This window comes from Alnus glutinosa, chromosome 1 (assembly GCF_958979055.1).
Source record: "Alnus glutinosa chromosome 1, dhAlnGlut1.1, whole genome shotgun sequence".
Classification (NCBI taxonomy): Eukaryota; Viridiplantae; Streptophyta; class Magnoliopsida; order Fagales; family Betulaceae; genus Alnus; species Alnus glutinosa.
The window spans coordinates 44,396,080-44,652,653 of NC_084886.1; the positions used below are offsets into that span (position 1 = coordinate 44,396,080).

A 256,574-nucleotide genomic window follows, 5' to 3' on the forward strand; every position below is an offset into this window, starting at 1 on the left:
TTAAGAAAAATGGCTGAGTTTTAACTTTTCATATTATCACAGACTAGAAACATGCAGTTTAGTTTGGTATCTTTACTTGCCAATGTATTAAATTTCTGGTTCTACCATGATGCCCTCCGACCACCCATCAAATCACAGAATATTAGTGATGGAACTGGTGCAACTTTCAGTTTCCATCTGTGATTAGTGATTTCCCTTTGTTGATCGTTGAATACTATGTTGATGGGCTTCATTTTTAGGCACATTATACGTCGTCTTGAAAATGTGTTTGATCTAGTTGTGTGATTTTGTCCATTTTCTCATAAATGTAGTAAGTATAGAACCGGCCTCTGCTATATTTGCTATGAAGTGCTATGACCATATAGTGACATAGAAAGTGATTCTGCAGGCATTTCAGCAGTTTACTGGTATCAACACAGTCATGTACTACAGCCCAACAATTGTCCAGATGGCCGGCTTCCAATCCAACCAGTTAGCTATTCTCCTGTCCCTTATTATCGCGGCGTTGAATGCCGCCGGGACAATTCTTGGGATTTACCTTATTGACCATTTTGGGAGAACAAAGTTGGCCCTCACAAGCTTATTTGGTGTATTTGTCTCCCTTCTCATCCTTTCTGTAGCATTTTTCTTTGAATCATCCGATTCTACAAATGGACTCTATGGATGGATTGCAATTATAGGGTTAGCCCTGTATATTAGTTCCTTCTCACCTGGAATGGGGCCTGTGCCGTGGACTGTCAACTCAGAGATATATCCTGAAGCATATCGAGGCATATGTGGGGGCATGTCAGCTACTGTGAATTGGGTTGCCAATCTAATTGTGGCACAGAGTTTTCTTTCGCTTGTCGAAGCTGCGGGGACGGGTCCGACTTTCTTGATTTTTGCTGGTGTGGCTGTAGTTGCAATTGTATTTGTGATTATGTTTGTGCCAGAAACACAGGGATTGACGTTTGAGGAAGTGGAGAGAATCTGGAAGGAGAGGGCTTGGGGCCGAGATCCAGGCACAGAAAGCCTTCTTGAGCAGGGTAATGAGTCCTAGGTACCGCGGCCGTTTGCTTATTTTGATAGTGTAGTGGTAATTTGCTAGATCTTGGGAAAGACAGCTTGTATGGTTTACCTTTATGTCCACATAATTGGTCATGCATTGAGCTTATGGCTTTGAATCAGTTCGATGTAGCCTCTTTTATATTCTAGGTTGCCTATGGCTGGGGCAGGACTTGCATTTCTGGGCACAATTTGAGGTCTAGCCAGAGTGGAACTGCTCTGGGTTTTTCAGGTGGCTTTCAGTCCAAGTTCTCTAATAGGAAAAGAAAATCATGGTCCCTGTATTTTTGGCATTTCTTTTGTATTGTGGGTTTGTAGTTGGCTCGGGTTTTGGGTGCCTCTTGGGTTTTTCGGGTTTGTTGGTGTGTTCTTTTTGGGAGGGTTGTTCGGGTTTCTGGTGGGTTTTGGGGGGTTTCTACTGTATTTTGGGGGGGGGTGTTTCTACCGTATTTGGGTGGGTTTCTACTATATTTTGGGTGTTTGATGGGTTCTCTACTGGATTTTGGGTTTCATGTGGGTTTTGGAAGTTATAGGTACTTAGGTTCTTATGGGTTTTCTTGGGTTTTCTTTTGTGGGCTAGTTGAGTTATCCCTATGTATACATTATGCGTATTTAAGGGCGCCTTACGCTTTTTTAATAAAATTTTCGTACTTATAAAAAAAAAATAATAATAATAATAATAATAATTTACAAGTTTGTTCAGCATGTAAACTTCTTGTAATATTGGCTTACATTCCAGAAAATGACTCATCTTATTGGCACTCTGTTACAAGGCAAAATGGGGATCTAAACAACTATGAGTAGGCTACTAAAAGTGAATATGCCAAGGCAGGGAGACTGAAATATCGTATGGTTTCCATTCGGATTTATTTACTTCTCAATAAGAAATTTTTGATGACTTGATTGAGATGACATTTTTTTTTTTTTTTTAAAACACAAAATCTGATTTCATTGAACTCATAAAGATAGAGCATTGTATATGAAATTTCTTCTATCTATATTTATCTATGAATTGTTTAATAGTTGTTTTGGCTAATCTATGGGCGGTAGAATTTACCGATGTATAGGTCGATTGAAACATAAAATGATAAAAGTTGATATATTTATCACCTTCATAAGTTTTTATTATTATTATTATTTGACATGTCGGCACAAGAAGGGAAGGGGAAATTCGAACTAATAACCTCCATTTCAAAAGGCGTGGTTCTCAGCCGATTAAGCTATCTCTTGGGAACACCATCATAAGTATTGACTTTAGTATTAGTGTACCCTATTAATTATAAAAAATTATTTATGGCAAATTATTTTTTCCATTTAGAAATTATTTGTTAAAGTCTACATAGTAGAAATATGCGATATCTAATAAAAAAAATACCTTCATTTGATCTGTTAAAATATAAAATGATTTAAAAAGACAGATCTTAAAAAAAGTTCAAATATATCTGTGCACTTAAGTGCATTTGTGTGTAGGGTCAGTTCTTCTGCTAAGTGAGTAAGGCGGTCGCTTAAGTCTTACAGCAATATAAAACTCCCAAATAGTAGTAGTATTAATAATAATACATAATACACAATTAATCTAAAAGTAATGTCAAGTTTATGGGTAGAAACGGAGTAAGAAGCTCTTATAGGCAAGGGCAAGGGTCAAAAAAATTTGTTGTAGGGGCTAGTAGACTAAATTTTTATTTTTTATTTTTTTTATCTTATAATCTTTTTCTTTTCTTTTTTTTCTTTTCTTTTTTTTTTTTTTTCCAGTCCCTGTTTATGATAAGAAATATGATACATTTACAACTTTTGTACAACTCTAACAACTTTTTTTAAAATTAACCATTGAATATGTAAGACCCACGTATAGGAAAAGAGATCAAATTGTTAGTTTGAAAACGATTAAGGCAACTTTTTTCATATGTGCCGCTAAACTGTCAAGTGTAACATTTGGATACATCAAACTATCATTGTTGGAAAAGTGGTCACGTTCATTCACTTTGACAAAATGAGGGTGGTTTGGCCACCCTTTTTTTTTTTTTAGAAAAAAAAAATGAATATTTTAAGAAGAAATTCATAAAAGTTTTACTTTTCCACCAATTTTAACATTCGACGTTGATAGAAGGAATTTTTTTTTCTTTTTTTACAAAAGTTATTTTTTCCTTAAATGTAATAAAAGTTTTACTCAAATTTGTTCTTAGACCTCAAAATTTATCTAGCCAGCACAACTCATAAGTTTTTTCTTTCTTTTTTTCAATACTTACATTCTTTAGACAAAGTCTACATGCAATAACTCTACATTTTCATGGCTAATTTATTTTGTTTCCTTTCATTTTCTTTCCCCTAAAAAAAGAGCTATTCTATTGCCCTAAAAATGAGGAAAATATATCTCATACAGCTGTAAGGTATTTTCAAGAACATAACTTTAAAGCAACATAAACAATCAATGACTGAATAGAGTGATGTGTGAGTTGTGAATGATGTGGGTACAAATATGAAAATATCAACAAAATGAGATTTGATCATGTGAACAGCATCAAAGAGAGAGCATAGGTCAAATGTGAAAAGATATATGAAAGCAAATGGGACACAATCAGCAAGCAAAACTTGCAGCACAAACCTTTTTAATGTCAGAGAACAGGTCAACAAAATCAGATTATAGAGTTAATCAATCAAAAGCTCACCTATAAGCTTGTCTTTTTAATAGGCCCTAGCATAAAGATTTCCAAAGATTCCCTACTCTTTAGGGTGTAAATAAAAAAGCCCTTTTTCACTTTTTTAAATGTTGAAAGCTCTTGATTAATCTTTAGACTAATCATTGCATGAACATAAAAAAAAAAAAAGAATTATTCTTTCTTTCTTTTACTTTATGACTATTATAGTAAAATATTAAAAAAAAAAAAAATTGTAGTTTGGCCCCATACATAAAACAAGAACTATATATATTATTTAATGTAAAATCATTGCATAATTGGTGAGAGATATTATAAAAGAACTCTCTAAATATATATATCTTAATTATTGATGCAGTAATCATAGCCTAGAATCGGATCGAATGATCCATATTTCCGTCTAAATTTTGTTTTATTGTATTTAAATAATATGACAATATATTTATAATATGTCAACCTATATATTATTAGATCTGTAAAATTTAATTTAATTTAATTTTTTCTTTTAATTTTGGTTCCTATTTTATTTTTTCAATTTGATCTATTAAATTGTAAAAACTGGCTCCGCACGTGACTGTCTTTATTGGGCCCTACAAACCCAACTCTCTTATTCTGCAACATCATAAAAGTTAAGCTTAAATTTATTTTGCTTAGGTGGCAAAAAACAATTGGACCAAAAATTCATAGCATTATTTGAATGCTGTTGTGGCAATAATATAATGGAAGTGCTTACGGGGTCCACTCTCACCTGCCCTTATTAATTTTGCTCCCCAAAAATGCTGACTCGTGTCCCCCCGCTGAATTATTGACCGATAGCCTACAAGCCACGTGGGTTGTTGGCCTGTTGTTGTCTTATTGCGGTGCGGCCCACTGATGAAGCACCACGTGGCACATTGCGAATCACGTTATGCATGGGTATGTCGTGGCACGTCATAAGTTTCACATGCATGATGGTGCATACATGCACAATGATATAGGGATATATATACCCCAGAGATAATTAATGGATAAAAGAGGTGGAAAATTCCAAAAAAAAAACTAAATGGATAAAAGAGGAGAAAAATACAATAAATAAATGGATAAAAAGATGAGAGGAGTAGAGGGCCGGGGGACCACCAAGCCAAGAGCTTAATATATGGCTGATAAGTTAGGTTTTTTTTTTTTTTTTTTTTCCCTAATCTAAAATCTAGAATAGTAGTAGCTTGTCACTATCTTATAATTTAGTGTATTTTACGTATAAAACTCTTTGATGTGAAATACACGTTAGAGTCTTTTTCTATGTAGGCATATGATGAAGCATTTTTCCAGACAGTTGGGCTACTGGCCGGTAGAGCTCCTGTAAAATAAGAGAGGCCAAGTTGTCAGAAAACTACTAATTTAGGAGGACCGAAGGTATTCCGACGTTTAAATTAATAAAGGTTCTTTAGGGAGGAAAACTGAATATATAGAATGATAAATAGAGAAAATTTTGTGTATACCTAGTAAGGAGACATTCTCTCAGTTGATTGATATGTCACTTCTGCCATTACTTTTTAGGGTTTTAAGAACTATCGTCAATAGTTTGTTATTGACATGGAGATCCCCTCCCAAAAATATCGGGAATGATTGCATGATGTGAGCAGACAGTTGAGTGAGCCGACTAGGGTACACTTAGGTCCGAGGCAACCAAACGGCTTCCTTGATTGGTTTGGGCATCTCTTAGAGGCTCCTTAGTTTGGATATACGTTGGAGACTTTTTGGATTTCTTAATAATTGGGTTTTGGAGGCCAGTTGGTAATAAGACTGTACAAGCGAGCGGTTGTTAACCACAACTAACCATTATCTATATAATCATATGCGGATACAATTAACAAAAAATTACTAACCGTATATACAGATATCGTTAACTAAAGATATATGCAGTTATGCATATCCTTTTATCATGTACAAGAAGTGAGGATAGGAAGGTGTGTGGGTTTGGTTGGGGGACAAGTTTATTGCAAGGAAAAAAAAAAAAAAATTGTTTAAGTTTATCTTCTGCAAATTACCAAAAAACCATTATCATCTTCGTCAAGCTAGGTTGGAAGTAAGTGCAGTCAAATCACCCAAAAATTTTTTTTGCTTTTTTCTGCTCTTATCCGTCAAAAGATAAAGATGGCCAACTCTATCCTTTTATAGATGTTACGCCTACAGGCTACAGTATTCTGCTGTAATTGTTTTGATGAACTTCACAATCGATCAAATACGTACCTCCGAATAAGATGTTTTATTCCGGAAGTTTTGGACTTATATATCAACCTTTTTGCAATGTCTTATGTCCCCCTTCCAGACCCTAATATGATAATTTAACACACTCTCAATACGATAAATAATAAATAAATAAAAACTTGCATTTTTTTTAAAAAAAAATTATTTTATAGAGGGTATTTTTATATATATGAGCTGACATATATTTTTTTAGAAAAGAAAAAAAAAAAGAGAGACAAATTGATGGTGTGTTTGAACATGGAACTATGGAAGCTAGGGATATATATATAGAGAGAGAGAGAGAGAGGCATCGTTCACAAAGATACGGAATCAAATCTTTCAGGCAAGCTAGGTACGTGGAAAGCATACACATGACCGTTGAAATGAAGGTCTATATAACCATATATATATATCTATCTATGATTGATGACATTGAATTATTAAAATACATGGTGACTCAGCCTGTATATATACTTTTTAATATATTATTACCCTTTTACACGCTAAAGCTAAAGCTAAAGTGAGTTGGACCCATGCATTTATCAATTCTCAGTCAACTCGATCGATCTGCCGGCGCCGGAGTTTCCTTAATTATATATAATTATTAGTGCTAATATTGAGTAAAGTCTGAGCTATATATTTCTCACATATTTGTCTTATTTATGTTACACCATAAAACACGTAGTTACGTACGTACGTACGTACGTATTAATTAATTGCTGCTGCCAACTGGCAATGCAGGAGATTGTGACTTTTCTCTTTTTTCAAAACCAAAAACACACATTTATTATTATTTTAATTATGATAGTCGAATGAAAAAGACTGCTATGAAATTTTCAACTACGAGAACTGTGTGATCCAATATTGGCCTTGTTTGAAATCCCCATTCCCCTCCCCTCCCCTTCTCTTCATTTTTCCCAAAAAATATCAATTTCAAAATATTCTTACTTTTTTCACTTTTTATATCACATCAACACTTTTTTTATTACTTTTTAAATAAAAAACTCACTATAATACAAATTTTTCTCACTTTTTCATATAAATTATTTCAACTTTATATCACATCAATCATATTTTTTAATCATTAAAAAAAAATTCCAAAGGAAAGGGAAAGGGAAAGGGGATTTCAAACGGGGCCATTATTTAGGCTTTTTTTTCTTTTTTCTTTTTTCTTTTTTCCATTGAAGGATATTGGCCGGATCTATAGACTACAAGATTATCGTGTGAATATATATATCTTTTGATATTAGGAAAAAAAAAAAAAATTAGTAAAAGTATGGGTTTGGTGAGTAACTAGCTATTTCAATGCATGCATGATCCCAACCACAAGAGCCTAGCCAGCTAGGTTGCAGCTTTACTGGGCAGGTTGTTTGCATGCATGATAAGAAATTTGATGAGAAACTTCACTTTCACCCATTTAAATTGTCCCGTGACTTTCAATCTTTTCTATAAATTTTAAAAATTTGTGATATAAGTTTTAATTATCCGTCTCCATTAAATTTTTTTTGTTAAATTCTATCGAAGTAAGCAAAAATGATTAAACTGGCTCCTTTATAAAAGGAAAAAAGTTCAGGAAAATTGATTGAAATTTGTATAACAAGTTAACACAAAATATAACTAGGTCGGAATTCTTGTGGTCAGATTGTTGGATCACTTAAATTTAGCTATAGAACCCTAAAACTCAATCTTTCATCTTGAAAACAGACAATGTCCCAACTCTTGCATTTTCCTCTGTTTTTTAGGAAGCCAAAGGAGACCCACATGTATGCTTCACTGGATACCAGGACAAAAGGTGAAAACATATGATGTCCATTAACAATCACATTGCAAATAAATAATTTTTTTTAAAAAAAAAAAAAAAAAACAAAAAACAAAAAAACCTTACAACTTGGAAGTATATAGGAGCACTTTCCTATCCTTTTTGCAAACCACACGATCATGAATCATGATTCCCGTGTGGTCCACAAAAGGCATTCCCTTTTTCATCAGAAATCATGTATTTGGCTAAAATTAAAGATTCCTTCCAACAAAAGCAATGGAAGATATGATAGTGAAAACTGAAAACACTTGTTATGTTATTTTGTAGAGAAATATGCATCTTTTTCTCTCACATTTGTTGTGTGGATATATGGACCACCTTTTTCTTTACTTGGCTTTGTTTTTTAATGATCTTCTCCTCAAATATACATTATTCTTTAAGAGCACCAATTTACTAAACAGCGCCGAAAACAAAAAATACCGCTCAAAACACATGAACAAATTAATGGAGTCAAAAGAAACATTTGACTTTAATGAGAAAGATTAATTGGATCTTTGACTTTATATAGGCTAAAAGCAAAAAGCATCATGCATGTCTCTTGTGATTAAATCACTTTGTTATAAACTATATTTAGGCTTTAAGCCTAGTTTTGTTCAATCAACCAATAACACTGTACGTCATATATATAGTAGAAATTCAGGGTTGTAACTCGAATTGTCAAGCGGGCGGTCGAGCAAAGCTAGGCAAAACTAAGCTAAGCCAATTATATCATGTTTCAATGAATAAGCAATAAGAAATTAAGCTAAGCCAATTAAATTGACGAATTGAACTCCCTTAGAAAGATATAATGTACTTAACTTAGTTAATCATGCTTCTTATGTATTGTAAGATGGTCGGAGAAGCACCCACAGTGAGCGTACGTGCCCCTTTAGCCAGGCCATCAAGACAACTTCACACCTTGGAGAGTAACATGTCTCGCGCGCTACTCCAAAACAAGATAGTGGGCAATAATAATCTTACAATAAATATATTTTTTTTAAAAAAAAAAACAAAAACAAAAACAAATTAAGGCTCTAATATGGTAAAAAGTTAATAAATAATCTCTAATTAAGACTCTCAATTAACAATTGTACAATAAAGATTCTTTCCATAAAAAAGTTTTGAAACTCTAATATGCTAAAAAGTTAATAAATAATATCTAATTAAGGCATAAATTATGGTAAAAATAATAATTTTACAATATTAGGGCCTTAAAAAATCTTAGACACGAAAATGAGAATTTATTGACTCTAAACATATCATTCCACTTCTTCTAAGGTGTACAATTCACATTCATAAAGAATGGAATTTCCATGAAAGTTACTAATTAAGCCCCCAACGTCATAAATTTTTCAACGTGTATAAATTCTTGGATGTCCACTTGTTTACTTTCTCATTTTCACATTCATGAAAGTCCAACATTAAGAACTTTCTCCGATGTGGCAATGTCAATTTCAATTAAATTGCCGGTAGAACATGGAAAGTCTTTGTCACTAATGTATTCCAACATTAATTTGAATTTAATTAGTAATTTTGTATCCTGAAAAAGAAGAAGAATAATTCTTCAGTCAAAAAAATATTTTAAAAAATATTATTTAATTAATATTTAAATATTAAAAAAATATTTCACTTAAATTTATCGTTTTAGGCCTTAAAATGTATCAAGCCAGCCCTGGTAGTGAGCCACAAGCGACATAGCTTAATTAATAAAGCTTTTAACAGTCCCCAAGGGGTAGTTCAATCGGCTGGAGACCACGCCTCATGAAGTGGAGATCACTAAACTGGAAAAATAAAAAAGAAAAATAGCAATTTGAAAGCTCTTTCTCTCTCTCTCTCTCTCTCTCTCTCTCTCTCTCTTTTTGGTGGTCCATACAGAGGCATTTAGACTGTAAATTTTGTGGGTATCCCTCTAATAGCATACTTCATTGCCGGGGATGAAAATGTTGGAGAACCAACGATTATATTGAAGCATGTGGGACAACTTCACTCATATCTAATTTCGATTGAAGAACTGTACCGAAATTTCTCTTTACATTGTCTAATTATTCTAACATATACGTATGAGAATAACCATAATTAGGTTTATAATTATATATGAATTGGGAAATATTTGAAGATGACACGGGGTTTGGTTCCTTGCTCAACCTGAGCCCAAACAGACCTCAAAACTTTCATAGCAAGCCTTCCTACTGCCAAAGTTTTGATAGTAGATTGGGGACCAAGAAAAAGAAAGAGAAAATGATTTGGTATTTAGATGGTTTCGGCTTTTCTTTAGCCTTTTGAGGGGGAAAACAACGTGCAACTAAATTCTGTTCCTACCGTATTAAATATAACCAAATTCAAGTCAGTGACAAATTAATTAGTAGAGGTTGTTTGGAAATATCATGTATGGTTCACTAGTTGTGTATCACCATTTTCCAACTACAAGTCTACAAGGGGTCGTTGGAACTCGTTATTGCTCTCTCTTTCTTTCTTTCTTTTCCAAACATATCTCATCCAATGGACATAACGAAAATCTAAGAAGAAAAAAAAAAAAAAAAGTAAAGTAAAAGGAAAGGTACCAGACAACTTTCCATGACATAAAATGTTGGTATGATATTTGAGAATTTGTCAATTACATGTTGGTTGTTTGGGAGAATTGGGTGATTTTTATTTTTGCAGTTGTTTTACTAAATAAAAAGATACATGGTAGGATATATATTATGGAACATGTAAATGTTAATTTATTTGGTGCAAGGCTTTTGAAAAAAATACTTAAATCCAACATAAAATACAGAAATTAGAAGAAGAAAAAAAAAATAGAAATATGAATGGGTATATATATCACGAATTTGATTGAAAAATTAGAGACTAAAAAAGTCTATATATGTATTAGGTTATTTCTTTTGCTATATTGCAATTAGTATCATACTTATATTATCTTTGTACAATTCTATGGGATAATTGCACAACTAGTTTTTGTGGTTGATCTAAATTATAAATTACTTCTTGTAGTACAAAAAGTTCATGAAAGGTCCTTGTGGTAAACTATAATTATGAATCACTCATTCAACCCCTTTTCCGTCTACTAAATTAACAAAATCTGTTAGTTTGCCACGTGATACCTAATAAAAAATCGACATATGTCCATTACAATAAAAAAAAATATAAATATATTAAAAATATATTTTTTTCCCGATGTATATTTGGAATTAAATTAGTCATTCAAATAATAGAAAAATATTAATAGATCAAAGGAAAAAAGATTATATAATAAAAATACTAACACATAATAAAAACAGTAAAAACATGAAATTGAAAATATTATTTTTTACAATGTTATAGTAATAATATCGTTTTATGTTAGAGTGTATTTGGATTACCGTGAAATTAGGGATTTGATGAGAATTGAATTGCTTTCAATAAATATGAAATTACCTTAAATTTAGGGATTTGATGATATTGAATCACCAGAAATTAAGGGATTTGATTAGGATTATATTTTATCTGTAGACTCTATAGATAGAGCTTTTCGTATTTACACTTATCGAGGAATAAAAGCATAATATAACCATTTAGATTTTATCCTGTGAACGTAAATCATAAACCGAACCATTTAAAATTATTATTCTTATTTTATTTATTCCGCTTTTCATTTTATATTTCTATATCATTATATATCATTATGAGTTTCTTCATTTGACACAATTATACATATAGTATTTGAGTTTTGTATGGAACGCACTACTTTATTTTTGAAAAATTCGTATGCACATATATTATATATGACATGGTAAACATGTTTTACTAACATAATTGATTGAGTTGTTATCTTCTTCTTTTTCTTTTTGTTGTTGAGCAAACATTGACGATGACAAAATTTTATCCGAACTGGATCAGAAGAAATTAAACTAAAATATGTCATTGGAGTATGTGATTTTCACATATATATTTTTATAGGATTAATAGAGTATATGATTTTACTTGCATTTTTAAAAACAATATGAACATTAAATATTCTGAAAATAAATGTCAATTTAATAGACTGTAGTTGAGTAATTTCATTTGGTGTTACATTTTGTTCTATTGACCATGCACACTTTTGATAAAACCTTGTTTAGCTTAACAATGGTTCTCCCATAAGGTCATCCAGGGGGCTAGCTTGTTTAGCTCCCCCTCCCAACATAAACAAATCTGGACCTCTAGCAGAACAGTGATTTTTCTGTTTTTTCTGCTTACAATTTCCATTCACTCCCCTACCCCTTCAAACCCATTTTCTTAGAACAAATTGAGAAATTTTTGCAAGCTTAAAATCCCTCAAAGACTCAAGTTGTTTATGTGGAAGATCATTTGGAGATGTATCCATATTGTTAGAATATATGTAATATTCTCAAAGTTTATTATATATTATATTTTTCATATATTATAGCACATATCACATTCAAATGCAGTAGTTTCTTTTTTCAATCCTGGGGATGAACAAAGCAACCTCTGTCCTCTTTGATCATCTTTCCCTAAAACATATGAACATATTTTCTTCACTTGTGACTTAGCCCTTGATCATGTCTAGCATTCTAGAAATAAGGTCATCGACAATGATATCTCCCAAATGCCTAGCCTCTTTTTAAACATAACATATATGTAACAATCGAGAAAAATAAAAATCTAAGAAAACATAATAAAATAAGATATGGTGTTTAAAGCATGCCATCATGTAGTAGCAAGTTACGTACGGTAAGGTCTGTAAATGTCATGATAGAAAGATACGAGAAACAAGGTCGAAAACATGAAAAAATAAGGTTTGACGGAAAGTCGTGATCAACGAGTTAGGGTTGCTACGTGTCACTAAGGAATTTTTTAATAAACCAACGGCCAAGATGGTCTAGATGAAGGTTAGGTGATCTCTATAACGCCCAAACTTATTATTAAGTTGCAAGCAAAAAATACTTAAATTTTTCGCATATCATGATTCATGCATCTTATCTTATCAAAAATCTCTCAACGAAATAAATTTTTTATTTTATTTTGACAACTTGATCTCATCTCAATAAACATACCTGAGCTTCATTATAAACCTCAAGATATATATATATATATATATATATATATATATATAAAGAAAAGAAAAGAAAAAAAAAAGAAAAAAGCCAGAGTGAGCTTACTATCTCATCTATAAAAAAACAAAACCATACCCATTCCCCATAATATCCGAGTTAGGGGCAGAGTTCCCCTTGTGTCCAAACGCTTGGAAAGGTCCCTTTGCTTTATGTAAATTTCCAAACGCTCACCTTCCGAGTACAAACAAAAATCCAAGAGCAACATCAACAACGTGGTGGACCCGACCACCTTAACGGGCCCTACATTAGCTGTTGTCCTACTTCATGTCTAATCTCAAACCACCACCACCACGTGTCCACTTGTTAGTTGTGTCAATCATCACCTCCACCAGTACAGCTGTCGCTGTTCACATTATCATGCACGCACATGCATGATGCATATCACATAACACATACATCCCATTCATCATCATGAACCCATACATAAATTCATAAATGAAAATAATAATTTTTGAAGGAATTTTTAATGCCTCTCAAATTTTGTTTAAAAATTTATACATTTTTATAGGACTTCTATAACTTTTATTACAATTTTTTTTTTATATAATATATATATGATTAAAAATACACAAAATTATGGAAGACACTTTATCTATATAAAACATTCAATAATTGATTTGAAACGTCACTTTGACATTTTTCAACAATTATAAAATAATTAATAAAAAGAATAATAATTATAAATATAGTATCTACCGTTATTCTAATTCAATAATTAATTTAAAATGTCACTTTAATATTGTTTTTTTTTTTAATATTGTTGATCAATTGTAAAGTAAATTTAACATTATTTATACAAATGTTACGTCTACATCGTTAAACAATTATAAAATAAAAATTTAAAATTTAAAATTATATATATATATAATTATGGATAATTTTTTTAATTTTATTTTTATCAATATGTATAAAAGAGTTTTTGATGTCCCATTTATTCTTTTATTTAAAAAAGTATCAATTTTATGCTTTAGAATAAAATCTTTTATCCATATCCAAGTTCTAAGGAGATAAGTCCGAAATTTTTGCTCAGGAAAAAAAAAAAAAAAAAAAAGAGATAGAGAGATAAGCCATAAATTTCGTAAAAAAATATTTTTTGAAAAACCGACCAATATAAATTATCGCTGAAATTAGAAAACCAAAAAGGAGAAAACTAGTCCTTCTGGTGACAGCTTTAAAAGCAGCCTTCCCCCCTCTCACAAACACCTTACAGAAAAAGTTCTGAGAGAGAGAGAGAGAGAGAGATGGGGAGCTGTCCATGTGAATCTGAATCTTGGGTTTCCTCCACAACCTCAGTCCACCTAAGCCCAGAAATTGAAAGCTTTGAAAACCACCACCAAAGCTATTCTACTGGGTTTCTCAACCAAGACGAAGAGTGGGCAAAACTGAATATTAATAACACGAAGAAGAAGAAGAAGAATCAGGTTTTGCTTGAAGGCTACGTTGAGGCTGCCGATGAGGACGATCTGGCGAGGACCAAAAGCTTGACGGGTGAGGATCTGGATGAGCTCAAAGGGTGCTTGGATCTTGGATTTGGGTTCAGCTACGATGAAATTCCTGAGCTCTGTAACACCTTGCCTGCGCTTGAGCTCTGCTATTCCATGAGCCAGAAGTTCATGGATGAGCACCAGAAGTCGCCAGAGAGTGCTCAGGCGGCAGCCACGGACTCGTGCTCGTCCGTATCGAGTCCGATTGCCAACTGGAGGATCTCTAGTCCTGGTGAGTGATTTGGGTTCGTGGTCTTTTTTATGTTCTTGGGAAAATTTGAATTTTTCTTGTTAAGGGGAGGTCTTGCTTTAGGTTGATGGTTGATCTGCTTGGGATGGCTTTTGATTAGAATCATGATCGGGGTTTCTTTGATTTTTTAAGGGAAATTTTGGTTATCATTGTGCTTTGGTTTGCTTAGGGTGTTTTGTCAATGAAATGTTGAGTTGGGTGCTTCGATTTTCGAAGTAATTTGGGTTTAATGTGCTTTTAGGAAGAAAAAAAATACGTGAAATTTTGTTTATTTTGTTGATGAATTGATGCACTGGGTTTATTGATCTTCCAATGATAACTTACAGTGAGCAGATTTATGTGTGTGAGTCTTGTACATTGTGTAGATCACTATATCTTAGATGTCTTTTTGATACAGATAAATGTTGGGTAGGTAGATTACAAATGAATTTTAGGGTTAATTACTTAAATGTTTTGCGCGGAAGGGAGACATTGCAACCCCTGTGGTAGTTTGGGGGCACGTTTCAAAAATTGAAAGTTTGGGGACATTGCAAACTGCTTGGTAGTTAGAGGGGGTAAATTTTATTTTTCCTTTTGTTTATCATACATGTCTTCTTGATCATAGACCTTTTTTTGTCTGAATTCATTTCCAGTTTACTTTGTTAGCGTCTTTGCGACTTCAATTTATATCAGCATCAAACATCTGATTCAAACTTTCTGGTGCTTTTGCTGTCCAGGTGATCATCCAGAAGATGTTAAGGCAAGGCTCAAATTTTGGGCGCAGGCTGTAGCATGTACTGTTAGATTATGCAGCTAAAAGAATGAATGGATTCATAAGCAGATGAAAATGTATGGACATTTTCTTTTCAATTGGAAGCCGTTAGCCTGGAGCTTCATGTGGAGCTTGCGCTTCACTTATCCTCCAGGACTTTTTTTTTCAGGAATGAATGTTCCTGCTAATTTTTTAGCTGGAGATAGACCTGGTAAAACCTGTTGTTGATGGGTCGGCTTTAATGAAGAAGAAGGAGAGGAAAAGTATCAGGTTTGAATTTAACCAAAATCCAAAATGGGTCTGACTTAATTCTTCCGAAGCTAAGATTTATTTGATGATTGTTGTAATCCTGCACTTGAAAATAATCAAAGAGATGAATAAATTTATCCATCTTCAGCTTGTTCAATTTACTTTTAGTCACTCTTATAGGTGGCTGTGAATTCCAAACTTAGCTGTTGGCTTTATGCAGCAGTGAGAGCCTTCATTAGAGCTTCACCAGCCACTTGCAGACCTCTGCATTTGCTGAGGTAACTAACCAAAACTGAGTTAACAGTCTCTGATTCTCACGGTGCTCTCCATCCTGACCCTATAATGAAAGTTGCTGTGGCTTCTATGATCCTAACAATGCTTAACTGTGCTAACTTATGTTTATCCATCCTATGGATAGATGAATGCCCATGATTCAGCTGGTTCTGCGGGAGCAAGGGCAAGGGGGAAGAGGGAGAAAAGGAGTGCTAACTTTGTACATCTTCATTGATCACTTGATTTCCCCAACTTCTCTCAATTTTTTTGTGTCACTTTTGTATCCAGAACATGTTTACTGACACACCTACTCTTTGGTGTTGATAATTTAAGCTTGTTTCATCGTTTTTTAACGTTCTACTTGATAGTGAGTGGTCTGCCTAAGGTTCCAAACCCTGTACGATAGCAAAGAAATCGAAACAAACGTGCCGGAATTTGGCATGTTATTTTTGATAGATTCTCTGCTTCTTTCGTTCCTGTTAGTCCCAAATTATACTGAGGGATGCAGTAGGCTTGAACCACTGGCAAAATTTGTGAGTAGATTCTTGAGGTTTGCAAAAGAGGTGATATATTTGAAGGCTTTCTCTCATTTGTGAATTGAATGTGGAGTCTTTCTACTGACATGTAGAAGCTTCTGTATGGTTTGTCAACCTTTTGAATGAGCTGCATCAAATGGGTCAGAGTCGTCAGACTCCCCTGGGTTCTGTAAATTGTGGAATATTGCATTTCTCGCAGCTCTCTGGAATCTTCTCAGCAATAATTTCGCACGTTCTTCGGCAATCAGTGTTTCATTACGCGGTCAATAAAGTTCTTTGGACGCACGTAACCTAATTCAAACGTTGAATAACGGATATTCTTGGGGCGATACTCACATTGACATTTGATTCCTTTCCTACTTTTAATAATAAAATAATATTTATATAAACAAAAAGTGAAAAAATCAGAAAGAATAAATGAAAATATATATATAATATATTATTTTATTATTAAAAGTAGGACAGGGATGGACAAGGAAAAATAATAGGCAGGGGACAGATTACCGTACCTTGTCCTACTTTTAATAATAAAATAATATTTATATAAACAAAGAGTAAAAAAATTCAAAAGAATAAATAAAAAAAATATATAATATATTATTTTATTATTAAAAGTAGGACGGTTCGAACAACCGTCCTGCCTGTCATTTCCCTTATAAAATTCAATAAGTTGAAAGTGGTCGGTTCACGAGAGGGAACATCATGACTTGGTGAATATTGGATTAAAGCTCCTATTTATAAAGAATTATGGGGGGCATTAATTCCCTTTATTTCAGCCATTCATTTATAAAATCACAATGAACCGTTAGGAATGAATAAAAGAATGGGTTGATATAATGTTTTTGGGTGGTTGACTACAGCCGGAGGGTTTATCAGCCATTCCCAAAAGGGTGGTTGGCCACTCCTTCACCTATGAGAAGGGTGGTTGGCCTACCTTTTAAGGTGAGGGTGCAATAGGATCTCCCTTAAAGCTTATTTTGGTATGTCGAACTACCCTAAGGTTATATTGCAATGATCGATCATCTCCTTGAGGTAATTGACCGATTCTCAAACCTATTTTTGGGTGATCGAGTGCCCCTATAATTAACGGTGGTTCGGCTATTCTCAAACCACTATCTTCTTTTAGTTTGTTTGGCTCTTTCTCAATGACAGAATCAGAATTTTCCATTTGAAGGGACCAACGTATGAATGATGGATCAAGTTTACTTTTAATAGGGGTCAAGCCTAATTTTTAAACTTAAAAATACATATATATTTAACTTAATAAAAAAAATTAAAAGAAAATTTAAAAACCAAAGGGACCATGCTTGTTTTTTTTTTTTTTTTTTTTTTTTTTTTTTTTTGTGACATGTCCATATAAGAGGGGGGATTCGAACTACTGACCTCTACTTCATGAGGCGTAATCTCCAACCGATTAAGCTACCCCTTTGAGACAGGGACCATAATTGTTGCCTTGTTGGCGTGGCTCCTTTTTAGCACTTCATTACAAGAGGTGGGACTCGAGAATTTCAAGGACCTCGATATGTGAATATTGGACCTTTCTTTTTCTTTGTATTTTACACATGTTTTTATTTTGATTCCATTTTAAGTCCGTACTGACCACAAAATACATTAAATAGTGCTCAACCAATTGATTTTTTTTGTTTGTTTCAACAATTAATCCTATATACAAGAGATGAGCAAGAGAATTAAATCAAATATTTCGCTATTTTATATGATTCTCCCTGTATGTGTCATATAAATATCCAATTAAATCTTTAATCCTTAAAAGTTCGACGATATAATTTAAACTAAAATGATGCATAAAATAGGTTTGAGATTTTAAATGTACTCAAAAAACCACCAAAACAAATTGGAAGTTAGCCGTGAGTATTCGCCTACATCTTTTATCTGTAGCTATCTGCTAACCGCACATGTGGATGCGGGTAGTAGTTTTAGGGCATGTGGGTGCGGTTATTAATCGCATCCACATACCCTTTATATATATATATATATATATATATATATATATATATATATATATATATATATATATATATATTATATTTAATAAATTCACCAAAACGATTAGCAGCTAATCGTTTTGGTGTTTAATACCAAAATAACGTCGTTTTGGATTAGGTATATATATTAATGTTACATTGGTTTGGTTGAATGTGTTACTTTATAATGTAACACTTGGGCAAAAAGACAAAAGTAATGTGAAATCAATATATTTTCAAAATATTATGGCTTAAAAAAATGTAAACAAGTAAAAAACGGCTTAAATTATTTTTTAAAATCGTTTAAAATAGGCTCTAATAGAGACCAAAATAATGCCCAAAAGATAAAATATGCTCATTACCTAATATTCAGATAGCGAACAATAATTACATTTAATAACCACAAAAACCGCACAGATGCGATTAAAAAAAACATGATGTCGATGCAGATATTGCAAACAACTCAATCCGTATGCACACCCCTAACAATTGAGTTTATTAACTCCATATTCTAGATCAGCGCTTCTACTCGATGGATTGAGATTATTTCTATTTCAAGTAAAATTGAAAATAACTATTTCATGGCTTAAATTAAATTTCACAGATCTAATATAGTAAGTATGTTGTCATATGATGAATATTTTGTCTCGCCATTTAAATTTTTTAAATGATGTGGAACTCTGCACACTATTATATGCAACAAAATAAAATTTGTACGTGAAATAATTCATTTCTATTTCACTTTGAAAGATGAAACCTATTGAGTGAGAGAGAGAGAGAGAGAGAGAGAGAGTTTGAAATAACCCATCTTTGGGGCTTATTTAAATATTAAAAGGAAAACAGGAAACAAATTCACCAAGAACATGCTTACTGCTAAGGCATTAAAAAGGGGAAATAATTAAAGAAAAAAAGTACGCATACTCTTTTCAAACTAATATTTATGTGCCCCCAAATTATCAATTGTGTCAATGTTCCCTTCCTAAACTACAAAAAAAATGTCAATGTCCTCCTAAAGCCAATAAAAAGATAAAACAAAAATATATATATATATATATATATATATATATATATATATATATATATATATATATATATATATATATATATATATATATATATATATATATATATATATATATATATAAATTACAATAAGACAAATATATATTTATAAATTCGCAAAAAAATAAAAAAATAAAAAAATTGAAAAAAGAAAAAAAAACGATTTGTTTTAAAAGATTGAAAAGATAGAGAGAGAGTGAGAGAGAGAGAGAGAGAAAGAGAGAAATGAAAATCCAAGAGGTGGCCCAAACTGAAAATTATATAAAAAAAAATAAAAATAAAAAAATGAAAAACCTTTGTTTTTATTTTTCACCTTTTTTTTTTCTTTAAAAAAAAAATTTTAGTTTTATTTTTATATAATTTTAAGAATTTTTATAATTTTATGAAGAGTATTTTTGTTATTTGGGGATATTGACATTAATTAGTAATTTAATGAGAACATTGACACAATTGATAGTTTGAGGGACACACTGACGATTAGGTGGTAGTTTAAGGAGGTACGTGTACTTTTTTTCTAAATTAAATTATAAGACCCATACTTGAAAGGGATAATTGCACCGTTGGTCCCTGTGGTATGCCATAATTATTTTTCACTCCCTATGGTTTAAAAAGTGCATGGGAGGTCTCTGTGATATGCAATAATTACGTTTTACTCCCTGGGTCGATTTTCCGTCCACCATTTTGACGGAAATCTGTTAGCCCTACACGTTAGCGCCACGTGTTGCCAATAAGATGGCTACACGTATCCATCTTCATAAAAAATATAAATTTATTAATAAATAAATAAATTTATTTTTTATTTTTTTTTAAAAAAAGAAAAAAAGAAAAAGAAAAAGAAAACTGGCAGCAAGGGGTGGCGCGCGGCCACCCCCCTGGGCCACCCCCTTGCCACCTTTTGCCTTTTTTTGTTTTTGTTTTTTTGTTTTTTTTTTTTAATTTTAATTTTAATTTTTTTAAAAAATAAGTATTTTTATTTTTTTTTAATAAATTTATATTATTTTATTAAGATGGACATGTCAACGCCACGTGTTGCCAATAAGATGGCGACACGTGGCGCTGACGTGGCATTTTACGGAATCTGTTAAAATTTTTAACAGAATTTGACTGTAGGGATTGATTTGTAATTATTGCATATCATAGGAACCTCCCATCCACTTTTTAAACCATAGGGAGTGAAAAATAATTATGACATACCACAGCGACCAACGGTACAATTATCCCTCCTTGAAAATTATATCACATTATTGTGTGCCAGCATATATGGGCTTTCAGCTCATTACTTGTTCAAGCTTGATTAAAAAAAAAAAAAAGTCATAAGAAATTTAAAGAAATAGTTCCATAATTTCTTCAATAAAAAATAAAAAATAGCTCCATAATTGGACTTGAGCTCAGGAATGAGCCAAGTTCTGTTCGTCCAAAAAGGAAAAGGAAAAAAAATAATAATAATAACGATGGCTCTACTTTAATAACGCCTGGTTTGCCTTTTAATTTATTTTTTATTTTTTATTTTTTTAAAAAAATGATAATCCCTAGTCTATTTATGGTAGATGAGAGTGTTACAAAAGAGGACTGCTAGACATCCAAACATTTTTTTTTTAAAATTTAGTTTTAACTTGATGTATCACAATTTCATGAGATTTATTATTTTGGAAAGTGTGCCATGATCTCATAGAATTGTGATACATCAGGTTTAAACCAAATTCTGAAAAAAAAGAAAAAAAAAAGAAAAAAAAAAAAAGAAGAGGTTGAAATGTCTAGCATTTTTCGTTACAAAAAACATTAATTACACACTCATTATATACTCATCTTCTCACATAGGGTAGAGCCCATATAATGTGAATCCCACTTCATATGAAAGAGTGGGTGTATAAAGAACGTTTAGAAGTCTTGTTGTCCTACTCATCAATATCTAAATATTTTATAATAATTAATAGAAGTAAAAAAATAACGAACAAGTTTATAGTATATTATTAGTCATCTTGGACCACGTTTGGAAGGATTAGATAGAAATTGAACTTGATAAATTTAGGGGAAAATTATTGAGAACATGTGGTTTGCCAAATTGATCGTTGGGATACCGATTCATGGGTAAGATATTTAATGAAATGGTTTGTACTCCCTACTGTCACTTAGTTGACAGAAACCATTAAATTGTGTGTGTGGATTCACGTTACAACCGATTATTAATTGGCTAGTGGCATGGCTGAAGAGCCAACGATGTAAAATTATAGTTTTATCCATTAATTTTTCTTTTTAAAAATAAAAAATAGAGGTCACCCCCTCACCAGATGAAGGGTCGTATGATGGGCAACTTTCCCTCACAATGAGTGGTTACCCCTCACCAAGTGTGTGCATGTTGAGTGAGAGTTATTGCAGAGAAGACCGTCCCTCATAAGGTGAGAGGGGGGAGGTCGGCCACCTCCCTCGAAATGGAGGCTACATGAGGTGCAGTTAGGTAGGGGGTGACCTCCCTTCACTTGGTGACAAGCGATTTTTTATTTGTTTTTTATTTTTCTAAAAATAAATATTAAAAACTTTAAGGTAAAACTGTAATTATATAATAGGATGAGTGATGAGCTATGTCACGTGTCAATCAACAATTAGTTGTAACGTGAATTCTTGTGTGCATATAACGACTTGAACCTTTACTATAAAATTGCTTTCTTTTTTTTCCGTCTTTGTTTTTCTAGTAAGATTTCAATATCATCCTTCGATAATCTTTAATCTCCATGTTCATCATGTTATATATGAATAAAAAGTAGACAAATTACGCCACTTTGTCAAACAATGACATTAATTAACTGAGAGCCTCTTCTATACAATCATGACAAAAAAACTCTTATTTTTTGCCCACTAATAAAAACTTAACACGTCAGTTTAGCACACCAAAGCACTATATGTGAAAATACCAAATTCATACACCTAACCCATTGAAACTTATCTCCATTCTCCATCACCACCTACCCAACCTGCCACCGCTGCCACCACAACTGGAGTCGCCACCAATGGGCTGACCGGCAGAGTTGAAGTTGGAGTCGACCTGGGCCGATGGTGAGTGATAGCCCGACCGCGGCCGCCCCATGGACCGGGGGTAGCTGCACGGCCAACTTTGGGTCCAAGAAGAGCCAATCCTTCCCGTCCAAGGACTACCCACCTCGTTCGGCTCCGTTGCGTCGTCGTCTTCTCCTTCAAGTTCCGACGCCTCCATGTCACATGAAAAGCCCCAGTCCGGTCGTGGAGTTGCTGATCTCGAGACAACAAGGAGCGTTTTGCCCAGAATATTGAGGGTCTTCAAGGCCATAGGTGTTCGGCATGGCCGTGTGGAGTAGTGGCTGAGATGATTTTTTTATTTTTTTTTTATTTTTTTTTATTTATTTTTTTTTTTTCTAAAGACTAAAAGAGTGAAAGGAGGAGGGATGATCCGGTGTTTTGCCAACACTTATTTTTTTTTTTTGTGCTTTTCTTTTTTCTATGCCGATTTGTCAACCTCTTATTGGTAGGCAGAAAGGTTTTGATTTTTGCCACCATCGAATAGAAGTTATACTCTTAACTATTTTAGACAAATAACTTATCCTTAAGAAGTTTTAAAATACTTTTTAATATCCTATAGATCAGTTTGGTATATACTACAAATTATAAAAACTACATAAATAATTTTTCCTAAATTTAACTATATTTTAATGTTTGGAATTGACGCAATTATTGGATTGATCTTTGGCAAGATATAATAACATAATCTCTCTAGATTTTTAATTCTCCATATGATAAATATAATAAAGAATAATGGTAGAAATTACATTTCTTTCATCTAATTATTTTACAATATTAACGCGATAGTCCTAATCAATCGTTGAATAAACTATTATTAAAAAAAATTTTCAAAAGTTAATTAAAACTGTCAAATTAACATTGTAAGATAAAAATATAATATATAGCCTTGCTAATAATAAAAAGGAAATTTGTTTTCGGGATTTTTTTTTGGTTAAATATTTCTTTTCATTGGTCATGTTTTCCCACCATTAAACTAATTTTTTCAATTTAATAAGTAAATCATGCCCCAGTTGAATAGTTATTGAGCCTCAGACTCTCGGTACTCTTTTGTACGGTGCTCTCACACCCAAATTCCTCCAATGATCCACAGGGCTAAACATGGAGCTCTCTTTCTTTCTTCGAGCCTCTTCAAAATCCTCAATTCATCTTCATTTTCTTTATATCCAAAGCCTTATTTCACCACCCCGAAACCCACTCCAAGAAGACCCACTTCACTCGCTGCACCATTACCCTCACAAATTTCAGACACTGTAAGTTATTCTGATGTCAACTTTATCTGTTCTTTACTTTCTACCCAAACTCATGAATCCGCAATAAATCTTGATAATTTGTTAGAGGGTTTCAAAGGAAAGTTGAACTCTAATCTTGTGCTTCAAATTCTGATGAACTATAAGCAGTTGGGTAGGATTAAGACCTTGGAATTCTTTTCTTGGGCTGGATTGCAAATGGGGTTTCAGTTTGATGACTGCGTGGTTGAGTACATAGCTGATTTCTTGGGTAGGAGGAAGCTTTTTGATGATATGAAGTGTCTTTTGGTGACGGTTTTCTCGTATAAGGGGCGAGTTTCTTGCAGGACATTTTCAATTTGTATAAGGTTCTTGGGTAGGCAAGGGAGGGTTAGAGAAGCCCTTTGCTTGTTTGAGGAAATGGAATCAAAATTTAGGTGTAAACCTGATAATCTTGTTTACAATAATATGCTTTATGTGCTTTGCAAGAAGGAAAGGTCTGAGGAATTGATTGATTTTGCGCTTATGATTTTTAGGAAAATCAAAGCGCCTGATACATATTCCTATAGTAATATTCTTGTTGGTTTATGTAAATTTGGTAGGTTTGAGACTGCATTTGAAGTTTTTGGTGAAATGCTTAGGGCTGGCCTGGTTCCTACGCGGTCTGCTGTGAACACTCTTGTTGGGCAGTTGTGTTTATTGAGTGCAAAAGAGGGAGCTGTCGAGAAAGTTAGAGTGAAAGATGCCTATAGACCCTTTACCATTTTAGTTCCAAATGTGGGTGCTAACAGTGGTGCTATACAGCCCGCAGTTGTAGTATTTTTGGCAGTTCATGAGATGGGTTTGTTACCAAGTGCATTTGTTATAAACCAACTTATTTCAGAACTCTGTAGATTGGGTAAAACGCAAGAAGCTGTTAATGTGTTGAAGGTTGTTGAGGATAGGAAGCTGAGTTGTGTGGAAGAGGGTTTTTCTGCTGTCATACAGGCTTTATGCGAACACCGAATGGTAGAGGAAGCTAGTTATTTGTTTGGGAGAATGCTCTCCCGTGGCATGAAGCCAAAGTTGGTAGTTTACAATTCGGTTATTTCAATGCTATGCAAATTAGGGAGTTTAGATGATGCTAAACGGGTTTTTGAGATTATGAATAAGAAGAGATGCCTTCCAGATAATTTGACCTATTCTGCATTGATTCATGCTTATGGTGACACTATGAATTGGGAAACTGCTTATGGCTTGTTGATTGAAATGTTAGGATTGGGCTTGTCTCCACATTTTCACACATATAGTTTAGTGGAAAAACTTTTGAGGGAACACGGGCAGTTGGATTTGTGTTTCAAATTGGAGCAGAAGTTGGACTCTCAGATATTGCAGAAGCTCTGTAAAGCAGGTGAACTAGAGGCTGCATGTGAGAAGCTAAAATCAATGGTTGAAAAGGGTTTTTATCCATCAGGCTATGTAAGGGATGCTTTTGAACATGCACTTCAAAAGTGTGGAAAATTGAAAATGGCTCATGAATTGCTAGAGAAGATAGATGGACGACTGCAAACCTGATGAAATAAAAATAAGAAGCTCTTAATAAGCCATCAACAAGAAGTGATTATCGGAAGAATAGTGAGTATTAGAGTTCTATTCTCATTGTTAATAGTATTTCTATACACGCATGTGACAACTGAAATATTTTAGTATACTTGTACAGTTGTACTTGAGCTATGCTAGATTGTTCATTGCTAGGGGCGAGCAAGAAAATGGAAACCCGAACCTCTCGACGTCACCAAACATAAACCAACTGACTTTGTTGGTTTTTGACAGTCGATTCGGCCTTAACTCTTTAAGTTTTGGGGTTTGGTGATCCAATGACACTTGAGTTGGCCAGCGTCAAATCAGAAAATCCTCGTGTATGTTTGGTAAGTGTTTTGAAAAGGGTTTTTTGTGTTTTGATGTGAAAGAGTTATAGATGTGATAGAAAGTTGAGAAATATTTTCGGTGGGATCTACATTTGAAAAATGATATTTGTGGGGTCTACAGAAGAAAATTGTTTGGTAAACTTTTACAAAAGTCTCTTGGCCACTACTCACTAGGCGTAGCCACATGCAGCCACCCCTTTTGTCCTATTGGGGGTGGCTGTGCAACTACCCCCTTTTGGTTGTTGGGGGTGGCCTCTGTCTTGATAGGGTGGCTGCAAGACCACCTCTGTATTTTTATTATTTTTATTGTTTAAATAGCAAGTCAACAAAAAATAAGCATGTACTTTCTCAAGATATTTCTAGAAAAGTTTCCTAAAAATCATTGTGTTTTGTTAATTGAAAAGTGGTATGTATTTTATTGTTTCAAAATTGTTTCGTTTAATAAATTGTTTTTTAAAAGTGTCTTTTTTTTGTGTATAAAAAGAGAAAAGACTTTCCAAACACATTATCAAATAACCTCCTTATAGCATCTATAATGGCTTATGCATTTTAAATTCACTGTCTTGGGCTGATTAAGACAGTGAATTTGAAGAAAGTGTTTCATTGATTGCTATGAATGAGCATACATTAATGTTTGCTATTTGAAATTATGCCTCGGCCTAACAGGAAATGAGGTAGTTTGTGTTTGGACAGGTCCATATTTGATAGTCAATAATGTGTATATATCACAATATTCATATACAAAAGAACCTTAGCACTTCCATGAATCCTTAAACCTTTTTTGGGCCATGTATGTCAATGTGCTGTGTTTGTGTAACTCAAAGTCAATCAGATAAACAGAGGTCAGTGTAAACATAAGAAAATGGCTGTTATCCATGTTCTATAACAGACATTGGTGAGCTCAACCTGCCTCATTCACTTTGACATGTCTGATGAAATGATCTGTCATAGAACCTTTTTAAGCAAGTTAAGCTGCATATGCTTTTTAATATGGTTGTTTGATTTTTCTTTATGTGGCACTTGTTTTCTGTTTTGTTGCTTATGCATCGCATGCTTTGCATGACACTCTAGAAGAAACACTTGCTTCAATCAAGTTGTCTTTTTTTCTTTTTTCTTTTAACCAGTTAAGCAATACCAAATGCTAATAAGCTCTACCCTCTTTTATTCAATCAAGCAACAGGAAAAAAAAAAAAAAGGATCAAAATGGAATTTCTCGTGCTTCTAATCATTTGAAGGTATGCATTTCTCTAATGCTTAAGAAATAGGCAATCTTAAGAAATAGAGATCATCTCTTCTTCTCTTGTGGTTTCAGTAGGCGTATCTGGTATACTATCATGAGGGACTGTTCAATACCTTACCCCCCTGTTGAGTGGGACGATATTGAAGATTGGTGTGGTTCGGTAATGAAGGGGGATAATTTCTATGCTAGTCTCAGGAAACTATATTTTGGGGCTGCTGTTTACCACCTATGGAGACAGAGGAACCTTCTTCTTCACGGCGAGACTCCTTTGACGGAAGAGAGGATTATCTCCAAGATTAGATGGGAGGTGAAGACTAGAATGGTTTATAAATTCCCTTCGAAATCCCCTTGTAACCATAGATGATGGCCTGTTGATGGTGTTTTCTGCAGATTGCTTTTCTGTTTGTTGGTGTTTGTTGCTATGCAGATCTGGTTTTCTGTGGGAGGGGGTTGTGTGTGTATTTGGTTATTGTTTGTTGCATGTGGTAGTGGTTTAGCAGGTTCTTTTTCTGTTCAAGTAGTTTTCCTTGCTTGGGGATTGTCCTATGCAGGTTTTGTATCCAGTTTTAACTGGAGTGTAAGGATGTTGAGTTTTGAGCTTATGAAGGGTTTTTTATTCATAAAAAAAAAAAACTATATATCAATAGTGCATCTGGGTGGGCATGCAATGTGTGCATTTGAGTGACTTTCTTCTTTTTTTGATAAATTAAAAAGGTTGAATATGCTTTTGGTCCCTCTAGTTTGTTAGGGGTTTCAATTTGGTCCTGTTACTGATTTTTTTCAGTCAAATCTTTTTATTTTTTTAAGTCGTTTTGATGTAGCCCAGTTCCTGATGAGAATGCAATCAAGGTTATGGAATTTTCTAAGGTGACATGCTTTTCATGGCATGGCTCACTCAATAGTCAATATGCATTAATGGGAAACTAACATAGCAATGCATGTGACATGTAAGGCCTCGATTTCAATTGGCCCGTGTCAATCACCCTCAATGCCAATTAGGTTGCATATTCCAATATGGTGTGAGGAAAGGCTTACCTATTGTTGAAGCAGATTTTCGGACTGTCAGACTGACTACGGGTTCTTGCAAAGCAGAGAAAATGATCATCGAAAAACTGCCGGTCCTCGAGGGATTGGGGATGTTTCAATGCTAAGTCAGTAAATTTGTTAAGAGGAAAAATTGAATAAAAATATTTTTAAGGAGAGACTTCTGAATATGGTTTATAGATGCTTACCACGCGGCGGGTTTAAAGCTGTTTGATTATTTTTATGTAGTGTGGTGCTTGAGTGGGACACAAAGTAAATTTATTGTTCCAACACCTATCTCGTGCATTGTTACATGAGCCTCCTGTTAATATGAGGCCAATTGGGCACCAATCTTCCTCAAATTGAAAAATAATGTACATCAATCATCCTCAGCATATTTAAAGCCAATAAATAAGGTAGAGCAGTTGAACTGATTGGTACCAAGTTTCTTTGAAAATTTTAATAAGCCTAAACGGTCAGTACAATGATTTGTTGTCATAAAAGACAAAAGAGAACAATCTTGAAAATAACCTACTTCTAATTAATGCTTTTATTTCAGGCTTCAATAAGGTTCCAAACGCATTTATATTTTTAATTACTAACTTTTTGAGAGCATTCACATTCCGCTTAACGAATGTCAATTAAAATTTAGCTAAATAACACTACTTTTTTATTTTATTATTTTAACTATCAATCTTTTCTAAGCATTTACATCTGGCTGAACATTTTACTATTTTATTATTCTTTCTTTATCTATTTTTACTACCCCCAAAGAGGAGAGAATTAGCTGGATATGGAGGTTTTTATTTTTTTTTTGGCTATTTTTGCTAGCCTAAGAGCATTTTTAGTAGTCTCATCATATTTTACTAGTTAAAAATTACTTTTCTCTATTTTAACCATCCACTTTTTAATAGCACCACACTAGCAGCCTCACCATTTTAGTTATTTCTTATTACTATTTCATTTAAATGATATATTTTTAATAAAAGAGGTTGTGTGTGATGGGCATGAAAGAGAAATTAAAAAAAAAAAAAGAAAAAAAAAGTTTTAATAGTTTTTTATTGTTTTGGTGAGTGAACAGTACTCACTAGAATTGATGAGTACTGTTCACTCACCAAAATCTTTTCACCAAATTGGAAAGGCTGCTAGGGACTCATTTTGGACTATTTCAGCAAATTAGCTCACCAAAATAGCTACATTTAGTGAGTTTACTAAGAATGCTCTAGTGTGAGTGCTTCTCTACTATTTTCTTCCAAATTGGATTATTCAGTCTATTAAATTAATATTTGTCTTAAAATATGTGATTCTTACATGTATCTTAAACATATATTAGTTTAATAAATTGAATTTAAATAATTTTTTCAAACTCAATTTGAAAAAGAATTTTATCCTTCGTATAATAGGAGACTGGAAACCTATAACACGCAGCTTACCTGAAATTATACTGTCAATCTCAAAACTTAACAAATAAATAATTAAAAAAAGTCTCTAAACTTAATAAATAAATAATTAAAAAATAAAGATTGACTGGAATTGTAGATAGCCTTGGGCCCTTGGTTGATAAGGTTACGATAGTACAACATTTTATTTATTTTCAGAACAAAAACATCAACAAACAATTGAAAACACAAAATGCTTATTTTTTTATTTTATTTTTATAACACATTAAAATATATATATATATAATTTTAAATAAAAAAAAAAAAAAAAAAAAAAAAAAAAACCTAATAAAAATCAAGCGAGAACAATTAATTCCCGCCTGATACTGCACCAAACAATATTTGTTGCTCCTTCGCCAATTACATCGTCACGTGAAATTTACTCCTCCACCCATCAACTTCAACTGGCAACGCAACCTCTTAAATATTCATTAAAACGCCGGCGGCAAATGCAAAATTGTCAACTTTTGCATAAACAAACATCATGATTTCAATGTCATTGAAGATGTGTATGGGTTGTCCGGACTGTTGACTGGCATGCATTTGTTGAAATTCCCCAACTGGGTCGCTCTTATCTTTCTTGGTATTGCTTTCTTGTGCTTCTACAGAAACCCATATTCTCGTCCTTCTTTGAGTATGGCTGAAGATTCTTCCAAATCCATATACGATTTTACGGTCAAGGTAATGGGTTTTTTTTTTCTTTGTTTCTTTCATATTTGTTAAGCTCATTTTGGTAGCTGTGAAAACTGAAGCAATGAGAGAAGTTAATTGATGCTTCTTGATGTTTTGGGTACCTGAAAATGAAATGAAAAATCCATTTCATTGGATCACGTGTTAGGCTCTTGGCTGGTAAAGACTATTTGGTTTCTTTGGTCCTATGAGAAATTGATTGGATTTGTGCTTTGCTTTTGAAGTCTGAGAGGAGTGAGGAAAAGAAAATAGAACTTGATTTGGTCAACCTAACTGATGTGGGAGGCCCTTTGTGGAGTTTTTTTTTATTTTTTAATGGTCTCTCTTTGTTTAATGTTTTGTGGGATATATATGCATCTATTTATGTTTTTCATCATGTTTCTTAAATATATTTTGTGGGATATATTTATGTTTTTCATCATGCTGAGCGATTCTGCCCATAATATTTCGAAAACTTTTGCTGGTCTACTTCTAGATGCCTCCAATTTGCTTCTTGCTGTTGCCACAGAGCTGCCATGGTAGATTTTGTGGATTGTGGAAGCTAGGAAATGAGGAATCGTAGGAGAAAAAAAAATTGTGGGTATTGGAAGCTAGGATATGAAGAATCGTAGGCTTTGATACCTATTGTAATGGGTTTTTCTTGGTTTAAGTATATTTTTGGTGGTTTGTGTATGGAAATACGATTGAAATGTATCATTTGATGAAATATGGATTGAGGATGAGGGATTGAGAAAATAAGAACGAATTGGTATTGAAATGATAAATTGGTTATTCGAGATGCCCGGGTCTCCAAGCTGATCTGAGAACAGCAATTCTCCTCAGGAATCCTTTTATGTATATTTCTTTTCGTCCCTTTCTTACAGTCTTGGTTCCCCTTTTATAGACTCTAAACAACTAACAGAAAGATATTCCAGAAAGCATATTCTTCCCTTACAACTAATTCTCCCTAATTAATATTCTTCAGTTATACCAATAAACCTATTGCTATTAACCCACTATATTATATCCCTTATAAATGGAAGAATATAGAGTGAAAGTTGTTTGGTGTTTTCAATCAAGATTTCTATTTTCATTTGGTCTTTTATTTTTTACAGTTTTTAATTTTTAATTTTTTTGCTATATGAATTTAATGGCAGGATATCCGTGGAAATGATGTTAGTCTGAGTGAATACAGTGGGAAGGTTCTCCTGATTGTCAACGTTGCTTCAAAATGGTATTCTAATCTAATATGTTTTTCCTTGTGAATTTCTCGATACGATCCGTTCCTAGTTCGTGTTATTTTTGTGTTTGTGTGTATGTTAAATGATCCATTTTTACTGCTCTCTCTCTCTCTCTCTCTCTCTCTCTCTCTCTCTCTCTCTATATATATATATATATATATATTTTAATTCCACCTTTGTTGTGGAGCATTAAATCATTCTTCTTCTAATCTTCTCCGTGGATCTCGTAAATATTCAATCACCTCTTGGAGGTAAACTACGAAGCATTCGCCATTGCTTTCTAGATTCTGTGATTCTTATATCTACATTAGCTGGTAGTATTTATGATGGTCTGTATTGAATCCTTTCTGTGTGATTGTTTATTCCTCTTATTTGATTGGGGCGCACATGAAACAACTAGCATTGTCCACGGGTTAGGTAAGCAACTAAACAAGACCTTCTTAAGATTTGGCTATCATACTGACTTAGATGCAATGTTTCAAATTCAGATAGTTCGTAAGATCTGATTAGAGTTGGATGGAGCACTTGGTAAGGTTGATCTAATAAAGATAAAAATCCAATTAAAAATTCAGGACAAAGATAACTTTCTCATCTCTGTTTGTGGAGATTTTTACCCTTTGATGCTTGAAATTTTCAAGGTAATATAGATTTTTCAGAGATTGTCATAGGTGATATTCTCTTTAGGCTTTTGTTAACGGGTGCCCATATGACACAAATTTTTTTTTTATACCTTTTTTTGAAGAAAAACACAACCCCAAAGTTGTGCAGTGCACTAGCATGGTCCTACCGACAAATGTAATTTTTCATTTTAAAAATAGTGCATTGCAAATTTTAATGGAGTACTAAATAGTTCTTAACCTGTGTCTTTATGGCATCTGTTAATAGGACTGTTCTCTTTAAACTTAACTGGATTCTCTGCACTTAAGCATTGTACTATTTCCACAAAGAAATGGCTGTTCTGATCAACCTCTTTCCCATGGTGGGACTAATGGTTGAATCCACCGGGTGGAAGAGGGTGATATGGAAAGAAAAAAAATAGAGGTTATTTTTGCTGTGAAAGCAGTAATTCCCTTGTCTTAAAAGTCTATGATGCCTGGAAAAGATATAGATAGAAAGGATAAAAGATGTTTAAGAAAATTGGTAATGCTAACATCCTCCATCTGTAACAGGAGGCTAATAGTGCCAATATATGTTTATATCAAAATATATACCTTTAGTTGGATTTGGAGTTGGATCGTATCTTATCCTTATCTAATCCAAACTATTGAGCACTGTATATGACAAGTATGAGGAGCCGAGGCTGGCTCAAAAAGGTTCCACAATACAAAACCCTCTTGAGTTCACATGTGATACTTGATTGCATATCTCACATCAAATGTTGCTTTATTTTCAGACCACGTACTTATAGGAATTGATGACTTCTCGTTATTGTCAACTTCAAATTTAACGTCTTCTTCAGTGAGATGGAAACCTTTTTTTCTCTCTTCTTCTCCTGACTTAAACATCTTCACTAATTAGTTGATATCGAATTGGACTCTTTTCTCATCCTCCAACCTAATATTAACTTAAGAAAATGAGTAACAAATAAGACGTTCAGCTAGTCAAAAAAGAAAATAAAACTGTTCAACTCGATTTAATGAGTACTTAATGTTGTTAAGAACATCACGAAAAAGTATAAACAAAAACCTTTTCATCTCATTGAATGAGGTTAAACTTAAAGAACAACTGGGAGTGATGACTTCCTATAATTGGGGTAGTTTGAGTGTTCAAGTGTTGTTCTGTTCCTTCTCTATGCTGCATGTGAAGTAATATTGTGTGTTGGTTAGGAGATCTTGTGAGGTGACTCTAATCTATCTTTTACTTGAACCCACTTATATCAAATGGTTGTTCCTTGGGGCTAATGAGAAAAAGTTAACTAATTTTGATTTGGATCTTGAATTTATTTCGAGGTTGTAAACTTTCATCATAACTTTTTGATATGTGTGTTGGTTTAGGAGATTTTGTATGTGTGGAACCTTTGTGAGGTGACTCTAATCTATCTTTTACTCGAACCCATTTAGATGAAATGGTTGCTCCTTGGGGCTGACGAGAAAAAGTTGGCTAATTTTGACTTGGATCTTGAATTTATTTCGAGGTTGTCAACTTTCATCATATCTATCACCTTTGCGTTGTATATTTTGTTTTTGCCATTCATGGTCATTATGGTTATTGTTGCAGTGGTTTAACTCAAACAAACTACAAGGAATTGAATGTTTTGCATGAAAAGTACAAAAGTCAAGGTGCGTCTTTCATTCATTCAAAGTAATTTAATATATTTATTAATTTGTGTTTTATTTTTATCTCTGAGCAATTGATTATTTTGTTATAGTATTGATTAAATGATTAAATTTACTTCTTCCTATAAACTTAAGCTTTTGAGACAAGTGGTGATTTAACATGATATCCGAGCAGAGATCCTGAGTTCGAACCATGTCTCATTTATTTGCCTTTCATTTCAATTAAATATTCCACGTGTTGGGCTTCATCTATTAAAAAAGAGTTTGAGCTCAAACGTGAGGGGAAGTGTTAAAGTATTGATTAAATGATTAAATTTACTTTTTCCTATCACCTTAAGTTTTTCGGATGAGTGGTGATTTAACACATTTATGTAAATTTCTTTTTTGGCAGAGTTTGAGATCTTGGCATTTCCTTGCAATCAGTTTGCAGGACAAGAACCAGGAAACAGTGAAAAAATTCAGGAAGTTGTGTGCACAATGTTTAAAGCTGAATTCCCAATTTTCGAGAAGGTAATTGAACATGTTTTCTTCAGCAAAAGAGTAAAAAATTAACCATGTTTTCTTCAGCAGTCCATATATGAAGTTACACTCTGCAAATTGATTATTCCTTGTGTGGCAAACACAAAAATTGTGACATTTCTCTCCAAACATTCCCAACTTACTTTTGCCTATTAAGCGGAAAATCTTATCTTTCTGCTTATGTTATACATCTAGTAAACATTCTTTTCTTGGGATGGGTTCTAACTTTGACATCCCATCAGCCAAAAAGCGATTTGATATTGATAACAATTCTGTTATTGTCTCTTTGTAGCAACTTTTGTGATACGTTCAGAATTTTAGGGCTTAGGTGGCAGTACACGTGGCATTACCGAATTCCCAAGACAACAGTGAATAAGGAGTATAATCTCCATATATTATTTCCTTAAATGTTTTAACTAATAAGGAATGTATTTTCCATTAGTTTAGTTCATTCTTAGTTTATTTTTCTGCATTATGTTATGACGGCTAGACCTAATGATTATGGCTTATGACCTAGCCGTCTTATATATAAGTGTAACCCTAATCAATAAAATATCATGCTGAATATTATAAAAACCTATAACCTTTGTTGGTATCTTTGGAGGTCACGGCTCCCTTGAAGTAGTCATTAGAGATCACAGCTCTCTCGAAATAGCCCATTTTCCTTTTCTTTTATTCTTTTTTTATTATTATTATTATTTGATTGCATCATTTTGCCTCAAAGAAGGTTTTTTCTTTTTCTTTTTTTCTTTGGAATTAAGAAATGCATGCTAATTTTTGTTAAATGTATCATCTTTGTAATTATAGATTGAGGTGAATGGGAAGAATGCAGCACCCATTTACAAGTTCCTCAAATCACAGAAAGGGGGAATATTTGGAGATGGCATAAAATGGAACTTCACAAAGTTTCTAGTGAACAAAGAAGGAAAGGTTGTGGAGAGATATGCACCAACCACATCACCTCTTAAAATTGAGGTTAGAACAAATATATTCCCTTCTTTTTTTTTTGTTCATATTTGATTATGCCCAAAACTGTAGAGTGCAGCTGATTGTTATTTCATTCCCTCTTGCAGAAAGACATCCAGAATCTATTGGAATCATCTTAATTACCAAGGTTTGACGCCGTAATTTATGTTTTACATTGGTGTTAAAAAAAATGTGTTCTGTAATAATCTATTGGATACCTGGTGAGTTCGTATACGGAATAGATGTTGTTGCAGAGTAGTTTTGCTGGGATGTTATAGGGTTTTGGCTTTTAGACCATAGTGGCCTATTCTTTATCTTCATGTTCCCACTGAACCAAAAGTTAGTTTCTTTTCATTTATCAATTCTTTCTTTCACTTCACAAGCGAAAGAAGTAGGTTTCAATTAATTTGCTGCCTTGTTGGAAAACCTTGTGTACATGCCAGAACTCTCTCTCAACACTCATTCATTCACTCACACAAACACATACGTACCAACTCATCTGGCTCTTTTCTAGAGAGTTTTGATCCTCCTCCCCCAAAACATATCTTCTTTACCAAGAAAAAGAAATCATCATTAATGGAGTTTCACTCTCTAAATATGAATGTGAGGATATTTTTTAATTTATTGAATATGTCTTGCCATTCAACCCGAATTCAATTATGATCAGCATCCAAAATGCATATCAGTGCTTCCAATATTGGTAGCTACTGGATTATTTTTCTTAGAGCAGCCTAGAAAGTTGTTGGAGAAAGTATTGCATACCTACATAGGGATGCCTCTCATAGAACTTCACTTATTCCCCCAGTCAGAAAATTATAATAAAATCCCATCACTTGATTGTACCTCTTTTGTTTTTCTTTTGCAGGACATGCATATCGACTCTCAGATGTCCTTGGAGTACGTGGGTCAGAGGACTGCAACATACTTGTGTGAAGTTAAATAATATTGAAAGTCTTTCTTAATGTAATCTTCTTCATGGTGTTTTTCTGCTTGTGGTTTAATTGTTTAGAATAATAAACACACAAAGAATAGATAATTTTATTTGTTCAGAATGGATGAGACCTTCATATTCTTCTAAAAAATCTCCAAACTTAAATCTAGGAAGATTTTGTTTTTTCATAATGTGAAATAATTCATGCTTACTTCCATATTTTTCAGGAAACATGATTTTATTTTTATTTTTATTTTTTATATATAAATTGTTCTATTAGATGATTTTACCTTAACATGGATGGATATGTTTACCTAAATGGGTCTCCGACTATCATGGAGGAAAATAGTCAGTAACAATGTTTTACATGAATCTCTCCCTTGATATTATGGATGTGCATTGCGTGGACATTGGACAAGGAGAGGCTCCTTGTCCTCCATTGATAAACAGAGCCGGTATCATTTTCACTGTATGACTGTTAAAAAAAAATTACAGTTGGTTATAATGATCAAGACAGGTGGCAGGTGCAATCACCTATTGAAATTTGAATAACACTTATTATGATAATTAAAGATGTCATGTTATTAAAGAAACTGAAGATACAGTTTTATTTTAAAAAATAAAAAATAATAATAATTGTATTCAGATATAAATCTCCGGTCGGGTTTCTAAAACCCGCTTCTAAGTTTTGTCCCAAAAGATTCAATTGACTGTTGAGCTGACACGTATGGGAAGTCGACAAGTTGGGCCGGCTATGATCGGAAACTGTGGGTTGGGTTGGATCCAATGCATATTTGCAGTTTTGCACACCCGAAACATAAGAAATTTAACACATCAATTTTATTTATTTTTTAATTAAAAAAAATTGCGAATAATATTAACTAGACTACAATATATCTTAAGATTAAGCTTTCATATAATTCTTAAGGCATTTTATAGAGTATATTTCTTCAAATTTCATCTATTTCTTTTTAAATTAAATAATAAAAATTCTATCATATCAACATTTATCATTTTATTGTTTATTATATTTATCATGTTGAGCACTAGGATTTGATGCCCGACTTATAAATCGGAATGTTATCGTGCTTGTTAAAAGCATGCCATTAGTGGACGACATCAATTTCAAAAGTTTGTAGGAGTGCTAATTTTGTAGGGACATAAATTTTTTACAAACCAATTTATAAGAAATTTTATACAAATTATAATTAAAATTTATACGTATCCATTGACACGTGAGAAATATATTTTGTTTTAATAGCATGTGTTTCTCACATGTTGTTTTAATAGTATTAATAAAAAATAAATGTGCTTTTCACGTGTTAAAGAATACATGTCACTCTTATATGTAGGTTATTTACCACACCGTATTACCAAATGGATTGCTTTCTTATCAGTCTTATAAAATTCCTACTTCCTTCAATTTTCATCCTCTATTAGGATTAAAAGTGGAAAACACTCTCCTTGATCTCCCTTATCCTTTCTCTTATTGTTGCTAAAAAAGAAGTATGAGGTGAAGAGACCAAAAACTTGGTGTGTTTTGCCAATATAATAGAATACAAATGATTTGAGGTAATAAATGTAATAAAGAATAAAAGAATAAATAAAGTTATATAATAAAAGGGTTAAAGACATATTTACTACGCGTAGTTTAAAAATTTTATTTTATTTTTACCTTAATTTCATTTCGCTTTACAAATTTTATATGGGTTTTGAAATAAGATTGACTTGGTACTTTTCTTTATTTTTTTGCCCAAATTTTAACGGGCTGCCACGTGTTAACCAACTAGGGTTGACACGTGGCATAATAAAAAAAAAACCTTTAAAAATTAATTTAAAAATTAAAAATAAAAAACTTTAAAAAATAAAATTATTAAAACTTTAAAAAATTAATAAAAAGAGGGGGACTCAGCCACCCTTTTGGCTAGCCATGGGGTGGTTAGGCCACCCTTATGGCCTTTATATATATATATATATATAGGAAAATGCCCTTGGAGGTGGCCAAGGCCACGGGGGCGGTTTGGCCACCCCCAAGTGCCAAAACCCATTTCACTTTCTCTATATCTCCCTCTCTCTTTTTAATTTTTGAAGTTTTATTAATTTTTATTTTATTAATTAATTTTTAAAGTTTTTTTATTATTTTATTTTTTATATTGTGCCACGTGTCAACCCTCATTGGTTGACAAGTAGCAATCAGTTAAAATTTAGATGAAAAAATAACGGAGGTATCAAGTCAGTATTTTTTCAAAATTCAGGTACCATCTGTGAAGTAAAATGAAATTGAAATACCAAATAATAAAGTTTTTAAACCACATGTACTAAATATATATTTAATCCTAAAATAAAATTTGAGAAAAAACTTAAAAAAGCCCTATGAACTAATAATCATTTTTAAAATAGCCCAATTTAAGTGACAAGTGTGTTAAAGCGATACATCAAATTATTAAAGTGTGTCAAAAATATAAATTTTTTATTATATTCCTATAATTTCCTTGTTATTCTAAAAACTAAAATATACTACTTTTTTCAAACAAGAAATAAAAGGAAAAAAAAAAAAAAAAACACAATCGGGTGGATTAATACCTCAAAAGAAATTATCTTTTAGGATAAATACAAAATCAGTCAATATAATTAGCATAAAATACAAATCGTTCTTTGTAATATAAAAAATAATTTAGAGGTCCTCATAATAGACCAAATTAATGATTTAATATCTGCAGTAAAATTCTATCAAAACACTTGACGAATTTTGTTAGTGTGTTCCATCAGCATGACAATACATGTCTCTATTAATAAAATAAATATTAATAATATATTTAAAATATAAAACTTAAAAATTGAAAAATTAATTTTTTTTGGTAAAATAATTACTTATAGATTGATGGGAAGTAGTACGTGGCATTATCACGTCAAATACGATCACATTTAATTATTTAATAAATCAATTCGTAAGAGATTAGCTGCACTCTTTGATATTTAAAAGAATGTAGAAAATGCTACTCAAATATTTTTCAACTTTTTTATCAAAATATATATAATATTTATATATATTTCAACTCCCGTTAAATATAGTACAACTCTACAAGACTCCTCGACCCGTAGCATATTGCACGCGCGAATCAAAATTCAGACCATCGCTCTGTCTCCTCGACCCGACCCTCTTTCCCATCCATATATATACACAAAACCACGTCCGCAGTCGCTTGCGTAGAATCTCCAAACCCTGACTCCCTCTCTCTCCCTCTCTCTCTCTCTCCCACTCTACTTCCGCCATGGACGAAGTGTGCGAAGGGAAGGACTTCTCCTTCCCCAAATACGAGGAGAAGATCCTCGAGCTGTGGACGGAGATAAAGGCCTTCGAGACCCAGCTGGAGCGCACCAAGGACCAGCCTGAGTACATCTTCTATGACGGGCCTCCCTTCGCCACGGGGCTCCCGCATTACGGCCACATCCTCGCCGGCACCATAAAGGACATTGTTACCCGCTACCAGTCTATGAACGGCTATCACGTCACTCGCCGCTTCGGCTGGGACTGCCACGGTCTGCCCGTCGAGAACGAGATCGACCGCCGCCTCAACATCAAGAAGCGCGAGGACGTCTTGAACTTGGGTATTGATAAGTACAACGAGGAGTGCAGGAGCATTGTCACGAGGTGAGGAAGGTTTTTGATGTTCATTTCTTAGTTTTTTGATTCGGGAATTTGAATCGTTGTCGCACATTTCGTTATTCATTCTTGCTTTTTGGTTGATAGGTATGTGGAGGAGTGGGAGAAGATTGTGTGGCGGACAGGGCGGTGGATTGATTTCAAGAATGATTACAAGACGATGGACTTGAAATTCATGGAGAGTGTGTGGTGGGTCTTTGCGCAGCTTTACAACAAGGGTCTTGTGTATAAGGGTTTCAAGGTCAGTTTGGAGTATCTTTTGCTGTATTGATTTTTGGGAACTGGTTATGAAGTGTTTATCTGTTTGTTGTTTATTTACTTCTAATGAAGGAGTATGGTTAATAAATTAGGTAGTGATTCTAGTGAAGGTGTTAATGTATATGCTTCTTTATGTTCTAGTGGTTGCTGAGAAGAAGTCGAAGTTTTGAGTTTCATTCTTTTAGTTATTTCCTTTGAGTCAGCTAGGTGTTTAACTCAAATGCATCTAAATAAGAGAGCATTATATTTCTCATATTTTCTTACATTTTCTGAGGCTAAAAGAGATATTTTTGAGATGAAATTGCTTATTTTATTTTTTCTGGTGTTTGGCCACAAGTGGATTATAATTTTCTGGATGGGTTTTAAAGTTTTAAAGTAGGTTAAATTTATGCCTATGTATTTTCGTTTTGTTTTGTTTTGTTTTTTACAGGTCATGCCATACAGCACTGGTTGCAAGACACCTCTATCTAATTTTGAAGCCGGTCAGGAATATCGGGTTTGTGATCTGAAACCTCTGTTTACCGTTCATATTTAGATGTGGGTTGTTCAACTGTTATTATGTACATTTCATCTGTACATTTTGTTCCGTGATTGATGGCCATGGCCAACCAGTCAATTTGGTGAATTGTAGGATCTGGCAACTGTTGCCCTTGAACTACCATTTGGGTTTTAAAGACCAACTGTTATGGCCATTTTTTCTATTATTCGTACAATCTTGATTTCTGAGAATTTCAGCTATATCTAACTTTCCTGGAGTGACACAGGATGTGCCTGACCCTGAAATAATGCTGGCTTTTCCAATAATTGGCGATCCACATAAGGCAGCCTTTGTGGCTTGGACAACGACTCCATGGACCCTTCCTAGTAATCTTGCCCTTTGTGTCAATGCAAATTTTGTCTATGTGAAGGTCAGTTTAGTATGTTTTGTCAACCTGTATATTGGATTCTGTGATAAACTGTTCACACAACTAGATTGAACATTATAATATAATTTTTGCAAATACAACCTTAAGAATGAAGTCATTATACTGGTTGTTATTGTTTTGGGTTAAAAAAAAAAGCTCTTAATAGTTGAATGACACTCAGTTTTTCGCTTCATTTCTTATTGGCTTGGGCTGGGATCGAAAGACAGCTTTTTGAAGCTTTTCTGAATGAACTTGGATCGTTGGAGGCCCATGCCTTAAGGCCTCAAGCTTATTTATCTGTGCTTTATTTTTTTTTTAAATATTTTTTTGATAAGTAAGTAAAATATATATATATATGGTGTTTATCAAGTTAATTGATGGTTTCAATATCATTTAAACTATTATGAACAAATCTTAGAGTAGTGTGCTTACTGATTATATTTAACGCAATTAAAGATTTCAATAGCTTTTTTTTTTTTTTTTTTTTTTTTTATTTTAAAAAAAAAAATGTCATATCATTGAAAAAGCCTAGAGGGGCGCAACCCTAGTATACTGGAAGTATACAAGAGTTCCCCTAAAGTGAGGAATCAAAAGAGCATGAATTTTTAAAAACTCTACAAAAGTAACACGACTTGGGCTATGATGAGCCGGTACCCATACAAATAAAGTATTAAGCACATTTCGACGCAACTCCAACACCGGTGTTTCTACATCTTCAAATTGCCGAGCATTCCTCTCACGTTAAAGACCCCACATTACACATAAAGGAACCTACTTCTAAATTGTCTTACGTTGACCACATCCCAGCTAATTGCTGTAGCTACTCAACAAATTCAGCATCTGTCACGGCATAACCCACTCCACCCCAAACAAATTAAGAAAGTAGCTCCATATATCTCGTGCAACATCGCAATGAAGTAAGAGGTGGTCAATGGATTTCCCATTCTTCTTGCACATACAACACCACTTAACTACCACGATATTTCGCCTACGCAAATTGTCATGCGTCAAAATTTTTCTTAAGGCTGCTGTCCACACAAAAAACGACACCTTCGATGGAGCCTTAACATGCCAAATACTCTTCCAAGGAAATGAAGAACCTTCTTGGCTAGCTAAGACTTTACAGAATGACATCACTTCAAAGTGCCCCCTCTTGGCAAGGCTCTAAACTAACTTGTCCTCCGCTCCGTGTCGAATCGGATGAAAATACAACCTCACATAAAGAGAAAGGACCTCTCCACTTCCCAATCTTGGACTAGGCGCGCAAAGATAACATTTCCATTGTGTAACTCCATCTTGAACAGACAAGTTATCTACCACCCATGCATCTTTATATCGAGCAATACTGAACAAACCTGGATAACAAAGCTTCAACGGACTATCCCCGCACCATATGTCAAGCCAAAACCGGATATTATACCCATTCCCCACCTCTCAGTAGCCCTTTTATAGGCACAGTTTTGCATATATTCTTTTTAGTTGTAATTAAGATTGTTGCTGTGTAATGGTTGCCTGTTTTCTCTGTTTCATGTCATTAATTTTTTATTTAGCTTATATTCATTGGGAGTTCTTTTGTTATATATTACTATGGTCTCTAATCTGAGGTGAGAAAGAATACCAGGTTCGCAACAAGTACTCTGGAAAAGTGTACGTGGTTGCTGAATCTCGTTTGTCAGCTCTTCCTAATGAGAAACCGAAACCAAATATGACAAATGGATCTGTTGATGACTCAAAACAATCAAAGCCAAAGACCAAGGGATCCTCAAGTGGTAAAACTGGAGATGTGGTGGATTCTTATGAACTATTGGAGAAAGTCTCAGGGGCTTCTCTGGTGGGAATGAAGTGAGCACTACTGTTACTTTCTATTATTCATAGTTACTATTAGTTTCCAGATGATTACTGCTGTTTTTGGGAATTATTTTTCAGTAAAATATGATTTCATCGAGGGCTTTTGAAGGGGTACTGAATCTTTAAGAATGTGTACTGCAGATATGAACCATTGTTTGATTATTTTATGGAGTTCTCTGACTCTGCATTTAGAGTTATTGCCGACAACTACGTTACCGATGACAGTGGTACTGGAATAGTGCATTGTGCACCCGCATTTGGTGAAGATGATTATCGTGTTTGCAGTGAAAATCAAGTGATAAACAAGGTTTTTCTTTTTGATGCACTTAATGCAGCAAACTTTGTGTTTTTAATCTTGTGATTTAGTACAGTCGGATGAGCTTGTTTCTGTTCCATGTAGTCCTGACTTTGACATTGTAGAAAATAAGGCCTTAAAGTTTGGTGTTATCGCATTTCTGGTTCAATCTCTCTGTTGAAAATATATTGTTCTTTTGCTGTATTTGCTGTACTTTTGGTGGTTGTGATTATGTATATCTAATTTGTGCTTGCATATTATTTTGTTAAACATCTTCCTTTTGCATTCTATTCTTCTGTATTTCCTATTCATGCACTTGTTCTCTAGATGTGTTCTTAAAACTTATTGGCTATTTTTGTTAATGCGTTTTAGAGGACATTTTTTGTTTTTAGTTTGAAAAAATTTTCTGATGTGACATAAAGGAGAAAACTATTTTTGTGTTTTTAGGAGTGTTTTTATTTCTCCAATTAATGTTTTTGTTTTGAGAAGAGAAAAACAAAGGACAAAAGATAGAAGTTTTAACAAACAGATCCATCGGATTTGTTCCCTATCCTTTACCTTCTTGCCTCCTTCACTTCAGATTTGGTTAGCTATGGGTGGACTTAAATAGATCGTGGTTGTGTTTTTTATCTTTTTTTTTTTGCTTAAATCATCACATTGAGGAAGCAATATATTATGAGGGAGGAGAAATGGTAGTTGGAGAGATCTCTCCTGTGTAGGTGTGTATTGTGCAAGAGATTGTGTGAGAGAGAGAGAGAGAGGGAGAGAGAGAGAGAGAGAGTTTAACCTTGACCTTTGATAACTAAAGCCTTTTAAAAAAATTCTATGATGGTGATTTATAACAATACTCAACAGTGAGGGGATTCTGTCTAACCTTGGCCTTTGTATAATCAAAGCCTTTTGAAAAAAATAAACATGGAAACTACGCTGATGGTATTAACCAATGCTCAGTTGCTACTTAGTTAATCAGTTGTCTGGCCATATTTTTGGTTTGTTTTTCTCTGCTGGCCACTTTTTTGGCTGATTTCTTTTTATATAGGTCATTAACTAGAATGGATCGCAAGTCAAGAGCATCTGTGTTATTTGCATCAGCATAGATTTGCTGCAAATCCTAAGCTTTACATGATGGAGTCTTCTGTTGACCAGGCCTTATGTTTATTAATGTTCAGTTTGTGAAATGTGGCCACTTCCCCCATTTTGTTATAACTGAGATTCTGGTGCTCTATGATTTGCATTGTTTCATACAATTGTTTTTGGAAGTTTTTATTGACATTTATGTCCATGGAGAATTTGGCGCACACATGTACATGTATATATTTTCCTACCTAGCCTCCAGTTGCTTAAGGTTTTCCTTTGTTTGTTGTCTTGTAGGGAGAAAACTTGATTGTAGCAGTTGATGATGATGGCTGCTTTACCTCAAAAATTACCGACTTCAGTGGGCAGTATGTCAAGGATGCAGATAAGAACATTATTGAAGCGATTAAGGTATGGTTTATATAAACTTTATTATGAGATTGCTTATACACTGACAATGATCATATGAGTGTGGGTAATCGATCTGAAACTTAGTTAGTGGTTGTTTCGTTATAATATTTAATAAATGTCTTGCAGCTGTACCAATTGGTTTATTTGTATCATATCCTGAATCCTATATTTGTCATCAAAGAATCAAGTATCATCATCTATTCCTGTATCATTGTTAATAATGTTTAAAAGAGAAGTTTGAAATAAAAAGTTGTGTGGGATGTAAAATTTTATGCTCACTGTTTCATTTTTACATGCTTCCCCCCCCCCCCCCCCCCACACACACACACAGAGATATATATATATAGATATATTTGTTCTTTTTCTCTTTTTGTTCTGTTGTGATTCCTTTTGTTTGCTCAGGCAAAAGGCCGCCTTGTTAAGACTGGAACCTTTACGCATTCTTATCCCTTTTGCCCGAGATCCAAAACTCCTCTGATTTATCGAGCTGTTCCAAGCTGGTAAGTGCATATTTACCAAGCCTTCTCTTTTACCTTATCTCCAGTTATATTAAAGCTATGGCCCAATTTTCATTAAACTGAAATGTTTGATTCATCAAAATAGTTTTGTTTTAGTCTTATATGTTGTCAATTTTATTTCTTGTCCCCATTTGCAGTGGGATCAGGGTACTCAAATCTAAAAGAAACTTTGGATGTTAGGATGTTATTACCTGTACTCATTGGCCACTATAGACTGCAGTATAGGTTTTTGGATGCTTCGGCTATAAATTCAGTCTTTCTGCTGACAATTTATGAGGCCAAACTTTGGGGATATGTCGGTTTTTTGTTTTTAAACGATATCCAAATTTATTGAGCCAAAAAGCTGCTACATCTCATAGGCCTGCAATGTTCTTTCTCACCTGCATGCTGGTGCTCATTCCTTCTACATGTGTCTGCGGACACCACCAAACTGTCCCATGCTTTGTTGGTGCTACTTTCTCTTTTTGGCTCATAGAACTTGTACCAAGTGAAAACGATATAACAAAATGTATGAAACACAAAAATGTTGGATGGGACATTTATATGCATTTTCTTATAAGTGTTCAAACTGATTGTAAACCAAGCATAATTCAAGTCAATGAAAACAAAATGTTTGACTAAATAAATAAACAAGTCACAACATTCTCTAATTTATCTTAAACTTTTACTTGTAATTGGTTATTAAACTTGGTTTCACGGTAGGCGGTGTTTAATCCCCTCATTAAATACATAATAATCCATGTGGATGCTTGCACTAGGAGTGGGCATTGATCTGTGTGGTGCTTGCACTACAAGGGTTGAAAGCTGAAAAAATGATCTTTGACACTGCTTTCGCCATCCGGCATTTCTGAGCCAAGCTAAGCTGAACAAGTTGGCTTGGAAGCTCAGAAGTGGTTTGGGATTTTATGTTTTTAACATAGATCAAGAAACCAGTTATGTTCGTCTTTCTTTGTCTTTGACAAAGAATTTTGGGAAAATCTTGGTTGAGGAACAAACCCTAGAGATGAAAGATGTCGGAGTTGGGGGAGAGAAGAGTCGAAAGAGTGGCAAAGATCGGATGAGGGAGTCGAAACAGTGCAAAGATGGAGGGTTTCAGGGAAAATGAATATGTTGTTGACACAAAATGACATCCGACATCCGGCCTGACTTTTTTTGGAAGTTAGAAAAACATGCCGAAATCCAACCCGCCCCTATTCGAAAGTTGGCTCGAGCAAGTCAGAACTAGGTTGGGGTGGGTTGGATGTTGGGTTTTCAGGCTTTTGAACAACCCTAGCCTGCACATGCTCATATCCATGGCACTTTCACGAGGATGCCGTATAAAAGGGATTGTTGGAGTGATCAAATAAGTTATATCGTCTATCTCAAATTAAGATCTTAGAGAATTAAATGAGCACCTTTCTCCATTATTTTTGTCAATTTCTCAATTGAAGTGATTGTTTTAAGAACTTAGGGTAGACAAAGGTAAATAACATGGTTAGGTCGAGTGGTAAAGTCTAATTGCTGAATATGTTTCAAAAGTTAGTGTAGATAGATGGAGCATGGCTAGTCTTAGTGACTTGGAGAACCTGGTCTGGCCATGATCTTGATGTTATACCTTGGTAGGACCCAACTTACTTAAGATAAATGAGGTGTTATGGAATATGTTTGCAAGTTGGGATGGGTAAATGGTTATGGAGATATGCTATGGAGAGAAATGCTTTTTGGAGAAAGGTGGTGGATGTCAAATATGGTAGTTTGAGGGGTGGTTGGTGTTCTAAGGAGGTGGGGGGTTCTTATGGGTTTGGCGTGTGGAAAAGTATTAGGAGGGGATGGGATACTTTTGCTGCGCATGTGAGATATGAGATCGGGAATGGTTCGAAAGTTCTGTTTTGGCATGATGTTTGGTGTGGGGAAACTCCCTTGAAGATCCTCTTTCCAGATTTGTTCCTGATTGCCCGAAATAAGGATGCTTGGGTGGAGGATATCATGCAGAGACAAAATGACACCATCTTATGGAATATGGTCTTTTCTCGTTCAGTTCATGATTGGGAGGTCGAAGTGGTTAGTAGGTTCTTTGGGATGTTGTATTCCCTCAAAGTTAGCAGCGAGGGCGAGGATAAGTTGTGTTGGGTGCCAGCGAGAAAGAAATCTTTTGAGGTTAAGTCATTCTATAAGTTGTTGTCTAGTCCTACTCAGTCTTCTTTTCCGTGGAAAAGTATTTGGAAAGTTAATGTTCCCTCGAGAGTGGCTTTCTTTGTTTGGACGGCTACTTTAGGGAAATCTTTAACTTTGGATAACCTTCGTAAGAGAAACATTATTGTCATGGATTGGTGTTCTATGTGTAAGACAACTGGAGAATCTATTGATCATTTGTTTCTGCATTGTATGGTGGCTACAGATTTGTGGAGGGCTCTGCTGCAATTGTTTGGGGTGGAGTGGGTTATGCCGGGGTCGGTGATAGACATGTTGGGGAGTTGGAGGGGCCAGAAGGGTAATCGGACTGCGATTCAAATTTGGCGCATGGCTCCGTTGTGTTTGATGTGGTGCGTTTGGAGGGAACGGAATGCTCGCTGTTTTGAAAATTGTGAGACTTCTTTGGTGAATCTGAAGAGAAAGATGCTTCAAATGCTGTTTTTGTGGAAAGATAGATTTAAGTTATTGTATGATTGTTCCTATTTAGATTTCTTAGATAGATGTTCTCTATGTTCTTTTCATTAGGGGTTCCGTGTATACTTCCTGTGTACTTTGGGTGGCGCCCCTTTGCGCCTTTTTTATATATTTTACTTATCAAAAAAAAAAAATGTTTGCAAATGTTGCGTGGCATGAAAGTTTGCACCTTAAAAAATGAGATTTTTTTTTTTTTTTGAAGTTATCCAATGTCATAAAGAAGCGTAAAGGGTCACAACCCAAGTACATGAGAGCTATATACGAGAAACACCCGATTAAGAAAAATAAGAGCACATAACAAGAAATTCCAAGAACTTAGGGAAGTGATAACAATTGTAAGCAACCATCCAAACATAAAGAGATTTGAACATAATGGCTTTCAAGTCTATCATCGTCCTCACAATCTTTGAAGTTTCGAGCATTGCGTTCTCTCTGAATATGCCACATTAAGCACAAAGGAATCATCTTCCAAAACTTGTATATTGCAGCGGCTTCAAAAACTGACCTCTCCAAAAAGACAGAAGATCGATTCCCACAAATCTCTGGCTACTTCGTACTGGAGCGAAAGATGATTAGTGGTCTCCTTGCTCTTTTTACACATATAATACTAATCCACCACTGTGATGTGCCTCTTTCTCAAGTTAATCATAGTTAGAATCTTCCCTAAAGTTGTCGACCATACAAAGAATACCACTCTCGAGGGAGCCTTATTTCTCCAAATACTCTTCCAAGGAAAGGGAGAGTCCATGAGGGGAATTAGCGCATTATAATAAGATTTGACCTCAAAAACTTGTCTTTTATACTCTCCACCTCGTCGTCTTAACCTAAGAGAATACAAAAGATTAAAAAACGAGGTAATTGATTCCACCTCCCAATTATGCACTACTCTGATAAAGGTGATGTTCCATTGAACGGTGTCGTCATAAGAACTACAAAAGATCTGGCACCAAAGCCTCCTTAAAGCGAGATATACTAAACATCTCTAAGAAGGCAACCTTTAAGTTTGATTCCCACACCAAAGATCAGGCCAAAATTTGATATTTCATCCATGACCCGCCTCAAATCTAATAAATCTAGAGAAATCCCCCCACTCCCTCCTAATAGTTTTCCACACTTGACCCCGAAAGACCCATTAATTGCATTAGAACACCACCCTCCTCACATGCTATAATATTTACCTTCCAATCGATCACCACAGAGCCTCTCTCTCGTGGTGTAATGCCATAACCACCTCCCCAACAAAGCTTGGTTAAAAAGAAGCAACTTTTTAGCCCCCAAACCACCTGAGTGTATCTGAGTGCAAATCTCTAACCAACTTATTGGATGGGATTTGAATTCATTACCGACTCCGCCCCTCAAGAAATTCTGCTAAAGTTTCTCAATACGATTAGCAACACCAATATGAATGGGGAAAAGGGACAAGTACTAAGTAGGCAAATTAGAAGAGTGTTTTTTGCATGGACAATTGCCCTAGGGAAGATTGTTGCCATGGATAACCTTAAAAACCTACATGTCATTGTGGTTGACTGATGTTCTAAGTGTAAGAGGGGTGGAGAGTTTGTGAATCATCTTCTATTCCATTGTGAGATTGCTAGTACCTTATGGAATGCTATTTTCAGCTGTGTTGGGTTAGGTTTGGTTATGCCTAAAAGAGTAGCAGATCTTCTCGCTAGTCGGAGAGCAGTGTGCGACAGTCCTTAGGGTGCAATGATGTGGAAGATGGTTCTATGGTGTCTATTGTGGTGTCTTTGGAAGGAAATAAATGGTAGAAGTTTTGAGAACTGCGAGAGAATGGTGGTGCAATTAAAGTCTTTCTTTTTTCAAAACTATTTTCTACTGGACAATTGCTCTAAATCTTAATGTGCTTAGTTTTCATGTTTTTCTTAACCTTCTTTTTCTTTCTAGTTAGGCGTTTCTTGTATACATGATGCGTACTTGGGTTGCACCTATTGTGCTTTTCAATGATATCTTGTTTATTTATTAGGGAAAAAAAAATCAAAGTGATGCTACCACCCTAAGACAAATAAAGCTGCTTTCAACCAGCCAAACGACGTTCCATCTTTTCAAAGACACCATCCCATATTGATTCAGGCTTGAAAGAAGCCTCAAGGAAAGACTTGGGTACTTCATAGGTAAGGAGGAAACCCTACAACCAAGGATATGAGCCATGCCTTCAACATCTTCCATAGCTCTAGTAAGTACTAGCTTTTCAAACACAAGATAACTTCAAAGCATAAGAAAAAACGATGCAGATGATGAAGGTGATCAAGGTTTACCTCACAAAAGATCAAGTGTCATATGCAAATAGGAGATGAGACAAAAAGCGCTCATCATTATTCTTAGACTCCACCGAAAAACTTGATAAGAGCTCCTTATGCACAGTAACATGCATCATTCTACTCAGCCTCCATAACAAAAAAAAGAAAAGAAAAAAAAGAAGGGATAAATGATCCCCTTTCTTAGGCATGAGAGCTATTGAAGAAGCCAATGGGAGTTCCATTAATCAAAATAGAGAAGCGTACTGTGGAAATATAATGTGCTAACCACTCGCACCATTTTCCCTCAAAATCACATTTTCTCAACATATACAGTAGGGACCCCCAATTAATAGGATCATAAGCCTTCTCTATGTCCAATTTACAGAGTGCACCTAGTTTCTCTAATCTGATTCTACTGTTAAGGCATTCATTGGCAATAAGGACAGTCTAAAATCTATCTCCCCATGATGAAAGTGTTCAGAGTCTTGGAAATAACCTTCTCCAAAACACTTTTCAGCCTGTTAGCTAGGACTTTGGAAATAATTATATAGACGCAACCCACCATGTAACACCCTAGTCTCATATTGGGAAGATGAGTAGCCCAATAAGAGACATTCATGAGTGTCAAGTCCCACTTTGCTTACTTACTAGATGGAATTGGGATTTTTAGGTCATTCTAAGGAAGTTCCAAAATTGATTAGTCTTTTTGGGGTGATAACGCAGATGTGGCTAGCGTTTTTTCATGTTCCGTTACAAATGGTATCAAAGCAGAGGTCCTGAGTTCGAACAATGTTTCCTTCATTTACCTCACATTTTAATTAAATATTTCACGTGTTGGGGGGAGTGTTAAAGTATTAATTAAATGATTAAATTTACCCCTTCCCACCAGCTTAAGCTTTTGGGATAAGTGGTGATATAACATGATATTAGAGCCACCTAGTAATGCCATGCGGTACTGTCAGCACCGCATGACGTGGCCCTAACGAGGGCGTTAGTGATTTAAAGAGAGGGGGGGGGGGGGGGGGTTGTAACACTTAGGTCCCATATTAGGAAGATGAGTAGCCCACATAGAGAGTGAGTGATTTATATGAAACATTCATGGGTGCTAAGTTCTGAAATTGTGATTTGTAACTGATTCTAGGGAAGCTTCAAAATTGACTAGTCCTTAAATTGTTGGTTTTTGCTATGTGCCTCTGTCTCTGATCTAGCGTCAAAGTGGTTGGAGAATTTTTGCTATGGGAAGCCCATGCTTAAATTTATTTGTTTGATTTTTTTTCCCTATTACTTGGTTTGCTGCATGGCATCCTGTAAACGTGAACTTTTATCCTAGACTTCATGCTTGCATGGAAACATCCAAGTTGCAAAGTGTGGAGAGAAATTGCAGCAGCTAAGCCTTACCGTGAGAAGCTTCATTCAGGGGGGATGTCAATACTTGCACTTTAAATCATGAAAGCATTTTAAAAGGAAGTAACCTATTGTGACTAAAACAATCATAAATAATAAATTTGGGGTGGATGTATGCTACATGTTCACTAAAGTTATATGGACAATTATCCGTTGTGAATGGAAGACAAAAAGCTGACGAGGGGTTAGCAATTTTGCTTTGTAATTCACTGTATATATGGGGAGAGTGGGGCTGCAGTTTATGTTGCTATTTACCGTCTTCTTGGGATGCATTGTGATGCTATTTCTCCTGTTTGTTCTCCTTTTGATAAGTGGAAGCAGTGTTTTCATGATACTCTTAGGGGTACAGGCTCACTACCTGTCACTTTTAAGTTAATAATACTTAATATGATGTCTCTAATTTTCCTTTTATTTCTTGTAATTGTGTGTGTGTGTGTTGTGTGTTTTGAATGCTTGCCTTCTTCCTAATTGAGCTAGACCATGTTTGTCTAGGTTCGTTAAAGTAGAAGAGTTGAAAGAGCAATTGTTAGAAAACAACAGGCAGACTTACTGGGTTCCTGATTTTGTGAAGGTAATATATCTCTCCCTGCTAACAACGCTGTTGGCTTCTTAATAATGGTTTTTTTTGTTGCTTTGGGGTTTTTTTTTTTTGGGGGGGGGGGGGGGGGGGGTGTGGTTGGGGTAAGGCTATATGTGAGGGTATATTTCTTTAATGTTTGCTTCTTACGTGTTTGTTGGGGGCTTACCTTTGTTTTTTTGGGTTTTTGGGGCTTTTCTTTGTCTGTTGGCTTTCCTTTTTTTTTTTGTGGGCTAACTGAGTTGTTCCTCTGTATACTTCCTGTGTACTTAGGGCACTTTACGCTTTTTTTAATAAAATCTTCTTATTTATCAAAAAAAGGAGGTAGAGCATCGCTGTCTGCCTTCTCCACTATTTATACGAAAAGTTTTATGCAATATGGAATTGGTATTTGGACAGAATAAGGATAGCTGTTGTATATCGCAAAAATTCTGAAGGTTCATCTTAGATACCTATTTAGCACATCTCACTTTTATGCCTAGTCAAGTGGTATACCTTTTCGCTTGCTGGAAATGGCTTTTTGGTAGGCTTTAGAATGCTTCTATTTAGAAGATAGTTCCGTCTTGCCTTATGTGGTGTCTTTCAGGGGAAAGAAATGATCGGAGTTTTGCCCCTACTACCTTGTTCTTTTTGTCCCTACTACTTAGGCGGCTTCTCTTGTATACTTCTTGTGTACATGAGACGCCTTACGCTTTTAATGATACTTCGATTACTTATAAAAAAGAAGAAATGATTGGAGTTTTGAAAATGGTGGCAGAATTAAATGATTTTTTTTTCTTCAAGACTCTTTACCACTAAAGAGCTGCATTTGGCTTAATTATTTCTAACTTCCATGTTTTTCTTGATATTTTTTCTTTTATTTTAGCTAGGTGTTTCTCTTGTATACTTTCTATATACTTGGGCTGTGCCTTTTGTGCTTTTTAATAAATTGCGTTTAGTTATAAAAAAAAAAAAAAAAAAAAAATTATTACCCCCCCCCCCCCTCCCTTCCCCACAAAAAAAAGAAAAGAAAGAAGCTGATCTACTAGCTTTGCCTTGAAGGCTCAAGGTGTGAAGGGTCATGAATCATGGAGAGATTCGTAATATTATCCTGAATCATAGTATGTAATGGAGTCCTATAGTCTTTGCAATATGCTGTGTTTGGAGAGAAACTGATGTTGAGGAGGTATGTTAAACATTTTGTTGGTTATTCCTTGATATGTGTGTATTACTTAAATGCATTGAATGCCTTCTCAATACTCTTGGGCACCTAGTAGACATGTCTTCACATTATGATGTGGCCTGTAATACAATGGGAAGGACATATATCCTTTTTTTTTTTTCACCTTTTACTGATATCTTGACCCTTTCAGTGTTAGTGATTCCTTCTTTCTTGATGAATAAATTAAAGGCGTTTATGTATCCAAATTTGTACAAGTTAGAATTGGAGAACATTAAATTTTTTGAGGAAAAGCTCATGCTTCTTGTGGCTGAATTTCTATTTTCTTGAACTTTGAATATTCCTTTTATTTATTTATTTATTTATTTTTATGTTTTGTTTTGTTTTGGGAATTCTATATTATTAACGCCTAATATGTGTTTTAGTTTCACTTTCATTAATGTTGTGGATAATAGGCTTAAGTGTCCTTAGTTAGGAAATCCATTTGCTATACAATTTAATCTCTTTTATCTACTCTTTTGTCATGTTATAGGAAAAACGCTTCCACAATTGGCTGGAAAATGCAAGAGACTGGGCTATTAGTCGAAGTAGATTTTGGGGTACTCCTCTTCCAATATGGATTAGTGAGGATGGTGAGGAAGTACTAGTCATGGATTCCATTGAGAAACTCGAAAAGCTTTCTGGCATTAAGGTTTGATCTCTCTCTCTCTCTCAAAATTTATGTATTCCTATCTTTTCATTCTCATGGTAGATTAATTTGGTTAACTACATAAATTAATGCATCCAATCTTAATCAATATGAATTGACTATTTCACTACACAACTTTGTCATATAAGTTCATCTTAATTACTACCCGAAAAAAGTTGGTAATTCTGTGCAACATGATGTGAGTTGGAGGGTTGTCGTTGGAAGTTAATTAGGGAAAACAACAGATTCAATAGGAATTTTATTTCATTTTTTTTGGAGGGTTTGGGGGGGGGGGGGGGGGGGGGGGGGGGTGTCAACTTCTTGTACAAAGTGATACTTGCGTCAATGAGCTACTCTTCTTCGAAAGAGATCAAGGTACTTTTCTTTAAAAGTGATGCTTGTATCATGGTTTACCTTTAAGTTTGATCCCCCCCACCCCCAAACTGTTTCTTTTTCTCATGTTGTGATTGGGAATGTTTTTGGTGGGATGGAGCCAATTTGGGGTTTTTAATTTAATCGTCCCACCATTCCCCCATAGTGTGGAGGAATATAAATGGGTCTGGACACTCTTGAAAGTCACTGTTGCTCCCCCCCCCCCCCCCCCCCCCCCCCCCCCCCCCTCTTCACCGAGAAAAAAGAAAGAGGCCGAGATAAGCCATGATCAATTGAGCTGGAGGCTTACCAAGGTTGGGATTATGAGGTTAATCTATTTAGCAGATGCTAGGGGGAGATGCAAGGATAAAGTTGGTTTGGAAGAGAGTTGGGTGTTTCAATGGTCTTCCTAAGTTGGGCCCCTGAAGAGCCTTGCCTAGGTGTTTGCGAATCTTTACAGTTTGAAGAGCCTTGCGTGTTTCCCTGGAAAAGTGACTGGAAGGTTAAGACCCTGCCTCGCATGGCTTTCTATACATGCATGATAGTTTTGGGTAGAATCCTCACAATGGATAATCTTATTAGGAGGGATTTCATTCTTGTAAATTGGTGTTGCCTAGAGTCTGTTAATCATCTTCTCCTTCAATTTGAGTACACCTATGATCTTTGGCACATGGTTCTCAACATGTTCAGAATTTTATGAGCTATGTCGAGTAACATCCTAGAGCTGCTTCATTGTTGGAAGACTCAAGGGAGGGGTCATTCCAAAGAGTCTATTTGGAACTTTATTCCTTGGTTTTTTATGTGGAGTATTTGGAGAGAAAGGAATTAGCGCCTCTTTGAAGATTGTGAATCCAACGTGTTTTGTTTAAAATCCTCATCTTTGAGATCTCTCTTGGATTGAGCTATAGTCTTTGTTCCTAATTTTGTGTCTCTGAGATTTTGTTTTCTTTTTAGATTTTAGATGCTTGTAGAGTGTTTGCCTTTCTTGTATACTTTTTGTGTAGGAGGGCTTTGTCTTTTTCTATCAGTAAATTATTATTCATAAAAAAGGTCTTTCTTAGGTGGGTTTTTTCTTGCTCCTTTCTCTCTATATTTTTTTTAGGGGGTTGGGGGTGGGTTGTACTTTTTTGGTAAATCCAGTAATAAAGAAGTGTTGGTCGTTGTATAAGGACCTTTTTGGATTTTATTGGTTATATACCAAGAAGCAGCACTAATTGTGTCATAATTGAGGGTAATGGCAGCTCCTTTTGCATTGGATCATGATCTGTTTTGTTTTTGTTTTGCTGTCCAATTTGAATTGCATGTCTTTATTCTATCTAGTACTTCCTGTTGCAAATTCTTTGTCTTCTTGTCTCTTCTCCTCCTCCTTCTCTCTTATCGAGTAATCTATTGTGTACTTCCTGTGAAAAAATGAAAAAGAAGAAAATTAAAATTAAAATTAAAATTAAAAAATGAAATGAAGAAAGAAAACCAAAAGAAACCGTTTCTGTCTTGTGAAATGCTATGATGCTTCAATTCCAATGAGTTTTTAAATTTGATTTCTCTGCTTTTCTGGAGAATATTTTGAAAACATGGATTTTCGCTTATCTCAGTATTACTGCTTTCTATAGGTGGATGATCTGCACCGTCACAAGATTGATCATTTCACCATTCCATCTAGTCGTGGTCCTGAATTTGGTGTGCTTCGGCGTGTAGATGATGTAAGATTTCTGAATCAGGGCTATTCAGCAGATTGCCTAGACTTACATTATTGGGTTCTGCTGTTTTTTCCTTTGGAATTCCATTTTAGATTATCACATAACATTGTTTGGGTTCCTAGCTCATATAAGAGCTCAGTCAAAACCAATAATAATCAAATGTAATTGGTTTTGAATTGAAATACATATGTTTATAACATGTCCCTTGTCTATACATTTGGGGGTTTGTGGCTATGTTGAAATCTGACATAATTCTTTTAATTTTGTAAGATAATGGTCTTATTTGTGTTGCCTTGAGGACCATCTTTTTTTCCTTCCAGCAGCCTATTAGTTACTCCTCTTTGGGCAGTTGTGGCCCTCATTTAGGAGGAATGGAAAGACTTAGGCTTCTCAACTATCAGGGAACAACTATATGCTTTTAGCTCTATAGTTTGTGTCTCATTTGTATATTTCCCCCATGGTATTGGGGTTGCGTTGAAATTTTATGAAATGCTTTTTTCATGTGCCTGACAGGAAAAAAAAAAAAAAAAGAAAGAAGAAAAAAAAAGCATTTTTGCTTTCTTGTGTATCTGTGTAGATGATGGTTAACCGCACCTCTAGTTTGCTACATGGTTTTAATGATAGTTTGTCCTTTTGTCTTTTCAGGTGTTTGATTGTTGGTTTGAGAGTGGGTCCATGCCTTATGCTTATATCCATTATCCTTTTGAGAATGTTGAACTCTTTGAGAAAAACTTTCCTGGGCATTTTGTGGCTGAAGGGCTGGATCAAACTCGTGGATGGTTGGTTTCTTGCTTTTTAGATGCGTCTATTTCATGATACTTCCCAGATTCAAGAATGATGTGAATCCTTGATCTCATAGTAGTTGATTAGTTTCAAATACCATGTCTTAATTGCAGGGATGGTAAACATTGTACCATTTCAAGTGCGAGCCATCCCACTTATTTAAACAAAATGATAATATAATCCTTCAATATCTAATGGGTTTGTTTGTCTTCTTATGATATTGATTACTTAGGGCGTGTTTGGTAAACCTTTTGGTATTTTTTTTTTTGAATAGAAATAAGAAGTGATTGATGTGATATAAAATAGAAAGAAGTTTTGAATTTTTTGTAAGTTGTTAAAAAGTAATTGATGTGATATAAAAAGTTGTTAAGATGTAATTTACGTGATATTAAAAGTGGAATGTTTTGAAGTTGACTTTTTTAGAAAAATGGGAGGGGGGGTTTGCCAAACAAAGCCAATATCTCTACTGCTCTTGTTGGAACATGATGTATTTGTCTAAGGGTGGTAGGGTTACCCTTATTAAGAGCACACTTTCTAATTTGCCTATGTATTTCATGTCCCTCTTCCCTTTCCCTGTGAGTGTTGCAAACTATCTTGAGAAAGCTTCAATGAGATTTCTTATGGGGTGGGCTAGGCGAAGAATTTAAATATCACCTGGTAAGTTGGTCTAAGGTATGTTCTCCGATCTTTGAGGGAGGGTTAGGACTTCGAAACTTGCTGATGTTTAATCGTTCTCTCTTAGATAAATGGCTATGGCGCCATGTACATGAGAGAGGCTTGGTGGAGAGATTTGGCTGTTCGTGGGTGGGTGGTGTTCTAATGAGCCTTCTTGGGGCGTATGGGGTGGTGTTATGGAAGAATCTTATGAGGGGTTGGAGGAATTTTTCAACTCATACCAGACTTGAGGTGGGAGATGGCTCCAAGGTTAGATTTTGGCATGATCTATAGTGTGGGAATATGGCCCTAAAGGAAGCCTTTCAAGATTTATATGCTATTGCTTGCACAAATGATGCTTCCATAGTAGCTCACTTGGAGCTTTCTGGTGGGTCCGTTAGGGGAATGTAAGCTTTGCTAGAGTGGCCTATGATTGGGAGGTGAATGTTTTCACCTCGTTCTTCAGGGTGTTTTATTCAATTAGAGTGAGACGGGAGAGTGAAGACAATTTGGTGGCCCTCCTTCAAAAGAGGGTTGTTCAATGTTAGATCCTTCTACAATGTCCTGGTTTGTAATTATGGCTTTCTTTTCCCTTGGAAAAGTGTTTGGCGGACTAAAGTTCATTTGAGGGCGGCCTTTTTTGGCTGGTCGGCGGCCCTAGGAAAGATTCTTACCAAGTACAATCTTAGGAAGCGAATTGTCATTGTGGTAGATAGGTACTATATGTGTAAAAAGAGTGAAGAGTCTGTGGATTTTGCCTAGATGAGTAGTTGACTTATATTCTTGTTGGTGGACTGTTGGCAACACTCCACTGTGTGGTAGATGGTGCCCTCGTGGGAAAGGAATTTCAGAGATTTTGAGGACCATGAGAGGACATTGGAGAGCTTTAAGTCTTTTTTTCTTCAATACACTATATCTTTGGTCAGCTGCACATAATCATTTGGTGCTTAGTTATCATGATTTCATTGTTCTTTTATTCTTCTTCTAGGTGTTTTCTCTTGTATGCTTGCTGTATACCTAGGGCTGCTTTAAGCTTTATTGATACCTCGATTACTTAATGAAATAAAAGAAAAATCTCTACTGCCTAGGCAGAACTTGTTTCCAAGCAGTTCACTGTGCCTAATCCTTCACTTTTTCAATCTGCAGGTTCTATACTCTCATGGTGTTGTCTACTGCATTATTTGGGAAACCTGCATTTAGGAATCTCATTTGCAATGGACTTGTCCTGGCAGAGGATGGAAAGAAGATGAGTAAAAGTTTGAAAAACTATCCTTCACCATTGGAAGTCATTGATAATTATGGGGCTGTAAGTTATTTTTACTGAATCCTTTTATCAGTTGTCCTTTTCTCGTGTTATTGTGTTAAATCAATTTGCTTGTCCTAATTTGTTCTTCAAATATTTCAACTGCTTACTCATAGTTTGGTGTATGTACTATTGCCTACATGCAGGATGCATTACGACTGTACCTCATAAACTCTCCAGTGGTGCGTGCTGAGCCCTTACGTTTCAAAAAGGAAGGAGTTCATGGTGTTGTGAGTTTTGTGTCTTTATTGTTTAATTTTAGCTTTTCCATTATAAGTTCATTTGACTTCATTCGTAGTCAGCTTTACTGGTATGTAAACCTTTAATTTTATCTTGTTATACTCTAATTTATCCACATCTCTCTTGCTCCTGTTTTAATTTCTTCCCAGGTCAGGGATGTTTTTCTTCCCTGGTACAATGCATATAGGTTCCTTGTTCAGAATGCAAAGAGGCTTGAGGTTGAGGGGCTTGCACCATTCATCCCCATTGATCAAGCTACTCGTCAAAATTCATCTAATGTGCTTGACCAGTGGATCAACTCAGCCACACAGAGTCTTGTTTATTTTGTCCGCCAAGAGATGGATGCTTATCGCCTTTACACGGTTAGCTGTCAACCATTGTCTTTCAGTGGATGCTTAGCTCTTGGAAAAAAAAATTCAAAATTTAGAACACGAGAAACCATTGAATGTAGTCGCTTTTTAGTACTATTAAAATTGAGGGGATTATTGTACATAGGACATAATAAACTACTGGAGAAATGCTGCTTAAGATCAAAATATGATAAGAGAATAAGCTGAGACTATCATCAATAGAACTACTTTCTTTTGGTGTTTTTAGGTTCTGAAAGAACATTTTATTGTATAGGAATGGACGTGATAAAGCATAATACAAAAATAGTAATTTTATTATGTATATCAAATGCATGAACAAAACAATTTCAGGAATCAGCAACGAGAGTAACATTATCTATAGTTTAAATGGTTTTTCAAATTTATCTAGTAATTCAAGAAAGTATGTTAGGGATTATCCTTTAAACTTTCTGTACTCCACTCTAAAAAAATGGTTTGATTTATTAGAATAATCTTATAAAGTGAAGCTGCTATGGCCAAAATCATAGTTGTTACCCTCGAATTAATTTTACCCTTATTGAATATTTTATTGAATATAAAGTAGCTAAAAGTCACCGGATGTTATAATTCTTTTTTAGCGGGATAATTCATATCATACTGGTTTTGGTTCTAAAGTTGGTTTGTGGTGCACTGAAGGTTCCCATATTTTCACAATATATGATGCTGAATCAATATAAATACATACCTACTTTTATATGTCGTGTAGGTATATAAGTATACATACAAAAACATATCTTTGTTTGTGCTTGTTTTTCTTTGGTTTTAAAGCATTGTTTATTGTTTTATGCAACATATTCATGCCATCTTTTGCCTGCTAAGCTTAACTTACAATTACCCTTTCTAGTACGTTAGATATAGCTTGGGGTTTATTTGAGCTTGAGTTGTGCTTAGATTACTGTTAGTATACATTATAAACTGTCAGGCCAGCTTAACGAACTGAAATAGTTTTGCACTGATGTTTAAAGCTTCCACAAATGTAAATATATGTATTGGTTTTGATATTGTTCAATGCTCCACCCCCCCCTCCCCCTCCCCGGCCTGCAATTTTATGTATCTTGTTTCCAAATTCACTATTAACGGCTCAATTTACTTTATAGGTGGTTCCATATCTCTTGAAGTTTCTTGACAACCTTACAAATATATTTGTACGGTTCAACCGTAAAAGACTTAAAGGTCGTACTGGGGAAGAGGACTGTAGGATGGCACTCTCAACTCTTTATAATGTATGATTGAAGTAACATCTATCTTCTTTTTTGGCATTTTCTGATTGTTTATGCTATGATAGTATTAGGCCAATTGTCTGTGGATTTATTATCCTACCAGTGCTTGTTGGTTCCCAATTTTGGTTGGTGGAGTCCTTGTTACTAGGAAATTCCATTACTTTTAGCTCCCTATGCATGTCTAATTTCATTTGTCTTGCACAACTACTCTTATCAGATTAGTAATCCAATTGATTGCTTGGACATCCTGGGGATGGTGTAGTACAAACATGATTTTTCCCTTTGTTTAGTAAGAATTAGGTTGTGCATCAGATGTTTTACATGAATTCATTCTGTTCAAAATATGAGTAACGATATCTAGTCATATTTTGCTAATTTCTTTGTGATTGCAAAGTCATACAAAAAAAAAAGCTCATCTGAATCCTGTTCTTTTTTGGATTGAAAAGCTGTTCAAGGCTTTTCGTACAGCAATAATATCTGAGCTCACCTAGGGTTAAAGGAGAAGATTTTAGCTCTCGGTTGGTGTCTCTACCATAAGTACTAGACTTGAATTCAAATTTTGCCAATAACTTACCTTTTGTTTTATTTTTATTTTAACCTTCAATGTCACTTAACAATTTATTCTCATTTACAGGGGTAATTTTTATGAGCTTTTCTTCCCCCTTCACAAGGGGAAGAGAAACGATGCTTCACCTAGATAATGCCATGCTTCTTCTATGAGTTTTCTACTATATTGGGGCATATTTTAATAGTCCAATAAATACTTCAGGCTAATGGCCCTAAGTCAGGTGCTAGCCTAGCTCTTCCAGTACGTTGGATCTTGTCCCGATTATGATTTAATTATTGGAGAACATGATTTGGAATGGACTTGTATCTAGACTATAGTCTTGCTCCTTATTTGCCTATGTTAACTGATACTTAACTTGTGATGTGGGAGCAAACACCTAGTATTTTCTACCACTGTGTTAGTTGTTTGGAAGCATTCTCTTTTTGGGTTTTCTTACATTACATTGTTGAATCTTTTGTTTTTGCATAGCCTGGTTATTATTCATTTTTTGCTCTAACATGCTGATTCTCAGCTATTGACATGCCCATCATAACATTCACTTATATTATGTTTCGGCTCTTTTATTTTGTTTTTTTTCAGGTCCTTCTAGTGTCATGTAAAGTGATGGCGCCATTCACACCATTTTTCACTGAAGTTCTATATCAAAATCTTAGAAAAGTCTCCAATGGATTAGAGGAAAGCATTCATTATTGCAAGTTTCCTCAAGAAGAAGGAAAGGTATGGATGATTTTCACTAGGACGATTTCCTTCTCGTGTCACCTTCTTCTTTGTATTACTTTTGTTCTTTTCTCTCTCTTTTTTTTTTTAATTTGTTTTTTTTTTATTGCCACTATTCTTGAGGGGATGATTGTGGTTAAGCTGCATATGCAGATCTTATCCAACTGGTTTTGTTTTCTCAAATTGTTTTTGGTTATTAAAACCATGACACTAAGGTCAATTTGGATGTCCACTGTGCAAGTATGATTGTATCACTGAAAATTACAGAGTTAGGGCGGCAGTCCAGTTATTAGTATGAATTTCTTATTATATGGATAAAGTTCAATACAGGTCATATTAATTTATTGGAATTACTAGCACAACTATTATCAACCTGTGCAGTTAAAATGCACTTTAATAAACGAACCATCTAGTTGAAGCATTTTTCACATCTGCCAATCCATCCTAATATTTTTCTGCTACCCATGTCTATAATACTGTGTTTTAAATACAAAACATGCGTGTATATTGAGAATTCTATTCTACCTTAGATTTAGCCAAGTTCTTAATCCTACGCTTTGACATATTCCTTCTTGCCTTTATGACTTTGGAAGAAACAGTTTTTAATTTGATGTTCTCTCTGGTGGGCATGCTGTGGACCCAAAAGAAACCCCCCAAGGGGAGGGGGGGGGGTTTCCAACTTTGTGTTGTGCTATACCAAATGACATCTCCTGCCTCCATAAATAAGAGGAGACAAGGTTCGGGGTTCAATTCTATGAGTGCCTGAATTTGTATTTTTCAGAAAAGAAATGTTGTGATGATCCCACCACTTCAAATTGGTATATGAATTTTATTCCACCAGACTTGGAGACTCCATGAAGGGGTCTTGGGGCAAAACTAAAACAGTGAAAACAACAAATAGTTTTTTCCCAAAAAAGTTTTATTGCTATGGGAAGTCTGTGGATCATCTTCTTCTCCATTGCGAGGTTGCACGCACTCTATGGAACGCCATCTTCAGTCACTTCAGTCTGTCTTGGGTTATGCCTCTTCGGGTGGTAGATTTATTCGCTTGCTGGTGGATGGGTGGTCGCTCTCGGAGTGCGGTCGTGTGGAAGATAGTCCCTTGTTGCCTTTTGTGGTGCTTGTGGAGGGAACGCAATGATAGACTGTTTGAAGACAAAGAAAGAACCATTGAGGAACTCATTTCAGTTTTCTTTCATTCTTTGTACTCTTGGTCGGCTGCGTTCCTCGCACCTTTAGTGTTTAGTTTTAATGGTTTCCTTGTTTTGTTTTCTTCTTCCTCTTAGATGCATTTCTTGTATACTTCTTGTGTACTTGATTGGCGCTTTTTAATGATATTTTTCTTACTTATCAAAAAAAAAAAAAACTTACGTATCGATTAGGTGAGTCTCACAAGTTTTAGCACCATTTAAAATGTGGATTGAACTTTTGTCTTGACAATCTTTAAGGAGGCGTGAGATTGGCACATGGCTCAGCTTTTATTGAGATAATTGTATAGATTTAGTTAGCGATTCAAACAAATCCGATGTTGAACTTTTGTAAACTTTTTGCAACTTCTAGAACCACCCAATTGCTATTCCTTTTTTTAAAAAAAGAACAAAATTCTTTTCTCAGAGGGGTGATCGAATTGAACAAAGCGTTGCAAGGATGATGACCATCATTGATCTTGCCCGCAACATTCGGGAACGACACAACAAGCCTCTGAAAACACCACTAAGGTTAAGCTTGTCACTTGTTGCTTCTGCTCTTCTTTGAGTTTATGTTCTCATGTTTTCCTTCTTCCGTATTTTGTTTTTTGTTTTATTCATTTCTGAGCAACTGCAGGGAGATGGTTGTAGTTCATCCTGATGCAGATTTTCTCGATGACATCGCTGGAAAGTTAAGAGAGGTATGTGGATAACATCAACCTATATCATACTTGTATTTTTTCATACTCTTAGAAACAATCAGGTGTCTTTATAGCCAGTTGATCTACCTTGCAGCTAATGAATGCTAGTTTTTCTGCAAGTAATTTTTTTTAAAAAAAACATAAGTAAACACAATTTATTAAAAAGCAAGAGGACGAGGTATACACAAAAACACAAGAAAAACATGCAAAACTATAAATATTTACATTAAAGATAGATGTCCAGTGGTAAATAGTCTTAATGAAAAAATCCTTCAGTTCCCCCAACATTCATTCACGGTCTTCAAAACATCAATCATTTTTTTCCCTCCAAAGACACTACATAAGACACGGCGGAACCATCTTCCACATAGCAGTATTTTGAACCCTCCCACATTGCCCTTTCAAGCAAGCGAAATGGTCTACTACCCGACTAGGCATAATCCAAGCCAACCCTACAAGGCTGAAAATGGTATTCCAAAGGGCACAAGCCATCTCACAATGGAGTAAGAGGTGGTTCACTGACTCCCCACTATCCTTACACATACAACATACTGCTATAGCCATCTCCCCACTCCTCTTTTATATTCTCGGTGTACTTACACTTATCAAAAAAATAAAATTGGTTTATTACTACCAAAAAAAAAAAAAAACTCGATAGAAAGCACCAAATGGGTCTTTATAGCCAGCCCCTCCTGATATTCTTCCATAGCCCAACCCCATACAACCCGTGAACCTCATTAGAACACCATCCATCCCATGCACTACCATATTTAGAATCCACTGCCACCCTTCACAAGACTTTTCTCTCATGAACATAACGCTAGAGCCATTTCCTCAAAAAGAGGTTGGTTGAACAAAGGTAAATTACTGAACCCCAACCCTCCTAAATCGGAGAACAAACCTTAGACAAACTAGCCAAAAGTCCCGCTGCAACTTTTCTATGTAGTTGGCAACACCAACCGGAAGGGGATAAAGAGACATGAAGTAAGTAGACAAATTAGATAAATTACTTTTAATCAAGGTTACCCTCCTAACCTTAGTCAAATACATCCTCTTCCATCCAGCCAAGCGATGTTCTATCTTCCCAATAATTACATCCCATATAGATTTAGCTTTAAACAAAGCTCCCAGCGGAAGGCCTGGATAATTGGATATGTCATAGGAAGAGAAAAAAATCCTGCAACCCAAGATGCTAGTAAGAACTTCCACATTAATGACATTGCTGACGGGGACCAATTCTGATTTAACTAGATTAATCCTCAAACTTGATGAAATTTTCTTACTTATCAAAAAAAAAAAATTCCTTAAACTTGAAACCTTTTCAAAGCATAAGAACAAAATATTCAAGTTGCGAAGATGAACTTCCACACAAGTATCTCTTTCTAATCATATTCAGTAGCCTGTTACTCGTATTGGCATTGCCGTATGCCTAACTAAACCTTTTGCTCTTTATTACAAAGTAAAAGAGTTCTTTTTACTGCATTTTCTTTTTTTCTTTTTCTTTTTTTGAAACAGAATTGGGTAGTTTTCTGTATTGAAAAAAAAGGTGCTCCTGTATTTTTTTATTTTTTAACTTTCTGAACTCCTGAGGTTTTTGCTGAACTTTATTTTGCTTCTTTGGTGTAATATAGCATGACTGATGCAGATTGTTTCTAAAGGTTTGGGAAAATTTAGCAAAACACTTCTCAGGTCTGATTGATTAATTAAAAAAGCAATCTAGGAGATTAATTGCCTTAACTTTTGCCCTCTTCACTTACTAGTGGCTAATTTTCTGTTACACAGCGGTGTAACTTGAAATGCTCAAGTATAATAGCTTGATGCAAACTCAGAACTAGCCTTGAGAGATGCTCTTGTAAAGTTTATTTCTTTATATACATTTGCCTTTTGTTGGTGGACATGTTACTTGTGGTTTTTTCATGTTCAATAGATACAATAGCTTTTTATCGTGTTAGCACTATATGGCCTGTTACTAATAGGCACACTGCAGTTCTTATATATAGTTTCACTTGCTGGTGTGTTTGCTCATGCCTGTCATTCTCCCCTGTTTCCGCCATCTTTCTCCTAATTTCCATAACCATTGCTGCCTTTGGTTTATTTAATTCCATTTGCATTGCAGTATGTGCTAGAGGAACTCAATGTACGTTCTCTTGTACCATGCAATGATACCTTGAAGTATTCATCTCTACGTGCTGAACCTGATTTTAGGTATGTTAATTTTTTAACCCTTTAGAAAACTGTACAGTACTTTTCTGTGCTTCTCTGTGATGTCAATCGATTGTTTTCTTCTAGTGTGTTAGGTAAGCGGCTTGGAAAATCTATGGGAGTTGTTGCTAAGGAAGTCAAAGCAATGTCGCAGGAAAAAATTTTGGCTTTTGAGAAAGCTGGGGAAGTTACTATTGCTGCTCATTGTTTGAAGCTGACTGATATCAAGGTGCTTGTCCTTTTTACTATAATAATCTCCGGTTGAATATATCCGTAAAAATCAGTTTGAGATTTATGTTAATACATGGACGTGGTCGTGTAGATAGATTCATTTTTCCTGGGAACAGCATTGATATTTGATGCTGTTAACAGCTGTCAAAATAACAAAACTACCTTTATGTTTAACACCTTGGAAATGATAATATGATCCTTGGAAAATGACTAATGGCATGAAAAGTGACGACTGTGGTCTTCCTGTAGCTTTGATTTACACCAGAATAAAAGGTAGAAACAATTTCATTGCGGATGTGAAAGAATCCCCCCAATCTGACAAACTTTCAAGGAGTTTGTGATTTTTCTATTTTTTTAGTAGTCTTAGTGGAGAGTAAAGGAGAAAATTTTGGTAGAATTTTAATTTGAAGGTTCATTTATCTCCATATATTTTTGGGCATGAAGCTTAATGAAGTATTGACGTTGTCTCTTCATTTTAGCTGTAGAAATGTTATCTTTTACACCTGATTTTACTTTTTTAATACTTTATTCTTGCATATTGTTTAAGAAATATACAAGTTCTAGTTGGGTTTACCTAGCCACTCTAGTAACTTCTAGGTGGATGATAATTTGATTTGTGATAGAAATAACAATGCTATTCTTGTCCCTCTTGTTGGGGATGGACCACCTTGGATTAGGCCTGACAATTTTTTACATGACCTGCGAACTTGACACAAATCCAAGACAAAATTAAAGCGTTAGAGCTGAGAAGTCCGACCCATTTAATTAAATTGGCGGGGTTAGGGTTGATCTATATAGTCTTATATCCATGCTTTGACAAAACCCGAACCCGACACGCGACATAATGGCAAGCAATTTTTGACATGACTTACGAATCCGACACGAACCCAATACAAAATTAGATGGTTAAGGTTGAGGGGTTTGACCCGTTTAATTAAATTGGTCGGGTTAGGGTTGACGTATATAGTCTTATACTCATGCTTCGACATGACCCAAACCCGACATGCGAACACGAATTGACACCCCTACCTTGGATTGGTGATGGCTCATTCATAAGGTTTCTTTTTTTTCCCTGAATGATGGGCTGAAATTGTGCTACCCAATATTGTCAAATTTTTTTCTTTCAGGTGGTTCGGGATTTCAAACGCCCCGATGGCATGACAGAAAAGGAGATTGATGCGGCAGGAGATGGTAGGGATTATAAATGACATCCAAATATAATTTATCATGTGACAAATATGTGTTTTACGTGTTCTATGTGCTGTGTTGCAGGTGATGTTTTGGTGATTTTGGATTTGCATGCAGATAACTCATTGTTTGAGGCTGGTGCTGCGCGAGAGGTATATACTTCATATCCATTCCAATCATGTGAAGTCCATCTACTTGTAGTGTAGGATACCAGTTATGCGTACACAACTTGTATTTCCATTCATCTTTTATTTTTTGGCACTTGTTTGTTAACTTATAATGCCATGCTTTGATTAGCTATGCGTTGAAGTTTCATTTCTGATGAATGGATTCTTTAAAATTCATCCATTGTAGATTGTGAATAGAATTCAGAAGTTGCGTAAGAAAGCTGCCCTAGAACCTACTGACATAGTGGAGGTTTACTTCAAATCGTTGGATGAAGATAAATCACTCTCAGAACGAGTGTTGAATTCACAGGTAATATTGTCTTTGTTCATACAAGAAAGTTTTTCTGCTTGATTCTTTAGTGATATAGGATCTTTTCTGTTTTTTTTTTTTTCTTTGGGGGAGGAGAGAGAAGAGGCGGGGGAAAAACAGTATTAAAAGCTTTGAATTTAGAGAGACTAATCAAATGGTGATCATTCTTATAATTTTTGCTTAAGAATTTATGTTCTTTACCTGGCTCTAAAATCCTAGTGGCAGTTGCGTAGTAGTTTAAATTTGATACACGATCCTTTATCGAGTTTTAGAATTTGTGAAGAAAGGGTTGAGTTGCACTTTGACGGGGTATGCAATGTCAGATCCCTGTGTGCAAATGTGCATTCATGCGTCTTTAGAAGCCATGAACTTTGAAATTTTTATACTATCTTTTTCTTTAATTTCTTTGATAGTTTGAATCAATAACATAGGAGTAGGTTTTTGCCTACGTAGCTCCCCCACCTGTTTTCCTTTTTTCTTTTTCTTTTTCACATTTCTCTCCTTTTTTTGTTCTTCTTTCAGGATTTTCTTCCTTTCTTCCAGGCTTTGCCACCTTCAGTGTTTTCTTCCGAGTATAAATGTTAGAGAGAGAGAGAGAATCTACATGTTTCTTTTCTCTAATTGCATTGTATATTTTCAGAGTGCAAGCAATTGTTACATTTTAGTGGTGTTGTGGTTTAGGTTAAGTCAGTGATTTGTGTGACATTCCAACAAGTGTCTGACAAGCTGACCACTCTTTATGTGATATGTCCTACATTCATAGCTCCACTGTTTATTTTATGTGCAGGATTCCTACATTGCGGATGCGATTGGTTCGCAATTGCTTCGTTCTGCCATGATGCCATCACAGGCAGTAAGTTTGAAGAGTCTTGATAATCTTTCTTTCTTAGTATTTTATGCTTGCAATGTTCGTCAAAAGTTTCACTTATATGAAATATATAAATCTTGAAGCAAATCTGCTATAACAATATGCCTTGCCTTCTGTTTCTTCTTCCCCATTCCTGGGATAAATAGTTCCAGGATATTTATGAAAAAGAAACGTGGGTGAAAGAACAATGTCGGTTTTAAATGCAATTTTGCCTTCTGACAATGGTTTAGCATATGGTGTAATTCATATATTTGTGTTTCTCACATGTGGAAATTGCAGGTCATTGTTTGCGAGGAGAGTTTCCATGGGATTTCTGGCATGTCTTTTGTCATCACCTTGACAAGACCCACACTGATGTTAAATTTAGATGCCATTCTTACACTATATGCAGGTTGGAATCCGTATACATTTTTGTTCCTCCAATGATTTTTTATTTATTTAGTTATTTTTTCATCCTCTCCCTCTAACTCTATGACAAAATATTTTTCAATGGTCGCAGGAAACATGAAATTTGCTCAAGGTCTGCAGACTTACTTGCTATCAAGGGATCATTCAGTTTTGAAGTCTGAGTTTCAACTTGGGAATGGAAAGGTCTGTTTGTGCTTCCTACTTCCGATGCTTATGTGCATGAGTGACTATAAAAAGAAGTTTGACTGAAAATTATAGTATTTGTCTTATATTCGTTCTTTTCTCCCTTTTTTTTTTTTCTTCTGCAGATAACTGTCAGTTGCATAGAAAATCTGCCTCCTGTTAATTTGGTACTGGGGGAACACATTTTCTTGACAGTCGGAGATTATTTATCTTGGACAAAGAAATCTGGGTGATATGATTGGTATTATATGTATCGCATCATTTTGCTCCTGCTACAATGCTTCTTTGCCCTAAAATTACTGGGTGTCACATGAAGGCAGTTATAATTCTCATCCATTTTTGTTGTATAGACGTGCTTGTTTCAGTGGCTTTGCTGCTCAAGCAATAATATCATTTGTTTGTTACACTAGATTAGATGTTCTAGCCGTGCACACAAATCCCCATTTTTAATGTATTTTTTTTTTTGCTTTCTGTTGTAATCTCATTGTCTTTGTATAATTATTAGCTTTTGCCAAAAAAGTATGCATCACACAAGTGTCTTGTAGTTCGTTAGTATTGAATTAAAATTTAGTGTGATCTGATCTGAAATAGGCTTGGATGTGCTGACTGATTGATTACCTTTACCATTTACCAAACTAATCAATCAAATATGAATGAATTTGTTCCTCTAAATTCCTCTAAGTTAACCAAATGTTCGTCATATATAATTCCACAACAATTAATAATAATTAAAAAGAAGCCATTTACTCCAACAGAAGAATTGACAATTCACTTCCGTCGAATTGAGCCAGTTATTTATCCAAATTATCCCGAACTGGAAACGGCTTGCTCAGAAACCTCAGCCTCATGGGCCTCTTCCGCATTTTCGCCAAAACTGGGAGCTTTTGGAACAAGTCCAAGCGCCTTGAACATAAGTTGATCAGCATCAAAATCATTATTAGGAGTCGTCAAGAGCTTCTCGCCAGTGAAGATTGAATTTGCACCGGCAAGAAAGCATAATGCCTGCTCAGGCATGGAGAACCGAACTCTGCCAGCTGACAACCTGACCATTGCTTTTGGCATGACTATTCGTGCCGTGGCAATCATCCGAATCATCTCCCATATTTCAACTGGCTGAACCCAGAAAAATAAGCAAGTCAGTTGAGATGCTAAAACTTAAAACAATCTGGAAAGAGATGAACATAAACACCATAAGAAGAGACGGTTAAACAATTACAAAATGTTTAAAGAAAGTTCCCTTCTTTTTTTCAGTGGTGGGTACTTTGAGGACAATGACCATTTGCAAGATTACTACTACTGCTACTCTCATCTAGAAATATTTGGTCACTAAATTATACAGGAGTAATATAAAGTTCAGTTCACAAAAGTTGATCCCACTTTTAACATGTTCCCTCTAACTAAACTTAGATGGAATCTATTTTGTAATAGAGTGAATTTTGATATTAAAAAGAACTTTTAATAAACTTCAAAGACTTGGTCATTTCAACATGGTTTTCTTCTGTAAGTACGAAGGAATTTATTAGGAAGGGGAACGATCATAAGCACATTGGGTATCTCCAAAAGGCTCACAGAAAAATTACTGGTGAATTTCATCTAATCTATAAAATCTAAATAGGATGGCAATGGATGCAGCCAAGAGCAAGCATCCACTCATACAATGATCAGGCTCTCCAAACTAGTTTTGCCTCATCTTATTTCCTATGTTTTCATATTGTAGCCTTTCCAACTACAGTATTTTAACTTTTCACCTTCACTAATTCCTAGCCTGATGATAAAGCCTTAATCGCAACTAGTTTCGATATTACAAATAGATAAGTATCAAATTCTATAACTTATTAAAAATGTATAGAGTCACTATGTAATACTTGCAAATTATAGCATGTAGAAGAATTGTTAAAGGTGACCCAAAGTTATAGATTTCAAGATGAACAGATCTAGAGTTAGTTACCTTCTGATCTTGAAGAGGCGTGCCTTTCACTGGAACCAGGGCATTGATAGGGACACTCTCTGGGTGGGTAGGGAGCGTTGCCAATGTATGTAAAAGACCTACTCGGTCGTCTTCTGCTTCTCCAAGACCTATTATTCCTCCTATTAAAAGAAATTAAGGAGTAAATCACATTTTCCTGCATAATTAAGCAACTCATAGCGATATTCATCTTTTTTATTTGAAGTATATTTTTTTTTATAAGTAATAAACTGGTCTTATTAAAAGCATAAGGCGCCCTTAAGTACACCGGAAGTATACAAAAGAAAGCACCTAACTAGAAAGTGAAAAACGAACAAGAAATGTCAAAACTAAGCGACAAAGGAGATACAAAAGCCACCGTCCAAAGATACAAAGTACTAAAAAACGAAGCTAAAATATCCTCCAATGACCTCTTCAAGTCCTCGAAACACCTACTATTTCTTTCCTTCCAAACACACCAAAAAAGGCATGTCGGCACCATCTTCCAAATCGCAAGACTCATCGGCCTTCCAGATGTCCACCAACAGGCAAACAAGTCAATGACTCTCCTAGGCATAACTTAAGACATACCAAAGCGAGTAAATAGAGCACTCCATAGAGCGTAAGCCACATCGTAATGAAGAAGAAGGTGGTCCACTGATTCCCCATTTCGCTTGCACATGCGACATCTATCCACCAAAATAACACGCCTCTTCCTGAGATTATCCAAAGTAAGGATCTTGCCTAGGGCCGCCAACCACGCAAAAAAAGCCGCCCTCTTCCTAAGATTATCCAAAGAGCTAAAGAAAGACCCTACCTTGAACAAACATTTTTTGGAAGAGACCCACCACAGCCCATCTTCACTACCTCTTCTTACGCTGACTGAGTGCAAAACCTGAAAAATGAAGCAAAGACATCCACTTCCTAATCATGCGCTTCTCTAGAAAAGCTCATGATCCACTGATGGAAACCACCCAAGAGCTCCAAATTATCCGCGACAGAGCCATCCTTCGCACGAGCATACCAAATAAAACAGGAAAAGCTTTCTTAAGAACTGTATCCCCACACCACAGATCATGCCAAAATTTGGCCCTAACCCCATCCCCCACCTCAAATCTAGAAAAGCCTAAAAATGTCTCCCACCCTTTCCTGATGCTCTTCCACAACCACCCCACCCCAAAAGCACATAGGCTCAAACGAGCACCAACCTCTCCATAAACTGCCAAACTTGGAGTCCACAGCAATTCTCCACTAAGCTTCTCTCTCAATCCCATAACGCCACAACCATTTACCTAACAGAGCCCGATTGAACATCACCAACTTCCTGATACCAAACCCTCCCTCTGAAATTGGAGTACAAACCTTGGACCAACTCACCAAGTGATATTTGAATTCTTCACCAATCCGTCCCCATAAAAAAATCTCGTTGCAGCTTCTCAATGCGAGCACCTACACTTGCCGAGAGAGGAAATAGAGACAAAAACACATGGGTAAGTTAGCGAGAGTACGCTTGATAAGGGTGACTCTACCTCCCTTGGAAAGGTATAACCTTTTCCAGCTGACTAACCGTCGTTCAATCTTCTCGATAACACTGTCACATACATGAATAGACTTATAGGAAGCCCCTAGCGGAAGACCTAGATACTTCACCGGCAGAGTGGCAACCCCACACCTTAAGATTCCGGCTAAACTTTCCACTTGATCTACATCCCCCACAAGAATTAAATATGACTTAGCCAAGATGTTCTCCAAACTGGGTTATAACATACAAAAATAAAAAAAAAAAAAAAATTAAAAAAATAATAATAATAATAATTCAAACTCAAGATTTCAGAATCTTCCACCTTGAGTTTGCAGGGGGATGTTAGAGAATATATTGATACCGTATATTACGGTACTTTCCATATATTGTAGGATTTGATTTAATCCTCATTAATTGTAATTGATTATAATCAAATCAGATTTGAATACATTCAATTCTAATTTGATTATATTCTCTTTACATACCATTTTGTATTCTCTCTATATCCCTATAAATAGGGATGATTTGTATTGTAAATCATTCAAGCAATATGAACATAATGTAGCCTTAGGGCTTTACCCTGTGGATGTAGGTCATAGACCGAACCACGTAAAATTCCTTTGTCTATTTTATTATTCCGCAATCTTTATTTGTCATTTGTTTATGTTTTCTATCAAAATTAACCTTCAAGCCCGAAGCAGCTTCAAACAGAAGAAAGAGACTTCAAAGATAGCGCAACTGAGAAGGACAAGCATTGCAAAAGATTAAAGTATCATCGGCAAACAGCAAATGAGAAAAATTAGCATTGCCAACTTTGAAGCCTTCTAGTAGACCCCCACTGACCACAGCAGAAATCAATCGACTCAAAGCCTTCATCACAAAAACAAACAACACGGGTGAGAGAGTCTCCCTTTGTCTCAACCCACGAGAGTTACTGAAAAAAACCATTAGGAGAGCCATTTACCAACACTGAGAATCGCACAGAGGAGATACAACGAGCTATCCACGAGCACTATTTTCCCCTAAAGCCACACCTCCTTAGCATATACAAAAGAAACTCCCAATTGACATGATCATAAGCTTTTTCTAGATCCATTTTACAAATGACGTCAGGCTCCCCAAATCTTAATCTACTATCAAGGCATTCATTGGCAATAAGGATTGGATCAAGAATTTGTCTCCCCTTGACAAAGGCGCTTTGAGATTTGGAAATTACCTTCTCCATAACCGTCTTCAATCTATTTGCTAAGATTGTAGCAATGATTTTGTAAATTCCTCCCACAAGACTAATAGGCCAAAAATCTTTCAGAGCAGCACCTGGAATTTTAAAATAAGCGAAATGAAAGAAGCATTTAGGCTCTTTTCAAAAATGCCTCCCTCATGAATGTCCCTAAGCACCTCCATAATGTCCACCCTTAAAACACCCCAACACGCTCGGAAGAAGCCACAGAAAAGCCATCAGGACCGGGCGCCTTATCTCCATCCATAGCTGACACTACCTTCCTAACTTCCTCCTCCTCAAAAGCTCTCTCTAACCAACTGGCCTTAGACTCCAAAATAGAATCAAAGGAGATTCCATCCACCAAAGGCCTCCACCTACACTACTCAGTAAAAAGCTTTTTGATAGAACTGGACGATGTGTACGCTGATTTAAAATTTGACTAGATAGTACAGAATGAGGAAAAGGAAGAAACAAAAGAAATTAACCACATAAAATTTGGCTAGATAACAATCCATTTCTCGAATATACGTGTATGATAATAATACATTCAAGACTTCAACTAAAATACCTGAACAGACATTAATCCCTGCATCGCGGACAAACTGAAGGGTTTCTAGGCGCTCATCATAACTCCTTGTGGTGATGATATTTGGATAATATTCCCTTGAGGTATCAAGATTATGATTATAAGCTGTCAGGCCCGCCCTCTTCAGTTCAACAGCTTGCTGCTTCTCTAGCATGCCCAAGGTGCAGCACACCTCCATCCCCATATCCCTGGCACATGAGAGATACGTCCAGCATCCATTAAATGAAAGTAAAGTACATAAAACAAGTTAAATGAAATTTCTAAATATTACAACAAAGGATAAGCTGAATGACCCATTAAGCACACTCCAGCATTTTGGATGTTCTTGGAATGAGAAGGAAATAGAACAAAAAATGAGAAAAAAACCAACAAAAAAAAAACAACAACAACAACAAAAAAAAGGTGAGGATTGCAACATCCCCAAATGCCATGCACTTGAATATGTACCAAGTTGCCATAGACGTGTATTTGGAAAATACAAAAGGACTGATGGTTGTTAAATTCATGTATATGTGTTTGTTCAGAAACCATTAACAACAATCTCTGAAGATCTTTCTTCTCTTCTTTCTTTTTAATGAGATATATATCCAACAACTCAGGCATTTGCAATTCATATCATAATAAACAACCACGAAAAAAAAAAAAAAAAAAAAAATTCCAAGCATTATTGTGAGGTGGTCATTTATTATTGTGAGGTAAAGATAAGAGATAAAAATAAAAAATAAAAAATTGTTTAAAGACAGCCACATATTTATGGTTCTACGCTATCTTGCGTATTTTACAAAAATAGCATATTAAGAACCAGCTCTAAATTTTACCCAATTTGCCAAACTAAACAATTTGAAACCTATCATACTTTATACACAGATAACCCAGTTTTGTGGTTTGCCAAACACTCCTTTGGCTGTTTTTTCTTTCTTTCTTTCTTTCGTTCTTTAACCTCCTCCAAAAAATAATAACAAAGATTCTTTTCTTTACATTTTATGTCATTTAAATTAAAGGTGTGTGTGATTATTGTGATGTATGGCCATAAGAGGCAACTGTTAAGCTAGATTTACTGACTGCATGTCTTTGCATTTAAAGGAAAATAAGAAAAGTTCAGAAGTTTATATATCATTGAGATTTTTTGTCAAAATATATTAACAAACAAGATGACATGTATTACTTTGAGAATGATTAAAACCCCAACCAACAGTGTTAACTGTGAATAATATATTTCACACTTGATTTGTCATGCCAATATCTATTACTTTTTATGCCTTTCAAATCCCAAGAAGTACATTCTTCTCATATAATTTCCTGAGTCTTAGCTTATCAAAAATAATAATTTCCTGGGTCTTTGAACTTGATTTTATAATTCAGGTGCAGCTTACATGACAGGGCACCACTTGTTACATGATATGAAAAAAAAAAAAAAAAAACCAATATTTTTCTCTTAATAAAAAGAGTCAGAAAAATTGTGGTAATCGATCATCAGGCATGACTTAAAATATTGATTTGTTAACGGTTCAGTGACCATAATTGAGACCAAAAGTTAAACCTATTTAGCAATTTTCTAAATATCAATCCAACAATCTTTCTTAAAGCTACTATCTTCTAATCCCTTCTACCAAGTATATGCACTAAGGATGTTAATTATTTTCACATCCCATCTCCAATCTCCCCCACTATATTGGAACATTATGTGTCCTAAACCACATGCCATACCATATTATGCCAAGGCAAAGTAACTATCAATGCATTCTGCTTTTCTTTTCCCCCTATTTACTAAAGGCACGATACTACATGTCATACTAATCTCTTTTTTTTATATATATTTTTTATAAGTAATGTCAATTCATATGTCATACTGATCTCTTTCGGCTCCATTTCTTTCCATCTGGAGTCCACAAATTGATATTTGCGATAGAAATCAACTTTTCCAGATCAATTTCTTTATTTGAGCCACAAATTGTCATTCAGCCCCTAAAGGCATTGCAGAAATTTCAATGTTACCTGGTGTGGTGCCAATAAGGTTGCATTTTGGGAGCACCCCAAGTTCCTAAACAACATTCACTATCAAAGAGCATAGTATCTGATCTTCTACTCACAAGTCGAAAATACTCCTACAGAAGGAGCAATCAGTTGAATCATCTCGCAGTGTCTTCTACTAATATCATAACAAGTTCTCTTGCACCTGTTCTAAATGCTGCTTTTATTTTATTTTATTTTTCCTCAATAGGTGAATATGATCCTGAAACCATTATAGAGTCCGTATCATAACACCCCTGAGATGGCAAGACTTCTGACAATGCAGCTCTTTCATATTAAAGACAACAAAATAACGAAATGCAGTAGATTTGAAATGCTAATTTGGTTAGAAGAGTAAAACAAATCAAACTCATGGATCATTTCTTACTATTTTACTTTCTTTTTTTAATTAAAGTTTAATTTATTAATGTACCAAATTGTGAGTTAATGAGCTGGATATCCAAAATAGAGGGAATAAGAGACCAAGTTCTTTGGCATTATAGGGAATTCATTTTCTACTTTGAAGTACAAAACGCCTCTATTTCTCAAGTGTTTAGTATTTGCTATAAATGATGCTTTTATTACCTTATGTCTTTTACGTATTCTAAGATCTGGTTGAAGTTGGTCTTTCTTCCAACTGTGTCCCTCCATGCAGCACCCATGCAAAAACGCGTGCTACCAACCTCTTTTGCCTGCCAAAGAATGAGAATATGTCTAATTGATGCTCCAAGAAAAGTACAATGGATAATGTGCAACAAAAGGATTTTAGCAATATTTGAAACAAATTCTATCAAGTTCAAAGGGAGAATTTAATCAGCATTAGGAATAAGATCACAAAGTGGTGGCATCTAGTTATACTGCCCAGGAGAAAAGTAGATAACAAGTCAAAGCATGGCTGTTTTAATAGCCAAAGCCAATTATTTTTTTTAATAAGTAAATGAATTTCATTAAAAAGCGCAAGGGTGCAACCCAAGTATATAGGAAGTATATAAGAGAAACACCTAACCAAAAAATAAAAAAAAATTACGAAATCTATAAAAATGAAAGCAATCCAGGGCAACTGCTCATTGGTAAAGGGTATTGAAGAATAAAGCAATTTCATCTCACGGTCTTCAAAATGTCAATCATTTTTTTCTCTCCAGATACACCACATCATGAAAGACAGTACCAACTTCCACATTGTTGCACCATGAGAACTACAAGACTACCCTCTCCAACAGACAAAGAGTTCTACCACCATATAGGCCCCATCATAACCCAATAATACTGAAAATAGAATTCCATAAAGCACTAGCAATCTCACAGTAGAGTAAGAAGATATGTATGTGGGTAATTGACATGTTGCAAATATTTACCAGGTAAAACAATGTCTTCTATTAAACAATATGAATTCCATTCTAGCACACAGGAAGAAGTAGTCAACTGTAATTTCTTAGTCTATTGGAGAAACTACACTTAAGTCAATGCAGAGCATCCAGTGATTTTTTTAAAAAAAAGAAAAGAAAAGAAAAGAAGTTGACCTTTCTTGCTGCCTGCATAACAGCCTCCTTGGTCATAAGCTTTTGTGCCTTTAGTCCTGTGTCATATCTAGAGGATTGAGGACAATATGAACAATCCTCACTACATCCACCCGTCTTGATAGAGAGAAGAGTACACTGTTGAACTTCTCTAAAGTTATGAGCATGTCTGTGAACTTGAGCCTGACAAATCAAAAATAATAACTATAACCTTATACTTATAAATTAAACAACAGTAATAGCAATACAATATTTTGTTCAGCTATGACAGAAGCTTCTAGGACCAACTCGGAACTCTAAATGCAAATAAGGCTGCAGTATACACCAAAATTTACTAAATTACGAAACGTATCTTAGCATCCATTTCCACTTGCACACTCGGGAAATTGCACATTATGTACAGACTATACAGCTAGAAAGTTTCTTTGGTCTCGCTCTTCCAAAAGAGTTAACACGGTTACATCTCGGATATTTCATTTATCTCTCTTTTCACATTTTCTCAGCAACCAAACAGAAAAATATCACTCTCAGAGTTTTAATCTTATTATTTATACGCAACAAAATAAAACATTGCTCGGGTAAAGCATACAGTGCAGCCTGGGAAAGCGCACAGAGTCTTTTTCTACTTGCATACTGGGGAAATTGCACATAATGTACATGTTCACTGGTATCCTACATTTTCTCAGCAACCAAACAGAAGAAGAAAAACGTACAAGATGGAAAAGTCAAATTCTTTTGCTTACTCATTCCAAAAAAAAAAAGCAACAACAAACACACACACACACACAGAGTTACACTTGTAATTTTCATTTTCATTCTCTTCCCGGCATTTTCCAGCAACCAAAGAGAGAGACGGCTCTCAACAGAACACTCGCACGCAGGGAAAAATGTGCAAGATAGAAAGATCATACTCCTTATGTTTTTCCTCGATTTTCTAGGGAATCAAACATAGCCTTTCAAAATAAAAACCACAACAAACAGGAAAACAAAATACAAATACTGACTCCATGGAAAAGGAGATCTAGAACGGGAGAGTCGTAGATGGATTTGATCTCGTCTCGCGCCCAGTCATTCCTGGGACCATCTCTTATCGTTCGCTCAGCTTCAATTGCAGCAGCAGAAGAAGCAGAATGCAGCTGGCGGATTGAGCGTCGCAGCTGGGGACCAACGATTAACCGAACCGAAAGCATGTTTGGTTCCCGAGAAAATAGGGAAGGCGTGCGGCGTGCCCTCACTTGCTTTCTCGAGAAAACTGAGCAAAAGAAGGAAACGCGTTTTCCTGGAAAATGAATAAGAGCGGAGGCGGACAGAGCAGGCTGAAAAACCGAGGCATGTGTTAAGTTGGTAACTACTCGCCACCTAACCGCTAACCCCACCCAAGTGACGGAAAGTTGAAGAGTGAGACACGGCTCGACTCACTTAAAATGCTGTTACTTGTTAGTTCTACGTGGACTGTTGTCTTTATCTCAGCTTCGATGGTTACTTGCAGGCCTCTCCGAAATTCAACGTTCAAAATCTTCACTTGAGAATTCAATAGAATAGTGATTTCGTAGGTCATCGATTTCAGGGATGAAATTTGGGTATTTCTACGTTGTTAAAAGAAAAAAATGGAAAAAATTTGTCTACTCCCACCGACAAATCCAAATCTGAAAAACAATGCTGAAAATACAAACAAAAATTTTAAAAAAAAAAAAAAAAAAATCTTAATCTAAAATCAAGATAAATGCCGCAAAAAGCAATAATAAAAGGGGCACGGGAGCTCAATATGCTTTATGCTGTACTGAACAATGGGTATGGATGGGGGTTTGCCCCCCACCAATCCTGTCTGTTATTGTTGAAGAGCAAGTTTAGCTCTTGTTTGTCAGGAAATTCAATATTATTATTATTCTTTAAGAAAAAAAAAAACCTACTCAATCTCCTTTTAGGAAACTGTAGCATCCACGTAAAGGAGACTTATGGAGGAGAAACATTAAATTCCCCTTTGGATCCGAAGAAGAGGAGTAAAGAGCTTTTGATAGCACAATTCTCCGCAGCAAGATCAAATCACATAAATGAATAATTTAAAAAAAGTTTATTGTATTTCTCTAAAAATGATAAATCATTACTCGATTAAATTCAATAATAATTAATTATAAATTAAATGATAATTTTAACATTATTTTTAAAGAAAAAAAAACTTTTAGCTTTACTATAAGACAACAGCAGCGACAAAGGAGCACAACTTCTAGGTGGCGCGTGTTAGTGTAATACCTTGCATAATTAACAAGTTAATTTTTATTTTATTTTTTATTTTTTTGTGGTGATACCCTTTCAAAATTGAAGTAAATAGTCAATTTTTCTCATATTATTATTTTATTTTATTTTATTTTAATGTAAGTTCTCTGTTTATACATTATCGTTTTCATCTATTTTATAAAAAATGTTCTTCAAAATAACTTCGTCGAAGAAATAAGAGAACGAAGCCGGGTTGATGGAAAGAGAGCGAGGAAACATGAGTGGGAGCAAAGTAAACGCAGTGTTCTACGCCGAGTCCTACCATCCGATCCAAGCCGGAAGCATAGACGGCACCGACATTCTCCCCCACGACAACGCCGTTTACCGAGCCCAACTCTGCTCCTCCGCTGGCCTCTGTATCTCTTCTCTCTCTCTCTCTTAACTTCTCCCATAATTTTCACTTCCCTCCCCTCTAACTCTCATATTCCTATTTCCACCCCTCACTCGAAATCTCCTTTTTGCAGATGAGCCCTTTGGAGATCCCAAGGTCATCGGAGACCCTTATTGCACCGTCTTTGTTGGCCGCCTCTCTCATTCCACCACAGAAGACACTCTCCGCAAGGTAATGGTCTAAAAGTTTTAGCTTTCCTTTTTCTCTTTGCCTGCTTGGTTGCTGATTCAACTCTTTGTGTCTTTGGAGTACTTTTAGTCTCGCAAAATTGTAATACCTTTGATTTCACGTTTGTTTGGTTCCTGAGAAATGTAGTAAAAGAAATGAAAGTATGACAGTGATTTGTATTTCATCTTATCTTACTTTATGCTGTTTTGGTATCTGAGAAGTTTCAGGTTATGTAGTTGTTTTTCATACTCATGAAGGTTTTAATTGAATTTACCCTATTTGGTTAATCAGAAAGTGTAAGGAAGTGCTAACACTGGATTTACTTTTTTGAAGAGAACATATAGTAGAGAAAATAAAAGAGGAGGGAATGGGTATTATTTCCCATTATTGCATTATGTAGAGATAGCAGAGGAAACAAATAGAAATCATAGTAACCTTTATTCCTACTACCCGAATTTCTCTTCAAATCTCACCTATTTTGGTGCGCCTAAATAATTTTCTTCCGTTCTTTCTTTTATTTGTCTTCCTCATTTTACGAACCAAGCAGTGGAAAAGAAGAGAAATGTTCCTCTAGTGATGAACAAAAGTAATGTTGATGAAGATGAGAAAAAAAAATGGTTGTTTATAGGGGTGGGATGTTATAGATAATTAGGCGCAGGTGGAGTCTACCTGCTTCCTACCAATTTTCAACACACTTAGCGCTCTTAACCAATCTTCTCCTCTTATAAAACCGTGCACCTTATTCCCCCACTCCCCCCCCCCCCCCCCACCCCCCCCCACCCCACCCCACCCCACCCCACCCGCCCACACACACACACCCACGCACTCAGCCACTATCTTAGATTCAAAATTTCAGTAGTTAACTTTCCGTCTGTTCAATATCTGTGGTCAATCCAGATTCAGTTTATTCTTTTGTTGCTCTGTTTAAGCAGTCACTTCTCGCATTGGTTTTTATTTACATAACTGGCATGCATCATTTTTCATTTGGTAGATATAAAATCTTTCCTTCTTTTTTTTAATTACAAACAAAGTTCCTTTTTTCTTTTAACGAATTATCAACAGAAAATATGGGTCTTGGTCTTTTAGGCCATGAGCAAGTATGGGCGGGTGAGGAACTTGCGGTTGGTCAGGCACATTGGTAAGGATCTTCATTTTATGTCAATCACTTCCTTAGATGTTGATTTCTGTTATGTATTTATATTTGTCTAAACTTTCTTTGAGCTGTTTACCAACTTGTGAAATCTTACTTCTGAAGAGTAGGACTCCCTTTTTTGCTATGCAAGAGTGTGTTTCCCTACTACAGCTATGTTTGATCTCTCTAAATTCTAATGGATGAAATTTTGGTTATTTGGTTTCATGTCTAATTATATAAAGCTCTAAATTTGATTTGTTTTTTGATTCTTTTTCGCATGTCTTTGTCTATGGTATATGCCATATTATTGATTTTGTTTAATACTTTGTGAAATGTGATCTATTAATTACTTTATGAATGCGATTCACTTATCAAAAACTTTATGAATGTGATCCATTGATTACATAAACATATTAATGTGATGGATTTAGGTTCAAATTTGTGTTTTCTTATACCATTATCCATCCAAAACTGTATAAGAATTACAGTGCTCATGCTAATTTATTTTTCCACATCAGTTTTTTTTTTAAAAAAATAGTAAGTTCATTTTAATCATGCTTTATTTACAAAATATTTTTATCTTTTTAGTAAATTATGTGGTCCATGCTTGTTGACTAAAAAGTAATAAACCTTATTATGTTTCTTTTTATTGTTAAGTTTCAAGTTAATTTTAAGGGTTAAATACCTTATTGGTACCTAAGTTTTCAGCTTTTTTAAATTTAGTACCTGAGTTTTCATTTGTTTCATAGGTGGTACCTGAGTTTATGGATAAAAACCACTTTGGTACTTCTGTTACATTTTCCGTCCAAATATTAACGGTCTGTCACATGTCAATCGCTGAGGTTGACACGTGGCACTATATAAAAAAAAATTAAAATCTTTAAAAATTATATAAAAATAATAAAATAATACAATTTAAAATAAATAAAATTGGCTGAACCACGCCGTGGCCCTTGGGGGTGGTCGAAACCCATCAAACAATTTTTATAAAGTGCCACGTGTCAACCTCAGCAATTGACACGTGGCAGACCGTTAATATTCGGATGGAAAATGTAATAGAAGTACTAAAGTGGTTTTTACCCCTAAACTCAGCTACTACCTATGTAACAAATGAAAACTCAAGTACTAAATTTAAAAAAGCTGAAAACTCAGGTACCAATAAGGTATTTAACCCTAATTTTAATACCATAAACATCTTTCAACATCAATATAACAGGTTAGATTTTCAAGATGGGAAGGGATAATGAGCATTTTGTTTTCTAATGGGCTTCCTTCAATTTCATGTGAATTGTTTTTAATTGTTTTCTTCCTTTTTCTTTTCAAATAATTTAGTAATGTATGAATTGTTTTTCTATAGAAAATTGTTTACACATGAGGATCCATCTTTCTAACTCATGGTACTTTTCTTTCAGTAACTGGTGCCTCACGTGGTTATGCTTTTGTTGAATATGAAACTGAGAGAGAGATGCGGCGTGCATACAAGGTGCTGCAACACATAGTAACTTAAAATATGATATCTTGTTACCTATTACTTGTCTCTCCCACAATAGATGTATGTTTTCCTTTTTGGCTTGTGCCAAAATAGATGAAAGTTTTAATAAATAAAGTCATTTATCTATTTATCTTCCCATATTACCCTTAAATTAAGCCTACCTTTCTTAAAATTTGACCTCACCTTTCCTGACCCATCTAAAGGTATTTTAAGATGAGTCTTCGTCACTAAAATGCATGACATTTCTAAACTTTCATCTATTGGGAAATAGAGAGTGTTTTGTATAACATCACAAGTGGGCCTTTATTGGTTTCAGTGACTAGTACTATGACACCATAGATTAAATGTTAATTCTTGCTTATGCTCTACGAATTTTTGTTGTAGCATACTTCCCATTTTTGTCCTGCTTCCCCCATGTCTAATTAAATTAAGTTGGGTTTGATTGCCTGTGACAGAAAATATCGTTGCATATCTTTTGATGTTGTGGGATGATTGAGTGGATACCTTTTATTATGGTGGACTTTATTGTATTGAAAGATAAGTGCTCGTTTTAGCCTTCCATGAGCTTGAGTGATTTGAAGAGTTCCAATCATATATTGTGATGTAGAAGCCCTATAATAAGTTTATTTATGTTTGTGTCCTTGGAGATGAAGAATGTATAACTAATGTTTTGGTCACGTTGGAGTTGAAACAAGTCTTATAGTGTGACCAGAATCATTTGCCATGTTGGGTTCACAGTAGTTATAAGGTCATGAAGAAATTTGGAATATGTTTGCTCCATTTTGTCACATTGTTATGTTGATAACTAATACTTGCTACAAGGTAGAAATCTAGCTAAATACCTTGATTGAAGCAGCCTGTCACAACTACTTAAAAGAAAATAAAATCATATATAGACATGCTGAGAGACACATGAATTAAACAACCACAAAACTCTTTTCACTTTTCAAATGCTGAAAACACTTCTCAAACATAGTTATCCAAATAGGTTTTCAGATCTGGTCCCCTCCACTAGCACACTTTTCAGAACGAACCACAAAATTCTTTTCGAAAAACAAATCACTTTTCACGAAAAAATAAAACACAAAACACGTAACACATGCTGATTTTTTCGGGTGTGGAGTATGCATTGTTAGTTGTTACATATAAAAATATAAAATATATTTAAAAAAAAAAAAAACGAGGCTGGGGTGGTGGCCTCCATAACCGTCTAGCCCCACGGTGGCTACCAATCTGTCTGGCAGCCACAACCCATTGAGATTTGAGGCTAGCTCTAGCATGCTTTTTTTCACTTTTTTTGTTTCTTTTATTTTTTGAAAACACTTCTAAGTATTTAAATACTATTCAAAAGCTTTATGGAATGAATTTTCTTTTATAGACTCCACATACAACACTTTTCTTAATGTGTTCACCACCAAAACATTTCTCAATTTTCACCTTTTTCAAAACCCTTTTCAAAACCCAAAACCTAAAACACTTCTCAAAACTTTATCAAACCAACCCAAATATTGTGGTGTCTGGACTCTGGAGTACAACTAGAAAAATATTTAGAGCTTTCTAAAACTTAATACAATTTTGTATCTATTAATGCTAAATTGGGCTTCATGTCCCTGAACATTAGGTGGGTTCTTGGGCTTAGCTTGGTTTATGTTTGTTAAGAAGTTTAATTAAGCTCATTTTAAGCAAGCAAACAAGCACAAACTTAATGATCTATTGGTACAACTCATCCCAGGGTATACTTTCTTGAGTGACTGTCCTGACTTGATGATCTGTTGGTAAACTCTTCCTAGGGTATACTTTCTTGAGTGACTGTCCTCAGAACTAAGTGGAGCATTAAGACATTTAACAATAGAACTCATTCATAATAAATTAAAAATAGATGCACCAAAAGGCCAACTCTTGAGAACAAGCAGCATGCTTATTGAAGTGATAGTTTGTTGATAGTCAACCCAATGTAAGCACAATTGTACAGCAAGGAATTCATGGGCCATTTCGTGTTCATTGCATATTTTGTTTTCTTAAGTCTTAGACACATAAATCATGTTCTCTCCCTCCCTCCCTCCCTCCATCCCTCCCACTCCCTCATGGCTTTTAATTGGTTATACACCAATGAATGTGCCAAGTATTATACGATGACATCATGGCTGCACTCTGCTTGTGATGGTTATGTTAGTGGGAACCAGGGTTGATCTTTGTTTTGTGACTCTGCATTGCAGGATGCTCATCATTCTATGATTGATGATTGTGAAATTATGGTTGATTACAATAGACAACAGTTGATGGCAGGATGGATTCCACGAAGGTTAGGTCAGTTAAAGATTCTCAGTTCTGAAACTCAAGTCACTTTCATAGATCAATTCTGTATTATTATCATTTTCTTTCAAACAGGAGGGGGTCTTGGTGGTAAGAAGGAATCAGGACAACTTCGTTTTGGAGGACGGGAAAAACCATTTCGAGCTCCTTTGTATGCACCATTTCCATATTTTTATGTAGTTTAATTATTTTTATTGATCTTTTGGATATCATTTTGGCCTGTACTTTCCTAGATACAACTTTTGCCGCCCTAAATTAGTTAGTTTGTTTTAAAATCTTTTTAGGAACTCTATTAGTCGTATAAAAGTTTGATGGGAAAGAAATTGCATATCAATGGTACATTAGGGAGGAAGAATAAGTATATACATCAAAGATTTTATTTTTTTATTTTCAAGTTACGCACCGGTGGGTCTTGAGCTGACAACCTTGCCCTGTACCGTGCTCTTATAAGAGGAGGTATTTGGCAAGTATATAGATTAAAGTTTTAAGTAAAAAGATCAATTTGGCCAGAAATCTAGGAAAAATGACAGTTGAAGAAGTGAACTTTGAAGGATTCTGTCGAGGATGGAGTCATTGTCTTTTCACTACTGTAAAAGAGTGATTGGCCAGAAATCTAGGAATAGTGACAGTTGAAGAAGTGAACTAAGAAGCATGCTGTGGAGGATGGAGTCATTGTCCTTTCACTATCTCCTTTTCCTGTATTTATTTGTTTTGCCTCAGTTGGTACATTGGACTTGATTATGTAGACTGGAAACCAGTGCCATACACGTTCTCATTTTTTGAGATTCAGAACAGCATACACAGTACACAAGCATTTATAATAGAATGCTACCTGGTAAACAATAAATACATGGCCACAATGCTTTACCATACAAGTAATTGTCAATTAATAATTTTTGGAAAAGCAATCTGCTTGCACCTTTTCTGTCCAATGCAAAGATGAAGTTCATCCACTGATTGGCTGCTTACCTAGCTTTTTTTTGGAAAAGGAACTGCTTACACCTTTTTTGTCCGTTGTAAAGATGAAGTTGATCCACTGCATAGCTGTTTACTTAGCTTTCTCCTGTATTATTAGTCTAATGTGGAAAGTTACTTTCAGAGGTGGCAAATTTTGAGCGAATTCCACAAGCCTGTGTTGGCTAAGGATCTTTAGTTTAGCTCTTGGACCTGATTGTTTTGTTTTGTCCTTTCGTTATTTTACCAAGCTGTTTGAGGTTTGGAGCATTATGTACCAACATTTCTTTTGTTTACCTACTGGCATTTGCAAAAGTTCGACATTTTTTTTTCTCTCTATTGGAAAACCTGAATGAAACCGAAGATCTCACTTTGAAAATGTTAACTTTGTGTGGCTATATAAGGGCAAATTGCACTGTTCTTCTCATATATGGTAAATTACATAACCAGGCGACCAATCCCGTTTGATGATTTGAAGAGGCTTGGAATTCCGCCTCCACCAGAAGGAAGATACATGTCACGCTTTCAGGTAGTGTTTCTCTTACCTTATTAGCTTTCTTCTGCTCCTTCACAAAGAACCGTACCGACCTGTAGATGCTGCAAGCAAGCCTACTATAGTTTAGGGGAAAAATAGAGGAGAAAGGAAAATGATGGTATATGGTTTAGGATGGTTTAGGAGAGCGATGGAGGAACTGAAGCAGGTTGGGGAGATTCGGGATTTCTGCAGGACATATCGGGTGGGTTCGACGGTGTTGATCCTGCAGCGGAGGGGGAACGAGCACGGTAGTTTCTTGGAACTGTCAGAGTATGCTTTTGGAGGTAGAAGATCGTCTGTGATGATACCAGAGGGAAGAGTTGGTTGTGGGTGGGCAAATTGTCTAGCGCAACTGAGAAGATTAGAGAAATCCCTTGAGAGAAAAGCCGCTGGGGGGAAAACAGGCGGAAATATACCAAGTGCTGCAAGAAAGGAGTTGAAACCGGCGTTTCGTGATGGCCGATCGTTTGCGGAGGCGTTTATAGGGAGCAGCAGTAAGCTGGAAAATGGAGAATCAAGTAAGGATAATCTGGGTGGTTCAGGAGAGCAATCCTTGTCTTTTCTGGCAAGATCGGAGAAGCAGCCGGCGACGAAGGAGGGAGGAGGCTGTACAGCTATTGGTGGAGCGCATTCTGCGCTGAACGACCTGGTTGCTTCTGCGGAAGGGCAAATACAGCTGGCAGATTTCAAAAAATTGCCCGTCTCCATCCGTGATGAAGTTACAAGATGGCTGGATCGGCTGGAGTTGGGCCGGGTCATCGTAAGCCCAAACAAAGGTCAAACAGACATCGAAGTGGTTCAGGTTGCTTTGGGCTCTCCTGCGCAGGACCAAAAAGGGAATAAGGAGAAAGGAAAAGAAGCAGCTGCCCAAGAGTTATGTGGAAGCCCACAGCTTACCTACAAGCGTCGGGTTCTACTTAGGCAGAAGATCCAAGCTGGGTCGACAACGGAGTCGGTGGAGGAAAAGGCCGAGCAAAGGCAGATATCACCGATGAGGTCGCTGGAGGTAAGTTCCGAGCTCGCCCTTCCCGGTTCTGGGTCTGAAAGGTTGGGGAGTCGGGATGCTGCACATGCGGGGAGCTTTTTGGAGGATATTGGAGCTGGTTCAGAGGGGGACGAAGGGGTCATCGGAGGGTTGAAATCGGCCACAGAGGAGGCTACTTCAATTGAGAACCAGGTTTCGATACTCTATAGTCCGGGACCGGCAGAAAATCAGGAGGAGGAGGAGCGCTTTAACAAGGGCAGTGAAAGCGGGAGGTTGGGTAAGCTCGGACTGGTTTCTGGTTTGAGTGGAGAGGCAGGAGACGGCAGGGAGGTGGGGGAGCAAGGGTTAGAAAGTCCGAAACAAGCAGATTTTGAGATTGGACTGGGAGAGATGGCAGTACAGTGCAGGGGCCTAGAAATGATTGAAGTGAGTGGTAAGGTGGATGAGGTTATGAGTGATCTTGATTGTCGGGAGAAGGGTGATGGGGTTAACAGTTTAGCCTTGATGACTAGCACAGAGGAGAATCTGGGGGATATTGAGTTGCTGGATGTTATGCCTTTGGCAGTCTTGGAGAAGGATTTAGGAGTGGAGTCATCGGATTGGGTGCTTGAGAGAATTAGTGGTTTTTGCAAAGTTGTTGGAATTTCTTGTCCAGGCCTTGAGGAGAAGATGATGGAATTGTTTAATGGTATTGAGGCACAACGGTTTTCTAATAGAGTGAGGCAAAACAATAATAGTAGTACTATGGGGAACCGAGGACTCCGTGAAGTGAAGAGGTTAGAGTGTTCGGTGAATTATGATGGGAAAGGAGGTCAATCGTCCAGGTTGACTAGGAAGGGGAGGGTAGGCAATTGCTTATGTTGAAGCCAAAAATAATTTCTTGGAATGTGCGGGGCATGAATGAGTTTGAGAAAAGAACGAAGATTAGGGGGTTGTTGAGGGAATGGAAAGCAGACATTGTATGTTTACAAGAAACAAAATTGGAGTTTATTACCAGGGAGTTGGTTTATAGTGTTTGGGGATGTGCTTATGTGGATTGGGTGTATTTGGGCTCTAGAGGGGCTTCGGGAGGTATTTTGTTGATGTGGGATAGAAGAGTTGTTGAGAAGTTTGAAGAGTATGTTGGGAGATACGTGGTAGCCTGTGCCTTTCGGAATGTGTCAGACATTTTTGAGTGGGGTTTTGCGGGTGTTTATGGGCCTAATGATGATTGTGATAGAAGAGGCCTTTGGGATGAATTGGCGGGTGTGAGGAATATTTGGGAGATGCCGTGGTGTATGGGGGGGGATTTTAACGCTGTCCGGTATCCGAGCGAAAGAGGGGGGGAAGGGAGATCTACCCATGCTATGGTTGAGTTTTCTGAGTTCATTTTTGATCAGGCTCTCATTGATCTTCCCTTGGTTGGGGGGAGATCCACCTGGTCTAATTGCCGTTCGTGGTCCAGAATAGATCGTTTTTTGTTGTCTCCAGATTGGGAGGAGTATTTTCCTGAGGTTTCTCAAAGGCGTTTGCCTCGGGTTCTATCGGATCATTATCCTTTGCTCTTGGATTGCGGCATCGGTAGACGAGGCAGGGGGTCTTTTAAGTTTGAGAATATGTGGTTGCAAGTTGATGGTTTTGAGGAGTTGGTAAAGGGTTGGTGGAGATCTTATGGGTTCGAAGGGTCGCCTAGCTATGTGTTCGCTCGGAAATTAAAAGCTTTGAAATTTGACCTTAGAAAATGGAACAAGGAGGTGTTTGGAAATGTAGGGGCTAATAAGAAGAAACTTGAGACTGAACTGTGCGAGCTGGATTTGATTGCAGAGGAGAGGCCGTTATCTGATGAAGAAAAAGAAAAGAGGGTAGAATTTTCCAGAAAGTTAGAGCAGCATGTCTTTCTTGAAGAGGTCAGTTGGAGACAGAAGTCCAGGGCTCTGTGGTTAAAAGAGGGGGACAGCAACACAAAAAATTTTCACCGTGTGGCTAACTCTCATAGAAGGCATAACATGATTGAGCCACTGGTGGTGGATGGTCAATTGACTGAGGATCGTGCAGTTATCAAAGATCATATTGTAGACTTCTACGCGAAGCTTTATAGTGAGCAGTATCAGTGGAGACCAAAGGTAGATGACTTATCGTTCTCTTCCATTGATGATATAGATAGAATTTGGTTGGAACGTGAGTTTGAGGAAGATGAGATTTGGGCGGTTATACAGAACTTCAAAGGGGATAAGGCTCCTGGGCCTGATGGTTTCTTTATGGCTTTCTTTCAGAAGTGTTGGGAGATATCGAAGAATGATATTTTTGCGGTGCTGAAGGAGTTTTATTCTACCGGTAAATTTGAAAAGAGCCTTAATGCTACTTTTGTGTCGTTGATTCCAAAGAAGGCCGGAGCGGTGGATATCAAGGATTTTCGTCCTATCAGCTTAATAGGTGGTATGTATAAAATCATCTCTAAGATTCTGGCTAATAGGTTGAAGGTGGTTTTGGGGAAGGTTGTTTCTCAGTCTCAGAATGCTTTTGTAGAGGGGAGGCAAATTCTGGATTTAGTGTTGGTGGCTAACGAATGTGTGGATAGTAGGATTCGTTCTGGAACTCCGGGCATAATTTGCAAATTGGATCTGGAGAAGGCCTATGATCATGTCAATTGGGAATTTCTGCTTTACGTTCTAAAAAGATGTGGTTTTGGGGAGAAATGGGTTGGCTGGATTGCTCATGCTATTTCTACTGTTTCTTTTTCCATCAATATTAATGGGTCGCCTTCAGGGTTTTTTCGTAGTTCTCGGGGTCTTCGACAAGGGGATCCTTTGTCTCCGCTCTTGTTCGTGATGGTGATGGAGGTTTTCAGTCGGATGACATATGCAGCAGTGGATAGTGGGCGGCTATCGGGTTTCTCAGTGGGATCGAGTTCCCAGGTTGCCATGAAGGTTTCCCATTTATTATTTGCGGATGATACGTTGATTTTCTGTGACCCGGTTGTTGATCAGGTCCGAGATCTGAGGTGTTTGTTGCTTTGTTTTGAAGCAGTTTCCGGCTTGAGAATCAATTTATCCAAATCTGAGATGGTCCCGGTGGGAGAGGTAGAGGATGTAGAGGAGTTGGCTAGTATCCTTGGGTGTGGTGTGGCTTCGCTTCCGATTAAGTATTTGGGCCTTCCGTTGGGTGCTAAATATAAAGATTCTAATATATGGAACAATGTTATTGAGAAGATGGAAGCTAGACTAGCAGGGTGGAAGAAGGTGTGTTTATCTAGAGGGGGGAGGCTTACTTTGATTAATAGCACTCTCTCTAGCCTTCCTACGTATGTTCTTTCTCTTTTCCCTATTCCTGTGGGTATGGCTAATCGGATGGAGAAACTTCAGAGAGATTTCCTATGGGGTGGTGTTGGTGATGAATTCAAAATTCATTTGGTTAATTGGCGTACGATTTGCTCTTCAAAAGCTTCGGGAGGGTTGGGAGTGAGAAGTTTGGTTAGATTCAACAAAGCATTGATGGGTAAATGGTTTTGGAGATTCACTATGGAGAGAGATGCTTTTTGGAGAAAGGTGGTGGAGGTCAAATATGGTAGTTCGAGGGGTGGTTGGTGTTCTAAGGAGGTTGGGGGTTCTTATGGGTTTGGTGTGTGGAAAAGCATTAGGAGGGGATGGGATGACTTCGCTGCGCATGTGAAATATGAGATCGGGGATGGCTCGAAAGTCTTGTTTTGGCATGATGTTTGGTGTGGGGATATTCCTTTGAAGATCCTCTTTCCTGAGTTGTTTCTTATTGCTACTAGAAAGGATGCTTGGGTGGAGGATATTATGCAGAGACAAAATGGCACCATCTCATGGAATATTTTGTTTGCTCGTCCGGTTCATGATTGGGAGGTCGATGCGGTTAGTAGGTTCTTTGGGATTTTGTACAACTTCAAAGTTAGTAGCGAGGGAGAGGATAAGTTGTGTTGGGTGCCAGCCCGTAAGAAATCCTTTGAGGTAAAGTCCTATTATCATTTGTTGTCGAGTCATTCTCAGTTCTCCTTCCCATGGAAAAGTATTTGGAAAGTTAATGTTCCCCCGAGAGTGGCTTTCTTTGTTTGGACGGCAACTCTAGGGAAATCTTTAACTCTGGATAATCTTCGTAAGAGAAACTTTATCGTAATGGATTGGTGCTATATGTGTAAATCCGCTGGAGAATCCATCGATCATTTATTTCTGCATTGTATGATGGCTTCTGAATTATGGAGGGTTCTCTTGCAACTGTTTGGGGTGGAATGGGTAATGCCGAAGTCGGTGAAAGATATGTTGGGGAGTTGGAGGGGCCAGAAGGGTAATCGGACCTCGTTACAGATTTGGCGCATGGCTCCGCTGTGTTTGATGTGGTGCATCTGGAGGGAACGGAATGCTCGCTGCTTTGAAGATTGTGAGACGGGTTTGTCAAATCTGAAGAGAAAGATGTTGCAATTGTTGTATATGTGGAGGGATAGAATTAAGACTATGCATGATTGTTCATATTTTGATTTCTTAGACAGTTGTTCTCTTTCCCCCGTTCCTTAGGGGTTCCTTGTATACATCCTGTATACTTTGGGTTGCGCCCCTTTGCGCCTTTTCAATAAATTTTACTTATCAAAAAAATAAAAAAAATTCTAGCATTTATGGTTTCGGTGGTTGTACCTCTTATTTTTCTTTCCTAGAATCAATGTTACTGATGTTACGAATGATAATACTTGTGAGATTCTCAAACTGTTTCTGCTGTCAATTGGCTTTTGGATCCTGCATATTTTTCTATCTAGAAAGTCTCTTCAAACCATGTGGCTTTGGATGATTATCAAACCTGAACTCATGAAACCTACATAAGAAGTAATTCGTTTTTGATATCGTATCTGTGGTTGTAGGACCCATCTCCCCCAAGAAGAGAAAGGAGTTCAGTGGACAGGGAAGAGAGCTCTCACAAGAGCTCTAGGGACGGGCGAGAACGCACTCACAAACGAAGTTCTGTGGACGGCAAAGAGCGGTATCACAGCAGGAGCTCCATGGACCCAGAGGAGCTCTCTCACAGATGGAGCTCTGTGGAGAGGGAAGAATATCATGGCAAGAGGACCTCCATGGAACGAGATGATCGTTCTGCCAATATGAGCTCTACTGGGAGGGAAGAACGTCATCACAAGAGGAGCTCTTCAGACAGGACTCGCAAAAGGAGCTCTAAGGATGAAGACGGACACTCTCACAAGCGTCATAAACATTCTAGCCATTCCCGTCGACATGAGAGGGGGTCCTCTAGTCATTAACTTTCGTCTGATCACTGAGAGAGAGAGAGAGTGAGAGAGAGTCCATATGCAAAGGGGCCTCCTTTCTTGTGCACGCTTCCTTTTGTCCTTTAAATGTAAATCTTAAGCATTCTATTCTAGAGGATGTAAATTCCTTTTCATATAAATAAGAGATATGTTATATGGTATTCTTTTGTCCTTTTCCGTACCATACAACCTTGCGTTATTTTTCTTGATGAATGATGATACCACTCTGTTCACTAATCAACTAAATACAGAATTAGGCATTAATACAGCCGGATTTGCCTTGCTTTCTGAAGTAAAAAGAGTCAAAAGGCTACACAGCATTTCACATGAAGGTTCAACATAACAACGTTGGATGAGATGAAGGTCAATATTAAGTTAAAGCTAATTCTGTACGGGCAAGATGGAGGAGGGGTTGAAGCACAGGTCAAAAGGCTTTGACCAGATAAGCAGGGCATATTTAGTGAAGCTGGAGAGTCCTAAAAACTTCCATACAAGTGCAGCTTTCAAGGTTAATTTGAAAACACAACACATGCCCACTCCAGCTTCCTTCCTGTTGCCAGCCAGCAGTTTGACACCTGAATCAAGCAGACATAATTGAATGAAGTAGCAGATGATTACAATATGAAATGAAGATAAGAAAGGAGAATATATTGAAATTCAGAAACTATGTTGCATGAAATATTTTCCAATTTACAAATGAATAAAAGAAAAGCATGAACTGAATAGTGTTCATTATTCTCTCAACGTGGCAATACTTAAAGCAAGGCATAACTAGAATCAAACAACCCTGATATATATATAGAGATGAATCGTGAAAGAGAGACATAACTAATCATTTGTCCTAGGGAAAAAATGTGAACTTGAAGGAAAAAGGGCAGCAGAGGATCTAATTACAGTCTCTCTGTCTCTCTCTCTCTCTCTCTCTCAAAGCACATGGTGATGATCTTGGTTTTTTGGCTTTAACTAAGTGATAATCTTGATAGTGAAAATTATCATAAATTATTCAGTAAAATCTGACGATGATAAAAAGAACGCATTGATGAAACAAAGAGAAATATGCTGATATGCAAGAAAAATGCAAAAATATAACTATGGGAAATTAGGGTAATATTAACTTAATTATAAAAATTACTCATCAATCCTAAGGATCTAACACAGAGAGCCCTGAGTTTATCAAATTTCAGAAATAATAGGACCTACAGCAGTTATGTGACCAGTAACCAATCAAAATTATCCCCGCTACCCTTATATGGGCATACACTTTGTCTCCATAGATTATTTTGTGTTGGTCTTCAACCTTGCATAAGTTGCAGCAGCATACTGCAAACCGTTCACAATTTTTTATTTCATTTTATTACAGACCGTTCACAAGTACCAATATGCTAGTGACACTAAACAATTTATTTATCTCAAGGGAATTGGCCGGCCCTTTTTTCCATAGCATTTTGCACATACATTTACATACGGAAGTATACTAAAATGATAAGAAGGAAATATGACCCAGATGAATGATCACAATTGAGCATAAAAGTGTAAGTCCACATTGAAAATGTGTCACAGGAGATGGTGCGCATGCATGGATAGCGAGTCCCTTTCATGGTTGGAGCAAGGACGAAGATGCATGGCATGCATGCCACATAGCCCACACAAATGATCCTAGAAATGGGCCATAAAATTGATAAAGCTTCCATTCGAGAGAAAGTATAATTGATGTAATGATAGACTCGCACACGAAGGTAAAATTGTTGAGTATACATTTGAGTATAGAAGGGTTAAGTTCTGCATTGGAAATGTGTCACAAGAGTGATTGGTTAATATAAGATAGTTGGGTCCAAACTCATAAACTAAAGCTTTTGGGTTGAGTAATGTCCAATATATTATTATGGCCTCACTAGAGGACTCCCCAAGGTGTTAATTTCCCTAACAATTATCATAACATGTTTACTCACATATTGTTGCTTTTGTTAAAGACATTCAAGTGAAAAGTATTGTTAAAAGCAGTTAGCACGCTCTTAAAATAATAATGATAATATTATTCATTAAATCTTGCATGGTTATACAGCACAATTATAATTGGAATGTTTGGTTGAGTGTCAATTCTGTGACACACTCTACTCAGACAACTAGTAAATTTGCCTTTATGTCCTAATGCCATCCTTGCCATTAAAACTAACTTATCTTGGATATTTAAGCTTTTGGATTTCTAATTGATGTATGAGAGAAGGGTGAGAGGGAGATTTGATTTATGATATAGACATGATATTGACAAAAACTGCTTAAAGTCTTGATACCAAATGAACAAGATTGAAAAGAGATGTATGGAAAAAAAAAATAATGATAATAATAATAATAACAACATAACAGAAAATAAAAAATAAAGGAAAGAAATAAAGTAGATAACACAAATTTAGACTAGAAATTTTAAATAAGGCAAACAAGCTTGAGAAAAAAGAATAACCAAACAAGGAATTCAAAAAACTTATATGCAGTATTGGTGAAATCTTACACTTTCAAGTTCTAAGTCACTCAATTTGACAAGATAAACATCTCACCTCTGGTTTTTGCATCTTTTAAACAATCAATTGTGCACTGTCGATCAACAGACATGGGGCTCAGCTAGCACTTTCTTCATTAACCACAACTTTACTTCTATTTTCCCTTTTTGCAGCTCTCCTTTTGGTTTGTATGTGGCATACATATTCTGTGACTATGACATGGAACTTGGGAGCAAGCTTACTTGATGAGGAAACATTCAGACCTGCCTTCTTCAAGGCCCTTGTGACATGCTTCTGAGCCTTTTGAAAGTGGACACTGCAGAGAGAAGGAACAGTTGATCTCAGTATGGGCTTCCCACATGTTATAGGTCCTGCCTGAGCACTAGATATTGAAAAAAAAACAAATAACGAGTCAGTTAAGAATTCAATCTCTGCTACTCATAATCAAAAACGACTAAGTTCTGAAGTACCCATAGTAGACTTAGTAATAAAATTTAAAAGTGTTGATTAGAGCCTTTTCAACAACTAATAAGGTCATTTTCTTCAATTCCTAATTTTTCTTCAAAAAAAAAATAACAATCCCAGGGCTCACTAGGATCTCTTTAAATATATGTTTGGTAAAACTCATAAAGTAAACGGCCAATTTAAAGTATAATTAAGAAATAGAACAATCTTGGAAATCATTTTTCAGATATACTGATCCTGGAGAGAATTCACCAATTAGGTGGTGCATACAAACATCATTAGGTGGCATATACGCCCAGATAACATTTACTTTTCCTAAATGTTTTAAGTGCTTTAAAATACACTTGGTGGGTTTACAGAGAAGGGAAGTGAAGGGAAAAGAAGTTTTCGGAGAAAAGGATGAAAAATTATCCCTCAAAGGGGATAATTCATTTAGAAACTTGGAGAATTGGTGGTCTTTGCCCGGTGCCGCTAGAGAATTTGGAGACTGCACTAATGCAAAACCCGGGTTTTGCACGGGCTGGGCCCCGGCTTCCAGGAATTGGGATGAAACTATTCAATGGATGATTCGTAGATCAAAAGGTAAAGCTTTATTGAGCCTTATTATCAAGACATTAATGCATTGATTTAAATGAAACAGGAAGAGAGAAGGTTCATTCACTGTTATATATACTATTAGTTTTCATATTTGTTTCAGTGTACAAAGTTGATATATCCCTACAACCATAAAAAAAAACTAGGCAACTCTTCGTGTGTATATATATATATATCATCTTATAGTTAATGACTTCAATGCCAAACGCGATCTGATACATTACGTGGTTGTACGAAATGTGAGAGAAGTTTTTGCCTACTGCTACATATTTTTTCTTTTGACAATTTGCAGTCTGCAGTTTTTGCTCTTATGCTTGTATCCAATTTGAAGACAAGAATTAGGCATGTATACCAAATAATGATGTGAATGCAATAAAACATAAATACCTAGACTTAAACTATCAATGTAAAGTACTACTTTTAACATATACTATCTAGAGGACGAACCCTATAGAACAATTCACTCTCTTGACAACTAGTTCCACCAATCAAGAGTACAAATATAGTTATCCCTCATAAAAGTTTGAAATTGAAATCAAGTTAGCAAGTTAGAGCAGGAGATTGGGCCGCTCTAAGCCAACTTCTTATGCCAATCTTTGGGTGGGCTAAGAGCATGAGCTTATACAGCCATGACGAGCTTGGGCTTCAATTTTGAGCCCAAAGTAAAGAAGGGTGTAGCCCTAGCTTAGTGTGAGCCTGAAGATGACCAGACACTCAAAACATATAGTCATGTACATTTTGTTTAAGATAAAGGGTTAATTAGTACCCTCTTCTTTGAAACCAACAGCTCTCGTTTACAAATGGATTTTCAAGTCCCTTGAAGGCCAGTGAAGTCCTCTCATAAAAGCTTTGACCATTCAATCGAGATTTTCCCAAGAAAAAAAAAAAACTCACTTTTAGAAGCAATTAGAGCTATAGCCTATATGGTCATTTTGGGAATTAACAAACAACAAAATCAACCACTTTTTGGTAATTCGAAATCAATTTACCTAGGAAAACAAAAACTACGATTCCAAATCAATTTCCATATGCGTCCATATACTCTTTCAAAAATCAAAAGTTTCTAAAACAAAGAAATAAACTAAAACCTCAACCACAGATTTTCCATCCAATATGAACACCCAAAGGCACTCAGACATACATAAAAACGCGTGTGTAACCTGTCTATCACAACCCACTGAAACCAATCCAATGAATTATCAAATACCCGTTAGAGAACTAAGCAAAACAAATCAAAATTTCAGAGAAACATGCATAAGTGCGTCACCAATCTACCGTTGTCGTGAATTATCAAACACCCACCAAAGCATTAAGTAAAGTAAGTCAAAATTTAACACAAAAGAGAGCTGAGAAGAACCTCTTGATAACATAACCGCAAGCCTTGTAGAGCTTCTGCTTGGAATCCGAGAGGATATGAAGGTGACAGAAGCTCGTCAAAGGCATGGCCTTTAGCTTACACCCCACAAACACGCACCGCTGGTTGCATGTCACATCCATATTCAAATTGTTGCTGCTGTTGTTCTCACCGGTGCCTTCAAGATCACCAGCTTCAATATCTCTCTGGGAAGCGTGGTGTTGGAGCTCTTGCTTGAAGGGGCTGACACCGTACTTCCAGTAGTACTCCCTGTACTGGATCTTGAGCTCCTCCATGAAGGCCCAGTAGTGGTCCCTGTAGCATTTCGCGAGCTGCTTGAGGTAGTGGGACCGGCGGCGGAGGAGCTCCTGGCGCGTGAGGTGGGAGGCGCGTGAGAGGGCGAGGTCTTGTTGGGAGGGTCTGATAGGTGAGCAGGTGGTGGTTCTACTGGTAGTGGGTTTTGGGTCTTGAGGGTCAGTGTGAATAGTGGGGTTGAAGCTGAATGGGGCTTTCGGAGGTTTGGAAAAGGTGGGATTTTGGTGCTTGGAAGCTGAAGCCATGGCGTGTAGAGACAGAGCGCGGGGGAGGGGGAGAGTTGGTATATACTAGGAATTAACGATATTCCTTTCTTTCCCATTAATAGAGTAACAAACTAAAAAAAAAAAAAAAAAATTATATATATATATATATATTTTCGGCTAGTGTCGCTGATGCATAACAAAACGACATTATTTAGCGTCGTTTACCATTTAAACGGCGTTAAATACTGCTGTTTTATTTTTTATTTTTTTGTAAAAACATACGAAAACTATCAAAATAATAATAATTGATTAATTTTTTTTTATATAAAAAAAAAAAAAGAAGAAGAAGAAAAAGGAGGGGGTTTCCTACTACATAAAGGGAAAGAGGGAAAAGAGGGTGGAGCCTCGAGAGATGGGAATGCCTCGTAAGCGGATCTAGCAGGACACCAAATAAGTCGCATGGTGGGCACATAAGTTTGATACTTTTATCGATTTTATGAGCTTCCAAAAAAAAAAAAAAAGATAAATAAGAGAGATGGTGTCTTAGATAATTTGAGAGATCCGCCAGTCCAAAGTAATCGATGGCTGCTGAAGAGTCAAGATTACCACAAGAGAATCACCTTCCCGAATAAAAGGAACTGAGCTTCAGAGATTGGGCTAGTTAAACAGCTAAGAAAGCTGCCAAAGGTTCATCATAATTTTTTGATCACATTTTGGACCAATCTGGGAGATGGCATTGACAATTGTACAATTTGTACTGCTAGAGTTGCAACACATAGCAACTTGAGCTTATAGGAGATCGTGAATGGTCGTATCAAAATTAATCTTGAAAAACTCCGCTAGAAGGGGGAGCCATTTTTCCACAGTCTTGCCAAGTTTTGAATTACAGGCAAAAAAACTGTGCCAATAAGTTCCACCGGCTGTATGCATAGAACCTTATACTGTTATTTTTAAAAAATAATATAAAATATATAATAGAAGCTTATACCGTAGTAACATATAAGTAAATCGTGATGGATTTGGCATAGGTGCTGTTAAAAACTATAATATATGTGTTGTAATTGTTTCAATGATCCAAATTTAATTTCACACTATTTCTTTCTCATAAAAAAAACTTCATAAAAATAAATCTGTATCATAAATAATTTTTTTAAACTAAACCAAATCCAATCATGAGTCATTAAGTTGAATTCAAATCACAAACTCACCTTTTACATAAATAGGATGCCATAGCTCTAACAAAAATATATCCTCATTTATATAGAATAATCATTGTCATGTACAATACAATACCAATACGTCATACATACAAACAAAAAGGGCGATAGTAACTGGTTTACTTCATGATTTATAGATTCTTAGAACACCTTCTACATGTCCAGTTACAATTCAATGTAAGGTGAAACAATTCCTTTTGGTTGGTTTTCAGTTTTTTTCCACCTTTACAGAAGAGTTTACTGATTGTTTATACATGTGCAATATTTTCTTTTCTTTTTAAATGAGTGCTTGCAAGTAAAGCAAGAAGACAGCTAATATGTGCTTAATATAGATAGAGACAGACTTTTCAATGAGATCTGAGAGAAAGGAGTAAGAAAGTAATCTCAAGGTTTATTATCTCAGAAAGTAATATAGCGCGGGTATAGAAAGCTCTACAAACCATATAGAATTAGAAATAGTTCATCAAATCAAACGAATCACAATTTCACTCATGCAATTATTATTAAGCTAATTTTGTTCACAAAAAAATTATGAAAAATTTATAATCAAATCAGAGAAGAAAAATAGGAGGGGGGCAAATACCGCAAAGCTTTCTCCAACTGTATACCAGAAAAGCCATATGATACATAAACAAAAATGAACACCCAGTACAGACAACTCCTACGGCAGAATCTATATGTACAAATATTTCCCTGAACTATATAATTTAGGCCTTAACCACTTTTTGAGGAGGAAAAAACTAGAATCCAAAGAAGAGGAGAATCACATTCTTACTCTATTGATTATTGAACCTTTACTTTCTTCAATCCATACATTAGGGATTCTATAGATTTCTGTATTCTGGTGCCATCTGTCTGGGTCACTAATTGAGATGCCCGGTGTAAACTTTGAATACCACGTCCCAAACTGGCAATTGAAGGAGCTTCAGGTAGAGATTCAGCAGCACATTCAATCCCATCTCCACATACAAGCAAGCCTGTGCAAGCTCCAACACTACACCCAAATGTTGCCCATGGTAGGAAACCGATTGGCCGTACCCGTCGTTTCCTCATTATTTCATAGAATGCTGATCTCATGGCTGAAAAGCTGGTCTTCTGAGCAGAGGCTATAACACTGTGGGCTACTGCCCGGATCTTCTCAGCAGAAGCAGTTGCCTTCAAGACAGTTGTTGTTTTGGCTCCATGACTTGCAATACCTGGAGCTACAACTTTTGATGAGGCAAGAGTCTTGCCAAGGGTTAGTTCCACTACCTTCTGAGTTTGGGTCAGAACGAGTTTAAGCGAAGCAGGAATTTTGAATGTTACAACTTTCATGACAGTTGATGCAGGAACAACTTTAGAGAGATACGAAGCTCCAAAAACTGCTGTTGCCCCCGCCCCAACTGCCACCACAGGTTTACCAGTCAATAATCTTTTCCTGTCGGTATGATTTGAAAGTTCCGCATCGCCTTCACAATTCATAACAAGCTGTTCAACCAAACCTTTGATCTCTGGAGGAACAAGAGTGTTCCAGTGTTTCCTAAGACCTGCTAAGCCACTAGCATCCACTACTGCTACTATAGTCTTGAACTTCTTAGTCTGGCTTCGAAGGGCCTGTGCAAGGAGCACGTGTGACTTGTCCTCATCCGGAAGCTCCGAAAACTCGATCTTAGCTGACTTGGGATTCCCTATTTTGTCAACAGGTAGCCGACCAGCATTGTTTAAAGCAATTCTCAGCCCCTCGACTGCAATTCGAAAGGTGTATACCTCAGATATGATGCGGGTTTCCACAATTTCACCTCTGTTAACATCAAGAAGCATCTTCTGTGCATGAGCTAGAGCACTCCTGATTGATGGGAGGTCGAAAAATATATTATGTAGATCCTCAAGTAATGGATAAATGGACTGAGCAAACGGTGGTGCCTCGTAACTGCATCTAGCTTGAATTTCCTTTGAACCCACCTCCAATACAGAACTCGAACTCGAGTGACTAAACCTTGATATTGATAGATCCATATATGTTGATAACGACTTCACCATCTGTGTCTGAACATCACTGGTAAGGCAAAATCTCTTCGAAGCCAAAAGAACAACAGAACCCGCTTTCTGAGGAACCAAACTACTAACTAGACCTTGAAACTTGTTCCCTGCATCAAGTTTACCCGAGCTGTCATCCCCACCAGAACATTTCAAAAAGGGTGATTCGAGCAACAAGAATGCTGATCCAGACTCCTCAGCCGCCTTCTTGGCAACCAGAAAATGTCCATGAAAACCAATCCCAAAAATCTCTTGCAAAACCAAGTTGCCAGCAACATTCTCATACTTCTCCTTATTAAACTTATCAATAAAACACCGCTTAAGCACTCCAAACGAAGAAGTGGGAACTGGGTGATGAACACCAATTCTCAATTCACTCTCTTCCGATTGAATTTCAGTCAGTGGCAAATGACCCACCTGGGCCACAACGGCATCAGGTCTAACCTCCCTAATAAGATACTCAGCGTCTAAAGCTGATCGCTCGGATAAATTCTGAGCAGCGAGGATGTAAATCACGGACTGAGTTTCGGGCTCACGAACCGCGTAAACAAATTGTTTTGTGTGTTTGGGTAGTGAAAGTTTGCGGACCAATTCATCTGACACTCTCAGGTCATCATATTTTAGCATCGAAAAAGGCCATAGGTTCTGGAGGTTCCAGAAAAACGCAAGGGCCATTACAAGAACATTAACGCCCCGTTTGGTTACTCAGAAAACCAAGGAAAATCTCAATAATAGCCTCTCTGAATTCAATACTTTATCTCGCTCAAAAACAATAAAATTGAAGAAAATGAAAGCCTCCCCTACAAAGATTTTTGACTAGACAAACTCGAGTGGAGATTTCTGCCCTTTTCAGAACCCAGATAAACGAAAAAAATAACCATAAAACTCTAAGCCCAAAGCTGTTTTTTCTATTCCCACCTTTTCTCAGCAACCAAAAAGGGCATAACTACAAACCCTAGAACCCAGAACAAGGAATCAACAACAGGGCACATCTTAATGCAACCAATGCAATCAAGAAGGCCCTAATAGACCTCTGCAGAGAGGTCTAACCGAAGAACCTTCTCTTCAGGGAAAAGAAAAAAATCTAAGCAGTAGAATTCCCGAGAAAGTGAAAGAAAATTAAGAGGGAAAATTCCAGCTTAAGCTGGAAAATAATCTTAAAATGAATATAAGATTAGATTTGGGTGTGCAGTCGATGTACCTGGTTTCCTGTCTAGAAAAGGATCCACTGCTCTTTGGACGTCAAAAGTGTCCGAGAGAGACCCGGGAGATTTGGAACCATGGCAAGTCTGTTTCGCGGCTTTTGCCGAACAAAAACATTATCGGGACCACGTGGATGAGTCCGCGTAGGAACCCGAGAGGCGAGAGTTCTCTCGGATGCTCTCATACAGTTACTCGATAAAAAATAAAATAAAATATTGAGAGAAATGTTATTCTTTCAATTCATGTTTAACTTCTATTTAATTCTGAATCAACATTAAAAAAAAAAAAAAACCCTTCTATTTCATTCTCAAAACTTTATTTTCAAAATCAATTATTAAGTATGTAAGGATAGGAAAATAAATTTAATAATTTGTTTGAAAAAATATTGGATAAGAGTTTGGCAAAAATTACAGATGACATGTCTAAAAAATTTAACAACAAACAAACAAAAAAGGGAAAAAAAATGTTGGGGAAATTAAAGCCTAAGTGAGCCCATGAGTGAGCTCTAGGCCCAGTCGGTTCAATCGATCTGAATAAATACTCGATCGGTCATGACGGACTCGGATATTCCTTATAAAATCTTATGAATATTCTCGATTACCAAAATCGGGGATAAGCATTGGACCGAAACATCTTTGTCCCAGGAATACGAGACAAATGCATATGAATCCCCATATCCAGTTGGTCTTGGGAACGGATTTCTCAAGACTACCATGAGGCAATATGAATGAAATATGCTAGACTACTTATCCCTAAAACATCACAGAATGACTATATCCCAGATTTCTCGAGATAATCTCTTATCCCACAAAATATAGGATAAGATACATATTTGAATTCAACTGCATGATAGTCCTATCCCATTTGGATTATCCACTGACAAGGTCTAATCCTATAGGATCTGGGAATTAGAATCCTAATTGAACTATAAGCATAGTACTCCAAATATATCAAAACTACATGCCTATAAATAGATCACTACCCCAGAGTACCAAAACTCTTTGTTCTCTCTGATATTCAAGTGTGCCTCTCATACTCCCATATATTTGTCTATTAAATCTGACTTTGCCATTGGAGTGAAACTACATCGGCACACCCAATTTTGGCTTCTCCACTACGCATCTGTCCATCTACCTCTGTGTTGTGCCGTTTATCTCCTCTCTAGCCCCTGATGTTGTTTAATGGTTATGTTATTACTTTGAATAAGAGTTTTATTATCTTTAGACCTGCATTTATGGGTGATTTATGGGATGGAGGTTAGTCAGGTGTGAGGGGCTATATCTCACGACCTTAAAGCTATTAAATAACAAACTCTCTAAAGCCTCGTTTGGTTCGCAGAATAAACCTTCGGAATAGAATAATTATTCCAAATGAATAGTCCATTTATTTTGTAAGGGTCTATTATGTATAATAGTTATTTCCATTAAAATAAATAAACTATATTTTATAGAAAAAACCACCCATATTATGTTTATTTTTATTTTAAAGAAACTAAAAAAAAAAAATGTGCATGATATACTATGGCTCTACCAATTTCCACATTGGTTTTTTTTTTTTTTTTCACTTCTAATTCGAGTTTTTTTAAAAAAATAAATAAAAAAAAAATAATGTAGTGATTTTTTAGTAATTTTGATTTGATTCAAATTAAAGTATATGTGTTGTCATCAAACTAAGTAGTAGGAATAACTATTCAATTCCACTCTCTTTCATTTAAAGAAATAACTATTCTCTTTCCCGATGGAATACTAGTTTCGCAAACTAAACAATACCTAAATATTTATCTACTTTAAATAAATACTATTTTTTATTGAAAAATTTAAATACTAAAAGCATTAAATGCATTAAATTCAACTCAGGGCAAACCTTTTGAAGCATTTCATGCAAAAAATAATATTAAAAAAATTGACATTCATTTTTTGGCTCTTTAAATTTAAAGAGATATTTTGACGGATGTTAAATTTAACTTTTGATAAAGAGTTTGTTAAAATGTAATTTTTGTGTGTTTTGTTACAAATTTAGAAAAAAGTCAAATTTAAATAACTCATTGTGAGTGCTCCCATAGTGATTTTATTTCCACCGTTATATAATTTGCAATAAGTAACAAGCTATATAAAACCATCTACTATTGTTGTCTTTTTTTTTTCTTTTTTTTTAAACCTATGTTTTAATTTGTATGATAGATGATAATTTGTCTATATTTAAAAATGAAAATGGTACTTCCGTTCATAAATTAACGGAAGTCCACGTTAATACCCTTCAAAAAGAGACACATGTCCCTATGCCTCGGTAATTTTTTTTTTTGAAAAAAAAAAATAGAAAACTAAAAACATTAAAACATTTTTTTTAAAAAGAAAAAGAAAAAGAAGGAGTGGGCAATTTGGAGTTGGTCAAACCACCTCCATTTTACTATTTAGGGTTGGGCGGCGATGGGGTGGTTCAGCCACCTTAAATATATTTTGGGTGATTTCACCTCAAGGCCCTTTTGAGTCGCTCGACCACCCCAAATTAGTGAATTTGATATTTTTTGGATGGGGATTTGATATTTGTTGCCTCATCCCTGCCACTAGCCTAGGTGTATAGGGCAAAAGATGTGCATTGTCCTGTGGTCCATTGAGTTTATTTTATTAAGTTTTTATTTTTTTTACATGTACACGCAAAAGGGGATGGATGATTCAAACTAGTGACATTGGCTTCATGAGACATGATTTTCAACCAATTGAGCTATTCATTGGGACCCATTGAGTTTATTTGAAGTTACGTGGATAAGCAAGTAGGCCCAAACGTCGACTACACAAAATAGCGCAATTGGATAGTACTCTAACATGGAAAGCTGCCAAGAGCGTTCATGTTTTGACTTGGGTTGACGAATTGCATGAGGCATTGGCAAGAAAATGGCCGCCGATTTGATCTAATCAGTGCAGGCTAAAAGCAAGGGACCATTATCTTCTTATGGTACCTACATTTGAACAACCACCCTTTGTAAATTGTATGTTTATATATATATTTTGATAAATCCATCGTGAGGTATTTATATTTTATTTGTTATTTTTAAGTTGAAATATGGTATCAATATATGAATTTCATCTGAAACACCAAAGCTTAAAAAAAAAAAACACCCAAAACATTTATCAAAATTGTTCAAAATATGCCTTAATAAATATCAAAGAATGCCCAAAAGACCCATTATCTGATATGTAGATAGCAGAATAATAGTATTAAATAACCGCACAGATAACGGTTAGTAACTACATGATGTGGATGTGGATGCATTTACCTAAAATTGGTAACCGCATAACTTCAAATAAGTTCATTGCTCCGACCCATAATACAATTAATCCAACATGAGCTCCAAATAAATTACCAAATAAATTGATAAGTCAAGTATTCTCGGCCCACCAAGCGAAACTGATGGTTTATTGGCACAATCGGCTAAGGCTTAAGTTTCATTAAAGAGCATTTCCACGGGGTAGAATCTCCTCACAGAATATCAGGTTTTCATGAGGCTATCTTGAGCCCCCATCCAAACACGAATACATTCATTTAATGTGGATGTGGTTCTTGACAATAATTGCATCCATATGTATACCCTAAGTATGCTTAAGCTTGCTAAGCCATGAGCTTACATACCCACTTGTAAAATTATAGTAATTTTGCAGGTGTTGTTGAGGATGTGGAGGATGAAGACTTATACGTGTGTCTTAACTTTTGTTATTGAGGCCGATGGAAAGCCTTAGACTTTTGAGAATGACTGACTTACGATAGTTGGTTTGCAGCATTCTAATGTGCTACTTGTGGCACTTTTGATAGACATTGTTTAAATGCATGAGAGATGTTACGTATTCATCTCTTGCTCTTCTTGTATAAATCTTTGTGTAAATCCATGATTGCATATGTGGGACCACATGTTGGTTTCACGTGGTTCCATATATTCAATAGTGAATTTGATAATTTCTTTATATGGAGATGGACAAGAGATAGATAAAAGGTGGAAATCAAACATTTTTCTTATATGTGTATATTAAGTCTGTAATAACAATGTTAAGTTACTACATACTTAATATATACATATACGAGCTAGATAGGTGTGAAATGAATTTGTATAATTTTTCATTTATAAAGTTGATGTTTAATTTTAATTATATGCTCTTGTATACTTCTTTTTAGGAGAGTGAGGTATCAGAAGATTTTTGTTTTAATGCTTGATTATTTATGTTTTGAGAGCTATGGTGTTATTCTATGTAGGAAAATGATAGACAGGGGACGGTTGTCCGTCCCCGTCCCCTGTCCATCTTTTAATAATATAATAATATATTATTTTTTTTTTTCATTTATTCTTTCTGATTTTTTCATTTTTTGTTTATATAATATATTATTATATTATTAAAAGATGGACAAGCCCTGTCTATCATTTCGCTTCTATGTATTGGCGTCACGTTAAAAATCTATATATTTTTTGCTTGCCTTTAAAGCTGGGGTGTTACAGTGGCACCCCACGTTCCAACACCACAAACTTTGATTCATTATTATTTGAAAAAAGGAATAAAAACTTAGGGTACCAAACGACTTTGATACCAAGTGATAAGAACGTGACAGATTGCATAGTTGAAAATCAAACAAAAATAAAGAAAATAATGCTCCGATGTTTCGGCGTAAAATGATTTCGGCATTTTACGGTGTTTGGTAGGGGCAAAAATAATGGTCAACGAAAATCATTTTCGGTTTGACCGTAAAAGCTTATTTAATTTTCGGAAAACGATTTACGATTTTTAAAACCGTAAATCATTTTCTGAAATTAAACTCTTCGTTCTTACACGCACGTTTGATATCCGATCGTCATAATTTAGCAATTGTTGATCGTCGGAATCCGGTCGGCGCCGGAGTCCGACAACATCCGGTTGCCGGAATCCCACCACCGGCAGACCAAATTCCGGCCGGAATATTGCCGGATTCCGGCCAAGCCGGCTGGATCTGGCCAAAATGGTCGGAATCCGGCCGGGCCTGGCAGGATCTGGCCAGAATCCGGCCATTTTGGCTGAATCTGGTTAAACTTTCTTTCCGGAATCCGGCAACGGCGACCGGACGTTGTCGGATTCTGGCTACATTTGCCAAACTCTAATTTTTGCATTTCGTAATTTTTTCGTGCGAACCAAACACCGAAAAATATTTTCACGAAAATTATTTTTTCTAAAAATGATTTCGTATAAATTATTTTACGACAGAAATCATTTTACGTCAAAACAAACGGAGCATAAAAGGGATAAATCAATTGAGTCGAGGGGATTGAACCTACAATTGATCATTCGGAGAGAATCAATCTCCAAATATTGCAAAAAACAATTGATTGTTTTCATTGATAAATTGTCACACGACATGTACGTCATTTTATATAGAGGATTGCAACTTATTCTAAGAAAATAACTATTATAGAATTACTTACTAATGAGAATATTATAATCATGCAATTATTACAGAGTAATTCATAAAAACCGATATTGCAATAATATGTAATTATTATAGAATAACATATAAAAATAAAGCTATTGTAATAAGATGCAATTATTATAAATATGAAAGAATATTAATAAAAGATTATGAGAATCCCACCATAGCGCTAGATACTTTGCATATCTACTTTCCTTGACTGGATTTGAGCAATTTTTAACCAAAATAGTTGGAAGGTGTAATTTGAGTGGAAAACAAACTTTAGTTAGTAACATATTTGATTTCTAACATATCATAAATTAGTTAGTAATGAAGTACATGCACTTTGATCCTTCCAAATTAGATATTGTATAAATTTGGTTATTTAGTTTTATAATATTTATGTCTAGCTCCATTAGCTATCGCATGTTACTCATGTGATCATCAATTTGTAAAAAAAAAAAAAAAAAAGATAAACTGTATAAAGTAATGCAGGGACGGACCTAGAAAGTTGATTTGGGCCAAAGCAAAAAAAAAAAAAGACCTAAAATATGTTTTCTTAACAAAATTAAAAACTAAAACATGCATTTTTGACAATTTTATTTTTGCTAGAGGAGGCCTGGAGGGGGGCTATGGCCCCCTTTAGCCTCCTCTAGTTCCGTTACTTAAGTAATGTATGTGGTTAGGTTTGTTTTTAGTCATTAGTTCGAATTCTCCTTCCCCTCTTAGATGGACATGTAAAAAAAAGAAAAAGAAAGAGATAACGCTCAGATTTCAAATATGCTATTGATATCTCATGTACTACCTATAATATTTGGAGCATTTATATTGGGCTGTTCAAAATGGTGAAAAGGATATTTTTGTTAGTCATGTAGTAAAAAATATAAATACAAAAAAAGCTTCACATCCGACTAACAATTTTAACTAAGGATTCGACTAGATGGTACAATGCTCAACAAATTACTCTAGCTTAATAAATAATAATGCATACATTAAATTAATAATAATAATAAAAAACATTATGATTCTCTCTTTTTTTTGGGAAATAGTACAAATAGATAAATAAATAATATTTTAAATGAAATAGTGAAAGTATATATTTAAAATGCAAAGCTCAATGTAGGTACTTGAAAAAAGTGGATAGTTAAAATATAAACAAAAAATGTTCTTTAGTTAAACAATAGTTACTGAGTTGGATGTAAATGCTTTTAATGATCCACAATAGATGTTTTGTCTATGGATTTTCCATGTTACTCATGTGATCATAATTTGTAATAGAAAAACAAAAATGAAAAATTACCAAAAAAAAAAAGAAAAAAAGTAGAAGAAATATATGATCTGTTTGTTAATATGTTTTTGAGTGTATTTTTTGTTTTTTTTTTTCTTTCTATTTTTTTTTTTCTGAGAGGGTGTATTTTTTCGTTTTAGGTTTGAAAAAATGTTCAGATGTAACGTAAATGTAAAAATATTTTTTTATGTTTTGTATTTTAAGTTGTTTGTTAATATTTTTATTTTTAAAAGATAAAAAAAAGAAGGAAAAAGTTTAACAAATAAACCTAAATTGTATCGACTAGTGTATGTGGTGGTTAGGTTTGTTTTTATTGATAGCACTCCTATTTCAAATATGCTGTTGATGTCTCATGTACTACCTATAATTCTTAATGAAAATTCTTAATGAATAATGATCCACGGTAGACTTTTTGTCTATTTGAGTAATAGAAAAGACATTTTGTGAGTTCTAACCTCACGTTAGATACCGTTTCTTATAAACAAAATTGGAATATATTTTTTTTTCCTAAAAAAAAATTAAAGGTTTGCAATTGAATCATATTGATTTATGGAATTAAAAGTACCAAATTGATTCTTGGGGCAAGTTATTTATTTAAAACGGTCATGTTGTATGCGGTTTGAAAAAAAAAAAAAAAAACCATTAAATGCACATATAGATCCATGTCTTGACAAATTACCAATTGACAAGTGACATGGTTAATGAATAAGCATATTATAAAACTATAATTCTATCTTAAAAAAGAACAAAATAAATAAATCACTTACTAGTTGAGGGGCAACCTCCCCTCACATGGGGGACCGACCACCCCTCACTAGTGAGAGGCGGTTCCTCACCATACGAGAGGCAATTAGGTGTCCCCCACTTGAGAGGGTAGTCTCCTCTTAAAGGGAGTGATTGATTGTCCTCACCATTCCTCTAAGAGGGGTAGCCGACTACCCTCCAACTAGTGAGGGGAGCCTCCTATCACAAGAGGGTGGCCTCCCCTCAAAGTGGGAAGGTCAGTCGGCTCTCATATGATGAATAGATACCCCTTCCATTAACAAATAAGGGGTGATCAACCACCCGTTACTAGAGAGGGCCAATCGATTGCCCCCCTCCGAGGGGTTGCCACCACTCACTAGTAATGACCGATCAATTGCCCCTTCCCTTGAAGGGAAAGGAGATGGCGGTAAGTTGCTAAGCCTCCCCTCTCCAGGCGAGGGGTGGTTTTTTCTTTTTTATTGTAAGGATAAAACCATCATTTTCATGTAGACAGAATTATCAACTATGACATGTGTCAAAGGTATAACTAGTTGTGATGTTGATCCACATGTGCATCATAAAAGGTTTATGGAAAATGTAAAATTAATTCATGTGGTTTATTTGATTTACAATTAGTTTTTTGTGGTATGCCAAAAAAATAATTTACTCTTTACAGTCAAATTCTGTTAACTGACTTAACAGATTATGTTAATATGACACTGACTTAAATATGACACATATTACAATCTCATTGACACAAATATCTCAGACATGTCACACTAATGAAATCTGTTATGTTTGTGGATGAAATTTAATTGTATGGAGTAAATAGTGTTTTTGGCATACCCTAGATACATCTGAGTTTATTTTAATACCACATATAACTAATTGAAAATCAAGTAAACTACATAGACTGATTTTGCATTTTGTTTCTTCCAAATATTTATGTCAAACAACTAATGACAGAGCACTTTTATTTTGAATAAATAACTTACTCTAGGGATATAATAGGCGGAGTTATTAATGATGCCACGTGTTAAATGTGCTATTGGCTTTGATGTTGATTTGCGTGTGTACCTAACGGTTTTTGTCGAACACATGATGGCAAACACCATTTTAGACAAATAAAAAATACTAAACCCTAGGGATCAATTTGGTAAAACCGTAAACCCTAATAAGTAAATAAGTAATTTTTCCTAAATTTGATTATGAAGAGCTAGTAGGTCAGTTACATGATGAGCTTCGTTCTTTACATGTATCATTATAATAGTCAACTCCAAAAATAAGACACGGTACATTCGGTAAAAAGTTACTGCTATTTGCATGGCATAATTTAACATAAAGCTAACTTGGGAGTCATCTAGTTCAAGCGAAAGAGAGAGCCGAACCGAAACAAATATAAATTAATAAAAGGAAGGATCGCATCACCCACCTCCTACCTCACCCGACTCAGCCACGAATCTTAATGGTTAAAAAACCTGACGGTACGCCTTTGACTCCACTTCCTCCAATCCAAGCTTGACACCTGGCTTGTCCGTCACCCACTCGCTCCCGCTTTGTGTCGGTGAGTCGTTTTCCCGCACACGGAGACCGTGTTTTTGTGTACATTCAAAGCAATACAGGGATTTTAGACAGACAAACGCTGTTTAATAAACTTTCCAACTCTCTCTCTCTCTCTCTCTCTCTCCCCCCCCCCCCCTCTCTCTGCATATTCCTCGCATCTGTAGGAATTCAAATTCCACAGAAAGTGAGAGGATTCTAATTCCCAATTTCTCAGACGTAAATCTCAACCGAGATGCAATTCTCATAGAGAAAGAGAGAGAGAGAGAGGGAGGGAATTGAATTCCGGTGCCGGTGTTGTGGATCTGGCGGGAAAGTTCACCGCCCGCGGGACAAAGGGAATTATTCGATAAATTTTTGATAAGTAAGCAATTTAGGTTGGGTAAGTGATTTGGTTGACTGAATTTTTATTTTTGATGATGGAAAAGCGTTGGCTTTGTTACTTGGAGTTCTATTATGCTGCCGAATAAGAAGATCTCAGCTGTGTATGTTTATATTTGGTTGATTTTTGTTTAATTTTAGGGTTTCAATAAGGATCTTCATTGTTTGAAGATCGTGTCATTTTGCTCTGAAAATGTTGAATATTTGTTGTCTTAGGAGTGAGATCTGGTTGAATAGTGTTTATTAGCCATTTTTTTTTTTAATGAATTTTGATCGAGTAAAGTTATCCAGTGTAAATTTTGTATCTGGGCTTTGTTGGCAATGGATAATCGAATTCTCATTTTCTCTCTGTTTGCTTGCCGAGGAAGTGGACGAAAAGAAAAACGAATATGAACATCAGAATTTGAATTTCGTACCATGAAAAAGATTACCTTTATTTTGATGTAGTCGTGTTGGGTCTAGTCAATTGGAAATTTTTTCCTTTTATCCTCTAATAACGAATATTTAAGATTGAAAATATTGATATATTTTTATATTCCACATTTCTAAGCAACCAAATGAAGCATTATCGTTTCCTACATTGTTTTGGTCTGAGTCTACCTCATAAATAATATATCAAGTTATCAACACAGGGGTTGTGGACAAAGAAAGAACCATTGAGGATCTCATTTCCTTTTTCTTTCATTCTTTGTACTCTTGGTCGGCTGCATTCATCGCACTTTTAACGTTTAGTTTTAATGATTTTTTTGTATTGTTTTCTACTTCCTCTTAGATGCCTTTCTTGTATACTTCCTGTGTACTTGATTGCGCTTTGCTCTTTTTAACGATATTTCTCTTACTTATCAAAAAAAAAAACACACCTGGGTTGTGGTTTGTAGGTTTATTTAATCTATGGGTAATTATAGTTTTGAGCAACTTTTTTCATGATTATGTCTTTTCAATTTCTGGTTGCAGATTCAATTTTCTGTAGAGTGTGAGAGTTTAGGGGAGCCAATGAAGAACGGGGTGGTAGAATGCAGCGTCTGCCATTCAAAGTTGGTTTCCCCAACCAGCAAAACTGTGTCAAGGGCTTATGACCGATACAAGACCAGGGTGTCATCCAAGCAACGTGCCCTTAAAGTTATCTTGGTTGTTGGTGATTGTATCCTAGTTGGTTTACAGGTGATTTTCATATATGAACCAGTTATATTGTTACTATCATATATCTTAAGTAATGATAATCTACAAATTCTTTGATAGTACACACAAACACACACCAAAGAAAAGAATATGTCATTTCGTATCCTATGTTTTGTGTGCCCTTGTATCTGTGAAATACTTGTCTTGGACTTGTCATCTTATGGTTATGGCTGTGGGATATGGGTCAAACATGTGAAATGTAGCCAACAATTATGTTTCATAAAGTAAGAAAATAACAGATTCCTTTTTAGGTATGAATTTTGTAAGATGATTCTATTTCTTTGTCACGACTAGGTTTCAATATGTGTCAAGTGCTAGTTTGACTTGTTCCAGGTAGATACTTCATTTTGTCTTTATGGTTAGTGGTTTGGGGTTGACGGAATTGGCAATGTAGACTGTCATCTGCTCTTGATATGTGTAACATCACTTGAAATTATGTTTTTTATGCTTAGATGATGGACTTGTTTGTCTTGGGAAACAAGTCAATTGTATATTGGTGGTCAGCTAAGCTGCCTTGGGTGATTGAAAGCTCGTTTTCCTTTTTATAAAATGCCGAAATTTCAAAATTATTTTTACAACTGAACATTATAGGACCTGTTAATTATTGTTTCCGTTTCTTTCCCCCCCCCCCCCCCCCCCCCCCCCCCCCCCCCCCCAGGCAACCTGGAACAAGTGTTAACATAGTGAGCGTGGTATCCTAATTTTTTTTTTTTCCGTCTCTTTTGGAGAGCAAGTATATTATGTAGAAAATTTAGGAAATACATTTGATCTTTTCAAAAGTTTTCAAAAATCTTCTACATGATATAACATAGTTGAGTAAATTGCCTTAACTACCTATGTTACTTTTAAAATATTAATTAAATGATTAACTTCACATATTCTAATTAGCTTAAAGTGGAATAATTGGTGATTTAACATGGTATTAGAGCAGAGATTTTGAGTTCGAACAGTCTTCATAATTCACGTATTGGGCCTTACTTATTGATGTGGAGTTTGAGCCCACATGTGAGAGAATGTTAGAATATTAATTAAATGGTTAAACTTTTGGAATAACTGGTGATTTAGCAGTTATTACCATCACCAACTCCACCACTATTGTCACCCATAATTATCATTGCCTTTCCCACCCTACCACCACCACCACCACCACCACCCTTTTGATGTTTGTAACTGTGAGTGTTGCCATCTAGCTACTACTACTGCCATGCATGGCCACAACCACCACTATGACAATGCTCACATCCACCCGATCACAACTCCTACCACACTGCTGCCACTGCCATTACTGCCAATAATATTATCACCATCACTGATTCCCACCAAGACGTCATCCACTGTGTTGATTTGAACTCATTTAGGTATTCAAACATATTTCTATCATCTTTTGTGGTTACCAAACGTAAGAAATTTTACAAAATTTGAGATAAGTTGCATATAAGCAGAGAATACTGGCATCAAATCCTGGTGGGAATTTATTACTAAAACTGTGAGATCTTGGTCCCAATTATTAAATTGAACTCCACTTGCTAGGATTCCTTTGCGAAGTTCTTTCTGTCCTTATTTCTAGATTATCTGAAATATTTTTTTTTTCTATTTCTGCAGCCTATTCTGGTTTATATGTCCAAGGTGGATGGGAGTTTCAAGTTTAGCCCAATTAGTGTCAATTTTTTGACAGAGGTTGCAAAGCTTATCTTTGCTATTGTTATGCTCTTGTTGCAGGTACATTTGGCCATTTCTTCATCTTGTTTTGATTCATTTTTCTTCTAAGAACATATATGAATTGCGCTTCATAAGTAAAAGCAAGACACTTTATTGACGGGAAAATTTTGGGCGGATTGAGTTGTTTTTGGTTCTAGCATGTCATGGAGATGGTAGTATTTTAATTTTTGTGTGTGTGAGAGGGAGGGAGGGAGGTGAGAGGGAGGGAGGGAGGGAGAGGTATTGTTGGAATACTGTCTCGTAGTCTATTTTATCTTGGGGGCAGTTTTAAAAAATGCAGGGTGTTACATAAAGGCGGGGAGGGAGGGAGGGAGGGAGGGAGAGGTATTGTTGGAATACTGTCTCATAGTCTATTTTATCTTGGGGGTAGTTTTAAAAAATGCAGGGTGTTACATATCTTAAAGGCCTAAAGGGCAAGAGCACCTGTTTATCTTGGTAAGGTTATTGTTGATTTTGCAGGCTCGGCATCAAAAGGTTGGGGAGAAGCCTCTTCTCTCAATTTCCACATTTGTGCAGGTAGTAGTCTATGACTGGTATTACACTATTTATGCTTTTAAATCTTTAAAATAAGATGAAGTTGTTGCAGAAGGCCATTTGTATGTTGCATAAGAACTCTTTGCATAATAATCAAATTTAACTATGCTTTTGCAAGTTTCAGATTTATGAATGGAGAAGATAACTGTTTAGAATTAAGGTTTAGCTTTTGGGGTGTTTTACAGTATACTATGCAATTCACACATACATATTGATAGAGGGAACTCTCTAGCATTTAACTAGTTTTGGGTTTTATACAAACTGGATGTTTGCAATATTCTTCTAGTCTCACATCAAGGAAATAGAGGTAGGTATTTTAGTCTAGCTTGGTTACAAGAAAGATTAACTGGACGTTGAAATGATATTTAATAATGGATATAATTTATGGACACAAATAAATTTCCCAATATGGCTAAAATGGAAGGCTAGAATAGGTTTCCACTTTTTTTTTTTTGATAAATAAGTAGGTTTCCTCTTTTATGCAGCCTTTGATTGCATCAGGCTTAGATTCACATGAAATATATCTATGTGCAAATTTTCAGAAGTAATTAGGTATCATTTCGATGATAATGAAGTTAATTTTGTATTTACGAGTTAAAAGAAGTTGCTGCCGTCCTTTATATTCTCCTAATTGTGGATTGTCAATGTTTGTACCAACTTCCTATCCCTTATATACATGAAGGTCAAAGACATAGATCTTTGACATGGATATAAGATGACAGGCTTGGTAAACTCTGCATGAGTGGCCTGCATTGTCTGGTTGGCCTTTCGCTAGGCTCGTAAGCAATGAAACTGTGGTTAAATTGTATTTGGCCTGTAAACTTCTGGTTGTGTAGGTAAGAGTCTTTGATCGATCAATAGAAAAAGCATTGCTTGTTGGTGAAGTCTGCAACCTTTGCAAATTCTTTAACCTGGATTAGTTCTTTCAGTAAGTCTATTTCTTCTTCTTGCAGGCAGCTCGAAACAATGTGCTTCTTGCTGTTCCAGCACTTCTTTATGCTATTAATAACTACCTAAAGTTCACAATGCAGGTAAATTCTTATATAGCTCCTCTTAGCATATGTTTGGGCTTTCAGATAGCATGTCAAATAATTTATTTTTTAATATTTTATTTGAATATTGACTTGATTCTTCTACAAGCTTTGTTGTCAATATCATGCATAGAAAAGTGCCTCGCAATGTTGACCACCTAGGTTGTCTTTTTAGGGAGATTCATACCTTGGGGAGTCTTTTTAGTGAGCCCATAATATAGCATGTTGAGATATTACTCAACCTAAAAGCTTAAGCCTATGAGTTTGGGCCCAACTATGCTATATTAACAACTCACACTTCTTACATCTTTCCAACGTGGGACTCGATCCTTTTACACTTACGCATGTATATTCAACAATTCTTTCCAATGTGGGACTCAATTCTTGTTGTGCTCCATGAATCTTTGCTCCTTACTCCAGAGGCCCTCGTTCATGCTCACAGCTTGCACCTTTGTTCCTACTTTAGAAACCGTTGTCAAGCTAGTGCCATGAACCTTTGCTCTTCATTTTAAGGACGCTCATTCATGCTCGCACCTTGCACCTTTTTGTTCGTACTCCAGGGACCTTTGTCCGTGCATACGTCAGTCCACCATATCACACTCCACCGTCGGCTTGCGCCAGCTATTAATCTTGGCGTGTGGGTTTTGACAAACCCTTTAGACAATAAGAATTGTCTAAATACATTTCCAACATGACATTGAATATGAAAAATTCCTTGATTAGGAGTCGTTCTCATGTCGAGTAAATCTATAGTTCAAACCAGTATCCTGGTTAACCCGAACAAGTTGTTCTCTAGCTTGCAAAACTTTTTCAATATCATCCTCTCTGTGAGATGCATCTTCAATATTGAAGGGCAAGTCTATCGCCCTGCTTACACAATATAATTTTCTAACTTGAACTTCAACCTGCCAAGTGGCGCCTTTGAGCAAGAATGTAGTCAAGAAAGCGGCTGCCAAGCAGTTGAAGATGTAGGAGGCCGCCGTGCCGTCCTCAAAGACGCAGTCGCTCTCCTCGAGGACGACCCACTCTATGCTAACTACTGTGACCTCCCGCTTCGGGAGGTCTAGTTGACTATCGTCTCCGACGTCAGCTCCTGGACAGAGGTCGGCGCGCTCACCAAGGCCCTGAGAGACCAAAATGTGCGCTTGTGCGGTTGCGCGCATGCATGCCGCTGTTTGGGGAAGAACATGGCCTTCCTGGTCATTAGAGAGAAGCGTCGCACTGTCCAGTTCGTGGTCTTGGCTGAACCGAACGTCGTGAGCCCGTAGATGATTAAATACGTCGCGGATCTGAGCCGTGAGTCGATTGTGGGCCTCAAAGGGGTTGTCTCTGTTCCTACTATGCCCATCAAAGGCACCACTCAGCTGGTTGAAGTTCAAGTTAGAAAAGTATACTGTGTAAGCAGGATGATAGACTCGCCCTTCAACATTGAAGATGCATCTCGGAGAGAAGATGATATTGAAAAAGCTTCGCAGGCTGGAGAACAGCTTGTTCAGGTTAACCTGAATACTCGTTTGAACTATAGATTTCTCGACATGCGAACGACTCCTAATCGAGGAATTTTTCATATTCTGAGTCATGTTGGAAATGTATTTAGACAATTCTTATTGTGTAAAGGGTTTGTTGAAATCCACACGCCGAGATTAATAGCTGGCGTGAGCCGATGGTGAAGTGTGATATGGTGGAGTGGCGCATGCACGGACAAAGGTCCCTGGAGTACGGACAAAAAGGTGCAAGGTGTGAGCATGGATGAATGTCCTTGGAGTGAAGAGCAAAGGTTCATGGCACAGGCTTGACAAGGGTTCCTGGAGTAGGAACAAAAGGTGCAAGCTGTGAGCATAAACGTGGGCCCCTGGAGTAAGGAGCAAAGATTCATGGCACGGGGCACAGACGATGGAGGAGGAGGGACAAAGGTGTGGGCAAAACCCACATAACCCACAAGTGATCTTGGAGAGGGCCCATAAGATTGATATAAAAAGGCTTCCGTTTGAGGGGGAATATAATAAGGGGGAGATTGTTGAGTATACATGTGTAAGTGTAAAATGATTGAGTCCCACATTGGAAAGATGTAAGAAGTGTGAGTGGTTAATATAACATAGTTAGGCTCAAACTTATAAGCTTAAGCTTTTGGGATAAGTGGTAATTTAACACTTTCTTTCTGAATAAAATTTCATCACTCATCAAAAGTTTTTTAAGAATGTGAAAGATCATACATTGAGGAGAAACTCCTTCCTTGGCCATTAGGGCAAAAGAAAGGGTGTTATTTGCAAATGGGAAGTTAGACATTTATTTGCTGTGATGCTGTATCTTATAATTCAGCGCATAATGAACGGGAACCGAAGGATTTTAGGACTGGATGTAACTAACAGATCTGTAGTAGATGCGATTTTTAGGTTGTATTTGGGGCTGAGATATTAGTATTTAGGGCTGGAATAATCCGAGTGAAGGGGCTGGAACACAGTAATCAGCAAATACAGGAAAACGAAAAATAGAAGATCCACATAGCATCATACTAGGGTTCTCAAGCATTACACCAAAGTAAAAGATGTATCACATATCAATGAGCGGCTAGGTTTGTTTCCATCTTTGTTCTCTAATTGTTGAAAATATCAATACATAGCTTTATATAGGCCTCTAGTAACTGACCTTGGGGATCAAGTTTCTCTAAGTCAACTGAATATGCAACTAAAATACATCCAAAAGGGCCCACATACTGACCAAACTAAGAAATAAAGTCATGAAAATTCGCCCATAGTCAGCCACTGGGAACTCTACAAAAAGATCAAAACGCCTCTGACTTGGGAACAAATTAAAATTAAATCTTATACCAATAAGTTCCAGTTGGGAATCTTGCCAAATTACTATGTTTGGCATTGCATCAGCCTTCGCTTGCAGTATTTTCCCAACCTCCATAGCATATTGTTTGTATGATCCTAATCCTACCTAGATAGAATCCTCTGATTAAGACCAGAACACCGCAGTCTATCTCCTGCAATTGAGCTCTGGTAAGACCAGAAAGAGTGTTGGTAGTAGGATGATATGTGTTGGTCATGCAGTACTCATTACATATGCCATGTTATGTACATATGGCAACTGGTTAGCTGCCTAGGTTGGTGTCTGCACTACAAATGGCCATTGTGTCGGCTTGCTAGGTGTCTTGACATCTATTGCTGCTGTTTTGTCTAGAATAGAATTGTCTTCACCATAAGTTATTCTCTCACTGGTATTTTGATAACTTATATGTTTGATTAAAATCATAAAATAATTAATATGAAGTCATTTATTGTGCAGCTATATTTCAATCCTGCGACGGTGAAGATGCTGAGCAATATGAAGGTATTTTGCAATTCATTATGCTTGTTAATGGTATCTTAGTTATATTACTTGCCATTTGCTTAGCTATTGCTATTATTATTTCTCTCATGGTAATGCTTCCTGCTCTAGGTAACTTGTTTGTATTACATTTTACATTGTCCACTGAAGATGATAGTTTTGCTGGATTCAACAGATGCTGCTTGTACACTATTTTTGGCATAATTTTTTGTGTCATTTTCAATATCCGTTAGAATCCTATTTGTTATGGCTGCAAGCATGCTTTTTTAATCTTTGTATCTCTAACTTTCAGATCAGTATCAGAGGATACCCTGTATCAGCAATTTCTTACATAGTAATGTTATTCTGTTTCTATGACTTTCTTTATTTTATCATAACAGATAACAGAAAAAAGAGTTGGTAATAACTACTCCTTTTTCATAATCTGATTTAATGTGGGGGATGGAAGCTCTTATACCATAAATGAAGTAGCTCAGTATTAGGAGTGTTGGTACTGATTACTGAAACCGATGTGTTATAGATGGTAAAAATATGTTACTTTTTTTTTTTGGTGTGCAATCTTTATGGGGATGTCGTGCGAGAAGGGAATGGAGAGGTGATTCTTTGTGGACGCAAAAGCTTTTGTCTTTTCGGTGAAGGAAGGTGAGGCAGTTGTCCGGTTGGAGGAAAGGAGGAGGGGCTTCGCCGGTTTTGTGGTTTTTGGGGTCCAATGTACTGGTTGGCTGGTCGCGATGGTGGAAATGGTGTTGCGGTACCTGGATGTGAAGGATTTCATCAAATGTTTTCGGGAGGGATCGAAGGTCTTCATTGTTTGGAGAGGGGGTAATAGGGCCAAACGGTTTTTGGAATTGGGAGTCTTTGCAAAGGATGGCCGGAAAGGGCTGATTATGATTCCTGAGGGGCACGAAGGGGGGGAATGGAGCTGTATTGCTGGTAAATTAGAGTAAGGCGCTAGGTTTCTTGAAACCAAGGTTGTTGCGTCTTCTGATGTACCATATTCGATGGGAAAGAATTCTGGGATGAAGCTTGGGCCTGGGGTGGATATGGGTGTGCTGTCGTATGCAGCAGTATTGCGAGCGGAGACCAGATTTTCAGAGACGGTGGAGACAATGGCAGTGCCTTCTGGTGAACTACTGGGTAAAGACCGACATTCTGTTGGTGATCCGTTGGGCAACATTTGTGATGCCCATCCCTTTGCACGAGGCAATGTTGAGTGTGCATCTGATGTTGCAGAAGGAGGGGTGGAATTTCAGCAAGGAAAGGAGGCCACTGCTCAAGGCAAGAAGACTTGCCTCTTCGATGCTAATGATGAAGGGGAAGGCAGGAGTGTTGGAAAGGGGCAATTGAAAACTCTTCCTTGGGCATGGAAGGGTCAACTCTTGAAGGTGAAAGACGAGGTGGAGAGGGCTTTGCGGTTTATTCTGGAAGGGTTGGAGGGTATGGGCTAGTCTTTAGGGTTTGGGCCATGCTTCCCAGGTCCGACCGGGCCCTCTCTTGGGGATAGGCTTTAGTGACTCCTAGGTCCTACAATTTCTGTGTGTTGGTTATGGTTTTAATATATGTTGATAATAATTTCAATACAACCCCGTGAGTCACGGTCATTCGTCTTTATTATCACTATTTACATTTATTTATTTGTGGCTTTTATGTCCTTTTCTAATGTGGCATTTTTTTGTAATTATTTTGTTAGAGGTGGAATTATAATTTTGTTAGGCCTTCATTAGAAGAATAAACAGAAATCTTACAGATCAGTTGGACGGAAGTACTGACACAAGAAGCTTTCGGATAATTTTTGTACTCAAAAGGATTGATTTGATACAAGTCTAAAGCTCTTAAACTAATTTAGTAATTTTTGCTATATATATATATATAGAAAAAATATATATGTAAATTAATTGTAATACACGTAGGATTTAATCGCTGTCCGTTTCACGTGTTATAATCATACAGCTAGGATCCTCTTCCCATATAATGGAGCTGCAAGTTGCATATATTACCCCCAAGTTTCCATCCTTGAGATTCCTTAATTGCTTTAAGAGGAAGAAACCAAAACATGCATGGGCGTCGTAACATACGAAGCTGCTACAAAATTGATATCAAAGTCAGACCCACCACCAATATTGCCCTATTAATCCCTTAAAAAATAAAATAAAAAATAAAAAATAATTGCCCTATTAATTAGCAGCAGCTTCCAACAAAATTGTTTTTTGATTTTCAATGGATAAAGATTCTTTATAATTATTTGAGAGAATTTAGACAAGTGATTGTAAGAAATTACTTATGAGGCTCACTTGACCGGATAAGTGGTTGGACAGTCCAATTTTTTCAATTTTTAATAAGTGGTTCTCTATTTTTCTTTTTAATTCTATTTGTTTTCAGGTAAATAGAATCTTGGGTGCATTCTTCTTGGTGTAATTATAACTATTTTGGAATGCTAAATGTGCTTTTATGCCTTGATGACCAAAAGGAAAAAGGAAAAAAAGATGGATACAAGAAGCTTTTATTTATATATGTTTTCTATATATGCCTTATTGAAGTAAGATTGGTTGTTTTAGACGGCAATCTTTAAATTGGAAGAAAACAAATTTACTTGCATGTTGGGCCTGCCTGCTTAATTGTCAAGTAAGATATTTTTACCATTGCTTGAGGGTTGGATTTTTTACATGAAACATCCTCTAGCTGACAATATGTTGCATTCAACATTTATGGTCTTACTATGATTGTCTTAGAAGCCAGTTTGTTGAAGTATTGATCTTGACTCTTATTCAAATTAGTTTTGAAGGTAGGTATGTTCAAGTGATGTTAAGGAAGAAAAAATACCTAGGGTTGTATGCTCCATGCTGAGCTTCCGTTGTTTGTTCCTTGTCATTACAACTAGGGAAAGGGAAAATGATTTTTTTTTTTTTAATTTTTTTTATGAGTGAATCAATCTTATTAGATGGTGCAACCCAAGTACACAAGGAGTATACAAGAGAGACACCGGCTTAGGGGGAAGAAAGAGAACAAAAATCTAAAAAATCAAGAAAATTTGAAAAACGAGAACTATTGGTAGCAACCATCCACCCATGAAGGGTTTTGAAAAATATATCTTTTAACTTTATCACTTTTCTCTTACAATCTTCAAAATTTCGAGAGTTGCGTTCTCTCCAGATACACCACATCACACAAAGGAGAGCTATCCTCCAGGCTTCTAAATTGCGGTGACTACCAAACTGGCCAAAAGGAAAATGATAAATAAAGCTTTCTTATTTAACCTGTATTTTAGCTTTGCGATTTGTTGAAAACATTAGGGGTGGGTATCGGGGACGTTAGGGGGTTTTCCGCCTACCGTCCCGACTTTATCGGTGAAGTTGGTAATTTCACCGACTTCTTTCCGACTTGGTATATTTCGACCGTTACCCAGTGACGGTAACGGTCGGTAATCGGTTAGAGGGAGAGGCTTTGCTGTTAGTTTGATTTTAGACCGATGAGAAAACTGGCTTCCATGTCACTGGTTCATGAGGCGGCAAGGTTGTGGTTATGGTGGTGGCGGCGGCGGTGATGGGCTGGCAGATCGCAGAACCATAAAACCATAAAACCAAGATGGCTGGTTATTCTTGGAAAGAGCAAATGAGACGAAAATGAGGGAGGCGCAAATGAGAGAGACGCAGCAGCAGATGGCTAGTTCAAACTTGGACAGACTACTGAGAGAGAGATAGGTAGATGTTAGCTTTGTTTCTTGTGGAGGAAGCTGAGAACGAAAATCAATATTGTTTTTCAGATAATAGTCACCTTGTGGCTTAGCACTAAGTGGAGTAAGAATTTTTATGAATTTTTTTTTTTTTTGGGTAATAAATCATGATATAAGTTGGCTGTCAGCAAGTCTTCCTAGGCTGTCATTGTAGCAGAAGATGAAAGATGCATGGAAAGTGGCAAGCTGGCTACATGCATTATTAAAAGAAGGGTGACATCGTGATAATTGACAAACTTCCCCTTAGAGAAAACAGAGTGGGGTGCAGCCTTTTGGTTCCGCAAGAAAGAGGGAAAGGAAATGTAACTAGATTGACATTTAGTTTCCCTTTTTTTACTTTTAGGGGATTATAAAACACATTTCTTTCACTTTGAGTTAACAACAGGATCAATATATAATTTTTTTGCCAATGACTTATCACAAGCTATACTGCTTTAACACAAGGCCATGGCTTAGTTCACAGCAAGTAGAAGTTGGTTGTTGTATATTTTAAACAAAGATTATTGGCCCGGTTGAAATTCACTTTCCCCTCCCCTTTTCTTATTTTCACTTCTCCCAAAAAACATCAACTTCAAAACATTCTTAACTTTTTTTACTTTTTATATCACATCAACACTTTTTTATTACTTTTTAAATAAAAAACTCACTACAATACAAATTTTTTTTCACTTTTCCATATAAATTATTTTAACTTTATATCACATCAATCCTATTTTTCAATCATTCAAAAATAATTCCTAAGGAGAGGGGAGGGGTGAGGGATTTTCATACGGGGCCTATATATATCATACTCATTCGACAAAAAAGAAAAAAGAAAAGAAAAGAAATTAGGATATATATATATATATATAGCCACGCTGATACAAAAGAAATTAATGGAGGCAAAGGATATTATAATATATATTGTTTTCCATTGTATCACCGTTCAACCAATAGAATACGTATTGTATTCCGGATATATATTGTATTATATTATATATATAATACTATAATAGAGACTCCATTCTCTTAAAGAAAAGAGTAGAAAACTGATCTGCACAGTGCACAGTGAGGCTCTCACTTAGCAATGTCCGTGATTGACACACACGCATAGTGATTGACACATGTTGTGCGGCACAGTGCTCCAAACATTGTGTGTCAGTTTGGTGCTTTATTAGTGTGTCAGTCTAAGACGTGTACTCAAGCAAAGCTAATACATGTTCTGATGTTCTCAAGCCTATAAGACGTGTTTAGGAGAAAGTCCAATTCACCCAAACCAATGTCTCAAAAAGTGTACATAGTTAATAAACTTCAGTAAGCAAATAACAAATGCATAAGGAATAAGGCATAAAAGAAAAAGCTGTTTAGCCCTTAAAACTAAGTCATGGCTCGGCAAGAATGACTGAGAGAGAATGAATTTCAGAGTTTGACGATGTTGGCAACAGTAAGAGAGACGGAGAGAATCTGACTTCTTCTATTCTCAGAACGGCAAAGGCAAAGAGCGATTTGAGCTTTTTATTTGCTGAATGGTTAACAATGTTTCAGCCTTTCAGGTTAGGTTAGGTTTTTGACTTCTTTCAGGAGTGATGAATATATAGGATGGAAGAAGACGTCTGTTTTCATAACACAAAACGGCATCGTTTTGATTAATAAATCTTTTTTTAAAGAAAAAAATCCACTATCGGTTTGGGTCGGTGCGAAAACTGACTCTAAGGAAAACATTTCGCCTACCAACCGAACCGACGTCAGTAGGCAAAATCTGGGCCGCCAGATGTCGGTGGCGGCTCGGCCTTGGCACGGTGACGGCTGATAGGCGGCAGGTGGACGGCAGGCGGCTGATCTGCACAGTCCTAGAAAACATTGTCTCAATATTCACTTCTAGTCTTGTTAAATTTTTGTGTAGAAAAGGTTAAACTCTAGTAAAGATTTGACAGTTGGCTTTGGACATGCAGGTTTTGGTAATTGCTGTTTTGTTAAAGATAATAATGAGACGCCGGTTTTCCACTATTCAGGTTAGTAGCATATGTTAATTGCTCCTCATCTTGCCTAGCAAAAAAAGTTGCTTCTGACCATATTTGCCGCTCTTATTGTTGTATGAGTTTGGCTTTGCTTTTGAAAATACACATCTTGATGCCATGTGTACTGTATTGTTTGTGTGAAACTGATTCAATTTTTTTTTTTTTTGTTATAGTGGGAAGCTCTTGCTCTGTTGCTTATTGGGATTAGCGTAAATCAGTTGCGTTCTTTACCTGAAGGTACCACTGCTTTGGGTCTTCCAGTTGCAACAGGAGCATACATCTGCACAGTGATCTTTGTAAGTGACTTCTCATTTTTTTTGTCCTCTTAACGTGCACTATTGGAATGCTCAATTGAAGACAATTTGGAAAAAAAGAAATATTCTGTTTACATTGCATCTCTTTTTTAAAGACTTTTTGTGTCAGAGGCTAATGTAAAGAATATATTTTACAGGTAACTGTTCCATCTATGGCCTCTGTCTACAATGAGTATGCTTTAAAAAGCCAATATGATACAAGCATTTACCTCCAGGTGATATACTAGGATTTAGTTTAATTGTTTTATATGTTGCACCATGGCAACAATTTAGAACTTAATATTGTATTATTTCGACCTTCTATTTAAGGAAAATCGCAAGTACATCTGCCAATGTACTTGAAGTATCGTAGTTATTCTCCTCTATCAAACTTCGAGTTATTAACGATATGCCTGCTTTTCCTCCTTATATGGTATGCAAATGGTTTGTTAATGCTTCTTTGATTTATCTGGGGGGAGGTATCCATTATGTTCATCAAAGAATGCTGAGTGACAGTTGGGTGTGGTTGTGTGCCCTGGGCTGGAATGTAAAATTGTTGAACATGAGTTAAGGTTTTTATTTATGGTATGGGTTAGCCCAAGAAAGTTGAAGCTTTTTTCAGTTCCACTGTTGAGAGTCAAGAAAGAACACACATTATGCGGACCGTGCCTACCAGTGATATTGAGTTCGTTGGAGCTCCGTGTCCTGTCCTTTTGGTTTAGTTAATTGACCTCAAGGGGATAATTATGAATCATCCACCATATCTGGGTCAATCTGCCTTATATTGAAATCACGTCCTAAATATGTTTTATAGTGTCATATCTTACATTCAGAATCATGCCATATTCAAGTTCCAATATTTAGTAATTAATGAAAGTATAGTTTGGCAAAGTTGTTGTCTAATTTTGAATCTCTGAATTTGGGCATGCAGAACTTATTTCTGTACGGATATGGTGCTATATTCAACTTTCTAGGAATATTGGGAACTGTCATTGTCAAAGGTATGAACATGAATCTTTATTATTTAATTTGCAGTGAATTTCAGATTATATTGCGTAAAAAACAAATATACCTAAATGAGTAGTATTTGTATCATTATTGTATCAAAAACTGGTTCTTCATTGATACTTCCTAATACTTGTGGATACTTGAGCATTTCCTGAATTTAAATTTAGATTTTTACATAAAAAAAGAAGAAGTAGATATGTTGGTATTCTTGGACACGAATTGGGCACAACTGATATGATAGAATACAAGTACTGTTTATTAAAGAAACAGGAGTACAATTGTCATGAGGAAGGTAAGATGGCTTTATGAAAGTTTGTTGTTTCACTTTTGGTTCCTTATTCATAATGTGTGTAATAGATGTGTCTGTGCCATATCCTGTATGCCTGCTTTATACATATTAAGCAGAATGCTATGACTTTGATTGAAATGAAGTTTTTGACAGCTGTCCATTTTCCTTGTGGGTTTTCTCTAAGTTTAATGCTTATATTGCTAACATTCAACTCTGTTAAAACTGTAACCATGTGAAGCAGTTTTCTGTTTCTGCTTCACTCAAGTTTGATTACTTGTCACAATTGATCTGGCAGGTTATAGTGTGTTTTTGATATGACAAACTATGTGAAAAAAATATATCTATGAACGGAGAATTGTAATTAGTGACAGATTTATCTTTCATCTTGTTTCCTTTCAATTACATAAACCGCTTCTGCTTCCATGGGAAAGAGCGTGAATCCTGTAAGAAATGGAGAAATTTAAAAGTTTTGTTGTCTTTCCCTATTTCTGTAAGTTTTGGATTAGTTTCAATGTTGTCTTGGTATAAATACTTTAGTGCGTCTCGGCGTAGGGACTTTTTTGTTTAACATTTTAAGTAAATAGTATTATTATTTTCTAATTGTAGGAAAGCAGACTTAATTCCAAGTCTTTTTGGCTGTTGTTTTTGAAATTTACAGCATGATCATGTTGGATTTTATAAAAGAATGCTGTAAATTTATATATTTCCAAATCCACATATCTTTATTAAGGTATACTACCGTGAGAGGACGGTGGTGGAACTAAAGTTTTTTTTTTTTTCAAAACTCTTTTTTACTGGACAGCTGCTTTGGATCTTAATTTGCTTTGTTTTCATGATTTTCTTGACTCGTTTTCTATTTCTAGCTAGTTGTATATACTTCCTGTGTACCTGGGTTGCGTCTTTAATGATATTTCGATTACATAAAAAAAAATGGTTTACAACTGGTGTACTATGTTATTCGTTTCTAATGGATCTCAACCTAAATCTGACTCAACAAGATCAATCCAACCTTGAATCTGCCTTTTGAATGTTGAATTCCTACTTAAACCCTGTGAAATTTTAAGGAAGTGGTTGCCTTATTAAACAGGAATCCTTCCAAGTATAGATTTATGTAATTTACATGATGAATAGAATGTGCAAGTCAAGACAAGAGAGATGTGGCAAAAACCTGACCCAGTACAAATTCTTTATGTAGAACTATTTTCTTCATTCAAGTTTATTCATGATAAGAATGTATTTTCACACACAAGAATTTCTGCCATGGAGGGAACCAAACAAATGACAATTTGATTATATTTCAATTGAAGTTTGATGGATCAAGCAAATAAGTGTGTCCATATTGCTGTGTGAAGAGCTCCAAAGAACATACAAAGTGAATCTTAAAAGGTGGTGTTTTGGCCATCACTGATTTATAATAAAGAACGTTGGGTGGGCAATATGCAACATATTCAGATAAAGAGAACAGCTGATGAATAATTGGCATTACAAAAAGATAGAATGAGACATGGATAGCCTTTGCAAAAAGTTAAAAGTGCATCAAAGACTTTGTTTGAGATGATTAGACTACATGCAAAGAATATTAATGAACACACTAATCAGAGAAGTGAATGTTGAGAAAAGGTGTCATTTCGCCGATCCCAACTAGTTGGAATCAAGGCTTTAGTGCTTTACAGTTTAATTTTTGCAACTGTACTGTAACAGGGTTGGCAGTTTCACTCCCTACCATTTCGTTGATTATGTTTCCTAAGTTGCGGTTGAATATTTTCAAGCTTCCTCTCTTCTTTAATTAATTATTCATATTCAGTTATTGTAAAAAATTATTCTTATTTAGCCATCTTCACAATTTCCTCAATCTTGGAAGATAAAGTACATACAATTTTCTTTGGGAAAAAGAATGATCTGTTGGAGGTCCTGTGGAGTGTAAGTTATAATGATGTATTTTTTGTCGTATCACTGTGCAAATCCCTTGTCATAAATGAGACAATTGATGAAAATGAAAATGAAAATGGTAGTCCATTATGGCAAATGATAGTAAAATTGAAATGGCTGCCTCTGATACCATAATAGGGTAGTCGCTCCCATTTCTTTGAGATCCCATCTGATTGATCTTTGTCTTCAAGAACAATGTGAAATGCATTCCTGAGACTCTTAAATGTGAATAATAGGGTGGTCGCTCCCATTGCTTTTGTTTTTGAGATGTTTAAATAAAATTAGGCTGTAGGCCTCACAATGTTGTTTTAAATGTTTCAGGTCCTAGTAGCTTTGATATCTTGCAAGGTCATTCAAAAGCTACTATGCTTCTGATAGCTAACAATGCAGCACAAGGAATTCTATCTTCTTTTTTCTTCAAATACGCAGGTTAATAATATATTTAGCTCTTTGATTCCTCTCTCTCTGATTTTGTTTTTTTGTTTTTTTTTCCCTGAGCATTAAGAATCAGATTTTTGCTAAAAGCATGTTATATATATATTTATAAGTAATGCATTTCATTAAAAACATGTTAATGCTATAGATTAGTTATACATGCATCTTGTGCTTTATGCAATCATATTTATTGGTATTGTTGGTTGATATGTTCAGATACAATTTTGAAGAAGTACTCATCAACAGTCGCTACGATCTTTACGGGCATAGCATCTGCTGCGTTGTTTGGTCATACTTTGACTATAAACTTTTTGTTAGGAATTTCGATTGTATTCATCTCAATGCACCAGGTAATTGAAGACAACTTTTTTGATGGATGAAAAACAAGATATAATATAAGAGTTTATAGCTAGTTGGTCTTCTTGTTGATGTGTTTCTGTTTTTTTTTTTTTTTGGCCCCTTTCCCTTTAGTTCTTTTCATCCCTTTCTAAAGTCAGAGATGAACAACAAAATGGGAAGATAGAACCAATAGATGTTCACGATAACCACAAGTATGTGCTCATTTCCTTGCTGATCTCTTGATGTGCCTTGATTTTGTAATTGGTTTTTGGGTAATTGCTTCAGTTGGGGGTTTGGGCAACTTCGTGACTTGTACATATTATCTCAATTACAAATAAATTATTGCCTCCACAGGTCAAAAGATTCTTTCATAAATATGGCTGCTGGAGTAAATGAAGAGGTGTGAATCTGCAGTCCTTGATTTGCAGAGAGTTTTTCTTATGTTCTACTCATACTCACTAAGTGCTTCCTTAATAATTTTCCCCTTTATAGGCAACTCATCGTGTAGTATCTAATGAGAGACAGCCACTTCTTCCCACCTAAAGTTACTCTTGGGTATGTTACTGCTTCTCTATTATGCTGTTGGCTTAATCTCTATTGCATTCTGTTGCTAGATACTGATTGGAAATCAAACTGTACTAATCTTTTGAACTATGTCAAATTCATTGACCGAGTATGGTGCTTGAGCTGAAGGCAATGGTCTAAAATTACTCTTATGAGGAGCCAACTCATTATTGAGCTTGAAAGATAGGAACCCTTACATATCATAGCAATCTGAAACTGAACACTTAAATTTATACAGCATATCTATGTTGGGTGCTGGCCCAGCTGGGTGTTTTCCAGGGGTCCGATCAATCTATTCTGCAAATTTTGGAACAAGGGAAAAAGTTAATTCATTGAATCATCTGAATTGATGTAGGTCTTTTTTATTTGTTTTTCTATAATGGATCCGTAGAAAAGCGAGTTGGTCCTAGGAGGGGAGGGTGGAAATGTTGATATTTTAGCCAGCAAGTTTAGTTTGCCAGGTCCGCTCTCTTCCCAAAGCCATGCTGTGTGGTGTGCGATAGAAGAAACATTATCTCTCTGAGAAAGGCTCTCTCTCGAAAAAGCTTGTCTCTGAGTCTATGTAGTATACCCATGTTGGATTGCAGAGAGATCAGAGAAGAGTTTTGTTGGGGAGGCGTGGAGATGCCTTTGAAGTCTTTGTACCCAGAAATTTTCTCGGGTTGCTGTGGATAAGAAAGCAAGTGTGACCATTTATTGGAGAGAGAAGGAGGGTAACTTCTTGTGCTAGGTTTGTGTGAGCAATGTGAGGCTGAAGTTGGACAGTCCTTGACACTTTCTTTATTATGCTGTATTTAGTACAGGATTGTAGCAAAATGGAGGCTATGGTATGTTGAAGGCTGAGCAGAGGCAAGAAGTATAGGGTGAAGGCAGATTATAGAATTTTCTGTGGCATTAGGGCTTTGTCCATTGAATTAAGAGAGGTTTGTCTTTTACTTACAAAAGAAAAAGAAAAAGAGGGCATTTCATTACCATTTGTTGCTAGATGTGAAAAAGGGATAGTCGATTAGTGGATCTCTTTTGCTGTATTGTCCATGTGTTCGTTGCTGAGGCTGGGTATTTGATTTTCTCTTCCTGTGTGTTTTTTGGGTAATGCTAGCTGGAGATGGAGGTTTGGGAATAATGTCCCTCATTATTCCAGATGCCAATTCTACTCGACTCAAAAACTTTACTGTGATATGAAGTATTTGTTGTTTTCTTTTGTAGTATATCTGTTTTTTCATTTATGAGCAAGATGTTCTTCGTTTTATGACACTATAATGGATTACTCTGTTTCTTTGTTCAATTGTGACCATTATATAATCAAGCTGTGTTCTTCTAAATGTTTTTGCAGGAACTTTCTTTGAAGAAATTCTTTTGGCAGGATTTATTGGATGGTACACATGATAGTCAGGTTTCCAATTGTTCAATAAAATAATAAAAAAAGACGTCTACTTTTATTCCCTTACCTACTTCATGGGATTTTCTAGCTGGCTGTAGCTTCTCAATGATGAATTTGGAGTAATAGAAGCTGGTTGGTGATCTGGGTTTTTGCTGCTGGAGATTTCGATAAGAGACATTACTGGCTTCCTGCCCAGATCTCCAGATTCTTCAAATTCCTGCCTGTTTTCAGTATACCAATGTGGTTTTACTAGGGGTAAATGTATTTTTTTGTCTTAGACTTTCAAATATACTTTTAACCCCTTTTTCTTCCCAATATATCATTTTTTTTATTTTATTTTATTATATATATATAGATGATAAGAGTTTTGATGTTGACACGAAGACTGCTGTCAGAAAAATTGAGAAATGCCACCCTTTTTCATTCTCAATATCAAAAAGTGATATTTTAGTGTACTTTGAGTAATTAGTTTGGAATATTCAATGGTACAATTACAAAGTTACGTATGCTTCTTCTCTTCCTTTCCTTTCCTATCTTGACTAGTGCTATAAGGTATACTTTTATCACACTATTGACACTTTTTGTACCTACGTGGCACACGGTGTGGTGAGATGAACTATAAAAGCTTCTCAAACACTTTTATCTCATTATACCATGTGTCAAATAGGCACAAAAAGTCTACCAATAATGTGATGAAAGTGCGTCTTATAGCATTACTCTTTTCTCCCAAACACTGAATTTTCTACTTTCAAAGACACCCTACGTCCATTACCCAACCACACATGGACACGTGACTCTGGGAACCATGTTTCTCTAGGCCAATCACGTGCTATTTTGTACTAAATAGCATTTCTTCAAGAAAAATACTACACTTTTTAAAAAAATTATCCCCAAATAATATATCATAATCTTATGAGGTTGTGGCACAGTAAATTTGAAAAAATAAAAAAAAAAAAAAAAAAGAAGGAAAAAAAAAAGGGTATCGTAGCATTTCTCGAATGGAATTTGAGGAAAGAAACATAACCCTTCTTATCTGATAATCCTAAGCAAGGGCAGTCCAACATTAATTAAGCTTTAATAAAAAATTCTAAATAAGATCTTTCAATTTTTTAATATAATAAATATACAATATATTAAAAAATCACTGTTATCGTTTTTTGCAATGGAAAATTTGAATCTAGAATCATTAGCGCCGGTGATCCGGAATCTCCATATCCATCTACCCATCTCTACCTACTAGTCAATAAAATAAAGTGAAAATAAAAAATTAGTTATTGGGTTTTGACATATTCAAAAATTATTCCCACCACTTCCAAATAAAAGAATTATTATTCCTAGGGTTTTCATAACTTTAAAAATTAGTCCCTCTATTAACTTTTGAGACATACTTTAGTCCCCCACTCCCACTCCCACACCAATGGCATAGCACTAAATTTTAAATGAATCACTATTAAATTTTGAATCAAATAACATTTGTAGTACCACGTCAAGAATCACTTGGTCACCATGTAATCACTTGATGTGAAATTATAATTATGTCCTAAAAATTATAAAATACAAAATACAAAAAATAAGTAAAGCATTTTGTGTAAGGGAGTGGAGGCAGACCCAACCACCATCAAGTGTTTTTGGGGTGACTCAAACAACCCTTCAAATAGGAGTGGTCCAACCGCATCATTTGGATTTTAGATGGACCCCTCATATGCGACTTAAAGAGGTGGTCGAATCACCCTACCTCTTCTATAGTTTTTTGTTTGTTTCTTTCTTCTTCTTCTTTTTTATTTTTTATTTTTTATTTTTTTATTTTTTTTATGCATGACATGACAATTTGACTGGTCTTGCATTGGGTTGACGGATGCGATGTGGCAAACTATTCTCATTTGTAACGAGTCATTATGATAACAAAATAATCGGTTTCAAGCGCAGATAAAAATCTAAAAACTTAATTGTCGAAATTGAAAATACGAGAACTAATAAAAACATAAGGACTAATTTTTGATTTTTCCCTAAACTTAATCAATAATGCTTAACCTTTTTCATTTTTATTTTATTTTTAAAATTTATGCCAAAAACATGAATAATAAAATAATAATAACCATGATGTGGGTCCGTCCAGCATAAGTATAAATGAAGAAAATAGAAGAAGACGACGGCGATGTTTCAGTTTCAAGTTTTCTTGTGTCCATAACGAAATTGCGGTCAGCCATAGAAACTACCCTCAACAATCATCTCAGCGAGAGCGAGGAAACAAGGCGTAGCAAAAACTCTTCCCTCCGCTCGCAACTCTCTCTGTCTTATATATGAACTCTGCAAACGCACTAACCCATATCCACTCTTTTTCACGCTTCCTACTCCCACACCACCACCGCACCCAATGCCTCGCCGCCCTCTCCTCCATGCGCCCACGACGACGTCGTACTCACCGGCGAAGGAATCATAAGCTCACCTCCACCACCACCACCACCTCCCCCTCCCCTGACGACGCCAACCTTCAAACCGTCATCGACCTCAACGACCTCTCCGCCCAAACGTCGTCGTTCCTCCATACCCTTCACCACTCCTCGCAATCACAAATCCACAAAATTGTTTACTCTGCCAGAGACGCTTACGAAGACCTCCGAACCCTGATCGCCCTCGACGATAACCGTCGAGTTATCGTCTCGTGTCGCCGCTCCACGGTATACTTCGTGGGCGGTCTGGTCGTTTGGAGCTTCGTTTTGGTCTTCGCTTTTAGGGTTTTGGCTAGATTGGGGCTAGCGTTTCGTCGGGGCCTGTCCGGGTCTCGAAACGGGCCGGTAGTGGTGCGGAGGGACCGGAGTCTTGGGGGAAGAGAGGTTGTTGTGGGGATGAGTGCCAATGTGGAGAGGAAAATTAGGGCTTCGGGCAATCCGCTATCGCCGGCTTTGGGCACAAATGCGGGAGTGTCGGGGAGGGTTTGGAAGAATCGTGTTCGAAGCCACGAGAAGAAGTTGCCGAAATGGTGGCCAGTTTCGATGTCGCGGCCGGGTTTGGTGTTGAATAAGGAGGAGTATCAGAGGGAAGCCGACAGGTTGATTCGAGGTCGGTGTTTGTTTGTTAAATGATTCTGTTGGTATTTCTGTTCTGCTCCTTGTTTTTGAATTCGTTAAGTATTGTTGGCTTGAATTTGGTTTTACTGCTAATTGCTGTTATTTGAATTTTACATATTTTATAATTATTGAAATTTCGTTGAATGTTCTGCTCAGTGAAATTTCTACTTTTCTTGTGCTCACTAATGGATAGGCTACTTACAACACTATCAGGAATGCTTGTAAAGTTTAGCTGAGTGATTGTTAATATTTATGATTGGTTTTTCAAATGTATCACTCAGGTTTGGGCTGATTTAAAATCATTTTGGATTGCAACTAAATTTCCCCTTGTTTGATGAGGTTAATAAGCACATGATTTCAGATCAAATTATATGTTTTTTTTTTTGGGTAAATACAACCCCCAACATTCTTATTGATTGAACCTAACTTATCAAAAAAAAACATTCTTATTGATTGAACCTGTGATCTGACCCTCCACCCTTGATTTGAGAATGGAGGAGATGCCACTTGAAATTCTTATAATTTTGGTGTTTTTTTTTTTTTTTTTTTCAATCAAAATTGTTTTGATTTTGATGGAAATGAAACTGTTTAAGACAAGACAGAAACTCTTCTCCTATACTGTCAGCTTTACAAATGTAGCAAAATGTTATTACCAGAACCCCTCTCTCTCTCTCTCTCTCTCTCTCTCTCTCTCTCTGTGACATCCCACATTGCCTGGTTATGAGAATGAATATGTGCTTATATGTATATTCGCACTCTTTTTGACACAACGCGTTTTAAAGTCGTGATGACCATGAACCTATTAGAATTCCATAGATAAGCGTGCTTCTGTGAGAATAGTATCAAGATGGGTGACCTCTTGAAAAGTCTGGTTCGGGGGATAAAAAAAGGACAATATTGTGTCGTTTCGGGAGGGTCGTTACAAATGGTATCAAAGCCATTGTCCAGCCTGAATTGGGGGGTGTGCACAAGCCCATAAGGTTTGTCAGTGGTTTCTCACTGCAATGTCAAGAATGAGGTGATCTCATAAGGGTCGTTAGTGGGGGCACTGGGTTCCCAAGAAGGGGTGATTGCGACGTCCCACATCGCATGCGTATGGAAATTTTATTTATTTATTTATTTTTATAAGTAATTGCAATTTATAAAAATAGCGCAGGGGGGTGCAATCCTTATACATGGGAAGTATACAAGAGAACCTCTAAAAGGGACGAACAGAGAATAATTTTAAAAAGTCTACATAAGTAAATACACTTAAGCTATAATGGGACACTATCCAAATATATAATGTATTGAGCAACCGCTTTTGTAGCTCCACCATAGATGTCTCTACGTCTTCAAAGAGCCGCGCATTCCGCTCCCTCCAAATACACCACAATAAGCACAAAAGAGTTAACTGCCAAGCTTATTTAGCATGACTACACCCAATCGCTGCCCCCCAACTATTCAACAACTCCAACACCATTCGTGGCATAACCCACTTTATCCCAAATAAAATAAGAATATAGCTCCAAAGATCCCAGTGATTTTGCAGTGAAGCAACAAATGATCAATAAACTCCCCATGCTTCTTACACAAAAAACACCACTCAATCACTATAATATTCTTTTTACGCAAGTTATCATGCGTCAATATTTTGCCCAAAGCAGTTGACCAAACGAAAAAAGCTACCCTTGTTGAAGCCTTAACACGCCATATATTCTTCCAGGGAAAAGAAGGAAAAAGTGGGCCATCTTTCCTAATAAGCTCTTCATAGAAGGATCTCACCTCATTCGCACCCTTTTTGACACAACGCGTTTTAAAACTGTGATAACCATAAACCTATCAAAACTCTATAGTTAAGCATACTTTTATGAGAGTAGTGCAAGGATGAGTGACCTCTTGAAAAGTCTGGTTCGCGAGAGTCAAAAGCAGACAATATTGTATCGTTTGGGGTGGGTTATTACTCTCTCTCTCTCTCTCTCTCTCTCTCTCTCTCTCTCTCTCTCTCACACACACACACACACACACACACACACACAACCCTTGATGATAAGAAATTCTTAACTTTAATAATCCATGTACCAAATGCAACTCCTCGAGAAACAAGTGGAGATCAATCCCATGAGTTTTCTGTTAGCTATAATTTTACGAGAAGTCTTAAGTTTTGATTTAAAAAAAAAAGGTTAAGTCAATTAAATAGTTAGGGTGTTATTCATCCGGAAGAAGAAAAAAAGAAAAAAAGAAAAGAAAGAGCATGATGGGTAGGTACTTCAATGAACAGAGTTAAAGTGGTGATTTTAGCCCTTAGTCATTTTTTACTGATGGACCTAGAGTTACTTTTATGCAACATGTCCTTTACTTAGTTTTTTATTTTTATTTTTTGTATTTTTTCCTCGTAAATATATTAAGCTATTTGATGGTGAAAGAAATATTTGGTGTTTTTTTTTGTTTTTTGTTTTTTTTCCATTTCTTGTTGCATCCAAACAAAGAAATTGTGTTCACTCTGTCAAATTTCTTTTTGTTCCAAAGATGAAATGAATCATTTTCTTTCTAGTTTAGTAAAAAATTTCACTCACTTTTTGCAAGCTTTGGTTCAAAATCTTGGCAAGAGAAGGAAAATCTTTGTGGATTTGTGTTATATGTTTAAATCTACTAGTTAGACAGTAGATCACGTCTTGCTACATTGTCTAGCTGTTAGAGACTTGTGGTCCCTTGTATTTTCTCCTTTTTCTAACTTTCTTTGGTGATGGTTAAATTGTCTTGAAGATGTTTACATGTTGGAGTGTGGAAACATATAAGGAGGGGGTGGGGAGTCTTTTTCAAGATTTGTTAGATATGAAGTGGAAGATGGAACCAAGATAAGGTTTTGGCATGATTTATGGTGTGGGGAATCAACCACTGAAGGAAAAAATTTCGGAGTTGTTTAGTATTGCTTGCTGTAAGGAGGCATTGGTGGTAGATCATTTCTAGTTTTCTAATGGAAATCTTCAGTGGAATTTATCTTTTATTAGACGTGTGGGAGGTAGACTTTGTGATTGCATTTTTTAATATGTTTCACTCTCTCTGAGTGAGACAAGGTGGCAGGGATAGTAGTTGAGGGATGCCATCTAAGAGGCAGAAGTTTGAAGTGAGGTTGTTTGATCAAGCATTATCCATTCCAACTAGTTCATCATTTCCTTATAAGGGTATTTGGAGAGTCAAGGTTCCATCGAGATTGAGTTTCTTTGTGTGGATGATGGCACTTAGGAAGATTCTGACTTTGGACAACCTAAGGAAGAGGAAAGCCATAGTGGTTGACTAGTGTTGTATGTGTAAAAAGAGCGAAGAATCCATAGATCATCTTCTTCGTCATTTTAAAGTGGCAAGAGAATTATGGACTTCAATTTTTCGCATTTTCGGAGTAGAATGGTTCATGCTTAGAAGAGTGATAGAGGAGTTGGCTTATTGGAGAGGTCAGTTGGGAAGTCGTTTCATTTTAGACGCTTGGAGGATGTCCCATTTGTGCTTAATGTGGTGCATCTGGAGAGAGCGGAATGCGAAGTTTTTTGAAGATCAAGAGATTTCAGTAGAAGAGCTAAAGAAGATCTTGGTCAAATCACGTTATATATGGATATGAGCTACTAATATCTCACAATTTTTTATTTATTTATTTTTTTAAGAAGAACAAAAAACCACAAATTCAAAAAAGTTATTTATTTTTTTTTTTTGCAATTACTTATCAAAAAAAAAAAAAAATTAACTTTTTTGAATTTGTGGTTATTTGTTCTTCTTTTTCTCATTAAAGGGTTTTTTCTCTTCTATACTTCATGTCTACTAGGGTTGCGCCCCTTTGTACTTTTAATGAAATGCATTACTTAAAAAAAAATTGATAAGTGATCGAGATTTCATTAAAAGCGTAAGGTACTCTTAGATATACAAGAAGTATACACAAGAAGCCACCTAGCTAGTAGAACTAATAAAAAAAAAAATGCAAGCTGTTTCTTGTCTTGTGCAGATTATTTGGTGTGATAGAAACAGTCAGACCTTCAATGCTGTTGGGCTCACTTAGAAATTAGAAACCTTAAGTCTATGTTCTGAAAATGTTGTGTGATTGGATTATTTCCTTTGGCAGTCTCAATGATCATTCCTTCTTGGATTTTCTTAAGTTTTTCAATCTTTCAATTGTAATTCAGGAGGCATCTTTATACAGAACTGTTGTACTTGATTCTTTCTTTAGTTATTAATAAAATATCCTTTACTTATCCAGATTTTTTTATTTTTTAAAAAAAAACATTTGCTTCCTAACAGTGTAAGGTACAACGTTTTTAGTCTTGCACACTCGTGACATATTTAATGTTACGCAAGTTGCATGAGTCATCAACTATTTTTCTAATGGAATCTTAGTTTTGCTACATGAAGTGTTGATTGGCTGGCAGATTTGATCTGCTGCTGCATAAGATGTGATGTGGTGCTTAAACTTAATTAAAGAAAGCATGTAAAGTGAAGGCCAGTCCCTACTCTTTTTTTTTTTTTTTGATAAGTAATTGCAATTATTGTATAAAAAGCGCAGTCCCTACTCTTTCTATGTATGTATTAAGCTGTTATCTCAGCATGCCCTTCCAGATTTTGAGTAGTAGCCCAAGCTGAGTTCTGTAGCTCTCATCTAAATGGGCATTGCTACTATTGAGTGTATAATCTAAAATTTCAAGAACATTTTGTGAAGTTAATCTATTAGCAGCATAAGAACAGACACATCATAATTGTTATATATCTCCGTGGATTGTGTGTGCATAAATTTTTTTGATAAGTAAGATAATTTCATTAAAAAAAGCGTAAGGCGCCCCTAAGTACACAGGAAGTATACATAGAAGCAAACTCAGCTAACCCACATAAAAACCCAAGAAAACCCACAAGAAACCCACAGGAAACCCACAAGAAAACCCCTAACAAGCATAAAAGGAACACCGAACCCAACCCCAATACCCCAACAGGACCCCCAAAAACCAAAGGAAAAACCCCAGAACCCGAGAAAAACCCAAGAGAAACACTCCTCAAAATAAACCAAGCAAAAACTGAACCCGATGGATGACCCACAGACCCACCCAAGCAATAAAGGCACACAACTCTACAACATAAAGTCCTTTCCTATCCTGCGCCTAGCGGAAGATTTATCGTCGTCATAGTTGATAGAGCTATGCAGATTTAGAAGCTCCCTCTTTCCTTTAGACTTTTGGCGCGATATCATCTTGTCACGCTGAAATTCTTCTTCCATGGCATCCCAAATAGCCAACGCCTCGTCCCCAAAAGCATCCTCTAGCGCCCAATCCAAAGGCGACACATCCCAAAGATCAACGTCCTCCTCCCAAACCACAATCTCCCCGTTATGATCAAAACCGATCGGCCAATTCCGAGATTGGGAGAAGCTATTACCCTCAACGGATGAAGAAGTGGAGCAACCTCTAGGAGGGGAGGAAGGCCTGACCATCCCTACATCGATAACCTTCCGAGGCGAATCCATAATGGCTGGCTTATTTGGGCGGGGGTTAAGAAACCCTTTTTTGAGAATGCCCGTCTTCATTGGAAGCTCTGCAACTTTCTTCGTTGGAGTCTCTACAGCCGAAACCTTCTTAACAGCTAAGTCGGCAACCATCTTCGATGCTTTCAAGGAGTCTGAAAGAAGCACCTCGTTCCACTTCAACGAAACCCCTTCCCTGAGAACCCTCGCCTTCTTGATATAACTATGAAATGGCTTCGAGACTACGGGGAACGAAGAGCTCAATTTCTCCCCCAACTCAGTCGCTCCAATGGAAGGAGGGGACGTGAGTTGAGAGGCCGCCACAGAAGCATCGACCGGATTGCAAAGCAGAGGAGGGGACACCAGAGCCGACAGAGAATCAACCTGGACCACCGGAGGAAGAGACACCTGAACCGGCGAGGGGGGAAACCTGAAAGGCTTAGAGGCAGTAGCCCGGCTAGGTACTACCTTCAAGCAGCTAGACTCTTCCCCTGAAAATGAAAATCGAGCTGGAACAACCCTTGGAACAGCCGGTGACGGCGCCGGCGCCGGAAGAACAGGAAGCACCCCTGGGGCTTCAAAACCTTCCCCCGGCAAAGGAACCTCCATACCCCCATGAGGAGAACGAACCAGAGAGAGCCCAGAAGACGACGTCCGAACCGGAGAAGCCTCTGGAACTGCCGGCGAAGAAGGCTCCGGCCGAAGAAGAGCAAGAGACGGCGCCGGAAAAGGAGACGCCCCTAGAGCTGCTATACCCTCCTCTAACGAAGGAGCCACCAAACCTCTAGGAGAAGGCCGACTGAGAGACAACCCAGAAACAGACTCTGGCTTCAACTCCGGCGAGATTGTAGACGATCGAGAATTAGGTATCGGCAAGAGTCGGGCCAAGCGAAAACCAGAACGTTTTCGACCTAGGCCAAACCCGACAAACCGGCCCAAAAAATTCTTAATAGCCCGACCCAAGACCGCTTTCAACCCGTTGACCAGCTTGCTCCACGTGCGCAACATCGAAAATTCGAAATTCGAATTTGAATTTGGAGAAGGCCTTTTACCCAGCGAATCAAGCGACCGGTCTTTAACCAACGGGTCAGCCGGACGAGACTCCACAGCGAAGCAACCCACCGCCGAGCTCAGTACTTGCTCAGTATGACTCGTCGCCGGGGGGGACACAAGAGCTACCGGCTCCTCCGACGATACCCTCAACCCAGAACGATGATCCCCCTCGGCGGGCAGTTTTTTCACAGCGTTGGACGGAACCGAGCACAACACCTCCGCAAAAGATGGTCCCGTCCACTTTGAAGCCAAACCCAAACTCGGCCCTAAAGCCTTCGCATCCTTCTTGGTCGACGAAGACGAGGGACAAAGCCCTGTACCCACCGTAGTAGAGAGGAAATCGACAGCCTTACTCAACTCTCCGTAGAATTTCTGCCATCCCCTCCCTCCACGACCCTCAGGGATGAAAATTAACCCTTTTCGACCGCCCAGCCCAAAAGTTGTCGCCTCTAAGAAGCGCCCAGCTTTGTTCCCACCCGTCCGAGCAATCAGAACTTTTGAGCCTTCTCGGAATGACTTGATAACATCTTGTTCTTCCGGTATACCCAACAGCATCTCCAGTGTCGCCGCTAACCATTCTGAGCACTGAACACTCAGGACAACCTCGCCCAAAAACCTTTTTCTCTTCTCCGCCACCCTCAACACCGACGCCCCATCCAAAACCACGAAAGCAAAAGCCTTCGCCTCCACAGTAAATCTCTTCTCCATCTCGCTACATCTCCATAGGAGATGCAGTTCGTAGATCTGCAGCCCAGTAAAAGGCTGGCTCTGGCGTTCGTAGATCTGTAGCTCACTTCCCTCTTTGATGTCAGGTTACTTGTGACTTGACTCTTCCACCTTGTTCATTCTTAAAACATGCCATTCCTCAAAGATTTCTCAAATCCATGAACCAAATTTAATTTATGCACACAATTTATATATATATATTTAATTTATTTTATTGTGTGCATAAATTAAATTTGGACTTTTGGATTACATATCTATTCTGTTTCGTTGTCCATTAATATCATAAATATTTTCACAAGCTTGGTCTTATTGCTGGACTTTGTGTTTTCTGTAGTTAAAATTTATGGATTTTTTTAGTTTTCTTGATGTTTATGGTCATGCTTGCTTCTTCAAATCATAACTCATCCACTTGTTTTCCAGTGATCATGGACAATAGAACGAGTGGAAAGGACATAATGGATGATGATATTATTCAGGTCAGTGCTATTATGTATTTCTTTGATTGTCAAGTTCAGTATCATAAAAGATTTTTAGAGATACACATCTTTTATCCTTTTTTGACCACCGAAACAGATTTTCGATACAGAAAATCTATTATTTTCTTGAGATGACCTGTTTGTTTTGTCCACGTACTGGCGTTTGGATACTGAATACCTAAGTAGATGAATGCAATTATATGTCTGCATGTATTGAAAAATGGGTGGCTGTGTTTGGGTGCAAGCATGCCTGTGTATGTGTGAGTCATGTAACTTCTTTCTGAAAGAAAGATCATCAGTGGAGGAAGCCACTTAGACAGTATAGACCTGATGTGTTGCGGTCCACATTTGAAAAAATGTTTCTGCGAGATCCATTTATGAAAATTGTTTGGTAAACTTTTTGAAAAGTGTTTTGTGTTTTCAAAGAAACAAATACTAAACATGCTTATTTTAGAAAAACACAAACAGGTCTGGAGCTTATTTATAAAAAAATTTAAAAAGAGAGAGCGACTGTGTGGCCATCCTTAGTGGAGAAGGGTGGCGGCGCAACCAACCCTATCCGGTTGAGGGGGCCACATGGGCCACTTCTGACAAGGATAGAGGTGGTTGCGTGGAGTGGTGACGCCACCTCTCTCTCTAAAAAAAAAAAAATCTTTTTATAAATAATAGGGTTAAATACCCTATTGGTACTTGAGTTTTAGGCTTTTTTAAATTTAGTACCTGAGTTTTCATTTGTTTCATAGGTGGTACCTGAGTTGGGTAAAAACCTGTTTGGTACCTCTGTTACATTTTTCGTCAAAATATTAACGGCTTGTTACATGTCAATTGCTGAACTCTGGTATCACCTATGAAACAAATGAAAACTCAGATACTAAATTTAAAAATTAAGTGCCTGTTTTCTCAAAATATTCCTATAAGAAGGTGTGAAAAGTTTTCTTAAGTGTGTTGTGCTTTGTTTTTTGTGTTTTGAAAAGTGAATTTTTTGATAAATGTTTTGGGAAAAGTGTGTTTTATGTTTTGAAAAGAGGAAAGAGTTTTTGAAATCTATGCAAATCTTGCCCATCATGTCACACCATGTGGAAAGTAAATATGCATGCAGTACAAATGCATGTGTATATGGTTGGGTGAGTGGTTAGTCTAACCCTCTTCTCAGAGTAGGGATGAATCTGCTGTTATACATCTTATGTGAGAACCTTTCATCTTGAACAGAAGTCCTTTTTTTCAACTTAAAGTGCAAAATGTTCATTGATCGTCGTATTTTCGAGGATTGTGAGACAAATGTGTTCTTTCTAAAATCTTCCCTTTTGAGATCTCTCTTGGGTTACTTATCAAAAAAAAAAAAAGAAAGGATCTCTCTTGGGTTGGGTTCTTGTTAATGTTCCTAACTTTGTCTCTACAAATTTGGTCGATTTGATTAGCTTTTTATATTGTAGCAGCTTATAGGGTTGAGTCCATATTGTATACTCTTCGTGTCGTGGGTTTAAACTTTTTTTTTCTCAATAAGATCTGAATTATTTATCCCAAAAAAAAAAAAAAAAAAAATTCTATGTGGGCTTGGGTTAGATTTGGGATGGTGAAAAAGGTCCTCACATGAGTAGCCAGTTTTGAATTATGTTCTGATGTTTCAGAGTGAGTCATAGGACTTATTTTGACCTTTAGTTTGAAAAAAGTTGGTAGAGTACATATTTGTGCAGGACGTTCACTTTGAGTAGAGAAGCTATTATTTAGAATACATATAGCCAAAATGGCAAACAAATTAAAATTTCACAGTTTGTAGTTAATTCAGTTAATTTTTTTTTTTTTATAAGTAATTGCAATTTTATTAAAAAAACAGCGTAAGGCACCCCTAGTACACATGGAGTATACAAGAAGCAACAACCTCATCACCAACCCGATAAGGAATAGCCCACAAAACAATCCAACCCTAAGCCCCTAAAGCTCACAATCCTCAATCATATTCCATCGCCTATGATCCTCACCAAGGGCAGAGAGGAAAGCCATAGTTTTATCCCCCTTATCCCTGAAAATCGAAGAGCACACCAAAGACAACTCCAAAGGAGAGATAGCCTAGAGACCACCCGTAGAATTGAGAGGGCGAGCTCGACTAGAACAACCCCCGCCTGAGAAACCACAGTTTGCCTATGAAAGAGAGGACGAACTCGACTCTAGAAACCCCCGCTTGAGAAAACCCACATCTTTGTGTTTTCCTTGACCTACCACCAACTTCGGCTTCCTCCCTTTACGCTTGTACTGAATCAGAGGCTGGGACGTGGGTTCTTCCAAGGATGAGAAAGGAAGAATCCTCCCTTTTAGTGAGCTCATCACAAGGGAAACTTGAGGACCCAAGGTAGAAGTCTCCGACCCACGCCCTAAGTCCATAGGATCATGAACATGGGGAAAAAAGCACAGAGGCATATTATCATAAAATTGCTTCTAACCAGCCTCTGAGGAAGCCATGGGAGAGACTGGAAGAGGAAAATGAGAAGAATCAGTGCCAGGAATCGGACCCGAATCCGAAACCATATTTGAACAAATACCCGAAATCGAATCCAAACCCAAACCCAAACCGGACTCCACACCTACAAAAGTGAAGCCACGTCCCACCGAAACCAACCCTCTCTTCTTCTTCCAAATGGGTTTAAACCCAACCCGAGTACATTTAACACTTGAGGAGCGATTGGGCTTCTGTCCTAGCCCAAAAAGCTGGGCCACAAACGAAGCAACCCGGTCCAGGTTTGATCTGAGGAGCTTTGACTTGAGGACCTCGAGAAGAACCTTCAAGAAACTAGGGCTATCCAGCTTCAACGTCCTGCTCTTTTTGCCACCATAGCTCCGGATCGTCGATTTCTTCTCCATCAACCCCGAAGTCTTCACCTCCATATCAAAACAGTCCCTCGCCACTCTCAAATCCTCTTCGTCTCTGAACCATGACATCAGCAGCAGATCCAACTCGCACATCTCCGCCTTTGGTCTTGATGTAGCAGCGATCTCAACAGAGAAACTAGTTGTCCCACGCACCGCCTCTGGTAAGACGAAGCCACCCCACCCTTCTCGGTTCTAACCCCGAAAAGAAACCCACTGGAAAAAAGCTGCATCTTCTTCCAATCCGAAGTTGCCATAGCACCCACCAACGACCCAGACGATGACTCTAGGACCACCACCATCTAACTCAGCTCACCCGCAAATCGCCTCCTACCCCGTCCATCTCGACCCTCTGGGAGCCAAATAGACCCTTTTCGGCCACCAGCTGCGAAAGAGGACCCCTCTAGAAACCTACCTACCTAATTTCCCCCTCTCCAAACAATCACCAGCTTCCACTCCTCACGAAAAGACTTCACAAAATCCATAATACCCGGCGACTTAAACGCCTCCTTCACCGTGTCTGCCAACCAAGCGGAACACAACGAGCCCAATACCACCACCCCTAAAAAAGACTTCCTTTTTCCTCCAAACACAGAACTGAAAAACCCTACTTCACCGAAAAAATGAACTCTTTTGCTTCCACGACAAATCTACGCTCCATGACAAGCCTCGAAACGTCAAGCTCTGAAAAGCCGCATCACATAGTACGAACAAGAAGAAACAAAACGGGGACATAAACAGTCTACCTAAACGAAGAAAGAAAAAGAAGGAAGAAATGGTGATCTAAGGATGGAAGTTAGCGGGACGCGCCTGCACGCGCCATCGCTAGCGGGGGGAGAGAGAGAGAGAGAGAGAGAATATTTGCGACATTTAAGTTAAATGTTTGTTGGAAACAATGGCTATTTTTGTTCTTGTTGAATCTTAGATGTTCCCAACAAACCAAAATGCATATAAAAGACAATTAGTTTATATATTGGATGCCTTATAGACATTCTGATTTCAGTCTTTGTATCTTAGTATATACTTATACATAAAGAAAAAACCTTTGTATCTTAGTACATGATTCTTATTTTTCTACTTACAAAACCTTCTTATCATTTTTCTCTTCTCTGTCTGTGCTTCTATTGAACTAATTTACAAAATTTGGAAAGAATTGTATGGTGGAATTCAAACCAGTGCAGGAATAACTTTTTTGCAAGTATTTTATCATTTAGTTACAATATTTTGTTTCATTAACTGACATTTCCATAATGCATTGGACTCCTCTTTGCCTGTATGGTGAGCAGTTACGTCAATTATGCAGGACATCTGGAGTAGGGGTCACTATTGACACAAAAAATACACGTGACTACTTCTATCGTGCTTCCATTGACTTGGTATTAAATGTTTGCACCTGGTATGTTTTTGGGTCTGCATAAATCAAACACCATAGGTAGTTGCTACCTCCAGTTTTTATCTGTGCATGTTTTCCTGGTGTTGTAACTTGTTGAGGAAATGGCAGGGCACCAAGTAATATCACCTCTGTTGAGATTGATGGTGAAGATGCTCGGCAATTTGTTGCTGGGCTTGCTGAAAACATTGGGCTTGAAAACATTCATGCTGCCAGAATTGTGTCGGCAGCTGTTGCTTCACGTACACGTTCACGCTTTTTACAGTCATGGGTAATTCTTCTTCTCTCAGTCTTATGAATCGATAACGTGTTTGGTAGCATTTGGATCAAACAGTTTATCCTCTTGTGGGTGTAGGCATTTCTAATAAGATTATATTGTGGTAAAATCTAGAGATTTTTTACTATTTCCAGATGGTGCAGGGTTTTCAACATTATTCTGCACAAAATCCAGACTATTTGTCAGGGTGTGCAAGATACACTATAACATTGCACTTCTGAGAACTCTCTAGATCCCATTGTACTTTTGGAACACTTTTAAAGTTCTGATTGTTTTGGGGACCTCATGGCTAGTATTTTTGAAATTTCTCTTTTTCTTGAGATGCTGGAATTTGTTAGATCCGCTTTTTGCCCAAGTGTTATTACATTCTTTGTTCCAAGAGGCTAGGCTGGAACTTTGATTGAGCTCTCTCTTTCTCTCTCTTCATTTAGTTTATGTAGCACTTCCTCTTTTTGCAGATGATACTATTTTAGTTAATGTTGGGCTTAACCCTAAGTTGGGAATCTGGAGGGATGTTTTATAATCTAAGGGTTTGAGGTAAAGTATAACTTAAACTGAGCATATGGAGTGCAATTTTAGTGAAAGTAGAAATTGGTATAGAGGGATAATAAAAATTTATGTTCAAGAGATACCGAAGAGTGATAATTTTCGATGCTTGGATCAATAATTCAAAAGGATAGGAGATTGAGCAGGATGTGACTCGTAAATAAGAGTAGGGCGGATGAAGTGGAGAATAGCATTGGCAGTATTAGGTGATCTTAAAATACTTATTTAGTTGAAGAGAAATGTAAATAAAATAGTGACTTCTAAATTACCAAGTGTGTTCGTGTGCAACAAAATATCTTAAATGTGAAAAATAAAAGAGACAAGATATTTGTTGACGAAGTGGAAACTCTGTGAAGAGAAACACCACTTCGGGGCAGCCAAACCCAAGAAATTCATTATCCAATGACAAAGCAAGTTATAAAGCATTCGTACTCACAAAATCTATTGCAGTAGTCATACATTTTAACTATAACACGAAGTCCATCATAAACGCTTCACAACCAAGTCTCTTACTTGAAAGGGTTTTTGATGAATTTCTTTACCTTAAGGCCAACCCTTAAGATAGACTTTACATGAACAAAGAGCACATACTAGCAACGGCTTGAGAGCTAGTTGATCTTCAAATCTCCCTAAACACCCTCTCTAAGCACTATGAAATTCTACACCGAATTCTTACAAATAACAAGCTTAGAGCCCTCTTTATATAGGCTTCAGAAAATCTAATTCTAGACAAATTCGGACTCTGGCTATGACGTGTCCGGATGGAAGATAGCTTTGTTCGGATGGTCTTCTGTGACCGCCTTTCCAAAATAGCGTAATTCTTCCCATAACAGGTTCGTGTCTGAACGGCTTGGCCGAGCGTCCGAACGGTCTTCGCTGTAACTCCTTTCCGTGCTTGTAAAGGAAACCCCAGAATATTCTGGAATGCTGGATAGCGTCTGGCCAAGTTACCACGTCATACGGACGTCTTGCAAAAACTTCCTAAATAGTGTCGACTGAAATCCAACTCTGTGTAGAAATTGGAGAGGCTTGACCTAGCATTTGGACGGTGTTGCCCTGACGTTCAGACATTGTAGGGCGTCCGGACGCCTTCAAAAGCCCGTTCGAACGGTTGCACAAGAACTAGCTAGCTGACTTGGAATTTGCATAGAATCTTCATAAACATCTTCTAGAAACTTGTGAGAAGGCACATGGCTTGAAATAAATATTGTCAATATAACTTGAAGATTCTGAATAAGACCGATTATCCTGTTAAAATGCAACCATTACATAAAGTATTTTTGTCAACCAAAATGTTGCCAACATAAAATACTAACAAGAAACATTTATAGGGTCACACAGACCCGCTATAATCTATGCTGGGATGTTAAAAAGTGACATTTTAATGAAATGAGCGTAACTAAAATTAGACTGGTAAATGGAACATATGATGAGATATTAAATAAAGCCTTCCCTTCAAAGATAAGGGTGACTCCCATTGAGGAAAATATGTGAGAGTCATGTAAGATGGCTTGATCCTGTGCAACGGGTATTGTGTAGTGTAATACTGAGACATAGTAATTTAATTCAAGTGGTGGAATAAGATAATGTGTAGAAGGTAAAAAATGATATGTTAAATTGGGAGGTGATAGAGAAGATGGTTTCAGATCTCTGATAGAATGACAGACAAAAAATATAACAGAAAAAAAAAATGTGACTGACCCTAATCAGCTGACGAAGACCTATGGAGTCGTCCCAAATTTAATGTGGATTGATAGTTGATTCAAGTTGAATTGAGAACCTGCTCCCTTTTTGTCATAACCACAACCATTGGTAAGTTCTTAAGGGGATTTACTGAACTAGAAAGAATGAAATGATTTAATTTATCAATATTTTATTTGAATTTCTTTATATGATTCAATGGCTCTTTGAACTCTTCTATACAGTAATTATTATTGTATGTAAAACTGTAAAAGCTTGGGTACATAAGAACGAAGTTTTGACAAATCATGGGACCAGAGAACAGTGATTTTAGTTTTTTTTTTTTTTTTAATATTTAATATCCTGTCATTGATGAATTATAGTGATTAGAATATTGCCTAAGAAGTGACTGTTTAGTTCAAAAACCTAAATATCAATAGCTCTTCTGTATCTAACAAATATTTGTGGTGGCTTCACTAGGATGTTTAGTCTTTTCCTAATGCAATATTTTCATACTTTAGTAAAGTTAATGCGGCCCTTAATTGTCTATTTCTATTTGTCTTTCTATTAATGAATTATGTACTTATAAAAAAGGGTAAATTACACGTACCTTCCTTGAGTTTTGGGAAAATATCACAGATTAACTCCTATTTTAAGAAATGATACTGCCCCTTGAGGCTGCCTTGCTGTTTTTCTTGTCATCTAATCAATCTGGTTTAGTGACCATTAGCTGAGTTTACTTTGGATGGGAATTTAATTTGAGAGAAGAATTTTGTCACAGTTTGTAATGGCACATGAGTGGTCGTAAGGGTGTATCTGTTATATGGATCACAAATCTCAAGGAACAGATTGACGTTTCTGAAAATAAGAGGTAAGCCTTGACATTTCTCCAAATGTCGAAGAAGGTTGGTGTAGTTTACCCAAACAAAAACATTTCTAGTACTTTTGTTATGTGGTTAAATTTGTGTTTTGACCTCAGGCTTTGGAAATGCAAGGAAAACATGCTGAAGCAAAATTGGAATTGTCAAAGATATGCCTTGTTCTTCGGATATTTCCTCCCGACGAGTTCTCTGTATGTGTTTTAGCTTTCCAATATTTACTGTGCAAAGTTCAGAAATATCACTTTATAATCGTTCTTTTTTGAAATATTTTTGTGGAATTTACCTTCGATGATAGTAGTAAAAAGCATTTTTCTTGTATTTTTTACAGAGTTGCCATTGTATCTGACTTCATTGGTACTTAGGAATGCAGATACTCCCAATTCTACTCAGTTTCCAATTATCTATAGCTCATCTTCATTTCTCTTATAGCTGTTTATCTGACCTTGGTGCTAGCAGTCTTCGTAGTAGTTCTGTTGCCGGTCTTCTATGCAAACAATAAGATCATATTAACTGGTCTTCTGTCTTACTCCTGTTGAAATCTCTTGTACCTACTTCCTTCCACAGTTAGGTAGCTTGGAATGATTCAAGCAAGCCCATTCATATGCTTCCCCAGAGGTGGAAGCTGTAGTAGCAACTTTGACCTTTTGGTCTTTAATTGGTCAAGCCTGAAGGTTCTTATTTTGGCATAGAAGCTCAACAAACTTCAGGTGTTTAAAAATCTTGGTCGTATGTGGAGGTTGTTAAGTTAGCTACATAATGATCTTTAAGCTTGCTGCGCCTTACTGTTTGCAAATCAAATACTGGGCATATAAAATGGTTGTGTTTTTCATTACTCCTGGCTGTTACTGCTGAAGTTGGAAAAGGGTTGACCTTCAATAAATAGTTTAGATGCCTCTTCTGGCTCCATTTTATATGGACTTTGGCTCATGTTTCTAGAATCATATATATAGTTTTATGAATGGAAATTATGGTTGTTTATGGCTTCTGAGTTATGAACAATACTTAGATAATAATATAGTCACAAAATGTATTCTTAGTAATCCTAATATGCTTGCTTTACGATTCATTTAATTTGTGGTTGCAATAATTTTGTGACGAAATACCTCGGTTTCTATGTGATTCATGATGGATGTGTTTCTGCAGCCTGAGATGGAGATGGTTGCTCGAGGCCTAGAGAAACATTTGAAAGTAGAACAGAGGGAACTTCTGTTGAACATGTTTGCTGGGGTTTGCGGTGAAGAGAGTCATAGAAGTGCAACAGAAGCTCTGGGTTTGGTGCGTCCTTATATTTCTCTCTCTTGCCAAATAGAAAATGCTATACTTGGACATTTGTTATGCTTTATTTTATTATTATATACCAACAATATCTACCACTGTTGCAACAGAGGCAGGAGCAACATAAATCGCATAAAACCAATGAAGTTGGTTTTTTTTTGGGGGGGGGGGGGGGGGGTGGGGAGGAAAAAAATGCATTAATCTATGCCTTATCTCCCACATTAAGCCAACAAGGATCAGTCGTTTTGTGGTTAAGATTTTATTTTATTGCATCTAATAGTGTATAAAATGTCCCATCATTTAAAATTATGAAATGACCATGTGACTTTATGTATATCGTTAGATGTAATAAAATAAAATTTTGACCATACTTCTTCGTGTAACACTATCCCTTGTAGACCACAACTGTACCATTCTTGGGGTCAACCATCGAATCAAAATGTGTCACAAGTAGTCATGTTCCTCTTATGCTTGTCATCAAATCTGTCGTATTTCGTACCTGGGGACAAAATATTATCATAGTGAAAAGAAAATAAACAAAATTGAAGTGACTGATTTTGATTATTTGGAGATGCCTATTATTGAGGAAGTCCACTAGATGGAATTGTTGGATGTCATATTCTCAGATGCAGCTTATTTATTGCGTTTATTTTGTCACGTGATTTTCTGATTTTATTATTATTATTATTATTATTATTATTATTTTTTCCATCTTTTTTACCTTGTAGATGCCCTCTCCAGAAGGTGTTGGCGATCTACAGTAAAACGAGTAGAAGTAAAAGAACTTTGTAGCAACAAAATGGAACTACAAATTCTCTTGAATGAAATCTTACATGGTTAGATTGTATATCTGGATAGTTTATATCTCATCATTTTCTCCAAAATAATAAATAACCTTTTTCCTCTTCTTTTTTTTTTTTTTTTGGTGGGGTGGGGGTGGGGTGTCCAATAGGCGATGATCAATTATCTTATTGTCATGTGGTGTTTAACTTTTGTAGCTCGTTTCTACCTACACAGAATTTGTCGCTGTAACAAGTATTCAAAAGAGCAGCATTCTCTATATCAAATGCTGGGTATATTAAATATATGTTTTGATAGGAGAGCTCTTACGTATTATTTGAGAAGAAATGGTAGGTGGTTAAAGTTTTGCAATAGGATAACTCTCAATTTCAATTTCAATGTCACTTGAAATTGAGAGGATCTATTTCATATTCTAGATTAGATTTTACAAATATAATGGTCATTTCATTTAAAATTGTAAATAACATATCACCATATATACTAATATACTATTATAAGCAAAAAACCAAAATCTTGACTATGAAATAGATTTTCTCAATTTCAAAGGATCCTATTTCTTCTTTTGCCGATTCTCTAGAATCGAATCATTCGGTGTCTCCTTTGCCTCTTTTATACTACTTCAAGACTAGAAGAGCTCCCTTTCATTGACTGGATTAAAGACATTTTCAATGCAAATGCGATGGTTTTCCTGAAACAAATCCTTGTATGAATATTTGGTTCCAGATTCTTTTCACCTGGCTTCTCAAGTGAAGAAAGTTAGCTGGGATGATCTGGCACTGGCAGGTTGGAAATCTCTCTCTTCACCCCAAAGCATTCTCAAGATCAACTTTGACACTGCTATTAAATAATTTTTTTCCTCCTAAGCGGCCAGTTATTACAAATGCCCTAAGGTGAAATCATTGATGCATGAACCCAAATCAATTCCCCTTGCGATCCTTCTACAGGAGAAAGCCCTTCCTTGGGCTGGACAGCCAAAATGATCATGCGCTTGCTCTCTCCACTAGCACTTTGACTTCGGACCGGAGAATGGCTCCAATCATTTCGTATGCTCTTGAACTGCTGCTTCTTCCTCGCTTTCAAGTAGTATTCCAACCTCCATGTTCCCCTCCCTTAGCCCCTTTCTCTTCTTTTCTTTCACACAAAAAAATAAAATAAAATAAAATAAAATCTATTGATACTTGTTCGAGACTAGACTAGTAGCCAATCCCTTCAATGAACAAAATAAAAATATAAGCATGTTGCATCCTGTATTTGCAACATTGAGGTTTCATAGAGTTTCCACCAATTATTGGGATTCTATGTATAATTGATCACTTAATATCTAACTATTTTATTTCCTGTCTAAGATTTTGAAGATCATGGATATCAAATCTCTTCAAAATACTGTATGAAATTTGAGGGGTTTATGCATGCAGGGTGGAAGGTGTAAGTACCCCATAAATCGTTTAATGTTACCATATTTCCATTTTCATCGAAGGGTTGTATCAACAAGATAAAGAGGATGGCAACATTAGAGAGTCAATACACATGGTGGCACCACACGTATTCAATCATTCAAACGTGTGCAATTAATTATTCTCAAAAAAATAAATAAATAACATTGTTCAGATGAACCCCTTTTCGGATAATAGTCATCCAATTAATTTTTAGTTTTCACTTACGAAAACAAAAAATACAAAACATTTTTTTTTTTTTTATATATATTTATTTTCTTGAAAACATGTGTGATTACTGAAATGATAACCGGTTCTAAAATTCATAAAACAGGAACCAATATCAGATATTTGTCTAATAGATTTGCCTAATGACAACCATCTCAATGGTTGCTAAATCTGTATGGCATCCTCGCAATGCTCGCATGGCCATTGCCACCCATGGAGCCCTCCCTCCAGCAGGACCTTTTTTCTTCTTATTATTATTATTATTATTATTATTATTATTTTATGTTTTAGGTTTTGAAATGTTATTTCCAGATCAAGTCAAAACACTTTTCATAAACGCTTTTTTCAATTTCAAATATAGTCCCCACACACAACACTGCTCAATTTTCACTTTCTAAAAAACACAATCAAAAACAAATTTTGAAAATTAGAACAAACACAGTAAATTTTCTGTTTTCCATATCGTCGATCCATATCCCAACGGCAAGAAGTAGCCATCTGGCCCTTCTATGCCGGCTCTCCTGACATCAATAATAGTGAAGAACCATCCACCTCAATATGACAACTCAATTATCTTCCATCAAAATTGCTCGGGCTAGTACCTCGGTACTGTGCACTTGAGAACCAAAACAACGGCAAAGCAAAACGGGGAGCATAGGCTACATGTGTCAAGAAATCATGTACACATGTTACCAATAATTCTAGGGTCGTGCATTTGGAGTTCACTATCGAGGAATGGGTCTGAACGGCCCTGCCCCAGTAAGGTCCACGTGATCAAAAAAATTTTACAAACAATTCTCGATCATTAACCTCTGAAGAATGAGACAGCCAGGCAAGCATAGTGCAATAGTAAACACAGATGGTTTCCGATTCTGATAATTTCTTCTCAACTTCTTTCACCAAGCTGCAATTCCTTTTGTACCTCGAAACAAGATACCCCTAGGCCTCCAAACATGCTCCTCCACCAAATCCCTTTAGTGTGAAAGGAGAATTACTGCTCAGATCAATAATTTTTGTCAATAACTTTCACCCTTTAAAGCGACAAAAAGTGCTGCAAGTATACCATATTATAAAGGCACTTTTTCTATAAAATAATTGTATTTCACTTTCACAATAAATGCATGAAAAAATAATTTTAGAGGGACATGAACTGTTATTAAATACGAAGAAAGAATACTAGCCAGTGCCCATACCCAAGTCCATGACTACTAGTGCTCAATGGTTGAATTTAAATTCATGTGATCAGCTACCTCGCATAATTCCTGGCCCATATTTACTGGATTTGAGAAGTCCTTCAAGCATAGAAATAAAAATGACTTTTAAAAAAATGAAATATAGAAGTCATAATGACTAAGCATATGATTAAGAGTGTGAAGGGGATGCAGTCTATGTACGCAGGACAAGACGTATCAAAAAGTTACACCCAATAAGTAAATAAGAAAAAATATAGAAAGAAAATAAAAGAGAAATTGTAGCTCAGATTCTAAAAGTCTACAAAAGGGCCGGAAAGACCAAAAGACAGATGCACCAAATCCCAATGAAGTAGCAAATGGTCCACTGTTTCACCACTTTTCTTACACATATAGAACCAACTCAAAAAGAGAATATTTGCCATCTCAATTATGTAGATTATTCATTGCAATAGACATACTAAAGGCACCATCCAAGTAACAATGATAACAATAAAATATTGCAAAAGACAATAACAACGCATATGAAACTGACGTTAATTGTACCTCTAACTAGTGGAAAAATTCTGAAGCCAAGATCGATAATAAATATCTATTTAGTAACTTCCTAGAATTATTGCAAAGTGATAACTAAATGGAAGCAGCTGTAGAAAGGTAAATAAATCCTAAAGGCACCAATCATAAAAATTAAAATCCACAGGTCGGTTGAAACAAATCCTACCAGATGGATGAGAAAGTATTACAATGAAAAAAAAGGATAAATTCCAAATCCTCAAAGAAGTGTAAGCGCTTGTGTAGTACTGCATAAACATATATACGGGATCACCATTAGCCTCTTTTGAAAGTTTCCTCTTACTTAACAATTTAATAAAATTGAAGGGGGGATACTGCACGTAAGTGGTAAACAGTGGCAAAACAGTTGTATTTTAGGGGCAGAATTGTCCTTTCACATTTTTAAGGACAATTCTGCCCCTTAAATACAACTAACTGGATCCCCTCCAGTTCATTTGAACTGGAGAGGATCCAAATGCGTCAAATTAGGGGGGAGTTGACTTTGAGACTTAATTTTGACCTCAATACTTAATAGTGTGTTTGTATCTACACGAGCATTTGAGCAAGAACAGAAATAAAACTAAAAACATTACGTAATTTACAAATAGAAAAGCAAGAAAATTACCTCTTCACCTTAAATCTGACCTTCTCTTCTTACTCTACCTCAATACATCCTGCCGGTGCACTCTATAGAACCACAAAAGCAACTCTTCTTTTTAATATTGCCATTTGAATCACGAACCTGATCTATCATGTAATTGTAATGGTAAGTCAGCTCTTGCAACGGAGGAATGTTTTCAGCGGCAAAGAGCATTATGTGAGGAATCCTATTGTCCTCATGATCGTATAGGACATTTTGTGCATACAAATTGGGAGAACAACTGTGGTTGATGAATCTCCCCACATTGCCATACTGCGCTGCATCAATGGTGAAGCCACCATCCTCCACAACTTCACAGGAAGTTGCCTGCACATCAGGCATAAGGGATGAGAGTCCATCCCAAAGAGAACTGTCATTGTAGTTATTCCCAATATCAAACAAATACTCATCATTGCCGGTTCTTCGTTCAGCCTCCTTATCTTCAAGGAGCTCTCCGATATACTCACAAATAAAACTTCCTGAAGGAATCGAATTAAGGGATCTCACACCCCATCCCCTTGATTTGGTTTTAAAAATTTCAAGCTGAAATTTGATACCTTGCTGGCTGACTCTATTATGGCATGTAGAAGGGCACTTGCAAGAAGGACCACACTCATAGACGAGGGGCTTTGCTTCAACTATAGCCCCATTATAGTTAAATGGGATTTCTCCTCCATTCTTGACAGCACAGGAACATTTCTCAGAATCCGAGCATCCATTAATACAGTCACAGCCCTTAGGAGAGACAGGGCGGCACCAATGAGGATATATCATGCTAGTAATGTATTTAAATGGTGCAGGTTTCTCATCATCTATGGTGTTCACAACACAAATGGGAGTTGACTCTATCCCTTGTGAGATATCATCCACGCAGAGACCCTCCCTAATTTTGAATTTCTTGGACTTTTTGACTTCTTTCCAAGCGAGCTCTGGTTGACCTGGAATTCTGTCCAACTGAAACTTGAAAACTAGTTTACCATGTGGCCCCAAATCCTGCCAATATTTCTCCACCAGATATAGCCCATCATAGATATATGTTTTTCCATTTGAAGACTCAGAGCCACGGATCACCCTAACAGGATTCCTTTTATGCATGCTATTCTTCAAAGCAAGGTTTCCCCGTTCAAGTTTCTGATCTTCAGGTTCTTTATCAGTATTCATCACATTTCCTCCCTGGCCCATATATGTCAAGGAATCTGAATTATCCCAATCATCATCATAGCCCCCAGATGACACAACACTAATTGCAAGGATCTCCCCACCATGCTTCATAAAATCTATTCCAGCCATACTCGGGCGATGAAGGCCAATAATATTAAGCTCAATCCTGTAATGAAACTCATCACCAACTTCAACACCTGGGACAGATCCCAAGATTTTTTCGCCATTGTTAACAAATTTATTTTTATCCTTAAGAATCTTTGATGCTTTTTGATCAACCCTTCTATTACCTTTTTCTCGTTCCTTTGGCTTTGCTTCTTCTTCCTGCAAAAGCTTCCTACAGACAGCTTGGAACAGACGCAGTGTCTCCCTCACTTTGTTTCGAGTAATTGCATCACTGTTGTGACTTTGACCACTTATTCCAATGGGTGGAAGGTTTACACCAAAACTACGTGGTCCTGGAGCCATATGAAAGTCTAAATATTCATCATCATTCTTAGGAGAATCCTCCTTAGGAGAATCCTCCTTATCCCTAACAACAATTTGACCCATACCTTGATTAGCGGTGTTTCTTGAAACAGATGAGTTCTTTTTCTTAGACTTTACTCCAGAAACTTTCGCTTCATCCTTTGTCCTGACAGCAGATTTATGTTTCCCAGGCTGTAGAAAACTATATTTCTTTCCTTTACCTTCATTTGCAATGCCAGTTGGGTATGGTTTATAGGCCCCTTTCCCATTCCTCCAAGGACAATTTGGAGCAGCCATCAGACCTAGCACTACGACCCTGTCCAACACAGGCTCCTGGTCCACCTTCATCTCAAAAGACCTTTCATATCCATTTTGCTTCCTGATTTTTTTAGTAGCACGCCCATCAGATTCAGCTCCAACTCTGTCCCCAATTTTCACAGAAACATTCCCCTGAAATTTTCTCTTCTGTGCATCTGTATTTTGAACATCCTCTCCCATTCGCTTCAAGTCAGTTTTTTCAGTCTCTTCAAATGGCGGCTTGTCACCCATATCAGAATTACCTTGACCCAAACTCTTGTTCTTCAGAGAAGCAAGCACTTTCACAGTCTCTACCTTACTGAGATGTGGGGCGTTCCTTCCAAACAAGGGAGGGAAGTCTCTGATGGCTGAAACTTTTCTTCGTGGAGGATACTTTTTGGCCATAGTCTTCCTCAAACCATTGTCATTGGGACCACCAGATGGTGACCAGCATTTAGAACCACTAGGCAAAAACATCTCTTTCTTTGAAGCAGAAGCACCCACCAAATGTAAATCCTTTGACAAATCACAGGCTGTGTCTTCTAAACCCTTTACAGGTTCACTCAACCCTGCATTGTTCAAAGCTTCCAAAGCTAGTGACTGCATTTTTACAGGTTCAGCATTCACAGATTCAAGTCCATTCACCTCATCAGATGAAACGACTACTTTTTCTTCTTTTGATGTCAAAACATTTTTTTGCTCAGGCATCTCTGTAGACTGGATTTGTGGAGCAAATGGTCCACATACTAGTGGAAAGTCACAAACAGTAGACACTTTGTGCTCTAAACCCTTTACTGGTTCACTCAACCCGGCATTGTTCAAAGCTTCCAAAGTTGGTGACTGAATTTTTACAGCATTAACATATTCAAGTCTATTCACCTCATCAGATGACACAACCACTTTTTCTTCATTTGATGTCAAAATATTTTTTTTTTGCTCAAGCATCTCTGTAGACTGGATTCGTGGAGCAAATGGTCCACATACTGGTGGAAAGTCACGAACATCAGAAACTTTGTGCTCTAAACCCTTTACAGGTTCACTCAACCCTGCATTGTTCAAAGCATCCAAAGGTGGTGACTGCATTTTTACAGGTTCAACATTCACAGATTCAAGTCCATTCACTTCATCAGATGAAATGACCACTTTTTCTTCCTTTGAGGTCAAAACATTTTTTTTTTGCTCAAGCATCTCTGTAGACTGGATTTGTGGAGCAAATGGTCTACATACTGGTGGAAAGTCACAACCAGCAGAAACTTTGTGCTCTAAACCCTTTACTGGTTCACTCAACTCTGCATTGTTCAAAGCTTTCAGTTTAGCATTCACAGATTCAAGTCCATTCACCTCATCAGATGTCAAAACAGTTTTTTGCTCAAGCATCTCTGTAGACTGGATTTGTGGAGTAAATGGTCCACATCCTAGTGGAAAGTCACAAACAGCAGAAACATTGTGCTCTAAACCCTTTACTGGTTCACTCAACCCTGAATTGTTCAAAGCTTCCAAAGCTGGTGACTTCATTTTTACAGGTTCAGCATTCACAGATTCAAGTCCATTCACCTCCTGATCAGATGAAATGACCACTCTTTCTTCCTCTGATGTCAAGAGATTTTTTCGCTCAAGCATCTCTGTAGACTGGATTCGTGGAGGAATTGGTGGAAAGTCACGAACTGCGGAGACTTTGCGCCTCTTATACTTTGGTGCACTAGTATGAAAAGAACAATCACCATTTTCCATTGCCGATTTTCCCAATCTTCCTTCAGAATGACTACCGTTTACTGATGTAACTGTTCTAAGAGACTCTGAATGCAGCATATTCTCCATAACCCCCATTCAAACTCCCAAAACAAATCAAAACAGCACTCTAAAGCAATCCAGAAACCAAATAAGTATTAGTAAACCACACTAATTCCAAAGATTAAACAACAAATGAATATAACATTTTGCTTGTGGACAAGACAAACAGAAAACAAAGGAGAACTCGAACTCTTAGATTTTGGTTTCTCAGGTCAAACCAAAACACTAAACACACAGGAATGAACAAAGAAAAGAAACCCCCATCCAGAACATATATAACACTGCTTATAAAATTAAACCAAAGTTCCACCAGCAAAATAACCCTTCCCTTCTAGTGACTTACCAAACCACAGAGAAAATTAAAACGAAAATAACATTCAGGATTTCATGGAAAACGCTGTGTCCGGTCCCCAGATCTAAAAAAGAAAAAATCTACCAACATTCAGAAACTTAATTATCCTCCTTCCCAACAATTTCCAAATAACTAAAACGTATATGAAAGATACACCTTTATGTATTCAACCAACACAAGGTGAGGAAATTGATGCTCGGAGCATATATTAAAAAAAGAAAACGGTCTTAAGAAAAGAACCTAGCCATCCTTTCGATTTCAGGAACACGATTAACAAACCTTTCAATAACGCGAAATAGCATATTATTTGCGATATCTACGATCCACTAATCTATTGGGTCGCAAACAATAAACAATCTAGTACTCATTTCTAACAGTCCCTTCATTTTCCTCTAATGTCTGAGCAACCAAACAGAATTTTAAAAACCGTACACCCGATTTTCGGCATATTAGGATAAAAATAAATAAATAACGGAAATTAATCCTCAAATTCGCATCAAATTTGAAGTAAAATTATTGTTCAAAATTAAAAAATATATATATATATATAAAATTAAATTAAATTAAAAAAAATGCAATAAAAGCTTCTAAGAGGTTAGTGTCCCACAGAGAAAGAAATTTGCATACCAATCGGGAAAATCAAGCAGAGGAGAGAAGACGAACCATGGACATATAGTTGACCAGTGATTTTCAGAGGAATCAACGGCTCGTAATGGTTGGAACCCGATGGATAATGTTGGAGATTTAAACTGCAATCCAAGTGATCGCATGAACCGAGCAAAATTAGGTTTTCTTTTACCACAGGAAGGGAAGGCAAGGAGCCGTGAACCGAGCGAAATTAGCAGAGTGAGATTTACATAGTGATACATGCCAATGGTAAGATCATTGCTCTCTATGTGCTGTTTATGCAAAACGACGCCGTTAAGGTGATGCAAGGAATATGGTTCTAGGTTCTAATAAGTTCCAACTTCTAATTACAGTCTCCTATACGCAATCAAACAGGTATGAACTATGAAGTACTGGAAACGGATCCTCTCCGCCTATCCTTTAATAGTGGATGGCAGAATTATCAAATAAAATGTAAAAAGGCAATTCTACCCTTCACTTATAAAGGATCGACTCCTCTTCGGCTGCTGAATTATCAAATAAAATGTAAAAAAGGCAATTCTACCCTTCACTTATAAAAGACCAACTCTTCTCCGGTTTAAACCAACGGAGAGGATCAAATCCGTGCAGTACCCCTACATTCCAATTCATTAAAAATTTTAACATGTTTTAAATTAAAGGGATAACTTCATAAAAATGTATCGAAATATATGTCATTTTGAAATAAGGGTACTGAACTAGCAAATGTCTCAAATTTGGGTATCCAAGTTTCCAAACGTTTCACTTAAGGGTACTCCGTTAAGATTTGTTGTTAAATCCTGTAAAAATTCTCAAAATATTACTCTATTTTTTTTTAAAAAAAAAATAAAAAAAAATTTTCAAAGATTTAGGCATAGGTATTTTTACAAATTCTGTTAAATTCTGACTTATATCTAGATCCTAACATTTTTTTTCCTAAAAAAATTATGGGTATTTTAGGTATTCCGTCATAATTTAACAGCAAATTCTAACGGAATACATTTAAGTGAGACGTTTGGAAACTTTGATACCTCTGTTTGAAACGTTTGTTAGTTCAGTACCCTTATCTTAAAATGACGTATAATTCGATACCATTTTGTGAACTTCTTCCTTACATTTTTTTTTTTATATTGGTATTTATTATTTTAAAAATGTAATAAATATTGTATTAATAAAAATGATAAACCTTTTGTGAAGTTCTTCCTTGCTTTTTTTTTTTTATATTGGTATTTATTATTTTAAAAATATAATAAATATTGTATTAATAAAAATGATAAATAATGATGCGGTGAAATTTCAACTATTTAATTTGAAATAAATGGTAAGCACTTAAAGAAATTATACATGATATAATATCTTGAGAATTGTTGAAGATTGTGATGGCCGAAAAGGTTGGTATGTTTGTTAATATATTTTTAAAGTGCTTTTCTTTTCCTTTCTTTTTTTTTTCTTTTTTTTTTTCTTGAAAAAAGTGTTTTTTGTGTGGTATAAAAGTGAAAAAAAACTATTTTTTTTATTTGGTTGTTTGTTGATATCTTTATTTTGATAAAAACAAAAGATGGAAAACAAAGGTTTTAACAAACATAAAATGTACTATTTCTTTCAATATCAATGCCCCTTATGGAGGAGTAATTCTACAATTTTAAGTGTCTATCAAGTATTCATAAAAAATTATGTTATTTTTAAAATTATTATTGGGTATGTGATTGATCAAATGATGATTTTGATTAAATTGTGGTTTTAAAAGCCACCTTCTTTTTTTATGGACACTTAATGTACATGTAAAATTACTCGTTATGGAGATAAATATATATATATATATATATATATATATATATATATATATATATATATATATATATATATATATATATATATATATATATATATATATATATATATATTACGAGACTCCCTCTTTAAAATCTTGTTTCTTCATTTTCTTTATTGACTAATGTTACCCTTTATATTTATTTAACATTAATTGATATAACGTGTTTTAAGTGACTTTCTATGTCAATCACTTAAAACACGACAAAAATTAGCTATAGACTGATTTGTAGCCAATTCTTACAAATCAATCTAATAAAGTGACACGTGTTATTAAAACATGTGTGAAACACATGCTTTCTTATTAATGATATTAAAAAAATATATACTTCTCACATATAATAAGACACATGTTACTTAACCATAATAGATCACCATAGCTCTACAACATGAAGTGTCTCTTGTCCAAACTACATATCTTAAGAGTCCGCTTAAGTTTGAGATTTAAAAAAGTGCAATTTAGAAAAAATAATTTTTAAAAATGCAGTTAAGCGTTTGGCAAAATTGCAGTATAGCTTTTAAAATAACAAATTAGCCTTTAAAAATTATGTATTTTTAAAAAAGCATCATCTTACCTGCGATTTGAAAAGACAGATTTTTTACATTTTCAAAGAGCAATTTTTAAAAACGCAATTTCCAAACGATTTATATTCTGCGATTTAGTTTAAAATTGCATTTATTGTCTACGAAATCGCAATGTCAAACGCACCATAATATGTGGCAATGTACACTACTACCATATACAAAAGGCCCGTAAAAAAATAATTCCCTTACAATCTCTCGCACAACCCCCTCCCACATCGTCATCCAATAGCAAAAGGCACATATGTCATCCAAATAGACCTGATCAGGATAACGCTACACTCGACTGGATCTAAAACTGTACAAGCCAAAAGGAAACCCCAAGGGTCGAGCCGACCTCCTACTCTGTAAAACAAAGCTTTGCTGGTGAAATTGTATGTCCACGCTCAATAAACAAAGCCTCCATGTATAAAAAAACTCTCCTTGTTAAACAGAAAACATTATTGTCCTAAGTTATCAAGAGTATAATACAACAACAATCTGAATTTCTCTATTCTTTGAAATGTAATTAGAGAGGGTTTTCATCTTTAAAATTGAAAACTAGCATGATGGAATTACTGCTTTGCTTAAAGAATGCTGAAAACTAAACTGACACATATTAGTTGTTCTGAAATGCTTTGCATAATAACTGCTGAAGACGTTCTTGAAATGCTGCACATAATAAATTAATATTGAACTTTCTAGGTTCTGGCATTGATTAAAATGCTGAAAATGTTTCTAACTCAAAATGCTCTTGTTTTGCAACCATAACTATGTTGACGCCATGAGTCACACTAAACTTTACGGGAAAGACATCCTTACTTGCCCTCAACTATGCTGACGTCTAGGGTGGCACCTGATTGTGATTATCTTAACGTCATGGTAATACTAAACTAACTAAGAATAACATACTTGCACAATGCCACCTATGCTAACGTCAAGGGCCACACTTGACCACTACTATATTGGTGCCGTGGTAATACTGAACTAATTGGGAAACACATACTTGCACAACCCTAACTATGCTGACGTCTAGGGCGGCACCCAACCATGACTTTGTTGATGTCGTGGGAATACTGTACTGATTTGGAAACACATCCTTGCCCAACCTTAATTATGTTGATGCGAAAGGTAGCATACAACCATGACTATGTTGATGCTATGGGTGGCACGCGAGCCTCGTTATGCTGACATCATAAGTGACGCATGCAAGGACAGAACCCCTATCTTTTTGTGGCTACTCTATTCATTGACTTGCTACTAGACTTGCATGCTACTAATTCTTTTCATAAAACACTTTCTAAAGCTTTTTACAAAATCTTTAAAATCTTTACTTGATTAACAAAACTAAACTGGAGAGACACTTTCTTGCATGATCTATGACTATGCTAACGTTATCGTGGGCGCAAAAGCCTCACTGTGCTGACGTTAGTGGCGATTGACGCCATCCATGACTATGATGGCATCATGGGTGGCACATCAAAGGAAGGGAACCCTATTTTGTCTAGTCTCTTTCTTAAGAACTTTATGGAATATTGATTTTTCCTTAAAAACATGATATTAAAACCAAAAACATTTTTCTTTCTTTTATACGGCTAAAATCTTCTTTAAAAAAAAAAAAAAAAAACCCAATACACTAAAAGTGTGTTTGACATTACGATTTTCACATAATAAAAGCATGATTTTTAAACCAAATTGTAGAAAATATAAGGTTTAGAAGTATGTTTTTTTCTAAAAATTGTGATTTAAAAAATGTAAAAAAATATGCATTTTCAAATCGTATACAATATGTGCATTTTTTAAAACACATGACCTTAAAAAGGCTAAACATTAGTTTTAGCTAAAACTTAACTGCAATTTTTAAAAAATTACATTTAAAAATTTTTATTTTCAAATCGTAAATAGAAAAATACTTAACTAACGTGATTTGAAAATTTTTATTTTTGAACTTATTTGTCATTGGTTAAACAACGTCACTAGGCGTGAACAAATTTGGTCATAAGTCACAATATTAATTTCGCAATATATTAATTTCCAAAACCGAAATATACAATTCGTGTTCATCACGCGCTTCTCTCTCTCTCTCTCTCTCTGTCTCTCTCATTCTCATTTCAGGCATTTCTGCACTTGCGCTCTCTGTCTCAGCTTCAGACTCACGGGTTCTCTCTCCCCCCCTCTCTGCAATTACTTGATCTTTCCCATTTATTTGCCGAGAAACATATACGAAAGGAAGAGGAAACTTAGGGCTATACATATACGAAAGGAAGAGGAAACTTAGGGCTCGATTTTCACTTTCTTTTTCTCTCTCTCTCTCTCTCTGCAACCAAACAGATTTTTACGCTCTAATAAATCTCTGCTTTGACGACTTGTTCGATTCAAATATCTGATTTCTAGGTCCTCGTAGGATCTCCGCTGTCAACTTGAGTTCGCTTTTCTTCAGATTCACCAAGGTGGTGCTATTATATCCAGATCTTATGAATTCAAAGTTTCGAAACTAAACCCTAGATCGAGTTTTTTTCTTTCAATTTGATATCTCTATTTGGTGTTTTCCTTCGTTGAGTCTAATTTTTCTTGTTTGTGGTGCAGTGGAGGCGAGGCATTTCTGAGTCGTTGAAGATATGGTTTCCTTTGAGATGAATGACCGCAAGAGTGAGTGAAAATTGATATGATTCCGTTTCTTTGTCACTTTTTGACAATAGCATTGCTATTTTAATTGCGTTCGATTTTTTTTTTAATGTGGAAATGACCTGTACTGCTGTTTCTTTCATTCCTGCCTCTGTTTATCAGTAGGCAATAATAGGTTTGGATTAAGATTATTAGAACATTCGAGAAGGGGTAGCTTAAAACTTTGATTAAGAAGGTTTATTATACTACTGTACCTACCTTTCTTAAGTTTTATTTTCAGTATTGAGTTGGTGCTAGTATGAAACAGATGCTCAGGATCGTTTCTCTATTGTTATGACCTTTGACAACTGGCTTTATGATGTTTTTCATTATTGATAAATATGTACATGGTGCATCGACTAAAATATGACATTCTATCTTGAGTTTTAAGCAGTAGCTACAACTTCGTTGACCTCTTTTGATGTGGTTTTCTTCATGTCATTTAGACACTTTAAAGGTAAACACAACTCACACGTGCACAGGATTGAACTCGTGACCTTTCCATCCACTCCTTGCTTACGGGTTAAGAAGTTGCCATGTTTTACAGAGACCATTGGCAACAATTATTGGTGTTTCTTGAACCTGTGACCTTCTATCTGACCCTTGCTTATGGAGCTAGAAGATGACAGTTAGTCTAGAGACAATTGGCGGTAATTATTGGTCTGTCTTTAAGTGGCAGACCTTGTTGCATTCTAGGCACAGAGAATAATGTGCAAATACTTTGAGGAGTTTAGGTCTTTTCAGACAGAAATTGGTTTAGTGTTTTATAATGTCCGGATGTGCTTGACTAAATGTGAGTCACATGTGAGTTTCTATGTTTCTGCCTAGAGGCCCCAGACTAAGATTAGAATGATGATGAATTGTAGTAGGAGTCAAGTTACTTGATTTTGATTATGGTTGCCAAGACATCTAACTTTCCTACACTGCTAGACCTTTCATATAATTGGGTACTAAGAGACAAAGGAATGGAATCTGATTTGATATAGGGTAACATTACTATGGGAACTTATTAGAAGTGCTTGGAGCCGAGAAAAATTGCTTGGATTTATGTGATTCTAGCTCAGACATATAATATACATGAATGTATCCTTGAAACTTGCGTCATATTGAGTTTTGTGTGTTGCTGCTTCATGTTGATGCTATTTCGATGTAATTTTGGGACTTCTATCTGAATTATATATATTGGTACTGGTATTTTCCTTTTCAATTTATTGAAATCGGTTCACCCCTGATACTTGGCAATTGTGAATTGGAAACAGAGATTGGACTAGGATTGACAGGATTTGGCATATTTTTCTCATTCCTGGGGATCATCTTCTTTTTTGACAAGGGATTACTTGCCATGGGAAATGTAAGTGCCTTATTCTTGGTTTTTGCTTGCTCAGGTTCCTTTTTTTTTTTTTTTTTAATCTTTAAATATCGCATATGCTTGTTGTTGAGATGATACATGTTTAACACTTACTTACTTTTGTGTGTACTTAATCAGATACTCTTCTTCTCAGGGGTGACTCTGACCATTGGACTGAAGTCTTCCATGCAGTTCTTCATGAAACGCCAAAATTTCAAGGTTTAACCTATTTACTCTCTCTCTCTCTCTCTCTCTCTCTCACACACACACACACACACACACACACACACACACACAGATGCACTCACATGCAGACACAGACATATGCAGTGTTTCGTGCATTGCTTCATGTCTTTTCACCAGTTCTGTTTTTTCTTTTTCTGATTGTACAGGGAACAATTTCTTTTGGTGTTGGCTTCTTCTTTGTTGTCATAGGATGGCCTATTTTGGGCATGATTTTGGAGGCATATGGATTCATTGTACTCTTCAGGTCTGTAGGATTCTTACATTCATGATTGTTGCAGTGATCTTTGTAATTACACATTTTAATTGTTACTGGAACATATTTTGCAGTGGGTTCTGGCCAACACTTGCGGTTTTTCTGCAAAAGATACCTATTCTCGGTTGGTTGTTCCAACAGCCATATATCAGATCGGTATGTTTATTTTGGAACTTAAAGTTTCATTTTATTGCTATTTGTCTCAAATGTTAAACTGTAAGAATTTGTTCATGGATTGTTTGCTAGATTTTAGTACTTGTGAAAGCTCATATAGGCAAGAAGGAAATAAATAGTCTCATAGAAGCCTATTTAGACATTAGAAAGACTTTGGAGTAACTCTAGTCATTTTGGATGTTCATAATAGTATTTAGGAGTAAAGTAGTAGCAAGTTACCAGATATTAGCAAATTATTTAAATTACCAACAGGTAAGTTCTACGTAAGCACTCGTTTGCTGGGTTTATTATTTCAAGAGCTAGTTTAATACTTTTATTATAATGATTGAATTGCTATTTATTTGGTTTTTGTGGTCCTTTAAAGTGGTTGGGTTCAATATCCCTAGTTACTTGTGAAGAGTTGGTGTTTAGTGGCCATGAAGTGTGTGGGTCAGTGTTGTAAAAGGATCCGGGATGCAAGTCTAATTGTGTTGATGGATTGAAAATGAGTAACAGAACATAATAAATACTACTGAAAACCAATCATTTTCTCTTAGCCTTTTTCTTTTTTTGATAAGTAAATTTTTTTTTTATTGAAAGCGTAAGGCGTCCCTTAAGTACACTGAAAGTATACACAAGGAAATGCCTAAAAAGGCAAAGAAAAACGAACAAGAAAATTAGAAAAGCTAATCGACAAGGGTGACAAAAAGGCCACCATCCATAGATACAACATATTAAGGAACGAGGCTACAATATCCTCTAAGGAATTCTCCAAGTCTTTGAAACACCTAAAATTTTTCTCCTTCCAAACATACCAAATGATGCAAATTGGCACCATTTTCTAAATCGCAGCACTCTTTGGCCTTCCAGCCTTCCACCAACATGCAAATAAGTCGATAACTCTTCTAGCTTTACTAACTAGGCTGGTGGTATTCTGTTGTTTACATATGCATCCTTGCTTTACTAACTGGGCTGCAGATTGTAATTAGAAAAGAAGATAGTAAAGGTTCTTATGGATTGCGAAAAACACTGCTTTCTTTTAATCATCAAATATAAAAGTTTCAGCCACATTGGAGTGGTTTTTTCTTGCTCAGATGGACTGTTTTTATATGCTCCTCATGGATACTATCTATATATACATGTTTTCAAGCTGTGGTAAGAATGGAAACAATAATTTGTTTTGCCTTTATTTTTTTCCCTACCTATAATTAAGTCAAGCCTGTTGTCCATTTCTAATTCATTTTATCTTGATCCAATAAACCTTCCCTTGCCTCTCCCCTTCTTCCACTAAAACATATCGTATTGTTGTTGCAAGCATAGTGGATTTTATTGAACCAGTGTCATAAAAAAAAATCACTATTTTTATTACTTGGATTCATGATTATCCTATGGGAGCAATTTCTTTTTTATAAGGGAGGTAGATCAGAAACAAACAAGTGGAAAGTTACCATCCAGGATGCATGAAATAATGATCAATGATTGATCTATTACAATAGAAGCTTTGGGGAACAGAAGTTTTTAGTGGTTTGGATAGGCGTAGAGAATATCTTTGTTCCTTAATCATGTATTGCTGGGCCTTGCTTCAACATCAAGGAGCTCCAAATCATCGAGATTGGAGACAAGCAATCAGATGACTCCCTGTGTCAGGCTATGTCCAGGGGACATTTGTGGATTCATACTAGAAAAGAGTTATATTGTTGTATAAGCAAGGAAAGTTTAACAGTAATGGACACAATTGGAAGGCATTAGGTTTGGATTCCAACAAGTATTGGGTTTATGGTGTATTTGGAGGGAATGAATAATAGGAGTTTTGAAGATCACAAGAGGACGATGAAGGAGCTTAAGTATTTTTACTTCAATACTCTTTATTTGTGGACAGCTGCTTATATTTCTTCTTTGGTCCTAAGTTTTCATGATTTTTTTGTTCTTTTTTCTTCTTCTAGTTAGCTGTTTTTTCTTGTATACTTTTTGTGTATTTAGGGGAGCCTTACACTTTTAATGATATCTTGATTACTTAAAAAAAAAAAAAAAAACTATTGGGGTTTTTTTTTTAGTTCTTACTGGTTTGGAATTTTTAGTTCTTTGTGATTTTAGGCCATAACCTTTTCTTTTGTCTTTTTTATTGGTATTATTATTATTTTTCCTTATCTTCTGTGTATCTCTTGTATACTTATTGTGTATTAGGGTTACACCCCTTTGTTTTTCAATGAAGTTTTATTACTTGATAAGAAAATTTTAAAGCAAGAAAGAAGAGAGAATTTTAAGGTATACTTCTCTTGTATACTTCTTGTATATTAGGGGGGTTACCCCTTTGTTAAATTAGCCATCTTACGCTAAAAGGTCAGGAAAGAAGATCATTTAAGGTGTTTTACTGCATACCAGACCAATGGAGTTAAGCTAGGCAGGTTACTTGGGTAAGGTGCCAGGTCCTGTGAGTGATGGGCCTGGCATTTCTAATGATTTGTTTGGGATGCTTTCAGGATAGGGGTTTCAGAAGGGTTTCCACATACATTGTAGACAATTACGTTAATTTTGTTTTACAAATATTTGTACAGATGGAAACCTAAGCAGCCCCTGTGCCTTCTGCCCCTGTTTTAACAGGATTACAGAAACCTTACAGAAAATAGGAAAAAGAGAAAGAAACAGACCAAAATCACGAAGGTGGGAGTCCTTGGGATCTGTGATGTGATGTAGCGTTTAATAGGGCTGGAGGAGGTTTCGTTCAAATTATTTCCTAGCCCATTCTGGGTTTAGAGCAAGCTTGGCTTTAGTTTAGCCAAGGATGGGCCCAGTGACGCCTGCTATTAAACTAGCCAGTCTATGCGACAAAGGATGGAGAAATATAAGGTAAAAGGAACAGGCGTACATGGGACCTTCGTCAATATATTTGAAGAGATGATAGTGTGTGCTTAGAATTAAGAGATGTAGTGGGGACAGGAATTTTAACATCGTGGATCAGAGCCATCAGCAGCATATTTAAGGAATTTTAACTTGAGATAGAAGCTCCATAGAATCTCATATGCTCTTAAGGTTCACAGCTCTGGGTATCATCCATGCATATAGTAAAGTTCTTGTCATCTACATTATTCATTTACTTGGTTATTAGTGTGTTTTAGCACTTCTTTTTGGGGGAGCGGGAGTTGCTTTTGCGTGGGAGTTCATTGACACAACACTGACTATGGAGACACACAACCCTTAGGACCCTCGAAAATGGCGGAAAATCATTGGAGAATTGCCGCATTCAATGCCCACACACAAAATGGTGGTATATGAATTCCATTTAAGCTATGCATGTACTCTAATAGGTGGAAAAGAATTACTAAAGTTCACGTGGCTCAAATCTCTCCACTGTTCACTTTTGCAGGTTGAACCAAATTTTAATATCCAAGTGTATTTTGAACTAAATACATATATTTTTTTCTTCATGCAGTTCTTTGACAGGTATCGGGGCAGACGGGTGCCCGTATGAGGCAGAAAAAGATATTTGAGGAAAGCTGCAGACGGACGCAGTTGCAAGTTCTTGTAAGATACAGTCAGAACGTGACCAATTGTGTTTTTTTTTTGTTCATTCAGTTGATTTGGTGGCTGTAGAAAAGATCAGAAAACAGTTACTCATTTGATGATGAGCTTTATCTTTTACCAAAAGAAAGAAAATAAATATTTTGAGCTCTTATCTGTAGTATTCCATTGTTGTCGGTCCACTGCCGTTACTGAGTTGGAAGTTCTTTCTTGGACTTGGCCACCCTGGGGTGCATGTCCCACCTTTCAAATTGCCATTCATTTTGTAGTCAGCTTTCAAATCATTATATATGATGAAAAATGTAAAGCACGATGGGTAACTTTCACTTTATTTATTTATTCCTTTTTGCCAAATCTTTATAGGAAATGACGACGACGACTCAAAAAAAAAAAAAAAAAAAAAAAAAAAAAAAAAAAATAAAAATAAAAAAAAAAGGGCACGACTAGATGACATCAGGCAATCTGGCAATATATGTAGTCTTGTGGATATGCAATGTCCTGACCAAAAGGAGCACGTGATTTTAGGCAGTTTGATAACGAAAATATTCTGTTGGATTGCAACTTGTTTTGGACAGTGTAGTGCTGAAAATTTACAATTGAAGGGAAAGATGATGAAAAATTAACTGATAGTCCCAGAAGGCCATTGCGCATGTATGTAGGATGATTGTATCGAAATTCTAAAATTTTCTTAATTTTTGGATATCATATGCAGTCATTTATATGTCGGGGAGAACAAAGAGAAGTTTGTTTCTTCAAAAGCCATGGGAAACCAAAGTGAAAGGCCCAATGTGTATGTCATGGTCTTTTACATGAAGGTTCCAAACTTTTTGCCCTAAGTTGGAAGAGATATGCGGTGACTCGCACTATAGATAGAAACAGTTTCTTTCTAGCGCACACAAGCAGGATGACTGATGCTTCGGCTTTTACCCTTTTGTTTTGTTTAATGTTACAAATCGTGTCGGTGGCAACAAAACGGTTTGCATTAAATTTACAGCTACCCCAACAGAGCGAAGTATCACCTTCCTTTATTTGGTAGTAATGCCAAGAAAGGATCAAAATTTTCAACACATAAACCAATAATCACTCTTGATGATCTGCTGCTGTAATGAACGCTGACCCAAATCCTCTGCCGACGGCATGGTTGGGCAGCAACAAAGTCTGGCCGGCAGTTGCCTGGTTCCCTTTTCAAAGTGGCCGAGCATTCTCAGTGCTTTTGTTGGCGCTTACAGTGAGAACTTGCCGGTGATCTCTATAGCTGGTGGGCCCAACTCCAGCGATTAGAGGACTAATTGGATGGATAACGGATTAGGTTTTTCAATATCCTCTTAAGCATACAAATTGAAATCCAATTGCTTTGTGGATCAATAAGTAACATGTAAATCGCGTGCAAATGGCTTTTACATTTATGCTCCGTTTGTTTCGACATGAAATGGTTTCAGGGAAGTCATTTTTCTGAAAAATATTTTTCATCTTCGATCGACCAAATTTGTTGGGGAAAAAAAACACAAAAAAAAGCATTAAAATAGGCAGGTTGAAATATTTTCTGCACAAAACCAACCAGTTAAACTAAAGCATAAAAGCTGATATGAAGTAAACCATAACATTAACATGAAAAAAAAAAAAAAAAAAAAAAGTATTAAAATGTCAACATGTGGTTGAGACTTGTGATTTTTTTCTTTTTCCTTTTCTTTTTGTTGATAACCAACATGTCCCAGTGATTCGCATGCATGTGTAGCATTCTTTGCAAGCAAATCGACAACAATTTTTCAGTTGCTGGTTTGGAATATGCCTTATAGATCATTTCTTTGGATTCATCAACCTCCTTGATCTTCTGATTACAGATTTATCATAAACCTTTGGAGCATTTCTTTTTACCATTCCTCCAATTCTTTTCCTAGCGGCATCTGATGAAATAGTCTGATCACTATATTTATGCTTAATGTTCGAATTTGGTGAAAGTCTCTCTTCTTGTTCCATTCTAAAATTCTTCAATCTAGTCATGCTTCTTGTTGAAACACCTATAGTTGTGGTCAGGACATTCATGCCCATCTCAGAGTGATAGCCAGCTTTCTCATGTTCTTCTGTTGTCATATCCCTCGAATTCAAGAAAGTATCCTCGTTGTTGTACTTATGATCAGCCTTAGTCTCCTTCTGATTAACTGGAGTCTCATTTAGTCCGGATTGCATATTTTTCATTGGACTATTCCCCATTGATTTTCCCAATATATCATTGTAAATGCTCTTTGTCAGCAAACAATAATCTGGATCTTCAAAAGTGGATATTAAAAGATCATGTATCCTAGTCACTGGGAGATCATGTAAAGAAAATGGAAAAGTTTTTTCTGCATTGTAACCCAAAGACACGTCGGACTTGTCAGAAGCAGAAATCCTTGTCAGAACGCCTCTACTAGTAGATTTTTCCCCAGAACAACCAACAGCATACTCCTCCCAGTTCCAGGGAAATCCAAGCAGGAAATGATTGCATACCTTTTAACATCAGGAGTTAGAATCTTAACTTCAATCAAAATAACATTTTTTAATTGGAAAGCTTCCATAGTATATATTAATTAAGATAGCAAAAAAAAAAGGGTGGGCTACACTAACACCACATCAATGTCAATCAATGGTTCGCGATGAGGAACAGAAAAATTACCACCCCATTGCTCCCCATGTTAATTACTGTGTCATTTTCAACGGCATGCTTCTGCATTTACTTATACAAAACCTGTGATATGATAGGAACTTTCCGATGGAATGAACGAATAATCGAGGAATGTGAACATGGAATGGATATATGTTGATAATGACTTCCAATTAATGGCTGGAGACAGACCCCAAGTGAATCCAATTAGGATTGGAAACAAATCACAAGACAAAACTCTATTTCTTTTCTTCCTTTTTATTCCTGACTCCCATTCTTTAAATAGATAACATAACATCGTAGGATTGAACCACAGCCCGGAACATTTCCTACTAAGACTCAACCAAGTGGTGATAATATCCACTCAAACTAATCTATTAGAAATAATAGACTCCTGCTAATAATAATAAACAAATTAACCTGACTTGCGTAGACTTGATAAACGTAACTTGATAAACTGACTTATGTGACTGCTAGACTTGAACAAGTAGTCTACCCAACATAGACTTATATGACTCATAGACTTGAACAATGTAGTCTACCCAATATAAAGATAAGATAACATAATTATCTATCTACCCATCTACTAAATGATAAAGATCCACGCATGAGCTGCCACCAGAAATGATGATAAGCATGTGGACTCTGGAAGGGATAATGACCACGTGGATTAGACGCTTCACCCAAGCGAAGTTGATTAGGCTTCTAACTCTAGGGGATCGGTTCCTATCAATTGCCCCTCCTTGAACACGATCCTTGTCCTCAAGGTCGAGTTCTCTCATCTCCGTCCGCCTCTTCAACATTTTCAAGCTCCAACTCGCCGTCTAGATCAGCTTCAATAATGAAAACATGTGGGACTGCACAACGATGCCCCGGCGTGAACCTCTCATTTTAGTTGAAACATAATCCTTGTTCCCTTATTTTCTGCATTTCCTCCCACGAAAGTTTTTTGACAGAGGTTTGAGAACCTGGAGCTTTAGAACTTATTGTCGTAGTGGTATTGGTTTCCCATGATGGGCTCCTTTTTGAGTGGGTCAACTCATCCTCCTGCATTCGTGCGAACTCAATGGTCTCACGGAGTGTGCGAGGCTTGAACTTACGAACATCACTTGAAATATCAGCCTTCAACCCGCCTAAGAACGTCCCGATTAGTGCTTTTTGTGGCCATCTACCCACACGGTTAGCCAGTTTTTCGAACTCCTTGCTCTGAAACTCTCTCAAGGTTCCCTTCTGTTTGACTCGGGATAGCGCTTTGTCGTAGTCTTCGTACTCCGTTGGGCCGAACCTAGCCAGTAATTCCCTCTCCATAATGGGGCCACGTAACCTGCGGGTTTGCAGCTTGGTAAACATTTTTCAGCCATTGCCATCATTGGTTTGCCTCGCTCTCCAAGTAGAATGCCGCCAGTGTGACTTTTTGCTCCTCAGCTGTGGACTGGTACTCAAAGAATTGAGCAACTCGGTCTAACCAAATTATCGGATCTTCTTCATGGAGCTTCGGAAATTCCATCTTCATAGGCCGAAAGTGCTGCCCACTGTCTCGGTTATCACGGTTATGACTGCCCCGTGCAACCGACTTCTCCTCCTTAGTCTCCTTCTCATGAGAACGTGATGACTCGCCTTGGTTCTTTGTGAACCCCTCCTTAATAGAAATTGCAATATTCTCCAACGACTTGTCCACATCTGCAAACCTCTTTGTAGTCTCTTCCACAAGCTTTTGAAAGTCAAGTTCAAGCTTCTCAATTTGGTCCTTTTGGGTCGACATGCTCTGATACCAATTGATAGGTACTTTCCAATGGAATGAACGAATAATGGAGGAATGTGAAAATGGAATGGATATATGTTGATAATGAACTCCAATTAATAGCTGGAGACAGACCCCAAGTGAATCCAATTAGGGTTGGAAACAAACCACAAGACAAAACTCTATTTCTTTTCTTCCTTTTTATTCATGACTCCCATTCTTTAAATATTTATTCATGACTCCCATTCTTTAAATAGATAACATAACATCGTAGGATTGAACCACAGCCCGGAACATTTCCTACTACGACTCAACCAAGTGGTGATAATATCCACTCAAACTAATCTATTAGAAATAATAGACTCCTACTAATAATAATAAACTAACTAACCTGACTTGCGTAGACTTGATAAACTGACTTATGTGACTACTAGATTTGAACAAGTAGTCTACCCAACATAGACTTATATGACTCATAGACTTGAACAATGTAGTATACCCAACAGAAAGATAAGATAACATAATTATCTAACTACCCATCTACTAAATGATAAAGATCTGCGCATGAGCTGCCACCAGAAATGATGATAAGCATGCGGACTCTAGAAGGGATAATGATCACGTGGATTGGATGCTTCACCCAAGCGAAGTTGATTAGGCTTCTAACTCTAAGGGACCAGTTCCTATCATGATACCAGCCCATCACACAACACCAAGTAGTTTTCAAGAAGGCTTAGCTCACTTGAGTCAAGCTCATTCCTCAACCAAATATAACACCCAAAATGTTATCATGCAGCTAATGTAGAAGCGAACTCTATTGGAATTAAATGAGACAACTAAACAAAAAGGAAACACATACTTTTAAGTAATAGAGATATCATTAAAAGCGTAAGGCGCTCCGAGCTACACTGAAAGTATAAATGAGACACGAAAACACATACCTCAGATGGAAAACCATTTTGAAGCGACCGAGACCTATTTATGAAACCAATGATTGTGATGTTGGTGCCATCCGTTGTCTCAAGAGTGGTGGCATCGTGTCTCTTGAAAATTGCAGCAGAGCAAAAAAATCTTACTCCTAGTCTCCTGTGAAGGAACCCACATAATTTAAGAAAAAACAACGGATCATCTATACAACAACCTCAAAGAATGACATTAATTGAGCAACTAAACCTGATTAACCAACATTTATGCCAAGGCACAGCAAAATTCTAAAAAGGGTGCAAAATGTGAGCTTTATTTTTTTCTTCTTGATAAAAGTCCTCATTGTGACTGGAACTTAAACAACAACATAAACAACCTCCAAATACCCTTTTTGGGTTCACCTCATTTCTATTAATTTCTTGATATTTGCTTCAAGAACTATACAAATTTCTCCACGTATCACAAAAGGAAGCAAAACTAAGGCAAAAATAAAAAGGATGTGTAAAGACGGAAAGCCTCTTACTCTAACGAAGCAAACCCTCCTACAGCTAAACCCTTCCCGTCGGGAGCCTTCACCAGCCACCAATCATGCAGTGACACCTGCACAAAAATTATCAAATTTAAGCCAAAAAAAAAAAAAAAAAAGAAAAGAAAGAAAGGAAGAAAGAAGGGTAAAATATGTACAGATTTGTAGAGAGAAGAGGAGACGATTTTGGTGGTGGAGGTTGGGGTAATCGGTTTGGGTAATGCTTTTGGATTGAGAGGCGTTGGAAAGCCCCGGCTTCTTCTCGTCTTCACCATTGGCTTCGATCTCTCAGTGGCAGTGGAAGAGCAAGTATTGTCCCTTCGAGTGAATTAATAAAATATTATTTCCTATGTCACTGACAAGTTAAAAGTGAAAAGTAAAATTGTACTATTGGTATATATAGTTGGCCTAATTACAAATCGTTCTTCCTGATATTAAAATTAATTCAGAGAATTCTATAATTAGTTTAATTTACAAATCGCTCTATATAGTTTAATTCCATTAAAAATTGTGACAGATTCTGTTAGGCACCGTATAATACCAATAAAATAGTGACACGTGTCATTCATAATAAAAAATTATATAAATATATTAAAAATATAAATAAATAAAACTTAAAAAATTATAATTATTTTTTAAAAAATAAAAAAAAAAAAAAAAAAAGGAGTGACTGGTTAGTAACCCCTTTGGGGGTGGCCGCACGCCACCGCTAGAGGTGACCATGGGTGGCGCACGGCCACCCCCAAAGTCATCTAGGGGTGGCTACCCAACCGGCAACCACCCATTTTATCTCTTCAATTTTTTTTTTTAAAAAATTAAGTAATATTTATTTATATTTTTAATATATTTATTTTTTTATTATGATCGACACGTGTCGCTATTTTACTGGTTCTAACGTGGCGCCTAACAGAATTTGTAAAATTTTTAACGAAATTTGACTTTGAGAAGCTATTTATAAATTAAGCCAATTACATAGATCTCTGAATTAATTTTGAGAATAAAGGGAGCGATTTAATTGCCACATGTCTTATATGTACATCAAACTAATCAGCAATTGCCACATTTCTTATATGTTCTATTAATATTATTTAAAAATTTAATATTTATTTAAAAAGAAAACAATTTTTTTTTTTTTTGGTTTTAAAAAAAAAAAACTAGGGTGAGCCACCCCTATTCCTTGCTAGGTCCACCATGTGTGTTTAGTTATTGTTTAGTTATTCATATTAATGTTCCGTTTGTTTCGGCATAAAATAGTTTCTAAAAAATGATTTTGACATTTTCCGGTGTATGGTGGAGGAGAAAATAATAGTCAATTAGAAAATTATTTCCGTTTGACAAAAAATGCTTAATAAATTTCGAAAAATGATTTACACTTTTTAAAAGCGTAAATCATTTTCCCCAAACGACAGATGCATTCAATCTTCTTTTAAACGACGCAATTGACCTTCGCGTTCAAGCAGTCGACCATCATTTGAATTTGGCTAGTGCCGGAATTCGACAATGTTCGGTCCTGTCACCGGATTCCGGCTACCTTCACTGGAATTCAGTCAACCCAAATTCCAGCGACCAGAACGGATGGATTTCGGCCAGCTGGCCAAGATACGACCGTTCTGTGCTGGATTCCAACCGTTCTGGCTGGAATCTAGCCTTTTGGCCGGTATCTGGCTAGAACGGTTCGGATTCCGATATTTATCGTCGATTCCAACCCAGATTCTAATGAAACTGTTTAGATTCCGACATTAATCACCGGAATCCAGCAACATTAGTCGGAATCTGGTGAAAGTGGCCGGAAACCTGCTGATTAGTGACGGAATTTCGTTATCGATGATTTTTATATTATTTTACATTAATATTTTTTATGTTGTGAATAAAAATTGATTTTTATAAGTTAATATGATTGAATTAAAATATAAAAAATATTTGTGATTTTCCATATGCGCGAAACACCGGAAAAAGTTTTAAATGAAAATATTTTTTCTAAAAAATAATTTCCAAAAATATTTTACGAATAAAAATTAGGGGTAATTACCTTTTTCCCCCATCAACTACCAGCCATTGTCAACATGCTCCCATGAACTGACACCTCGACCAAAAGAGAGCATCCAACTACCAACTTTACACACTTTGCCCCCTTCCGTCAGTTTAATTCGTAAAAAGACATAAATGCCCTCAACTTTTTTGAACATATTAATTTTAATATTTTTTATTAATTACTGTTGGAGGGCATTTTGGTCTTTAAACCAAAATTAACGCCTAAAAATGGAATATTCCGTTCAAGTTAACAGAATTCCTTGATGGAATGGGGCAAAATGTGTAAAGTTGGTAGTTGGATGCTCTCTTTTGGTCGATGTGTCAGTTCATGGGTGCATGTTGACAATGACTGGTAGTTAATGAGAAAAAAATGTAATTACCCCTAAAAATTATTTTACATCGAAACAAATGGAGCATAACATTATAGGGTTGGTTGTTTACTTGTCCACACTTTAGACTATTAGTGGAGGATAAATATAAAAAAGCCAAATTAGAATCTAATTTCGAAACATCTCAACAATTTTTTTTGGAAAACAAATGAGGTAAAACATAGTGATGTAGTGTGGCTCCCATTCAGCGTAGGAGCTGGGAAATATCATGACAAAATATTGTAAAAAATTGAAAGAAATAGAGATTGAAAACGAACATTAAGGCTTCTCTTGGCACAGGATAAAGCCCTAAGGTTACATTATGCTCTTATTGCTTAATTAATTTACAATACAAATAATCCCTCTTTATATGGATATAGAGAGAATACAAAATGGTATGTAAAGATAATATAATCAAATCAGAATTGAATGTATTCAAATCTGATTTGATTATAATCAATTACAATTAATGAGGATTAAATCAAATCCTATAATATGTGGAGAGTACCGTAATATACGGTATCAATATATTCTCTAACAATGCCAGACACTAATGAAAGATGTTGATTGAAAATAAATTTAAAAGGATAACATTGTCAGAAATTAGAATTGAACTCCCTTTGTTCCACTTGTGTAATTCATGTGAAAATTGAGGCAAATTCTGTTGCTCATGCTCTAGCAAAGGTGACTGTGTTTCATGTAAGGGATTCATAAATATGGTTGGAGGAAACTCCACTTGAAGTCTGTGACATAGTTTTTAGGGAATCTTTACTACCCTAATTTTTTTGACCTTAGGGTCTTATATTTATAAAGATAGTTTATTGTTAAAAAAAAAAAATGGTAGTTTTGGGGCTACCTACAAATGGTCAGTTAATTTAAAGGGGATAAGTGTAATTCCTCGTATTATTATATATAATTCCTTTTGCTTGAAGCTTTATTTGTGTGGCTTCATGCATACCCCAAACGTTTCCCCCCCACAGATATTATTTTACACTTCAAAATTTCGGCAAATCATTAGAACGGAGAAGTCAATTGTCATGCCAACAAGATATGAATGTCTTCTTCTTCTTTCTTTCTTCTTCTTCTTCTTCATTTTTTTTTTTAATAAAAAAAGAAAAGAAAAGAAAAGAAAAAAGTGACCTTAAGGTGATAGTAAAAAATGCCCTTCCACTGATGCAATTTCATGCAAATGAACTATCTACCCTCAAAATATCGAAAGGGTTATTTCGATGAATAAAAAAAATTGTAGGGTTGCGCAAGTGATTCAAGGGAACACTTATCCAAATGTAAAAAATTCAAGGAAACCTCTCCTTTTCTCTCTCTCTCTCTCTCTCTTCTTTTTTTAAATATTCTCTTTGCCTAGTTTTATCAGATTCAAGGAATTTAGCAAAAGAATAATGCTATATACCACGTTTTTATTCCACAATGCTGAATTGACAGTCTTAACCAATTAGATTTTTTTTTTTTTTTTTTTTTTAACAAAGATTGATCGAATAGTTAGTTATGACTGTTGCATCAAGATTGTCGGATAAAGCCAACTCTTAATATATATTTTTTTACGTACACTGTGACGTCATCGTTATGATTTCTTGAACCTTTTTTTTAAGAGTAATGCTAGAAACTACATTTTTATCCTAGAACTATATCATAATGTTGACGTGGCAATTCCAACAAACTCATAGATCAGTTCTTGTTAAAAAAGAAAAAGAAAATCAAGGGTTGATTAAAACTATCACGTCAGCATTGTGAGATAAAAATGTGGTATATATCATTACTATTTTTTAAATTGCCATTAGCATGTTATATAATAGGGATAAATACCCCATTGGTACCTGAGTTTTACGTGTTTTTAAATTTAGTACCTCAGTTTTGTTTAGTATCATAGGTGGTACCTGAATTAAGGGTAAAAACCCATTTGGTACCTCTGTTAGATTTTCCGTCCAAATTTTAACGCCTCGCCACGTGTCAACCGCTGAGGTTGACACGTGGCACTACATAAAAAAAAATTAAAAATTAAAAATTAAAATCTTTAGAAAATGATTAAAAATAATAAAATTTTTTAAAAAAAAATTAAAAAAAGAAAAAAGAAGAGGAGTGGCTGAGCCACCCCCTTGGCCGGTCTGACCGGTCTGGGGTGGCCGAACCACCCCATCGGCCACCCCACAGTTGAAAAAAAAAAAAAAAAAAAACTTTTGAAGGGTTTTGGCCCTAGGGGGTGGCCGAACCACCCCCGTGGCCCTAGGGGGTGGTTCGGCCACCCCCAAGGGCCAACCCTCAATTTTTTTTTGAAGGGTTTTGGCCCTTGGGGGTGGCCGAACCACCCCCGTGGCCCTAGGGGGTGGTTCGGCCACCCCCTAGGGCCAAAACCCTTCAAAATTTTTTTTTTTTTTTTTTTTTTTTCAACTGTGGGGTGGCCGAACCACCCCCTATGGGGTGGTTCGGCCACCCCAGACCGGCCAGACCGGCCAAGGGGGTGGCTCAGCCACCCCTCTTCTTTTTTCTTTTTTTAATTTTTTTTTTAAAATTTTATTATTTTTAATCATTTTCTAAATATTTTAATTTTTAATTTTTAATTTTTTTTTTATGTAGTGCCACGTGTCAACCGCTGAGGTTGACACGTGGCGAGGCGTTAAAATTTGGACGGAAAATCTAACAGAGGTACCAAATGGGTTTTTACCCTTAATTCAGGTACCACCTATGATACTAAACAAAATTGAGGTACTAAATTTAAAAACACGTAAAACTCAGGTACCAATGGGGTATTTATCCCTTATAATAATGAGTAAGGCTAGAAATGAACCGAGTTGTTGGTAAACAACTCGAGCTCAACCAGTATAAACTCGATTTCGAATTCGGTTTATTTAATAAGTGATTTGAGCTTGAATAAAATTTAAGCTTAGTTATTAAACGAGCCGAATTCGTATAAACTTGACTTGATTCGTATAAACTCTACCAAGCTTAAACATTCAATACTCGGCTCAATGACGACCCTATTTGACTTTACATTCCTATGGCCTTTCGCTCATATGATTTAATTAAAGGATTAATTTTTTATTCTTAAATGTTCCACCGATGTTATGTAACTAGCCAAAGTCATTTGGTAATTATGATTTAATTAAGGATGAAACATAGCAATTTATGCTATAAATATCAGTAACACTGTTTCTTGTTTGGCATTAGAGCAAAAAACAATGGCTAGAGTTCTCTACTTTTTGGTCTTCATTGTCCCCATCCTTCTTACAAATGTGGGTGAGTTCATGCCTCCAATTACTTCTTTCAACTGTAAATATATTCATGTTAAATAATAGCATCTCATCACTGCTGTGATTTAAGGACGATTTATAGCTATTTTTTTCTTCTCTGTACTATTTATTATCTATCTCCCTCCTTGTTTTAAATGGAAACGGATCCTCTTTAGTTCTATATCCAGTCTCTTATAATGCAGGGGTATTTTTATCTTTTCACATTATTTGGACAAAAATACCCTTGCATTGTAAGGGACTGGATATTTTCCAGTTCCTTGAAGCGGAGAAGATCCTAATATGTTCCAAATGCAGGTAAGTTGATTCACAAATTATTAACACTGATAATTTTTTACAAAACTTGTAAACTTGACATGAACTCAATATGAAATTAACGGATTTAAGGTTGATGGCCTAACCCATTTAATTAAATAGATGGGGTTGGATTAACCTATATAATCTTATACTTATGTCTCGAAATGATTCAAGCCTGACACGCGACATAAGAGCTGACAATTTTTTACACGACCCGTGGTGTGAACCTAACACGAAATTAGCAGGTTATGATTAATGGGTCTGATCAGTTTAACTAAATGAATCGGATTAAGGTTGAATTTTAATATGTTTTTAGGTAATTTAATTACTATCCCTTTTGTTTCTAAGATGTTCCATATATAATACAGAAATAGCTATGGCTCTTCTTGGATGTGGGATGTCTACCGATAATTATTGTGAAGTGGAAAGTACCACATGGCATGGTGCATGTAGAAATTCTGCACATTGTGACACCAAATGCAAGAAGTTTGAGGATGCCTACTGTGGAATATGTGCGGGGATGATTCGGACCAAATGCTTCTGCCTCTTCAAATGTTGAACACCTACAGACATCTAATGTATGTATATATATATATATATATATATATATATATATATATATATATATATATAAACATGTATATATATGTATGTATATGTATATATGCATGTAATGTTTATGTATTCACTCTGTACTATTCCTATCATTTTTGTATATATATATAGTTTTTTTTTTTTTTTTTTTGTTACAATGGTTATTGCATAATTGAGCTTCTTTGGCAAAGACGTGTAAAGAACAGAGTAGTGGGTTATTAATTTTGAAACTAGTAAAAAATGATGATGTGATATAAAATAAAAAAGATTTTGTATAAAAAAGTGAAAAAAATTTGTATTGTAGTGAATTTTTTTATTTGAATAGTAATAAAAAATTATTGATGTGATATAAAAAGTGAAAAAAATAGGAATGTTTTGATGTTGATTGATATTAGAAAATATGAAAAAGTGAAAAAAAGAAAAGAAAAAAAGGACATGAACAGTATCCCTCATTACTGTGTAATGTTCCGATGCTTGGCAAACAAGGCCATTATGCACTTGTTAGTCTTGCGAAACGTTACTCCACATGAGCAAATGGATGGGCTGGCTGCCAACTTAGGGCGCCGTCTAGCATTAAATGCTGCTATATTTCTCCCTCGCACAAATTGGGCGTGGGTTAGCCATGCATTTATGATCCTATTCATACTAAGAAATAAGATTTCTGCTCAGATACTATATTAAATCACCACTTATCTCAAAAGTTTCAGCTGATGAAAAGATGTAAATTTAATCACTTAATCAATACTTTAACAATATCAACATATCACATGATCAACTACAAACAGTTAAACCAAATATCTCTTACACATGTAGTAACACCCAAAAATCAAGAGTCTACTATAATAAATCAAGAGATTATATTTTTATTCGTAAAATGCCTATATATCTTGATAAAACACTACAAAGTTAGTGACTCTAATTGCAACTCTTATCTTTAGTCAAACTCACAAGGTGACTTTAGATTTCAATCAACAAATTATATTGCAACTTTAAGGCATTTAAAAAATATTTTATATCAAGTAGCAAAATGTGATACAACCAAAATTTCAATTCATTTAGAATAAAACAATTAAAATTATGTTCCTATGGACAATCATAATATACTGGCCGGCCATCATCATCGAGGAGAGAGGTATTTTGCTTTGCTTGTATCACATCGAAGATGTATTTAGATTCTCTCCAGTTCAAATGATCTGGAGGGGATCCAATTAGTTCACATTTGAAAGGATAATTTTGCCATTCAAATAAAACTAACCGGATCTCCTCAAATTCGTTGGATTCTTGTCCGTCGAAGATATGTCGTTCGTTACCCTATAATTCATGGTACTATTTTACCCACTCCGAAAATTCAGCACGTGGAATTTTCCAACCTTACGTTTATTTAATAATAGAAAAAAAAAAAGAAGGTGATCTTAGAGTAATACCAAAAAGTGCCCTTTCACTTATGCGAACAAACAATCAACCAAAAAAACATCGAAAAGGTTTTTTTTGGATGAATAAAAAACCATATGGAAGACTCAATTTGGTCTTGAAAAAAAAGTATTTCAATGTAAAGTACAATGGTAGAAACAAAAGAGCTTGAATAATCCGACTCAAACCTTTTGTTTTTCTCCTACCGTCTCAAAAAATGTTATGTACCCCTTAAACATATGGTATTAAAAGAATACGCATTTTTCACATACCAAAAGATACATAGCATCTTTAGAGACTGGGTTAAAGGAGATTCCTCCAACCCAGTTTGGAGAAAATTTTTGTCGTTAACATTTTAGTTTTAGAGAGAATGGGGGCATGTTATTCAATATCTAGCTTGCTTAATTTGACTTTACACTCCTATTCCTTTGGCTAGAATGATTTAATTAAGGATGAAACATGACAATTTATGCTATAAATATCAGTACAACTCTTTCTTGTTTGGCATAATTAGAACAAAAAACATGGCTAGAGTTGTCTACTTTGTAGTCTTCATTGTCCCCGTCCTTCTTACTAGTGTGGGTGAGTTCATGCCTGCAATTTCTTTTCTACTGTAATTATATAGCATGTTAAATAATAGCTTCCCTTTAACCTTATTGCTATTCTTATCTCATCACTACTGCGATTTAAGGACGAATTATAGCAATTCTTGCCATAAAAATCAGTAAGAGTTTTTTTTATTTGGCGTCACTAAAAACAAGATCCGGATTTTCAGCAATTTGTTGTCTGCATTGCTAGCAATTCGGATAGTAAATGTGAAAGAGTTCTTATGGGGCCCACCTGCTGCCCGAGACATGTTTGGACAGGTGATTGAGCTCCATAGGGGCAATTCAGACAATAAAAAAAAATGATTAAGATCTGTACGTAGCTCATTAGAAATATCCTGTGGTATTCTAATAGAATATGTTTTTAGGTAATTCAATTAATATCCCTTTTGTTTCTAAGATGTTCCATATACAATACAGAAATAGCTACGGCTCTTCTTGGATGTGGGACTTCTACCGCATATTGTGAAGTACCAAGTATCACATGGCATGGTGCATGTAGAAATTCTGAGCATTGTGACACCAAATGCAGGGAGTCTGAGGATGCCCATTGTGGAACCTGCACAGGGATGATTCGGAGCAAATGCCACTGTTTTTTCAAATGTTGAACACAGACATCTGAATTAATCATGAAATATATGTTGTTAGGATTTTGTTGCAATTAAGGAGCAATGTCTTCAAATACATGTTCTCATGAATGTGTGCAATGTTAATGTATTTTTCATTTTGTACTGTACCCTACCATTTACTTGCTGCATCAAGATCTCTTGTTATTGGGCTGCTTGAATAACACATATCCGGGCAGCCCAAGAGAGGAGAGACCGTAGAGCCCATTTGCTTCGGATAACCTACGATGCAGGGCCACTTGCTCGGAACAAATGAGGCTTGTAACACCCCTTTATTAAATTCTTCCGCCTGATTTTGTATGCATGAGAAAAGATGTGACATGCCAAAAGTCAATCCCATATCGGGTGGAGTCTAAGTGAGACTAAACTATATAAAAATGATTTTATAGTAATGACATAAATGTGACTAGTACTTTCTTACGTCGTAAAAAGAGAGGGGATACTATTCTTTCTCTAGTCCTCTTTGGTATCAATAAACTATTGGGCACAATTTGAAAGAATATCTAGCAATGCGGGCCTCATTTAGCAACCCCTCCCATTCTTTTTGCTTCTTCCAGAAAACATCAACTTTAAAACATTCTTAATTTTTTTTTTTTTTTTTTTTTTTCATATAAATTCTTTCTACTTTATATCACATCAATCGCTTTTTACATCCACTCAAAAATAAAAATTCTCATACTTGAGAGGCAGAGGTTACCAAACGGAATTTGGATCCTCTCCATTTAGTGCAAAAATGAGGGTATAGTTGTCTTTTCACATTCTGTAAAAAAATGAAAAGACAACTATACCCTCCCTATTTAACTAAATGGAGAGAATAATGCACAACGAAAAATAAAAGAAATTTGATACCTCACACCGAAACAAGATCTGATTAAAGCTGTTTCAAGTGCTTAATTTAGCTTATGAGTCTCTAGTATTTTCTTCTTCGGGCAGTAGAGCACGCTACTAGCGATACTTACAATCTAAATGCCTCATCATGCTCAGAAAACCATATAATCTAAGTAAAGGTCGCATCTTTCCTCTTAAAATGTAAGCTCGCTCCTATATATCACCTCTCCTCTCTGCTTGAGGCAGGCAGACATCGAAGACCATGAATTGTGAAACAGATATAACAACCCAGGAAGCTTCAGCTTAGCTTCCCAACTGCCCATAATACCTGCCTGCAACTGTGGTCAGAATATTTAGCATCACAACCTCGTCATCGAGTTCAGACTTTGCAGCTCGCAAGATGGCGCACTTCCGAAGCAGGCTCCGAAGGGCGGCGATGGTGTCGGCATCTAGTGGTGTATCAACTGCCGCACATAGGGCGAACAGCCACGAACAATCATTTCTTGACAGAGTATTCATGGTCCCTACCGAGCTTATGCGTTTCTTCAACATTGACACTCGAGCAACAGAGTCCATTTTTAAGATCGCAGACAACAGAGGGCCAGAACTTTCATCTGCAGAAGCCTTTGGGCTTGAATGTTCTGAAGGCAGAGAGGTATCGTAGTCTTCAGGAGCCAACATAGATGGCTGATCAATGGAGCTTTCAGGCCCGGAAAAATCATGAGGCTGCTTGGGATGGACTTCCTCAGTATCTAAATTTTCAAGAATCCAAGGTAAGTCGCGGGAATGACATTTTTCATGAATAACAAATATTGGTTGCAGCTTTCCAGAAAGTTCTTCACTAGAATCCTGAAGACGTGACAGGGCCTGAGATTAAGAGAACCAAAAAAATTTAATCAGTAATAGAAATTCATTAAAAAGTGCACGGTGCAACCCAAGAACGCAAGAAATATACAAGAGAAACACCTAATGAGAAAGAGAAAAAAATCAAGAAAATCTTCAAATCGACCAAAATAAAAGCAATCATAGGCAATCATCCAATGGTAAAGGGTATTGAAGAAAAAAACCTTTAATTCCACCACCGTCTTCTTGCGATTTTTAAAACTTCGATAATTTATTTTTTTCCAAATACACTACATTAGGCATGACAAAAACATCTTCTGCACTATGAAGACTACATTAGGCATCTTCTACTACTTGTCTAGGCATGACCCAATCAAACCCAAAAAGACTAAAAATAGTATTTCACAAGGCACTACCAACCTCACAGTCGAGTAAGAGGTGATCAACGGATTCTTCACTCTTCTTGAACATGCAACACCAATCTACCACTATGATATGTTGCTTCCTCATGATATCCATCATGAGGATCTTCCATAACGTTGCCGACCAAGCAAACAATACCACGCGGATATCATGAGGATCTTCCATAACGTTGCCGACCAAGCAAACAATACCACGCTTAAAGGAACCTTATTCCACCAAATATTCCTCTTCCAAGGGAAAAGAGTATTATCATAGGGAGTTCGGATAATATACAACGATTTGACAAAAAAATAACCTTCTTGGAAGAGGCCCAACAAAACTTGTCTTCACCTGAGAACGACCCATGAACATCATTAGAACACCACTCACCTCACGAGTTGTCATATTTAAGATCCACTACCACCTGCGATAGAGCCTCTCTCTCATGTTTGGTAAACAGACTCGTATAAAACTACACAATGTGTTCTCTAATCTCAATATTGATCGGAAGAGACTATACCATTAATCAACAAAGATTCAATGGAGTTATTTCTTCTATTTGAATTGGCCACTCGATGTAAGAACTCCGTACACTTGTCATCAAACACCCTTTCTTAACCGCAACGCCCTCGATTTCTGCCTCCAAGAGAGTTGTCCTCCCCAAATCACTAATAGCTTTATCCTTCCTCATTTCCTCCTCATCACATAAAGTTCTCTCTTCTTCAAACCCTCAAGAACTCATAAATCATCCAAAATTGTCTCTCTACATTACCAAACATCCCGTCATTCCAAACTCTTAAATCAGCTTTTAATGCCTAAAGTTTGCGAGCAAAATGAAACTTGGAAAACCTTGAAAGTGGTAAGAAGTCCACCGCTATTTCACCCTATTCACAAAACCCTTTGATTTTAACATGTTCTTGAACTTAAAATACCTTCTACCTCTGTGAAATCCTCCGCAATCAAGAAGAATAGGGAAATGATCCGAACAAATTCTCGACAACCTCTTATGGGAAAATTTAAGAAATTGGGTTTCCCATTAAGGAGAAACGAGAAATCTATCAATTATAGACCAAGAGGGTTGAGCCTGATTGTTCGACCACGTAGAAGTTTCGCCTACCAAAGGAATATTGATGAGCTCCTGATCAAAAATGAAATCTGAGAACTCCACCATAGCTGGACAAAAACAGACTTCACCCGATTTCTCACTAGGAAAAAGAGTGACGTTGAAATCTCCCTCAATGCACCACGACAAGTTCCACCAATTAAGAAAACCAGCCAATTCATCCCATAAAAGCCTTCTATCACAATTAGAATTAGGGCCATTAACCGCAAAAGCCCAAGTAAATTGATATTCGACATTTCTAAAAGAACAAGCAACAATAAGCTCCCCCACACACTATTCGATTTTCTCCACCGCCTTGCTATCCCACATAGCAAAATCCTACCGGAAACCCCTCTTGAATCTAAACAACACCAATCCACATGTTGGCAACCTCACAAACTACGCACAACGCTACAATACTTAATCTCCAGCTTAGTTTCCTGAAAACAAATAACATTTACCTTTCATTCTTTGAGCAAATTTCTAACTCTTAGGCACTTATCCCTCTCATTCAACCCTCTCACATTCCTGGATAACAATTTAGGCTTCATAAAGAACTGACACACCCCTCCTCTTAACTCTGCCTCGACTAGAGCTTCCACCTTTAAAATCAAAATTGATAGAACATGACAATCTTCTTAATTCTCTTTTACCTATGTTGGCTGGTTTGGAATTGGAGGCCAACTCCTCTTGGCAACAACTTGCTTCAATGGCCGTAAATAAAGCCATGAGTTCCTCTTCAAACCCCTCACACAATAACTAACCCCACATAATGGCGGAAATTCTTCACCTTTTGCAGGACCCAATCTGATGTCGATGACCCTGTACTATCAAGATTTCATTCACAACATGGAGACAACAAGTCAGAGGCTCCCAAAAAATGGGTTCATCCCGAGAGCAAAATTCCAATTTCGGGCAAGGCATGCTATTCTCTTCTTCACAAAAATCATGCCCAGCCAAAGTGGAAGAATCATTAACACGCAAAAAAGTCGCTTTTTTGTCACTGAGGCCATGCCTACTCTTTGATTCAAAAGTTCTTTCCCCTTACCAACATTCAAAAGTTCTTAGAATCGACATAGAACCAGCTCGACTTAACAATTTTGACATATGATAATCTCTCTGGTCATGTTCACCTTGTCGCAACTGTCTCCAATGGCAACCTCTTTGACCTCCTTCAAAAATTCTTTTCCGTCACTCAGTCTCTCTTTCATGCTCTCTCTTTTCCTCCTCTCTCTTTTTCTTCTCGGCGGATATCTGTGTTTGTGTGTGTGTGTGTATATATATATATATATATATGAATGAGTATGACCAGCAAACCCAGATTGTTCAATCCCGATTGGTTATACCTGAATGTGGTCCCCTTGCCGGCAGGCAACAGACAATAATAGCTTAGCCTTTGGTTTTATAATCTCACGCTTGTTTGTTCGGTTAAGGTATTGATCTATACGATGTTTGGATCAATGATTCTGAGGTCCAATTTCTATGACTATGGCATTCTTCCACGCCTAAAACTCCTTAAGGGCATTGCCATACTTACTCTAAATTTGTGAACAACTATAGCTAAATTAACTATTTTAAATACTTTAACCCAAAAAAAGGGCGTCTTAAAAAAAATAAAAAAGAGGGGAAGGAAATAAATTGCTAAAAATAGTTTTCTTTCTCCAGCAATATAAGGCAGCTCCCTTTCTCGTATTCTTTCTGGAAACCAAAAGAACTTTCTCCTTTTCTACAGACATCATTTCCTATCAGTTTTGTACAATTTAAATGCCCCCCAAAACGTTATGTATTTCGGGGAGAGAGAGAGAGAGGGTAAAAGAAGAAAAAAATTCTTTTCCAACCATTATGTCATATTTTGAATTATTAAGATACAAAATATTTTTGTAAAATCGCTTATTGTTCCCTAATGTGAAGAAATGAAAAGATACAGGCATCATGTTGAAGAAGAAATGTCAAAATACCAATAAATTGCTCCACCCACACTGAAACAAAGAAAAAGAAATAAAAATATATCAACCAATCACTAAGTTAAATTGAGGCCATAAGAAAATACCAGACGTAGCTCTGAAAAATCAGCAAGAAATGCATCCTCCCATTGTTTCAAAGGCAGTAGATGTTCTGGACACCTGGCAATGTCAGGAATCTGGGGCATATAAACACTCTGTTCTTTGTTAAATTTACTTCTATCAAACTTGGCCACCTTCACTTTTGGAATCTGAGAAGCCTCCCACCTAAACAAGAGAGAGGACTACTTTAGATTGATATCAATAATCAGTTCTCTATTCTTCTTAAAGAACTAGATTATCCTGCACACTCCAGTTTGACAGAGAGTTAAAGCTAATGGAAAGTGTATCAACAAACCCCGAAACTTTATCTTAGATATTGTCCTCGCTTTCATGATTTCGCAAAATAGCCCGAGACTTTATCATTGCAACAAATGATTAGGTTAACCAAAATTTCTTTGTATGTGATTGCAACATTTACACTGCTGAGAGCTCAAAGACTTCCTATTGCACCCTTTTCGGATAAGGTAACAGTAATCAAACGGAACATGACCAAAGTACCCAAGATCAATAACGGGCTGTTCTACGGATTTTGGACCGCTAGGTTTAAGAAGTTAAAAAAAGGAAAGATATTTACAAAGGCCAGGCTGAATTCCCAGGTCTTGATTTGGTGCGAGTCTGATCATATGAGGCCAAATTTGGCACATATCTTGCCATTTGGTGCACAAATTCGGCATGTCTAATAATATGGGAGGCCCACTTGGGTTCCACATCATCAAAACAGTTCAAAATAAATGCGTTGGCATCATTACCAACCTTGGTTTAGTATTTTCAAAGAAAAATATTCCATTAAGAAGATTAAATAAAAAGAAACAGAGAACTAATCTACCTGACACGTCTGATGTATTCAAATCCATCTTCTGGTGGACCAGAATCAAAATTTGGTTCTCCTTCTACTACAAAGGCAGGTTTCTGAATACTTGCATAATCTTCAACACTGTCATCATCATCACTGCTATCTTCTTCTAGACCTGTGTAGCCATATTCACCACTAACACTCTGACTGCAAGTGGGATCCAATGGAGACAGACTTTCTGTTTCATTACTCTCCATGTCTTTTATATCAATGTCCATATTTTCAGAACATGCTTCCCCTGAAAGTAATCATAAAATTTTAGCAATGCAATTCTAAAACAGTTAAGTCTTGTCTAGAGAAAAGACGGGGGGAAATAATGTGTTCAATTTTGACATTTATGCAAGCAAAAGTGAAGAGAAAATCATCTCCTTTGATTCATAGGACTAGTCAAACAATTGAGCTTAACCACTTTATTACTTTTCCTTCACAAAAGAATGTAACATATAATCGTCCACATGACCAAAGTATGTTGCCTAAACCCGCCTATAGCAGAAGTTCATGTACAAGACTGTACACAAGTAGTATACTGTATACACAGCACAAGTTTACAAGTCAAGGGAATATATGTCGTATGTTGGACATAGGGTCTTCTGCAGATTCCTGTAGGCCATTCTTCAATGCACAAAGATTTTCATGTGATTCCTTCCCCTTGCAGCAACCACCCCTGTGCACAAGAGAATTTGAACCATCAAATGGACACAATCAGGCTTAACAACCAAGAGAGATAGGGTGAATGAAGAAAAGCTCTTAGAAAGGTCTATGATTTTCAACATTTTATTTTAGGAGGAAAAGAATTATTGATATTTTGTTTCTGTAACGGGAAAATCTCAGAGAAACACTAATACGTTTATTGGAAAACAAGCTGGTTACACACTCTTGACTGTGCACAAGCAATTGAATAAATACGAGAACGGCTACAAGCATGGAATCAGAACAGGATTGAACCGATTGATCATAAAATCAACATGATACTGTTGCTCAGATTAAACGAAAAAAATAAATCTCAAAGATCCTAAACAATAACCTGCTGATTTTTAACAAAAATTAACAAAACAGATCCCAAAAGAGAACTATTTTGAGAAAATGCAGAGAGAAAATTACAACTTTTAAGCAGCAGCCAAACGTAATTGCAAACATGGGAAACCAAACTGCAAAAAACACTTAAATTGTTGACAAAGACCTCTGAACTTAGTGTCAGAGGGCAGAAATCTCCCTGTCAGACTGTCAATGGGGTTTGTCTTGGAGTCTCAAAAACAAGGTGGATCCAATGCTGCACAACATGGACTCATAATATGCATGATGATGCATGAGGCTGAATGCCAATACAATTTTTTTTTTTTTTTTTAATGATACAATATAACTGGAAATGGTCAAGAATCCCAGTCCAATAGAAGGGCAGGAGAACCCGACAGTTTAAAAGCAGTAGCTGATTGGATAGGAACCCTGGGTTGGACTGCTGGAGACCAAGATGGCAACCAGAAGAGCCAGCAAAATAAACTTGTTCACTACAACGGATCTGGTAGCAATGGTACTCGTTGGTCTTGAGACGTAGTGAAGGGAGACTACCCTTGTTAAGGCGACATGAATACCAATACAAACTTACTCGTTAAAATACTAGAATTAACCATTTGCCTTAGTTGCAATAACCTCAGCTGTCACGTGGCACACATCATCCTAGAGAGGCAACCATCACAAATACTAGAATTAACAATAACCTCAGCTAAATAAGCATGATGTATAACTGAAGTTTAAATCCAAAATTCAGAAGTAAAATAAGAAGTGACACTGACATATTTGCAGCAGTACAGCTTGACCAATAAATTTTAGACCCAAGATGCAAAAGAAAGAGTGAGAAACTTTTACAGCTCTACCGAAACAACTATGAATCTATCAGGCACTCGAACAATGATTACTTCAGGCCTAGCAGCAAATGAAATTGTTTCAGTTTTCAAAGCCTGGGTCATAAATACAAACCACTGTTCAGTCACCAGATCTGAAAGTTTTTATAAAAAGCCCAGGTTTTAGCAATCACATTCAAAAACCACTCATCCCAAAAGCTTAAGCTAATAGGAAGTGCTAAATTTAATAATTTAATCAATACTTTAACACTCGCATTCGCGTGTAGGCTCAAATTCCATTTTAATAGGTGAAGCCCAACACGTGAAATATTTAATTGAAATGGAGGGTGAATTGTGGAGTCAGGGTTCGAACTCAGGACCTCTGCTTTAATACCATGTTAAATCACAACTTGTCCCAAAAGCTTAAACCAATAAGAAGTGATAAATTTAATCATTTAATCAATACTTTAACAAAGGTCATCTCTTGAATGTGAGTTAGCTTGTGTCTAAATAAAGAAAACAAGAGCAGAACAGGTTCACATTTTACACCTACTTACTGCAATTAAGACATTTTTTTAATCACAACACTGAACCACAATCCAGCACAACTCTTCAAGATAGTGAATCATCAATGTCATTAACATATTTCTCATATTGCATGTAAACCGCAATCCTGGACAACTCTTCAAGCTAGTGAATGGTCAATGTCGTTAACCTATCCAGATACTGCATCTGTAATAATGCTGATGATAATGATGTCATAGACTCTTCCAAACAAAAAAGTTCAATCTCACGAGATATAAAAGAAGGGAATTTTATGAGTTAACGCGTTCATTGAAACACAGCTTCATTCATCATGTTTTCACCATTCAAATAAATTCTATGAACCAAAAATCCACAACAGCGAGAGTGAAGAAATAATAATACTTACTGAGGATTGGAGGGGCCTCTTCCTGCTTCACGAAGCGCTGCCGAGGATCAAAATTCAAGCGGATTTGCTTCTGATGCTTAGAGCTTGCCAAGTCATCGTACTCCCTCGCCACGGCAGCCCCAAGCCCGTTGTATATCACTTTCCAAATTTGGCGCTGCTCTACAATGTTTGTGAACCTCAGGGCCTCCATCTCCTTCCTTGAGTATAACGTCTTGGTTCCATCCCCAATCTTTCTGCACCCATTTTCAGTTTCACCCCTCACAAGGGTATTCTTTCGATTCATCTCGAAAACCTTTTTTGCTTTTCTACGTGACCGCCTCGCCTTCTTTGCATCCATTTCTTGATTCACATTCTTGTTCCCTTTCCTCTCTGCACATTTGTCATTGAAATCAATCAATGCCGTTTGATCGATTACTTCAATCTCCAAAGAACCCTCAAAATCAGTGAATTTTTCCCCCTGGGTTTTATCTTCAGCCATTAACACGACTTCAAGCTTCTCCAAGAGTTGCTTCTTTTTCACTTCCAAGAGAATTTTAGATTCAAATTCTTTTCCCAACTCCTTATTTTCCTCCGTGGCAGAGCCCACCTCAACACCCACTTCACTTTTCACAAAGGCCTTCTCTTCTTTGTCAGAAGAAGCAGACAACAAGCTTTCTTTGGCAGTCTCTTCAACCCCACCCTTCTCTATATCAAACTTTTCTTGCTTTGCATCACCATCACAGACATAGCCCGCCTCGCAATTCTCAGTCTTTTGCACTTCTCCACCACCCTTCTCTACATCAAACTTTTCTTGCTTTGCTTCACAATCACAGACATAGCCCGCCTCGCAATCCTCAGTCTTTTGCACTTCTCCACCAAAATTCTCAACCTTGATCACAAAATCCCCATTTCCAGAAGGCCCAGAAGCCAAAGAACCCAGCACTTCGCGACTTTGTTGAGCACCAGAAGCAAAACCCAGTTCTTGATTTCCTTCAGTGATGATTTCAGATTCTTCACAATGAGAAGAAGACTTGGACTTCTTGGAGTCAGAGAGGAGGCTCAAGTTCTTGTTCTCAGCGAAATCTTGCTCTTCCTGCTCGTCCTGGTGAACTATACAAAGAGAAGTGGAGGATTGTGGCGGCGGTGTCGGCGGTGTCTCTTGGGTGTCTCCGATCTCCGTGATTCTTCGTTTGAATCCAACGCATCTATCCGAATCCATATCAAAAGCCATCAGAGAGAGAGAGAGAGAGAGTTTGGGCGTTTTGAGAAAGAGGGCAACACTGAGCGCGCTGAGAGGTTTCCAAGGGGTTTTACAAGCTCGGACATTTCTTGAGCGGAGGGGGATTTTTATAAGCTCGGAGGATCCCACGTGCAACTTTTGGGTAGCACGTGCCGGTGATAGTGCTGTAGGAGACTAGGAGCTTTTGGACTGCGCAATCAACCAGGGCAATTATACATATACAGTACTCGTATCTTATTCATTTCAATCAATTTTTGTTTTTATGTTTTTAGAAAATAAAATTTAAAGATTTGTTGAGACTATCTCGTAAACATTGGGCGATAATTGTAACATAAAAATATAATTTTTAACTTTTTTTTTTAATAAAAAAATATGTTTCCTAATACCCTATACATACATGAATTGTATTTTGTATTGTTATTATTATTATTAACTTAGGACTTGTTATTTTTAGTATATGGACATGCATTACAATTATTAAACTATGAATATACATCTGATGCAATTGAAACTTTAGGATTTAATCTGAATTGAAACTTTCATGGGTAAAGAAATTAATTATATATACTTTATCATATCTATTTCTAACTTTCTCAAAAGATAAATCTCATATTTTAGTGTTTGGTCATAGGGACTCATGTCAACTAAGTATAAGGGTGTAAACCTGGAGAGGCGGAACCGGGTACTTCAGTTATCCGGGCAGGATGGTATTTTAAAAAAAATAAAATAAAAAAAATAAAAAAAATTTAGACTTATTTTTAGTATTGGATCTACTTTTTTGAACTTCATTTAAACTTTTTTGGGCTTTATTTAAACATTTTAGCCTATTTTTTTAAGATATTGAACCTAATTCAATTAAGAAATTTCAATTATTATAATAAAGATAAAAAAATTCTCATTTGTGCCATCCTGAGACTCATCAACTACAAATTTGAACTCGAAAACTCCACGTTCATACATAATTACATATTAAAAACCTAAAAGTTCATAAACATATTACATATTAAAAAAATTTAAACCAAAAAGTCCATAAACATACTAAAAAAGTTCATAACCAAAAGTTCATAAACATATTAAAAAAGTTCATAACCATATTAAAAAAGTTAATAATCAATAGTCCATAAACATATTAAAAAAGTTCAAATCCAAAAGTCCATAAACATATTAAAAAAGTTCATAACCAAAAGTTCATAAACATATATTAAACATATCCCAGCATGGTTCGGTTTCTGGCTTTTTGTAGCTCTGCTCTCATTCATCTATAACTACAATAGAAGAAAAAAAAATAGTTAAATGAATAAATAACTAAAATGAATTAATAATAATGAAAACTAAAATGAATTTATACACATTTACCATGTTCATCAAATATTTTAATAATATTCTCATTCTCCAAGTCTGCTTATTCTTTAACCAGTATTGTGTGCAAATCAAGGCATCAATTGTCAATGGAGATAATGAACTCTTAAAGGGATCCAATATACGTCCTCTGTTACTGAATGCAGACTTAAATGCAACTGTAGAAATAGGAATGACCAATATATCATGGACTATTTCTGCGAGGATAGGATATTTTGGTGCATTAATCTTCCACCAAAGTAAAATGTCAAATTCTTTTGTTGTTGCTTCACACCCATCCAAAAAATAACGATCCACCAATGGCATACACTCAAAGTTGTTCTCTTTCTCAAGGTGTTGGATGAAACCCTTCATATATTCCATCTTTGTAAGTGTATCAGCATTGTCATCAACACTAACATCTATAGAAGTAACAGTTGAACTTTCCATACCCGCATCAAAGTTAGACAAATGCCTCCCATATAACTTATTGTATTGCTCCCACAAACGGTTCAAGAGGTCTTTCACATTTGTCTCGATTTGTTTCGCCTACTTAGGGCCACTGCATTTTACTAAGTAATATTGCAACGCCTTCAACTTGGTATGCGGGTCAATAACATGAGCGACATACAACAATAAGTTAACCTTTTCCATGGTCATCCAATACTTTTCATACTTTCTTTTCATATCCCAACTTAGTGCACTAAGGATAAGATTACAACTCATACGCCCATCAGACAATGTATTTATAATAATACAAAGTTGAATGAAATATGAGTTGGAGGTGACATGAGTTGAACTAGAAAACTTCAATGTGGATTTATAAAAAGGTTTCAAAAACTTCACAAATTTCCTAGTATTTTCCTACTCATTATAGCTAGGAACAACAAAAGGATTACCATCTTCCTCCCCAAGTCAAGTAAAAGCTTTTTGGTACTTCTCAGTCGCACTCAACATTAAGTACGTAAAATTCCATATTGTTTGAACATTTAGAGACACTGTCTTCGTACATTGATTTTTTTTTTTTTTCACACTTTATGCATTCTTTAAACATTGTAATTCTCTGTGGTGAAGACCTCACAAATTTCACTATGTTCCTAATATTAGAAACACAATCACCCAATCATTTCAAGCCTTCATTTACAACAAGATTTAATATATGAGCGGCACACCGCATATGAAGGAATTCACTTTCCAAAATAGTATCTCTCTTGTCCTTCAACTTCCTTCTCATATAATCAATTGTCACATCATTGATTGTCGCATTATCATCTGTAATAGTGAACACTAATTCAATATCCCATTCTATTAATGTATTCTCCAACATTCTTTCAATATTTTCACCCTTATGACTTGAAATTAAGTTAAATTTGATTATTTTCTTATGCATTCTCCAATCAGAATCTATGTAGCTAGCTGTAAAAACCATGTAGTTCAAATTTTGAAGAGATGTCCATGTATCAGTAGTTATGCAAATTCTTTTACCCCTCAAATAAGCCTTCAATTTAAGTTTTTCTTCCTCTTGTAGTTTTATGCAATCTTTTTGTTGAGTAATGCAACATGGCGAATTGAACCAATTCCATTCATCAATTGTCTAAACTCATAACTCTTCACATGCCTAAAAGGCAATTCCTCCTTGATGAAATATTGAACAACCAATTTCCTTATTTTAATCGGATCATACTTCACAAATCCCAATTGGTTGGTATTGCAACTACCATTCTCTGACATTTTCTTAAATGACTGTTGCAAGAGAGTTTGACTTTTCGGTACATTGGATTTTTCCCATTTTTTAAGTGGAGAGGTTTGACAGTTAGAGGTAAGGTGAGTCATCAAAGCCGAAGTGCCATATCTCCAGTGACACCCCAACATCTTATTGCAATAATCGCATGCTGCCTTAGGGTTTTACTTGTCAATTGGTTCCACTTTTGTAAAGTGCAACCATACAGCTAATCGATTCACAGCTTTTGATTTTTTTTTTTTTTTGAAGGATCCAATTATGTTTGCAAGGAAGGCGAGGAGGTTTCAACATTTGTAGATGGTGTTGGAGGCTTGTCATGTGACTTATTGACATCTTCCATAATAGGCCTAGTTGTGACTCACCCTTTTTTGATAATTCAACAGAAATCAAACAACAACAACCCAATTTTTTGATAATCTACAATTCTACATAACCAAAAAAATCTCTCGTAAAATGGGTACCTAATTCGAGGATCTCATTCAAATATTGGGTGGAAGGGCAAGCGTTGCCTCCCAACAACACGGGCTTGCTCGTGTTCTATGAGAAGAAGAAGAAGAACACGGGCTTGCTCATTCAAAAATATCAAATCTGTAGAGAAGAAGAACTAAGTATTGCCAATACACTTTGCAAATAATTGGATCGTATCAATTTAAGTTGGGGTTTAAAGCTTTTGAATCGTACTTATTAGTCTGCGTTGGAGTTTGACCTTTTCTCAAATGCATTGTAAGTGAGATAAAATTAAGGTCAAACCTTAAGCTTTTGAGTCATAAGATAAAGTATATATTCGCTCCTTTAATTCCGTCCACACTAGAGTGTTTTGGTGATCGAAGTTCGTACAAATTGGTAGGTTTTGAAATGGGTCGTCGGGGCAGGTAAGAGTTGAGTCTACTTGAGTTTGGTTTGAAAAACCATGAACCATGCTAAACCCATCCGTTTGGTATAAATTTTTGTTTTCCATTTTTTGTTTCTCTTTTCATAACAATTTTATTAAATTTATTAATAAACAACACAAACAATATGTCATATCAAACCATTTTTTTTCAAATAAAAAGCAAATAAAATCTCCAAACATACATTAACAAACATAGCTATTGGGTTAGTTATGTTATGTTATGGTGGTTAATAGTTAATCTAATTACAACCTTATCGAACTTTACTTTTACCATGTATACGTTTGTTTCAGATTTGGCTTAGGTGCCGTAAAAAAAAGGTCAACATCTAACTTCATTTTCTCTATCTTTTTTATAAAATACTTAAAACTAGATTTTGATCATTAAAAAAACTACCGTACATATGCTGTAGTTTTTTTCACAGCACCTAAGCCTAATCCGTTTCTCAAACTGCTATAGTGTAAATGTGTTGCATAGAATTTTTCCTTAGATAGAATTTTTCCTTGAGAGAAGTGAAATGGATTTGAAGTAGATTTTGACTATTAAAAAAACTACTGTAGTTTTTTTTACAACACCTAAGCCTAATCCATTTCTCAAACTGCTATACCGTAAATGTGTTACATAGAATTTTTCCTTGAGGGAAGTGAAATGGATTTGAAGTAGATTTTGACTATTAAAAAAACTACTGTAGTTTTTTTTACAGCACCCAAGCTTAATCCATTTCTCAAACTGCTATAAATGTAAATGTGTTACATTGCATTTTTCCTTGAGGGAAGCAAAATGGATCTCTTCAAATTTTGTTTTATAGCATATAAAACTGTGTATGGTATCACGCCATCTAAAAATTTACTTTTTAAATAATGTAATAACGTATTTATCATGTAGCAACATATACACCATTAAATTTGCGAAATTTATTATGTAAAAAATATTACTCTCATGTTTCATCATATTTGTGTAAAACCTTTCAAAACCAATGGTAAAAGATAAGTTGTGATACATATATTACAGATCCAATTATGTTCTGCTAGCTTTTAAAGTGAAAAAGTAAGCAAACAAACACGGCCTTGAATGGCCCAACCAAGAAGTGCCAAAACTGAACACATATAATTCCACTGTGAGTCAAGCCTGAACTCAACCAGAGTACTAAACAGGAGAAAACGATACATACAAGAAAAGCCCATTTACCAGAAACATGAACAAGCAAAGCAGCCCATCCCGTATTCAATTTATGACTCCACAGATTATAGCACCCAGTGCAGTACCAGCAACAGACAGAAGTAGGCAAGATCATGAACCCAGTCCTAAACATTCAATCTCATATATAAAAAAATTTAAATAATATATATAATATTTGATGAAATCCGCAGACAAATGAAACTGAACTGTGCAGAGGCAGAAAATCCAACACCAAAAAAACTCTGTTTATTTGCTCAAGTCTCTGGAGCTGGGGTAGGAGGCTTCAGAAGTGGTTGGAGAGCCTTGACAACAATGCTCATATTTGGCCGGAACTCAGCCTCGTACTGCACACACAATGCTGCCACAGCTGCCAGCTGCATTTGCCACAGACAGCACAACCACATTGTAAGCTACTACCAAAGAAAACAAGGGGTGAGTTCGTGCATGTGTGTGAGAGAGAGAGAGGAGAGACCTTAGCAACTCCTTTAGGAGGATATTCTCCCTTCAGTTTTGGATCCACACACTGTTTAACTTTGTCTTCACTCAACCTTGGAGTAGCCTATAAAAATGAGTTTCATTTTAAACCATACCAAATCTGAAAGAGAACTGATAAGAAAAAAAAGACATAACAAAGAAAGGGAATACAAATAATAACACTGAAAGAAACTAGGCTGACAAACTCACCCAAGTCACAAGACTCTGTTGGCCACGAGGCATGGTATGATCAACAGGCTTCCTCCCAGTCAGAAGCTCCAGAAGAACAACCCCAAAGCTGTACACATCACTCTTCTGAGTCAACTGTCCAGTCATTGCATACCTGCAAATTGTTTTACAGGACAAATTACTCAAAATACTTCCTAGCCATTCTTGTCAAGAAAAATAAAATAAAAAACAAGTGTAATAAGCAGCTCCGTGTTTACTTCAGAACCAATTATACCACGTGTTGCTATCAAAGAAACAATCTGTATGGTTATCATACAAATTTACTTGACAAGCCGAAAAAACATCATTGTGGTAGGTATTTGACACTTTGGAACAGTTGGAAGGATATAGATATGTCCATAATCATAAAACCACACCTAAACTACTTTCACTAACAATTAGATTCACTATGAGACAATTATATTTACTAGATTAACATAGCACTCCAGCTTGTGCAAGTCTCTAATGCAATGTCAGTCAAAACTACCCTCGTACTTAGATCTGGCCTGCTGACATTGAAATTAAGAGTAACAAGTTTTCAGGAAAAGTGCCCCAGCTGGACTACTGAAAGCCATTCAAACACATCTTTAAAATTAATTTAAGCTACATAAAACCCTAAGTGATTAGGCTCTTTCAAAATGGCAACCAAATTAATTTTGAGCAGGTGCCACCAAAATGAAGCTACCAAAGAAGCTCCAAAGAAAGACCTCTCAAAATAATTTTTGATAAGTGACCTCTCAAAATAATTTTTGATAAGGATAATATGAATATTTCTTTAAACAAAACCTTATATTTATATTTCTGTTTCCAAAACCTTTAATCTAACCTTATATTAACAGCTATTCTTTCTTCTGTTTCTATTTCATCTCGAAAAAACCAATGCAAATGGGAAAAACTAAGTAAGGGCAGACCTACAGAAGAAAGGCAACAGAGACAGCATAAAATGCCATCAATGAAATAATTGTTCCTTATCCTCATGTCATTTCCTATAATGTGCTCCTCTGATTAATATCAGCTATATTTGATGACTAATTGTTTTTGTTTATTGAAATAAAAATAAGGTATATTAATTTTTCTTTTGTTTTTTTGGGATCGAGAGGTGAACCCAAGGGGAAGGAGAGGGGGAGAGTGGGAGTTGAACGAGTGACATCCCCCTTACGAGGTTGGTACCCAGCTAAGTGTGATACCAACCCACAAGATTTGATCCTTTTTAGGTAATCTCCTCTACTAGACTAGTCTTCTGGGCTTATAAGCTGCCCCTTGCATTAAATGTTTCAAGGTATCAACTGTACTGACGTTAATTCAGGTCAAGCACTACTGTAGTGATTCGGGTCTTAGGTAATATTTCGAAACCTAACAGTCTAAGTTATATAGAGCATTCAAAATGAAAAGTAAGGCATTTAGGGATGGAGGCATTGACCTTAAAAAATATAAATTGAAGAAAAACGAGGAAGGGAAATAATTAATAGCTGTAACAATATAATTGAAGTCAAATGAAAAACTGAAAACTGATCCCTAGTGATTACATAGGGTTTGCAGCAGTCTGTAACATGAAAGTAAATCACTTGAACGCAGCATAAAAACCGTCTAAACAAGCATTTTGTTAAAAAACTACTAAATATAGCTAAATAAACAAAAGACAAAGGAATTTCAGAAACGTTACTCTGGAGCATGATAACCAAAGGTTCCCAAAACTCTAGTAGAATGGAGGCGAGCAGCCATGTCCGGAGCCTGATTTGAAAGGTTAAAATCCGCAATCTTGGCTTTGAAGTCTTCAAAGAGAAGCACATTGCTGGATCTGATATCTCTGTGTATTATAGAAGGTTGAACCTTCTCATGTAGATATTCCAATCCCCTTGCTGCATCAACCGCAATTCTAACCCGTTGCATCCAGTCAAGCGTTGGACCTGGTTGTGCCCCTTGAACTCCCTTCCTACCTGTAATTGTCAACACAAAACACATCAATGTCCATTTTCTACAATATTTCTTTGTGTGAATCTAGATTGCAGATTTAAAGTAGGACAAGCTGGCTTTGCACTACCATGCAATATGTCATGTAACGATCCCATGGTTGCAAACTCGTACGCAAGCACACGGAGATTTCCCTCCACACAGTAACCAAGCAACTCAACAAGATTTTCGTGCTTCAATCTAGAAACCATGGAAACCTAATATAAAGAATATCAATGCAGTCAGGTATGCCCAGAAACTAAAAGCAAAATCATATATCAAACTGAATTGCCTATAATTGTTTATGTTCAAAACACACCTGTGCCAAAAACTCGGGATTTGACTCGGGTTCTGATGAAACATCAAGCTTTTTCACTGCCACAGCTTTCCCGTTACTTAAGTTCGCATAATAGACTCTCCCATATGATCCTTCACCAATCAAGGCCTTCGATCCGAAATTATCAGTCTTTTCTTTCAGTTCATCCACAGACAGTGCAGGCACTTCAATGGGTTGTGCTGGCTTTTGCACTTCAGGTTTGACAGGAGCTGCCACCTTAGAGCCTTTTTGGTGCCCTAAAATGTACAAAAAGGTGAAATACAAGCAGCGCTAAAGAACAAAAGAATGCAAAATTATCTGCTCAGAAGCCAAAAGTAGACAGCAGGTGTGCCAAAGACTACAAATTATAACAGATGCACTTATATCTAGTAAGGCAATGGTTTCATTAAATTAGAGCAGTGATTTGGCAAAAGTGACATGAAGCATGGCATTAAAATATTGCAGATAAGTTTCCTGCAGCTCGTGATTATGATGGTGACAGAAGCTTTGTGGTGGCAGTGGCAGTGGCGGTGGCCTAGAGAGTAGAGATCCAATAATTTTGGCAAAACTGGATACTGAATGTACAAGTGTAAAATGCATTCCAACCAGCATTCCAAAAATGCTACAAATACTGAAAAACTCATATCTAAGCTGTTCTTTTTTTTTTAATAAGTAAAATATATTGAAAAGGCGCAAAGGAGCGCAACCCAAGTACACAGGACGTATACAAGAAGCCCCTAATATAAAGAATAGAGAGAACAGCTATCTAAAAATTCAAAATAAGAACATTCATGCATTAACTGAATTTTTTCTCTCCACAAAAACAACATTTGTAGCATCTTTCTCTTCAAATTCAACAAACCAGTCTCACAATCTTCAAAACAGCGTGCATTCCGTTCCCTCCAAATGCACCACATCAAACACAACGGAGCCATGCGCCAAATCGGTATCAAAGTCCGATTACCCTTCTGACCCCTCCAACGCCCCAACATATCTTTCACCGACCCCGGCATTACCCACTCCACCCCAAACAATTGCAGAATCGTCCTCCACAATTTTGTAGCCACCATACAATGCAAAAACAAATAGTCAATGGATTCTCCAGAAGTCTTACACATAGAGCACCATTCTATCACGATAATGTTTCTCTTTCGTAAGTTATCCAGAGTTAAAGTTTTCCCTAAAGTTGCCGTCCAAAAAAAGAAAGCCACTCTCGGGGGAACATTAACTTTCCAAATACTTTTCCACGGAAATGAAGACTGAATAGGACTAGACAAAACCTTATAGTAAGACTTTACCTCATATCTAAGCTGTTCTTATTCAAGAATATATAGAAAGAGTCCAACATCGGAGGGCTCAAATCCCAAACCCAATCTTCTACATCCAATTCAATGACCTACCCAGCATTATGAAGTTCATGATCACAGAATTTATAGAACATTACTAGTGCTATATATTAAAGTTTCTAGGCAAGACCAAATAACTTCATAATTCCCAATGACAGATCATTATTCCAGCCTTCCAAATTCTTACTTTCAGTTAGAACCGGTAACATAACCACACATGTTACAGACAATGGGGAAATACCAGGATGTTTCAGATGGACCGAACCATTAATTTACTTCCAATCTCTATTACTAAAACCAAATTAGTAGGAATGTTTCGTCGTACTTATCAAAAAAAAAAGTACGAATGTTTTGTTCTCCTTTTACCATGGGGAAATTTGCAAAAGCATAAAGTGAGAGTTGAGGCAACATACCACCATCTACATGATTCCCAGGGCTTTTCAGGTGCTCGTTTTCATTTGAGGGGTAAGACTCGTCTACTTGACAAGTACAACAGAGCCACCTACGCATCCTGACTCTCTTACTCAAATATAGATCGTCTTCCGTTCTAGTATTCTCCAGACGAATAAAGTAACCAGGAGGACGCACATGTGCCTGCATAGTGCCACCAAATAGTCACGGAACATTTAACATCTCAACTTCATAGTTAAAATCTAAACATAACTAATATATATATATATAAAATAAAAATAAAAACGCCAATTGGGGGGGGGGGGGTTCCTACAATAGTGGTAGAGGATCAAGGCCAGTAGTAAAGATGGGTGAGGCTTCGGATACAGTTTCTGCTAGTACCTGCTAACTTATTTAACCCAAGAAACAAAAAGTAAGGAATATGATACAGACAATAGAGAACATTTGATGATTCCACCTTGATTGCTTATACATTCATTTTAAACCACCTTCCAGTGCCTCAAATAATTAATCAACTAATATAGAAAAATGCCAAATGCAACTTGCCACAATTAGTGTGACGAAAATAATATTAAAAAAACTACAGTGATGCTCTTAAACATTAAACATCAGAACAACTACGGTATAAGATATAATTTTAAAAATTGATATAATGCGAGGAAGCAAACTAATAAATTTTCTTAATCTGGAACCTGAAAATGCTTACATTTTATTTATTTTTTTAATTTAAAACTTTGATAAAAACCTGGCGCTGAATTAGCAGGAAAAAATATAAAATTTGTTCCCATGATAACAAAAAAGGAAAGCACTACTCTAAGTACCAAAACCCAAAAGACTACGTAATAATTCTACAAAGCTTCTTTCACTATTTACAACAAAAGAAAACATCAAATTACCACAAAAATAAGCAAATATAAACTAACAATAAAAATTGCTACACAAAACACAACATGAAAAGAAAATTTCCATATACAATTCAAATTGCAAAACTCACATCCCAAAATTCACACACCAAAACCGACTCAATAAAGAAAAAAGTTCCTCATCTCCTAGAAAGAAACCAAAGAAATGAAGAGAGACCCGTTAATCCTTACCACTAAACCACTCCGACGACAATCTCCGGCCTCCATAAAGAAAAACCACAAACAAATTTCAAAATTAACAATGCCACCGAGAGAGCAAACACAACCCAGAAACAAACGGATCACAATTCGATCAATAAAAGAATCAAACAATTCAGCAAAATCAAACAAAATTTTCACAAAGAAACCCTAAAATTAGAAAAACCAAACAAAGAGAAGATGGAAATCGATTGAATTGTGGAATTGTGGAAAGGAAGGAGAAGGGAAAGGGTCAAATAAGGCAGAGGCAATGACAGATGGGAAAAGGCCGAGATTAGGCCAAAACAAGCCTTTAGATCGGAACCGAAATTACAGGATTAGGCATAACAGAAAAGAAATTGGATCGGAGAGAAAAAAAAAAAAAAACAAAAAACCGAAATTGAAAGAAAGGAAGAAAAAAACAAGAAAAGTATATTACCTCTTCGGTTTTCTCTCACTCTCTATTTGTCCTTCTCTTCTCTTCTCTCTCGCTTTTCTCTCCACAGCTAGGGACTGAGTTTTTGGTCCTCTAAATACGTAGAGGTTTGGTTTTGCTTTTGCTTTTGTGGGGGTTGAGACAGAGAGGCAACGCGGGGAGAGAGATCTTTATCCTTTCTTTCTTGTCAATGTCATCGATATTTCCTGCTAAGTTATATACAAGGAGATGCACTATAGAATAGGTCTCTCTCTCTCTCTCTCTCTCTCCCTGTAATTTTTTCTTTTCTTTTCTTTTTATAAATGATAATTTCTTTTTGTATATTTCTTAATTACCTCACATATTTTCTCATCCAAAATCACTAATTTTTTTTTTAATCCAATTCAGTCTTTAATTTGAATGAAAAAAATATATGAAATGACTTAATTACCGTTTTATGTCAAAAAGATACTTAAACGTAAAAAGAGAAATAAAACTTACCAACCACGTTCTCAAAATATTCCTTATGCTAATGTAAAATAAACATCTATTTAAAAATAGTTTAGTCATTTTGCATATCTTCTAATTTAAGAGAAAAAATAAATTAAGGTACACACTGAAGTAATTTTATAAGAATTATTAAATTTTGATTCAATAATAATTTTAAAGCTACATTATATTTAGGAGGCTCGGATAAAAACTCTTCCCTGTAGCATTATTCTACAAATTGACATCGAAACTATAAAATAAGACTTAACTACAATAAATTCAAATTCTAAAAATAAATTATTTAAAGGTAAAAGTTTAGGAGAAAAACGTAATTTAATTTTTTAACCTTTATTAAATGTTTTTGATCGTAGAAAATAAAGGTGGGGGCTGAAGGAAGTGGTGTTATGTGTCTGGAATTTGCTGATTTGGTATAAAGAAATGCTTTGACAGTGCTTTTTCCTATTTGGAGTGTTTGCACCGCTGGCTTTTTACTTTTTCTGTGTTTTTATTTTTATTTATTTATTTTATTTTTAATATACTCATTAGTTTTGGTTGGTTGAGGCATCTATCTTAGCTCTTTTTGATAGTGGTTGGAGATCTATATCATTTCATTCTTTCTCATTCATATTTAAAATTCTCTCCCTCCACATAGAATAATCACTTTTAGCTCCTCAACTCTCACAAAGAATAATCACTCTTTCTTTTGGGAGTTAGTAATCCTACACCTTCAACTCGTATGTAATTTATTAACACATGTCAACGTGTAATTAGAGTTACGTCAACTAATAAAAAAAAAATTAACTCCCTCCAATCACATGATAACACGTGTCAACAAAAATTCATCCAATGCCACATCAGCAAATAGTACAAATTCACAATTAAGTAAAACGAAAATCCAATAACAGGTTGCCTATAGGGTCTGTCGCTGAAACTAGTACATAACAATGAACCAGACAAAAGCTAAAACAGAAATCCAAAAATTCTTGCCACTTTTGTACACATGGCCATGATCCTGACCATTTGAATGTGTAGGCACCATGCAAAATGTGATGACTTCCCATAGCTCCTCAAGCAGACACGGCTGTTTTTTCTGCCGGAATGTCAACTGGGAATTTTTCCTTGAAACCTAACATCTTATTTAATGCACCAATGTAGGCCTTGACACTGGAAACAACAATATCCATTCCAGCACCATTTCCACTGGCACCAAAAAAATAAAAGAGAGATTTATGTGCTATGAATCTGGAGTTTAGAGAACACAATATGCAATCTGAAAAGAAAAAAACATTATTTACGTGCCGTACCTAAACGTCCGATGTACCGTTTCTCCAGTATAGGCAAGGGTAGCTGTGTGATTGTTTTCCCCACGAATTAGAACACGGGTGGTAGCAATTGCATCAATGCCTTCTGTGACTGCATTCAAGGAGTATTCAAGAAGGGTTACCCGTTCCTGCATACAAAGGTAAAGAAGAATCCTTAACAACATAAATCATGCTAGATAATTGCAGAACAAGCTTTAGCTAAGACAACGTTTACAATATGGAAAATTGATCCAAATCAAAGAAACTCAAATTTCTCAGGTCAAACAGAAACACTTTCTACACAAGGGAAGATTTTTCAAGTTTGTCACTTGAATTTCACTTGCTCCTTTTTGGCGCAGATATACTTAAAACAAATCAAGATTTGAGAATATTTTTCTCAAAATGATTCTATTTCAAGTTATCTTGACTGGCCAATCCCATGAATACCATAAGATTCGATAATATGGATCTTGATGAGTCTTAACAATCAACAAGTTGAATACCATGACTATGATAAGGAAAAAGGATCATCTTTGTAATCTTAGATCCTAATGCTTTCCCACCTCCACAATACAGGATAAATAGATGTAACCTGAAAGCACCTCCACACTATTGGCTAAACAGATGTAACCCCAGGTAAGTTTTGTCCAGGAATACACTCACAACTTTCAATGTCTAAAATAAACTTTTGGTGAAGTACAGCACTATTAACTTTCATCTCAAACCTTCACGATGAGATCAACGGCCTTGTAAGCTGAATCTACTGGTCCTGATCCAACTGAACAAGCAACATGCTCTCTTCCATCAGCATCAATGAGTTTAACAGTTGCCGTAGAAAGACCGAGAGTTCCACAAGTAACCTGCGTATTAGGTTCACATCAATTTGGGACAACACCATTGGAACAAAACAAATTGGACAATGAACAGAAAAGTTGAAAGCAAATTCCAAATTTACCTGCAGATCATGAAGTTTCCAAACAACTTCTGGCTGAAAAACTTCATCAGATACCAGTGCTCTTAGGTCAGCATCAGTAAATCTCTGAGACATTGGCAAACTATACATAAGAACGAGATAAAGACACTTCATAAGGAATAAAAAACAAGGATGTGTGCGTGAACAGCAGGCATACTCATTAAGATGTCTAAACAGGTGACAAATGATATATAATAATGAGATAAAGACACTTCATAAGAAACAAAAACAAGGATTTGCAAGCATGCACATGTCAACATGCCTAAACAGGCATATTCCAAGAACTCCTCAACTACTTGTAATTTAAGCACCGAAAAAACTTAATACTTGTCAATTTGCTCCATTTCTGGAGATACCTAAGAACCTGAGAACCTGTCATCCAGTACCTTGAAAGACAAACACTAATGGCCATTCCAGAACCTAAACATGATGCGAACTTCAAGTGGTTCAACAAGAATCAAACTTTGGGACCAAAGATATCAATGAATATGATCTAAGTTCCATAAGACCATGAACCCCACTTGGTATCTAGTGGTCTAATTTACTTACATTTGAATCTTATGTTCGATCTTTTTTCTTTAGTATGCCACTAGGTTTGTTTAAATTTTAGTCTTCTTTTTGAAGATTATAAAAAGCGTAAAGGCGCCCCTAAGCATACAAGAAGTATACAAAAAGGACACCAAAACAAGAAAAAAGAAGGAAGAGGGTGTGAAAGTCCATGGGCTTTACTCACTCTTAAAAGAAGCCTTGAGAGAGGAGGGGTGTTCATGGCTTATAAAGTGCCCAAGTCATGTATCTCTTGGCGATGTGTGACACTTTAAAACGCCTCCTCACGTGTGGCAACTTTGGCCAAACACGTGTTCAACATCGGGAGGGAAATGTCCATCATCGTCCAAGGAACCTGCTTTGATACCATGTAAAAGTCTATAGGTCTTACTCACTCTCAAAAGACGCCTTAAGAGAGGAGGGGTGTTCATATCTTATAAAGTGCCCAGGTCATGCATCTCTTGGCGATGTGGGACACTTTAACAGAAAGGAAAAAACACCCGCAAAACCCAAATATAGGAGGAAACCCAAACACGCCAATAAAACTAGCCCACAGAACCCAGAGACTATCACATCACAGCAATGGTCCTCTTGCTTTGCCCCAACTAGAACTAGAACCCCCGACATCATAATTAATTGTGCACTCTAAGTTCTTCACCTCATGACTCCCTTTAAACTTAGAAGTGGAGACTAAAGCCTCTAGATGCTGCTCCACATCAACTTGAGCCATTAAGAAAGTCTTCTAAAATATCTAGCTTGAAAATAAAGTCTTCTAAATTTAAAGAATAAATGGCTACTTTTGGTTATTACTAAGTTATCTGGACATGGACCATGGTGGTGGTCATAGGTCTTACCTTTCCCTGCTTAGTTATCTTATTTGGCCTTTGGCACCGTTTCACTTGTCAATGCTTATAATTTTAAACTTGAGTTCTAGTACTAATAAAATCAACGAAAAGCCTATAACTATCCACTGTAAATTCAAAAGAGTAATTCAAGGAATTTCACTTGCTCAATAAAATTAAACAAAAAAGAAAAAAGAAAAGACAAAGATAATCACTTGCTCCTACTCACCTTTTTCTGATCAGCTACTGCTTTGAAACGCCAAAACAGATTCTCAAGCTGCTGATTGTCAATCTCATAACCAAGCTGAAACAACATGCAAACAAAGTGTTAATGCTTAATAGCAAAGAAAAAGGAAATATAATAAACGAAGCACAATGGTCCAAACAGCAGAGTACCTCTACAAGTCGCCTTTTCAAAGCATGGCGTCCACTGTGCCATTACAATGAATGAACAAGGAGAAAAAAGGAAAAGAAAAAGTGAAATGAAAAGAGTTTAGATTATGAGAAAAAAGAATCTCAACAACATTTGCTCTCATGTAAACAGCCATGAGTACAACTGTAGCATCCTACATAATGAAAGAACAGTAAAAAGAAGAATGAAATATTAAGAATAGATGTCTATTTCAGAGATAAGTGGTTGATCCTACGAATCATTTGTTTATAATTTAGAAAGGGGGATCAACTAGCTCAGAAACAAATTTGTCAGCTAAAAAAGATGATGAGTAGTGATAGGCAGGGGTAAAACAGCCGGCCCCTGCCCGTCACTTTTCATTTAAATAGAATTTTTTTAATCAAAAACAGTTTCTGATGTCACACATCAGAAACTGTTTTTGATTAAAAAATTATTTTTTTATTATAAAAGTCTGTTGGGGGACGTTTTTATGTCCCCCAAGTATCATTTCCCAAAGATGATGATGTAACACAGTCACTGTGTGAATAGTATTTGTGGACAGTAACCATAATCAGTATTTTCTGTTTGTTAATCTTATGAGGGTTAAATGGCTTAGGGTTTTGAAGATTAGGATTTCAGGAAAAGAATAAGTCTAAATTTCTAGAGTTTGCTAAAAAATTGTGAAAAATTTCAGAAGGAAAACATAAATAAGAAAGGCAAACCCAAAAATCAACCACCTTATGCAATGGCAGAGCTAGGTTTTATACCTTAGGGGGTCAAACTAATATATAGAAAGCTGACAAACAAAGAAACAAACAAGAACCAAGAAATAGGTGGCCTAGAACTTCTGCACACACAACAAATCAAAGAAAAAAAAGAAGACAATTTTCCCTATGCCAAAACTAAACACAAGAATACAAAATTTCTCCAATTCGTAGTTGTGCTTCTTCCACACAGTTTTTCTTTTTCCTCTCTTTGTTTTATTCCTTTGTCTTTTTCTGGGGGTTATATTTTTGCAAATTGTTTAGCTCCCACAAATCATACATTCCAACACATGAGAAGAGAACCTTGATATTACATCTAATCTTCACCAGCCATACATGGTAGTGATGGATTGATGTTGTATGTGTAAAAAGAGGACGGGGGGGCGGGGGGGGAATCCTGATCACCTTCTTCTTCTTTACTATGATATTGTGAGAGAATTATTGAATCTGGTGTTTCAAATGTTTGAAGTAGAGTGGATTATGCCGAACGGGCAATGGAGCTCTAGGCGTGCTAGAAAGGAATGTGGTGCATTTAGAGTGAAAAAAACATGCTCGAAATTTCAAATAATGCTAGAAGATGAGTTCGGAACTACGACTTTGTTTTCTTAATTCACTTTTTGGGTGGATCTATGTTGACACCCTTCTTAATATCTCTAGCTTCGTAGATTTTTTGTGCTCTCTTTCATTATTTGTGATCTAGTTCAATGTTCTTCTCTTGTATACGTTCTGTGTACTTGGGTTGCGCCCCCCTACGCTTTTAATAAATTTGTTTTACTTATCAAAAGAAAAAACATCTTACTAGACTGTTTCCTAGGCAAAAATAGTGCCATAAATAAAACATAGGACTAAAAAAATTAAATAAATCTTTCTATTTACAAGGGGATTAATAAAGTTCCTAGACAAACAAAAGTTCTTTCCAAAGGCAATCCCTTTAAATCTAATCAATCTTCCTTAAATTATTATTCTTAAGAATTAAGAATAATTTTCTTCCTATACCATAAGACTAGAAAGATCGACTACATTCCATTAATTAAAATAAATAAAAACAACACAATTATTAAAACACTTACTGAAACAAATGAGAACACAATTTTCAAGATTTTTTGGGGGGTGGAGTTGAAATTCCAAGATATTGTCACGAAGAGGAAAGCTTTGTGGAGATCAGTGGTGGAAGTTAAACTTGACAACTTGTGGAGCAGATGGTGCTCCAATGCGGTATATGGGTCCTATGGGGTCGAGGTGTGGAAATAAATTAGGAGGGGATGGGGGGAGTTCTCCAAGTTTGTGAGGACTGAGGTGGGAAAATGGTTTAGGACCAGGTTTTGGTATGATGTGTGGTGTGGGGATCAGACCTTGAAGAAAGCTTTCTCGGTGTCGTTTTCTATTGCTCGCCATAAGGAAGCCTCACTGGCAAATCATGTGCAGTTTTCTAATGACTCGTTACAGTGGAATGTCACCTTTATCCTTTGTACTTTCTCAAGTTGAGCCAAGGTGACGAGAATAGGATGTGTTGAATCCCTTCCAACAGGCGGAGGTTCAAGGTCAGATCTTTTTATCAAGCAAAAGTTTGGCTAATTGGAGAGGTCCGTTTGTAAGCCACCATAGTATAGAAGTCTAGAAGAAAGTTCCCTTGTTAGGACGAGATCTATTTGGCAGGAAAGCAATGCACGGAATTTTGAAGATTGTGAGAGTTCAGTGATAGTAACGGTTATTCTAGATACAATTTTTAAAAACTATAATGTTCAAATCCATTTATGTTTGTGTAAGGAATGAATTATGACAGGGCGGATGTCTGCTCACAATAGGCCTCTATTTTCTAATTTTCTAGAGTTTATGGATTTGTGTTCTTCTTCCTAATTAGGTGTCATTCATGTATACTCTCTATGTACTTGAGTTGCACTCCTCTACGTTTTCTAATAAGATTAAATTACTTAAAAAAAAAAAATCTACAATTTTATTAAACATGTGAGGAGAAGTCCCTTATAGTCTTGGGATGATAATGATAATTGGTGGGTAGAACATAGTTTTTTTCACCTTTTCTTAGTGGGAACTAAAAACTTGAAAGACATGAACTACGACCAACACGAAAAGGAGTTTCGCATAATGAAATGCACCATACCTAAGTTTTCCAAGGACAATACCAGCTTCGTTGGATCGTTCGAAACCAATATCTTCAGGAGCTATTATTTCATATGTGCCTTTGTGTTTAAGCATTCCATCCTACAAAACAAAAAAGCTTTATTGACATAAGTCCTCATACCCTCCCCTCAAAAAAAAAAAATCCCAACCAAAAAAGAAAAAAAAAAAAAAAAAAGGACTACGAATGCAAGCAACCACGTGTAAAAATCTTTTTTTCTTCTTTTTTTATACGTAATAATCCAATCTTCTTCTTCTTCTTCTTCTTCTTCTTCTTTTTTTTTTTTTTCCTCCCTTTCGTATACTTTCGATATACTTAGAGGTGCCTTATGCTTTTAATAAGATTGGATTATTACTTATAAAAAATAAAAAATAAAAAATCATAGTTAGTAGCTAAGTGAATGAACACAACTTTGCAGTGCAAGAAGTCTAAAAGAGAGAGGATAAAACAAGTGAACAACTACAAATAAAAATAATAAAAAAAGCAAAAAGAAAGTTTCACATAGGAGAGCAACTGTCGTACATAACTTCATTTTTTTTTTAATGAATAATAATTTATTAGAAGAGAATACATAACTGCAAATTATAATTATACAAATATGTTGACTAGGTTAAATATGTACAAATACTACATAGTAAACTAAAACACATATTCTATGGTATAGTAATTGTTCAGGAGAATCTCATTAGAAAGAAAAAATTGAAATGATTCTTATTAAAACCAGGTCATGTTAGTTAGAACTACCAAAAGTCCGACAAGCTGCTTTAATTTATGGCGTGAGAGGAATGTTCGGCACTTTGAAGATGTAGAAAGCCTGGTGTTGGAGTTGCATCGAACTATGCTTAATACTTTATTTTTATGGGTCTCGGCTCATCTTAGCCCTTAATTTCATGCTCTTTTGTTTCCTACTTTAAGGGGTACTTTTGTATACTTCCTGTGTACTAGGGTTGCCCCCGTCAGCGCTTTTTTAATGAAATGACATTATTTATCAAAAAAAAAAATTATGGAAACATAAAAACCATGATGTACTTTGAATGATAAATTTTTAACTTCAATAGCCTTAGAAAGACACTAAATAAGCCATAGGAAATAATGTTAGCTTGAAGGTTGGTGGGTTCTATGTGCACCTATGATGCTTTATTTCCTAATTGGAAATCTTACCTTTCATAATAAAAAAGTCTAGTAAATAATTACAGAAACTACCATAGTCAATCGGTTTTTCCTTTTATTAGTCTAGCAATCGTCAAACAAAGAATAAACTAGGAGATATAAGGGCAAGCGGAAGAAAAAAAGTATCAGTACAAATTATTCTACGCTCATTACACATAATATATAAGAGAACAGAAAACGACCATAATGCCCCAAAATAGTAAACCTCTGTATATAACACTCCCCCCCAAACTCAGACATATATGTCACTAATGCCATGCTTGTTCCATAAAATGATATACTAATTCTCTAAAGTTCTCTCGTCAGCAGGACCGCACAGGTTTCTATTTCTTCTGCCCAGCTCTCCGAAAACAACATTTGGCTTGCAAGTAAAATATCCCAACTGCTCCTGCAACTAGGAATATCGTCTCACCAATTTCAAGCTTAGAGCCATGACCCTAAAAATGACTAATATACTTCAACAATTATGATTATAATCATATCACGGTAGTCAAAAGGCAAAAGGCACCCTCAAGGCACTGAGTAAGTAGATCGCCTAAGACAGGAGTCGATAGCAAAGGTGCTCATCCGAGAGATGCAAACTGTCAACTTCTAATAGTAGCTGATTATATCTTATATAAAATCAAGCATGCAACTTTAGGAAATAAACACACTGTCAATCATATAAAAGTGAAGAATGTAGATTTTTTTTTTAAAAAAAAAAATCCCTAACTAAGAAAGGCAAAAAGATAAAAGTTTTTTTTTTGTTTGTTTGTTACGTGATATACATGCACTTGATGGGTTTGAACTTGCAATAACACCCTCCATGTCATTCTTAGAGGAGAGGATGTATCATATGAGTTAGACCTAACTGGCAAAGATGGAGACAATGGTACAAAATACAAAACCCAAGAATTTTCTTTTGATAAATAATTCATTTCATTGAAAAGCGTAGAAGGGTGCAACCCTAGTACACATGATGTATACAAAAATAAGGCCCCACTAAAGGCGAAAAGAAGAACAAAACTCCATAAAAAGAGAGAAGTTAGAAAACAGAAATATTAAAAGCCTGTCCAATTAAAGAGGGATTTGACCAAAATGTTCTTGAGCTCGTCCTTCATGATCTTCAAAACATCTTGCATTCCGCTCTCTCCATATGGTCCACATTAAGCACAATGGGGCTATTCTCTACACAACTAGAACTGAACAAGTACCCACTTGACCTCTCCAACACACTAACAGATCTATCACCCTTTCTTGCATAACCCAAGAAAACTTGAAACACTCTTTTTAGGAAGGAGAAAGCGAAAGAAGGCAATTAACATATATACATATACATATTATAAGATTTCATTACTTCAGATGTTCTTGAAGAAAACACCTTTTTTCCTATCAAGAGCAAGCCATGACAGATTGCTTGCAAGCCACATCGGCTGTTCAAAAAGAGGTAAAACAGGTAAGGAACAGTCATAGAGATAATAAGCTTATAAGTACCTGATGGATACCACTTTCATGAGCAAATGCATTAGCACCAACAATAGCTTTGTGTGGCTGAACATGCATCCCAGTGTACTCTTCTACCTAAAAAGTTATGGTATCAAGTATCAGAAGAGCATTCAACCAACTAGGAAAAATAGGTGTAATTTTGCATTATGCATTTGAGAAATTACCATCTTGCTTGTCATATAGATGTGTCGTGGATTAATCCCAGTATAAAGACCTCCAAAGTTCTCTCCGTGGCATTTTAAGGTCATTACAACCTACAAATTTGGTAAGCATGCTAAAGCAAGTTAAACAACAAAACAGTATCAATGGTGGAGAGAAGAATTACACAATATAAAAGGATATGAAGATAATTAGCTAGGAACAAATCTTTTACGACTGGATTAAATAGTTAAAAACTATATATTTTATTTTTTTGGTTTTATTGCTAAGTTACATATGCACCCAATGGATTTTGAACTCATGATCTTACCTTCCAGACTAAGGGGGGAAGAAGTGCCATTTGAGTTAGAGCTCATAGGCTTGAATTTAGGCATTACAATTTAAAAGGATGAATGATGCAAAAAGAAAAGAGAAAAAAGGACATGGTTATGGTTAAAAACCATCTCACTTTGCATAATCTTATGTAACTCAGTTCTGCTTGCTAATCAAGAACATGAGATGGCATAAATGGCAAAACAAATCAAAGTCCATTCCACAATTTACAAAGATCTTAAAAGCGAGTGCCAAAAACCTGAAAGGAATCTAAAATTGAGACTCTATCTTGGGCTGGTAGGGAATTTGCAGGATCAGATGGCAGATCCCTCACTTACAAGTAACAATTTGCAGATTTTAAAGTATATGCAAGAGTCAAATCCTTGCTGCCCCCATTACCTCCCAGGCTACTTCTAATTACCAGCAGTCCCTAAATATAAAATATTTTGAATAGTTTAAAAGCAAAATTTAAGAGCTTGAGTACTTCTTCACATACTTATTGCTCCAATCCTACTCCATAAGCCGCTCTCAACGGAACCTTAATCCGCCAAATACTCTTCCAAGGGAAGGGAGTGCCATCATTAGCGAAGGGATTTATATCACAACAGAGTGTTCTCCCCCACCAATATGTGTGTGTGTGTGTTTTGAAGATGGAACCAATCAAATTTAATAGCTTTTGAGATAATTCTATTAGGCATAAAGAATAAGATTATTTCTAAGAACTTCCCTAACATTGGATCAATTCTTTATTCATAAAAAAGAATTCTTTACTTTTTGTATTTAGTGATGGTTCCATCTTTTGCAATGCCACATGCCAAATATGAAATCTATGGACATATGAAGTGGTTCTTTTCAATGGGATTTCCGAGTTTCAATGTCATCAAAAATTCATGTACACTTTAATCAGAAACATATATATGCATGTCTACACGTGCGTGTATTTGTCAGATCACCTCACATAGATTTTACGTAAATATTCTATTCCACTATATGACAATCAAGAACTTCTTTATGAAAGTGGCATATAACTAAAGCTTTTTCTTACACTTTCACTCCCAAATCATCCATCTTGTGGACTACATGGCCTCTTGCCATATTGAATATTTTCGTGGAGGGAAAGGGGGAGAAAACCTACCAGGTAAGTTTGAGAAATATAACTGTAACGATCCAAGGAAAGCGCTCTCACCCCAAAAGGACTAGTCCATTTGAAGCTTCCTTACAATCACTTATAAAGCCCAGATTCACCTAGTAAGTAAGCAATGTAGGACTTAACACCCATGAGTGTCTTTATAGGCTACTCATCTTCCCAATGTGAGACCGAGGTTTCCCCTCTTAAAACCTCTAACGTCCTCGTCAGGATCGCGTCATGCAATGCTCCAGTATCACATAGCATTACTAGGTGGCTTTGATTCCATTTGTAATGACTCAGAAAAAGCGCTAGCCACATCAACCCTATTCCCCGAAAATGACTAGTCAATTTGGAGCTTCCCTATAACACTTATAAAGCTCAGGTTCACCTGGTAAGTAAATAATGTGAGACTTAGAACTCATGAGTGTTTTTATAAACCACACACTCTATGTAGGCTACTGATCTTCCTAATGTAGGACCGGAGTGTCGAACTAATTGCCCAAGTTAGCAACAAGAGCTCACTGAATCTAGGATTTCTTACTCTTTTTTCTAGAATTCCTAGTGTAGGACAGCCTTGCAGTTTCTTAGACTAATGGAATGTCTGGCAAGGAAGGTGGTAAGATTCAACTCAAAGGGATTGAGAAAAGGATTTATAATGTTTAGGTAGATAAGGTAAAACTGAAAGAATCTGATTTGGTTAGGAATCAGATGAAGAAACCAAAAGTAAAGGAAATCCCCCGAGTTATTGAAACAAAGAGTGAGCGAGAAGGACTTGAAGAGCAAAACTGAAAGAATCTGATTTGGTTATGAATCACATGAAGAAATCAAAAGTAAACGAAAGACCCAGAGTTGCGGAAACAAAGAGTTAGAGAGAGAGAGAGAGAGAGAGAGAGAGAGAGACAAGGACATGCGGAAATTGGGATCAGAACATGATGCCTTTGAATTTTGATTTCATTTGATGAGAGTGATTTAATATAAGTGAATATATACCTGCAGGCCTAACAAGTGTACCGAGGCATTATATAGTTGTAAGAAGTAAACACTCACCTCCTCTAGTGAAGCATTTCCAGCTCTTTCACCAATGCCATTGATTGTCACTTCCAGCTGCCTCGCCCCTGCACATGCACCCTGAACTAGATGAAATGAGACATGAGTGCAATTTGATTATCTTGCCCTGAATAAATAGAGCAAAAGAAAGTAATGAGCTTACCGCTACAGTGTTAGCAGTAGAAAGTCCAAGATCATTTTGGCAGTGAGTTGATATAATAACATTTTCAATTCCAGGGGTATTGGATTTTATGTCAGCAATCAATTTCCCAAATTCATTTGGAACAGTAATGCCCACAGTATCGGGAATGTTTAGAGTTGTGGCTCCAGCCTTGATAACTTCTCCCAATATTTCATACAGAAACTCCCTGTCAGATCTGGTAGATTCAAAGAAACAAACAAACATTACACTTTATTCTTAAATGAAAAATGGTAAGTGACCAGCAATAGAGACGCATCATCACCTACAATAGGTTTTTTCTTTAGTTTTTCTCTCTTTTTTTGGTAGGCAAGAAGTTTATAAAAGATTGGAAAGACTAGTCATTTCGTTTCCGCACTACGTGGAACAGTCATATCAGCACAGTAATAGCAACATAGCAATAACTGCATAAGCATTCTCAATAAAAGAAAGAGATACCCATGTATGAATGAAAAGCATTCACAATAAACTTACATAAGGAGAAGGTGTAGAAAACAAAATCGAGCTAATTAAGCTTTCTCGAAGTGACTGAATGAGTTAGAATCGCAGAGGATCCTCTCAAGGAAAATGATTCAGCAGCATGATCCTTTCACACGACAACCCAAATTCTTAATTGAAAATTAAATGCGTTTGCACATTTTGATTCCACAATCTAATTATGAACTACCTTTGCCCTTGAATTGTATCACAATGAGTACAGAGCGCATTAAGAATTGGTCAAGAGGGTGATTAAATAAAAGTTAGAATAAAGAGTAACATTTAAACACAAATGATTATTTCACAACTCCAGAAAAAGAACTTAGCCAATGGCACAACAATGAAGACGAATTCAAACACCACCGTAAAGCCAAAGTACCCTCCAAGCCTTTTTGCAATATTTTCAACTACTGCCGAAAAACCAATCCAAAAATTCTTCTAACTTCTTAGCGGTCTTAGTAATGAACAAAACAAAAGTATTAAACTTTTTTATAGAATTAGTGAAGAATAAAAACAAGCGAACCTCCCAGCATCCTCGGGGCTAAACTCGACATCGTCACAGCCCAAACTCCGGGCGAACCTAACCATTCTCCTGGCAATCTCAATCACCTCCTTCTTGGTCTTCCTCAACTTGTACTCCATGTGAATGGGACTGGTGGCAATGAAGGTATGAATCCTGGGCCGCTTGGCGTACTTCACTGCATCCCACGCCGTCCGAATATCATTCTCATTGCACCGGGAGAGGCCGCAGATGACGGGGACGTACCCTTCCTTATCGACGGCGTTACCGACGTCCTTGGCGATGGTTTTGACGGCCTCGAAGTCGTCCTTGGAGGAGGCTGGGAAGCCGGCCTCGATAATGTCAACGCCGAGCTTGGCGAGCTGCCGGGCGATGTCGACCTTCTCCTTGGAGGTCAGGGAGGCGCCCGGGGACTGCTCGCCGTCGCGGAGAGTGGTGTCGAAGATGCGGACGTAGTTGGGGTCCGAGATGCGGTTGGGGACGTAATCTGGGCGGCGCCTGGTGGTCGGCTTTGTGGTTGCTGCTGGCGGCGGCGGCAAGTCATTTTGGTGGGAACAGGAGACGGCGGTTTTTCTGGGGCAGGCGTGGGGGAGAGGAGGGAAGGAGGGTTTTGGGGAGAAATGGGGGATTCTTGGGTGGGTGTTAGTGTTGGCTGCGGAAATGGAGGCTTTGGGTGTTGGGGAGAATTTGAGAGCCGTGAAAATGGCAGCCATGGAGGAGGAAATGGATGCTAAGCCCTAAAGATTGGTGGAAAACTGCATGTGTTTAGGAATTTATATTGTGTGACGTAGGCAGAACGGTGGCGGCGCTGTTTTTCTAGTCAAAGGGATTTTTCCTCTCAATTCAATCCATTCCTGTCTTGTATATGATGTTTTGTTTAAGCATATGCGAGTGGGAGTGAAAGAATGTATAGATTCATAAAAAAAGTATGGAAAGTAAAAGTAAAATTGTTTAGAATATTCGGACCCTTTTTTTTTTTGGTTGTGAAAGTGAAGGATTGGGATCTCAATCCGTTATAGACAAAGAGTTAGCCATGAAAATAACAGTGGCTGTCTTTTCAGTAAATAGAAAACAAACCTTTAGGTTTATGACGAGGCAAACAATTTCGCAAGGAGATGCCTAGTGACTCATACGGCCACCTTCAGCAGAGACTGGAGAGTAGCTCCACCCCTCTGCAATGGATGGCTACATACAAATGGTGGTGGCACACGAGCCACCCAAGAACGAACCCATGCGTAGACCAAGGGGCCATGGCCCCTTGCTTTTAAATTTTACTTTAAAAATATTTTTATTAAGTTAAATATATATGTATTTTTAGGTTTAAAAATTAAGTTTGGCTTCAGCTAAAAATGAATTTGACCCTTCATTCGTACTTTGGTAATTCCATATGAAAAAATCTTTGATCTGTCTTTAGAGCAACCCCTCTACTAGAGGCAATCACATAGCCACCCCTTCAAAGAGTCAAGGTGGAGGTGTGGCACTATCACCCCTTTGTTGGGTGTTGTCGCGTGAGCCAACCCTATAAAATGGACTGCCTGGTGAGCCACTCCTTTAATAGGGGTAACCATATGAGCCACCTCTCTTCCTTTGTTTGGTTTTTTGTTTTTTTTTTTTGTTTTTTTTTAGTTTTAATCAATTAAAAATTTATTTATTTAGTTAACATCGTAAAACTGCTTGTGCCATTAACTGCGTTACTATCACATAAACAATTTTAGACGTAAATGAAATGAGTGACTTAAGGAGTTAAAAGTCAGATTTAAAATATGAGGGAGTAGATTAAAATCTCACTAGGGATTACATTGTTTGTTAAACTTAACCTGAATTAATTCATGGAAAATGGGAATGTGATTTTTCTTTTTCTTTTTCTTTTTTTTAAAAAAAAAAAAAATTGACAAGAATGGGGGATCCCTTTTTATTTTTTTATTTTTTATTTTATTTTTTTGACATGTCCACATAAGAGGAGGAAGAGGAAATTCAAACGTGCTACCCCTTAGGGACAATGCACGTCCCACTTTTAATTTGATAATTGAAAAACTATTAAAAATATTAAAAGAAGAGAAGTGATCTTTTTACTCCTATACTAGTGACGTATGTGTAACATCTTTTAAATTAAAAAAAAAATAAAAAATAAAATTGTAATGGATAAGAAAACAAAGAGACAAGGGGACAATACTTTTTTTTTTTTTTTTTTTTTTTTTTTTTTTTTTTTTTTTTCTCTCTTCTCTCTCTATGTAACTATGTAAGAAGACAATATATTCAAAATAGTAATAAAATAAATCCTAACTTTCAATTTGATCCAGTATTTTTTATTTTTTATTTTTTTTATTTTTTTATTTTTTTAATTCAAGCCATACACCTGATCAATTCATGTTATATGAGTCCACCATTTATGTTTAAATAAATAGCTCAAAAAGGAATTTCCAAATAGAGTTAAAACTTTTACTTCATTCTTTTGTCTTACAATCTAGATAGTGTTATCGCCAGAAATTTTACCAAGAAAGTAATTTTCATTCACTTATCTATTTCAAATCCCTAAATCCTACCAAAGTAACAATCATAATATCTATAAAAGAAGTGACAAAAGCTTTTAAATCACTACAAAGAAAAATTGCTCTCTTCTCTCTCTCTCTAAAGACAGTAAGACACCTCAACTGTTTCCTTGACTGCCGAGGAAGAGTGCCCCCTTCCCCCTTCCCCCTTTCTCCCTTCCTCCTTCCCCCTCCCCTTCTCGCCTCTTTTGAGGCTCTATCAATATCTTTGGAGGTCTTATTCATTGCTCATGGCAAATTTTTTTGATTCAACATCTCCTCTGGCTTCTGCTCCACTGCGAATGATACGTTCTCAACCTCCACACACCAATCTCAGCCTCGGATCCACCACTTTCTTAAAATTCTTGGATTTGATTTTTTTCAAAATTAGATTTGTCCACTTTAGAAAGCTTCACCACCAAACGCACGATGCCACTATGATCCGGGTTTCTTCCACTCCACTCTGCTGCCATCTGCTTCCCATCTAGCCACCACACGTCAGAGAGTGTCCCATACACGCCGACGTGTGGACAATGCAGAGCCGCGTGTGACGGCTTCCTCCGCCTTTAACGTTTGTTGCTGGACCTCGTGGAGATTCTGGCAACCATCGCCGGCGCGTGGTCTTCACATGCCAACGAGCGACCGTTGCTCTGCCAACTGCCAGTGTGTTGTTCATTTATTTTTTTATGCTTTTCCTAGTTTTTTTTTGAGCTTTTTCTTTTAGGTAATCTTCTCTGTGTTCCATGTAATTGTTACACAATTGGTGTTTGAGTCCTTTGAACTCTATATACACATTTAATCACCTTTATTGGTGGCTTAAATTTTTGACATCCATATCAAGAATCAATAGGTCTGCGTCATTCATTTGATGCATTGACTCTGCATAATTGCATTGCATTCTTTGGTGTTCATTGTTGAGTTGTCTGGCCCTAATTTGTTGTAATTTCATTTTCTTTAAGCCTACAACTTAGCTTTAACTTTAGTTTGTAGTTCATTTTCACGTCTCTTAAAAAAAAAATCACATCTAAAACGAAAATAAAAATTTACCAATAATAAAACGACTATGCCAAATAAGAGCTAATATGGTTAAAAACCCTTTATTTATTTTTTTTTTATTTTTTTTTCTTTTATCAATCGCGTCCCACAACTTTTCAATTTCAATAATATCTTTAGTTAGAGATGACCAATAATAAAATAGATATTGTGCATATTTTATAACAAAAACAAAAAATTTGGCAGACAAGGAAGCTAGGCCTATGGGAATGAAGATAGTGCCAACAAAGATAAAAGTCTATACGAGTTTCTTTTTGTTGGTAGTAAAATGTACAGATTGTAAGGAAAATTTGGACAAAACCTACATGGGGATATTTGGGAAAGAATAAATAATTCCTATAGGATGCCTAAGAGGAAACCAACATGAAAATTCCATATTCCTAGGAATCCTATAAGACTCCTAATCATTCTCAAATGTGAGAATAGTAACATTCCTGAAAATCTAAATTCTCAAACATCACATTCTTAAGAATGTATATGCCAGAAAGAATGTTAGATTCTACGATCCAGACGTCACGATGGAGTTTGCACTAGAAACCAACACGCCCTTTTGCACGTGTGAATTGATTACCCAGCAACAATAAAAGTCTCCTAGGCAAGAGAAATACGGTAAGTATTGAATTTGTGTTTGGGATTCTCTTCAGAATAATATCCTCCAGTCAATATACTCTTTATGTCGTGTTGTTTCAAACAACAGAAAATGTAGAAAATATGCAATTATCAAAGCAATCAACCTCATTATAACCCAAACCTTCATTTTTCGTATGTTGGCTAAACATGAATCACCATTAGATCCGTTATATATATGACTAGCCCATTCCCTATCACAAAACACCGGGGTGGAGTCGCAGCCATTTGCTCATGTTTTTGGTGAGTTCCATGCTGTAAAACAATGAGCAAACCAAGCGAGGGAGTAGGGGAGATATCTGTGACATCCCCAAGTAAAACAACTTCCATACTAAATCCAGAAAAAATTATGAGGCTTCAAGAGTACGGTGTGGTTTTTAGCATTACTCTTCTGAATAATACAATTATATACAAATGTGGCGCTAGAAAGATGCATTTCAATTACATCATTGGGCTTATTCTTCCTATATGGGCAGAAAAGAGCTACTACACACAACACGGCAAAGTCACAAGATTAAATCCAACACAAGATGCTAAAAATTTAGCCCCTTATTAGTAGGTGATATCTATAATCTTCTATATTGAAAGTAAACTCAAGTTTTTTAGTTTAATAGTTTAGGTGAACAGGCAATGAAGCTGGCGACTCAAATGCAAAGAAAAAACTCAAACCGTTGCAGGAGGGGTAAGCCTTAAGGCCTCATTTGCCATCGTTGTTGCCACCATATTGTGTAGAATTACCATTCCAGAAGGCATTTCTGTCGTTGAACCGGTCATCCTCTTCATCATGCTTTAGAGTATGAATATTGCTCCCAAAACGGGATGTCGTTGGTTGCTTCTTCTTGCCATCGTCTCTTCCAGTTGCAGAGGTGCTTTGGTTTGAAGAGTCGTGGGACTGGGGCCTCTCTCTTCCAGCCATGTTGTTCTGAAGTGTAGGATTTGGACCTAAAATAGTAAAAGCCAAACAGGTAAGTGGAATAAGCTATTCTGTATAGTAGGCTGAGGCATATAATAGCAGAACAGAAAAGTGGGGTGCATATGCCATCAAAGCATATTGCACAACAATTTTCCCGCAAAGTCTTGACTAAACAGTTATATAAAGTACTTTCCCCACACACAAACCAAGAAAAAAATAACCAGGACCAAAAAAAGATTTTACACCTCCGTTGAAAAGCCAAAACTTGCTATTTTTACTGGAAAAAGAAATCCTCTAAGAGAAATGCCAACCATTATAAACAACGCTGGAGAAACTTTCCATTCCAATGAAGACTTCAAAGGACTCAGGAAACAGACTTCAATACTAAGAATTTAAAAGATTCCAAACAGTGAAAGAAACATAATTTATTTATTACTGAAAAATGCAACACCGACCAGCTATAGCGTCCAAACTCTGCTCACTGACGAAATACATCACCATTCATAAACAAGCTTTAAATTAAATTACCTCCCTATGAGAAAAGAATGGGGTAAGCAGAGAGAGAGGAAGGACGGGAAATGGCCCCAGACATCAGAATGCAGAAGGTTTCATTAAAATTAAAAAAACTCATAGAACTGAAAGTTATAGAGGTGTTCTGCTCATCCAGCAGCAGAACGAAGAAGAAAAAAAAAACTAGTAGATGCAGGAAGCTAGCTCATTCCATGTAGTCAAATACCTACCAACCAACAGGAAGGGCACCAAATTATTACAAGTCATCCAACCTGAGACCGGTCATTGTCCCCCTTTCTAACAAAAAAAATCTCCCAACCAACAAAAAGAAAAAGAAACAACAGAAGAGGAGAGTATCCAACCCCTAGGCAACTACAGACGTCATAGCAGCAAAACAAACATATCTAGCACATTAGGCATAAAGGAAATATGTCATTTTCAGAGATTTTTATACATAAATTGTTAGGAATATAAGCTGTAGACGCACAAACACCCCCCCCCCCCCCCCCCCCCTCAACTACATTTCATTCATAAATATTTGGGAAAACTTCACTTAACTCACTTAAACTTTTATCTTTTAAGTCAACCTTTTACTTATAAAAAAAGAAAACTTTTATCGTTTTTGCAATCACCTTAAAGTTCAATAACTCTCAATTTAATATATCAAACTTTAAAAATTTTGCAATGTTGCTACTACCATTGGGGTTTAGGGATAAATCAGACAGCAAAAGGGTGAAATGACCTTTATACCCTTGAAAATTTTATAAAATTTCAAATTTACCCTTAATTAAAATTTAAAACTAAAAAAACAAAAGAAAAGGATTAAAAGAAAAGAGAGAAAAAAAAAAGGAAAAAGAAAAAGCCAAACCGTGGGTATGTCACCCACAGCTTGCCATGGGTCACAAGAGATTTCTACCGTAGGTCGCTTGACCCACAGTTCCTGGTCTTCCTGAGCAAAACAGTCCCATCTCTATTCTATGAAAGAATCACTGCATTACTCTTGGAGAAATCTCATTGTTCTCATACGATGGAGCGTGTATGTCAAAGGGCTTAGCTTGCCTACTCCACCTCAATAAAGTCCCAGTTGACCAAGAAATTTCATAACTCAATTAAACATATCCAAGACAAAGATAAGTGGAATAGCAGTTTCACCACCAAACCATTGGCACCTCCAAACCCAAAACACTCCCACAAAACTAACAAACAGAACAATCAATCCAAACCCATTTGTTCATTTTAACAAGAAGCAAAATCCATCAAATGGAAACACCCACTTCTCTCTTTTGCACCATGGGTCATGCAACCCACGGCCAAAAACCATGGGTGCTAGACCCATGGCTTGGGTCTGGCCAGAGTTGGCTTGGCCTTGGCCTTGGGTGGTCTATTTTTTTTTTAATAAATTGGGTATTTTGGTAATTATGACATTTTCCGTTAGGATTTACTGTTAAATCTTAACGGATGTGTGACATTGCAAAAAACTGAAACTTGGATACACTAAATTAAGATTTTATGAACTTTAGGGGGTGATTGCAAAAACGATAAAAATTTAGGGAGTTTAAGTGAAGATTCCCCTAAGTTTTTGTTAAATAGTGGTCTCCATAGACCGTCCTCTTCGTCCGCAGGGTAAGAAGCGTCCCTCTTGTTCAAATTTGAAAATCGAACGTTCGAGGCTGGGGACGTGGCGTAAGTTGGGTTCCGGGTTTTTTTTGGCTTTGGCCCGGGCCGTAAGGAATCTTCTGGACCGTTTTGCCGGGTCGGGGCTAAGTCGTAAATCTTCTGGCTTCCGCGTGGGTCGTCTCATGCCGAAAGCTAAAGTCTCCCGTCCGTCGAGTTCGCCAACGGAGACGACGTCGAAGGTGTCATCTGGGCTGATTCTTGCTCGACCTCCTCCTGGGGGTTTGGAGGTTGCTGCGTCGGTAGCCACAGAGGGCGCGGGTCCGGCGGTCTCGGTTTCTGTTGGGGGTTCCATTAGGCCGGAGCCCTCGTCGTCGGCGTTACAAGGACGACGTCGCTTATGCTTCCACCGGGGGTGAATCGAGCAACGTCCTTACAGTGCTTTCAAGCCAGACTCCAGGCCCTAAAGAATCTTCTGAGGGTATGGGTATGGTATCATCGGGTTATTTGGGGTTCTATTATCCTCCTCTGCCGGCACCGGAGTTGTTGCTTCCGGAGGCTCCGGTAGCTTCTCTGGGTTCTGTCTCCTTGTTGGTCGGTTTTGAGTTGAACTCTTCTCCGATGTCCTCCTCCTCTCTAGTCCCTGCGGTTCCTTCTGTTCAAGCCCACGCAGCTTCTTCTTTACATGTCTCTGTAGATCCAGTAGAAGAGAAGAAGTCTGCTAAAGATCCTCGTCGGATTTCAGAGTTATCCACTAATTCGACTTTGGGAGAGAAAGTCCGAGATGCAGTCTATTGGTGGAAGGAGGAGGTATCAAAGCTTCAAGAGAAGAAGGATCAGCCTATTGTTTGCGATCAGAATTGGGAGAAGGATTGTTGGAGTATCGAGGCAGAGCTCTGGGGGAAGATCTCCGAGGTGAATCCGTTGGTGACTAAAGAACAGAGACAGAAGCATCGGGAGATTTGGGGTGAGATGATTGAGAACAAGAAACGTGAGAGTAAGAGGGAGCTTCGGAATCTGCAAAGTTCCGTAAATTACGGAGACATCAAAGCTTCTTCGAAGTGTAGGAGAGACAAGGCCAATAGGTCGTAGGGTTGGTTGCTTTGAGGGTTTTTTTGTGGGTTGTTCTCAGGTTTTCTTGGTTTTTGGGTGCTGTTTGGTTTCTTTTGCGGGTAGTATTTTAGTTGGTTCTTTGTTTTCTAGGTTTTGACTTGGGGGCTGTTTCCTGGGTTTTTTTCGGGTTTTTTGGGTCAGCTGTGGTTCTCCTGTGTATACTTCCTGTGTACGTAGGGGCTCCTTACGCTTTCTTTTCAATGAAATCTACTTACTTATCAAAAAAAAAATAGTGGTCTCCATAGAAATTGGGGGTTTGTATCTGCATGTTCGATAAATAACTAATTAGTTCATACTGGCCGCTATAGCTCATTCCATCACCTCCTCATCTACATTTCACTCATAAATTTTTGTTAAACGGTGGGCAATTGTTTGTCAGAAATGTATTTTTAATAAAAACTAAACGAGCAATTGTGAAAATAGCAGTTAATTGTTTGTGGCTTAAACTAACATACAATAAATAACTTCCTTGACCCCAGATCCAAGACCTAACTGCATAAAATTGGCACAGTAAGGTAAGGAAACTCACCATATTGCCATATGCCATTTTGAGATTCCTGTTCAGAGCTTGATGAGCTGGCACCACCACCGAGATAAGAGAAAGGATTCATGTAAGATAAAATCCTCCTCACATATGTAAAATATCCCCCATTAGTTCCATCTAAAGAATCAACGTTAGTATCTGTTTGATCAGAGGATGAAGATGCTCCTCTGTAATTACCCGCACCTCTTTGATGTGGAACCACTATCAGCGTTTGTCTATTAAACAGGCCCAACTCTGACAATGATTTGCTCAAATCTGCAGCAAATGGAATATATCAATCATTTACATTCAAATTGTTGTGTTTCTGTCAACATACATGTTAAAAACAATAGAACAAAAAGATTATTCCTGATGCTGTCTTGTGAGTAAACAGCATCAATAACCAATGCGACATCTCATACTCCCACAAGGAATGTGGATTAACTCTAAATAGAAGCAATTTCACTTTGAAATGCTGTCATGTATAAATACACAGAGAAACATCTCCTCGCTGAAAATTTCCCCACATGGGTCCTAGTAGATAACACAAAAAAGGAACAATGTGCTTGAAAATATAGTATCTGTAAGTAAAATAGTATTGAAGATGATAAAATCATGATCAAGTGTCCATTAATATGGGAGCACACATTTCTACGTGAACATCACGCTCATCCTGTGCAACAACATACTTGGCATATTGGGAAAATCATGAATTTTATGTATTTATAACATGAAAATATGATTATGTTGCAGATGGCGCCGATTAATAGCACCATTTTCATATGTCGCTAAGCCATGTCCAAATTCTTTATAAACACCCATGCTTTATGCTACACAGTGCTGGACTACCAAAAAACAAAAAAGAAAAAGAAAACATGTTTGGTTAAGTGTATCTACTATTCTGTGAAAGTAGAAAGCTCAAATACTGATTCAAGCACAGTACACTTCTTGCAGGTAAGTAGCATTACCATAAACACACATACACACGCATGCACATCAAATTCAAGCATGCCTTCCCATTAGCACTACCAAATTAGTTAAGACTCCACCCGCCTCGGGTTAAAACGGTGTTGTTTTGATCATTACGATTCATTAAAAAATAAAAATATAAATAAAACTAGAAAATATAAAGAAGAAGATAGAGACCATGGTGGAATCACTGTTCAAGTCTCTCTCTCTCTCTCTCTCTCTCTCTCTCTCTCTCTCTCTCTCTCTCTCTCTCTCTCTCTCTCTCTCTCTCTCTCTCTCTCTCTCTCTCTCTCTCTCTCTCTCTCTCTCTCTCTCTCTCTCTCTCTCTCTCTCTCTCTCTCTCTCTCTCTCTCTCTCTCTCTCTCTCTCTCCTCTCTCTCTCTCTCTCTCTCTCTCTCTCTCTCTCTCTCTCTCTCTCTCTCTCTCTCTCTCTCTCTCTCTCTCTCTCTCTCTCTCTCTCTCTCTCTCTCTCTCTCTCTCTCTCTCTCTCTCTCTCTCTCTCTCTCTCGTTATTTTTCTTTTCATGATCATTTTCATCAGAACTATGTCGTTTTACTTTTATGCAGCGTCACGTGACATTAGACGGCATTTGACGGGGAAAAAGTTCACGGAACTGACAGAAGGGCCACATTGACCATGATGTGCAAGTTCAAGGATTAAATTGACCAAATCAAAGATACTAGGACCCGAATTGGCAGAAACTCTAAACTTGAAAGGACCAGTATGTATTTTAGCCTTCTTTTTTTTTCTTTTTTTTTTTTTTAAAAAAAAAAAAAAAAAAAAAAAAAACTAATAATGTTGAGACATTCATACCTTGACTACTGAATATTTTGCGGGGATAAGGAATGGCTAGATCATAAGTGCCAAAGCCACTTGGTAGGTTTCCATCAACATAGTCTTTCACCATTCTCAAAGTGCTTGTCACAGAAAACTTCTCTTGTAGGCTAGAACCAGCAGGCAATCGTATATTTAAATGGACATCACTTGGCATATTATCTCTTACAGAACCATCCGATGCATAAGCCTGCATATGGTTTACAGCTTCAGCCTTTTCATCTTGCTCAGCTTCCTTTACTTCAATACCAACCAATTGTTCACCTCCTCCAGGAGCAGCTGAATGATGACCACTGATTTTTTCTGGAGCAGGACAACCATCTTCAGCACTGGAAGAGTTATGATCAGCTCTAGAGTTTTCTATGTCAGCCACTAAAGGACCAACTGATCCTTTATGTACCTTAGTGGATGAGGTGGGCTGTTCATCCACAACACTCTTTGACTTGCTGGTGTCATATGATCTTGAAGATGTCTTCTCATTCATTTCAGTATCTTTCTCCTGTCCATGTAAATGGAATGAAACAGTACAAGCAAATCATGCAACAGTTAATAAATATAAAAGATCAATGAGGCAATGACTACCTATTCTAGTTACCTCAACTTTGCATTCATGACCTTTCTTTTCCTCGGTTACGTCAGAGGTTACCGCTGGCTTAGCCTCTTCATACTGGACATGCTTGTCAGTTGAAGGCGATGGAACAACTGTACTTGAAGAACTTTGTTCATTAGATGAGGCAGCATTAGAACTAGAAGTGGATGCTCCAGAATTCCTTGAAGCAAGTGCCGCAGTTAGGAAAGTTGCAGTTGTTTCCTGCACTCCACAATATATGACCTTGTCATGTTTCTAATAAAAAGGAAGTTCCTAGGCTCGTAACTTCCCAATAATGGCATGGCCTCTCACAGCTGATTATTGCTACAGTATCATTTTTGGCACTAAGATGAAAAAAATGGGATTGGTTTCATATGAGTCGGTCTGATCCATGGCGTGTGAAATGGAAAGCATATATTCTGGTTGATTTGCCATTAGTGTGAAGTAAAAGTACATGTAAAATTTTAGTTGGCCATGAAAGGGGTATAACAATCTTCTTATAAAAGGCAGTGATTTTCAAGGAGAGGACATTGCATGAAAAGGCACATCATTAGATGGAAAGTCAATCTCATAAACTACAGCAGAAGCGACTGCATTGTAGACAACTAAGGTGTTTAAATCTTTTCCATTGCTTTCTCCAGCACATAGAACCCAGTCAAATGGAGGTCCGCTCCTCAAACATGGCCACTCATCAACATGATAGCACAAGGATTGGGGGCAGTGGTCCCATAACAGAATAAAATGGGCACTCACAAGCGCTGACTAATGATGATTAAAATGAACAACTATATACCTGGATATGCAGACTCAACCATGCCTTTTCTAAACTGGATGCCAGATCTTCAGCACTGACAAATCCGTCTGTAAAGTTATTCACAAAGAGAATAATCAAATATTAACTACATGGTTATGTGTTGTCCTAGATGCTAGCCTGAAATATGAACAACATACCATTTTGCCAAACTTGTACACCATTAAATCCTATAGCTGTAATACAAGGAACAGATTTCTGTGGGTCTGTAACAGCTTGAGTCAAGGATATGTGCTTGGTTTTATAAAAAAATGTTAGAAAGAGCTTAAAAAGCTATTTTACCAGGTAAAATAAAACAATGACAGCACTGGCATTAAGATGGCACATATTGCAATGCACACAAAATAGAACTACTAACTCTTTGATGGAACAAACCAACCACCGAAAAGCCAGCAAAGGAAAAAGCGTACCATGGGACCAATGTATTGACAACTAGCTAACTCATGGCTACAATATAACAGGAATACAAAGGACGTATAAGGAAAGGTAGCAACTATGTCGATTGAGCCATGATGCTGATCAGGAGCAAATTTAAGGGGGGTCTGCACCCCACCCCCCCACTCCAAAAAAAAACTTTCATAGATTTTTGGTCATTTTATTAATGGAGGTGCTCCCCACCCCCTACATGGCCAAAAAAAAAAAGTACGAATAATAATTTTATTGAAAGAAAAGGGCAAAGCCCTCGACAAGAGAGCCAATCACCCTAAAGGATTCTACAATCTAAAAAATTAACCAAATCTACCAGATTAGATGAGGAGAAGTTAGGAACATATACAAAAGGTCAATCCAAAAGAGATCACAAAAAAGAGGATTTTAAAGAACGCACGTCAGACTCGTAATCCTCAAAGAAATGCCGGTTTCTCTCTCTCCACATTAAGAAAGCAAAACTAACTTTCTAGATAGCCTCTTTGGGATGTCCCCGCCCTAGAATCTTCCAACAATGAAGCAAGTTTAGGATGTTGCAAGGCATAGCCCACGAAACCCCGAATAACTTGAGAACAAAGTGCTAGAGATCACTAGTGTACTCGCAGTGAATGAGAAGGTGATTTATGATGCGTTTGGTTCGAATATTATTCATTATTCGAACCGGGATTTTATTCAAAAACCCGGAACCCGATTCCATGTTGAATAAAACCCAGCTGGCTCTTGAATATTGTTTTGAATGTGGTTTGAATTTCGAGGTGATGAAATCATGAAATTGACGTGTGAATTTCGAGCAGAATTTTCTTTCAACTGGCCAATAAAACTTTAAAAAAAAAAAAAAAAATTCAAGAAAAATAGGAAAATGGGGTGAACGCGAGCCACCACCAGAGGTGGCACCGCGTGGATTTCGGGGTGGCCCGAAAGCCACCCCGCGTGGATTTCAGGGTGGCCCGAAAGCCACCCCTAAGCCTTTCGGCCACCTTTGGGGTCGGGGGTGGCTGCGTGGCTACCCCCAGTGGCCGGGGGTGGCCGCGCGGCTTCGGGCCACCCCGAAATCACCCCTAGGGGGTGGGGGGGTGGCGCCGGCAACCTCTGGGGGTGGCTCGCAAGCCACCCCCCTCCCAAGGGGTGGCTGCCGGCTTCCCCAAAACCATATTTTCTCTCTTTTTTTAAAAAATAAAAATAAAATTTTTGTTTTTTTTTGTTTTTAATTTTTTTTTGTTATTTTGTTTATTATTAATTTTATTATTTTTTACCATACCAATTATTATACACAACTTTTCATACAATCCAATCACTTTCTACCATTATAAAACACTTTTTTTCAATCTCAAAAATTCAACACCCAAACACATTCAAAAAGAATCTGAATTATATTCAACATCCAAGCACATTTTCATTGCCTTGAAATTCGCAATAAGATTCAGAATATTATTCATATTCGAAATATTCAATACCCAAACGGACCATTAGAGTCTCCTCATTCTTTTTGCATAGGAAACACCCGTTTACAATAGAGAAACCTCACCTTCTAAGATTATCAACCGTGAGAATTCTACCCTTTGTTGGCGTCTATAAGAAGAAAGCAATGCGGGAAGGGGCCTCAATCTTCCAAATACTTTTCTAGGGGAACGAACAATGTTCTTCAGTCTATAACATTTTATAATAGCTCCTCGCTTCGAAACCATGACTGCGAGCTGGGGTCCACAGCATTCTATCCACTTCTCCCGGATGGGTTTTTGAGAAGTATAACAAATTGAGAAACGAGTCAAAAGATTCAAACTCTCAATCCTGGACTGCCCTAATGAAACTCGAATTCCAATGGATAAAAGAGACGGAGGGATCCAAACAGTTTGACACCAAGGCCTCTTTATTACTGGCTATTGAATAAAGTTCTGGGAATGAGTACTTCAGAGCCACTTATCCACATCACGCATCATGCCAAAAGCAAATGCGGGATCCGTCCCCCACCTTGAAGGAGACAAGATTGGAGAAAAACCTCAGCCGTTTCTAATATTCTTCCAAAGACACACCTCGTAAGGCCCTCGACCTTCCTCTGGACACCAATTCCCTCCTTGGACCCCATACTTCTCAACAATCATCTGTTTCCATAAAGATTTATCCTCTTGCATGAATCTCCATAACCATTTACCAAGAAGAGCTTTAATGAAAATATGAGATTTTTTACTCCCAACCCTCCTCTAGGGACTGGGAAGCAAATAGTCTTCTAACTCACCAGGTGAAACTTGGACTCCCCGCCTAGTTCATTCCAAATAAAATCTCTCTGAAGACTCTCCAATCTCCTAGCAACGCATGCTGGTAATGGGAAGAGGGATAAGAAGTACGTAGGTAGATTGAATAACGTACTCTTGATGAGTGTAAGGCGCCCTCCCTTAGACAAGTAGATCTTCTTCCAACTAGCCAACATTTTTTCCATTTTCTAGACTACCCCATCCCATATAGTCTTTGATTTAAAAGGAGCACCTAGAGGGGGACCCAAATATTTCAAGGGAAGAGAAGAAATGCTACAACTAAGAATATCGGCCAGCACAACTAACTCAGATTTCTGGAGGTTGACTGTCAAGCCTTAAATGGCCTCGAAACATAAGAAAATGTGACCCAAATTATGGATTTGATCACAATCTGCATTGCACATAATAAGTGTATCATCTGCGAACAGAAGGTGGGATATTTCAAGGGGAAAGAAAAATTCTAGTCAAGTCCAATCCCCCCAGAATAAATTCCTACTTTCACCCCAAAAAAATGAGAACCAGGAAGCTACTTAAATGTCATAGAATTTAACACAATGAAATGATTGTTGTAATTAGAACATATTAATGAAATGGTTTTTTCTTTCTCTTTTCTTTGCAAGTAATAGAAATGATTTTGAAATTTGGAAACGCTCATCTGCCAAGAAAGATAAAATAGAGCTTTCTGGAGACTTAAGGGTCAAAACCAAGGACAGTTTGTTTAACAGATAAAAGAAAGTGAATTCATGCGAGCCATACCAATTTTAAACTTTGAGCTCAGCTAGTACTTTTGCAACACTAGTATTTGGTGACCATCTTACCGGAAGAGCAAAAATTTAAAATGCTGCCTGCAGGTAAAGATGGACCAAAGTACCCAAAAAGAAAAAAGAAAAAAGAAAAAACTAATTTCCTAGATAGATGATGTGTAAAGGTGCCATTTCTTGTTCATAACAACACACAAAATAAAAGTGTATGATGTATGGTATTTCATCAAAGATATCACTCAAACACTTGAAATGCTTTGGATGTGGTTCCCACCTACTCCAAGCAATGTGCCCGTGGTCTCATGAAAAGTTGAAAGACTAGATGCTCAACATCTCTAAGTGAATATTATTTAACAGCAAATTGCCCTGAAAGTGAGTCAAGATGCACATTGTAGCAACGGACTGTGAGTACCTGGTTGTCTAAAAAATGAAAATGCAGCTAGAATTCAACCAAAAAACTATGATAACATTCTTAAAGACTTAGGTTCTAAATATATATTATTCTGGTAGCTCAATATCAAATTATCATGTTTAATGCTCTTTTTTGAAGAATGGCAATAGCTCAAAAGTGTAGCTTTCGAGGAAAGTAAGATTTGTCATCATCAAGAAGGATACATAATGCAGAAAAGTGTGCAGCATCAGTGCTCCCTCCAGGGATATGCAATAGAATACAATACTTTGATAGAGACTCTGCCACCTGAATGCAGCTTTTGAACGTAAGAACCATAGATGGAGTGCATATTAAAGGAATTAAAGGAAAACCCTGACCAACTAAAAATGAATAAGAAAAAAGGAAGAAAGCGAACATTTGAATTAGTCCATGTGGATTCTTCCAAACAACTAGACTCCGCATCTTCACCTGAAAACATTAACCCACCAAATCAACTTAACCTCAATAATGAAAAAAAGAGTTCAGTACTTAGAATATCTAAATATTACATAATATTAATATGCATTGGTGTAGGCAATTCTAAAGTGCTGACATTGCAGAAGGTTGTAACAAAAACAGGACACAGCAGCAGTAAAATATACAATAAAGAAGAAAAAATCCATAACAGAGTTTGTATCGCAGATCAGTCCAGCAACAGCCTTCACTTCATGCTTCCAAAGATAGCCCACACTTCAACCACCTGAGAACTAAAACTAACTACACAAACTTACCTGAACAGGCATGATCATTTTGCCCAGCAAGAACATTTGTTCCTTCCTACCAGCCTTAACACAACAATTACCAGCAAGTACTATTGACAATTATTTTCTGATGTTAAGCAAACAATAATTTAGGAAAAACTACACTTACCCCCCTGAACTTTCACCTCAATTGCAATGTTCTCACACTAAAAAAAGCTGCAATTGACCCTCAAAACTTCTAGTCCCTTTCACTTAACTCCATATGTTAGGGTTTTTTTGTTAAATTAGACGAAAAATGACAATAATACCCCAGCAGACCCAGCTGTGGGTCTCCTCCAAAGATTTTTTATTTATTTAAGGGCATTTTGGTATTTTTCACACATCTCACCGGGGGTATATCGGACATTTCACGCATTTGCCATCCAAGTTAACAGAAAATCCTAACGACAAAGGGTTAAGTGAAAAAGGGCTAATAGTTTGAGGGGTCAATTGCAAATCTTTTTTTTTTTTTAGTTTGGAGGGATTGCAATTGAGGTGAAAGTTCAAAGGGTAAGTGTAATTTCCCCAATAATTTATTCAAACATTAAAAAAAAAAAAAAAAAAAAAAAAAACAACTTTTTCTTTTGTTTCCATTAGTAGAAACTTATTAAGGAAAAAAATAAGTAAACATTATATCAAACAAGCTTCATGTGGTCCCTTTAGGAGAGGGTAACACCAAGGGTTATACCAGCCATATGGGACCAGCTAAACAATCATGTTTTGACATGCAACTAACCAGGGGTTCATTGCTTCATAGAAAGCAACACACATATGTCATATACTTTCTTGTTACTTAAACATTCCCCTTATATTAATAAAATGAATCTTTATTCACCAAAGAAAAAGGGAAAGAAAAAGATAGCAGTGCACAACATTAACCTATGTTCATAAATAAAAGAATTTATAATTTCTAATATATCATAATTATAAAAAATTATAAAAAAAGAAGAAGAAGAAGAAGAAACCAAAAGCCTTAAATAGTTAAACATCGTTGCTTAAAATACACTATAATAATTACAATTATACTAATTTTGATAGGGATTTGACTTAAGTGCTGTAAAAAAAAATCTACAGGAGATCTATAGTTTTTTCAATGATCCATATTTAATTTTAAGTTTCCATGGGAAAGAGAGAGAGAATGAAATTAAATTTGGACCCTTGAAAAAACTATAAGAAATCTCCTGTAGTTTTTTTTACAGTACCTAAGCCAAATCTTTTTTACAATGTCTTCTCCATTGCACCAGAGACTATTAAATGTATCACCAGAGCACAACACTTCAATAAATTGAGTGCCGCCCTTATGTCCATTGATAGGAAACTCCATAAAAGCAAAACTGTAGAAATTATATGAAAGAGGCGTTTACCTGAAATATAGACGACAAAGAGTTTCTTCTGCCTTTTGGCTTCTATAATTGCTTCAGTAATAGAACCTTTAAATGTAAGCAAGGAGAGAGAATGTTCCATCTGTTCACATAAAGGAAAAATTTTAAAGATACCAAAAATGTCCATAGGCTCTTGCTAGCTTCACATAACGCACAGATAGAAGTAGCAACAAGTTCAAAGAGCACATTACAAGGATGGAATTTAAATCAAACCTAAAGCACAAAGTTATTTAATATTATAATCTATAGGTAGTTTTAAAATGAGAAAGGAAACCAAACCTGTATCAAATGAAACATTTGAAGGTTGGGAAACTCAATGCTCATGACTACAGACTAGAGAAAAGGTTATACGACAAAGGAGACTTGTAACTAACTTAGGAAGAGAACCATTGACAGCTAGCCAACTCATCTAAAAGGGAAACATCAAGTCAATGAACCAGTGTGTAAAAATTAACAAATCAGCTCACTAGATATAGACACCATGACACATTCAAACATGCTCATATTCCACCATGCTCAATCAAGAACATCTATATTTTCCAACTTAGTAAGATTAGTACTGAACCACAGAAATGTCCTCTGAAAGCCATATCCCAAGCTAGAAGTTTTAGAATTTCTAATTCTAATTTAGAAATTCTAAAAAAAGAAATAAGTACACATAATTTGAAATTGGAAAACCAATACTGAATAGTATATTATTCTTTGATAACAGCAATTTCTGAAATATGAAAATCCATCTTTTCATTTCTTATTTTTTTGATTGATGGTATCAGTAGCAGCAAGTTCCAACTGTAGTGACTGTAGCGGTGGAATTTATGAATAGTTCGGGGATTATTGATGATAGATGTGACTGTATTAAAAGTTATAACAACATGAGTTGGTACCAATCGTGGTAATAGTGGAAGTGCAAGCAGCGTCAAGTTCATGGGAGCAATACCAGCAGTGCTGTTGGCAACAACAATAGTGTCTATCATGGTGGTGGAGTCATTATCATTCCGGTTGTGGAGTCAACATTGCCATTATTTAAGGTAGTGGTAGTAGCGGCAACATTAATAGTGTCAGCGACATTTACTATAGTGTTGCTAATTGTATATGTGACAAAAGGAACATAATTTACTTCTGAGGAAGAGTCTCACCTAAAAGAAATAATAAAATAATTAAAACTCTACGTGCATGTTCAGCATTTAGCATTCACAACAAATTGTAGGTGATTGAATGGATTTTGAGATTTGTATCAACTAAGTAAGTGCCTAACTATTATGCATTATTGAATGCACTAAATAAATTGTTGATAAGTAAATGCACTAAATAAATTAAGTGCTTAAATTAAAAACATTACAATTTTTGGCAATAAATTGGGCAAAAATTTAGCCTTAGTTTCTTTTCTACACTTAAAAGTAACCAACACTTGCAAGGTTGTGTGTAACTAACTTTTACATAATGATGTAAGGAAAGTAAAATTATAAAAGAAGCAGACAAGTGATGCTGCTACAATACGGGCCTTGAATGGAGCACAAAAGATATTTCAGATTCTTAAAAATTCAACCATCACAAACTTCAACTCAATATATATAGGAGCCTAAAGTAAAGCACATAGAACCCCTCATATCATAAAATTCAAAGTACATAATCAGCAAAGAATGCTTTTTCCTTTCTTGTCTGTAATTCGGAATTCACTTTTCAGGCAGGGAAAAAATTCAATTTTCCTTAAACTCCCTCCGGATTTTCCATCATTTTTCCAAAATTGTCAGTGACTTGATTGAAAAAAATATTGCCCGCCAATTGGGGAGAATAATGCAACTCTTCACCAATGAATCAAGTCTAATCCAAACAATATGTGCGTCTCTATGCAAATTCAATTTTCTATAACAGATAATCAACTTGCAACTAATGGCCACAGGACAAAATTAGATACAGCGAAAAAAAGAAAACGACAAGACGTACCTATACAAACGGAAGTATTGGACACAATAACCCCTAAACTATTAAATATAAACCCCAAACTCCGTTTGGCCGCTGAGAAAATACAGGAGAAGAAAAGAAACTCCAATTTCAAACTTCCGAGCCAAATATATAGCTGTTAGGCTGAATTGAAGCAGGCTTTTCAATATTTGCTTCGAAGTTTCATTTCCATTCTCTTTCTGTTTCCTTAGCTTTCTCAAGAGCCAAACATTGAATAGGGAAAAAGAAAACGAATAAAGCACTTTGTACCTTGAGTGATAGGCCTCGTAGAAGACTGTCTCTGCAATTAGGCGAGCGAGAGAGAGCGATCTAATAGACAAAGAAAGTTTAGACCTTTGAAGTCAAAACTGAGAACCGCTATGATTGCGCCACGTCATCATTTTAAAGAATGACACCGACATCCTTTTTGATTCTCTCCCGGGATTGAGATGTCAGATGAGGAGGTTGCGATCTATAAATATGAAAAATGATTTTTTTGTACAAAGTAACATTTGCACGACAAGACAAATCGATGGATTCATGCAAGTCGGCTTAGATATATGGTTTCACTTATGTGTTTTGTTGTGTAAATATTGTGCATCTTTATATTATATATATAATTTATTTTTCTTAATAATTTAGGTTCAAATAAATTTTGAATGGTCTAATCAACTACTCCAATAATAATTTGAACAGTTTTTGTTGGAAATACTTATTTGAAATGTGGAGGATCATCTAGATTATATTTATACATTTAATAGAGTAATGCTAAAAATTATATTTTTATTTTATAATTATCTCACTGCGATGATGTGATAGTGTCAATTCATCCTTTTTTCTTCTAAAAAAAAATGGGGCAGTGCTACGATGAAGCAAAGCTTCCGGAATTTATCCGGAAGTTTTGCTTCACCATGGCATAATTGTAATTATTAATATTTACAATTATGCCATGGTGAAGCAAAACTTCCGGATGAATTCCGGAAGTTTTGCTTCACCCAAGCATTACTCAAAAAAATGACGAATCTTAGGGTGGAATAATATTATGAGATAGTTATGAGATAAAATTATAGTTTCTAACATTACTTATTTATATATATATATATATATACATATATATAAAGGGTTAAATATGATTTAGTCCTCTTAATTAACAATATTTTTTATTAAGCCGTATGACCGAATAGGTGTGACATTTAGATCTATAAAATTACCAATTTATTACCTTTAAGACACTCCGTGTGAGGCTGTCGTGTATTTAGAAGAGAAAACATTGGTTTTTAGAGTGAAAAATGTTGGAAGCAGAGAAGAGGACTTAAAGAAGTGCGATTTAAGCAGAAGATTTGGAGGATCGACTTCTGCTGCCGATAAGGACCATATATATATAACAATGAAAAACATGACACTAATATACGTAATTTATTAACAACTGTCGTAATTAAATTATGTCGGGAAGAAGATCTCTCTAGAATTCTCTCTACCTTCTCTCTAGGATTCTCTGGTACGTGTCCTTGGTTACAGTCTCCATGGGAGGGAAGCTTTGTGCTTCTCTCCCGATCACCCATCACTATTCCATACCTCATCTTTTCATCGTCCCTGCCCACCGTCCACCCTTCTCACCTTTTGTTATTCATCCTTCTTTTTTCTGGTGTTTTAAGCCGCCGGAGATAAGGCATAAGCTTCATTTATCCCTCTAACCTTTCAATTCTTTACATGTTTTCCGGTTTATCACCACACAGCGTCTGTATACGGTTTTTTCCTCCGCCCCTCACCGTGTTCTATGTAACTTTTGGAAAGGTTTTATGATTGAAATTTTCAAATCTAGATCTACTCTCCTTCTTCGATTTTTACATGACACGCTCCTCACCAACGGGTTCTCCGGCGTCCCCGGCTTCCACCGATGGTCTCCAGTTCCTCCACCGCCGCCTGCTTCCCGGCACGTGGCTTGCACGCTCCAGAGCGTTCCTCGTTCTGGCCAGCGCGTGGCCACCCCGTTTGATCCTACCGCTTCCCACCACTTCGGCCACCGGTGGTTCCGGGCGAAACCGGTGTTTCCTGTTGCTAAGAGGCCTCCTCTCGGCGGCGTGTGTTCCTCACGCGCCGTCACGGACGGCTCCCCCTGCTACCGGACGGCTGTTGTTACTGTTTATGTGTTTATTTCTTTGTTGTTTTTTTGGGCTTATTTGTTGTATCCCTCTCCCCCAGTTTACCCCTGTTTTTGTGTTTGGGTCCTTGTGACTCAATACACTTGTGATATCACCTTTATTGGTGACCCCGACTTTGTGGCATCAGTGCCTCGAGCCAAAGGGCCCGCATCTTCGGAAGCATTGCCCCCACGTACTTTCATTCTTAGTTTTAAATTTGGGTTGCCCAAACCCTCCTGTTTTTGTTCTTTTAAATTTTCATTGTAATAGTTTCTGATGTACTTATAAAATATATATATATATATATATATATATATATATATATATATATATATATATATATATATATATATATATATATATATATATATATATATATATATATATATATATATATATATATATACACGTAATTTATTCAATATTTGTTGTTTTAACTTAAATTAAATTAGTTGTTAATCACTAAATCTCTCAACATTATTGTTGATACAGTTTTCGGTAAGGTGACGTGTTGTCTTGTGATTCGATGCCTAAGTCAGTTCAAACTATTTATTTTCTGGAGAGTATCAATAATCTCTCAGAGCTTAGAGAATCTGCCTGTCAACGATACCTGGCGTAGTGGTCTTATTTATACGCTCACAGTTTACAGTTATAAAACTGCTAGAATACTTGGAGCATAATTTGATTAGGAATCTGAGTCCTAGATCACATAGCCTTTAATCTTATCTTCATAGAATTCAAATTTGGTAGTAGAGTCCAAACTGTATATGACACTCTCTTTAGTTAATGTCATTCTATTAGGTACCTTATCCCATATTTGATGTGATAGAAGTCTATCTTGATATGTTTGGGATATGCGTCTTTTTGGAGATAACGAATGGTCTTGTACTTAGGTCTGATCTGGCCGGGCTGACCTGATGGGCTCGACCCCCGATACTACCTTAGGCCCACGTGTCTTTGGTGCTAATTATTTCTCCAACAATTATGGATGGATCCAAGTTGACCTACGAATAGCTAATATACATATATATATACACACACATTGTGTTTTCTTAATTAAAAAGCTTAAAGAAAAAGAACTACGAAAAACAATAGTCTTAATTACATCTAAAATTAATCATCAAACATTAGCCCAGTAGTTGAAGCTTGCCGAGGCTTGGACAGGAGTTGCTTTTAAATAGACCTCACTCTTTCTCTATTACCCCTAAATTATGCTCCCATTGCAAGGACGTGTCAGATTCAATGATGCTGCTGTTCATGAAAAATGCCGACGGCGAAGGTACAAGAAGAGTAATGGTGGAGTTTTAATTACATCTAAAACCTATAACTCTGATGGCCGGAGGTCTTTATGTAGTTTGATTGATGAAAATCGAGGAAAAGAAATAAATTGTTTAAGGTTTAAAGATGTTTAGGAACTTCTCCAAGGACAATGAAAAATAGCCTCCAGGTGTTGTGAAAGTCGTGGCTGATGAGACTTATGCTCCGTTTGTTTCGACGTAAAATGGTTTCCGTCGTAAAATGGTTTCAGGGAAGTCATTTTTCAGGAAACCATTTTCCGTCGAAAGCATTTTCCGGTGTTTGGCGCGTACGGAAAATCGCAAATATTTTTTTTATATTTTTATTCAATCATATTAAGTTATAAAAATCAATTTTTATTTACAACATAAAAATATTAATGTAAAATAATATAAAAATCATCGATGACGAGATTTCGTCATTGACCGACTAGATTCTGACTATTTTCACCTGATTCCGGCTAATATAACTAGAATTCGAGATAAAGGCCGGAATTCGGACAGTTTCGTCGAAATATGGGATAGCCGGATTCCGGCGAAAGTGGCCGGATTCCGGCACAAAAGGCCGGATTCCGGCCATCTGGCCGAATCTGGCCAGAGAGGCCGGATCCCGGCAGGCTGGCCGGATCTGGCCAGATCCGTCCGGCCAGCTGGCCATTCTGGCCAGAGCCGGCCGGGAACCGGCCTCCCTGGCCAGGGGCGGCCGGGATCCGGCCTCCCTGGCCAGGGCCGGCCGGGATCCGGCCTCCCTGGCCAGGGCCGGCCGGAATCCGGCTCGCTGGCCAGATCCGGCCAGATGGCCGGAATCCGGCCTTTCTGGCCAGATCCGGTCAGATGGCCGGAATCCGGCCGGTCTGGCCAGATCCGGCCAGATTGGTCGCCGGAATCTGGCTGACCGGATTCCGGCGAAGGTGGCCGGATTCCGTCGCCAGATTCCGGCGACATTAACGGATGTTGGATTCCGATACCAGCAATATTTCGATGGTGGTCGGTTGCTTGAACGTGAAGGTCGACTGTGCCGTTTAAAATAGATCGACTGCGTCTGGCGTCTTCGGAAAATGATTTACGCTTTTAAAAAGCGTAAATCATTTTCCGAAATTTACTAAGCATTTTTGGTCAAACAGAAATTATTTTTCGGTTGACTATTATTTTCGCCCCTACCAAACACCGGAAAATGCCGAAATCATTTTCCGGAAATCATTTTACGCCGAAACAAACGGAGCATTATATAGATCTGGAGAAAACTGAGGTTTAATGAGTGAGTTAAGAAATAACATTGTTTGAGGCTATCGCGGTCAAATGGAAGTAAGTTTCATTCAAACAGGAACTTATCATAAGCGGCGTTCAAAATGGGTTCGAATATCATTGCAATCAAGTGTTTCGAATTTGAGTTAACATCATCGCGTTCAAACCTGCTTCGAATGTGAGTGTGATTGGAGCATTCAATGACCCTTTGTGAAACATTGTAAATTCAGTCTTGTTAGAACTTGGAGCGGTTGCTCTTGTGATCGAGCCTTTCGGAAGCTTGAAATTTTAAAGCCTTAAAGTCCTCCGTTCGAATAGCTTTCGACTGTGACTGCAATCGGAGTATTCCAAAACTCGATTTTTAGGCATTGTTTGATTTGCGAAACAGACTCTTGGAATGAAATGATTATTTATATAAAATAGTTATTCTTTTGTTTAGCAATTAATGATCTATTCATTGGAATATTTATTCTAATTAAAGTAGGGAAAAATACACATAACCCCTTCAAACTACCACTTAATTGTCAATGTACCCCCTAAACTACCAATTGTGTCAATGTCCCCCCTTAAACTACCAAAAAATGTCAATGTCCCCCTTAAGACCAACAAAAAGACAAAATGACCTTAATTTTTTTTGAATAAGACAAAATATCATAAATTCAAAAAATTAAAACTAGAACTAAAAAATTAAAAAATTAAAAATTAAAAACTAAAATTAAAAATTAAAAAAAACAACCAAAAAGGAACAGTTTTTTTTTTATTATTTTTTTAAGAAAAACAAACAAAAAATAACTGAAATTTATTTTTTTAAAAAATAAAAAATAAAACAAATGAAAAAAAGAAAAAGAAAAACCAATTTTTATTAAATTAAAAAACGAAAAAGAACAAATTTTTTTTAAAAGAAAAAAAAACAAAAAACAAAAAATAACAGAAATTTATTTATTTTTGTAAAAAATAAAACAAATTAAAAAAAAAAAGTTTTTATTAAAATAAAAAAACGAAAAAGAACAATGTTTTTTTAAAAAAGAAAAAAAAAGAAAAAAAAACAGAAAATTATTATTTTTGTTAAAATAAAAAACAAAAAACAGTTTTAAATTTTTTATTATTTTTTGGAAGAAATTTTTGTTATTTTATATTTTTTTAGTTTTATTTTATTTTAATAATTTTATAAAGGACATTTTTGTCATTAGGGGGACATTGACAATTTTTGGTAGATTAGGGGGGGACATTGACACAATTGGTAGTTTGGGGGGTACATTGACAATGAGGTGGTAGTTTGAGGGGGTTATGTGTACTTTTCCCATTAAAATATATATTCTCTTGCGAAGAAGAATACCTATTCCTCTAATTTTTTAAATGAATAACTATTCTTAAAAGAATAAACTACATTTTTCAGGAAAAAAAAAAAAAAACTACTCATTATTTTATATCTTTTCTCAATTTTTTTTTTCAAAAAGAAGAACCATTATGATGAGTAAGGAGTCGGGGGTGGTTGCACCGCCCCTAGAATGCCTCGTGGTGGACCCTTGAGGATTTCCGGGGGTGGTGCGACCACCCCCGGAGCATTTGGGGGTGGCCGGCCACCCTTGGCTCTTTGGTTGTGGGTCGCCGACCACCCCGGCCACCCACTGGTTTAAATAATAATAATAATAAATAAAATAAAATAAATTTAATAATAATTTGAGTTTTTTTTTTTAAAAAAAAATGTGTGGGATTTTTTTAGTAATTTTGATCAGATTCCAATTAAAGTATATGAGTTGTTACCAAACTAAAGAATATGAATAGCCATTTCATTCCACTCTCTTTTATTCTTAGTAATAACTATTCTCAATTTTTCAATAAAATACTCATTTCGTAAACCAAATAAGGCTTTAAAGTTTCTTGATGATCTAGTTCGAATGGCATTCGATCGAGGTTGCGAACGGGCTCTTATAATCTTCACTTTAAACCAAGTTTTGAACTTCAATTTAAAAACCACTTGGACCTTAAGCCTAAACCTAACAACACGTGCAACAAGTTATGACATTGAAATTTGCAAACAAAGATATATAAAACGCAACAAAAGTAAAAGTGCAACCTTACCAAAAATGAAGTGATCATCAAGGCTTGTATTTGGCATAAACTCGTAAATTAAAAGCCTTTCATGAAAGGGCCAAACACGCAGAGCTGAACTAAGGGATAAGCTTGTTTGGCATTCTAAAGGGCCACTCGAAACGGCCCACGAATATAACCGATATGTGGTTAACGGCAATCTATTTCGCACTGTGGTCCAAGATGAAGGAAAAAAAACCCAAAACAGTGGTGTGTGTGTGCCAACAGTTGATGACGATACCTATTATGGAAAGCTAACTCGAATAATCGAAGTAGAGTATTATGACACGACGAGGTATGTGCTATTCAAGTGTGATTGGGCAGACATTAGAAAGGATAGGGGATGGTCAGAGGATGAGTATGGTATAAAACTTGTGAATTTCAAAAACCTGATACATACGGGAGAGAAGATTTCGGATGATCCATACGTATTATCTTCACAAGTATCACAAGTATACTATGTCCGTGACGACAGGAACCCAGACTGGTGTTGCGTATTAAGAACTAAGCCAAGAAACGTGTATGACATTGGTCAGGGGGAAGGGAACAATGATGAAGGTCTCAACTATCATGAGAGTGAGCCTTTGAACTTGAACATTAATCAGGATCCAAATGATGTTGACTATCTAGATGTTCAATGTGCCCGTAGCGACGTACCTGCAATCGAAGTAGTACTACCACAATAAAAGTAGCATGCATGTATGACTATTTATTTTTCAATAAACATAAGACTGATTTCAAATTATATTAAACATGTTGAGCGGTTTTTATATTTCCATGTGATCTGATACTTTATTTATTTGTGTATTTTGTAGACCGATATGGCATCATCACCTCCGAGGAAGAGACTTTATACGCGGATCCCAACACGACTTTTTACACCTGAGGCACAACCATCTCAGTTTGTAGATGAGATGACACATGACACTCGCCTACCTTCTTCGAGTGCATTTATTGAGGAGCCCGTACTTGACAGCCCACATACGCCGTCGGATACGGCCAACACTGGATTTGCAGAGTCTCCTCGTGATCTTGATACTCCAATAGTGCCACATTTGGATGACACGACACAAGGTCCCAATTCTGGCGTATTTATTGGACAGTCGACAAGTCCGTACGATAGGTAGGTGTATATGTGTGTGTGTATATATATACATATATAATTTTTCTAATATACACATGTAATATTGTTTCTAATATTTGGCATCTGTTTAATTTAAATACAGATACGGATGACAATTTTCACATAAGAGATGTAGGCTCTCCAAATGCCCTTTGGACAATACCCATCGGAGAGAAGGTTATAGTCGAATTTAATGGAATGTTGCAGCCAATTTGCACGAGTGGGTTGAAATTTCGCCGGCTAGGAGCGACATATGTCCGAAGTGGGAAGTTTGTGGGGCTAAGCGCTCCAAACTGGAGGACGGTAAATCCTCAAGCTAAGGAAGACATGTGGGCCGCCCTGATGGTATGTAAAACAAGTTAGTTATAGATTTATTACGTTGAACATATATTACATGTACATAGTATCTAATTGGTTTTTTTTTTTATTAATTTATAGAAAAAATTTTACATCATGCCTGATGCACCGATTGATGCGATCAAACGGATCACAATGATGGACCTCGGGCATAAGCGAAAAAATTTCAAGTACAGGGTGAAGAAAGGTTTTAATATACAAAACAGTGATACTCGCGAATCAATTATTGACGCGACGCCCAACATCACAGAGTTTGATGCAGAGGACATCGAGATTACCATCGACACATGGTTGACTCCGGGAGATAAGGTAATTATAACAACAAATGTCACTAATTATTAATATCATATGTCTTTCAACTTTCAAAAATGCATGTTACCGTATTTGTTTATAACAAAAATTTTGTAGGTAAGAGCTGAAAAGAATAGACAAATTTCCAAAAGCAACAATAAGATATTTCATACATCTGGCTCGAAAAGCTACGCCAGAGTCGCAAAAGAGCTAGTATGTTTACTGATAGAATTTGGGGTTGATTTCACGTTCTCACATTCATGATTAACTTTGGTTAATTTATAATTTTTGTTTTCATAGGAGATATCAAAGCAAACGCCACCAACCCGAGCTGAAGTTTATGTAGTAACCCACACAAAAAGGGATGGGGCGCCTAGCACTCAAGCAGCTTCGGAGACGATTGTACGTGCTTAACGTAGTGATTTAATTTGTGTTTTGTTGAATTTATCATATATATTGAAATAGTATAAGTATTTACCGAGGCAATTAAGTGTTTACTAATTAAAACATTTAATATATATATATATATATATATATATATGTTAGGACAAGCTTAAGGAGCTGATAGCCGATGACACTGCAAGAACGAACCCTGTATATCCGCAGGGTTCAATACTGTGGGCCGAAGATGATGCGCTTGCAATGGCAATGGGAACAGCAGAATACTCGGGTCGTGTTTGTGGAATGGGGCTTGGGCCACTACCGGTTAGACCCACTTTTCGCTCACCTGCATCATCAGCATCACGCTTGTCCCAAGAAGCTGCATTCAATAATCGAATAAATGAAATGATGGAAAAATGGGAGGAAGAAAGGAGAAAAATGAATGAACGATTGGAGGAAGATAAGAGAAGAGCGGATGAAGAGAAGAGAAAAGCAGATGAAGAGAGGAGAAGAGTGGATGAAGATAGGAGAAAAACAGATGAACAGATTGCAGTACAGAGTCGAGTGATAGAGAATATGCAAAAGATGATTGAAAGTTTTGCGTTCGACAATGCAGCACTAGTGGGCAACACTTCCGCTACGCAAGACACTGAGTCACCTAATGTTGTGAGGGTGAAACCTTCAATAGCCAGTCAACCAGGTTAGCTAACAACATGATTAACTAATTAACAAAGTGTAATTTTTTAAATTTATACGGTTAAAAATGTTATGTGTATCGTTACTAGTTTCCTATATATATATATATATATATATATATAGTTGCGTAATGTACATTTTATCTGAATCACTAAATGTAGGTGTCGTGCCCTCGACCCCGAATGATGATTCGCATGAGAGACCGTCATCACATACATTATCTTGATATAGTAAGTGACAATACTGTTAAGACTGTTTTGTCATTTAAAGTGTATTTCTTATTCTATAGACGTATAAACTTTTGATTTGTTTAATGTATTTACTTATATCTTTTAAAAAAATTTGTTTGAGGCTTCTAGGCGGTTTGAGCATGGTTGTGTAATAGTATGGTAGACTTATATAGCAGCTCTAGTAGTTGTTGGGACCATGTTACAAGTATTTAGCAATGCGATTGTTTTTATGCTCATGACATTCTAGGTGCTTCGGCCAATGGTGAAGAAGTTGTATGGTAATTATTGCAATAGCAACTGTGGGTGCTCTTTGGGTTGTGTAATGTCTTTTGAAATTCTGAAGGACATGGATGTTGTAGTTGTTGAAATTCTAAAGGAAGTAGAGTTCAATACTATAAGTAGCGCTTTTATGCAGCATCACAGATTGATTTGTTTAAGTTTTGTCATGTCATTCTAAAATATACTATGTCACATGCAGGCAACTTTATCTGATATTCTCAGGCTACTTGGTATGGTTAGCCTTTGTTTATTTGTGGTGATGAAGATGGATGTGGAATGGACTGAGTTCGATTTGATTCCGAGGTTGTTTTGAGACCGGGGCGATTTGTTTGATCAACAAGATATTTCTAGAGTGTCTTTACAATAGGTGGCAGAGATGTTGCCCTAGTGAGAGGAGTTCCAAGTATGAAAAAACCTATGGCCAATGCTTGGAGCTTTTCACTTCCTTGAGGCAAAGTGAGAGTTTTTATTTATCAGTGGTGACAATAGCAACTGTGTGTGCATTCTCTTGTGACATCTTTTTTCTTTGTTTTTTACTGTTGAAATGTTGTAGTTTTCTTGTTTTTTCAGATTTTGATGTCAAGGGTTGTAGTTGAAAATGAAATTTTATTTGTAGGTGAACACAATTTGAAAGTGCTTTCTTCTTTAATTAAGATTTAGATTTCCTTATAACATCCATTTTGTTCAGGTTATAAGAACGCTTTTTTCTGCATTATATTACACCTTACCGTCTAGAAATTGGGGTTGAAGTACCAGGTATTAACAAAAGTGAAAAAAATAATGATTTAATTTTTTTTTAAATTTTTTTTAATTGTTTTGAGTCGTTTTAAGTCCTAAACGAATCCAATCATTTTGAGTCGTTTTGGACCTAAAGCGTTTCAAAACGATTTGAGCCGTTTTGAGTCCTAAACGGGTCCAATCATTTCGAGTCGTTTTTGGACCTAAAGTGTTTCAAAACAATTTGAGCCGTTTTGAGCTGTTTTAGACGCAAAACGGCTCTAAACAATTTGAACCGTTTTAATAAAACCGTTTCAAATAGCTTTGAACCATTTTAGCCAAAACGTCGGAAAACAATTGGAGCCGTTTTGATTAAAACGGCTAAAAACGTTTTGTGCCGTTTTAAACAAGAACGACTCTAACCGTTTGGAGCCGTTTTGGATCTAAAACGGCTCAAAACCGTTTGAGCCGTTTCTGTTTAAAACGGCTCCAAACAGTTAGAGCCTTTTTTGTTAAAATGGCTCTAATTAGAGCCGTTTTAGTTAAAAACGGCTCAAAACCTTGATTTCCATACCCCATGTTCTAAGTCGTTTTCAAAAGGCTCAAAAAAAAGGGCTTAAAAGGCCATTTTTTTTTGTAGTGTCATTTCCTTTCAAGAGAAGCCTAGGAGCCTCACTAAATTCCGGTGTTGAAGGTTGGCTACTAAGATCGAGGACTTTATTCTTAAATTCTAGATCTCCTTGTCTAGAATCTCTTGACAATATTCTTTTCACAGCTATAATTTGTCCATAAAATATATGTATTAGAACAAAGCTTATTAATTAACACTTAGATCCTTATATTATGAGAAATCAAATTGTCCTCATAATATATATAGCAAGTATCACGTAGATCCTGGTACTTGAGGAAGCACATCTGTATCACTACAGCACAGTGCACATATATTTTCTAATTTTGTTACTTAATTTCAAGTTCTAACATTTTGATAACAACTAGCTAGTACGTACGTACAATAAACAGATTTCTTTTCTTACTTTCTGGTTTCTCCCTTGGCTATATAGCTTCCTCACTCTCAAATAGATGCAAATGGAGATGATTAATACCACAACTATAATGATGACGGTTCGAGAAAATTTGTTACTCTCCTTTCCTGCAAAACCCAGTAATATATATTCACAATAGAGCATTCTGAACTTGACGAATTTATGCAGGTAAAGTTATAAGGAACGGTACCCCCACCAAAGAAAAAAAATAATCCCCTCTTGAGATAAACAGGGAAAAGAAAAGAAAAAAGAAAAGGCTAATTAAATATGATTATTCCTGAAAAACTTTAAAAATTAATTGAACATCATCCGTTATACACGATTGTCATACAACTGGCCATGGTGATGTAACAATAAAAATTATTCTTGATTTTCTTTTAACAAGCTTTTGCTTATGTAAATGCCGATTTTTATTATTACATCATCCTAATTGTATAATAAATAGCTCTATAATTAATTATAATGACTTGGATACCTTTTGTTGAGCTGATATTGGTTGATGGTGAAGGAGATACTTCTGGTGGAGGTGATGGTGGTGGCGCATCAGCTATGGGGTCATAGAAGCGGTAGACCTCAAACCTAAGATTACAGCTGAGTATAAAAACTCTCCCACCAAGCTTCCCTTCACAACAAGACGTAATATTTTCAATAGCCCCAAGCAAATTAAACAATGTTGGAAATAATTTTGGATGGTGCACAAAGTTCATATTGAAATAAAATAATATCAATATGAAAATTAAAAATTAAATAAATAATTGTTAAACAAATAATTGGTTGAAAATTATTATTGATACTAGACCATATTGATCCGAAATAATAATAATAATAAAAAAATAAATATTGTACAAGAGATTAACATTAAATTAAGGAAAGATCTCACAATGCTATAAAATCACGCAAGAAGAGCGTTGTCCTTAAAGATTGATTCGTGCCTCCTGGAGTGTATAACTCGGTGTCATCGGATCTCTTGACACGCAACCTCCCAGGATTAGACTATAGCGTCTATCTTTGTTAAGGACACACTTCCAATAACGAAGATCAAATAGAACAACCATTTGATCAAAGTGGATGGGGGACTTCAAAATATTTTTTCTTGTAGAAAAAATATTAATATAACAAATAGCTTCTTGGCTTAATACAAATTCACTTTGGAATAAACTACACGCTGAAAAATATGTTGGAAGCCAAAGAAAAAATAAGTTCTCAAATACTCATTGGGAACTTAATATATATATGAAAAAATGAGCATTAGTTTTTTCTTTCTCTTTAATGACCAAGACAGGAGTTTTAATCACCAACGGTAAAAAAAAAAAAAAAAGTTTAAAATATTAATAGTCAAAAACCGTTTAAATGTTAATGCATCTTAATGACCAAACGATTAAAGCAAGATTTAATGATTTGTAAACACCCAACAATTATATTTTGAGATTTTATGACTAACCATCATAATTATTTAAGAAAAAAAAAACGGCCAAAACACTTTAAAACCAAATTATTAAAATTGATTTTTCTTCTTCATAAAAACTCATAAACATTTTGAGAAACGGTAATATGTTTTAAATACTTTAAAAAAGAAATAATGTTTGTAACAAATACAACAATCCCCCACATGTTACAAACACTATAATATAAGGAGATTGAAAGCATGCATCAATGTGGTACTCGAAGGTTTTAACCGCACCTAGGATAAATAAGTAGGAACTTAATGAATCGTGGTAGAGTTAAACTCTTTTAACCAAATTCATAAGTTGACCAAACTTATCACCCACATAACTTTCTCTAAAAAAATTGGGTTGTTCTATAGCGGGTTGGCGCCTTATACAGGCCATGCGCCCCTAGGTTTCATGATCGCTCTAGAAACCTACCCTAGTCTCATAGGAGGCGGCACCACCTCCACACTCACATAGGTGGCATCTATCAAGAGTGTGTATAAGGAACACCCCATCCCAACATGTAGGTACTATGGATCTATTAAGAGTTTTTTTAAACTCATCCTTAATCACTCTGCATCTTGTACTGTCTTAAACCATAGGGATGGACTCATCACTATCTTCTCAACAAGATAATGGATAAACATAGAATGACAGCACCTCAACATGATCACTTGTGACTTCGTTTCCCAT

General features: G+C 36.3%; 19 protein-coding genes and 1 long non-coding RNA gene across 52 annotated transcripts in view; 10 read left to right on the top strand and 10 right to left on the bottom strand.

The window, feature by feature from the left end:
• LOC133851723 (inositol transporter 1) overlaps positions 1-1,328 on the top strand; it is an 8,455-nt gene extending 7,127 nt beyond the window's left edge. Inside the window, exon 6 of the mRNA XM_062288280.1 lies at positions 389-1,328. Within this exon, the coding sequence (XP_062144264.1) occupies positions 389-1,039 (651 nt within the window). The 3' untranslated portion in view covers positions 1,040-1,328. The remainder of the gene's footprint in view (positions 1-388) is intronic.
• Positions 1,329-13,960: 12,632 nt separating this feature from the next.
• On the top strand, positions 13,961-16,427 carry LOC133851732 (uncharacterized). Of its 3 annotated transcripts, none has more exons than XR_009895839.1 (4): positions 13,961-14,534; positions 15,269-15,573; positions 15,733-15,830; positions 15,971-16,427. XR_009895839.1 is itself a non-coding variant. In XM_062288294.1 (2 exons), exons 1-2 carry the CDS (start codon positions 14,060-14,062, stop codon positions 15,346-15,348), a joined length of 555 nt encoding a protein of 184 aa, XP_062144278.1. In that variant the 5' UTR covers positions 13,961-14,059; the 3' UTR covers positions 15,349-16,280. The 3 variants fall into 3 exon arrangements, 1 of the variants encoding a protein (XP_062144278.1); XR_009895841.1 differs by having other exon boundaries at positions 15,773-15,830; XM_062288294.1 differs by having other exon boundaries at positions 15,269-16,280.
• Positions 16,428-23,471: 7,044 nt separating this feature from the next.
• Positions 23,472-28,147, top strand: LOC133851748 (pentatricopeptide repeat-containing protein At5g65560-like). 13 transcript variants are annotated; one of them, XM_062288373.1, is made up of 5 exons: positions 23,472-25,296; positions 25,382-25,589; positions 26,764-26,824; positions 27,637-27,696; positions 27,782-28,147. In XM_062288373.1, the coding sequence occupies exon 1, from the start codon at positions 23,536-23,538 to the stop codon at positions 25,234-25,236; it is 1,701 nt and encodes a 566-aa protein (XP_062144357.1). In that variant the 5' UTR covers positions 23,472-23,535; the 3' UTR covers positions 25,237-25,296; positions 25,382-25,589; positions 26,764-26,824; positions 27,637-27,696; positions 27,782-28,147. The 13 variants fall into 13 exon arrangements, with proteins under 13 accessions (XP_062144357.1, XP_062144341.1, XP_062144365.1 ...); XM_062288357.1 differs by having other exon boundaries at positions 27,651-27,696; XM_062288381.1 differs by having other exon boundaries at positions 27,656-27,696.
• A 1,567-nt stretch (positions 28,148-29,714) lies between these two features.
• Positions 29,715-36,124, top strand: LOC133851822 (probable glutathione peroxidase 2). Its single transcript, XM_062288416.1, has 7 exons — positions 29,715-29,972; positions 31,118-31,194; positions 33,419-33,480; positions 33,869-33,987; positions 34,804-34,971; positions 35,070-35,110; positions 35,828-36,124. Exons 1-6 carry the CDS (start codon positions 29,829-29,831, stop codon positions 35,100-35,102), a joined length of 603 nt encoding a protein of 200 aa, XP_062144400.1. The 5' UTR covers positions 29,715-29,828; the 3' UTR covers positions 35,103-35,110; positions 35,828-36,124.
• Positions 36,125-39,008: 2,884 nt separating this feature from the next.
• Positions 39,009-69,574, top strand: LOC133851830 (isoleucine--tRNA ligase, cytoplasmic). The gene is made up of 28 exons (XM_062288428.1): positions 39,009-39,545; positions 39,645-39,798; positions 40,246-40,311; positions 40,580-40,723; positions 42,342-42,562; positions 42,710-42,875; positions 44,235-44,348; positions 44,751-44,848; positions 51,667-51,745; positions 53,443-53,601; positions 55,581-55,670; positions 56,313-56,446; positions 58,251-58,410; positions 58,554-58,637; positions 58,797-59,009; positions 60,134-60,259; positions 61,404-61,541; positions 63,156-63,259; positions 63,366-63,429; positions 65,546-65,634; positions 65,719-65,860; positions 66,990-67,053; positions 67,135-67,202; positions 67,405-67,527; positions 68,315-68,380; positions 68,675-68,786; positions 68,895-68,986; positions 69,112-69,574. Exons 1-28 carry the CDS (start codon positions 39,166-39,168, stop codon positions 69,217-69,219), a joined length of 3,558 nt encoding a protein of 1,185 aa, XP_062144412.1. The 5' UTR covers positions 39,009-39,165; the 3' UTR covers positions 69,220-69,574.
• Positions 69,575-69,636: 62 nt separating this feature from the next.
• Positions 69,637-79,388, bottom strand: LOC133851841 (biotin synthase, mitochondrial). Its single transcript, XM_062288437.1, has 6 exons — positions 78,793-79,388; positions 77,792-77,971; positions 76,857-76,963; positions 74,244-74,449; positions 70,935-71,074; positions 69,637-70,099 (listed from the first exon to the last, which is right to left on the bottom strand). The coding sequence occupies exons 1-6, from the start codon at positions 78,976-78,978 to the stop codon at positions 69,791-69,793; spliced, it is 1,128 nt and encodes a 375-aa protein (XP_062144421.1). The 5' UTR covers positions 78,979-79,388; the 3' UTR covers positions 69,637-69,790.
• An 815-nt stretch (positions 79,389-80,203) lies between these two features.
• On the top strand, positions 80,204-93,441 carry LOC133851850 (U11/U12 small nuclear ribonucleoprotein 35 kDa protein). The gene is made up of 8 exons (XM_062288448.1): positions 80,204-80,418; positions 80,527-80,624; positions 81,708-81,759; positions 83,166-83,236; positions 85,462-85,552; positions 85,634-85,709; positions 86,963-87,041; positions 92,882-93,441. Exons 1-8 carry the CDS (start codon positions 80,259-80,261, stop codon positions 93,272-93,274), a joined length of 1,020 nt encoding a protein of 339 aa, XP_062144432.1. The 5' UTR covers positions 80,204-80,258; the 3' UTR covers positions 93,275-93,441.
• A 66-nt stretch (positions 93,442-93,507) lies between these two features.
• On the bottom strand, positions 93,508-98,811 carry LOC133851858 (uncharacterized). Of its 2 annotated transcripts, none has more exons than XM_062288469.1 (3): positions 98,192-98,811; positions 95,833-96,091; positions 93,508-93,855 (listed from the first exon to the last, which is right to left on the bottom strand). In XM_062288469.1, the coding sequence occupies exons 1-2, from the start codon at positions 98,746-98,748 to the stop codon at positions 95,893-95,895; spliced, it is 756 nt and encodes a 251-aa protein (XP_062144453.1). In that variant the 5' UTR covers positions 98,749-98,811; the 3' UTR covers positions 93,508-93,855; positions 95,833-95,892. The 2 variants fall into 2 exon arrangements, with proteins under 2 accessions (XP_062144453.1, XP_062144445.1); XM_062288461.1 differs by having other exon boundaries at positions 95,833-96,157; positions 98,192-98,809.
• Positions 98,812-100,506: 1,695 nt separating this feature from the next.
• On the bottom strand, positions 100,507-103,289 carry LOC133851872 (uncharacterized). Its single transcript, XM_062288481.1, has one exon. The coding sequence runs from the start codon at positions 102,615-102,617 to the stop codon at positions 100,710-100,712; it is 1,908 nt and encodes a 635-aa protein (XP_062144465.1). The 5' UTR covers positions 102,618-103,289; the 3' UTR covers positions 100,507-100,709.
• An 8,949-nt stretch (positions 103,290-112,238) lies between these two features.
• LOC133851880 (CMP-sialic acid transporter 3) lies at positions 112,239-132,683 on the top strand. Of its 4 annotated transcripts, XR_009895852.1 has the most exons (17): positions 112,239-112,540; positions 113,494-113,700; positions 115,321-115,437; positions 115,897-115,953; positions 116,925-117,002; positions 120,294-120,338; positions 125,997-126,056; positions 126,236-126,358; positions 126,514-126,591; positions 127,287-127,356; positions 129,903-130,010; positions 130,233-130,366; positions 130,488-130,567; positions 130,710-130,755; positions 130,848-130,910; positions 132,253-132,295; positions 132,389-132,683. XR_009895852.1 is itself a non-coding variant. In XM_062288513.1 (16 exons), exons 2-15 carry the CDS (start codon positions 113,533-113,535, stop codon positions 130,896-130,898), a joined length of 1,215 nt encoding a protein of 404 aa, XP_062144497.1. In that variant the 5' UTR covers positions 112,239-112,643; positions 113,494-113,532; the 3' UTR covers positions 130,899-130,910; positions 132,253-132,683. The 4 variants fall into 4 exon arrangements, 3 of the variants coding, with proteins under 3 accessions (XP_062144497.1, XP_062144478.1, XP_062144487.1); XM_062288513.1 differs by having other exon boundaries at positions 112,239-112,643; positions 132,253-132,683; XM_062288494.1 differs by having other exon boundaries at positions 112,240-112,540; positions 132,253-132,683.
• A 1,782-nt stretch (positions 132,684-134,465) lies between these two features.
• LOC133851897 (uncharacterized) lies at positions 134,466-153,123 on the top strand. 2 transcript variants are annotated; one of them, XR_009895853.1, is made up of 7 exons: positions 134,466-135,360; positions 143,041-143,096; positions 147,245-147,354; positions 147,460-147,619; positions 150,633-150,722; positions 150,831-150,923; positions 151,876-151,919. XR_009895853.1 is itself a non-coding variant. In XM_062288526.1 (7 exons), exons 1-7 carry the CDS (start codon positions 134,601-134,603, stop codon positions 152,769-152,771), a joined length of 1,347 nt encoding a protein of 448 aa, XP_062144510.1. In that variant the 5' UTR covers positions 134,466-134,600; the 3' UTR covers positions 152,772-153,123. The 2 variants fall into 2 exon arrangements, 1 of the variants encoding a protein (XP_062144510.1); XM_062288526.1 differs by lacking the exon at positions 150,633-150,722 and adding an exon at positions 152,736-153,123 and having other exon boundaries at positions 151,876-152,007.
• A 1,673-nt stretch (positions 153,124-154,796) lies between these two features.
• Positions 154,797-161,917, bottom strand: LOC133851911 (uncharacterized). 5 transcript variants are annotated; one of them, XR_009895858.1, is made up of 4 exons: positions 161,584-161,917; positions 156,837-160,635; positions 155,428-155,463; positions 154,797-155,390 (listed from the first exon to the last, which is right to left on the bottom strand). XR_009895858.1 is itself a non-coding variant. In XM_062288551.1 (3 exons), exon 2 carries the CDS (start codon positions 160,602-160,604, stop codon positions 156,876-156,878), a length of 3,729 nt encoding a protein of 1,242 aa, XP_062144535.1. In that variant the 5' UTR covers positions 160,605-160,635; positions 161,584-161,917; the 3' UTR covers positions 154,797-155,463; positions 156,837-156,875. The 5 variants fall into 5 exon arrangements, 1 of the variants encoding a protein (XP_062144535.1); XR_009895857.1 differs by adding an exon at positions 155,663-155,731 and having other exon boundaries at positions 154,797-155,463; XR_009895854.1 differs by adding an exon at positions 155,663-155,761 and having other exon boundaries at positions 154,797-155,463.
• Positions 161,918-165,981: 4,064 nt separating this feature from the next.
• On the top strand, positions 165,982-172,281 carry LOC133851933 (vesicle transport protein GOT1-like). 2 transcript variants are annotated; one of them, XM_062288574.1, is made up of 7 exons: positions 165,982-166,388; positions 166,522-166,584; positions 167,859-167,950; positions 168,086-168,166; positions 168,340-168,437; positions 168,521-168,602; positions 172,030-172,281. In XM_062288574.1, exons 2-7 carry the CDS (start codon positions 166,554-166,556, stop codon positions 172,066-172,068), a joined length of 423 nt encoding a protein of 140 aa, XP_062144558.1. In that variant the 5' UTR covers positions 165,982-166,388; positions 166,522-166,553; the 3' UTR covers positions 172,069-172,281. The 2 variants fall into 2 exon arrangements, with proteins under 2 accessions (XP_062144558.1, XP_062144550.1); XM_062288566.1 differs by having other exon boundaries at positions 165,984-166,385.
• A 1,430-nt stretch (positions 172,282-173,711) lies between these two features.
• LOC133851947 (protein EMBRYO DEFECTIVE 1674) lies at positions 173,712-178,286 on the bottom strand. Its single transcript, XM_062288586.1, has 4 exons — positions 178,109-178,286; positions 177,948-178,024; positions 177,442-177,586; positions 173,712-174,605 (listed from the first exon to the last, which is right to left on the bottom strand). The coding sequence occupies exons 1-4, from the start codon at positions 178,223-178,225 to the stop codon at positions 173,916-173,918; spliced, it is 1,029 nt and encodes a 342-aa protein (XP_062144570.1). The 5' UTR covers positions 178,226-178,286; the 3' UTR covers positions 173,712-173,915.
• A 7,762-nt stretch (positions 178,287-186,048) lies between these two features.
• On the top strand, positions 186,049-187,251 carry LOC133858751 (uncharacterized). Its single transcript, XR_009898589.1, has 2 exons — positions 186,049-186,492; positions 186,936-187,251. It is a non-coding gene; the product is annotated as an uncharacterized LOC133858751 (long non-coding RNA).
• A 720-nt stretch (positions 187,252-187,971) lies between these two features.
• On the bottom strand, positions 187,972-197,310 carry LOC133851957 (uncharacterized). Its single transcript, XM_062288597.1, has 4 exons — positions 196,002-197,310; positions 193,206-193,470; positions 192,367-192,544; positions 187,972-188,836 (listed from the first exon to the last, which is right to left on the bottom strand). Exons 1-4 carry the CDS (start codon positions 197,209-197,211, stop codon positions 188,273-188,275), a joined length of 2,217 nt encoding a protein of 738 aa, XP_062144581.1. The 5' UTR covers positions 197,212-197,310; the 3' UTR covers positions 187,972-188,272.
• Positions 197,311-202,277: 4,967 nt separating this feature from the next.
• On the bottom strand, positions 202,278-208,824 carry LOC133851978 (PTI1-like tyrosine-protein kinase 3). The gene is made up of 8 exons (XM_062288619.1): positions 208,633-208,824; positions 207,096-207,276; positions 205,340-205,593; positions 205,112-205,238; positions 204,734-205,007; positions 203,053-203,185; positions 202,841-202,927; positions 202,278-202,742 (listed from the first exon to the last, which is right to left on the bottom strand). The coding sequence occupies exons 2-8, from the start codon at positions 207,190-207,192 to the stop codon at positions 202,623-202,625; spliced, it is 1,092 nt and encodes a 363-aa protein (XP_062144603.1). The 5' UTR covers positions 207,193-207,276; positions 208,633-208,824; the 3' UTR covers positions 202,278-202,622.
• Positions 208,825-209,923: 1,099 nt separating this feature from the next.
• Positions 209,924-223,422, bottom strand: LOC133851968 (2-isopropylmalate synthase 1, chloroplastic-like). Its single transcript, XM_062288607.1, has 12 exons — positions 222,553-223,422; positions 221,517-221,730; positions 221,354-221,434; positions 218,871-218,960; positions 218,695-218,781; positions 216,034-216,134; positions 213,156-213,189; positions 212,989-213,063; positions 211,354-211,437; positions 211,124-211,258; positions 210,402-210,547; positions 209,924-210,297 (listed from the first exon to the last, which is right to left on the bottom strand). Exons 1-12 carry the CDS (start codon positions 223,260-223,262, stop codon positions 210,165-210,167), a joined length of 1,890 nt encoding a protein of 629 aa, XP_062144591.1. The 5' UTR covers positions 223,263-223,422; the 3' UTR covers positions 209,924-210,164.
• Positions 223,423-227,104: 3,682 nt separating this feature from the next.
• LOC133851986 (plant UBX domain-containing protein 11) lies at positions 227,105-242,990 on the bottom strand. 3 transcript variants are annotated; one of them, XM_062288640.1, is made up of 10 exons: positions 242,833-242,990; positions 240,604-240,703; positions 238,876-238,928; positions 238,685-238,766; positions 234,774-234,839; positions 234,616-234,683; positions 233,829-234,044; positions 233,213-233,732; positions 231,437-231,706; positions 227,105-227,699 (listed from the first exon to the last, which is right to left on the bottom strand). In XM_062288640.1, the coding sequence occupies exons 2-10, from the start codon at positions 240,701-240,703 to the stop codon at positions 227,455-227,457; spliced, it is 1,620 nt and encodes a 539-aa protein (XP_062144624.1). In that variant the 5' UTR covers positions 242,833-242,990; the 3' UTR covers positions 227,105-227,454. The 3 variants fall into 3 exon arrangements, with proteins under 3 accessions (XP_062144624.1, XP_062144630.1, XP_062144615.1); XM_062288646.1 differs by lacking the exon at positions 242,833-242,990 and adding an exon at positions 242,566-242,775; XM_062288631.1 differs by lacking the exon at positions 242,833-242,990 and adding an exon at positions 240,901-241,030.
• A 7,152-nt stretch (positions 242,991-250,142) lies between these two features.
• The window catches only part of LOC133852002 (cysteine-rich receptor-like protein kinase 25), an 11,863-nt gene continuing 5,431 nt past the window's right edge, over positions 250,143-256,574 (bottom strand). For 2 of the 7 annotated variants that reach the window (XR_009895879.1, XR_009895881.1), the window contains 2 exons: positions 254,927-255,073; positions 254,161-254,558 (listed from right to left, as the gene is read on the bottom strand). Coding sequence is in view for 3 of the 7 variants with exons in the window: in XM_062288674.1 (XP_062144658.1) it covers positions 250,737-250,796; positions 254,443-254,558; positions 254,927-255,068 (318 nt within the window). In the remaining 4 variants the exon portion in view is untranslated. Of the gene's footprint in view, positions 250,797-251,645; positions 251,866-254,159; positions 254,559-254,926; positions 255,074-256,574 lie in introns of those variants that run through there. The other 5 variants (XM_062288674.1, XM_062288657.1, XM_062288665.1 and 2 more) reach the window with 5 other exon arrangements.

Coding starts and splice junctions, on each gene's coding strand:
- LOC133851957 (XM_062288597.1), bottom strand. CDS start 197,211: ATGGCTTTTGATATGGATTCGGATAGATGCGTTGGATTCAAACGAAGA. Junction 193,471..196,001: donor AGAGGCCCCTCCAATCCTCA/GTAAGTATTATT, acceptor GATTACTTTCAG/GGGAAGCATGTTCTGAAAAT. Junction 192,545..193,205: donor GAATACATCAGACGTGTCAG/GTAGATTAGTTC, acceptor TCTCTTGTTTAG/GTGGGAGGCTTCTCAGATTC.
- LOC133851968 (XM_062288607.1), bottom strand. CDS start 223,262: ATGGCTGCCATTTTCACGGCTCTCAAATTCTCCCCAACACCCAAAGCC. Junction 216,135..218,694: donor ATGAAAGTGGTATCCATCAG/GTACTTATAAGC, acceptor TTTGTTTTGTAG/GATGGAATGCTTAAACACAA. Junction 211,259..211,353: donor GGAAACTTCATGATCTGCAG/GTAAATTTGGAA, acceptor CCTAATACGCAG/GTTACTTGTGGAACTCTCGG.
- LOC133851748 (XM_062288373.1), top strand. CDS start 23,536: ATGATCCACAGGGCTAAACATGGAGCTCTCTTTCTTTCTTCGAGCCTC.
- LOC133851850 (XM_062288448.1), top strand. CDS start 80,259: ATGGAAAGAGAGCGAGGAAACATGAGTGGGAGCAAAGTAAACGCAGTG. Junction 83,237..85,461: donor AGATGCGGCGTGCATACAAG/GTGCTGCAACAC, acceptor TCTGCATTGCAG/GATGCTCATCATTCTATGAT. Junction 85,710..86,962: donor AAACCATTTCGAGCTCCTTT/GTATGCACCATT, acceptor TTACATAACCAG/GCGACCAATCCCGTTTGATG.
- LOC133851947 (XM_062288586.1), bottom strand. CDS start 178,225: ATGGTGAAGACGAGAAGAAGCCGGGGCTTTCCAACGCCTCTCAATCCA. Junction 177,587..177,947: donor GGAGGGTTTGCTTCGTTAGA/GTAAGAGGCTTT, acceptor GTTCCTTCACAG/GAGACTAGGAGTAAGATTTT. Junction 174,606..177,441: donor AAAATGGTTTTCCATCTGAG/GTATGTGTTTTC, acceptor TGATGTTAAAAG/GTATGCAATCATTTCCTGCT.
- LOC133851897 (XM_062288526.1), top strand. CDS start 134,601: ATGAACTCTGCAAACGCACTAACCCATATCCACTCTTTTTCACGCTTC. Junction 147,355..147,459: donor GTATTAAATGTTTGCACCTG/GTATGTTTTTGG, acceptor AGGAAATGGCAG/GGCACCAAGTAATATCACCT. Junction 150,924..151,875: donor TTCCTCCCGACGAGTTCTCT/GTATGTGTTTTA, acceptor GTGTTTCTGCAG/CCTGAGATGGAGATGGTTGC.
- LOC133851732 (XM_062288294.1), top strand. CDS start 14,060: ATGGGGAGCTGTCCATGTGAATCTGAATCTTGGGTTTCCTCCACAACC. Junction 14,535..15,268: donor CTGGAGGATCTCTAGTCCTG/GTGAGTGATTTG, acceptor TTTGCTGTCCAG/GTGATCATCCAGAAGATGTT.
- LOC133851872 (XM_062288481.1), bottom strand. CDS start 102,617: ATGGCCCTTGCGTTTTTCTGGAACCTCCAGAACCTATGGCCTTTTTCG.
- LOC133851933 (XM_062288574.1), top strand. CDS start 166,554: ATGGTTTCCTTTGAGATGAATGACCGCAAGA. Junction 166,585..167,858: donor TGAGATGAATGACCGCAAGA/GTGAGTGAAAAT, acceptor AATTGGAAACAG/AGATTGGACTAGGATTGACA. Junction 168,603..172,029: donor AACAGCCATATATCAGATCG/GTATGTTTATTT, acceptor TTCTTCATGCAG/TTCTTTGACAGGTATCGGGG.
- LOC133851822 (XM_062288416.1), top strand. CDS start 29,829: ATGCATTTGTTGAAATTCCCCAACTGGGTCGCTCTTATCTTTCTTGGT. Junction 29,973..31,117: donor TATACGATTTTACGGTCAAG/GTAATGGGTTTT, acceptor ATTTAATGGCAG/GATATCCGTGGAAATGATGT. Junction 33,481..33,868: donor TGAAAAGTACAAAAGTCAAG/GTGCGTCTTTCA, acceptor CTTTTTTGGCAG/AGTTTGAGATCTTGGCATTT.
- LOC133851830 (XM_062288428.1), top strand. CDS start 39,166: ATGGACGAAGTGTGCGAAGGGAAGGACTTCTCCTTCCCCAAATACGAG. Junction 42,876..44,234: donor AAAATCAAGTGATAAACAAG/GTTTTTCTTTTT, acceptor GTTGTCTTGTAG/GGAGAAAACTTGATTGTAGC. Junction 44,349..44,750: donor ACATTATTGAAGCGATTAAG/GTATGGTTTATA, acceptor TTGTTTGCTCAG/GCAAAAGGCCGCCTTGTTAA.
- LOC133851858 (XM_062288461.1), bottom strand. CDS start 98,748: ATGGCTTCAGCTTCCAAGCACCAAAATCCCACCTTTTCCAAACCTCCG. Junction 96,158..98,191: donor TGCGGTTATGTTATCAAGAG/GTTCTTCTCAGC, acceptor TTCAATATCTAG/TGCTCAGGCAGGACCTATAA.
- LOC133851986 (XM_062288631.1), bottom strand. CDS start 240,945: ATGAGCATTGAGTTTCCCAACCTTCAAATGTTTCATTTGATACAG. Junction 240,704..240,900: donor AAATGTTTCATTTGATACAG/GTTTGGTTTCCT, acceptor TTATGTGAACAG/ATGGAACATTCTCTCTCCTT. Junction 231,707..233,212: donor CAAAATATTCAGTAGTCAAG/GTATGAATGTCT, acceptor CATTTGCTGCAG/ATTTGAGCAAATCATTGTCA.
- LOC133851841 (XM_062288437.1), bottom strand. CDS start 78,978: ATGCTTTCGGTTCGGTTAATCGTTGGTCCCCAGCTGCGACGCTCAATC. Junction 71,075..74,243: donor AGGGATTAATGTCTGTTCAG/GTATTTTAGTTG, acceptor TTCTTTTAATAG/GAGGAATAATAGGTCTTGGA. Junction 70,100..70,934: donor CGCCTCTTCAAGATCAGAAG/GTAACTAACTCT, acceptor TTCTGGGTTCAG/CCAGTTGAAATATGGGAGAT.
- LOC133851978 (XM_062288619.1), bottom strand. CDS start 207,192: ATGCGTAGGTGGCTCTGTTGTACTTGTCAAGTAGACGAGTCTTACCCC. Junction 205,008..205,111: donor GTTACATGACATATTGCATG/GTAGTGCAAAGC, acceptor TGACAATTACAG/GTAGGAAGGGAGTTCAAGGG. Junction 203,186..204,733: donor TTTGGTTATCATGCTCCAGA/GTAACGTTTCTG, acceptor AACAATTTGCAG/GTATGCAATGACTGGACAGT.
- LOC133851880 (XM_062288513.1), top strand. CDS start 113,533: ATGAAGAACGGGGTGGTAGAATGCAGCGTCTGCCATTCAAAGTTGGTT. Junction 115,954..116,924: donor CAATTTCCACATTTGTGCAG/GTAGTAGTCTAT, acceptor TTCTTCTTGCAG/GCAGCTCGAAACAATGTGCT. Junction 130,568..130,709: donor GATGTTCACGATAACCACAA/GTATGTGCTCAT, acceptor TTGCCTCCACAG/GTCAAAAGATTCTTTCATAA.
- LOC133851911 (XM_062288551.1), bottom strand. CDS start 160,604: ATGGGGGTTATGGAGAATATGCTGCATTCAGAGTCTCTTAGAACAGTT.